The sequence below is a fragment of the Hemitrygon akajei genome, chromosome 10 (genome assembly GCF_048418815.1).
Source record: "Hemitrygon akajei chromosome 10, sHemAka1.3, whole genome shotgun sequence".
Lineage (NCBI taxonomy): Eukaryota > Metazoa > Chordata > Chondrichthyes > Myliobatiformes > Dasyatidae > Hemitrygon > Hemitrygon akajei.
In genome coordinates this window covers 165,455,807-165,719,084 of record NC_133133.1, presented here as the reverse complement: position 1 = coordinate 165,719,084, position 263,278 = coordinate 165,455,807, and the positions used below count along the sequence as shown (strand labels likewise).

General features: G+C 40.4%; 3 protein-coding genes across 6 annotated transcripts; 2 read left to right on the top strand and 1 right to left on the bottom strand.

Annotated features, from left to right (window-relative positions):
* Positions 1-1,943: 1,943 nt before the first annotated feature.
* Positions 1,944-92,926, bottom strand: mettl25 (methyltransferase like 25). Of its 3 annotated transcripts, XR_012100638.1 has the most exons (13): positions 92,517-92,926; positions 84,530-84,682; positions 81,748-81,854; positions 55,751-56,383; positions 54,090-54,243; positions 33,836-33,930; positions 33,685-33,714; positions 31,410-31,510; positions 27,719-27,812; positions 10,668-10,742; positions 8,197-8,268; positions 2,629-2,714; positions 1,944-2,026 (listed from the first exon to the last, which is right to left on the bottom strand). XR_012100638.1 is itself a non-coding variant. In XM_073059625.1 (12 exons), the coding sequence occupies exons 1-12, from the start codon at positions 92,716-92,718 to the stop codon at positions 7,639-7,641; spliced, it is 1,803 nt and encodes a 600-aa protein (XP_072915726.1). In that variant the 5' UTR covers positions 92,719-92,926; the 3' UTR covers positions 7,004-7,638. The 3 variants fall into 3 exon arrangements, 2 of the variants coding, with proteins under 2 accessions (XP_072915726.1, XP_072915727.1); XM_073059625.1 differs by lacking the exons at positions 1,944-2,026; positions 2,629-2,714 and adding an exon at positions 7,004-7,725; XM_073059626.1 differs by lacking the exons at positions 1,944-2,026; positions 2,629-2,714 and adding an exon at positions 7,004-7,725 and having other exon boundaries at positions 31,410-31,507.
* An 18-nt stretch (positions 92,927-92,944) lies between these two features.
* ccdc59 (coiled-coil domain containing 59) lies at positions 92,945-112,728 on the top strand. Of its 2 annotated transcripts, XM_073059629.1 has the most exons (5): positions 92,945-93,073; positions 103,606-103,840; positions 105,403-105,481; positions 110,319-110,407; positions 110,508-110,572. In XM_073059629.1, exons 1-4 carry the CDS (start codon positions 92,953-92,955, stop codon positions 110,358-110,360), a joined length of 477 nt encoding a protein of 158 aa, XP_072915730.1. In that variant the 5' UTR covers positions 92,945-92,952; the 3' UTR covers positions 110,361-110,407; positions 110,508-110,572. The 2 variants fall into 2 exon arrangements, with proteins under 2 accessions (XP_072915730.1, XP_072915729.1); XM_073059628.1 differs by lacking the exon at positions 110,319-110,407 and having other exon boundaries at positions 110,508-112,728.
* Positions 112,729-135,553: 22,825 nt separating this feature from the next.
* Positions 135,554-262,977, top strand: LOC140734920 (uncharacterized). The gene is made up of 23 exons (XM_073059624.1): positions 135,554-135,579; positions 136,213-136,382; positions 141,983-142,093; positions 143,132-143,282; positions 147,315-147,421; positions 150,793-150,919; positions 155,175-155,313; positions 167,406-167,575; positions 180,124-180,200; positions 180,296-180,345; positions 185,037-185,232; positions 188,189-188,299; positions 195,047-195,146; positions 196,808-196,928; positions 200,513-200,576; positions 220,840-220,929; positions 222,372-222,491; positions 228,622-228,827; positions 230,765-230,845; positions 230,955-231,032; positions 242,996-243,159; positions 248,711-248,827; positions 262,577-262,977. The coding sequence occupies exons 7-23, from the start codon at positions 155,279-155,281 to the stop codon at positions 262,705-262,707; spliced, it is 1,911 nt and encodes a 636-aa protein (XP_072915725.1). The 5' UTR covers positions 135,554-135,579; positions 136,213-136,382; positions 141,983-142,093; positions 143,132-143,282; positions 147,315-147,421; positions 150,793-150,919; positions 155,175-155,278; the 3' UTR covers positions 262,708-262,977.
* Positions 262,978-263,278: the final 301 nt, after the last annotated feature.

Below are 263,278 nucleotides of genomic sequence, written 5' to 3'. Positions count from 1 at the left end.
CAGCCATGATGAAATGGGAGTGCAGAATTGATGGGCCAAATGGCCTAATTCTGCTTCTATATCTTACGGTCTTATGGTCACTAGGTATCGGTGAAGAGGCCTCTGCAGGGACAATTAAACCGGATGTATATTTGTTATTCTGAATCCAGTCACGAAATGCATGAGGTTTTATTGTTATGACATTAATGAAGTGGTTGAGTTTTCAGAACAACCCAGAAATTTCAGTCACCTTTATCAACACCTAATCTTTTCACTTAATTTCCCAACTGTTTTTGTGGTATTTACACTCTTCTCTCTGAATTATTAATCTCGACACCTTTCCATTCCTCTTTAGCACTAATTTACTTTTTTATTGTAACTTATGGTGATTTTTTTGTCTTGTACTGTACTGCAGGTACAAAACAACCATATGTCAGTGATAATAAACCTGATTCTGATTCTGGATTTCTCCAAGAGAACCACAAATTTGTTGCAGGGTTTGGAGGCTTGCTTACCTCAATGACCAGAGAACTATGCAGGTTGGAGTCAGGGCTTTATGCTTTGGCTCTTGGTAGGGTCACCCATATCAAACAGGTCAAAGAGTGGAGTCCAGACTAGGAGTAGTTCGCCAGTCTTCTAGGTTCGGGGGTTCAGCTGACTGGTCAAAAGAAATTGTTACAGAAACAGCAATAAAGAATCCTTCTACATTTGTGTGTAACGGTATGGACAGGGATGGAAGACCTTCATTGCTGCCTGAAGAATCAGTGGCATAACAGACACTGTCCTGTCCTGATTCCTGATCACAAGTTCAGTGAATTGTTGCTATGTTACGAACATTATGTTAACTTAAAAGATTTTTGTTAAGTTCTAGAATGCTTCTTGATGTTCTATAATCATGTAAGTGTTCTGTAGAGATTGTTTTCTTTCTCTGAGTAAAAATATTTCAACCATCCAATTACAAAACTTAATTACTCCAACATCAGTGATTGTAAAGATTTAGAGGATGTTAATCCTGCAAGTTATTTGTTGGATAAATTCCTTCGATATTGCTACACCTCGCTCTGCCATCAGGTAGAAGGTACAACAGCCTCAGAACTTGCACCACCAGTTTCAAGAACAGTTACTACCCTACAACCATCAGGCTATTGAATAAAAGGGGATAACTACACTCAGTTATCCATCAATGAGATGTTTCCCACAACCAATGGTCTCACTTTAAGGACTCTATCTCACTATCTTATGTTCTCATTATTTATTGCTATCTTTCACACTCTAGATGATCTTTCATTGATCCTGTTATAGTCACTATTCCATAGAGTTGCTGAGTATGTCTGCAGGAAAATGAATCTCAGGGTTGTATGTGTTAACATATATGTATTTTAATAATAAATTCTACTTTTAACTTTTACTTAGTATCCCTTTAAAATATTTGCACTTATCCATGCTTTAAACAATTAATAGCTTATTGGAAATAACACTCTAAACATATCTAGTTTACTGTTACAAAATACAATTTATGTGCTGCACTAGAATCAAAGACACAAACGGCATGGAAACACTAGTCTATGCCAACTGCGTTTCCCAACAAGTGAGTGCCACCTGCCTTCATTTGGCACGTAGACCTCTCAACCTCTCCTATCCATGAATGGTTTTTAAATGTTACTAACGTGCCCACCTCAACCACTGAATTTATTTCAAGGATACGAACGTACATCTAACCTTGAAAACATCAGTTTTCCATTGATAACATATCTGAATGCCTGTTCAGAAAATCTCAAAGTATAACTGTATCATTTTAGTTTGTAGTAAAATATTTTTGAAGACCAGAAACACACAAACAAGTTATATTCATAAACTGATGCATCAGGTGTAGGTAAGAACTGATGATCAAAAGTGGTTACTCAGTCTCTTTCCTATCCTGAATTTACCATTTCTTTTGGTATTTGCCCAGTTGGTCTTGTTTTGCACAGTGGTTGTTTGTCAATCTTTACTTGTGTGTAGTTTTTTTCATTGATTCTATAGTATTTCTTTGTTCTAATATGAATACCTGCAAGAAAATAGATCTCAAGGTGAGATATATGTAATTTGATAATAAATTCATTTTGAACTTTGTTCTTTAGAGCAAATTCTTGGATATGTATTTTAAATAATAACCACAAACAAGTCTAAATATGCCTGGCGGACAGTGAATATTTCTCTGTGCATACAGCTATAATTAAGATGTAATGTTTTCATATGGACAGAGATATACAGGTTTTACTCAGCTTGTAATTACCATGCAAGGTTTAATGACATAGAATATTAATTTCCTTGCAGGAAGAAGCTGATGGCTGTTTATTAAGACCAATGACAAATATTTGATTTATTTATTGAGTTACAACATGGAATAGGCTCTTCCAACGATCCCCGATTTAATCCTAATCTAAACACTGGACAATTTACAGTGACCAATTATCCTACCAACTTGTATGTCTTTGGACAGTGGGAGGAAACCAGAGCACCCAGAGGAGACCCATTCAGTCCTGGGGAGGACATACACACTCTTTACAGGCAGTAGCGAGAAGTACTATTGGAATAAATAACGATCCTTTAAGAGGATGTTTAAATCCCTCTGCATTAGTTTAACAAAAATAAAAGAATATTTAATACCTCAATTGAGAAAATTAAGAGTGTGACCTTTTGTTTTTTTTTGCTAGTATCCCACAGGATAATCACAGGATTGTAGGTAGTACATTCTGAGGAAATATCATAATAAATATCATAAATAACATCACAGTTAAATTGGTAACAGGCACCATAATTTGTAAGATGGCCCCAAGATGTTCGTTGTGGGCATGTCTCTACTCCTATTATTCATTTTCTTAAACATTGCCTCTCTCTGCTTTACAATTCTCTTTCACACACACATGTACTTTATTTCCAAATATCTATCTTTTTGCCCTGAAGAAATTCAACATTATAAACATCAGTATAAGCAAGATTTAACGTGTGCTTTTTGTATTTTGCTATTTCAGACATACAAAAGAACCAGTGAAAGAAAAGTTACAAATAAGTACTATTGAATCAACTTCCAATCATTCCTTGAATAACTCCATTCTTAAATCGTCTTGCAAAAGAACATGAACTTTATTAACAGTGTTGTGTATATTGCAGAGAATCAGAAATCATGAGAGATTCACCAATTTGGGAGAGATAAAGAAATGAGACTATTTAAAGTCATGTCATGTAAGGTAAAACACATTTGGATCAGCATTGGAGATGGCATTTAGACTGAACAATTTGAAAAGCAGGCAGACCTAAGGGTTCAAACTCTTTAAAAATACTCAAGCAAGCTGCAGAAAATATACATCCAAAAACAATGGGCTTATTGCTGAACCTGATTGCATCAATGGTAAAGAAACGATTATATACAGGTAGGTACTTTTTAAAATTCTGAAAAAGGGCCCCAGTTGTCCCACTTCTGGCTTTAATGAATCAGAATCAGAATCAGTTTTATTATCACCGGCGTGTGACATGAAATTTGTGAACTTAGCAGCAGCAGTTCAATGCAATACATAATCTAGCAGAGAGAAAAAAAATAAAACATAATAATAAATAAACAAGTAAATCAATTACGTATATTGAACAGATTATTAAAAAATGTGCAAAAACAGAAATACTGTATATTAAAAAAGTGAGGTAGTATCCAAAGCTACAAAGTCCATTCAGAAATCAGATGGCAGAGGGAAGAAGCTGTTCCTGAATTGCACAGTGTGTGCCTTCAGGCTTCTGTATCTCCTACCTGATGGTAACAGTGAGAAAAGGGCATGCCCTGGGTGCTGGACAGTTTTAATAATGGATGCTGCCTTTCCGAGTCACCACTCCCTGAATATGTCCTGGGTACTTTGCAGGCTAGTGCCCAAGATGGAACTGACTAGATTTACAACCTTCTGCAGCTTCTTTCAGTCCTGTGCAGTAGCCCTTCCATACCAGACAGTGATGCAGCCTGTCAGAATGCTCTCCATGGTACAACCATAGAAGTTTTTGAGTGTACTTGTTGACATGCCAAATCGCTTCAAACTCCTAATAAAGTATAGCTGCTGTCTTGCCTTCTTTATAACTATATCAATGTGTTCGGACCAGGTTAGATCCTCAGAGATCTTGACACCCAGGAACTTGAAGCTGCTCAATCTCTCCACTTCTAATCCCTCTATGAGGATTGGTATGTGTTCCTTCTTCTTACCCTTCCTGAAGTCCACAATCAGCTCTTTCGTCTTACTGATGTTGAGTGCCAGGTTGTTGTTGTGACACCATTCCATTAGTTGGCATATCTCACTCCTGTACGCCCTCTCATCACCACTTGAGATTCTACCAACAATGGTTGTATCATCAGCAAATTTATAGATGGTATTTGAGCAATGCCTAGCCACACAGTCATGTGTATATAAAGAGTAGAGCAGTGGGCTAAGCACACACACCTGATGTACACCAGTGTTCATCATCAGCGAGGAGGAGATGTTATCACCAATCCACACAAACTGTTGTCTTCCAATTAGGAAGTCGAGGATCCAATTGCAGAGGGAGGTACAGAGGCCCAGGTTCTGCAACTTCTCAATCAGGATTGTGGGAATGATGGTATTAAAAGCTGAGTTTATAGTCGATGAACAGCATCCCGACATAGATGTTTGTGTTGTCTAGGTGGTCTAAAGCCGTGTGAAGAGCCATGGAGATTGTGTCTGTCGTTGACCTATTGTGACGATAGGCAAATTACAATGGGTCCAAGTCCTTGCTGAGGCAGGAGTTCAGTAATGTTGGTGTCACCCATTATTTGGAGATGTAGTTGGTTAGTTAAATCATCCACTGTAACTGGAAGAAGACCTGAAAATCCTGGCAGGATATAAAAATGACTTGCATCCCAAAATGCTTTGCAATTAATGAAAGAGGTGGCAAAAAGGACAGATTCTTGGCGTAGTGGTACTTACTGAAATCATTGTACAGAGAGGAAAAACAAATGTGTTCTCTAGCCTCTGGTGCTTTGATTAGGTCCAACTGCTCTCATCTCCTAAGATCTCCTAAACCCCCATTTCCAGAAAATCTCACTGATGTCCCCAACTCACACATAACCTGTTTCACCCACCCATATCCTGATATTTTTGAATCCACTTTTATCTGATTGCAACAATCCTCACTCCGAAAACTACTGTGCCGCACCAATGGCTTTTAGTATTGCCTGTTACAGGAAGTCATTGAAATAAAACTAGAGGAAAAGAATTTTAACAAAGATAAAGGTCTCACTCAAAGTAAGAACTGGAATTCGATTGTAAACAAGATGAGAGAGTGGAAACCTGATTGTATGAGGACTAACCAATCAGGAGGGATGGACTACTGGGGTACAAATACCACCAGTCTAGACATACCCTGGCATCATCACTGAAGAAAATGGCAGAATTTGTCATGGAAATGTCGGTTATAATCAATACCTGTTCGTTGCTTGTTGACTATAGCTCAGTGTTTAACACCATCAATCCTGATCGATAAGTTACAGAACCTGGGCCTCTGCATCTTCCTCTGCAATCGGATCCTCAGCTTTCTAACTGGAAGACCACAATCTGTGATTGGTGATAACATCTGTCCTCGTTGACGATCAACACTGGCGTACCTCAGGGATGCGTGCTTAGCCCACTGCTCTACTCTCTCTATATCCATTCTGTGCGGCTAGTTATAGTTCAAATATCATCTATAAATTTGATGATAGTACAACCATTGTTGGTAGAACGTCAGGTGGAGATGAGAGGGTGTACAGGAGTAAGATATATCAGCTATTTGAGTGGTGTTGCAGCAACAAGCTTGCAGTCAGTGTCAGTAAGACTAAAGAGCTAATTGTGGACTTCAGAAAGGATAAAATGAGGGATCATGATCCAATCCTCAGAGAGGGATCAGAAGTGGAGGGAGTGAGCAACTTCAAGTTCCTACGTGTCAAGATCTCTAAGGATCTAACCTGGTCCCAACATATCGAAGCAGCTATAAAGAAGGCAAGACAGTGACTATATTTCATGAGGAGTTTGAAGGGATTTGGTTTGTCAACTGAAAACCTCAAAAACTTCTATAGTTGTACCGTGAAGAGCATTCTGACAGGCTACATCGCTGTCTGGTACAGGGGTGCTACTGCACAGGACCACAAGAAAATTAGTCAGCTCCATCTTGGGTACTAGCCTCCATAGTACCCAAGAGATCTTCAAGGAGTGGTGCCTCAGAAAGGTGACGTCCATTAAGGACCTCCATCACCCAGGGCAGGCCCATTTCTCATTGTTACTGTCAGGAAGGAGGTACAGAAACCTGAAGGCACACACTCGGCGATTCGCAAACAGCTTCTTCCCCTCTGTCATATGATTCCTAAAAGGACATTGAACCCATGAACTCTGCCTTTTTTTAAATATATGTTATTTCTGTTTTCACACTATTTTAATCTAATCAATATAAATAAATATACTTCCTGCAGTTTATTTATTTTCTTTCTTTCATTCTATATTATTATGTATCTCATTGAACTGCTCCTGCTAAGCTAACAAATTTCATGACACATGCCAGTGATAATAAACCTGATTCTGATTCTGCACTCAGCTGGAAGCCTGAGCAGTGTTTATTAGTCATATACATTGAGTATATAAGTAGTGCAAAAATAGAAATTAAAATATAGTGAGATAGTGTTCATGGGTTTAATGTCCATTCAGAAATCAGATGGCACAGGGGAAGAAGCTGTTCCTGAATCGTTGAGTGTGTGTTTTCTCGCTTCTATACCTCCTACCTGATAGTAGTTTTGAGAAAAAGGCATGACATGGGTGATGGGGGTCTTTACTGATGGACACCACCTTTTTGAGGCATTGCTCCTCGATGATGTCCTCCTTACTATGGAGACCAGTACCCATGATGGAGCTCACTAAGCTGACAACATTCTGCAGCTTATTTCGATCCTGTGCAGTGGCCCTCCATACCAGACGGTGATGCAGCCAGTTAGAATGCTCTCCACTTTGTAGCACTTTGTAGCACTTTGCGATTTTGATGCATGACACAGCAGGCTTGAAGGACCTTGCTGCCCACTTCAGTTCCTAACTGAAATGTGCTCATTATGCTCTTTGGACTCTGCTACATGGCATTCTCTTGCTCTTACTTGATCCTCACCCAGCCACTCCACTGCCAGTAAAACCTATAAATTCTATAATGTTACTCCAACTTTTAAATGTATCAGAGGATCATTTTAACAAATCTTCAGTCTTCACCATTCTATGGTCGCTGAAAATAGATGTGCGTGCAATTACATCTGATTTCATTTTCCATCAAGAAAGTATAATTATCCATTTCTAGTTACACAGAATTATCGACAACTATACAATTGAAAAACTTCATTTTTCACCCCAGACTTATTTATTTTTTAATACATCTGCTCCATTGGGTGTGGAAATCTTGCCAAGAAATGTAACATGATATAACAACTTATCCATTCAAATGTGTTTCATCTGTTTATTAAATTGTCATAAATGTACCAGCAAAAATAAAAGTTTAATCAGCAGTCTGAAGAACATCAGGTAAAATTAGTAGCTCTTAAAAGTGTGAATTTAAATGGAAAAATGAAAAAGCACAGTATAAAACATATCAATAATACAATTAAATTTTGGAATGGTACTACTTTTTCACACCAATTACTGCATAACATCTCGGGGACTTTACAGGATCAAAGAGCTGGACGAGCAATGACCATGCCACATTTTCCTGAAAAGGATAGTATTAGAAATCAGTTAGAATCATTAAAAAAGTTTCAGCAAAAGAATTGCTGGTTTTCATTGAATACATGTGTGCTTCCCGATTTACAATCGCCTCTGTAATTATAAAGTCATATTATAATTTCAGAATTTGCCATGTGTAAATAATTTGTTTGATTAAGGTAATTTATGATTTTGTTCTGCTTAAACCTTGACATTTTAAAGTATATCTTTCAAAAGGATTACACGCCGTCTTCCGTCTAAAATTTGTATTTTAAGTGGCAGTTTTTATTTAAGTGGGATAAACAATGTAAACATTTCAAGTATAAAGAACATCTGTTAACCATATATTTTAAAGGGTGAAAAGTTATGCAGATCAATTGAAAGGAATACAATACTGCATTTTCTAAAATTGCATTATGGCCATGGCATCTTTGGCAAATGAATTACTCATGTTAACCACCCAGTGAGAGAGAATTACCTGCTCCTTGAGATAGCAAAGTCGATCCAAAAGTATTAAACCTTCTATGCAAGGGGCTAAGGCTACCTTCAGCTGAAAGAAAAATACAGAAAACAGTTCTAATTACGTATATGTTTAAGTAGATTTTAAGTAAGTAGTCCTTAGATACCTCAGTTGGATAATATATTTAATAATTTTAATTATTAATCTATTTTAACAGCTGTACTTAATTGCACTTATAGAATGTATTTTTAATGAGATCCATAACTTCCACTCATATGGCATAGATTCTTATGTCAATATAATATTTTGGAATTCCAAGGTATTCTAGCATCAAGCAGACCTCAGCAAAAGTTAATTAAGTATACTATACATAAATATGTCAACACATTATAAGAGAAAATAACTTCTTCCTTTTTCTTGCTCTAATTAACACATAGTTTTAGAAAATATAGGACACAATATGTTTTACCAGAAGACACAGCATGCTTTTTGTGGGACACTTCAGACTGACTGCCAACTAAATTGCAAACACAATCTTGCAGCCAAGCATTGAAGCATAGCTGTTTAAATGCTCTCTGGAAAGTAGTTATAGAACTCTAAGGCACCAGTATGGATCTCTGCACTGTTTTGTGATGACATCCAGCTCTGTAATATTGCTTGCTGTATTAAGACACATTGAGGTAAAAAATTCTGTAACTGAGCATCAGAAGTAATTTATAAACCAGTATTTCAAAAGCAATTTGCAACTGTATTGAGCATGGGCCATTAAGTAGCAGCCGTATGAAGGGTTGTATTTGCCATAGCAAAGGTTCACTAGAGTTGTTCCAGAGATTATGCTTTTGTTGCAAAATAAGTCAATGAGTGGACTGGGAATATATGGAAGAATGAGCAGAAATCTCATGGAAACTTATAAAATTCCTAAATGGCTTGACAGATTAGATATAGCAAGGTTGTTCCCCTGACTGTGGAATCATGGACAAAAGGCACAATTTGAGAGGAAGTGGAAGCCTCAGATGAACAAAGATATCTTTACTCAGAGTGCAGTTAACCTTTAGAATTCTCTACCCTTGAGAGCCATGGAAGCTCAGTCATTTTGTTCATGCCAAACAGAAACTGGTAGATTTCTGACATTAAGGGAATCTGATAATATGTGGATCACGCTGGAAAATGGAATTGTGGAATTTCAACATGATTTTAATGAATAGCCAAGTAGTTCAGAAGATAACAGTAGCTACTCCCTTTCCCAATATATTTTCTTGAATTTTTGCTTTGCATTTTTAAATTTATATTGCTATAGACATTCAGTAAAACTAAATATTGAGACCTTTTCATTCCTGAAAAGTTAACAACACAACAAAACAATATTGGAGGTAAAAGTAAATTTACACTTGAATTATGAAATGAATCTGGATTGTACTTTAAGAAATTTAAGGTAAGCCAAACTGAATCTCTCTTCAATTCCTTTAATTACAAATTCATCTATCAACAATGTGGCAGTTGTGAAGACATCCACTGTCTACTGAATTAAAGGAACACATTTTCTGGTTGAATTTTGTTTTTGTTCTGATTACTATGACAGACATCTGCATCAGAGATTAAAATACTTCCTTGATTTTCTGACTTATGGCACCCAATATCAGCATTCTCAATGCAGATATAACTTGGATAGTCAATATGATTTTTCCTTATTATGCACACACAACTGCAAAACCTCTTTCAATTATCAGTCAAACTACAGCATCTTTATCTTGGACCCATGCTTAATTTTTGCTTGGTCAAAATTCACTCGATATTCAACCTCTGCAACTTTCAATCTTAAAGTATAAACTGATTCAAGTAAGAAATGAGTCATGATAATGCGAAGTCTCTTTTGAATTAATAGCTGAAATTCATTGTTGAAGAAAAGCCATACTGGCACTGAGCTATTCAATGAATCCAAAATATTATTCTAGCCCACATCTCATTTTTGAGCATTCATCATAAGAAATGGGTGATCATGGTCTTTGATTGTTCTTGGCAAATTTTTCTACAGAAGTGGCTTGCCTTTGCCATGTTTTACAAGATGGGTGACCAGAGTCATCATCAATACTCCAGAGTATTGCCTGGCATCAGTGGTCACATAACCACGACTTGTGATATACACCAGCTGCTCACATGGCTTCACGTGACCCTGATCAGGGGCTAAGCAGGTGCTACACCTTGCCCAAAGGTGATCTGCAGGCTGGTGACAGGAAGGAACACCTACATCTCCTTTGGTAGAGACGTATCTCTACCCCACCACCCGTTTTGAGCATTACACTTTTCATTTACTAAGTTCACATTATTGTCAATTTGGTCATTAGATTTTATACAGGGTTTTAAAATACCGCTATCAGTAAAAAATCTGTTTTGTATACTGTCAGGTTAACTGTGATAAGTGTGTATTCTGTATGGAGTGAGCAGATCTCCTTTATTTCATGTGTGCAAAGCCTTTATTCCCCAAAGCTTACCAGGTTAAATGCTTCCAATTCCTTCATTCGGGGTATGAATCTGTCATAATAACCTTGTATTAAACTGTCCGACATCTGAAAAATGGGAAAAAGCCACACATCTAAGCACAATTATAACCATGTGATCAACTGGAATTGGTCCAGTTAATGTCATAAACATACCTGTCAAAGTACAATTGTTACAATATGGAGTTGGCATACCCCATACAGAAAATGATACAAAGCTTTGGCTAAAAGCTTGCTACTTAAGCAATTTGATTTGGTTGAGGTCAAATAAGCCCTTGCAGACATGCCTTCCTTTCTGTGGTGCCAGATCTGCCACACTGAGTCATGCAAGACATAACAGACAACGGTTAATGTCAACTTATATTGAGAGAGACATTACTTCCTTGAACAATCTTTAATTATTGCCTGGGCAAGTAACAAACTGGACAGTTTCCTTTAACTTTGTCAAGTAATTTTACTTAGATTCATTAGATTTAGATGGCATTTATTTTGCTGCAGTCAGTGTTTGTGAATGCACTCATGAAAGGTATATCACATAAAAGTGCTGGTTTTCAGTATCTTTACTTTGACTAATTATGTGGAACATCATCTTGCACAACTAGTACAAACCTTTAAGCATATCCTTGCCAGCAAGAAAGAATAACTGAATGAATATTTAAACATGTCAAAACCATTTAAACTAAAACATCCTAAAGTTCTTTTTTATTGTAAAAAACACAAATTCAAATGCACCTTATAAAGACCATAAGATATAGGAGCAGAATTAGGCCATTTGGCCCATTGACTGCACTTATAAAGACTCAATCCTAAACAAGACTATAGCATAAAAAAGAAACAGTTATTAACATGGAGGAGTCCCCATAGGTTACAGATGCTGTAGTGCCAACTGAAAAATAAGTATTTTTTGTAAGGCATTAATTTTTCATTCCTCAAACAATTAAGGAGATAAGCACATGGATTTTAAAATCAGCATTTTATTGAAGTGAGAACTAATATGAGAATTTCATTGGTAGCCTCTGCATTTAGAAGATAGACATAGACATAGAAGCAGGAGTAGACCTATCCTTTGAGCCTGCTCCGCCACTCATTGATATCAGAGCTGATCACCCCATGGACTTTAATTGAAAGTCAAAAGTCAAAGTAGACTTATTAACAAAGTACTTATACGTTACCATATACAACCCTGAGACTCATTTTCCTGTGGACATACTCAGCAAATCTATAAAGGATCAATGAAAGATCACCAGAGCCTAGGAGACAACAAACTATGTACATGCAACTATAAATAAATAGCAATAAATAACAAAATCATGAAATAATGAGGTAAAAAGTCCTTAAAGTGAGATCATTGGTTGTGGGAAACATCTCAATAATGGGTAAGTTGAGTGAAGTTATCCCCTTTTATTCAAGAGCCTGGTGGTTGAGGGCAGTAACTGTTCTTGAACCTGGTGGCGTGAGTCCTAAGGTTCTTCTACCTGATGGCAGCGGTGAGAAGAGCATGACCTGAATGGTGGAGATCCCTACCATCTCATGTTGATGGATGCTGCTTTCCTATGACAGTGTTTCACGAAGACGAGCTCAAGGGTTGGGCGGACTTTACCTGTGATATAATATGCCTTTATTTCCCCTGCTATGCAACAATCTAACTCTATCCTAAATATATTTAATGAGGTAACCTCCACTGCTACCTTGAGCAGAAATTTATGCAGTTTCACTACTCTGAGGAAAGCAGCTCTATTCTAAGTCGACCCCCATGAATCTTGAAGCTAAGTCCCCTTGTTCTCATCTCTCCTACCAGTGGAAACAACTTTCCTGCCTCTACCTTATCTATCCCTTTCACAGTTCTTTGTTTCTATAAGATCCCTTTTTATTTTTCTGAATTCCAGTTAGTCACATCCCAGGTGACTCATCTCTCCTCACAGATTAACTCCCTCACCTTCACAATCAACCTCATGAACCTCCTCTGCACTGTTTTCAAAGTGGTCTTTCCTCAAGAAAGGAGACCAGAACTGCATGCACTTCCACTCATCAGTACCCTGTACCCTTGCAGCATAACCTCCCTGCTCTTAAATTCAATCCCTCTAGCAATGAAGGCCAACATTGCATTTGCTTTCTTGATGACATGCAAACTAGCTTATTGCTATTCATGCAGACGCACTCCCAAATCATTCTGGACACCAACATACTGCAATCTTTCACCATTTAAATAATATTCTTATCTTCTATCTTTCTTTCCGAAGTGGATGACCTCGCATTTACCAACGTTGTACTCTATCTGCTAGACCCTTACCTACTCACTTAACCTACCTGTATCTCCTTGCAGACTCTCTGCATATACGGTTTGCCTTTCCACTCAAATTAGTGTTATCAGCACTTAGTTATGCTGCACGCGACACCACTCTTCCAAATTGCTAATGTATATCATGAACAGTTGTAGGCCATGTACTGACCCCTGCAGTCACCCTGTTCACTATTAACTGCCAACAAGAGAAACACCCATTTATCCCAGCTCTTTGCTTTATGTTAGTTAACCAATCCTCTATCCATGCTAATAGATTACCCCCGATACCATGCATTAGTATCTTACGTATAAGTCTTTTGTGCAACACGTTACTGAGCACCTTCTGGAAATCCAAGTATATAACATCTACCTGTTCCCCTCTATCCACTATGCTCATTATATCCCCAAAGAACTCCAGGAAGTTTGTCAAACAGGAACTGCCCTTCATGAATCTATACTTTATCTCCCTGATGGAACCACCTCCATCCAGATGTCTCGCCATGTCTTCCTTAATGATAAGTTTCAAGAATTTTTGCAACTACATTGTTAAGTGAACAGTCTTATAGTTACCCACCCTTTGCCTACATTTTTTTTTTAAACAGTAGCGTGACATTTAGCTGTCTGCCGGTCTGCTGGGACCTGTCCAGCCTCCAGAGAATTTTGGTAAATTATCACAATACTTTCAATACCCTGGGATGCATCCCTTCAGGACCAAGGGACATATCTACCTTCAGGCTAACTGGTTTGCTCATTGCACTTTGTTAAGAGACAGCGGTTGCATTAAGGTCATCAGCTCCTATTACATTCATAATATCTCTCTATTTTTGCTAAGATGTTTCAATGTGGACATAGTCAAACTGGCCAGAATAATGATAAGCGGCTTGAAACAATGATCACGATAATAACAAATGTGATTCAGCATTAGTGTATTGAATTGCCTTTAGCCTTCTTTAAGGCTAATGATATGCTACCTGTTGTTTTCAAAGCCTCTGTGTAAATCAAATTCCATTCTCGTCCCAACATGTTGGTCCATGACCTCCTCTTGTGCCAAGGTGAGATGACCCTCAGGGTGGAGGAGCAACACTTTATATTTTGTCTGGGTAACCCTCCAACCTGACTGCATGAATATCAATTTCTCCTTCTGGTAAACAAATTCTCCCCCCTCCCTTTATTCTACACTCTGACCTTTTCCTTCTTCTCACCTTCTTATTACCTCCTCCTTTCCTTTCTCCTATGGACCACTCTTCTCTCCTATCAGATTCCTTCTCTTCCAGCCCTTGGACCTTTCCCACCCACCTGGCTTCAACTATCACCTTCCCCTAGCCTCTTTCACCTCCTCCCACCTTTTTATTCTGGCATTTTCCCCCTTTCTTCTCAGTCCTGAAGAAGGGTCTCAGTCCAAAATGTTTCATTTCCATCGATCCTGCTTGACTTGCTGAGTTCTTCCAGCATTTTGTGTGTTGCTTTGTATACTGTAAGTGGCTTCCAAAGTGGCAAACCACACTCACATTCTGATAAGGAAGCGTGTGAGGTGAGCTCATACCATTATACCATTGCTGAAAGCCACCATCTGTCCAGATCATTGAAATTATAATATCATGCTCTCTGAGGTAATGACCAAGAGTAGAAACCAGGCTGCTCTATGAATGGTGGTGTTTGATTCCTGCATAGAGCTGAACAACATTCTACAGATGCCTTGCAGAAGTTGGAAGGACAGAAAACTTCGAATTAGGAGAACACGGCAGTAGTAACAGTTGGAAACTCAGCCAGTTGTCATGGGCACTAGTCTCCCCACCATCGAATTGAGGACATCTTCAAAAGCTGCATCCAGCACTAAGGACCACCGTCACTCAAGACATGCCCTCTTCTCATTACAACTATCAGAGAGAAGGTACAGAAGCCTGAAGACGTACACTCAATAGCTTATTCCTCCCTGCCATTAGAGTTTTGAACAGACAATGAACCTATGAACACTACCTCAATATTTTTTTGTTTTTGCTCTCTTTTTACACTACTTATTTACATACTGTATAGATACAAACACGATAAAGTCTGCAGATGCTGGAAAACTAAAGCAACACAAACACAAAATGCTGGAAGAACACAAAAGCAGGTCAGGCAGCATCTATGGAAATGAATAAATAGTTGACGTTTCAGGCTGAGACCCTTCTTCAGAATGGGAAAGGAAGGGGGAGGATGCCAGACTAAAAATGTGGGTGGACGGGTAAGAGGCTGGCTGGAAGGTGATAGGTGAAGCCAGGTGAGTGGGAAAGATCAAGGGCTGGAGAAGAAGGAATCTGATAGGGGAGGAAAGTGGACCATAGAAAAGAGGGAAGGAGGAGGGGAATGTATTGCACTGTACAGCTGCTGTAAAACAATACATTTCATGACATACCATAAGACATAGGAGCAGAATTAGGACATTTATGATAATAGACCTGATTCTGATTTGAAAATCTTTGTGATAATTTGGCAGACACACTGCTCCTTGGAAATATTTATTGCAGAATTGCTACAGTGCATGAGCAGAGGAGTGGCTGATCTGGTGTGCGGCTATCCTCCATTGACCACCCTCATTTTCCTGGCTCAAGACATACCAGGGGTGCTGCACCCCTCCTCGATAATGGTTTTACTCATTATATAACTACGGAAAGATGTCCAATGCTCAAAGTAGAATGGAGCGAAATGTATTTCTGCTGGTGTAATAAGCCAAAGATTCCCCCTTTTTAACCTTCAAAATGAGGACAACATTAAGGTAAAATATGAGGGTGAATAATTAAGGCATATAGGAAAGAGAGAAAATAAATTGTTTCTTGGAAGGTTGCAACTGGTGTACTCCAGTTTCTCAACTGCTTGCTTACACTTTTCTGAAGTGGTAAAAGGGATTGCAGGTGGAGCTGAAGTGGAGGATGGCAGTGCTGGGTTGCACTGAGTTCTGGATGTCATTAAGCAAGGACATTTGCATATTGGAACATAGTAACAGTGCAAATGAGCCTTGTGTAATTTTAAGAAGTTTAAGGTTTTGACTTACAAGATAAACGAAAACTTGATTGGACACATAACAGAAATACACCACCCCTCCATTGCATTATAATGTGAATTACTCCAGTCTTATCAAAGGTAAAAAAAAACACTCAATAAATGCAGTTTATGAGTTTATTCGGAGTCTGTGTTTGTTTACATCCATCTATTTTCTTCAGTCTTTTAAGTCTATCGTCAGTCATTTTATGGCACTTGTACATTTAGCTGATTGGGCAAGTTGTGGCTAGGAATTCTCATATGCTTTCAATCATTCTCAGCCAAAAATTATGAACCTGGGATTTTTTGAGTGACAGATCCCATTGCTTTCAGCAAAAAGTTCCCTCACTTCTTGCTGGAAATTTGAAAAATTGTTTGAGTGACTTGATTACAGCAGCATGTGACTCCTGATTTCAGCATTACATTATTTTTCATTCAATGATTTTGATTGGGTGACATTTCCTTTCTGTTTGCATTTCAGCAAACCTGAAAAATGAATATGTGCTCATACTTCGGCCAATCAAATATAAGGATGTCAGTTCTGTTGCACAATGCTTTGAATTGTGGAAACAATTCCTGCAAACCATGGGTTTACTCAATACTTTAAACAGCGTAGACTTAAAACTATTTAATAGTTAAACCACTCTTCTGAGTTATTTTCAGAATCAGGTTTAATATGATCGGCATACGTCGTGAAATCTGTTAACTTTGCGGCAGTAGTACAATGTAATACAATGTAATATAGAATATATTACATTATATATATATATATATATAATATATATATATATGTGTGTGTGTGTGTATATATATCAAATACCGGTAGTTAAATAAGTAGTACAACAACAGAAATAAAAAGTAGTGAGGTAGTGCACATGGTTTCAATGTCCATTCAGAAATTGGATGGCTAAGGGGAAGAAGTTGTTCCTTAATCGCTGAGTGCGTGTCTTCAGGCTTCTGCACCTCGTAACTGATGGTAACAATGAGAAGAGGGCATGTACTGGGTGGTGGGGTTCCTTAATATTGGATGCTACCATTTTGAGGCACTGCTCCTTGAAGATGTCCTGGATGCTATGGAGGCTAGTACCCATGATGGAGCTGACTAAGTTTACAACTCTCTGTAGTTTGTATAAGGTGAACAGTCCACCTGTTAACTTTTAGAGAATTCCAGTATTCAAAATCAAAGACTGGATTAGATGATTAAACAATGCTTGTTGCTACATGAAGCAGCATAGTATGAGAAGTTAAATTTCAATTTACACGATAAATAATCAGTGACCCTCTTGCATTTTCAAAAAGGAGGTACTATATAAAAGTAACTATGTACATTAACTGTTGGAATAGGAAGCCTGGGCCATTTTGTTCTATTGGATCGTAACTTTATCATGCTTAGTTCTTGACTTAATTAAGTCCCGCCAAGCACAGTAAACAATAAATTTCTGCAAATTAACAATAATTCTCTGCAAGTTACAAAAAGTTCTCAATAAAATACACCCAGTGACCACCTTATTAGGCACACCTGCTCATTAATGCAAATATTTAATCAGCCAATCATGTGGCAGCAACTCGATGCATAAAAGCATGCTGACATGGTCAAAAGGTTCAGTTGTTGTTCAGACCAAACATCAGAACGGGGATGAAATGTAGCCTAAGTGACTTTGACCATGGAATGACTGTTAGTTGCAAACTGGGTGGTTTGAGTATCTCCTGGGATTTTCACACACAACAGTTTCCAGATCAGGGGATCCCAACTTCCTATATGCCAATATCATTAAGCAAGATGTCCATGGACCCCAGGTTGGGAAAATGGTTGAAAAAAAGTATCCAGTGAGCAGCAGTTCTGTGGGTAAAAAGGCATTGTTAATGAGAGTGGTCAGAGGAGAATGGCCAGACTGGTTCAAGTTGATAAGAAGGTGATAGTAACTCAAATAAACACATGTTACAAAGTAGTATGCAGAAGGGCATCTCTAAATGCACAATACGTCGAACCTTGGAGTGGATGGGCTATGGCAGTGGAAGACCTCACCGGGTTCCATTCCTGTACATGATAAAGTGACCACTGAGTGTTTATAATAACTTGGGGCACAGAAACAGAGAATATTTAGTTTGAATGGATCTTAAGTATCAGAAATTTATTGTTAAATTTAGAACAATGAAAGAGGATTATATATATTTCAGCCCTTCCTGTTCACTGTGATTCACAACTTTCTACAGAATATAGGCTCATCAATAATAAAAGAAGCAAATATATCCCAATGGGGTTCAAAAGGATGCAGTTGAAAAAAATTGCAAATTAGTGGGGAACTCCAGCTTAAGTTCATTGATTCCGTAACCAGTAATCTCATAACTCCTCCAAACATCTTGTAAAACATGATCGAAAAAACATAATGTATGATATAAACAATAGAGTGTTGTCCGTGTTTAGGGCAATTTTATGTTCCCTCCCTCTCCCTTAATCCCATTTCCTCAACAGTCTGGTGATCATTAATAGCTATTATTTGACAGTTACTCTTGTAGTGTGAGAACAGATTTTAAAAGGGGTCTTTTACATTTCTAGAATTTTAACTGAACTGTTGAAGGTTTCTTCCATAACTTAATTCAATTTGAATGTTTATTGACAAAGCCAAATTTCCTGTCTACTTTAATAAAGACATCTTTTCATCAACCAAAACAGTGTCATTTATTGCTAAACAGTATCAATATGGTTTGAATTTGCCATTACAATATTAAGGAATTAAATTATTGAATTATCTTCCCAAGCTGTAGAAAAATTTGCTCAGCCATTTATTTATATATTTTTCCAGTTCATCATTTTCCCAGAGAAAAAACAGAATGAATAAGGGCCATACTAATCAGCTCTGTGAGTGAATTTTGATCAGAAAAGCACCTTAGGATGTTTTACTATGATAATGTTTCTAGATAAGAGCATGTTGCTGTAACCATTGTTGAATGGCATAAGGCTAAAAAAAAAGGATCTAATTTAAATATCCTCTTTAAAAAAAGAAGCAAAATATATATCTTGGTTCTACATATCCAGCAGATAATGTTTGCCACTGGCTTCATTAGAGTCTTGTAACAAGAGAATTAAAGAGGAAAGTACTACATTTTAAGAAATAAAATCCAGATGACTATTTTTCTGAACTAAAACCTTTACATAATGAAATTACAATGGGATCTGATTAATTGGCTATCAATTGATCACTTATTTCGGACAACTCCTAAAGAACAAAAATGAATCAAGAAAATAGCTCGGATTCCCCTTGTTTATTTGGAACACTATACCGTTTAATTGGGACAGAAGACCGTTGCTGAACAGCTTCTAACTCGTGTCAGTCGCATGAACTTGTGTAGCCATTAAGACTGTACTTAGAGTGAATAATTTCTAAATAGTTGTGCGTATTTGTGTTCAAAATGCAATGATTTCTGTCACTGAGAATTGGCAAGAAAAAAGCAGTAAGAAGATTTAGAACTGCTCACTGCAGTTTCAAGCATTCAGGTTTGGAGATGCCAGCAACAGGGAATGAAAATCAAACAATTTCACTACTTCAGCAAGTTAGAAACTACACAGAATCTAAAGGTTCCTGAACATAACAATGAAAATGAAGATTTGGAAAATGCAGTTGTCAGAAGTATTGTATTATTTGCACTTGGTGTCTGCACTAATTTTGTGCATTTACAAAGCAGCATGATGGTTGTCCATTGTGTCTGACGATGACAGTGAAACCTGAACGGGAGAGTTTGTAAAGTGGAAAAAGCATTGCACTGGGACAGTTACACTCTCTCAACCTCAGAAGTCTGGACCCAGTGGTATGAGTAAATATCACAGAGCGGGGTCTTCCTTGGCTTCAGAGGATAATGATGACTTCTTCTGTGCCTTGTCATGCCCTTCACTCTCCATGAAGCATTGCAGAACCACCTTCTTGGCTGTTGTTTTTCACTATTGATCTCAGCTTTTCAGTCCACTGGAGCTGATGAATAAACTGTTTCCTTTAGTTTTCTATTCAAGTTTGAGGTGGGGATTTGCTGGTGCATGAGTGATTATGGCATATTAGACCTACTTACACAACATAAATATTAATGGAATTCAGTAGATTAAGTGTTTTGAGGAAGGGGAATTCTTACTTATGTAGTTACACCTGTTTTTTACTAGCTTCCAACACTTCAATATATGCCCCACTGAAAATCAGAAGGCCAATCTACCTACATGAAATTTCTTCAACAAGACTTTTAATCAGTGCTTGATTGCAGCTTGAATGGACACATTTTACCTTTTCTATGAGGAGGCAACTGGAATGAACTCAGCACATTCCTTATGCGATACACCTGAGACTGGGTTGATATTTCCTAATTCAGTGCTAACCTGTGACGAATATACTCTGGTAATTTCCACCGTATCCATTCATGTAACAGCAAAGCACTCAGAACAAGAATATTTGATTCCAAGGAAAATAACCAACGCTGGCTGATGATGACAGTGTGGAATTTTCTTATTCTGCTATAACCTTGACATACAGTTCTGAGTTAAGTGCATCTGTGTTACTAATCTGTTCACAACTCTTTGAGTCAAAATAACCTTGGCAGTACCTCCCTTTCCAATACCTCTATCACAAGGACAGGCACATAATGAGAAATTTATCAGTGCAACATTCATTTCTAAATCATCTTTCATCATAGCATGAAATTTTATCTGCAGTTGTTCATTGCTGACTATCCAGGTATGTTCATTGTCTCTGTCTGCACCTGCCCCACTGAACTTGTATCCACATACCTTAACTCCATTCTATCCTCCTTGTTTCAGTCCCTTCCCACCTACATCCACTACACTTCACATGCACCCAATCTCCTCACAACTTTCAATTCCCTGTTCCTAACTGCCTCATTTTCACCATGGATGTCCAGTCCCTATACACTTGTATCCCCACCAAGAAGTCCTTAAAGCTCTCCGCTTCTTTCTCCATAAGAGACCCAAACAGTTCTACTCCACCACCACCACCCTCCTCCATCTGACAGAACTGATCCTCACCATCAACAATATATGGGTATATGGAAGAGTCCATGTTCCAAGCCTTCTCAGGTCATGCTCCCCAACTCTTCCTGATGCTCCTGGTGCTGTTTTATGCACCCATGCTGAGCTCATCAATTTCATCAACTTTGCCTCCAGCTTCCACCCTGCTGTTAAATTTACTTGATCCATTTCTGACACCTCCCCCCTTTCTCGATCTCTCTGTCTCCATCTCTGGAGCCAACTGTCTACTGACATCCTTTATAAACCTACCAATTCCCATGGCTGCCTTGACTATACCGCTTCCCACACCGCGTCCAGTAAAAATACTGTTCCCTTTTCCCAATTCCTTCGTCTCCACTGCATCTGTTCCCAGGGTGAGACTTGTCTTTTCAGAACATCAAAAATGTCCTCATTCTTCAAAGAATGGGGTTTCTCTTCCTCCACCATTGATGCTACCCTCAACAGCATCTCCTCCATTTCCCGGACATCTGCGTTCACCCCATCCTCCCACAGCCTTAATAAGGATAGAATTCCTCTTGTCCTCTCCTACCACCCCAATGAGCTAAGCATCCAACACATCATTCTCCATAACTTACACTATCCTCAATGGGATCTTATCATCAAACACATCTTTACCCACCACTCCGCCAACTCACCGCATTCCACAGTGATTGTTCCCTCTGTGATTCCCTTGTCCATTCATCCCTCCGCACTAATCTCCGTCCTAGCATGTATCTCTGCAAGCAGCAGCACCTCCTCACTCACCTCCATTCAGAGCCCCAAGCAGTCCTTCCAGGTGAATCTGCTGGGGTCGTCTATTGTGTCTGGTGCTCCCAATCTGACCTCCTCTACATTGGCGAGACATGAGGTAAATTGGGGGATTGCTTCATCAAACACCTCTGCTCCAGCCAGCTCAAGTGGAATGCCCCGGTGGTCAAACATTGTAATTACAATTCCAATCACTATTCTAACATGTCGGTCCATGCCACAATGAAGCCACCCTCAGGGTGGAAGAACAACACCTCATATGTCATCTAGGTAACCTCCAACCTGATGGTATGAACATCCATTTCTCCTTCCAGCATTATTTCATATTTTCCCCTCCTTCCTTCTTTTCCCTACTCTGGCCTCTTACATCTTCTTCTCACCTGTCTATGACCTCCCCCTGCTGCCACTCCTTCTTTCCTTTCTCCCATGGTCCACTCTCCCCTTCTTCCTCCTTCTTCAGCCATTTCTTCAACCTTTCCCACCCATCTGGCTTTACCTATCACCTCCTAACTTGACCTCCTTCCCTTTCCCTACCTTTTTATTTTGACATTTTCCCCCTTCTTTTCCAGTCCTGATGAAGGCTTTGGCACAAAACACAACTGTTTATTCATTTCCATAGATGTTGCCTGACCTGCTGAGTTCCTCCAGCACTTTGAGTGTGTTTCTCTGGATTTCCAGCATCTGCAGAATCTCTTGTGTTTTTTGTTAGAATCTGATATTTGTTTTCTTACATCATCTTGGTATTGTTATTACCATAAAGACAGCACCAGTTCAAGAAATCAACTCATCATCACATACTAACAGTAGCTAAAAATATAGTTCTGCCAGCATAACCTACATCTGGGAGCCATTAGGTGAAAAGGGAAATCAGCAGGAACTCTTCGTCACTAAATGACTGGTATTCTTCGAACTCAAACAGATCTTGAATGCAGATTGAAAAGTCGCAGGCAACACAATGTCTATCCAGACTTCAAATCGGTTTCTTTTCCTACCTACACTAACAGATTGCATAATAAATGAACTTTAATTTGAGTTTTATTTCAAATTAGCTTTGACTGGGATTCCGCCTATGGAAATAAAATCTCCCTTTTTAAAACAAATAGGATTGGAAAACCCACTTTGATGTACTTATAAATATGCAACAGTATGCATAAAGTTTTGCTTTCTAAACATCTTTGCTTTTTTCTGCATTGAAAACATCTGTAACATAGCTTGTGAGAATGCTTTCGAGCTCTGAAAGCTTTTCAACATGAATTTGTATCATCACGAAGTCACTCTTAAACTCGTGATATTCAAGAATTCAAATCTCCCAGTGCATAACTTAATAGAGAAAAAACTAGGGCAAAATGCCAGAGACTCCAGGCATAAAATTTGGTTTAATTGTATTGTTAAAGCTCGAAGGAAATTGCTCAGCTAATGTTTGTCCAGTTCCCATTCATCCTACTCTATTCCCAACAACCCATGATTTTTATCCATGTGTTCACAAAAGGCATTGGGCTTGCACCAGAGGTCTTAATTAGAGGACTGAGGTTTGTTCCAGCGTTAGTTAACTAGCCCATTCCGATATGGTGGCTGTTGGAAGTCTGTCAAATTTTCCTGAATTAGATTTATTTCTGATTTCCAACAGTTGCAGTTAAAAAAAAACTTTTTGATCTTCCTTAAAATAAGTTCATATCTGTTGGCTTAGTCTCATCTTTACGCCACCATGCAGTTCCTCCACTACAGTCTCCAATCCCACCCAATCACAATCATCCTTCTCTTAAGGATATGCTCTTAAGGAAACACCCCTTAGGTGTTTCTCCATCTGTTCCTTTGACTTATTCTCATATCTGACTACTGACCTTTTCTTAGGCTCCTCAAATATGTTCCAGCTCCCTTCCTTTTTAGGGTCCCAAACTTCTCCCATCACACTTCCTTATTCCTCTTCTCCTCTGCCCAGAAATCAGCATCTTCAATTTTCTCCATCAATCCCTATGCCATGGTCCTCACCCTGCACCCCAGAGTTCTTCACCAGTGATCTCTATTCTCCACTCTAACCCCTATATCTCTGCACTTGAATCTTCTCCAATGATGAGAAATTACAAGTGTAGGTTCTTTGGGCATTGAAGGCATGTACTCTTTTCTCAAAATGACTGCATCGTCATTATGTGCCGTATCATATTGATGTCAGCAATCGTGGCTTTTATGACCATAATTGTTCTTTGCAAATTATACTACAGAAGTGGTTTGCCATTGCCTTCTTCTGGGCAGTGTCTTTACAGGATGGGTGGCCCCAGCCATTGTGAATACTCTTCAGAGACCGTCAGCCGGGAGTCACTGGTCATGTAACCAAGACTTGTGATACGCACCAGCTGCTCATATAACTATCCAACACTTGCTCCCAGAGTTGGCGTGATCCTGATCAGGGGCGGTAGGGGCGATGGGGGCGGAGTGGGGGGAGTAAACAGGTGCTACACCTTGCCCAAGGGTGACCTGTAGGCCAGCGAAGGAGTGCCCTACACCTCATTTGGTGGATACTTATCTCCACCCTGCCACAGACATTACTACCGATCCTAAAATACAGCAATTTCACAGTATTAAAAGGAGTTTACACCTAAATGGTTCTATTTTGTGATTACAACAATAAAGAACTCATCAGACTTGGCCAGAGTCCTGAACGTGCAACACCTTATTGGGATGTTTATTCACTCTAGTGACAGTTTAATAAGTCACTCATTACTTAAAGCCACTAGGAAAACATCTTTGAACCAAGTAAAAAGTTTTTTACTGATTTATAATTCCAAAAACCTCTCTTTCAACTTAAGGTGAAAGATACTATGGACACAAAACATATAAACAAAACTGGATGCAAAAATTCTTTGGGAGGAAGATAGTCAAAAGATCCAAACATGAGATCTACCTTTCATTTTCACCAATTTCATAAAATTGTACAGTTGGTTACTCACTAACAACATGTCAAAGATTATTGTGCTTTTTATATGTCCTGACTCGAAAACTGCCTCAGAAATAGACAGGATGATGTGATCACCAGCGGACAGAGACTGAAATATAGAACAGTACAAAACAGTATAGGCTCTTTGAGCCATGGTGTGATAACATATATAAACCTACTTCACCATCAATCCAATCCTTTGCACAATAACAGGTAACTGTAAAGTCTACAGGTGGGGTAGGGAAGATAAGTACATGAACATTCTTTACATTTTAACCATATCCTTCATGGATTATAACCCTCCAATTTAAACAGAGCTCAAAACAAAATCTCCAGCTGGTACTTTCTCTTGCATTAACTAACTCATACAGATCATACAACCTATAAATTGTTAATTCCTTGATAAATCTCAGTAGGCAGTAGGGAATCCAGTGTTATTTTCTGACAGTCCACACAATTTCATCAGAGGACTCAAAAAAACTCTAAGAAACAGCATACCAACAACTCCTTCTCTGCCAGAACAAATCCACCCAATTATTTTTTAAATATTTATTCTTGTAACATAGGACATCTTAGATCTTGAAACAAACTTGACCTGCTGAATTTCGCTGTATTTTGTGTGTGCTACTACAGGCTTGGCTACTGTGGTTTGATATATCTGTCTTTTTGACTTCAGTTTGTTTTTAATCCATAAACTGAAGTGAGACCATAAGACATAGGAGCAAATTAGACCACTTGGTCCAATGAGCCCATCATGGCAGATTTATTAACCCCTCAATTCTATTCTCCTGCCTTCTCCCCGTAACCTTTGATGGCCAGACTAACCAAGAACCTATCAATCTCTGCTTTAAATCCACACAATGACTTGGTTTCCACAGACGTCCATGGCAATGAATTCCACAGATTCACCACCCTCTGTCTAGGCCTTTCAATATTCAATAGGTTTCAATGAGATCTTCCCCTGTCCCACAATTCTTCTAAACTCCAGCAAGTACAGGCCCAGAAACATCAAACGCTCCTCCTACGTTGAAAAACCTAGATAGAGTGGTGTAGAGAGGATGTTTCCTATAAAGGAGGGGAGTCTAGGAGCAGAGGACATAGCCTCTGAATTGAGGGTCATCCATTTAGTACGGTGATGAGGAGGAATTTCATTAGCCTGCCGGTGGTAAATCTGTGGAATTTGTTGCTACAGGCAGCTGTGAAGGCCAAGTCATTGGGTGTATTTAAGGCGGAGGTTGATAGGTTCTTGATTTGTCAAGGCATGAATAGTTACAGGAAGAAGGTAGGAAAATGGGGTTCAGAGAGAAAATGGATCAGCCATGATGAAATGACAGAGAATGCTCTATGGGCCAAATGGCCTAATTCTGCTCTTATGGTAATATAATCTTCCTAAAGATTCGATTTCATTTTTTTTTACCAGCAGAGCCAACACACCCCCACCGCCAACCTGCCTGTCCTTTTGATATAAGGTATATCCTTGGATATTTAAGCTCCCAATTATGATCTTCTTTCAGCTATGTCTCACTGAGGCCCACGATGCTATACCTGCCAATCTCTAACTGTGCTACAAGGTTATCTACTTTACTCCATATACTACATGCAATCAAATATAACATTTTCAGTCCTGTATTCATCACCCTTTTCAATTTTCTCCCATGCTACACTTCAACTCATCCCACTGACTGCAATTTTGTTCTCTCATCTGCCTGTCCTTCCTCACACTGCATTGACTTGGGGACTAACTGCCCATACTCAGTCCTCTCACTCTAATTCCCATTCCCTTGCCAAATTAGTTTAAACCTTTTCCAACAGCTCTCGCAAAGATGCCCACGAGGATATTGATCCCCTTCGGGTTCAGTTGTAATCTGTCCTTTTTGTACAAGTCATACCTTCCCCAATGTCCAGAAATCTGAAAGTTCACATGGAAAACATTGAATAAAAGGGCTATTTTAACTGAAGGAATTTGAATGTGTATTGAAATCAGTGCATTCCATTAAGAAATAATTAAATAATAATAAAAAAGGTTCTTTGCAAAAAATGCAAAGATATCATGGATTTTCCTGGAAACACATACTAAGTTGGCCCTTCCTTGATGAATCCAAGTTTGAACCACTAATAAAAGAGCAAGACAAGGTCTTATAAATATATTGTTTCCAGAAAAAACCCTGGAATCCAGTTGAAGGAAACAGCAGGCACACTTTCTCTTGCAGTCTGATCTTTCATTGACAACGCTTGATTGACCGCTGCATTTGGATAACAGCCAAGGTAACTAGCAATATTTCTTACTGCTTTATTACTGGACTTCTCTACTGAAATATATTAATAAAAGGAACTTAAGTATTTCTCCCACTCATCTTATTTGCTACCGTCACCTTTCTCCACCTGTCCTGGAATTTACAAATTTCAAAATTTGTGTGGCCTGTTAATTTTACGGCTGGCGGTAGGCACAATCACCAAGGCAGAAAGAACATGCGTTCTCTCTTGACTGTAGGGAATACCCTACTTTTTTAAGCATAGTGAAATGGCAGCAAAGATCCAAATTCCAAACCAATCTGACCAAATAGCACAGATGCCAAAAACCGCAGCTTAGTAAAGAACACTTTGTAAGGACACAGAAGACTAGCATTAAGAAAAACTGAGTTAATTTTTCAAGCCGATGATCTTCCATTGAATATCTTCCCCTGAAAATGATCTCCTTTTTTCTGCTTCTAAAGATGCCGCCTGACTTAAAAGATGTCATCTTTTCCTGTTTTTGTCTTGCGTGCTAAATTTCTCTGTGCAATCTTTGAATTCAAGTAGTACTCAAATAACTTTATACAAGTTACTGTCAAATGTAAAACTGTATGAAAGAAGTTATGATCAAAACCTTAATTATTTGTGCAGCGGAGGCAAACCTTTTAAACACTTCAGCAACATTTAATGCCAAATAGCAGCGTGGTGTATGCAATTCCTGTTATTTAACCTGCCATTAAAATGGTACAGCATACTGTTCTCAATGCAAGTGGTAGCTCTCATAACTTGAATAATTACATAACACTAACCTTTGAACTATCCATTCCCAGCTTTTCTGTTGCTTTTCTTGTGTAATCCACAAAAGATGAAGATTTAAAATACATCTTGCCAACATGTTTGTCCCTGTAAATTGTCAAATATCATTTCATTGTTACCAATTTATCAAAAGATGTGAAGAAATTTTTACGGCATTCATTGATTTTGATAACTTCAGCAATCAATTTATTTGAATGGCCAAGCCTTTCTACATGTAGGTGAGAATGGAGAATGACACACTGAGGATCTCAAGAGGGCCACAAACACAGTAAAACTACTGAGAAGGAGAATCACACAATGCTAGACACCTGGGTATAATCTTGACCTTCAGTGCTGTCTGTATGGAGTTTGTATTTTCTCTCTGTGACCTTGTGATTTTCCCAGCTGCTCCTGTTTCCCACTACATTTCAAAGTTATGCAGGTTTGCAGGTTAACTGGTGATAGGGTGAACACTGGAGGGTACTGTATACAATCGGCCCTCTTTATCCGCGGGGCATTGGTTCCGGGACCCCCCATGGATACCAAAAAACGCAGATGCTCAACTCCCTTATATAAAATGGCGTAGTATTTGCATATAACCTATACTCATCCTCCCGTATACTTTAAATCATCTCTAGATTACTTACAATACCTAATACAATGTAAATGCTATGTAATTAGTATTATACCAGAATAATGACAAGAAAAAAAAGCCTGTATGTGTTCAGTACCAACGCAACCATCGTAGCTCTTCTGGGAACACTGATGCCGATTCCCCCGTGATCTTTAAGTTCTTGAGGCTGTAGCGCTTTACATAGCTAGCCAGCCATCCCTTACTAGCCTTAAACTCCTTCCTCTCACTCACTACACAAGTAGCGAACAAACGAGACGCGAGGTGAACAATGCTCAAACAACGAGTGCTGGAGGGAGAACTTCCGGGTTTTCCCGATCCGCGGTTGGCCGAATCCGTGCATGCAGAACCCGCGGATAAGGAGGGCTGACTGTATAGTAAATATTAACCTCATCAGCAACCAATCTTCAGATGTGAATGTGGATTGTAGGTTGAATTTAAAATGCAGTCCTGAACAATAGTTTACCCGGGGCTGTGGACTGGAGTTAATTGCAAACCAAACAATACTGATCAACATTCATTTTGCATGTCTGGAGTTTGGGTGCAAAGAAGGAGGTGCGTGAAAGCTATAAGTAATTCAAAGGAAGCACTGTAGATAGAATTGGTCTGCTGTTAACTTTGATCTGTAGCATATAAAAATGTCATGTAATATCAGGTCAGGAAGCCTCTTCCTGCAAGAGTGTCTCAATATGATGGCTGGTGCTCATTTTTGTTGAACAAATCACTTCAATATCCACTAGCTTCAGTGCCTCTCCAGTGACTTTGTTCACACTACAACATTGGCCCCCGTAAATTGCCCCTAAGTTACTGTAGGTGAGTGTTAGAATATATGGGAAGTTTATGGGAATGTGGGAAGAATAGAGGATGTGATCCATTTATAGAAAACAGGGAGCTGATGGGCTGAAGGGCTTGCTTCCATGCTGTATCCCTCTAGGAGTCTAACACAGTGCAATGGGATAACACAGACAATGGACTACTGTATGGAATTCCCTTGTAAATACTAAGACCATGGAAGCCTGGTGCTCAGTCAGCGCTGCTTCTTCAAAACCAGTGGAAGATCTGGAATTGAGGCATACAATGACCATAACCGGTCATCCATTAAGATTGTTCGCATGCAAAACATTTTTGAAATGTCTTTATCTTTGCAAGATATAAATAAAAACTCAGCAATGCCTAAAACAACATTACATTTTACATAACCTTCAATACACTCACACATACACACAGGCATGCACAAAACAGAGCCATAATCGTCCAGCTGAAATGCTTCCAACCCACAGAACCAGCTTTACGGCAGTATTATGATTAAGATTAATGTGTTTAGTAATTCCTATTCTCAACTCTGTGGTTTTATTTTTCCACCCTGTTTTATTAGAAGCTACATACTACAGAAAGAAAGTGGTATCAATCGTTAAAATCACAATAGGTTGACAGAATTAAAATAGTATGCATGCCCTCCTCTAGGAATCAAGTTGAAACTCAGCCCAAACAGATTCAGTGAAGGTTTGTCCTCTTTCAAAGTATTATAGTGGATTTCAGTCAGTCTCAATCTGCCTCCCAGTGGACTTCATTGAAAAGAGACTGCTTTTAAATTTGGCTCTAGTTGAACGTACAGCAACCTCTCTGAAAGAGGCCACGAGGGCAGCTGGAAACTGGAAACTGGAAACTTCACTCCAGAAGTGACACTGGAGCTTCTCTAAGCATGGAATGAGATCAATGTCTCTGAACCATAATGGGAGGATGTTCTAATAAACATTTTCAGCATCAGTGGAGGGGAATTTAAAAGGTGATCTAACCCAAGTGCTTAGGGTGATTAAAGGTGCTGATAGGCAGATAGAGTGAAATTAACGTTCTAATGGCAGGTCCAAATAAGAGAGAATTAGCTTAAAACTAGAGCAACATAATTTAAGGTTGATGTCAATATGTAACAATTAGGCTGTGTAACCAAATACTTAATTAAAATAAAAACCTAGAACTCAAAAGTCAGATTGAGAATTTCTGTTAGAGTAGGAAATTACTGAAGAATATATATATATATTTAAATGAATTTAAGATAATGATTGAATGATAGAATAGTGTCAATATGCTAATTTGACTGCTTTCCCGATTTCTTTATAATTCTGGAATAACTCAGTGACTGTGAAATTGGCATTTTAGTGTGGTCATAAAATCAAATGATTCCTCCACTGAGACTATTGCCAAGTGCAGAAGATCCCAGTGACGTAGATAGATCACAAACACGAGAAACTCCGCAGACGCTGGAAATCCAAAGCAATACACAGAAAATACTGGAGGAACTTGGCAGGTCAGGCAGCATCTGTGGGAGTGAATAAACAGTCTGGGATCCCTCTTCAGGACTGGAAAGGAAGGGGGATGAGGGGAAGGAAGCTAGCTAGAAGGTGATAGGTGAAGCCAGGTGGCTAGGAAAGATAAAGGACCAGAGAGAAAGGAACCTGAGGAAGGTGAACCATAGGGAAAAGGAAAAGAGGAGGAGACCCAGAGGGAGGTGACAGGGAGGTGAGAAGAGATAAGAGGCCAGAGGGCTGAAATGAAAATGAGAGGAGAGGAAGAGAGAAAAAAATTGCTGAAAGGAAAAGTCAAAATTCATGCCAACAGGTGGGATCCTACCCTGATGGAATTTAAGGTATCGTTTCTGCACCCTGAGCATGGTCTCATCTCGGCACAACAGAAAGCCATGGATTGACATATTGGAATGGAATGGGAATCAGAATTAAAATGTCAGGCCACCAGGAAGTTCCACTTTTGGCAGATGGAGCGGAGGTGCTCCACAAAGCAGTCCCCCAATTTATGACGGGACGTAGTCAGATAACTACTTTGCTGCCAGATGTCTAACAATCTGAATCAGAGACACAGAACCAGACAAGAAGTGGAGCTTTAGCATCTTATCGCTTTGGTTTTCACTGTGTCCCCAAGCCCACCCTGGCTGCACCACACCTATCTCCATCCTATGGTCTACCATGCAGTCCTTGGATTCCACGTCTTTCCTTCACTCGCGGTCATAACACCTTCTAGAGATAACAACAGTCCTTGAAATTCAAATATCTAAAACATACCTGGTTTGTTGAAATGCATCGGGTGTCTTTCCATTTCCAAAGTGTTCTTTGATAATAACTTGCAAAACTGCACGATAAAATAAGGATTCCAATGGAAGCTGCTATGAACAAAAAGATAAATAGCAAGACACAAAGGCACCTCATTGACAATTCTGAACAAATGGACAAATGTAATTTAGCATATGCACATAATCAAGGCATTAAGAGTGTAAAGGTTTTAACAATAACAATCAGCAGTAATTTCAACAGCTGGTATAGATACTACAAAAATGCATAATCAGTGCCAACAATGCAAAGTTTATTTTTAGATCTAATTTTACATTGTGCCAAAAACCCTACCTCTTTTTTGAGTTTTTATTCCTCCTCTGGTTTATTTTTTGCCGATATTTTCCATGAAAGACAGACCGCTTATTTTTTTTCCCTGAAATTCTGGCGTGATGGAGCAAGTAAAACATTGAATCTGAAATTGGTGTGCTACGCACCACATCTACAGAAATTATATCCACAGTGAATTCTCATCAGTGGTTTTGTGCAAAATGTGCATCAATTCTCCTCTGATCCTGCCCATCAAATCAGCCCTGTTTCCCCACCAGACAGTGGGGGAAACAGGACTGAGGGTCGAGGATGAAAGCAATGAGAAGAGGGCTTTCCTGGGTGGTGGGGGTCCTTAATGATGGATGCCATCTCTTTGAGGCATTGCTTCTTGAAGATCTTCTGGATACTACAGAAGCTAGTGCCCAAGGAGTTGGTTAAGTTTACAACTCTCTGCAGCTTATTTTGATCCTATGCAGTAGCCCACACCCCCTCCCCCATAGGTGATGCAGCCGATTAGAATGCTCGCCACTAAAGTACATATACGCCACCATATACAACCCTGAGATTCATTTTCTGATCTGTGGACTTCAATTAATTGCTATTGAGATGGCATTTTGAGGTTTCAGTGAATTCTTTCTGAGCTACATTACAAGACAAGTTCGTAACTTAAAGAGCAGCCACCTACAAGGGTTCCAAATTCCTAGTAACTAAGTACTGAAGCAGACCTCACAGTAGATGTGTTGCTTCTTCTAGCAATATCTGCAAGTCACAAATTAGTGACAGATGTTCCCAGAAGTGGTGACTATACATGCATTGCTTACAGTACTAAACACCAGTTTCTTCTTTATGGTGGAGCATCATAAGCACAGAGATCCTGGAAACAATTTTGCAAACTTTGCAAATAATCAAATAATTGATATTTGACTGAAAGAAATTCTTGTCCCATGCTCTTCCTGACCTGGGACATCCCAAGGATCTTTAAGTTAAAGTTTTTCTGAGATGTTTTTACTACAATAATATTCTAAAGGAGTTCAGACAGAAACCGGGATATCACCTGAAAGGAAGAACCATTCACAACTGCAGTCTGTATGGCACAGTAAGGGGATATGAATAATCAGCAGCTTAACAGAAATGGGATACTTTTTGCAGACTTACTTTCTCCAAATTCACTGGAGTTGAGATCAGACTCTGACCTCAACCGGAATGAATTTGAAGAATGTAGGTCAGCAGAAAGGACAGAAACTCTGAAGTCCATATTCAAGGTCAAGGTGAGGATAGAAATGGAGAGCTTTGTTACTGCTGCAGGACATCCTCAATGCAAGCAAAACATTTCCTGCATGTTTCAATGTTTCATTATCACCATCATCATGTGCTGTGTCGTGTGATGTAAGCGATCAGGGTCTCATGATCATGAATGCTCTTGGCAAATTTTTCTGCAGAAGTGGTTTGCCATTCCCTTCTTCTGGGCAGTGTCTTTACAAGACAGGTGACCCCAGCCATTGTCAATATTCTTCAGAAATTGTCTGCTCAGTGTCAGTGGTTGCATAACCAGGACTTGTGATATGCACTTGTCATACAACCATCCATCACCTACTCCCATGGCTTCACATGACCCCGATTGGGAAGGGTTAAGCAGGTACTATACCTTGCCCAACAGTGACCTACAGGTCACCTTACCCCTCCTTTGGTAGAGACATATCTCCACCCTGCCACCCAATATACATGCGACAAATCAAGTTAGCCTTTACCTTATTTTTAATGGAGTTGTTATTATTCTACAGATTGATCCTGGAGTATTAAAGTTTTGGTAGAGAAGAATCTCAAAGCAGTCAATTTACTATCAGAATGAAGAATTTCTATAATATAATCAGTATTCATTTGCTAAGGGAATCAATTTTCCATCAAATGATTGTCAAATTTTAAACAGTTATGAAATTAGAATATAAATGTATGCACTTACCCCATGGCCGATTGTCACTCTTTCAAATGGCTGCAAAGCAAAATGAACACATCTTTTCAGGAATGGAGTATATTTACAGTATAATCCAATAATTTACAGAAATTAAAATGCATCATGCACAGCAGATTGAAAGGTTGATGTGCAAACATACCAAACATGCAGACATTCTAGCATTCCGTCCACAGTGCCAAGCTCTGCTTCTCAAGTACTGGCTCATCGGAAACCCCCAAGGTCCTTGACAGCCTTCTGCAGAAGGAAGGAAAAATGTGACTATTCTTTCAGAAGCACATACCTTTGCATTCGTATTTTAGAGATTGTCTTGCCTTGCGCCCTTAACTCCTGGTGGAGCGGTCGGGACGCTGTCATGACAAGCTTTGTACCAGTCTGTTCCATCTGTCGCGGTTGTGTGCCAGAGCCTGGGTCACCGCAAATGTTTTCCCTGTCTGTTCTTTAATGTTGTCCGTCCATCTTTTCCTCTGTCTGCCTCTCCTTCTTTTCCCCTCCACGGTTCCTTGTAGAACGGTCTTTGCAAGGCCACTGGATCTTGCTCTGTGACCACACCATCTCAGCTTCCTTTTCTTCACCGTTGTGAGAAGGTCTTCATGTGGTGCTGGATGGTCTTGCATACCTGCTTGTTTGTGATGTGGTCCAAGTATGAGATGCCCAAGATCTCATTTCCAATGCCTGTATCTTCCTCTGTAGTTCTGCTGTGAGGCTCCATGTCTTGCATGTGTACAGGAAGATGGAGAATACCAATGCACACAGGAGTCTGATCTTGTACTTCATGGTGATGTTGCTGTCCCTCCATGTTGTCTTGAGTTTGGATAGTGCAGTCATTGTCTGTGTGGTTCTTGCCAGGACTTCTGGTCTTGATCCTTCATCACTGATAATTGTCCCCAGGTATTTGAACTGCTGCACTGTCTCAAGTTTCTGACCATGGACTGAGATGGTCACACCAAATTTTAGAGATATGTTGTTATAATACCACTTTGGATGACTTCACTGCATTTGAATGTATGTTTCAATGTAACAAATAAAGTTAATCTTTATATTTACAGTAATTGCTAATACATTGGAATATATAGTAAATCAAGAAAATAAGCACTTAAACATGCAGCTGTACTTCAAATAAAGAAAGGTTCTTAGAATATTTCATGCTACTTTTTCCCAACTAAGATTGTTGCAACGTCATTCATATCAGATGTAGTTTTATATGCATTTATACATTTTTACCTTTGTTCTCCACAGAATGAAAGATACCACAGCTGAGGAAGAGAAAGCTCCATAAGCCTTTCTCATAACCTCAGCATTAAGCACTTTTGTTTCCCAGGATTAAGTGTTAATTCAAGCCTCAGAACACGGTGGAGGACCAGGTTTATTTTTCCTAAAATAGCCTTGATTGTGGCTTCCTTCAGTGGATGAGGGACAGGCTGGTTCAGCTTGGTGCTCCATGAAGTTTACTCAGCTCCGTGCTGAACTGAGGGTCTGTGGTTTCAAGCCAGTGGATGGACTTTCTTTCACGGTCTTCGGTTCTGAACACCATTTGCTTGCTTTTATTGCTTGCACGATCTGTTTTTTTCTGCACATCCGGTGTTTAACAGTCTTTTTTTACTGGGTTCTTTTAGATTTCTATGTTTTATGGCTGCTGTAAGGAGATGAATCTCAAGTTTGTATAATGTCTATATATTTTGATAATAAATGTACTTTAAACTTTGGCACCATCTACTAAATTGTGGAAGGTACTCTGGCAAGGTAATTATACAGAGGATGTAGATGAAGATAGATAGGATCTTTTTGAGGGCAGGGAGGTCTAGAACTACTAGAACTAATGAGCACATATTTAAGATGAGGAGGGAGAAATTTAAAGATCTGAGAGGTAAGTTTCTCACACAGTGGGTGAAGAATATCTGGAACAAGTTCCCAGAGGATTTAGTGGAGGCAGATAAAACAACAATATTTAAAAGTATTTGGTACTTTGATAGAAAAAGCACAGAGGTTTAAAGGCCTAACGTGGGCAAATGGGATTAGTGTAGATACACATCACAGCCAGCAGAGATGAGGTGTGCCAAAAGGCTCTGTTTCTGTGCTGCACGAAAGGCAAAATTAGCTACAAAATCCTTCATTCAAAGGGAAACTGACATTAATTGTTCAGGGATTATCAAGAAATATGTACTGGTGCTTTTTTTAATTTGGAGCTTGCTATTGCATTTATCTTTTAAAACTCACATATTCCAGCTCTGGATTTGACTTGGGAAAGAAAAGAATGAAACATGTGGGGAAGTAAACATAAAGGTTAAGAAAACCTAAAGTTTATCCCTAAACTTTCCCTCTATTATCTTATTTTACAATAATATCGCAATTCCCCTGCTGTTCCTGGTCTAAGAAAGATAAATCTTTTATCAACATGCAATCAGTTGGAAACTACATACATCTATGTGAACTCAGGATCTGTACAACGGCATTGCCTACATAGATCAATCACTCAGGGTTAAACTGATATTGGTTACCAGTGTAAAACAAGTGCTATGGCATTGATCACTGCTTGTTAATTATTTTCATGATACTTCCTTCCATTGGCCATTGTGGACACAATGTCCCCCCCCCGTTCCTCTGCAACCGGGGATTACAATGGATAGTCACATCTCTAGATCTGCAGAGCTTTAGTGATCAAAGATAAACCCATCGTCTTGGGTTTAAATTCTAACAACTCATTTTACAACATAATTTTGGAAGAAAATTGGAAATAAATACATTTGACCAGTGGGATTATATATTTAATCCATGGCTCCCACAAAACAGCAGTTCTACATCAAAAGAAAAATGTGAAGTCACTTATAACTGTATACTCTATTATGCATATATCCTAGGTGTTACTATCTCAGAGGACCTGTCCTCGACCCATCACATCAATGTATTTGCAAAGAAAACATGACAATGCCTTTACTTCCTTAGGAGTCTGCGGAGATTACGCATGACATCAAAAACCTTGACAAACTTCTATAGATGTGTGGTGGAAAGTGTATTGACTGGCTGCGTCACAGCCTGGTATGGGGACACCACTGCCTTCGAGTGTAAAATCCTACAGAAGGTGATGGATTCGGCACAGTACATCCTGGGTAAAGTTCTCCCAACCATTGAGCACATCTACATGTAGGAAAACAGCATACATCATCACCACCCAAGCCATGCTCTTTTCTCACTGTTGCTGTCTGGTAGAAGGTCCACGTGCCTCAGGACTCACACCACCAGGTTCAGAAACAATTATTACTCCTCAACCATCAGGCTATTGAACAAAAGAGGATAACTACACTCATCTGTTGAGATGTTCCACAACCAACGATCGCACTTTAAGGACTCTTTATCTCGTTAATTCATACACTTGTAATTTATTGCAATTTATTTATATTTGTATTTGCACAGTTAGTTGTCTTCTGTACTCTACTTGATCTTTCATTGATCCTGTTTATAATTGCTATTCTCTAGATTTGTTGAATATGCCCACAAAGAAAGAATCTCAGGGTTGTTTGTAGTGACATGTATGTACTCTGATAATAAATTTTAGTTTGTACTTTATATTCTAAACTGCGTTATATGACTTTGCTGTGAAACACAAGTTCCCTTGAATATATGATGAAGATTAAGTCTTACTTTTTCTTGTAACAAATATATTTCAATAGAGATGCACACTTCAACACGTTGAAATGATAATGCTCATTGTGCAGACAACAACCATTTACATATATTAAAACGTTCAAAGAACAGATACCAAAGACAAATTACTGCATATTCTGAAGGCTTCTCACAGGAAAAGAAAAATGATAGAGGCCAAAAAACTTGCAGAAAGACACCTACAGGGAGAAGGAATTGGCCAAACAGTTGCCAGAGAAATCAAACAAAGTTGAATACAAACCAGAACTGACCAAGGATCATACACAGCTGCAAGTGAGGTAGTAGTCCAAGACTTATGCAAGTATATCATTAAATCCAGTTGCTAGCTGGGATTAGGTTCGAACAAAAGCCAAATTCAAACTATGGGAAGTAATATGAGAGGATAGGAAAGTATTTATGCAGCTGAATCCACAAGACTAGAATCATGTTGTTTTCTCTGTGCTTTAATTATAACAAAGAATTCTTTGGAGGTAATAGGGATAATGTGAAAATGGTGACTCTATGATATAGTACTGTGCAGAAAATGATCAATGGATCCATAGTTATGGAACAATATTTAACTTCTGTCAGCACATGATCTTTTACATATTTGTAAATTATATAAGAATAATCAAAATGATGTGGTTGTAATAATAATTGCAATAAAGATGGTTATAAATATTAGGGATTAATGTAAATACTCCCAAAAATATACAGGTCTTGTCATGAAATAATGCCACAATAGTATTGCATTGGTGAGTTTTGGCCTGACAACATTTATGATGAAAGCTAGACAAGGGAAAGATAAAAGATATTGATACTAGCTCCTTTATAACAGCAAATCATTGTAAACTTTGGGTGGCTAGGTGGAAATAAATCTCTAGCAAAGGAGGTGCAAGGCATTCGTTCCCTCTGCTAACCTGCAGGTTACCCTTGGGCAAGGTGTAACACCTGCTTATCCCCCCCGCCCCCCACCAATCAGGGTCATATGAGCCATGGGAGCAGGTGATGCATGTCACAAGTCCTGGTTATGCGACTACTGACACCAGGCAGACAATCTCTGAAGGGTGTTGATAATGGCTGGGGTCAACTGTCTTGAGAAGACACTGTACAGAAGAAGATAATGGCAAACCATTCCTGTAGAAAATTTGCCAAGAACAATCATGGCCATGGAAGGACCATGATCGTCCACGTCATATGACATGTCACAACGATGATGATAAATTGTCAACCTGCAATCACAATCCTTCCAAGCTTGCTGAATAAAGGGAAGCAATGTGGAAAATCTCTTCAGACTGCTTCTCTATCAATTAGCAGTTTCAAATAAAGATCACAATTTTAAACTTAGAGCACCCATACAAATTCCAACTGCTCACTTATCTCTCTGCTGTTTGTGTCATCTAGTGGCCAGTTGTCGACAGGAAACACCAATGAACTTCAGAATAATCCATGTATAAAAATGGTTTGGAGAAGTTTCTCAGAGATGTTATCAATGTGCCAGCTAGGTTTCTTTTTATTGTTTCTACAAACAGGTAACTGATGCAATTTATCATCACCATGACAGTAGATTTAGTAAAATCTTGCATTAGACAATCACATTTCCCTTACCAAAACGATTAAGCATGCTCCGTGAAATAAAATAGTAAAAATAGAATCAGATCAGGTTTAATATCACCAGCATATGTTGTAAAATTTGTTAACTTTGCGGCAGTAGTACAATGAAATACATGATAAATATAAGAAAACAACTGAATTACAGTAATTATATACATATATGTATATTAAATAGTAAGTTAAAATAAGTAGTGCAAGAACAGAAATTTTAAATATTAGTAGAGATACTAGGACTTGATGTTTCAATCCCAATGGTAAAGTCAGCACTCTCGATGTTGGCAGTAGGCTTGGAGTGGTGACGAGGGGGGTAGCTACTTCATCGGGGTCATCAGGTGGGCACCCTCCTTCTTTGACGTTTCGTTGATAAGCCCACGACGTCTCCAGAGGGCTCAACAGTGCTACCTGGCGTCCCAGATACACCCCCCTCAGTTCCATACCCTCCGTCTTCATCTTGCAGCCCAGTTGTTGTCTTTCATTTTAATCCAAATCCAATTGCTGCTTTCCTCTGCTGCATTTGACAAGGACTTGATTGCTTGTTGGAGGGAGACACCCCTCACCCCCATCTTCTTCAATAGACTGGTCGTAGATGTAGCAACAAATCCCCTGCATCCCACTTCTACAGGGAAAATCTTGGACTTCCAGCCATTTTGAGCAGCTTCAGTTGCCAGTTCAGAGTACTTGGTCTTTTTGCTCTCATAAGTTTCTTCAACGCCATCTTCCCATGGTACTGTCAATTCCACAACATATGCCAGCTTGGCTGTTGTGGACCACAGGACTACGTCTGGCCAGAGTGTTGTAGCCGCTATGTCTGGGGAAACACAAGCTTTTTCTCCAAGTCCATGTCCATTTTCCAATCCCGAGCTACCTGCAGAATGCTTATATCCTTTGATGTTACTTGGTGCTCTGGAGGTTGGCCTGCTGGTACAAATCGTGTAATGTGGATATTTCCCGCCGATGTTTGTGGGAGAGCATTTACGGTGGTTTGCCTCTGTTCCAAGATTGATGCCAGCTGTCTGAGAACTTGGTTATGCCACCAAGTATACCGCCCCTGGCTGAGGCTCATGGAGCATCCTGTTAAAATGTGCCTTAGTGATCAAGGTGCCTGACAAAGAGAGCAAGTGGGGTCTTCTCCTCACCTCTGGTTCAGGTTCTGAGGTGTTGTTAGGAGGTCATAAGTGGCTCTGCTGACAAAACTTAGCTGAGATCCCTCCATCTCCCAGATGTCACGCCAACTGAATTTCCCCTTTTCCAGGCTCTCCCAATTAGTCCATTGGCCCTGCTTGGCCATTGAGACGGCTCTGGCGTGTCGCTCTGCCTCCTCCTGTCTCCTCACCTCCTCCACCATGAGCCGTCTCTTCTGCACTGATGTTGCCTTGTGCCATTGAGGAGCCTTTGGGATGAGCCTGAGACTGGCTCTCCCATGTTGGACTTGACCAACCACATCCCTGAAGTGAAGAGCAGACCTAGCAATCTGAACGGCTTCAGATGGGGTCCACTTCCTCCCCGTTGCCACACAGGGGGCCGCTGTTCGAATAACAGTATCTTCAAATTCAGTGAGGGTAATAACCAACCTTGCTTTGGTGCATTTGTATTCTTCCACAAGACTTGTAATTCGTAATTCCAATTTGCCGTTCCCATACAGTCCAACAGGACTTAAGCATCGTGGAAGTCCAAGCCACTGTCTCACATGTGTGCTGATCACTCTTTCGAGCTTTTCCACCTTGTTGAAGGGGATTTCATACACTGTTAAAGGCCACATGAGTCTTGGGAGTATGCCGAACTGGAAGCACCACAGCTTGAGTTTTCCTGGCAGCAAGGTCTTGTTGATGTGAGCTATGTACGTGATGGTATCCTTTTTGAGTTGTTTAAACTGCTCGGTGCCCTTGAGCTTAGCATCATACGATTGACCCAAGCTCTTCACTGGCATTTCTGACACAGTTGGGACAGGTGTTCCATCAATATGAAATCTTTGATCCATGAGTTGACCTTTGACAATAGAGATGCTTCTGCACTTGCTGGGCTTGATCTTCATCCTCGCCCATGTGATGTTTTGACGAAGCTTTTGCAGAAGTCTCTTGGTGCAGGGGACAGTTGTTGTCAGTATTGATGCAGCATTCATGGTTCTATGTCTATTTAGAAATCTAATGGCAAATCTAAGGGGAAGAAGCTGTTCCCGAATCACTGAGCGTGTGCCTTCAGGCTCCTGTACCTCCTTCCTGATGGTAATATTGAGAAGAAAGCATGTCCTGGGTGGCTCTTGAAGATGTCCTTGAAGAGTATCTTTGCACTTCTGTTGCAAAATCATTAAAAATGATTAGAATATTGCCTAAAATGTTATCCCTTGTTGGTACTGTGTGCAACAGTTAGTCTACATTAAAAAAAAATTCAAGCAGAATAATCTTCTACTGCCTGGTCCCAAGAAACTGTCCAAGAAGTAAAATAAGGTGATACCATGGCAGAAGTACTTGTACCTTACATGGAATTTAATTTTGAAGGCAGAGGCTCATATGCTATTGCTAATTATTATATACAAGAGAAAATCTGCAAATGCTGGAAATCCAAGCAACACACACAAAATGCTGGAGGAACCCAGTAGGCCAGACAGCATCTATGGAAAAGAGTACAGTCAAACGTCAACTGTACTTTCCATAGATGCTGCCTGACCTGCTGAGTTCCTCCAGCATTTTGTGTGTGTTGCTGATTATTACATAATGTGTTTAGCACCACCAACTGGTATTGAGTTTCAAGGCAATTATGACTTAGTACTATGTTGGTATTTGTGGAATTTAACTGTGTACAGATAGGCTGGTGTATTTCCTATATTACTACAATAATATACTATCAGCTGTAAAACAATTTGAGATGTCTTGAGGTCCCACCAGTTCCTTCTTTCCTTTATTAAGACGTATTCAACATTCTACCTAGAGACAATGTAACAGTGATGCATCAAAATCATCTGCTAGGTCTATTAAAAAAAAAATGACCTCAGAAATGTCACGGTAGTGCAGCATGCAGGAGGTTAGCCTACTGGTTGACTCATATGTCAGGCAAGCTCTCTCAGGAGAGATCACACATCAAGCAGTAATTCATCTTCTCACGAGTTGAGAAGGAGAAGTTGACGAATCACCCTATATTTTTGCAGGTGTCTTATAAGGACAGTCCCCTGGAATACAGAAACAGAAGACATTGAGTAGAAAACACTGACAGACATGAAGGGTTCCAGGAAGAAAAGTATATAGAAACAGCAAATATGTCAGGAACAGAATCAGAATCAGGTTTAATATCACCAGTATATGACAGGAAATTTGTTGTCTTTGCAGAAGCAGTACAATGCAATACATAATAATAGAAAAAATGTGAATTACAGTAAATGTGTATGTGTGTGTATGTATACATACATGTATACATACCTGTATACATGTTAAATAAGCAGTGCAAAAAATACAAATAAAAAATGAGTTAGAGTTCATGAATTCAATGTCCATTCATAAATGAGATGACAGAGAGGAAGAAGTTGTTCCTGAAACATTGAGTGTGTGTCTTCAGGCTTCTATATGTCCTTCCTGATGGTAGCAATCAGAACAAGGTATGTCCTGGGTGATTGGGGTCCTTAATAACGGACGCCGCCTTTTAGAGGCATTGCTCCTTGAAGACGTCCTGGATACTATGAACGCTAGCACCTATGACAGAGTTGACTAAGTTTACACTTACTGCAGCTAATTTCGATCCTCTGCAGTCTCCCCACTCCCTGATACCAGACAGCAACTGATTAATAACGATGTTTTCAATGTCAGGCATCTGTTCAAAATGATTTTTGGTGCCCAGCATCTATGTTGTCATCAAAATAGCTAAGCAGCCTAGCCCATGAAAAAAAAAATGTCCCAGACAGCATTCTAGGAAACAGACTGCACAATTTTTAATTAACGCTATGAAGGGTCCCAAATAAAGATGAGAGATTGAACATTATGATTGCAGTTGAAGTATTCAACACAAATTCCTTAAAAATTCAACAAAAAACATATGTTAAAATATTCACATTAAGGGACCACAATATTCATAAATAAAATTAGTTTATTTTTGGATAAGATAGTTTGTTGATTAGTAGAAATTATACCATGAAAAGCTCATATCTACCTCATTACAAAATCATTATATCATCAGAGCATTTTATAGTAGGAATTCACATAGCTTAAATTTGTGTCAGCTCAAATAAATGGGTGACACATAGTAGGTAGCACAATGCTTTACAGAATAGGCGACCGGGATTCAATTTCCACCACTGCCTATAAGGAGTTTGTATGTTCTCCCCATGACCACGTGGGTTTCCTTCAGGTGCTCCGGTTTCTTCTCACAGTCTGAAGACATACCAGTTGGTAAGGTAATTGGTTATTGTAAGCTGTCTCGTGATTAGGCTGGGATTAAATTGGGGGATTGCTGGGTGGCATGGCTCAAAGGGCTCAAAAGGCCTATTCTGTGCTGTATGTCAATAGTAAAAAAAATTCTTTTCATCCAGCTAGAAAATACTGCAGAGAAGATAGACTGTTGAGGTGAACCATCGACTGCAACTTCATGATTTTCATGTTGAGCTATGAATGCATGGAAATAAAAAAATTGCTGTTGTTTCCACAGAGTAAGATGGTGAAAGGTAAGTAGTTTCCCTGTCTTTACAGCTGCAGAATCCAGGCCAAAGCTAATACATTTATATAAAAAAATATATATATCCTTATCCCCGAGGATTGTTGTTTCCCACTAGTGTTCCTGTTTCAATTTTTATTTCTGGATCTACACCAGGGGAGGAAATGGACTTTTAAAACTTCCTGCTCCATGTGAGGCATTTCTTCTCCAGTACTCAAATGTCAATCCAACATATCGGGAATATATTAAAAATCGACCTTTTAGATTAATTCACCAGTAGGAAACTTGAAGCCACAACATTGAATGTTTGTGTAGCATAGTACAATGAATTCCTGTGTCATCATCAGAAATGGTGAAAATGTAAGCATTTTATGGAAAAGGCATATAACTATTCTAAAATTACAAACGTACTCACATCAATCGTGCAGGAATTTGCAGCATCAGTGAGCTTTAGGAGTGGTTTTAATTAAGTCATATGCCTGAGTAATTTGAATGATGTTTCAGTGTATTAACTGTAACAGTTATTTTCTCTTCCAAAATACCATCGCTGCAGACTAGATCAATCAAGTGACAGCCACTTAGCCTCGTTGCAGGCTGTCTGCAAAACAGATAAAGGTTTGGTTCGGGCAATATCCAGGACAGTGATTTTCAAAGATTCAAGGTGAACATGCAGTATAGAACCCTGAGATTCATCTTCCCACAGACAACCACAAAACAAAGAAAACCATGGAACCCCTTCAAACAAAAACATCAAATCCCCAATGTGTGAAAAATGCAACAAATCACGCAAACATAAAAAAAAAGAGAAAAACGCAGAATCTAAAACATCGACCCAAAAAGTAATCGAAAGCATCCAGCTACATTCAGTTTAGCTCAGTTCAATTCAATCTAGCACTGTGCTGTACATCAACTTCAGGCTGCAGAGCCATTCTGTCCCAATCAAAATTGCACAAAACAGCAACAAAACAGGAGAAACCGGAAACCAGGAGCACATCATAACATGAACTACAGAGTCCAACCCACAAAGCGCATCGATTAAACCTCGCTCGAGACACAGAACTCATTTTGACTTGTTTTAACCTATAATCTAACATTGTGAAGATTCATCGATAGTTTGCCACTCTTGCTTTGTGCCACGAGTGTAAGCTACCGTTAGAATTTGAATCAAATGTTCACTTCAGGCAGTGAAACAGCAGTCCAGCCATGACACACAGTACAACATCACAGAGGGGAGCTAGTGTGCAGAAGTAACCCAAGCCAAAGTAAGCAAATAAATTTTTATTAATGTACTTCATAAGAAAATTAGACCTGAAAAATTGTCTAACAAAAACAGAAAATAAATCATTTGCAACATTGTCTTTGGTGAAAGAGACCTATTAAGAAATTTAGAGTCTGTTCTGGTCAGTTTTTGGACTTCGTGATACTTGCAACTCCCATGAGTGGCCCTAAATCTCTTATAATTTTTGCTTACTTTTACTACCCAATCTTTACAGTATCCAAAGTGGAAGGGGAATAAGAAGGTGAGAGGCTATAATAATATATTCTTTCTTATACAATCGGATGTCCTGGACTTATTTCCACTGGGCATGATAAACTTATTATTATTTAATTATTTAGGGGTTTATATTGCTATATTTCTTCACTATTCTTGGTTGGTGTGGCTGTAACGAAACCCAATTTCCCTCGGGATCAATAAAGTACGTCTGTCTGTCTGTTATAATTCTCACGCATGCTCTTTTGTGCACTGCTCCCGCATCCTGAATGGCAGAAAAGGCAGCATTTTATTAGGGCACAATCTAAAGTCCCAATTCGAAGGGTCTCGGCCCGAAACGTTGACTGCTCATTTCAACGGATGCTGCCCAACCTGCTGAGTTCATCCAGCTTGTTTGTACATGTTAAAGTCCCAATTATGCGGCTCTATATTTTAGTCAGCAGATGAAAATACAATACAGTTAACTATAAGAGTTACCTTAATTAAAAATTGGCTATTGCTTTAAAATAAAAGTAGCAGAAGTTCCTGAATCATTAATTGTCAAAGCAACAAAAACCTTTGAACAACACTTTGTCTTAAACAGTCCAAGACATGGTCTAGTTTTCAAGCTGGCTGGCCTAGTTTTTAACTTTTCCTCAGCAGGGCTTACCAAATGTCCTGAAAAAGATGAGACTTTATTATTTTGCGTCAAATTTGACTCATGGCTTCTTTTCTCCATGGAATTGGCAGGTAATTAAATCAGCTACTTCCCATAGCCAGGTATGAGACCCTTGAGAGATGCTTTTACAAAGCTCTCAAGTATTTGACAATCCATCGTACAAAATAAAAATGGAAAATGCTACAAGCACACAGGTTGGCAGAAAAACAGTTAACATTTAAAGTCAGGGACCCTGAAAGTCCATCTCACAGTCTTGAAATGTTTACTGCTTCCCTTCCCACAGATATTTGCCCAATATGCTGAGTGCTTTCAGCAATTCCTGTTGCATCTATGGCTCTCCTGATTTCCATGGTATGAATGATTTTGGATAAAAATCCATAATCTGAGAAGATTTAGACAGACATTTTGCACATTCTGTGATCCACATCCATATACACTGCAATCTAAAAACTTAAATTTGAAATCTTATTTTAATATCAATTCCCTCAACAAGATTATCACCCAATTCCCCTCAATCTTGTCACAAACTTTCATGCCTACAATTACGAATAACACAAACTAGTAACAAAGCAGTTATTTTCTCCAATCTTCACTTCCTTGAGTTTGTCAGGTAATTTATTCTGAAAACTAAAAGCTGCTCATAAGCATTTTCCATGGACTTATAATGCTGAGGCTCTCAGGAAATAATCAGCCTATTACTGAGAAAAAATACAATTTTGCAACATCCACCTGGGAGTCACATATAATTCTTCAGTAATAATACCACTAAGTATCACAACAAACTTTAACAAGGCTCATAAAGCACCACATTTAACTGATAATCAGTACCGGCTGATGTTGGCAAGTCTGGCCGCAAAGAAAAGTGGGGAAATATCTGATTGACTGTTCATTAATGATTTATATTTTATTCACCAGAGGCTACTGGAAAGTGAATTAACAGCTCTCATTTACCTCTTGGAAAACTTTCATGAGCTATTCAAGTTTATGACGCCGCTGGTTTGCAGCCTGTCACCTTCTGTTCTTTGTAGCTCCCCACTGATTTAGAGTTAATTAGTAATTGTGCCTTTTTTTAAAGAAAGAAACAGATGTGTTTACTGACTATCTGACTCGATGGAAGATATGAGTGACATATTTGTTTTAAATTGGTTATCTCATCTTTATTTGATTAGAGACAAACTGAGCCTAAAATGTACATGGAACCTTAAACAAAAGGTTTTCCTACATTAATGTGATGATTTAAGGATTTTCTGGTGAACAGATAGCTGTTATAATAGCTCAGTGCATAAATGCACGAGTCTGTGGAATTCAGCTGCATAATTTAGTGTTGATGCTAGGTAATCCCAGAGTGCAGCTATAAATCTTAGCAATAAACAGCTTTATCTTTTCATGACCTCATCATTTTGGTCGTCAGGAACGACTCGTCAAAATCATCTAAGTTATTTCACAGTATACTTTATAAACAGGACAGAGTGGAATAAAATAATTAAATAATTATTAAGCTTACTTTTTACACCAGAAGCAAAACGACAGGCGTCAGTCTCTCACATCATCTACAGATGAATATGACCTATATTCATGTGAAGGCAAAATATATGACTTCTTTTACAACCTTGATGAACTTGTAAGAATCCTAAACTTCACAGATAATATTTCTAAGCATTCCATATATCAATAGCATGTAACAGAGTGTGGTGGAGGGGCGTGAGTTCCATTCAGGGAGGGAGGAATCCACACAACCACATAAGAATGAAAGGGGGGAAATGTACAGCAAAAACTTAGTCATAGAGCATTACAGCACAGAATTAAGCCCTTCAGCCCATCTACTCCATGCTAAACTGACCCACCCAGACTCATTTATTGGTGAGTTAGAGTCCACCAAGGGTCTCTAGTTCTAATCTTAGGACCCAGATATCAGGTCAGGTACCTGATTCTTGGAACCCAGAATTATTAATTCCTATCCTATCCCCTGAGCTCTTGATTGTTGCATGGGCCCTTGTTGTTGATTAATTTTATTTCCCCACATTGCACAGAAGAAGGAAAAAATCAGGGAAGATTATAATGAAAGGAAAACAGGCTCAATGAGCCAGATGGCCTACCTCTGCTCCTGTTTCTTATATTCTAGTTCTTACGAACTCCAAGGGTAGTCATAGCTAAAGGGTGGTAGTGGGAACGAGCTCCCACTGCTAAACATGCTCTTCATGGCGTGCGTCTCAAACAGCCTCTAACAACCAAGTCCAACTCCTGGCCTTCACGTGTGGCATAGTTCTTATGCCCGGCAGAGCTGTTCTCACTGACAGGAGGAGGGGCAAAGGTAGGCCACTGGCACCTTAAAACCAGCTGCTCCGGGCAGATGGGACTCGTTAACCACGGATGGTAGCTCATCTAGGAGAGGGAAAGCTCTGATTTCAAACCTCTGCTGCCTTACGGCTATACCCGCTCACAGGAAAGGCTTTGGGAGTAAACCCCGAGCAAAAATCCGGAGTCGGAGTCCCGAAGGCGGCTGACTGCTGTACCCAGCACCGGCACGGCAACTCCTGCGATGCTGCTGACACCAAACTGTATCGACTTCCGTCGTTCCTTTGGATCCCACATCAGCATGGGAGAGGGGGTCCCACTGCATGGGCAACAGATGGATCTCCATATCAACTCTGCCCTGGCTTGCGCCCTGGAGAAGCCACTCCCAGTGACTACAAGAGGCGTAGTACCCATGGTCGACCACGACTGACGGAGGCCATGGAGTTCTTATGAAAGGATGTTTTAGATTTTCTGAAACTTAATTACAGTAAGGAATATGGTAGTAATGTGACTGAGGAACAACAATGATCATATGTTGATGAAGTCAAAATGTGAGCAGTTTCAAGTTCCTGGTTATCAACATCTCTAAAGATCCTTCCTGGGCCCAACGTATCGAGGCAAATTCAAAGAAAGCACAACAGCGGGTATATTACATCAGGAATTTGAGAAGAATTGGTAAGTCACCAAAGACTTGCAAATTTCTACTGTGGAGAGCCTTCTGACTGCATCATTAAGCACACTCATCACCCATGAGATGCCCTCTTCTCATTGCTACCACCGGGGACAGGAGCTGAAGACACACACTCTCAGATTTAGGAACTAATAATCTATATGCTTTGGACCATGGAGATAGTGTGCAGCAGAATCAAAAGTCTGCATCTTTTATAGGATAGAATTGATAACTGTGGAGTAAATACAAAGACTTTTAAAAATTGATTCATGGCATGGGGTCACTGGTTGCAAAGCCAGAATTTATTTCTCTTCCTCAATTACCTTTCAAAGTTCAAAAAGTTGAAAGTACATTTATTATCAAAATATGCATACATTATACATATTTTGAGATCTGTCTCCTTACAGGCAGCCACAAAACAAAGAAACCCATAAGAACCCATTAAAAAAAATAAGATCACCAAACACCCAATGTGCAGAGAGAGAAAAAAACAACAAATCTTACGAACTATAGTGCTCATGTCCTTGGAGTGATGGTCATGAGCTGCCATTTTAAATGCTACTGTTCTTCTGATGAGGTACTCTCCAGAGGGAGAAAATTCCAAGTTTTGACACCGAGTCATAAGGAAGGAACACGATGATTTGGAGATCATGCACATTAATTCTGAAATACCTGCTGCCCTTGTTCTGGTGAAGGTTATATAATTTGGTGCTGTCAAAAGGTAAGTAACTGTGGGAAATCTGGTAGACAGTCCATCCAGTAACCCTGCGCAACAGCAAAATGTGCATTATCATTCCAAGAACAACTTTGTTCTGGATGTGAAAGTGAAGAATACTTAATCATGCTCTTGACTTGTGACCCATATTAATAACGTGAACCACTGACTGGAGGACTTGCAGCCTCTAACTGTTCTTATGACCACACCATTCATGATTTCATTTGAGTTTCAGGTCTCTGGTGACTATGAAATATTGATGATAGGCACTCAGTAATGGTAATTTCATGAATATCAAGGATAGATGATAAGACTTTATCTTATTGAAGATGGTGACTGCTCAACGTAAGTGGTGAGGATGTCACATATCACTGCAAATAACCCCATCTACAGGAATTGAATAAAAATGGAACTGGAGGAATCATAGTGGAAAGGATAAATGAGATGGCAGGTGTGTTATGTGAAATGATTTTGGTGAAGAAATCAATCTCTATTTTCTTCTAATGCAAATCAAGAATGAAGAAACTGCAGAGAGCAGATGAATCTGTATAATGAAGCAGATGTAAGATGATAGAAACTGTATCTGTGAACAACTTCAAATGTTATCCTGTCAGGCTTACTATCTGTGGACAGGGAAACTAATATGCAGAGATAAGCTGAAGAAAATGAGTCTGGAAAAATATGAATTGTTGTGGAGGTGGATTAATTTAGATGCAGGTTGAAAATGTTAAAAGAAGGAAATCTTCACCATTCTCTCTTGTTCAAAAGTAATTCCAACTTTATATTATCATCATAATCTTCCCACATTAACTAAAGGATCAGCTTCTTTTCATTATTAGAATCAGAACACTAATTGTCCATTTAATTGCCACATTGCTCTTCCTGTTTCATCATCATCATCATCATCATGATGTGCCATGTCATATGACATTGGTGATCATGGTCCCAGGACCATGATTGCTTTTGGCAAATTTTTCTACTGAAGTGGTTTGCCATTGCCTTCTTCTAGGCAGTGACTTTACATGATAGGTGACCGCAGCCATTAACAACACGCTTCAGGGATTGTCTGCCTGCCGTCAGTGGTCGTATAACCAGGAGCAGCTGCTCATATGACCATCCATCAGCTGCTCCTATGACTTCACATGACCCTGATCAGGGGAGGGGGCCTAAGCGGGTGCTATCCCCTTGCCTAAGGGTGACCTGTAGCTCATTACATCTCGTTTGTAGAGACTTATCTCCACCCTGCCACCCAACTTCTTGTTTAGTATTCTTTAAAATTTGCTGGATTGTATTGCGAAGAAACACTCCCAAGAATAGTATTGGCATTTATTTGAGATCCCATTGAAGATTATTCTATGACAATACTGTTATTACTAGAATATAAATACATCATTATTAGAGAATAGGTATAATTAATACCTGAGGCAACACAAACAAGAGATTGTAAAATTCAGTTACCACAAATATATGTTGATTTTTGAAAGTGACACGTTAAAGCCAGACAGAAACGTACACCAAAATGAACAACTGTCATGTTAAATATCAGCTTACTGTCAGATCCAATTCTCCATTACTGATGCAACTTGGCAACATGCAAAATATAAATCAAGTGGGAGGTGCTTGGTTTTAAATATATTATTAAGATCTTGCTGATTACTTCATTGAATTTTTTGGATTTCAGATTTCAGTTCTGACTGGCCTTCCGAATAAAATTGATTTTAAAGGTCTGGCAGCCCTTATATGTGCACTGAATTTCTTTAAGTTGCTTGAAACGTGAAAAGCATGCATGATTCTGAATGCATAAAATGTGTGCCCTGTTATGAATTCAGGTGGCTGAGAAGTAATAATGAATTACGAGTCTTAAATGAAATTATTTATATACAAATCATTCAGGGGACCTTGTAAAAATAATACAACACCTTTGAGAATTCTAATGATATGCAAAATTATAAAAACTCAAATGCAAAATTCATATTCAGGAAAACTAATTTATTTTTAAATTTCCAAGTAGTGTGACTGTAATAATACCTAGTGTCTCAAGGAAAGTCAATTAAAATGGAATTAACAGTAGACTGAGAAATTCATCATCATTCAACTTATCAAAAAAAGCAATTAATTTTCAAGCCTTAAAGATTAGTTTTATTTTTCTTTAAAAGATAAATGCATATGGTTTCAATTAAATGAATTATATGAATATTTTTATTCCAAGGAAATGGAATGGGTCTATTAATTTTTAGACATCATCAACATTTTCACCCCTTTTGTTAAAATAACTTCATACTGTTTCCATACACAGCACAATGTATTTTTTGCTGCTACTAGCATTATTGATAATGGTACTGAGTTTGCTATCAGCTGTGAGCCATCTGTGTGTTCCATTGACCTACAGAATAAGTTCAAACTTAACCTTGCAAACTTAACCATTTACAAATTGCATGTCTGAGCTGCAGCAATCCTCAATTAGCTGGACAAAGCATGATGGTAGGACTTTGCATGACTCAATGCAAACAAGTTGGGGATGGAGGCTGAAGACAAGCCCTGCCCAGTCTAACAGTTAAGAAAAACCTTCAAAAGCTATGCCACACTTTGTCAATGCTAGATAGTCAAAACTATGAATCTTTCTAAATTTCTCTGTCATTCAAAATATTCATAATTGATCTGTTAAAACAGTAAACTCAAGTAAGTCAAAAGGATGCCTGTTATTTAACATCTACCAAGGTTTTTGCCATTAAATTCAATAGAGTTCTTCCAGAACCTGGTCTAATCTGCAGTAGTTTTCCTGGGCAGATTACCCAGCATAATGCTGGAGACTTTCTGCAACGTTGTCAATATATTGCCAGCAGAAGCCATCTAGTGGTGTTCCACAGGGGTTGATTAGTTGGGTCTACTACTTTTCATATTATATGCTAATTATCTAGATGACAGGATCTATTTATTTATTTATTTGTTTGTTTGTTTTAGAGATACAACACGGAACAGACATTTCTGGCCTAACAAGCTGCACCGCCCAGCAACCCACCTATTTAATGCCAGCCTAATCACATGGCAATTTACAGCGACCAATTAACCTACTAACTGGTACGCCTTTGGACTTTGGGCGGAAACCAGAGCACCCGGAGGAAACACATACTTGTCTCGGAGAGAACGTACAAACTCTATACAGATGGCGCTAGAACTGACCCCTGAGCTCAACGCTCCGAGTTGTAATTGATAGCTTTGTGGATGTTATAACAATGCCTAGAAAGGCAGGTGGTGTTGAGGAAGCATGGGGAAGGACTTGGACAGATTAGGAGAATGAGCAAGGAAGCAGCACATAGAATCCAGATTTCCCTACAATGTATTCCATCTGCCACTTTGGTAGAAGGAAGTGAATTCAGAAATCAGGGGTGCCAAGGGACTCGGGAGTCCTCGTGCAGGATTCCCTCAAGGAGAACTTACAGGTTGAGTCTGTTGTAAATCAGAATCAGGTTTAATATCACTGACATATGTCGTGAAATTCAGCGGCAGCAGTACAATGCAATACATGATAAATATAGAAAAATAAATATATAACAGTAAGTATATATACATATATTAAATAGTTAAATTAAAAAAACAGTAGTGCAAAAACAGAAATAATAAAAATAATAATAATAATAATAATAATAATAATAATAATAATAATAATAATAATAATAATAATAATAATAAAAAAGTGGGGTAGTGTTCATGGATTCAATGTCCATTTAGAAATCACCTGGCAGAGGGACCATAAGGCAAAGATTCTATTTTTTTGACTAGGGGCTCCCAACCTTTTTTATGCCATGGATCAATACCATTATGCAATGCAATGTTAGCATTCATTTCCAGAGGACTGAAATATAAGAGCAAGAATATATTGCTGAGGCCTGATAAGATCACATATGGAGCACTGTGAGCTGTTTTGGGGCCACTTCTTCAAGAAAGGATGTGCTGGCACTGGAGAGGGTCCAGAGGAAGTTTATGAGAATGATTCTGGGAATGCAAGGGTTAACATATGAGGAGCGTTTGATATCGCTGGGCCTGTATCTGCTGAAGTTTCGAAGAATGAGGGGGGATCTCTTTGAAACTCACCAAATATTGAAAGGTCTCGATAGAGTGGATATGGAGAGGATGATTCCAATAGTGGGAAAGTCTAGGACCAGAGGACACAGCCTCAGAACAGAAAGATATACCTTTAGAACAGAGATGAGGGAATTTCTTCAGCCAGAGGGTAGTGAATCTGTTGAATTTATTGCCACACACACTGCGGAGGCCAAGTCATTGGGTATATTTAAAACAGAGATTATTAATCAAAGGTTATGAGGAGAAGGCAGGAGAATGGAGTTGAGATGAAAATACAATAGCCTTGATCGTTTGGAAGAGCAGACTCGATGGGCCAAATGACCTAATACTGCTCCTATTTCTTATGGTTTTAAGAGTCTTAAAAGCAGCCGGCACATTTAGAATTTCATGAATTGTACCTTAAATAAATTGAATCTGTGTCACTGCTACAGATATATGCCAAGAGTTCTGAGCAGATCTACTGTTCTTCTCTGCAAGATATGGCCCATAGTAACTTCCACAATACACTGCACACTCATTGTGTATAGCAGTTTCCAGTTCCAGTACTCTAGTGACACATCACATCGTCAATTTTGCTTAACATTACTTTGTTTACCTTGGCTGCGATCCGAAAATTCAAACTCTTCTGAGACCAGGTGGTAGCAGCAGCCAACACTGCAAACAGCTTTGAGCTCTGGTTTAGTAATAAAGATGCGTAAAGTATTTGAAGCAAGGTCACCACAGGTATGCAGACCAACGACGATAGAATCCTGGAAAGTAGGGAACGGAGCCCTTGTTACATTTATGTGACAGATCACAGACAAGACCATTAGCACAAGAGGCCCAAGAAGTTTGACAGCATAAATGAAATACATAAAATGCTATTTTTACAACCTTTTGTGCTGAATGGAGTTCAATAGAGGCTGATGTTGTAGTACAAATGATGATTCTGCTTTGTTACTTTCTATACGTAGAATTTTCATAAGGCAAAGATTCTTTTTTTTAAAAGAGCAAGAATTCTATACCTTTTTTATGCCATGGACCAATATACCATTAAGCAAGAGGGAACCCCTATTTTACAAGCAGTTAAGCTGGTTTATCATCATGGATGATGGAGATCGACCATATGCCCTTATAGTTCTCTAGTTAACATTCGTCTTGATGTGTGTCGTTGAAGTAATAGGAACCTTGTCATTTAACTTTTCAAGCTTGAATACACAGAATCAGGTGAAACCAGGGTAACTGATTTCATAAATGCTCATCATAAAACTTCATGGATTGTATAAATCAACAATACAGCATGTTTTGTATTTAATATTTGAGTAATGTAAACAAATTGTTTGTTTAAGCATTCCTTGTTTACATAATTCATTATGGATTATATGTAAGAAATAGGGGAATAGCATAGGTCGTTAGTCATACGCTGCGTGCCTCACTAAAAAACAAAGTACATACGTTTCTTCCCAGGGTCCCCATGTTCTTCTTTCGATTAGTTTTGTAGTTGCAAAACATAACACAGCACACAAATCATTCAACATGTGAGCCACAGAAGTGGAATCAGCCAAGGCGTATCCAACAGGAAAATAATTTTTATATTGCAATACGTGAGAATGTCACGCTTGGCGGCACAAAAATATCAGCGCCGGATTCTGGAGCGAAGGTTCCCAAGTTTGAATCCAAGTCGGGTTGAGCATTGAGCTAGCAACTCGGCCTCGTAAAAACAAGAACAGCTTGCTACAGAAACACCGTCAAAAGACGGTGCCCCAATAACTCCACTGCCAGTTCAGGGCTATTCTTCAAAAGAAACGTGAGAATGAAATTAAATGCCATTTATTCTAATGCTGGGGAGCATTGAATATATAAAATGCATTCAATATCACCTTTTAGTGGAACTCATTTTTGAATTCCAAATTTGCATCAATTAAGTCAAGCTGACAACCTGCCACCTTGTGGCAGCAAAAAATAAGCCTCTAATTTCAAATATGTTTCCCTTTAAAACAGGGAAACATATAATAACATAAGTTTGAAAATAAATTGTACCCCACAACCATATTTTTGACTTTTATACTATACAGGGACCACAATATTTGTGCTAGGGAATGGATCACTATTGTGTTCCTTATAGATAAATCCACTTATTTTGCTCCTTTTACTACTAAAAGGGGTCAAGGTTCAAGCCACCTTGCTGTCCAAGTGTGAAAGGACAATCCACTACATCATACAGACAATCTCCTCTTTAGTATACACCTCAAGACATTATACTCACGTCCGCCTCACCTTGATGTCAGAAGTGATGTCGTGTAATTCTGTTGTGGAAGTAACATGCAATGTTATTGGAGAATACAGATTGGCCTGTTTTACTCGCTTTGCTTTAGCCTCCAAGCTTGCAGATTTACGCCTCTCTTTCTCTTTTTCATCCAGGCATTTCCTTTGCCTCACTTGTGGACTCAGTTCCACAACGTCAGTCGATAGAAGTCCCAGAAAAGCATTCTCAGAGTCGTAAAATTTGTCTGATCTGGCAGCCTCTGCAGATGTTTCTACAATGTTTTTCTCATATATCTCAGAGTCTACAAGAGTGGTGGAAACAGGAGACTGTACAAGTGACTGTTCATGCGTAGACTGAGGTTCAGTAGTATCCTCCTCTTGCCCAATATAACCAGCCGGTTCCTTGATTTTGGTAAAATTTTCCATATTATTCATATGCTTTTCTTTTGGATGTTCTGGTTTAGAGTCTTGGGTATCGGGCTTTGATTGACGCTGATAAACTTTCCAATATCTTTCTAATTTCCGGTTCCTCTCATTTGCCCCAATTGTGTTGGTAGTGGATGAATCAATGCCGTATACACTTAGCCCATATTGCATGGACAAGTAGGAACTCAAATATCCCTTTCCTGATCCGATATCAATCACCTAGAGTGAATCAAAAGAAAATATTACAAACATTAATACAATTTACAGCAAAATAATTCGAATCTATAACACCCAAAGGTAAACTGATTTTGAATGTAGTCTAAACATTATTCAGAATGAATAATATTTCCCTTTTTTATTGCCCATATTGCACACGAAGGAATAGTATAACCAGTGTTTTAAATACAGATCATTACCCCCGAAGTGTGAAAACTGGAAATCCAAAACAGAAAATGTTGTAAAAACTGCCCTTCCTTTCATGTCTACAAGAATTATGCTAAAACAGCAGTCCAGATACTACTGAAGTAAGATAAACTATTATTAGCTCTGGGACAGCCATATCAGCAAACGTATGCACTATCAACATGGCTGTGATACTTAACCTTCCCCAAACACCAAGCTGATTTAAACTAATGTGCTTTGACAAAGAAAGATTAAGTGGTGTCGTGATTATAAGAATACTAAAATCAGCACAATCAACCACTGCCTGCACTCTCTTACAAAATCAATAGAATTTTTATCAATCACCTCAAGGTGATCACAATGTTACAGAGAAAATAATATGAAATAAAACACTTGGAGCACCCAATTGGTAGAGCGGGGAATTCCCAACCTTTTTCATGCCATGGACTAATTGGTATTAACTAAAGGGTCTGTGGACCCCAGTTTGGGAACCCCTGTGGTAGAGTATTTCCCTTCTTTGTCCTAAATATCAATGAATATTAGTGTAAACATCAATGTAATGTATACAATTTGATTTGTTCTCCCTGTATATGAGATAGCAAATGTCCCTGCTGCCATACAGTCCCAGAACTCAGGTTCAAACCTGAGCTCAGCTGCCATTTGTGTGATAATTCCTTGTAACTGTGTGCATTTCCTCTAGTTGCCATGACTTCCGAAAATATCTCAATGACAGGGAGAGGTTAACTGGCTACTGTAAATTGTCTTTAGACCATAAGACATAGGAACAGAATTAGGCCAATCGGCCCATTGAGTCTGCTCCACCATTCCATCAAGGCTGATTTATTACCCCTCTCACCCCCAATCTGCTGCCTGGTCCCCGCACCCTGTTATGCTTTGACTAATCAAGAATCTATTAACCCCTGCCTTAAATATGCCCACGACTTGGCCTCCACAGCTGCCCGTGGCAACAAGTTCCAGTCGATAGGTTAACTGGCTAGTGTAAATTGCTTTTAGACCATAAGACCATCAGACATAGGAACAGAATTAGACCATTCGGCCCACTGAATTTGCTGCTCATGGCATGCTTATTTATTTATTTATTGATTGAGATACAGTGTGGAATAGACCCTTCCAGACCTTCGAGCTGCACTGCCCAGAAGGCCCACAATTTAATCCTAGCCTAATCACGGGACAATTTTCAATGATCAATTAACCTATCAACCTATCGACCAGTACGTCTTTGGACTGTGGGAGGAAACCAGAGTACCCGGAGGAAACCCATGTAGTCACAGGGAGAACATACAAACTCCTTAGTGGCAGCAGCAGGAATTGAACCCAGATCCCTGGTACTGTAAAGTGTTGTGCTAACCACTACGCTACCATGCCGGCCGTTTACTATCCTTCTCAACCCCATTCACCTGCCTTCTTCCCGTAATCATTGACACTTAGACTAATCAAGAATCTATCAACCGCTCCTAAATATACTCAACCACTTGGCCTCCACAGCCATCTGTCACAATGAATTCTATAGATTCACCACCCTCTGGCTAAAGAAATTCCTCATCTCTGTTCTAAATGGATGTTCCTCTATTCTGAGGCTGTGCCCTCTAGTCCTAGATTCCCCACACTACAGGAAACATCCTCTCCACATCCACTCTACCTAGGCCTTTCAATATTCAATAGGTTACTGTAAAATCCGACCTCATTCTTCTAAACTCCACCAAGTATAGGCCAGAGTTCCTGATACATTAACCCTTTTATTCACAGAATCATTCTTACGAAACACCTCTGGACTCTCTCCAATGCCAGTACATTGTTTCTCAGATAAGGGGCCTAAAATTGTTCACAATACTCCAAGTGTGGTCTAACCAATCCCTTATAAAGCCTCAGCATTACATCCTTGTCTTTACTTTCCAGTCCTCTCAAAATGAATGTTAACGTTGCATTTGCCTTCCTTACCAACAACTCAAACTACAAGTTAACCTTTAGTGAATCCTGCATGTGGATTCCCAAGTCACTTGGTGCCTCTGATTTATGAATTTTCTACCTATTTAGAAAATAGTCTATGCCTTTATTCCTTCTACCAAAGTGCAATACCATACAATTCCCTACACTATACCCCATCTGCCACTTCTTGGCCCATTTTCCTAATCTGTTTAAGTCCTTCTGCGGACTCACTACATCCTCAACACTACCTGCCCCTCCATCTATCTTCATGTCAGCTCTAAACTTGGCCAAAAAGCCATCAATTCCATACCATGGGCACTTATTTTGTTTAGCAGCCTCCTGTGTGGCACTTTTTGAAGGCCTTCTTAAAATAAAAATAAACAACATCCATTGACTCTCCTTTGTCTATTCTGCCTCTTATATTCTTAAGAATTCCAACAGACTTGTCAGCCAAAATTTCCCCTTAAGAAAACCGTGCTGACTTTAGCCCATTTTATCATGTGCCTCCAAGTACCCCAAAGCCTCATCTTTAATAACGGATTCCAACATCTTCCCAACCACTGAAATCATTCTAGTTGGCCTATAATTTTCTTTTCTTCTTCCCACTCCCCTTCGTAAAGAGTGGAGTGACACTTGCAGTTTCCCAGTCCATTTAGTGTAAGTAAATAGGAATGAAAGGAAGTTAATGGACATGTGATGATGAGGTAGACGAAAACAGTGACAGCAGCATAGATGAATGGACTCCTACTGTGTCATAAGAAAAGTTGAAAACATACAATTGCAATATGTTGGATTATAAACTCAAGAAAGTCCACAAATACTGGAAATCCAAAGCAACACACATAAGATGCTGGAAGAACTCAGACAGCACCTATGGAAAACAGTAAACCGTCGACATTTTGGACCGAGACCCTTCTTCAGGACTGAGAAGGAAGGGGGAAGATGACAGAATAAAAAGATGGGAGGAGGGGAAAGAGGCTAGCTGGAAAGTGAAAAGTGAAGCCGGGTGAGTTAGGAAAGGTCAAAGGTAGGAGAAGATAGAATTTGATAGGAGAGGAGAATGGACAATAGGATAAAGGGAAGGAGGAGGGGACACGGGGGAAGTAATAGTCAGGTGAGAAGTAAAAGGTCAGAGTGGGGAACAGAGGAAGCTGGGGTGATAAATATGTTCACCGGAAGGAGTAATCGATATTCATGCCATCAGGGTGGAGGTTACCCAAATGAAATATAAGGTGTTGCTCCTTCACCATCTTGGCACAAGAGAAGGCCATGGATTGACACGTCGGAATGGGAATGGGAATTGGTATCACACTGTTTAGCCACCTGGAAATCCCACTTGTGGAGGAGGGTGCAGAGGTGCTTGACGAAGCTGATTATAAGTTAGATCCCTGGTTATGTTTGCACAACAACTCGGGACTGTTTACATATGCTGTTAACAAAACACATTGACTAGGTGGTTATGTGCAGCTTTTTGAATAAACTGAACATATATATTTAAATTACCTTTAGATTAGATTCGCTTCTGCCTTTAAACTCATATAAACTTAGAAACAGAATGCATAGTTGAGCAGAAAATGTAAATTTCTAACTGAAAAAGTATTTACTCTGTAAAAATTGCATTACTATATATATGTGTTTTCTCTATAAACAAATTAAATGTATGAGGCAATTACAGAACAACAGTGAATGAGTTTTTTTTGCTTAAAAATTTAGAATCATAGAGAAAGAGTACAAAAAAGCTGTGAATACATGTATTAGAGCACATTAGGTAACCTGCATAAAATCTTCTGCTTCAGCTATCCCTCACAGCTGAGGATAACTTCTGTCCACTTCATTTCTGAGCAAAGGAAGATGCTTTTGCATGAATCCTTTTAACATGAGGTGGATTTTGTACCACAACCACCATACAGACTACAGAGACAGGTCTTCAACCAGTAAAAAGGTCAGAAATGTCTCAAGACTAGACTCTGTTGCGTAGACTTAGCCTGTAACAGTATCTAGATTTCATACTTAAAAGACTAAATGCATAGTTTAAGTGAATTTCAATTTCATGTCAGGAGAGAACAAGATGAAGAGGAAACTAAAAAGGCCTACAGGAAAGTGATGTTGAAACAAGACAGAAGGACATTTTACACATAATTATGTAGTGAATTATGTTAATTTTTAGCCTACTTATGTTGATCGTATATAATAAGAGAATAACTTAGCCTGTAAGTTAGTTATGCCGCTGGTGATCAAGGCAGCAATGAAAGTCCTCCATCTCTGTCTGTCCTTGGCGGTCTTGGCATTTAGGGCTTCCTTCAACATGCCAGTAGCTTCTTCTCGGTTTTTACTAATGTCAGTCATGCAAATCTCGGGAAGACACCAGGAATACTGTCGCACACAGATATAGGATTCTTCATTGCTGTTCCAGTAACAACTTTTTTTGACCAATCAGGGTTGTTAGCCCTGAGCTGAACCCCCAGATCTGGAGGACCACTCTTAGTCTGGCCTCTACCTCTTTGGCCTGTTTCGACCAAGAGTCAAAGCACAAGGTGCAGACTCCAGCCAACACAGACCTCCAGGTCATTGAGGCATGCAAGCCTCCAAACACTACAACAAGGTTGTGGTCCACTTGGAGGTAGCATGTAAGCCCTCTATCATTAATATATGATTCCTGCTCATACCTACACTTCAAAACTGCATGTGAGATAATGATTCATATCAGTCTTCATTTTGAAGCTAAGGAATTTTGTGACAAACTCACTATTGGAGAAGACAATACAGTTGGCCCCCGTTTTTCAAACATTCGCTTTACGACAGCTCGCTGTTATGAAAGACCTAAATTAGTAACTGTTTTCGCTAACCAAAGTGGATTTTCGCTTTTACGAAAAAGACGCCCACTTTATACGTGTGTTTACCCCGAGAAAGACTACCATGACTGTGAAGCCATGTGCAGGCAGTTGTGTGCGCATGTGTGTATGTGCCAATTTTTTTTCCTCCAAATCGATTTTGGCTCGCTGTCCTCCCGATTTTGATAAGTGAAACTACACCGTACATACAATATTTCTACTTTATATAGGCTGTGTATTTATCATATCATTCCTGCTTTTAATATATGTTTGTGTTATTTTAAGTTTTATGTGTTATTTGATATGATTTGGTAGGTTATTTTTTTGGGTCTGGGAATGCACAAAAATTTTTCCCATATAAATTAATGGTAATTGCTTCTTCACTTTACAACATTTTGGCTTACAAACGGTTTCATAGGAATGCTCTACCTTCGGATAGCGGGGGAAACCTATAGTAGAGCATACAGATAAAATTAAATTGGAAACTAAAGTCAGTTAAGATGAAATTGAGGTAGAGTTCTGTCATACCATATGACTCGTACTGACATAATATCAGGTTTAATTTTACTACAGTTGCACGGTTGTAATTCAATCAACCAGTTTTAATCACATCATAAACTTCAAGGGCAAAGTCTGAGCACTTCAGATTCTCAGCGGAGCAGCTGAGATTGAATTACATAGCGCCTTATATTCTGTTCATTTTCATAGAACTTGTTGAGAAGCCTTGACAAAAATATTCGGAGCATTCATTTCCTTCAAGCAGCACAGATAGTGGCTGAAGCCGCATGGTAAGGAAATGTAATCAAATCATCTGGGATGTTATTTTGAAGATTGGTGCCACCACTGTAGTACTGTGGGTGCTGGTGAGAAAAGAGAGAGGGCAGGAATTACTGGGATATAAAACATTGCCTATGACATTTAAGTAATAAAACAGTGCAATGGAAAGTTGCTTTTATTCTCATGTGACGAAAGCCTACAAACTCAAAAGAAATATAACAAACAGCAGCATAAAAAGCTCCTCTCACAACTCTTCACAGCAGGAACTTTCTACACTTGATTTCTCTTTGGCAATTCAGAAGGAAATCAACTACAGTTCAGTTTAATAAAAAAATTGACTCTGACAACCAAATTTGTCAAATACAAGGTACTAATATGTGATATGGGGTTTATGACAAGCAAGCAGTTCCCAGGAATATGTGATAATCTCCTGCAGTTGAAGGTTAAATAGTAAAGGGTATATTAAGTACTGAAAAACGCAACACTGTGCTGACATGAGTATTCCACGAAGAAAGAGAAGCAATAATTCCTACCACCCCCATTTTACATGATTAAATTTCACTTAATCTTTAACTGGAATTTTAATCTCAGCAAATAAATAAAACTTTGTTCCAAGTAACTGAAAATAAACTGGCATATTATATTAAAGTATGCTTGAAGCCAAGAAACAGTGAGCAAATACTTCTTAAAAATGGAGAGGGATCAGAGGAATGTAATCATTCTCAGAGAGACCGGTTTCCAGAATGACCACAACCAATTAATAATTTTGTGTGCTAGGTGGAGATAGATATGAACTAAAGTTCTTAAAAGAATTAAATTAATGCATTTGTAACTTCTTTGAAACAGTAGCATGGTGCATTTTCCCACTACCTCAGGAAAGCAACAAATATAATCATGGACCGTCTCCCATCAGTCATTCTCTCTTCTCTCTTGTTGGGCAGGAAATAACACCACCTCCCACCCCCAGACTCAAAGATAGCTTCTATCATACTGTTACACACACGAAATTCTGGAGGAACTCAGCATCTATGGAAATGAATAGACAGTCGACGTTTTGGGCTCAAGATCCTTCTTGAGGACTGAAAAGGAAGGAGGAAGATGCCAGAATAAAAAGGTGGGGGGAGGGGAAGGAGGCTAGCTGGAAGGTGATAGTTTAAAAGGGTAAAGGGCTGGAGAAGGAGGAATCTGACAGGAAAGGAGATTGGATCATAGGAGAAAGGGAAGGAAGAAGGGACCTGGGGGGAAGTGACAGGCAGGTAAGAAGAGGTAAAAGGTCAGAATAAGAAATAGAGGAAGACTTTTAGACTTTTGAATGGGCTTCTCAATCACCAAAAGGTGAACTCTTGCACTTTTGTTCTTCTAATCTACCTCATCATGGCTCTTACATTCTACTTGTCTAACAATACTACACTTTCCCTGTAACTTTATTTTATTTATTTATTGAGATACAGCACAGAACAGGCTCTTCCAGCCCTTCGAGCTGTGCCACCCACCAAACCCCCAGCTGAATCCTTGCCTAATCACAGGACAATTTACAATGACCAATTAACCTTCCAACCGGTACATCTTTGGACTGTAGGGGGAAACCAGAGCAAGTGGAGGAAACCCAAGAGTTCACAGGGAGAACGTACAAACTCTTTACAGACAACTGCAACACTGTCTTCTGCATTCTCGTTTATTTTTACTACCTCAATGTAGTTATGTATGGCATGAAGGTCTGGATGGCATGCATACAAAGCTTTTCACAGTCTTTTGATAATGTGACAATTATAGATAATTGGTATATAAAATTATGAGAACTATAGAAAGATAAGTGCAAGCAGGCTTTTTCCACTGAGGTTGGGGAGGACTACAAACAGAGGTCATGGGTTAAGGGCAGAAGGTGAAAGAAGGGTTGGGGGAACATGAGGGGAAACTTCTTCACTCAGAGGGTTGTGAGAGTGTGGATTGAGCTGCCAGCACAAGTGGTGATTGCAGGCTCGAATTCAATGTTTAATAGAAGTTTGGATAGGTACATGGATGGTAGGGGTATGGAGGGCTATGGTCCCAGTGCAAGTCGATTGGAGTAGGCAGCTTAAAAGGTTTTAGCATGGACTAGATGGGCCAAAGGGCCTGTTTCTGTGCTGTAGTTCTCTTTGACTCTGTAAATAAGCCAATGTTCTATGCTGTACAATAACTCAAGATGCTTCAAACAGGGCTGTATGAAAAATAGTGAATTTGAGTCACATTAGGAAATACGGGTACTGAAAGATTAATTAAATAAGGAGGTTGTTCATTCGTTCATTATGTGCCATGTTGTATGACATAGGGAATTACGGTCTTACCAATACCATGATTGTTCTTGGCAATTTTTTTCCACAGAAGTGGTTTGTCATTGCTTTCTTCTGAGCAGTGTCTTTACAAGACAGGTGACCTCAGCCATCATTGATACTCTTCAGAGACTGTCTGCCTGGCGTTAGTGGTCACGTAACCAGGTCTTGTGATATGTACCAGCTGCACATAGGACCACCCATACCTTTACGTGACCCTGGTCGGGGGAGCTAAGCAGGTGCTACATATTGTCAAAGAGTGACCTGCAGGCCAGTGGAGGGAAGCAGCACCTTACCCCTTCTTTGGTAAAGACGTATCTCCCTCTGGCACCCAGTGGGAGGTTGTAGGCATCCTAACTGTGGAGAAGTGGAGAGGTTAGGGGAAGTGTGTCTGTGCTTAGAAAACAGCAGTCAAAATCACAATGATGGAGCAAAGTAAACGGGAAAGGAAAGAGACTCAACTGAAGGAACACTTAAGTAGGTTGTAGGGTTTGTGAAAATCGTAGAAAGGATTTTGTCACCTTTGCAATTAAAAGTCTCATGTCTGTCAGACGTCTATAGCTTATGAGGAAATAAGCATCACAAATTGCATATTCAAGAATAAATACTAGAGCAACATTTACTTGACTGAAGCATAAATAACAATAAAATACCTCATAAAAAACTTCAAAAACCCCATTAAATACTGTTAACTAAAAACTGATAATTCGTAAAATACTACTGTGTTACAGCTCAATTAGAAAATTAATGAGGATACCACAAATGATTCCAGATAGACTATTGAAAATAGAGTGAAATTCAACCATAGAGCTAAACATAAGGGGTCTGATACCATACCATGAACTACCTGCATATGTATGCTTTATATAATTGCCAGAGATTAGAATTTCTGCCTTTCTAAATCATCCAATATCAGCCTGAACTACATCCATCTATGGTGATTAAAACCACACTCCAAATCTAAATTAATGCAGTTTAATGTGTTAAAGATACTAATATTACCTCACCAGATCTGTATTTATATAAAATTCCATATAAAACAAAGAAAGAAAATTTTGATCAAACACAAAAAGTATGTCAAATCAGTTTGTAGCCCACAGCTTTATTCCGCTGGCCGCCAGGATTCAATCAGCACTTCCCTTCTGTGGCTCCCTGGAGGAGGAGGAAACAGCACTAGGGCAGCGAGATCTCAGCAGAGAAAGGACTGGTGCCCCACAGGGGCAATGAAGAAAGTGGCTTACCATCTGAGACAAGCAAGGGGAAGCCAGACCCAGTACCGTCAATGGGAGTGGCGAGAGCAAAGGCCCACAGGCCTTGGCAGTGGCAACGAGTGGGGCATCAGCCATGTGGAATGGGAGGCCTGCAGGAACAGGAAGGAAGCTGTGCTCCAGAAGCAGCAACAAAGGAGAAAGAAGCGATCCAGTGATCCTGGAGCTGAGAGCAAAAAGCTAGGTCGTGGAATGCCAGTGAGGTTAAAAAAAAAGTGTTCATTCCAAGTAGGAAGGCAAAATATTTTTAAATCATGCAAATGGTTAAGTTTTTCTTAGGGACCAGAGTTCCTTAAATGAGATTCACTGAAAGTTAACACACAATTAAAGCAATTACAACCAGCCATCAGTAGGTTTATTGCAAGAAATTTTGAGTACAAAAAGTGTCTCACTCTAATTATACAAGGCAATGGTGAGATCATATTTGGAATATTGTGTAAAGGCCTGTTCTTCCTACCTAATGAAGGGTATACTTGTGAATAGTGGCTTCACCGGATGACAGGCTTTTCCTATGAGATGAAGTGGAAAGGACTGGATCAGTGGTCTCCTGAGTTTAGAAAAATTAGAAGTGAATATTGAAACATGCAGAATTCTTATGGGTTGATCTTTCCCCTAGTTGGAGTATGTGGAATGAAGAGTCACAGTCTGAAAATAAGGGATTATTATTCAGGACAGAATTGAAAAGAAATTTCTTCACTTGAAGGGTAGTGGATCTTTGGAATACTCGACCCTAGAGTGCTGTGGGAGCACAGTCGCTGAATACATTCTAGACAGAGATTGATAGGTTTTAAGAGACTCAAGGGACATGGTGTTAGTGGAGGAAGGGAGTGCTGAGGTGAAAGGTCTAACTGACTGGTAAAGTGGGTATGAGAGGTCAAATGCCTATCATGCCTAAATTTCATGTTTCTACTACAGGCAACGACTGCTCAGATACAAGTTTGTAGCACTCAACAATTCTCCAATGATAAAACAATATTGAAGTCATTTAAAAATGGGGATTTGGATGTTCTAGGGAAAATTTTCCAACCATTACTGTGAGAAACTGTATGCATGGTGTATTCTGCATTTTAACTTCATGAATCTGAAATAATTAGACTAAAAAGAAAAATATTTGACACTCTTAAAACTGCAGGTGTTTTTTAAACACAAGTTTTGAGATGGCATACTGTTGAAAAATGTTCATAATTAACCGATGCCCTGGCTTCTCCACACACATCCAAAGGTTGCATAGTATTAATAATTTCAACAAAGACATGGTCAAATATATGATCAAGATTGCCAAACTTGGCAGTTTCCATACAAAGCAAAAATTTGTGGACTCTTAATTCCTGGACAAATGGGAAGTTCCATCAGCCAATTCAGAATTTTGTTTAAGTTGTGATTCAGCATTACTGCCATGCTTAAGGGATGATCAGACCAAAGTTTGGACTACAAGTATAAATAAATTTTAATTTATTGTCATTGAGACTTAGAAATCTACAGCACCTTACAGGCCCTTCAGCCCACAATGTTGTGCCAACCATGTAACTTACTCTAGAAACTGCCTATAATTTCTCTACTGCATAGCGTTTTATACTAAATACTAAATAGTAGGAAGTAGAATTCTCCTGTCAAGGTACTCCTTCAATCAGGGCACCTGTCAGAACACCTTAGAAATGCAGTATTTTGGATAATGAATGTGCAGAACAACACGCCATGCAGACAGTTTTCTCAAAATAAAATATATGGATGGAAATTATCCTCAAAATGCCCAAGGCCCCATTCTTAAATGACTTCCAGATTATTTTGTCATCGGAGAATTGTGAAGTACTACATTGTGTCCCAACCTTATACTTGGAATGCCTCTCTCCCTGGATAACGTGGAACCCTGTGCAAAGCAGGATATAAACTTACTGGGCTCAGTGAAGGCACAAACAGACATCAGCATGAAAGCAATAGAAATAGTAAAGACAAGGAAGTGAAATATAATTAAACATTGCTTCTCAGCATTGACAAGGGGTTTGGAATCCTTCCCTGACAGTGGGCCAGCAGTCAAAACCATAATAGGCAAGTGCTCAAAAAGAAAATTAATGTTCAATCACAAATCATCTGCACATTGGCATCTCCTCTTTCTCCATTAAAGTTATAGAGACATACAACACAGAAACAGGCCCATCAGCCCACCATTCTATGTCGACCCTTTGCCTATCCACTCTAGTCTACTGGACTATATTAAGATTGTTTACTTCTATGCCGCCTTGCCTATACCAGTCTAAATAACTGTTAAACATAGCAATTGTATCTGATTCCACCACTTTTCTGTGAGTCTATACTTTCCTATGACTCTACTGCAAGCTCGATTTCAAAGTTTTAAGAGAAGTTTGCATACAAACATGCTAGAGAGGGATATGGAGGGCTATGATCCCGGTACAGGTCGATGGGTTTAGGCAGATTAAATGATTCAGCACTGGCTAGAAGGGCCAAAGGACCTGTTTATGTGCTGTAATTTTCTATGACTCTATGGCTTTTCTGGCAGCATGTTCCAGATAATTCTTTCCCTGCCCTTAATTCATTTTGTTTTCATTATACTTTTCCCTCTATCATTCACTTCCCTCATCTCCTCAGCACCATTCTTAAACCTAGTGGTAACACTATTGCTTATATGGTGATTCCTGCATTCAGTTTGGAACAAAAGTGGTTGGATCTAGTTAGTGCAATGCCAAGAAGAAATGGCCTTAAGCAAAGTTCTTACCATTAACAAGGTCTTTAAAAGAATAATGCTTGACACAATATCCTTTTCAAATTACATACTCCCTACACACAGGCCAAATGATTTACCTTTTCTATTAACAGTACCTTCAATTATGTTTTATATGTTGAAGAGGCTAATTACAAGAACATAAGTAGGGGTAGGTCACTGGCTCTTTGAGTCTACTCCTCCACTGAGCAAGATCACACTGATCTTCCACCTTAAAACTATTTCCTTGCCCTATCCCCATATCCCTTGATTCCTCTAACACACAGGAATTTGCTCACCTCTGTTTGAATACAATCAATGACTGAGCCTCCACAGTCCTCCAGGGTGGAGAATCCAAACATTCGTCATTCTCTGAGTGACAAAGTTTCTCTCCATTTGCCCTAAGTGGCCTAACATTACTTTAAGAATGCAACACGAGTGAATCTGCAGATGCCGGAAATAAATAAAAACACAAAATGCCCGCAACGTCGTCACTACCTCCTCCCATAGATGCTGTCTGGCCTGCTGAGTTCTGCCAGCATTTGGTGTTTTTATTACTTTAAGAATGTACGCCTCAGCTAAAGCAAACATCCTTCCTGCTTCTATTGTGCCGAGCCACCTCAGGATTGTGTATGCTTTCAATGAGATCACTTCTCATTCTTATAAATATTAGAGAAAACAGAGACACAAGAGACCACAGATGCCGGAATCTGAAGCGAAACAAAAACCACTGTTGAAACTTAGGAGATCAAGCAGCATCCGTAGAGGCCAAGAAACGGTTGTGTCAAGACACTGCACGAGTCCTACCTCCACAGATGCTGCTTTACACACTAACTGAACTGAGGCCGAGGCTGTGGCCTGATCCAGCTGTTCTGGGCTTCGTGCCTATGGACTCACTTTTGTTTCTAATGCTACTTGCTTCCTTTTATTGTTTGCACGATTTGTTTTTTCTCTCTCATTCTCTGCAGATCGGGTGTTTGACAGTCTTCTTTTTATATGAGTTCTTTTGGGTTTCTTTGTTTTGTGCCTGACAGTAATGAGATAAGTCTCAAGATTGTATAATAAATGTACTTTGGACTTTCTCCATGCGTTTGTTTTTGGCTTTGAATAATACTGGCCTATCCTATTCAATCTCTCCTCAACCAATCCACCATCACAGGAACAGTCTGAAAAATCATCATTGTAGTCCCTCTATGTCAAGACGATCTTTACTTAGTAAAGAGATTATAACTGAATACAATGCTCCAACTGTGGTCAAACTAAGCACCATCTCATTCATCTATACTCTGTATGCAAATCCTCTTGCCATAAAATCCATTGTGGCATTTACCTACTCACCTGTCTGCTCTAGCTACAAATCACCTTCAAATCAATACAAGAACTATTATTTAAAAAAACTCTGCTTTTCTATACTAAGGTAGAAGACTTCCACAAATACTCCATCTGCTAGGTTTCCACCCACTTGCTTACCTAGTCTATGTCCCCTTGAGGCCTCTTTACATCCTCCTTTCTAGTCAATCACAAATTTTGTATCATCAACAAACTTCCAAATGACTGATATCTGCGGCCTCAGCACCAATTGCACTAGTCACGGCCAGTCAATCTGAGAATGAAGCATTTATTCCTGCTCCTCGCTTTCTGCCCGTTGAGCAATTCTCAATATGTGCATGAACATTAACCCCAGTTTCACATGCTCAAACTTTTTTGAACATTCTCTTGTGTGTGATATTCTTGAACATCTTCTGAAAATCTAAATATACCATACCCACGGTTTCTTTCAGATATGTTCACTTGTCACATCCGCAAAGAAATCCAATGGAGTGATTAAATATGATTGACCTTTCATAAACAAGGGAAAATCTGCAGATGCTGGGAATGTAAGCAACACACACAAAACAGGACTGCTGAATGGTCTCAGTCTGAAACACTGACTGTACTTTTTTCCATAAATGCTGCCTGGCCTGCTGAGTTCCTTCAGCGCTTTGTGTTTGTTACCCTTTCATAAACCCACTTTGCCTCTGTTTAATCCTATTATTCTTTTCCAGGTTTTCTGCTGTCAAAGTTCAAAGTAAATTTTATTATCAAAATACATATAAATCACCATATACAATCCCGAGTTTTATTTTTTTATAGGCATACTCGGTATAGAATAGTCACTTTAACAGGATCCGCCAGAATGCAGGAGACAGCAAACTGTGCAAATGCAAATATAAATAAATAGCAATAAATAATGAGAACATGAGATAATGAGAGAGAGTTCTTAGTGAGATCATTGGTTGTGGGAACATTTCAATGATGGGGCAAATGAAGTTGAGTGTAGTTATCCCCTTTTATTCAAGATCTTGATGGTTAAAAGGTAGCATCTGTTTTTGAACCTAATGGTGCAAGTTCTGGGGCTCTTGTACCTTGTACCTGAAGGCAGCAGCGAGAAGAAAGTATGGCCTGGGTGGGGCGGGGAGGGGGGGGGGGGGTCTCTGATGATGGATACTGCTTTCCTATGACAATGTTTCATGGAGATGTGTTCAATGGTTTGGAGGGCTTTACCCGTGATGGACTGGGCTAAATCCACTACTTTTTGTAGGATTTTCCAATCAAGGGCATTGGTGTTTCCATATCAGGCTGTGATGCAGCCAGTCAACATACTCTTCACCTCATATCTGTAGAAGTTTGGCATAGTTTCAGATGTCATGCCAAATCTCTGCAAGTCCTAAGGAAGGAGAGGCACTGCCATGCTTTCTTATCATGCCCTTCATTACAGATTCCATCATTCTCATTCAGGTCACAACACGAAGTCAGACCCTGCGGCCCAAATGGTCTGGGCCAACTCAAAATTCCTTCCTAAGCTAGTCCCAATTGCCCCATAACTCTGTAAACTTTTCCTGTCCAACTGCCCTTTAAATGTTGTTAATGTCACTTCCTCGACCATTTCCTCTGGCAGCTCCTTTCATATATGGAACCACCTATGGATGAAAAAGTTGCCCCTTAGTCTATCTACTTTCATTAGAAGTTGTTAAACTGGAAGTGCCATTCATAGAATTTGGCTTTGCCGCTTACTAATTCCTCGATATAAATAATCCATTTACATTCTGTGACAGATCAACATTTTCCCTCACTAGTTTTATGTTTCTCTTTTTGGCAACTCATAGAAGATCTTATAGCCTATTCTTCTAAATGCCCTCGGTTACAATATTCTCTTTTCCCTTTCTTCATCAATATTTTAGCCATTTTGTGTGAAATCTAAAATATCCCCAGTTTTCAGGCTCAGTTTTTTATTTCAACAACTTTTAAGTCTTTTCCTTAGATTTAATTTCACGTTTGACCACTTCACCTTTCATTTCCTTGTATGCAAAAGGAATATATATTTGCTGTAAATCATGTACTATTTCTTTAAATGCTAACTATTTCCCATTTACTAGTTTTGCCACCTACTACAGCCAAAATTAATCTGTAAAGAGGAAATTGATTATTGAGAGAGGTGGCTGATGGCTTAAATGTTATCTTCCAGGAATGAGGTCCATAAACAATTAGCAATGTTGTAAAAAAAATCAAGATAAATAGAGATGAGCTACACACCACTAAGGATACCACTTTTTTGATATAGAGTCATAGAAAAGTACAGCGGAGAGGCCTGTCTGTGCTGTGCTGAACCATTTAAACCACCTACTCCCATTGACCTGCACCAGGACCATAGCCCTCCATACACCAACCATCCAAATTATCCAAACTTCTCTGAAACGTTGAAATCGAGCTTGCATGCACCACTTGCACTGACAGCTCATTCCACACTCTCACGACCCTCTGAGTGAAGAAGTTTCCTCTCATGTTATCCTTAAAAGTTTCACTTTTCATCTTTAACCCATGATCTCTAGTTGTAGTCCCACCCAACCTCAGTAGAGAACATATACACAGACACACACACAAGCTGACATACATATGCACCCACTCAGAGCACATAGACATCCATCACAGCTCCTTCATTGACCCCAACCTCACCCGCATTGTCATTCTGTTCTCTCAATGCTTCCAACAGAGAACATATATATCCCATCACATAAAAACCTCTTTTCATGGTTTAAAAAAAAAATGTTAAAACAGCGTAAAATAGAAGAGAAACCACCTGCTTGGGAATGGGACCTTATTGTATTCAGCACCTCACCTGCCGGAAGTGATAATCCATCTCTGAGGCATTGCAGGACAGAGCACAAACCACCCCACAAGCACAAAACTAAATCTAGCAGATGCAGTCATCATCAATGTTTCATTATGATTGCTGCATCCCCACAAATTGACTGACAGTAAAATCACTCATTAAATGCATGCTGGTACATCACCACGAAGATGTCTCAGGGAATGACTAGGGCAGTGCAACTGTCTTCAGTTTTGTTTGGGTGGCACGTGAGGAGCTTCATGCCAGAACATCAAGGCATACCTCAGAAGGGGCATGGGGTGATGGCGGAATAGAAGAAAAGCTGGAGATGGCATTGATTATTATAATAGGGACCAAATTGTGTCAGTGTGCCTGATGTGCTACAGCATCATCCCTGAGATATTCACTGTGAGGGACGAGAGTTATGACAGTCATTTCAAAGCTGCACACTGGTATGCAGTATAGAGAATACGATGCCTAGGCTCTCTATGGGGTCGGCACAGTAGTACGGTGGTTAGCGCAACGCTTTACAGTATAGGCGACCCAAGTTCAATTCCCACCATTGCCTGTAAGGAGTTTGCACGTTCTCCCCGTGACTGCATGTGTTTCCTTCAGGTGCTCTGGTTTCCTCCCACAGTGGAGAGACGTACGTTAGTAAGTTAATTGGCCATTGTAAATTGCCCCGTGATTAGGTTCGGGTTAAATCAGGGGATTGCCTACTGCACAGCTTGAAGGGCCGGGAAGTTGGACAATGCACTGTATCTCAATGAATTAATGAAGAAAGAGAGAAGGGAGAAACCTTGGTAGGAGAGTGAGTTGCTGCCTCCATACTACCTCAGGGGATGAGTAGTGCAATTGAGATGACTTCATGATAAAGCTGGTGCAGAAGCAAATGAGATGGCTAGATGCTGTCAGTTCTGCTGGCTGATTTCAGAAGACAAGGAGCATGGATAAGTCCAACTTCATGCCCTCACAGAAGGCTTGTTAAGGAAGTTTCCAGTTAGTGCATCAGTGAAAACTGCCCCCACAAAGACTGTTCAACCACCATTTTGAAAAGGCCTCGCTTGATCAAAATGTTTTTTCCAACTCTTTAGAAAGTGCAAAACCCTTCAGCATCAACCCTACCAAAGATTCTTTTGTCTAATAATAACTAAGGGGATATTTCCTTGCGATGGCAATAGAATATTCTACTGTCTACACTTCTCACTGTCTCATTAATGCAACCAGCAAAACCAATTTTCTCTGTAACTGTAACACTTGGGATTCTGCACTCTGTTTTGTTTTCCCTTGTACTAGCTCAATGCACCATTATAATGAATTGATCTGTATGAATGGCATGCAAAACAAGTGTTTCACTGTATATGTGACAACAGTAAACTAATTTATCAATGACTCAGGCAGGTAAGTCACATGATAACACCACCTGCCTTCCTGGCTCTGGGACCCAACCTCCCAAACAATTAAAATAACCACATGCAGATTTACATACACATCTAGATAAGCTCCAACAATGATGGGAAAATGATACAAGAGCTGATAAACACCATCCGCATATGGAGCGAGTTAGCCCATCACCTACACCTGAGACAGCATTTACTGCAAGAACAGGATATTGCTGTCATGCAGTTGTATTGCACTGACAGAGAGGAACACACTAGATCAGGGGTTCCCAACTTTTTTTTGATTCCATGGAGCCTTACCATTAACCGAAGGGTGTGAGGACCTCAGGTTGGGAACCTCTGCACTAGAAAAATGAAGAACATAGAACAGTAGAACACAGAGATAGGCCCTTTGCCCCACAATGTTATGCCAAACCAATTAAATTAGGAATCCTCCTTCCCCCTCCTCCCATCTTTTTACTCTGGTGTCTTCCCCTTTCCACTTCAGTACTGAAGAAGGGTCTCGGCCCAAAACATTGACAGTTTCTCATTTCCATAGACCAGCGGTCTGACCCGCTGAGTTCCTCCATCATTTTGTGAGTGTTGCTTTAGACACAGCACCTGCAGAAGTTCTTGTGCTTAAAACTAGTAATCAGATGGCCAACTAAACTAATCCATTCTGCCTACGCAATGCCCATACTCTTCCATTTCCCTCATATTTTACCTAAACATCTCTTAAAAGTTCCCAATTTATCTGCCTCTATCCCCACCTGAGGCAGCACGTCCTAAGCACCACTCTCTGTGTAACAAACTCGCCCCTCATATCTCTTTTAAAAATCTCCCCCTCTCACCTTAACTACATGCCTTCTGGTATCAGACATTTCAACCCTGGGAAAAAGGGAAAAAAAACTGCTTAGGGTGTACGAGAAAGCAAAAGAGTGAAGAAACAGGAGAAGGAATCTGGGATGTGGAAATTTAGATTTTGTCTACTTGTATGTATAATATGTTGATAACTACACAAAAGTAGGACTATACTTGAGCTACTGAAACAAAAGGGAATTATACTGAAACTCTGTGTTGAGTTAGTTGATCCTCTTAAGGAATCTGAACCTCATACTGTAATATCAGCTTAAATCAGATTTGATTACAGGTTATGCAGAGCCAAGAGATCATGACCTTCACCCAGAAGTCCAAATACAATTCTTCACAAGGGTTCGGTGACAATCCCATCAAACAGACCCAGTAACAGCTGCCGTCGCGGCACAGAATGCCGCTACATGACACATTTCAGATGTTTCTGTGTTAAAAATCTGGTCTTTGTCACAAGCTAGAGTGTGTAGCTCTTTGACAATATGTTACTAGCAATATATATTTCTTAGTTATCAGAGTCTACCTGTGCACAGTGCAGTTGCTCCAAGGGAAATTTAATATATGCAATAGTTAGAGGGTCCATCTCCTGGGCCAGCATTGCTCATTGAAAGTGTCTGACAACATCAACAACAGAATTAATTAGATCATTGATTAAAGTTGGGGAGTGGAAACTATTTTTGTTAACGGGCAGCACAGTGAGTAGATCCGCAGCCAAACAGTGCCAGAGACCCAGGTACAAACCTGACCTAGGGTACTGTCTGTGGGGAGTTTGCATGTTCTCACGGTGAGTGCATGGGCTACCTCTTGGTACTCCAGTCTACACCCACATTCCAAAGATGTGGGACTGGCAGAATAAGTTGCCTTTAGTGTGTAGGTGAATGGTAGAATCTGAGGGAGGGATGAGAATGCAGGCAAAATAGAAAGAAACTGGATTTATGTAGGGTTAGTGTCAAAAGGTGATTGATGGTCAGTGCAGACTCAGTGAGCTGAAGGGTTGTTTCTGTGCTCTCTACGACTCTTTGAGAAGATTCATGTAATTACTTTGGCCCTTATGAGAAATGCTCCTTTATCCTGAGCAAGTGCATACTGAGAGATATTTTCAGTGGCGAGCGATAGATCCTCTGATAAACACACACGGAAGATATAAATGTTGATCGAGGCCTTGACCCCTTTGGACTGCTCTTCAACTTCTTGATTTCCTGCAGTCATGGAAAGCCAGTAACTCTGGCAATCACAGTGCCCAAGATACCAACTTCTCAGTGAAGTGGAAAAAAGCATTAAATCACTGCCTTGTGAGTACAGCGATATATTTTATATTGCAGCAAACAAAAAACTTGAGAAAGATAGCTTGGGTTAGACACTGCTGACCACATAAGGTCAGAAAGCTAGAAGTCAGCTTAATTGAGAAAGCATAGCCAAAGGTCTTTCCCTGTAGGATCTCACATGAGAGAAAGTCAACATGATTTGAGAGGAATATGTATATTTCAAAAACAAAGGATAAGAACAAATGTAAAAAAATCATTGTATTTCAGTCAGAGGGTTGAATTTATGGAACTGTTGTAGTAAGAATTTAAAACATGCACTACACCTCTAAATTTTTAAAAAATATTTAAAAATTATTTAATGAACAAATATAAAATACATGATTTAAAATGAATGGGAGTAATGTAAATAAATGACATTTGGAATTGGATGGCAAACACGAGGAAATCTGCAGATGCTGGAAATTCAAGCAACGCACACAAAATGCTGGTGGAACACAGCAGGCCAGGCAGCATCTACAGGGAGAAGCGCTGTCGACTTTTCGGGCCGAGACCCTTCGTCAGGACTCATTGGATTTTGTGTTAAAAGATTATGAAATTTTTTGTTTTCGATGTGATGATTGGCGCCAAATATGTTGTTGTATAAGTAAGAGGGGTAGGCGTAATGAGCTGTAGCTTCAGCCTACACCCTTTCGGTCTGTTTTAAAGAATATCTATGTTTTTAGTTGTAATTTTGTCCCATGAAATCATCGTTATGAAATCATCATTGTAAATGATGCTTTTTGTTATGTTTGTACTGACCAAAATAAATTAATTTCATTCATTCATTCATATCCAGAATCCTACAGAAAAACAAACCTTAGAGGCACCATGTCCACATCAACTGCCAAGTACCTATCTACGATTATTAATCCCATTTCTGCCCTCACATTCCAACCAACTCCCCTCCTTCCCCATTTCTCCTGACAACTACCCATACTAGCAATAATTTACAGCAACCAATTAATCTCCCATTCAGCACAGCTTTGGCACTTAGGAGAAAACTGGAGTACTCAAGGGGAATAGATACCATATCCTGAATACCCAATGCAACACACAAAATGCTGGAGGAGCTCGGCTGGTCAGGCAGCATCTGTGGAAATAAATAAACGTCAATGTTTCAGGCTGAGACTCTTCATCAGGTCTGGAAAATAAGTGGCAAGATGGGGGAGGGGAAGGAGGACAAACTAGAAGTTCAGGTGGGTGGAGGAGCAGGGATGAAGTAAGAAACTGGGTACTGACAGGTGGAAAAGACAAAGGGCTGGAGATGAAAGAAGCTGATAGGAGAGGAGTGGACTATGGGAGAAAGGGAAGCAGGAAGGGCACCAAGGGGAGGTGATATCCCTATCAGTATATTTCCCCCATTTCTATGTTCTCCAAATTCATGGATCAACCTCCTGTACAGGAATTATCAACCACCTTCCAAAAATCCAAATATACCACACCCACTGTGAAATCCTCCTCCCTTCTTCCTTAAATATAGCATCCTTCGTACCTACAGGACGTACCACAGCACTGAACAGCAAATAAAACACCAAACAGGAATATCATCTGTTTCTACTGAAGCTTGATGAATAACATTGATTGGGGGATGAAAGAAAGTGGGCTTTGTGGAAAGTGCAAATAATGGAAGATGCTGATACAACAAATACAAAGTAAAGAAATATTGACTGGAGAGACTGACATACCAGGAACAACTCAAAGATTGGTTAAATTAAATGGTAACTGAGCAGAATCATCAAGTAGCTACGCAAAAGTGGCACTAGAGGGTGACATAGGTAGGCGATATACATTATCTTTGGTAAAAGATTAAAAATTGCCACTGACTTTAGGAGATCTAGGCCTCATATGGAGCCAGTGATCATTAATGGAAAATGTGTGGAGCAGGTTAAGACCTACAAGTATCTGGGAGTACAGTTAGACGAGAAGCTAGACTGGACTGCCAACACAGATGCCTTGTGCAGGAAGGCACAGAGTCGACTGTACTTCCTAAGAAGGTTGGCGTCATTCAATGTCTGTAGTGAGATGCTGAAGATGTTCTATAGGTCAGTTGTGGAGAGCGCCCTCTTCTTTGTGGTGGCGTGTTGGGGAGGAAGTATTAAGAAGAGGGACGCCTCACGTCTTAATAAGCTGGTAAGGAAGGCGGGCTCTGTCGTGGGCAAAGTACTGGAGGGTTTAACATCGGTAGCTGAGCGAAGGGCGCTGAGTAGGCTACGGTCAATTATGGATAACTCTGAACATCCTCTACAAAGCACCATCCAGAGACAGAGAAGCAGTTTCAGCGACAGGTTACTATCGATGCAATGCTCCTCAGACAGGATGAAGAGGTCAATACTCCCCAATGCCATTAGGCTTTACAATTCTACCGCCAGGACTTAAGAACTTTTTAAAAGCTATTATTAATGCTTTTTGAGATAGTGATTTAGATGCATATCATATTTTTTACTGAGTTAAGTATTGTATGTAATTAGTTTTGCTACAACAAGTGTATGGGACATTGGAAAAAAGTTGAATTTCCCCATGGGGATGAATAAAGTATCTATCTATCTACCTATCTATCTATACGAGTGTGGCGGGAAAGAGGTACATCTGTAGCAAAGGAAGTGTAAGGAGCTCCTTCCCTCTGCTAGCTTGCAGGTCACCCTTGGACAAGGTGCAGCACCTGCTTAGCACCAACATCTCCCCCACTGCCCGATCAGGGTCATGTGAATCCATGGGAGCAGGTGTGGATGGTCGTATGAGCAGCTGCTGCAAATGATACGTCCTGGTTATGCGACCATAAGTTTCTGAAGGGTATTGATGATGGCTGGTTCTTGTAAAGACACTGCCCAGAAGAAGGCATTGGCAAACCACTTATGTAGAAAACTTTTCCGAGAACAATCTTGGGTCATGGAACGACCATGATCACCCACATCATACGACATGACATATAATGAACTATTATATGGATGTTTGTTGTGCTCTTACCGAATGCTCCTCCCTGCTACTTTAAGAGGCATTATCCATGCAAAATAAATAGTTTAGCATATGATAGAGATTAGAAAACACACCGTTTATCAACCGTCACTTTAAAGCTATACGTAAGAAAACTGTGTAGAAACTTACTCATTTTTGTCTACCCACGTGCTGAATCATTTCAAAAATCGGGTAGAGATTTAAAAAAACACTTCAAGTATGTTAGCAGTATTTTTATAGAAAGCTTGACATATACTTTAGACAACTACGTCAAACTTTAATCCCCATATGCTTCTCAGTACACTTATAGTTCCTTTGGGGACACAAAATAATATTATGAATGGTGCTGCAGCCAAACTTGTAAGACTTTCTGTCAAATGAAATTAGAGACATCATCTACTTAAATAGATGTTACACCCTGCATATGGGCAAATAGTCATATCATTGATGAAGTCACATCTGGAAATCGAGAGCTCTGCAAAATATCCAACATGGAAGCAAAGGAGCCATGATAAACCAACTTAATTGTGGCTGATTTTTTAAAATTACACTTGTACATCATATTTAATTCTGTAAACTTTAAACTTTAATATATATTTCAAAGCTAATTTAGACTTACAGGTTATTTTGGTAATGATTTATTTTCAAAGCATAATATGGTGCTTAATGCTGCAGTGTGGAATGAAACTTCTTTTAATTTTCCCACCCACTGTTAGAATGATATTCAATATTGCCTGATTAGAGGTGTGCCTTAACTAAAGATTGAAATGAAACACTTAAGACTTCACTGGCATTTCCACTAGATATCCTTGGATTTTTTTAAATTAAAATTTAGTTTATGCCAAACACTGGTTATATAATAAAATTAATTGCCACACAGACAGCACTCCCAATGAGACAATTCTAGTTTATACTACCCAATTTCTTCACTTTCACTAAATTTTGTACTTCATGTTTCATTATCCAGTATGATTGGCTGGTATTTATCTAAAACAAGTATTTACCAATGGTGGGAGTTCTACCAACAGAAGGACAGCAGTAGTTCAAAGGAATGGCTCACTCTTATCTTCTCGAAGGCCATTCGGAATAAAACATTTCACTTATGTTCATATCACCCTTTGATGTAATTGTCTGTTGATTGTGCTCAGTTACAGCTTAGTTTTTGCTGTGCTGCCTAGATTCTTTAATCAAATCAAGTCAAGTTTATTGTCATTTAACTATATACATGCACACCGTCAAATGAGACGACGTTTCGCCGGACCAGGGTGTAAAGCACAGTGGTACACGTAACACACATAGAACACACAATAGTTTAGGCAAGGATAAAATCTACAGATGAATTATGCATAAATAAACAAAGTAAAGTGCATAAATTAAATATTGTAAAGTACAAGATAGCTTAACCGGTGACACTGTGACACTTCAAATGCGATGCGGCAGGGAGATCAGAAACGTAATGGCCTGAGGGAAGAAACTGTCTCCCATCCTAACCATTCTTGTTTTGATGCATCAGAGTTTCCTGCTTGATGGACGAAAGTTAAAGAGGATGCTAGATGGATGCTTAATAATACTAAGGGCCCTGCGTACGCAGTGGTCCTGATAAACATCCTCGATGGATGGTAGGGAGACCCCTATGATCCTCTCAACTTTCCTCACAGTCCTTCGTAGAGATTTCCAGTCTGATGCTCAGCTGCTCCCGTACCAGATGGAGATCCAATTAGTCAGGACTTTTAATGATTAATTTAAAAATAAAGTTGAGATCATCTCTACAAGAATTACTTAATTCCTACCAGTATTACACTGTCCTGGACTGATGCATGTCCAAAATGTAGAATGGTGATTATGTAGTTAAGTAAGTTGCTCTCTCATAACACTGCAGACCCTGGCTGGTATCTAGAGCCTTCATGAGTTGGCCAGTTGTATCAGTGTTGGAGCTACTAAGCCACTCTTTATGATGGGCGCTGAGGTGCGCAGCAGAGTTTATTCTATCCCATTGCTCTCCTCGGTGCTTCTTCCAAATGGTGCTCAATATGGATTCACGAGGCGTGCACGAATTTTAGGTGGCTATCTGCAGGAGCATTCCTTACCCCATTTCACCTAGCGCTATCATGGTATGCAATGCTACATGATAGCTCTGGTCAGAATTGAAAGTTCTGGGTAGTTGTCACTATGGTGTCACCTCTGGTGAGCTCACCTTGCAAATGAACTGAACACATTAAATGGAGGCAATGACAGAACCAGTCTGTATAAAGTAAAATGGAATATGACGACGTTGGATTGTTACTTGAATAGAATATGGTACCAATATCCAACAATCTTTTTGCGATTCTGTGAAAAAAAGTCCCTACAAGGTAGAAAGGAGGCGGTACAATATTGAAGAAACTGAATCTGCCTTTGTCAAAATGCATGACAGATTAATTTCTACGTAAGATGAAAGTATTGGCATTCCACCAGCACTATTTTCACACCATCTCATGTTCCACATATGGAAATATCCTCCATGAAAGTGAATAAATCCAGGAATTAGGGCTAGCATTTTCTTGGCATGAAAAACATACCCTGAATTAAAAGGATTTAAGTTTGTAACTGCACTACAGAATATTAGTGTTTTAAACAGACTTGGAATTGTGCTACTATACTATTTGGATTTTTCAAATAAATCATGGAAGTTTCTCCCTCACCTGTTTGATATTGCAATATTTGGCAAAACATGCAACGATTTCAGACATCACCTCTACCTCATGGGACTTCTTTGTGTTCATAAATGTGCTGGTTTTCAGAAACATTTCTAAGAAGAAAATAAAAAATAGTTTGAGATCTCTTTTCCTTTACAAATACGCTGAGAAAGTGTCTGATGTTTATACATGTAGGGCTGACATTCAACACTAATGCTTTCTTAGAAAAACAAGCAGCAATATTACAAAAAGAAATACAATCAATGTCAAACATAACCTCATAGAAAAACAGAGCAATTTCATCTTCCAGAAAGATAGAAAGTAGGGCGCCAAAGTGTGCACTGTGACTTGTTGTGCCTGTTCTGGGCAGGCAACATAAAGCTTTAGGTGAAAGTTAGTCATCCAAAGCATTTCTTGAAACAACACTTGGGTTGGTTTCCTAAATATGAAAACCAGTTTCTTATGTTAGTTGGGAAACTCTAAATGTGATATCCAGGTGTACATGGGATTTTTTTTCCCCACACATTTTTTGTGTAGCTGTTATATGCCTTGAGCAGACTAATCAATGTCTCTTAAGAAAATAGGCATCTCTCTCTCTCTCTCCCTCCCTCCCTCCCTCCTCAACAAAACAGCTGGTCTCCCGCTCTAGTTGTTGCACAAGCAACCTCTCTCTCACTTGCTAGTGAAGAAAAGCCTGTCTGAGATACCAAGGTGTTGGCATGGACTGTAGTTTTTGATGGACTCCAGATTAAGGTCTCTTTGAGGGCTTTGCTATTGCTTGCATGGTTGGGGGAGAGAGTTTGGCGCTTTTGCTACTGCAAGTGGAGGAAGGTGGAGGGTCGATGTTTTTGCTGCGTGTTTGGGAGGGGGGAGGGGGTCTTCGGGGGTTCTAATGTTTCTGTCATTCCTTCTTTGGAGCTTTTTCTCTTTTGTGGATGTCTGCAAAGAGCACGAATTTCAGGTTGTACACTGTATACATTCTCTAATATTAAGTTGTATCATAGAACCATTGTAACTGTGGACCCAGAAAAAATTCTACAGCCTACTATTAGTACATTTAAATGGGGCTGCAAGGCATTGCTTTACCACCTCATCTCCTTTTCTCAGTGACTCTTCTCAGAAAAGTCTTTCCCATGAGGTGCCCTTGGTCCACATGCAGCACATAAAACCAATCATGACTAAAAGATAGATTATATAAGTAAAAGCTGGCCCAGTTACTGACTTTATATCAATTCTGAATGGATGCAAATTATTTTACCCTTGCAAAACATCAACATTCCAACTATAACTCCTGATCTCTACATCTAGATATTCTCACCAGACATGTTTAAAATATTAATGTTCTTGAAATGGAGGAGTGAAGGGAAAGGTCACTCATAAAAGAAGGGTGTTTTATTAATGAAGTTATTACTATTTGAAGTGCCATATTTGTATCATGCATATTTCATTTTATAAATATTTGGTTTGAATCTCCCAAACTATGCTATGTACTGGTTCTTCACTATGATACCATTTAATATTCCACTCTTCTTTTTCTCAAAAGACAGATAGATGAAATCATTCTATAAACCCAGAAAAATATATAATTTAACATTCTAGGTTCAAAGAAGGCATCTCTGCACAAACCTATTTGTTATGTGAAATGGGAGAATGATGACTAGAACAATAAATATGATGTTAAAAGACACCAAAAAAGCAGATTTTACAAAATAAACAACACTGAAATAAACAGACATTCTGAGAAAGATACAAGCGGTTTCAAATCTGAAAAATGACCACACTGAACATATCGAAGAGAGTGAGAACTATGGATTTCCGGGATTCATACAGGAAACAAATCTGAACAACAAGTCCAGAACAAAGAATTATTTTAACCGATGCTAGTTATTTAGCGTTAATTAAATAACTAGAAAGCTGGTGGGTGGGTAGTGATAGATGGTTAATTTAATGGCTGTGTTTAAAATTATGAGAACATAAATGATGTTATCACGTGTGGTGGAAATCAAAACAACAGACAAGAATGAGGTGATCATTATTAAATCAAATACTGAATGTAGGAGCCATGCATCTGTTCTCTATCCGCATTGTATTCTGTATTGTGTATTTATTATGGTCACTAGTCACATGAATGGGGACATGATAAAAAAGCAAAGGGAATTAGTTTCTTCTTCATGCTTTGTTCATCACGGTTTGTAGCAGCTAGGGACCGGCAGATGTCATATCTTCTGCTGACCACTCAGTTACACTTAGCTTACGCTTGGGTACTCTTTTAAATTTCGTCGCTTCAAGATTGCATGTTTGCTCATTGCTAATAAAGGATCAAATACATATCCTTGACTTTTGGAGCAATCACTACTGGAACGAGGGCGCGTCAAGCAAGCATAACAAATCCGTAGGGTCATCAGCAGCGGCAGCTTTTTTTTGGTTTGATTTCATGAGACTAGTGACCATAATAAATGCACAATACAGAATACAATGCGGATAGAGAACAGATGCATGATTTTCCTGCTGCACTGAATGTCGGAGAACTTTCTTTTTCTGAAAGGTGGCTTGAACATTGAACTTACTCTAACAAGAAGTAATCAAAAGTGAATATCAAAGTCTAAATTAAGCTGGGTGAATACATGAGACAAAGAAACAAATGATAATGTTGAAGGGATGAGATGTAGAAGAACAGGAAGAGGTTTCTATGAAGCAAAAGTACTAAATGGACCAAGTGACATAAATTCCCAACTTTACGTGCTGGATATTCATTGTAATCCTCAACATATTGCACTGAAAACAATACCTTTTTGTTTATCTCCCCACAGTTCTTGCCGCAGGTCATCCAGAGGTGTGCAGACTCCAAGGTTTGACAAAGAGTGATCCCGTGTAATTCTCCTGTAGGCAGCCACATTGTGAAGTCTTTGGGACTGGTCCCATACGGAGTCATCTTTTCCTTCTGGTCAGGAATAAAGACAAAATATGGGCTTTAATTTCCATTGTCCCTTAGAGCATTCATGTTAATGCTCCTCCTCGAGATGCGTAGAATCATGAGAAATCTGTTCAGGGTGACAGGACTCTCAGCAGAGATATAAATAACCAGGGAATACAGATTCAAGGTCATTTGCAGAAAATAAAACCACAAGATAGCAGAGTGAGGACTGAAACTTACTGTCTAAGGCAGGGGTTCCCTACCTGAGGTCCATGGAAATCTTGCTTAATGGTATGGTCCATGGCATAAAGAAGGTTGGGAACCCCTGGTCTCAGGGAATGGCTGGTGCAAAAACAATAATCTCATTAAAAAAAATACCTATTTAAGTACTTAAACCTTATATGTTACAAGGCTATGTTTCTATGACTAGGAAATGGGCCAAGATGAGGCCACCCTCAGAGTGAAAGAGCAACGCCTTATATTCCATCTGGGTAGCCTCCAAACTGATGATATTAATATTGATTTCCCTTTCCAATAAAAAAAATCCCTCCCCATCCCCACTTCTTCTATTTCCCTCTTCTCACCTGTCTATCAGTTCCTCCTGGGTCCCCTCCTCCTTCCCTTTCTCCTGCGGTCCACTCTCCTATCAAATTCCTTCCTCTCCAGCCCTTTACCTTTCCCACCCACTTGACTTCACATACCACTTTCTAGCTGTCCTCCTCCACCTCCCCCCACCCCACCTTTTTATTCTGGCCCGAAACACTGACTGTCTGTTAACTTCCACAGAGGCTGCCTGACATGCTGAGCTCCTCCCGCGGTTTGTGTGCGTTACTTTGGATTTCCAGAATCTGCAGACTTCCTCGTGTTTATGATTAACCTGAGTCACCACTTTTTATCGCTCGTGGAGAAAAAGAGCTGTCATGAAATTCGTGCTTTCAAAAAATTTAATTAAAGGAAAGATTCTTAATTGAGAACAAAAAATAATCCAGTGTGTATTTCAACCTATTAGTTACACACTACTGGTACATAAAAGTCGGCAAATGGAATTTATTTCTCTATCCAACGTTACAAAATAAGATCAATAGAAATTTAATATGCAGTGAAATTCAAAAAGTAATTTTAGTTCTCAGATTAACATGTTGAATTATTAAAGGAAACATTATACCAGTTTCAGTGAATTGCCTCTTCTAAATCACTGGACTGGAATCTGTGACAATAAATAATGCTGACGTTAGCAGCACTCACCATTACAGCACTGCAAATCGACTTCCAGATCTGCACACTAAGACTCAGGAGTCCTGACTTTGCTGACAGCGATCCCCTGCTTCTTGACAGGGCACCCTGCTGGGAACTTCCCCAGCACAGTCTGCAGAAAACTATATGCTGTTTCTGAAACATAGTATTCTTCAACTATTCTCGCTGTAACATACCTTAGAGTCTGCAGATGCTGGAAATCCAAAGCAACAAACACAAAATGCTGGAGGAACTCAGCAGGTCAGGCAGCTTCTATGGAAATGAATAGACAGTCAGCGTTTCAGGCTGAGACCCTTCGTCAGCATTGAGATTCAGTCCCTTGAAAGGGTCTCAGCCTGAAACGCTGACTGTTTATTCATTTCCATCGATGCCACCTGACCTGCTGAGTTCCTCCAGCATTTTGTGTGTGATACCTTAAAGAATTAAGCTTTGCTGCATGAGGTACAGTGCAACTGATCTTTTAATGGTGTATCACATCTAACTTAATGCTTTTTAACAATTTTACTGCCCTTTTACGTGTGCATTATCATCCATTGACAAATGCTTCAAGATTCTGGCCATAAAATATCAAGGATCAATTTTTGTTTATTAAAAATGGTGGATATTTCTGTGTCTATCATAATCTCATGTGTGTGTCTTACTTCATTCCCTGTTGCAAATCATTGTTTTCACTTCTTGCTTTGCAGCAGCTTGGTTACTGTTGCTTAGTGGTCAGGGGTCCATTGGAGTTGATTCCTGCCAGTAAACAGGGATTGGAGTTGATTCCTGCCAGTAAACAGCATTCTGAAAGGTAAGATCCATGCCACAGATCTTTTTACAGGTTCTTTGTGGGCAGCTTCATTGAAGCAACACACACAAAACACTGGAGAACTCAGCAGGTCAAGCAGCATCTACATACATAAATAAATAAACAGTTGACACTTCACGCAGAGACCCTTCTTTAGGATTGAAGAGGAAGGGGGAAAACGCCAAAATAAAATGATGGGGGGAGGGCTAGGAGGCGAGCTGGAAGGTGAAGTTAGATGGGTGGGCAAGTGCAGTGCTGGTGAAGAAGCAATTTGCTAGGAAAGGACAGTGGTCCATGGGAGTACGGGAAGCAGGAGGGGATGCAGAGGGAGGTGATAGGCAAGTGAGAGGATGGCAAAGGTCAGAGTGGGGAATAGACAAAGGGCGAGGTGGGAGGTGGGATCTTTTTTTTTACCGGAAGGAGAAATTGATAGTCATGCCATCAGGTTGGAGGCTACCCACTGAAGTCAGTGTTGAGTGTCAGTAATTAACTGCATATTGCAATCTTTGAGCCAACAGTACAAAAACAGTGGGCATGAATCAAACAACTAATTTCTCAAGATGATTACAAATGATCTAAAATCAAAACACAAATGAATAGTAAAACAACACACACGAAATGCTGGTGGAACAGCAGCATTTTGTGTGTGTTGTTTGAATTTCCAGCATCTGCAAATTTCCTCGTGAATAGTAAAAGGAAGCTAGTAAATATGGTGGAAAACAACAAGAAGCAGTGGCAATTGAATGAGTTTCCAGGATGAGCTAGGGAACTACAGGCCGGTGAGCTTGATGTTAAGTGGTGGGGAAATTACTGGAGGGAGTCTGATAGGATTGGTTTGCATTTGGAAAGGCATGTACTCTCCAAAGCGAGAATCAGCAAGGTTTTCTGTGTGGGATTCGCGAGGGGAGGGTGGCAGACACTGTCTATATGGAGTTTAGCGCGGCCTTTGACAAAGTACCAAATGGTAGGCTGGTCTAAGAGGGCGGAACGTATGACATTCAAGGTGAGCTTGCCAACTGGATACAAAATTGATTAGTGATAGGAGAGTTGTTTTCCAGACTGGAGACCGCTTACCAGTGGTGTGTGTTGCAAGGATCTAAGGTGCGCCCTCTGCTGTTTGTCATTATATCTGAATGATTTGACTGAGAATGTAGGCGACATATACTACTTTCTTACACTGTACATAGCTTGGGTTCTATTTTCACAGTACTGTAGTCATTTTATGTATTGCATTGCACTGCTGCCACAAAAAAAACAGATTTCATGACATATGTGAGTGATGATAAACCTGATATGGGTCTCTATTGCGGACTGAGAGTGGGACAGGGGACAGGAAGAGGGGAATCATGATTGGGAAAAGAGGAAGGGAGAGGGGAGGGAGTGGGAAGAACCAGATCAATAAAACAATGGTGTGTTATCAAATGACCTTGCCTGGTCTCTCAGGGCTGGGTGTGTTGGCACCCATGCCACCCCCCCCAACCTCAGCACTCCTTCTCTACCACCTGCCCCGCACCCCTCTCGCAGCACTCCACCCTCACCATTCCCAACATCCATTGCTCCCGCCAAATGTACAAACTTGCTCTCCACTCCATGTTGACAATAGAGTACTGTGCAATAGCCTTAGGAATCCAAGCTAAATGTATGTGCCTAAGACTTCTGCACAGTACTGTAATTAGCAAGTTTGCAAATGACACCAAACTGGTGGTAGAGTGGACACTGAAGAAGATTGTCTAAGGTTACAGTCGCATATAGATCAACTGTGGAAGTGGGCAAGGGAATAGCAGAAAGAATTTAACTGAAACTTGTGAAAAATAAAACATTTTTGGAAGGTACACCAGGGAAAGAGAGACACAGTGAAGAGTCCTGCGAAGTGTTGCTCAACAGAGAGACCTTGAGGTACAAGTACATAGTTCCTTCAGAGTGACAACACTGGCGGACAGGGTAACAAAGAAGGCATATTAGGAATGTTTGCCAAATTTGGCCAAGGCATTGTATACAAAAGTTATGATGTCATATCACAGCTGTACATACATAGGTGAGGCTGAAGTAGGAGTATTGTACTGTATACTGTTCTAATCACCACACTACAGGTAGGTCATTAAGCTAGACAAGGTGCAAATGAGATTAATAAGGATGTTGCATGGATTGGAAGGCTTGTGTTATAAGGAATGATTGGATACACTGGAGCAAAGGAGGCTATGAGGTGAAATGGCACGGTATGTAAAACTATTAGGCCTCCTTATTTTAGAAAGGATATACTGACATTGGAGAGGGTTCAGAGAAGGTTCATGAGAATGATTCCAGGAATGAAAGGGTTACCGTATGAGGAACATCTGGCAGCTCTTGGGCTGTATTCCCTGGAGTTCAGGAGAATGAGGGGGAACCTCATAGAAACATTCCAAATGTTAAAAGGCCTGAACAGATTAGATTGGCAAAGTTATTTCCCATGGTAGGGAGTCCAGGACATGAGGGCACGACTTCAAGATTGAAGGACGTCCATTTAGAACAGAGATGTGGAGAAATTACCTTATTTAGAGTGTGGTAAAATCTGTGGAATTTGTTGCCACGAGCGGCCGTGGAGGCCAAGTTATTGGGTGCATTTAAGGCAGAGACAGATAGGTTCTTGATTAGCCTGGGCATCAAAGGGTATGGGGAGAAGGCAGGGGAGTGGGGGTGACTGGAAGAATTGGATCAGTCATGATGAAATAGTGGAGCAGAATTGATGGGCTGAATGGCCTACTTCTGCTCCTATATCTTATGGTCTTATGAGAGTCATACAGATGGAAGATAGCCGGAACCGGATTCCCATGATAGTGTTGTCTAAAGCTAGGGAGCTTCAGCTTAAAGGAGCTCTAATGAGTAAACTTTTTAGGCAAAAAGTAGGTGATATCAGGAATGTGCTGCCAGATGAGGTGGCAGAGGCAAGAACAGTAACAGCATTAAATATTCTTGAATACACAAGGCACAGACAGGAATGGAATTAATATGGGAAGTTTGATTAATCTAGATAGGCATAATGGATGGAACAGATTTACTGGGTGAAAGGGAACTGTTTCTGTTTTGAACGACTCTATGAATTCACAGCTCCACTCTTTGAAAGGAATTAACTTTTAAAAAGTGATTATAATGCAAACATAGATGGTAAACATTAAAAACAAACTGGAGTGTGAACAGAAATTCTAATCTATTTTTCAAAGAACAAGTGTTTATAATTGACTACTTTCAAAGATTCATGGTTTATTTATTATTACAGTATGTGTGCCGTCTACAACCCTGAGAATTGTCTTTCCACAGACAGCCACAAAACAGAGAAAAGCACAGAGCCCATTCAAAGGAAAGCATCAAACACCCATGTGCAAAAACAAACAAATCACGCTAACAGTAAAGAAAAGTGAAAAACACAGAACGTAAAACACAAAATCAAAAGAATCCAGGCGTATTCAGCTTAGCTCAGTTCGAGTTCAATCTAGTGCGGCATCATTCGTTATCTGCAGGCCGCTGTGATCAAAATTGCCCAAAATAGCAACAAAAAAAGGAGCAACCAGATAGTTTAATCTGTTATGGAGAAAGATTCAAGTGCTGTTTGCTAAAACAATTAGTAAGTACTCCAAGATTCAAACAAATACATGCTTTCTGCAAAAACTATATACAGTATATTTAACCAAACGGCACGAAGGAGAGGGGCAACCCCTATTATAGCTTGGAATTTGTTCAGAGGCTTCAATGCATCTGTGATATTATATAATATATATATATTCATATGTAACAGAATTACATTGGTTCCATACTGAAAAATGGCTCCAGGCCAATGTCCTTGATTATTTATGTCACTTATAATATGTTTTCTTACATTTTCTGCCGCTCCTCAAAGATTACCTCAAATATATTTTCCGGACTTATGCAAATAGCTGATACAGTTACAATGTGTAGTGCCACATATCATTACCGTAAGTTCGATTTCTCTGATTTGACAGTGATTTTCTTGGCAATCTAAAAACATCATTGAAATCTATACTTGACAAAAGTGCTTGCATTTTCAATGTAACTGATTTTTTTGGAGCTATTTCCACTATTCTGTGCCCCATTCAGGAAGGTTAAGCAGCTAACATCAACTCACCAATCAACAAACCTTCCTTCTTTAATAGGAGGTGAGGTGGGGGGAGGGGAAAAGCAGTGGAGGTAGAAATATTTGGGAATGTGATGTCATAGTAGAGGCTATCAATCATTGCATGACAAAATAGGCAAATCTGAAGACAACACACACACACAAAATATTGGAAGAACTCAGCAGATCAGGCAGCATCTATACAAATGAATAAACAGTCAACGTCTCCAGCCACGACCCTTCATCAAGACAGCAAAGGAAGGGGACAAGATGCCAGAATAAAAATGTGGGGGGGGGGGAGGGGAAGGAGGAAAAGTTTGAAGGTGACTCGTGAAGCCTGATGGGTGGGAAAGGTAAAAGTTTTCAAATGTCTAATACATTTGTTAATATGTATGCATTGAAAGTGAGAGGGGGTAGGTTCAAGGGGGATGTCAGGGGTAAGCTTCTTACTCAGAGTGGTAGATGCCTGGAATATGCTGCCCAATTTCCCTTGGGATCGATAAAGTATGTCTGTCTGTCTGTCTTGTATAGTGGGAGAGGCAAATACATTAGAGTTTTTAAGAGGTTTTTTTTATTATGTAGTTCAATCTAGTTTTTTGTACTGTGTCATGTAAACCATGGTCCTGAAAAACATTGTCTCATTTTTACTATGCACTGTAGCAGCAGTTGTGGTCGAAATGACAATAAAAGTTGACTTGACTTGACTTGATAGGCACATGAATATGAGGAAGATGGAGGGATATGGACATTATGTAGGTAGGAGAGAATAGGTTTAGGGATTTTTTTGATTCACTTTTTAACTTGTTCGGCACAACATTGTGGGCCAAAGGGCCTGTTCCTGTGCTGTATTGCAATGCAACAATGTTGCTATTGCCTTTTTTCCCCACACTGAATTCAGCACCATGGTGAAAGTGTTCAAATTCATCTTTTTTGTCAGAGAGTCAGACAGCTATTGTCTTTTCAGGAATGTGAAGGTTCAGGGGTAAAATGCTAGTGATCGATAGTGTTTAACTGATTTGAAACTGTAGGGTTAAGCAGATCACATTTTCTGCCCCACATTATTCAGTTTCTGATGGTTCTTGTATTTTAAACCACACAGTATCAAAGCTGTGTAGAACAAGGTGCAACACTCACATAAATGACTGCCTATTCTGTTCGTTGGTGTAGGTGAAGACAGTAACATTGTCCATGGTCATTAGGGAAGAAAGATGCCGTTTTTTTTCCTCAATAAAATGCCATTGGTTCACTACTGTCTGTGGAACCTTACTTTGAGCATATTAGCTACTGTGTATAAAAAATATGCTGGAAAACTAAAAGAGAAACATACTTAATCAATAACCTCTCATCAAGTCAACAATTTGAAAAGTTTCTTAATGCCTATTTATGTGCTGCTTCAACGGCTGGCTATTTCCAGCATCTCCTTAACATTTAAAAATATATTAACAGTTGTATATTCTACATTACTAGTAAAACTTCAAAGTAATTATTTGTAATTTTTGTGGCCTCCTGAGGTCATGAAGGGTTCTACAGAAATGCAGGCATTTTAATTTATTTCTTGCTTATTCAATGCATGATTCAACTATTACTCAGGAGGAAAGTTTACTCCTTCCTATCAATGGTGTCATTGTAAGATCCAGATGTTTAGTCCGCTTCTTGTAGAACTTCCTTTGGCAAACATTATTGGGAACTGTAACTCCAAGTCCAAACGTTCTTACCACTTGTGCTTCCTCCCTGCTGAGAGAAGAGACTCGAAATGACGGTTTCAGGTGACACAGCCACAAACTCATTCCATATGTCCTTGGTATAAAAATCAACTGTGTGCACGTTTGCTATTTTGATGTAAATGTCCAGGAAGTCAGTGAGAAGTTTGATTTTGCTCTTCACCAAGTCCAAAGCCACATCCCGGGAGAAAGGCATTGCGAGTGAAGATTCGGGGCTCCTGCGGACCCGGATTCCAACAATCAACAGCCGAAAGACCCAAACCCAAGCGGGCTTGTCTCACTGAAATGACAGAATAATCCCACTGAGGAGCATCTGGAGTCGGGGCCACTTTCTGGACATCCACGCGGAATTATCGGCGCAACCGGGACGGAGGTTCCTTCCGGCCGCCGTAGTTTCGGCGCTGTTGATGACGTCACAGTCCGGAGGAGAATGGCGCCGGTCAACCAGTCGCAGAGAAGCTCCAGTCGTGTGGACAGGGAAATGGTTGTAAAGGCGAGTGGGAAGAGGAATTCCCGGTATTTTAAGAAGGGCTGGGGCAGCATTAAGGAAGGTGAGAAGATTGAATTGAAATTGGTTTGTTATTGTCACGTGTAACGGCGGTTTTGCATCTGTTCAGACCAATTCATCAGATCAGTACATTGAGGTGAAAAGTAATAACAATATAGAGAAGATGTAAGGCCACGACAAGGGAAATTGTGAGGGAGAAAGTAATCTATCGTAGGAGAAGTCGGTTCAAGAGTTTTTAATAGACGTTGTCCGTGAACCCGGCGGTAATTTTCAGCCCAGTGGGAGGGAGAAAGAGAACATACGGCGTGGGAGAGCACTTTGTTACGCCGGCAACCTTTCCGATCTGAATACGAGAGCGCGGCTATCGACCACCCTAGAGCAGCGTTCACTTGTAGGATTCTGTGAATAAAACATGCGAGTCACTTTCTAAAGTCGCAGCCCTTCCGTTACGAATAAACCGAAAACAGTCGCCTTACAATGACGTCAGACACTCTTAAAGTGAACACAGCTCAATAACGATGCTAGTGAATTCCTGTAGAACAGTTACCATTGCAAACAATATGTGTCATCTGTCACCCTACGTACTGACCACTAACACAAGAGATTATTCGGACGCTGTAAATCGAAAGCAAGCCACTCAAAGTGTCAAAGTGTTGGAGGAACTCAAGCAGGTCAAGCAGCATCTATAGAAATTTTGCCGGGGAGAGTTTAGCACAAAAGGGAACTGGAAACTCAAGAGACAACCTGGCAAAGAGGCCAACCGTTCTGCATCTAGTTTATCCAGCATACCATGGAAGAAGTTCAAGCCCCTGGATTGTGGAAAACAATTTTGTGAATTGGCTAATGTTATTAGATCTTTTGGATTTCATGAGCAATTACAGTAAGATTCAGATAGAAATTGGTCCCTTTTTAGATGTAAAAAAGGAGAGGATAAAATTTGGTGGTCAAATTGTTATATGTTGGAGGTGTCATAAATTTCAAATTCAATAAAATTTATTAAAAGGCTCATGACATGGAAGATGAGGACGAGTGGGTGAGGGAACAAGCATTACTGTTGCTGAGAAGAAAGAATCAGAGCAGAAATGTGGGAAATAAAGGAGCTTTGGTTAAGAGAACAATCGGCTACAGCAGAAGAAAAGTCACAGTTGAAGGAAAAATAAAGATAACCCAGAAACAGTGGCCTGGAAAATCTTATCAAAGCAACTGAGACAAAGAACCTTGGAGAATGGAATGAAATTTTTACTGGAAGCAGAGTGAGAAGTTTAACACCGGGAGTTCTACATGTAATGCCTAGAGACTTCCTTCCCTATACTTACGCAGCTGCCAGAACCAGAGTGTTTCATACAGATGCTGGAAATGCAGGGCGACACACAAAATGCTGGAGGAGCTCAGCAGGTCAGGCATCATCCATGGAGAAGAACAAGCAGTTGTCATTTTGGCCAAGGCCCTTCATCAGGACTCTGACCAAAACACCACCCTCTTATTGCTGACCTGCTGAGTTCCTCCATCATTTTGTGGGTGCTGAGTGAAGATTTAGTCAAGATAGCTTTGGAGTCTGTGGTCTTGTCACAGATAGTAGTCACTATCCTGTCCGTCAGCTGGAGAAAGAAATTGGAAGGTCGAGTCAAATGTGACCATGTAAAAGTAAACATTGAGTGGAAATTCAAAGTTTAAAGTAAATTTATTATCAAACGACAAATGTCACCATATACAACCCTGAGATTCATTTTCTTGCAGGAATTTACAGTAAATAAAAGAAATGCAATAGATTCAATGAAAGACCGCCCCCAACAGGGTGGACATACAATGTGCAAAAGACAACAAACTGTGCAAATACAAAAAGAAAAAAAAGAAATAATCATAATAAATAAAAAGCGATAAGTATCGAAAACGTGAGATGAAGAGTCCTTGAAAGTGGGTCCATGGGTTGTGGGAACAGTTCAGTGAAGTTATCTCCTCTGGTTCAAGAGCCTGATGTTTGAGTCGTAATAACAGATCCTGAACCTGGCGACGTGGGTCGGAGGCTCCTGTTCCTCCTTTTTGATGGCAGCAGCGAGAAAAGCATGTGGCCTGGGTGCTCATGGACCTCCGGTTTCCTCTTTGTAAAGTCAACAAACAACTCCTTGGTCTTGCTGACATTGAGTGAGAGGTTGTTGTGGCACCGCTCAGTCAGATTTTCAATCTCCCTCCTATATGCTGATTTGTCACCCCCTTGATTTGGCCACTGACTAGTATCATCAGCTTATTTAAATATGGAATTGGAGCTGTGCTTAGCCTCACAGTCACAAATATAAAGTGAGTAGAGCGGGGGCAAATCACAGGGGTGCTCTGTGCTGATGGAGGTTGTGAAGGCGATGTCTTTGCAAATCCAAACTGAATGGGGTCTGCAGATGAGACGATCAAGGAACTAGTTGTGCAAGGGCAAGTTCTTGAAGCTTATTAATTAGTTTTGAGGTGATTAGTATCAAAATTATTTTTAAGTTCTGTACAGAATTCTGCCAATTGTACATATAGTCAGCAGTGACACAGAATAAGAGGCAGAAGTGAGTTCCTCAACAGAAGTGAAATGAGGGCAGTTTCAAATATCCCACGATGAGACATAACTTTTGTCCATTCCTGTAGCCAGCTACACCTTTGATTTGGAGAAAGTGAGTGGAATTATGGGAGATGTTATCCAGTGAAAGAATGAGTTCAGTTCAGCTGGATGAGTGCAAATGGCAGTGGAGCGACACCAGTTGGGCCAACCACTCATTAACAAACCTGTTCTAAGACTCCACTCTTGTGGGGTGAAGATGTAAAGGGTTTGAAGATTGGGCCTGACCAGTCGACTGGCAATTTTGAAGCAATAGAGCTGTTGTGCATGTTGGTAAGAAGGAACAGCAATAAGTGGAAAGAGTAGGTGAAATCAAGTTCTGTGGCTCAAAACCTCGCAAAAAATCATTACTGTTTCTGGAATTGTTAAATTCTCTTTAAGTATAGTTGTTTTACTTACAGTTTAAATATTTTGTAATTAAAGTCAAAGCGTTCAGAAATATTTAAACATATTTAAACGAACCAAGAAAAAGAAATGAATTACTTCCTTGTATCTGTTCCTGCATTCAAATAAGAGAACCCATTGCTATAGTGGAGTTTGCCTGTGGTGGGTGAATTTCCCACCACACAATGTTGATATTTACCTCAGCTTCTACAAGGATTTGAATGTCAAAGTGAATTCTTCAATTGTGTGCAGATAAAAGGCTGATATATACTTCTGCGTAGGGTGTACGCCATAGCCTACACCATTGTGCGCATTTATACGTGTGCATTGGTGTGTCTGTGTCGCTCTGCAATTCACCGCCAAAACGCTAGTGGGGTTCCTATGCCACTGTGTAGTGTTTCTTTGTGAACTTCAAACAATGGCAACTGAAACTGAGCACATCATGTTGGAGTTGGAGCTAATAAGTGTTGAACAAGGTTACTTTTATTGAAATTACTGCAATGCAGAAAAGAGAGAAGACGCCGGAGGAGATGGTATGTACGACCATTGAACGTATTGAGGCAGAAGGAGGGTGAATTTTCTGTGCTTGTCCGGCCACTGAGAGTCATGGATGAGGAAATGCATTTCAAATATTTTCGGATGTCGGCAGGTAAATTTGACGATTTGGTTCATCGTTCAGAAGCAACCAGAAATGCGTAGGAGGAAATGCGATGCTACCTAGCGGACCAATCACAGTTGTTGCGATTTGCGTTGCAACGATGCGTATTTACATTTTGGGGAGGTACGTGTCAGGCTATAGCGTAGGGTACAGTGTAGATTCAACACAGAAGTATAAATTGGCCTTTAGAGATGTTACAGTATCTGGGGTGCTACAGTGGTGTAGCAGTTACCACGACGTTATTACAGCTCAGTGCATTGGAGTTCTGAGTTCACTTTTGGTGTTGTCTGTAAAGAGTTTGTACAACTCACGAGTGTGTGGCTTTTCCCCGGGTGCTCCAGTTTCCTCCAACCGTCCAAAAATGTATAATCATAGAAACATAGAAAATAGGTGCAGGAGTAGGCCATTCGGCCCTTTGAGCCTGCACCGTCATTCAGTATGATCATGGCTGATCATCCAACTCAGAACCCTGTACCTGCTTTCTCTCCATATCCCCTGATCCCTTTAGCCACTAGGGCCATATCTAACTTCCTCTTAAATATAGCCAATGAACCGGCCTCAACTGTTTCCTGTGGCAGAGAATTCCACAGATTCACCACTCTGTGTGTGAAGAAGTTTTTCCTCATCTCGGTCCTAAAAGGCTTCCCCTTTATCCTTAAACTGTGACCCCTCGTTCTGGACTTCCACAACATCGGAAACAATCTTCCTGCATCTAGTCTGTCCAATCCCTTTAGAATTTTATATGTTTCAATAAGATTCCCCCTCAATCTTCTAAATTCCAGTGAGTATAAGCCTAGTCGATCCAGTCTTTCTTCATATGAAAGTCCTGCCATCCCAGGAATCAATCTGGTGAACCTTCTTTGTACTCCCTCTATGGCAAGAATGTCTTTCCTCAGATTAGGGGACCAAAACTGCACACAATATTCTAGGTGCGGTCTCACCAAGGCCTTGTACAACTGCAGTAGAACCTCCCTGCTCCTGTACTCAAATCCTTTTGCTATGAATGCCAACATACCATTTGCCTTTTTCACCGCCTGCTGTACCTGCACGCCCACCTTCAATGACTGGTGTACAATGACACCCAGGTCTCATTGCATCTCCCCTTTTCCTAATCGGCCACCGTTCAGATAATACCGTAGATGCCGGATTATAAGCCGCTACTTTTTTCCCACGCTTTGAACAGCTTTGAACACTGCGGCTTTTACTACGGTGCAGCTAATGCATGGTTTTTTTTCATGCCGCCAAAAACATTTTGCCTCGTAACAGTAGACCAATAAAATTGATGAGTAGTTCACAGAGGTCCAATGAAATTGTACGATAAATCAAGCGCACTTTCACAATTAAATTATTGTAAATCAGTCATTTGTACTCACCCTCATCAACATGGAAAACACTCGAAGAAAAGCATTGTGCTGCCTTTATGGCAGTTATTTAGTTTATAATATTTTCGCTTAGTAATTCATTTGTTAGTTAAAGTTAGAACTGTTTTAACTATATTTGTTTTCTGTACTACATCCCGGGATGCTATGACGTCACATCCGGTTTCGCCGCGTCTTGTGGGAAATACCGGTTTGCGATAAACGGGAAGGTGGGGGCGAGCGGCATTAGACCCGAGCGAGAACGCTGCTTTTAAGTTAAAGGCGATCAATAACTTTTCCTGGTAGGCTGCAGTATATATATTTTTTTACCAGTCGTTATGAGATATTGGAATGTTGTTCATGCACTGTTCAGTAAAAAAGTATACGCAACGTAATTTGTGTGTTACCGATACGTATGTATATTTAAAAGTAGCCGTGTTACAGGCACGGTTCGAAAAAAAGCATTTGCAATATGTATTTGTTTATGTTACCATACGGATTTAATTAAAAGTTAAAAAATCCTCACGTGTAGTATCTTTCTGTGTAAATATCTCATATTACAACGTGGGACACCTGCGGCCTAAAATCCGGTGCGGCTTGTACAAGTACAAAATTGATTTTCTTTCTAAAATTAGAGCCTGCGGCTTTTAATCAGGTGCGCTCTGTAGAACGGAATCTACGGTAATCTGTTTTTCTGTTCTTGCAACCAAAGTGGATAACCTCACATTTATCCACATTGCATCTGCCATGAATTTGCCCACTCACCTAACCTATCCAAGTCACCCTGCATCCTCTTAGCATCCTCCTCACAGCTAACACTACCGCCCAGCTTCATGTCATCCGCAAACTTGGAGATGCTGCATTTAATTCCCTCGTCTAAATCATTAATATATATTGTAAACAACTGGGGTCCCAGCACTGAGCCTTGCGGTACCCCACTAGTCACTGCCTGCCATTCTGTAAAGGTCCCGTTTACTCCCGCTCTTTGTTTCCTGTCTGCCAACCAATTCTCTATCCACATCAATACCATACCCCCTGTACCGTGTGCTTTAAGTTTGCACACTAATCTTCTGTGTGGGACCTTGTCAAAAGCCTTTTGAAAATCTAAATATACCACATCCACTGGCTCTCCCCTATCCACTCTACTAGTTACATCTTCAAAAGATTCTATAAGATTCGTCAGACATGATTTTCCTTTCACAAATCCATGCTGACTTTGTCCGATGATTTCACCTCTTTCCAAATGTGCTGTTATCACATCTTTGATAACCGACTCTAGCATTTTCCCCACCACCGTTGTCAGACTAACCGGTCTATAATTCCCTGGTTTCTCTCTCCCTCCTTTTTTAAAAAGTGGGGTTACATTAGCCACCCTCCAATCCTCAGGAACTAGTCCAGAATCTAAGGAGTTTTGAAAAATTATCACTAATGCATCCACTATTTCTTGGGCTACTTCCTTAAGCACTCTGGGATGCAGACCATCTGGCCCTGGGGATTTATCTGCCTTTAATCCCTTCAATTTACCTAACACTACTTCCCTACTAACATGTATTTCCCTCAGTTCCTCCATCTCACTAGACCCTCGGTCCCTTACTATTTCCGGAAGATTATTTATGTCCTCCTTAGTGAAGACAGAACCAAAGTACCGTAGATTCCGGACTACAGAGCGCACCTGATTAAAAGCCGCTGGCTCTAATTTTAGAAATAAAATCAATTTTTTAATTGTAAAGGCCGCACCGGATTTTCGGCCGCAGGTGTCCCACGTTGTAATATGAGATATTTACACAGAAAGATATTACACGTGAGGATTTTTTTAACTTTTAATTAAATCCATATGGTAACAAAAACAAATACATATTGCAAATGCTTTTTTTCGAACCGTGCCCGTAACGCGGCTACTTTTAAATATACGTTGTGTATACTTCTTTACTGAACAACATTCCAATATCTCCTAACGACTGGTAAAAAATATATATACTGCAGCCTACCAGGAAAAGTTATTGATCACCTTTAACTTAAAAGCAGCGTTCGCTCAGATCCAAAGCTGCTCGCGTAATGCGCTCCCTCCTTCCGTCCCGTTTCATCGCAAACCGGCATTTCCCCACAAGACACCGCGAAACCGGGTGTGACGTCATAGCATCCCGCGATGTAGTACAGAAAACAAATATAGTTAAAACTCTTCTAACTTTAACTAGAAAATGAATTACTAAGCGAAAATATTATAAACTAAGTAACTGCCATAAGGCAGCACAATGCTTCGAGTGTTTTCCATGTTGATGAGGGTGAGTACAAATGACTGATTTACAATAATTTAATTGTGAAAGTGCGCTTGATTTATCGTACAATTTCATTGGACCTCTGTGAACTACTCATCAATTTTATTGGTCTACTGTTATGAGGCAAAATGTTTACGAGGCGGCATGAAAAAAAATCATGTATTAGCCGCTCTGGATTAAAGGCCGCAAAGTTCAAAGCTGTTCAAAATGTGGGAAAAAAGTAGCGGCTTAAAATCCGGAATCTACGGTAGTTATTCAATTGGTCTGCTGTGTCTTTGTTCCCTATGATCAATTCACCTGTTTCTGACTGTAAAGGACCTACATTTGTCTTAACCAATCTTTTTCTTTTCACGTATCTATAAAAGCTTTTACAGTCAGTTTTTATGTTCCCTGCCAGCTTTCTCTCATAATCTTTTTTCCCTTTCCTAATTAAGCCCTTTGTCCTCCTCTGCTGGTCTCTGAATTTCTCCCAGTCCTCTGGTATGCCGCTTTTATTTGCTAATTTATATGTTTCTTCTTTGGACTTGTTACTATCCCTAATTTCCCTTGTCAGCCACAGGTGCACTACCTTCCCTGGTTTATTCTTTTGCCAAACTGGGATGAACAATTGTTGTAGTTCATCCATGCGATCTTTAAATGCTTGCCATTGCATATCCACCGTCAACCCTTTAAGTATCATTTGCCAGTCTATCTTAGCTAATTCACATCTCATACCTTCAAAGTTACCCTTTTTTAAGTTCAGAACTTTGTTTCTGTATTAACTATGTCACTCTCCATCTTAAAGAAGAATTCCACCATATTATGGTCACTCTTACCCAAGGGGCCTCGCACGAAAAGATTGCTAACTAACCCTTCCTCATTGCTCAATACCCAATCTAGAATGCCCTGCTCTCTAGTTGGTTCATCGACGTGTTGGTTCAGAAAACCATCCTGCATAAATTCCAAGAAATCCTCTTCCTCAACACCCTTACCAATTTGGTTCACCCAATCTATATGTAGATTGAAGTCACCCATTATAATTACTGTTCCTTTATTGCACACATTTCTAATTTCCTGTGTAATGCCATCTCCAACCTCACTACTACTGTTAGGTGGCCTGTATACAACTCCCACCAGTGTTTTCTGCCCCTTAGTGTTATGCAGCTCTACCCATATCGATTCCACATCCTCCAGGCTAATGTCCTTCCTTTCTATTGCGTTAATCTCCTCTCTAACTAGCAATGCTACCCCACCTCCTTTTCTTTCCTGTCTATCCCTCCTGAATATTGAATATCCCTGGATGTTGAGCTCCCATCCTTGGTCGCCCTGGAGCCATGTCTCTGTGATCCCAACTATATCATATTCATTAATAACTATCTGCACATTCAATTCATCCACCTTGTTACGAATGCTCCTCGCATTGACACACAAAGCCTTCAGGCTTGTTTTTATAACACTCTTAGCCCTTATACAATTATGTTGAAAAGTGGCTCTTTTTGCTTTTTGCCCTGGATTTGCCTGCCTGCCACTTTTACTTTTCACCTTACTACTTTTTGCTTCTACCCTCATTTTACACCCCTGTCTCTCTGCACTTGTTCCCATCCCCCTGCCACATTAGTTTAAATCCTCCTGAACAGCAGTAGCAAACGCTCCCCCTAGGACATTGGTTCCAGTCCAGCCCAGGTGCAGACCGTCCTGTTTATACCGGTCCCACCTCCCCCAGAACTGGTTCCAATGCCCCAGAAATTTGAATCCCTCCCCATTGCACCATTTTTCAAGCCACGTATTCATCTGAAATATCCTCCTATTTCCACTCTGACTAGCACGTGGCACTGGTAGTAATCCAGAGATTATTACCTTTCTGGTCCTACTTTTTAGTTTATCTCCTAACTCCCTAAATTCACCTTGTAGGACCTCATCCCATTTTTTACCTATATCGTTGGTACCTATGTGCACCACGACCACTGGCTGTTCACCCTCCCATTCCAGAATGTCCTGCAGCCGCTCAGAGACATCCTTGACCCTTGCACCAGGGAGGCAACATACCATCCTGGAGTTTCGTTTGCGGCCGCAGAAATGCCTATCTATTCCCCTTACAATCGAATCCCCTATCACTTTAGCTCTCCCACTCCTTTTCCTTCCCTCCTGTGCCACAGAGCCACCCATGGTGCAATGAACTCGGCTGCTGCTGCCTTCCCCTGATGAGACATTTTCCCCCAACAGTATCCAAAACAGTATATCTGTTTAGGAGAGAGATGACCTCAGGGGACTCCTGCACTACCTTCCTACTGCTACGCTGTCTAGTGGCCACCCCTTCCCTTTCTGCCTGTGTAGCCTTTACCTGCGGTGTGGCCAATTCACTAAACATGCTATTTACGACTTCCTCAGCATCGCGGATGCTCCAGTATGAATCCAATCGCAGCTCCAGACACTCAATGCGGTCTGCCAGAAGCTGCAGCTGGACACACTTCCTGCACGCATAGTCATCAGGGACACTGGAAGTATCCCTGATTTCCCACATGCTGCAGGATGAACAAACCACGGGGCCGATCTCAGCTGCCATGACCTCCATTCTCTTCTCTTCCATGATCTCCACTCCTTCACTGGCCCACTCACTCACAGGCCGCTCTGCTTGAGGTAACCCTCTATTTATTTGTTTGAGCCTTTCAAACTGCTTGGTCACCTGACCTCGATTGCCCAATCAGCTGCTTTCTGCTGAGTCTGAGCTATTCAAATCTTGATTGCACAGTCCAACTGCCAAAACTGCCAGAATCTCTCGAGTCAAAGCCTCAAATCTCCACTCCTTCACTGGCCCACTCACTCACTGGCTGCTTTCCACAGCCAGCAGCAATCATTAGCAGACTGTTCGCTGTAGTTATCCTATGATTAGGTTATTGTTAAGTGGGTTGCTTGGTGGCATGACTCATTGGGCCAGAAGGTCCTGTTGCGTGCTGTATCTCTAAATAAGTAAATCATTATATCTTTATGGCTTTTGACCAGGTGTGTTTCCATTTCACTCATTTTACTTTTTGTTTGCCCTCAAATTCACCTCTGTTCTAACCACTTGCAGGGTTTGAGCTATCTAGGAACTTCAATGTAGATTGTCATTGTTGGTTGCAACTAAGTTATTTAAGAAGTGATATCCTTGTTATCCTTAGATCGTTGTCTTGAGAATTATGTAATACTTGTTTTTCTGATATGGTCACAAATTTTTAAATAATTTTTGGGAAAAAATGAACTATTCTGCTTATTACATATGTGATTTGGTTATTCATTTTGATGCCAGTGTCTAGTCTTTGATAAAATTCTGATTCTGTTCACTTTCAGGAAAGGGATTTGCTTTCCAGCAGAAGGCGAAGATTAAGCATCAGTACAAGAAGATATTGAGAAAGGAAAAACGAGCGCAGCATCCTCAAGATGTAGAGTATGCAGATAATTACCCAGATCATTTGCGCCATCTCTATCTGGCTGAAGAAGAACTACTTAAGAAACAATCAAAGAAAGTCAAACGTGAGGAACCTGTAACAAGTCAACCAGATTCTCAACCAGAGGCACCAAAAAAGTAAGAGATTTTGGGCATTCTTTGAAAACTTGATTTGGAAAACAGTATTTAGCTTACTTGGTGCCTTCCCCAACTCTAGACTTTATTAATAGTATGAAGGTAATTAAAGTACTTTTCCAGGTGAAAATAACAACAGCATACTCATATTTAACTATTCTTTCTTCAAGTTTGAGTTAAAGATGCATGGGAAATTCTGTGTTCAGAAGGCAACTTCCATTTGCATGTTTGCCATTGTGGATCCATTTTGAACTGGAATTTTTTTTTATTTTATTGAGATAGAGTGCAGAATAGGCCCATCCGGCCCTTCGAGCCCTAACACCTAGCAATCCCCGATACAAAGCTGGCCTAATCACTGTAAAATTTACAATGACCAATTAACCTACCAACTAGTAGTTCTTTGGACTGTGGGAGGAAACCCACACAGTCAAGGGGAGAATGTAGGAACTCCTTAGACAGCGGTTGGACCCGAATTGCTGCTACTGTCAAGCATTTTGCTAACCACTAAGCTACCGTGCTGCTTGCGCGTACAGAAAGACACTGAAAAGCTAGTCCATACCATTACACAGTGCATTGAGGTGGAACAAGATGCAAGATCGTAATGAGATAGATTATGTCAATAGTTTATCTTATTGTATTAAGGAACCATTTATTAGGCCTATAACAGTGGAGCAGAAGTTGTCCTTGGGCCCGATGGTACATGTTGTCAGAGGGGAGAAGAGAGAATGGGGTGGGTAGGGGTGTTGATTATGCCGGCTGCTTTACTGAGGCTCGGGTAGATGGAGCTCGACAGCCTGGGAAGGCAGTCCATCTAAGAGAAGGAAATCTCTGATTTCAAACCTCCGCTGCCTTGCGGCCATACCCACTCATGGGAAGGGCTTCGGGAGTAAACCCTGAGGACAAATCCGGAGCTGGAATCCCTAAGGCAGTCCGACATTGCCTTCAACCTCGCTCTGGCAACTCCTGCGACGACACTGGTGCCAAGCTGTATCCGCCCTTGCCCTTCCCTTGGACAACATCAGTGGCGTGGAGAAGGGAGACTCGCTACATGGGCAACTGCCGGTCTTCCATACAACCTTGCCCAGGCCTGCACCCTGGAGAGGACGCAGATCCATGGTCTTGCAAGACGAACAGATAACACATATTTACTAAGGCAGTGAGACGTATAGACAGAGCTTATGTAGAGTGCTGTGTTTTATTGATTTAGTCTGTATTTCTTTATCAATGTGGTACTGTAGAAAAGCTGGTAGAGCTTCTGGTTCAAGTAACCTGGGGTCAATTTTGACCTTGTGGAATGTGTACATTTCTCCAAATCCCATAGGTATTCTGTTTGGCTGATTACTTGGCCATTGTAAATTATCGAAGGTGTGTGGATGGATGGTAGAATCGAGTTGGATTGTTCATTGTCAATTGGAAAAATGTGGGCTGTCATAAACCCAGTGGGCCAAATGGCCTACATTTTAAGGAAATGTGGAACCTATAAATTGTCTCTTGATTCAGTACTGCGGTTTGGCTTACTTGAGTAGAAAGGCAATTCCTCTCCTTCCATTCTTTTTTGATTTTAGGAAAAAGAAAAAGACATCTTATCAAAAAACTAAAGAGGAATATGAAAAAAGGCAAGCTGAATATAAAAGGAAGAAAGAAGTAAGTATCATGTTTTCTGTTTTTGGGCACAATAGTGTAGCCTTTAGCTAGCAATTTTAAATGTTGTTATAATTTTAGATTATGTTAATTAAATTATAATTTAAATTATATTATAATTAGGCACGTGAACTTAATGCCAATAGTGACGCTTACAGCTCACCCATTAGGTCAGTAGAGACTGAACCTTTTCCAGATCAGCTGCAGTGTTTTGTTACCTTGGGCCACCTTGTCCTGAGTTATGAGGGAGGGCCTTGCAATGTGATGTCATGTTGACAGAACAAACATCCTGTGTGCAAAATAGTCCACAGACCCCTTGCTTAGTGGTATCGGTTCAAGGCATAAAAAAGATTACAAACTCCTGGTGTAGCAGTTCAATTACACTGGTGAATTCTGTCAGTTTGGCTCAGATCTGCTGCCATTTCTCACAAGTACAGGCCATGTTTTTAACAGTGCAAAAATATATGTTAACAATTCAATTTGTAAAATCTCCAAAAAGCTCTCTTTAACATAAGCATTTTGACTTCCCTATATAAACAATGCATTAAAATGTTAATACCTGTCAGAAGTAAAAAAATCTCTTAACTAATGTGACCAACAGAATACTTGTTTAATTTATAGCTGTGGTTCTACAATATTGGCAAATCTTCTCCATATCTCTTCAAAGACCTTGACATCCTGGCCATTTTGTCCAAGAGTTAACACAGTACTTAAGCTGAGAGCCAAAATAGTATAATACAAAGTTTTCACATTCCCTTCTGCTACACTACTCTATGTTCCTATTGTTTAAAACATAGGATCTTAATTTTTGTTTATTAGTCTTATCAACTTGTCCTGCCATCTTCAAAGATTGACATTTGTGATGTCATCTAGTTTCCCCAAGAATTCATTTGTCAGCACTGCAGTTCATCTGGTATATGTCTCAGTTTCCCTGATCTATTCCTCCTGAAGCTGGTACTTCCTCAGTATTTCAAAACTTCTTGTCTTTGTAAGTTAGAAGTATTTATAATAATTTTTTCCTATTTTGCAAGATAACATCCTGTTTTGATTCTATTTTGTGTCTCTACACTGAGTCAAATGCAGCAAACTAGTGGATCACTGGAATGGCTCCAGGTAATGATTAGAGAAGCAGCGATAACAGGGACTGTACTCCGTGTAACTGTGTCCCACATGGGGTATTGTACATTTTTGAAGCATTCTCATATGGGCTTCAGAAGAAGTCTTGAGTGAGTAACTTGTGCTCCACTCCAAGGCTGCAAATACCGTAGATTTCGCACTACAGAGCGCACCTGATTAAAAGCCGCTGGCTCTAATTTTAGAAAGAAAATCAATTTTGTACTTGTACAAGCCGCACCGGATTTTAGGCCGCAGGTGTCCCACGTTGTAATATGAGATATTTACACAGAAAGATATTACACATGAGGATTTTTTAACTTTTAATTAAATCCATATGGTAACATAAACAAATACATATTGCAAATGCTTTTTTTCGAACCGTGCCTGTAACACGGCTACTTTTAAATATACATACGTATCGGTAACACACAAATTACGTTGTGTATACTTTTTTACTGAACAGTGCACGAACAACATTCCAATATCTCCTAACGACTGGTAAAAAAGTATATACTGCAGCCTACCAGGAAAAGTTATTGATCGCCTTTAACTTAAAAGCAGCGTTTCGCGCTCGCCTAATGCCCCCACCTTCCCATTTATCGCAAACCGGTATTTCCCACAAGACGCGGCGAAACCGGATGTGACGTCATAGTATCCCGGGATGTAGTACTTCTAACTTTAACTAGAAAATACTAACAAATGAATTACTAAGCGAAAATATTATAAACTAAATAACTGCCATAAAGGCAGCACAATGCTTTTCTTCGAGTGTTTTCCATGTTGATGAGGGTGAGTACAAATGACTGATTTACAATAATTTAATTGTGAAAGTGCGCTTGATTTATCGTACAATTTCATTGGACCTCTGTGAACTACTCATCAATTTTATTGGTCTACTGTTACGAGGCAAAATGTTTTTGGCGGCATGAAAAAAAATCATGCATTAGCCGCACCATAGTAAAGGCCGCAGTGTTCAAAGCTGTTCAAAATGTGGGGAAAAAGTAGCGGCTTATAATCCGACATCTACGGTACTTCATCCCTGGTAATATAAATGTACTCCAGACATCTCCACTTGTTTCTTTTATATTTTGAGTGACCATGATTTTCTCAGTAAACACCAAGGAGAAATATTCATTAAAATTCCCACCCACCTCCTATGGTTCAGGCAGCCTTGCTGATCTTTAAGGGGGGGTCTACTCACTCCTTGGCCACCTTTGTACTCTTAATATAGCAAAAGAACCTCTTGGCATTTTCCTTAACCTTCCCTGAAAGATCCTTCTCATACCTTCTCTTCGTGCTCCTATTTGTCCTCTTAATATTCATCAAGGAATTGGCTCTTGGCGACCTAAACCTAGAGTATGCTTCTTTTTCTTGACCAGAGCCTCAATATCCTGTTAACCATAATTGCTGGGACTTAGCAGGTGTACAGTTTATCCTAACAAACATCCTGCTGCTGGACACTTGACATTATATTCTTAAAATCCTCCCACTTGGCATTCATTGCTTTTCCTTCAAACATGTGCCCTTCTCCAATCCAGGGCCATAACTCTGGTTCCTATCCTACCCTTTTCTATCATAATCTAAAAACTAGTAAAATTATGGTCAAGAATAGACAGTCAATGTTCTGAAACATTGACTGATTATTTCTTTCCATAGATGCTATCCATCCTGCTGAATTCCTCCTGCATTTTGTAGAGTTTGAAGAAAAAGTTTGTGAACCTTTTGCAATTACCGTAGATGTCGGATTATAAGCCGCTACTTTTTTCCCACATTTTGAACAGCTTTGAACACTGCGGCCTTTACTACGGTGCGGCTAATGCATGATTTTTTTCATGCCGCCAAAAACATTTTGCCTCGTAACAGTAGACCAATAAAATTGATGAGTAGTTCACAGAGGTCCAATGAAATTGTACGATAAATCAAGCGCACTTTCACAATTAAATTATTGTAAATCAGTCATTTGTACTCACCCTCATCAACATGGAAAACACTCGAAGAAAAGCATTGTGCTGCCTTTATGGCAGTTATTTAGTTTATAATATTTTCGCTTAGTAATTCATTTGTTAGTTAAAGTTAGAACTGTTTTAACTATATTTGTTTTCTGTACTACATCCCGGGATGCTATGACGTCACATCCGGTTTCGCCGCGTCTTGTGGGAAAATGCCAGTTTGCGATAAACGGGAAGGCGGGGGGTGAGCGGCGGAGCGGCGGAGCCAAAACGCAGCTTTTAAGTTAAAGGCGATCAATAACTTTTCCTGGTAGGCTGCAGTATATATATTTTTTACCAGTCGTTAGGAGATATTGGAATGTTGTTCAGTAAAAAAGTATACGCAACGTATATTTAAAAGTAGCTGCGTTACAGGCACGGTTCGAAAAAAAGCATTTGCAATATGTATTTGTTTATGTTACCATATCGATTTAATTAAAAGTTAAAAAATCCTCACGTGTAATATCTTTCTGTGTAAATATCTCATATTACAACGTGGGACACCTGCGGCCGAAAATCCGGTGCGGCTTGTACAAGTACAAAATTGATTTTATTTCTAAAATTAGAGCCAGCGGCTTTTAATCAGGTGCGCTCTGTAGTGCGAAATCTACGGTACCTCTTTTTTTTTGCAGTAGTTACTCATAAATGTGGTCTGATCTTCATCTAGGTCACAATAATAGACAAACACAATCTGCCTAAACTAATAACACATAAACAGTTGTACTTTTCACGTGTTTATTGAACACATTGTTTAATAATTCACTGTCCAAGTTGGAAAATTTGTGAACCCTTGTATTTAATAACTGATAGAACCTCCTTTAACAGCAAAAACCTCCACGAAGTGTTTCCTGTAGTTGCTGATGAGATTAACGCAACAGCGAAGAGTAATTTTAGACCATCCCTCCATACAAAACTATTTTAGCTCATCTATATTTCTGGGATACCTTGCATGAACAACCCTTTTCAGGTCATGCCACAGCACCTCAAATGGGTTAAGGTCTGGGCTCTGATTTAGCCATTCCATAACACGAATTCTCTTCTTTTTAAACCATTATGTTGTTGATTTACTCTTGTGTTTTGGGTCATTTTCTTATTGAATCATCCAACTTCTATTTAGCTTCAGGGGACAGACTGCTACCTTGACATTCTCCTGTAAAATGTCATGATACAATTTTGAATTTATTGTTCTCTCGACGATTGCAAGCTGTCCAGGCCCTGAGGCAGCAAAGCAGGGCCCTTTATCTGTAAACTCAGGAAGCTTTCCTGGACACATCTCTCAAATTCCACCCCATCCAGGTCCTTAACATTGTGGATGATTCAGGTGATACTGGGGAAATTAATATCTCTCACTCCTACAACCTTATTATTCTTAAAACTATGAGAAATTTCTTTAAGATTCTAAACTACAGCCCCACTAGAGTGATCCTCCCCATTTTATTACTCCCGAGAATGTCATCTCTAGGTATTGCTTTATCACCTCACTTTCCTGTATTTCTGTCACACCTGTATCTGTATCCAGGATTTCTTGTAGAATTATTTCATGAATCATCTCCAATTTTATATCTGCATCCTGGAATATTGAGTTGCTAATCTTGCCTTTCTCAGACATGTTACCATTATGGTTATAAATTCCCAGTCCTCAGAGCAAATCCATACCCTGAGTTCATTTGCCTTGCCTGTTAAATCCTGAGCATTGAAATAAATGCCATTTTGAATATTCCTTTCCCTGACTTCAGTATGCCCCTGGCTATCGTAATTACCAGATTCGTTCTGGCTGACTACTACTTACTCTGTGACTTGCCCCTGTGGAGAGACTGCCCCCAAGGTACAAAGGATTATTCTTCATTTCTCTTAATGTTATTGAATAAATGATTTTTGTTTGTTCGTTTATTTTAAAGATAGTTCTTTTTCTCTTGTAATTTAAGGAAGCAGAAAAAAGGCAAAAAGAAAAGGAAGAGGCGCAGATGAAATACAAAGAACAAAAACTGGAGAGGTATAGAATGCTCTGTAAGAAGACAAGAACGGGGCAGCCAAACCTGAACCTGCAGATGGAATACTTGCTTAACAAAATCCAAGAAAGGACATGAAATAAGATCATCCATTTCTGACTTTGAAAGTGGCACCACTTGTTCACACATGGATCTCGTTACCTATTTAAAAATTTCTGATTCATTTGCCATTGGACCATGAAGATGAACATTTTACAATTTTTCATTCAGATCTTGAATGCTGGCAGCAAATAGCTCATTTGTAAGCATCAATAGCAAATGGAGGGAAAGAAAAACAATCTGCAATACCTTGGACCTTTATGATCTTAGGAAAATAATTCTGCTCTGCTCATTAGTTGGATTTGACTTTAATCAGTTTAACTTTGAAAAAGGTGACATATTTATAACTTTTATATTTGGATCATTTGGGTTAAATGTTTTAATATTTTATCTAGATCTATGATACCTTGGCCAGTGGCCTTCCATATGGAGATATTACTGATTTTATTTTTAAAATGTGACATTGATGAGTCTGGTGACATTTCTCATTTAACAGATATTAAAATATTGAAGGCAGTATCAATAGTGTGCCAGTGGCATGGTAGTTGTATCTAAAATTCGATACCGAATATTGAATCTGCAGTATAGGATTACATGCATGCTAATGGAAGTAGTGAGTTTGACATTATCAAGCACATTAGATCACAGCGCTACCGTTCTGATATTCTGTGATGTGAACGGTGATGGACAGTGAAGTGGCCAATGAGAGAAAACAAAACGTGTGTTCATATTCTCAATGATGGTGTAGTCCAGCATGAATGCAAAAGGATGAAACATTCATAGTCTGTCTTCAGCCAGTTTGATTCCTCCCCTCATCAAGAAACAGCTATGTACACTTGACTGACAAGAACCGAGTGGTACTTCTGAAGGCCTGAGTTCCTGAATTGCTCATGGCTCTAGTCAAGCTGTTCCAATGCAGATACAAATCATTGTGGCTCGATATTGTCTCATCAGCCACAAACTTGTTTGTTGCTTTGTAACTCATACATGATAAGTAAAAATATATCTCTGGCCCTTCATTGCCACTGTAAAAAGATCTAGGAATGACTGGCCTAATATTTGTGGACTGTAGTGGTTCAAAAGCTGGCTTGCCATGGTGTTTTCAAGGGTATTTAGAGAAGTTAATGAATGAATACAATGTGCATTGATAAGCCCTCATCCACTGAATAGTTCATTCAGAAAAAAGTCTTAAGTAATGATTTTCATTGGATAACGTCATCTTGTATTTGCACATAATGTTAATGTTGTACACTTTAAAATTAACAAACCTGGATGCAGAGTACAATTCCTCCTTTCTGCGCCCATAATTGTGAATTAGATCCACTCTGATGCTAGCGCATGTGCCTGACTTTTGTTCACCTCTGCTGATCCAGGTCTTAAATCTTGGAGGGTGTCCTTTTGAAACTCAGCTACACTTTTTAGCATGGAACCTAACATCACAAGAAAAGACCTTTCACTCAGTACTGCTGACCTTTTAAGCTAATCCCATTTGCTTGCACTTAGTCTGTATCCTTGTTCATGTGTCTTCCTAAGTACCTCCTATATGTTGCTTTTGTGTCTGCTACCAGTGGCGTGTTGCAAGCACTCTTACCTTAAATTTATATCCTCTAGTATTTGACATTTTCACCATTCAACAAAGTCTATCTCCCCTGACTATGCCCCTCTCAATCTTATTTCCTGCTACTGGGTCACCCCTCAGTCTCCTATCACTGCAGCAGAAAAAAATCCAGGTTTTTGGCCAACCTCTTCTTGCTGCCAATACTCTCTGATCCTGGCAAAATCCTCATGAACCTCTTCTGCACATTTCCAATGCCTGCACATCCTTTCTGTAATGTAGCAACCAGGACTGTACAAATGTAACCAAACCAAAGTTATGTATTAGCTGCAATATTATTTCTCAGCTTTTATACTCAATGCCCAAACTAAATTTGCTTGGAACTGTTAAAGAGAAATCATCTGACTGAGTTAGATTTCGGTTCAGAATGTTATCGCCAGTGTAATTTTGCTGGTTAACAAGGAAACTTGCTTTTTGCATCAGACCCCTTTGGATGCAAGAGCACAAAAGAGCAATAAAGTTAATAACCTTTGTTAAGTGGTATTGATTAAGTGATGCCTGTTTTCTTGGAGAGGTATTGTTCCTGAAATGTCCAATCATCTACTCTGCTGATTAATCAAGCATATGCAGATTCTTCCATAGACACTTGATTTAATATCTTTTGAAGTGCTGGAACAGTGATTCTCTAGTGCTAGTGCCAAATTGGATCACTAAGAAAGTTAAGTCATTTGGCTGCAAAAAGGTGCAACTGCAGTCAAGTCATAGAGTGGACTAGCATGGAAACAGACTCTTTGGCCATAATGGGCACCAAATGCCAACTATGATGCCCACCAAGCTAGTCCCATTTGCCTGCACTTGGCCCATACTCTTCTAAACACCTCCTATCCATGTACTTATCCAAATGTCTTTTGATTGTTGTTCTGTGGCAGCTCATTCCACATGCACACCACCATTTCTGTGAAGATGTCCCTCATGAATCTTTCAGCTATCAAAGTATTGGGTTCTCCATTCAAAAAGATGTGTTAAATGATAATTTGCCCATTTCCAGGTGCCAGAACACCATATATATCTAAGATGCTGCTACTTAGTTGGGCAGTAGTCAGTGAAGAGTGTACCTTTAAAGCAGGGTATCCCAACCTGAAGTCCACGACCCCTCAATTAATGGTGGGGATCCATGGCATAAAAAGGGTTGGGAACTCCTGCTTTAAAGGTATATTTTGTTTGCTTGCCAGGGAGCAGTAGCACACATTATGGCTGTCATGGAGACAGAGGGGCTGGAGAGGACATTGAGCGCTCACAAGAAGTTCTCTGAAAGTGACATTGAAAAGCTGTTGAATGAGATGGGGATCAAAAGGGTGGCCCCACGTGCAACGTGTCATGACATCATAGATGTGTCAAGTGACTTAGGTTTTTTCATACTAAAACATCCTTGACACACATTCTCAAACATTCATCTTTATAAATGTCCCTTATCTCCTTGTGTAGCCACAGTATCTGCCCCCCCTCCCCCGTCCCCTAATTGACAGTCATCCTCCACAGCCCTTCACACAGAGGAAGTAAGGTGGGTAGGAAAGATCTCATTATAATCAAATAAATTATTAATAACATCCCTGTGCATCTGTGCTGATGGAGATTGTGGAAAAGATGTTGCCAATCCAAACTAACTGGGGTCTACAAATGAGGATCCAGTTAGACAAGGAGGTATTGAGGCAAGGACTTGAAGCTTATTTAGTTTTGAGGGAATGATGGTATCAAATGCCGAGCTGTAGTCAACAATGAGCATCCTGTATGCATCTTCACTGTCCAGATGTTCCAGAGCTGAGTAAAGAGCCAATGAGATGGCATTTGCAGTTGACCTGTTGTGACGATAGGTAGATTGGAAGTGGACCCAAGTTGCTCCTTAGGCAGGAGCTGAAGTTTCATCACCAACCTCTCTAAGTACTTCTTCACAGTGTGTGTATTGGCAGAATAAATACAGTTTAATTTGGTGTCATGGCCAGCTCAGACACTGGGCTGAAGGGCCTTTTCCTGTGCTGTATTGTCCAATATTGGGAGTCCTCGTGCAGGATTCCATAAAGGTTAACATGCAGGTTAAGTCAATAGCAAGGAAGGCAAATGCAATGTTAGTATTGATTCCTAGAGGACTAAAATATAAAAACAAGAATGCAATGCAGAGGCTTTATAAGGCATTGGTAAGACTGCAATTGGAGTATTGTGAGCAGTTTTGGGGCCTTTAAGAAAGGATGCACTGGCATTGGAAAAAGGTCCAGAGGAGGTTTATGAGAATGATCTCAGAAATGAAAGGGTTAATGTGTGAGGAGATTTTGATGCCTCTGGGTCTGTACTCTCTGGAGTTTAGAAGAATGGGGGGATTTCATTGAAACCTACCACATTTTGAAAGGCCTAAATAGAGTGGATGTGGAGAAGATGTTTCCAATACTAAGAGAATCTAGGACCAGAGGGCACAACCTCAGAATAGAAATATGTCCCTTTAGAACAGAGTTGAGGAGGAATATCTTGCCAGATGGTGATGAATCTGTCAAATTCATTTGGAGAGATGGTTGTGGAGGCTAATTCATTGTGTATATTTAAAGTGGGGGCTAATAGATACTTGATCAGTAAGCGGGTTGAAGGTTATGGGAAGGAGGATGGGGCTGAGAGGGAAAATGAATCAGCCATGCTAGAATGATAGATCCTATGTCTAATGTGTGGTGATGGGATCCGGGGATGACAATGGCATTGAAAGTCATTGAGGCTTTTAATGCTGAACCTTTATAAGGAATTAGACTGCACTTGGAGTATTCTGAGCAATTTTGGGCCACTTAGCTAAGAAAAGATGTGCTGCCATTGGAGAGGGTCCAGAATAATTCCAGGAATTAATAGACTAATATATGAGGAGCATTTGATGGCTCTGGGCCTGTTCTTGCTGGGGTTTAGAAGAATGGGGGGGGGGATGGGGATATCTTTGAAACCAATAGAATATTGAAAAGCCTAGACAAAATGTATGTGGAGAACGTTTCCCATAATGTGTGATGATATGTTGGGCCAGAGGGCACAGCCTCAGAACAGAAGGATGTCCATTTAGAACAGAGATGAAAAGTAATTTTGCTAGCCTGAGGGTACTGAACTGTGGAATTCATTGCCACAGCCAGCTGTGGAGGTCAAGTCATCGGGTATATTTAAATTGAAGGCTGATAGGTTCTTGATTAGTCAGGTCATCAAAGGTTACAGGGGGAAGACAGGAGAATGGGGTTGAGAGAGATAATAAATCAGCAATAATGGAATGGTGAAGCAAAACCCAATGGGCTGAATGGCCTAATTCTGCTCCTATGTCTTACTGTCTAAGAACGAGACACTCTAAAACATTACACTGCATCGTTCCATGTTGGGCCAGTAACACATCGTCCCACACAGTTTAGCAACTGTCATTACTTCTTTATCCCTGCATCTACCCAAATGAAGGCAATCACACCAGCAAACTACAGCCATCACTTTCCACAAATAGATTAGCACTGATCTATTTTAAACCAAGGCTCCCCTAATAACTAGTGAGGACTGCATAAACACCGCCAGAGGTACTGGCTGCCATGGTAAGAAGGCAGGTCCTGCTAATCCTTCGATGCCAATCTGAGAGAGGGATGCCACACTGAACGTGCCATTCCTCCCACTCCCAGCCAACAGGGAAAGTTCATCTGGCATCACTCGAAAGACAGGGTAGCATTTTCCCTGACGTACCTACCATAGCAGTTAGCATATCACATGTCAGCTGCAGCTGTAAGATCAGGGTTCAATTCCCACTGTTGCCTGTAAGGAGTTTGTACGTTCTCCCCTCTTGACCACGTGGGTTTCCTCCGGATGCTCCTGTTTCCTCCCATGTTCCGAAGACGTACAGGTAATGGTTTGTAAGTTGTGGGCATACTATGTTGCCACCAGAAACACGGCAACATCTGCAGGCTGCTCCCTGCACGTCCTCAGACTGTGTGCCAGTTGTTGACGCAAACAACTCACTTCACTGTATGTTTTGTTGTCCACCTGACAAATAAAATTGATCTTAAAAAATATACAATATCTTTATTCCCCATCTGGGAGGCTAAAAAAAAAATGGCCACGATCGCATTGCATTGTGGGAACTTGCTGTGCACAAATTGGCTGCTGAGCATTTGGCACTCTAAGTGTCTGCATTGAAAAGCCATGATTCAGGAACAGAACCGCACAGAAAAAGGCCTTTCGGCCCATCTCATCCGCGCCGATCACAGTCACATTAGTCCCATTTAACCATGTTAGGTGTGTATCCCCCTGCGCTGTTCCTATGTATGTACCTTTCTTAATGCTTTTAAAGTGTTGTCCTTGTGCCACCTCCCCTGGCAGTTTCTTCCAGATGCCCACCACCTTGCGTGTGAAAATCATACCCTTCAGATCTCCTCTAAATTTCACCCTCTCTCACTTTAAACGTGTGCATGCTAGTTCTAGACCCTCAGCCTTGTATTTATGCAGATTTTATCCCATATCGATCATTTAACCTCTAACTTTATTTTTAATATAATTCTTTATCATTGTTGAATGTTGCTGTTTTTTGCTGCCTGACCAACACACCACAGCAAAATTCCTAATACATTTAAAGGTATATGGCAAAATAAGCTGAACCTTGATGCTTGATTCTTGATCGCTGCCCTTGAAAATGTCTCTAAACTATCCTATCTAATCTTGTAATAATTTTATAATCCTCAATAAGGTCATACCTAAGAGCCTCTTAAATGCCTCTATTGTATTTGCCTCCACCATCCCCTCTAGCAGTGTATTTGTGTAAAAAAAAGCTTGCACAATGGTATGCTTTGCAATTCCAAAATATAAAAACTAATTGAAATAAATACAATAGAGTGATGGGGAGAGGAGAATAATTTTTCAATTAAATTAACCAATCCGGATCACATTTGGGATCTATTGGCCAGGGCTCATGACATAATCCAATGAGGGGATAAAGGGATTTTAAATGTTTAAAGCAGACATCGATAGGATCTTGATTAGAAGGGGTATCAGGGAGCAGGTAGGAGACTGGGGTTGAGAGGGTTAATAACAATGGAATGACAAACCAGACTGGGTGGCCGTGTTGTGTATTTAATATTTCAGTAATATCTGAGTAAGGTTTTGTGTGTGTTGCCAGGTTTTAAATATATTGTTTGATTAAGAATTCTTCGTTGCTAATATAATTCATTATGAATAAATGTATGAAGTTCATGAGTGGCATACGTCATCACATTTCCACATGCACGGCATGCTTCAAGTAAAAATAAGCGTACACAAGCCACCGATTAAAGTGTCGAGAAAGGTTGAGACATTGAGGCAAATGCAGAAGGTGCGTGAGCATTCCTGCACCGACTGCCTGCATTTTGATCGCTGCCGGGGAAGGAGCCTCTGAGCGGCCTCTCATAGATTGAGAGCTTCTTCAGACTTATGGTTTTTATATTCTGTTTTTTTCATTGCCTGTTCCTGGTCTGTTTTGTTGTGCAAGGGGAGGTGTTTGGGGGTTGATGTTCTGTTGAGTTCTGTGAGATTTTTGTGTGGGGGAGGAATTGTATTTTGGGGATCAATGTTCCTGTTCCGTTTTGTGCAGGGGAAGAAGGGGGTTTGGGGGGGGGGTTTGATGATTGAGATGCTGTTCTTTTTTGTATGGGGGAGTTTGTTATTTCTCTCTGAATTACTTTCATGTTCTTTCTTTGTTTCATGGCTACCTGGGGAATACAAATTTCAGAGTTGTACATGGATACATGCATTGATAAGGAATAAACCTTTGAACCTTTGAAATGAACATACAGTATACAAGTTATCTCCTGTTTTCCTTTCAATTAGATTTTATGTCATGGAATTACAAAACATGCAGGCCAAATAGCCTAATTCTATACCTATATTCTGTGGTCTAACAATAATCCACGTACAATGGCCCTGGATAAACAAACATGGACTTGATGGGCTGAAGGGCCTCTTTCTGCACTGTATGACTCACTGACTATGAGTTTTAGCTTAACTGAGAGTCATTGTAGTTCGGTCAATAATGAAATCAAGTCAAAGTAAATTTACTTTCAAAGTACGTACGTATATGTCACCATATACTACCCTGAGATTCATTTTCCTGTGGGATTTACAGGAAACTAAAACACTGCACTAGAATTTATGAAAATGTGTAGATAAACAAAGACCAAGAAGCAACCAATGTGCAAAAGAAGCCAAACTGTATGAAATAAGTAATACTGAAAACATGAATTGTAGAGTCTATGGGTTGGGAAATCAGTTGAGTGTTGTGATGACTGAAGTAATCCACGCTGGTTCAGGACCCTGATGGTTGCTGGCTAATAACTGTTCCTGAACCTGGTGATGTGGGACCTGAGGTTCCTGCGCTTCCTGCCCTACGGTGGTAGTGTGATAAGCAAATGGGCCGGGTGGTGGGGGTCTTTGATGATCGATGCTGCTTTCTTGGGGCAACAGCCCATGTAAATGTGCTGGGTGACCCTTGAAAGAAAGGAATAGCAAGATAAAGCAACACACACAAAACGCTGGGAGAACTCAGCAGGTGAGGCTACATCAGTGGAGAAAAGTAAAGTGTATCACCAACCTCGGATGAATAGAGCCCATGGATTCTTGTGCCAAGAGAAAAATGCTGACCGTTTATTCCTCTGCCGGACCTGCTGAGTTCCTCCCGGATTTTGAATGTGAGGCTCCAGATTTCCAACATCTGCAGAATCCCTTGTGTTTATCAGAGATAAAGCCTTGTGCTCCTCTGGTGTGGAGTTCAGACAGGGAGACAGGGGAAAGAGAAGAGAGGAGAAGAGAAGGGAGAGAATCATAGAGAGAGAACTAGAAAGAGAGAGGGAGATGGAGAGAGAGAGAGTAAGAGAGTGTGTGAGAGAGGGAGAGAGAAATGCATTTCTCAAGGGGGTTTCTGAAGCAAATCTGCTGCAAAGCCAATGAAACAGTGTGGAGGTGCAGTTGCTCTGAAGTGGAAGAATCCCAGCAGCCCACATCAAACACAAGAGGTTCTGCAGATACTCAAAATCCAGAGCAATACATGCAAAATGCTGGAGGACTCAGCACTTCAGGAAGTATCTATGGAGGGGAATAAAGAGTTAACATTTTGGACTGAGACCCTTTATCAGGACTAGAAAGGAAGTGTCTCTTAAAATATAGAGAAGTGGAAACTATAGAATGGGTGCAGAGGAGATTTACAGGGATTGAGGAGTGTGCCTTATGAGAATAGGTTTAGTGAACTTGGCCTTTTCTCCTTGGAGTGGCAGACAATGAGAAGTGACCAGATAGAGGTGTATAACATGATGAGAGGCATTGGTCATGTGGATAGTCAGAGGCTTTTTCCCAGGGATGGAATGGCTAGAATGAGAGGGCACAGCTTTAAGGTGATTGGAAGTAGGTACAGAGGAGATGTCAGGGGTAAGTTTTTTTTACACAGGGAGTGGTGAGTGCGTGGAATAGGCTGCCGGCAATGGTGTGGAGGCGGATATGATAAGGCCTTTTAAGAGACTCCTGGATAGGTACATGGAGCTTAGAAAAATAGAGGGCTATAGGTAATTTCTAAGGAAGTACGTGTTCGGTACAGCATTGTGGGCTGAAGGGCCTGTATTGTGCTGTAGGTTTTCTATGTTTCTATGTAAATGTCCTACTTATCTGCCTCTGCCACTAAACCTGACAGGACATTGCATGCACCCAGCATTGTCTGTGTAGAATGACACTTCTCCCCACTATATTTTTCTCCAACCTTAAAATTATGGACCCTTGTATAAGCGATTTCACCCCAGGAAGAAGTCTTTGTCCACTTGATCAATGCTTCTTTCCTTCTTTAAGACAATCCTTAAACCCTTTCATATTTTTTCATCAGATGCACTGATAACATTCATGTGAGGCAACTAGAGATATTTAACCATTTTTTTGCACGTTCTCCCTAGTGTTTCAGCTTCCTCCCACATTCCAAAGACGTGCCAAAGGTTTATTGACTGTTGTAAGTCGCCTCTGATGTGTGGGTGAGAGGTAGAATCTGGGGAATATTTGTTTGTTTGTTTGTTTTTTATTTATTTGTTTACTTTGCAATATAGCAAGGAGTAGAGCCTTACAGTCTTTCGAAAGACGCTGCCCCAGCAATCTCCGACAAACCCGATTACAACTAACTTAATCACAGGACAATTTACAATGATCAATTAACCTATCTGGTACATCTTTGGACTGTGGGAGGAACCCTGAGTACCTGGGGAAAACCCATGCATTCCACAGGGAATACAGTGACTCCCTACAGAACAGCACAAGAATTAAGGTGTAATGTGTGGATCAATGTGTAATGGAGTTTATTGGTTGTTTTGGAGCTTGTGGTCAAAAGAATGTGTTCCCACAATGTGTGTGTATGGTGGATGGGATGTCCAGGAAGGGGTAACACCTCTGGTGAAGGGACTTGCCCTGTTCATTCTGGGGCAGTTCACTCTTCTTTGGGCCAAACCAGTCTCTCAACTCTCACCTGTGGCTCCAAGTAGCTGTTTGCATGTGACAGTGGCCACACTGCCTGGACAGATGGGAGAAACCAGGTGAGGGCAGATGGCGGGCTTTATATCCTGGTGAGATAGGGTCATGTCTGTCCTAGCATGTGAAGTCAGCTCTGGTGGACAGGGTGGATGAGATCAACAGTGAGTTCCAATGGCCAGGAAGGCAGATCCACAATGCTTTGTGGAGAATGAAGGACCAGACAAGGCAGAGAAGAAGTCCTGATCATCCACTGCAACTTTCTTCCCGCCATTACAGGTATTTACACCGTACGCTGCATCCACAAAGCAAACAGCATTGTGAAGGACCCCACGCACCCCTCATACAAACTCTTCTCCCTCCTGCCATCTGGCAAAAGGTACTGAAGCATTCAGGCTCTCACAACCAGATTGTGAAACAGTTTCTTCCCCCAAGGCATTAGACTTATAATTCCCAGAGTGTAGACTGAAACACACACACACACGCACGCACGCACGCACGCACGCACGCACGCACGCACGCACGCACGCACGCACGCACGCACGCACGCACGCACGCACGCACGCACGCACGCACGCACGCACGCACGCACGCACGCACACACGCACACACGCACACACGCACACACGCACACACGCACACACGCACACACGCACACACGCACACACGCACACACGCACACACGCACACACGCACACACGCACACACACACACACACACACACACACACACACACACACACACACACACCTCCCCCTCCACTCCCCTTGCAATTTTTGCTCATTTCTTTCTCAATTCCTGCTAAAACATTGTTTACATTGTTTAGATTTACATCATTTATTATTATATTGTAATTTTCCCCTTTACTGTGCCTATTGTCTTGTTTATTAATTATTGTACTGTCTTGCACTGTTTTGTGCACTTTATGTAGTCAAGTGTAGGTCTGAAGTCTAATGTAGTTTTGTGTTGTTTCATGTAGCACAATGGTCCTGGAGGAATGTTGTTTCAGTTTTACTGTGTACTGTACCAGTTATGGTTGAAATGACAATAAAAGCAATTTGACTTGACTTGACTTGAACTAAGAAAGGCCTCAGTTTGAGACAACCACTCATGCTACTGAATGAGGTGAGAGAGTGGAACTGCCCCAGTGTAATGGATTTTCCACTTTTATAAATCTCCCCATGGTTTACCTGTCACTGTTGGATATGTCAGAACAACATGGCTGACTGGGTGGCAAGTTAACGCAGCAGTCAGAGCGAATGTTTTCTCTGCCAGTGATCAGCCTTCTGGGTTAAACTCCCACCACTGTCGGTAAGGAGTTCACCCTGTGAACCTGTGGGATTCCTCCAGCTGTTCCAGTTTCCTCCCACTGTCTAAAGATCTACGGGCTCGTCGGCATGCTACGTTGGCACCCAAAGGGTGGCGACACTTGCAGGCTGCCCCCAGCACAATCTTCGGACTGTGTTTCTGGTTGAGGCAAACAATGCATTTCACTGAATGTTTCAATGTACATGTGAACATTGATGGCTCCCCGGTAGAGATCGTTAAGAGCACCAAATTTCTTGGTGTTCACCTGGCAGAGAATCTCACCTGGTCCCTCAACACCAGCTCCATAGCAAAGAGAGCCCAGCAGCGTCTCTACTTTCTGCGAAGGCGGGGGGAAGTCCATCTCCCATTCCCATCCTCATCACATTCTACAGGGGTATCCTGAGCAGCTGCGTCACTGCCTGGTTCGGAAACTGCACCATCTCGGATTGCGAGACCCTGCAGCGGATAGTGAGGTCAGCTGAGAAGAACATTGGGGTCTCTCTTCCCGCCATTACAGACATTTACACTACACACTGCACCCGCAAAGCAAACAGCATTATGAAGGACCCCACACACCCCTCATACAAACTCTTCTCCCTCCTGCTGTCTGAGAAAAGGCTCTGAAGCATTCGGGCTCTCATGACCAGACATTGTAATAGTTTCTTCCCCCAAGCTATCAGACTCCTCCATACCCAGAGCCTAGACTGACACCTTACTGCCCTATTGTCTTGTTTATTATTTATTGTAATGCCTGCACTGTTTTGTGCACTTTATGCAGTCCTGGGTATGTCTGTAATCTAGTGTAGTTTTTTTTTACGTAGTTCAGTCTAGTTTTTGTACTGTGTCATGTAACACCATGGTCATGAAAAACGTCTCATTTTTACTATGTACTGTACCAGCAGTTATGGTCAAAATGACAATAAAAGTGACTTGACTTGACTTGACTTGACTTTGTGATACTATACCTGTATTGGAGAAAACAGTTCGTAAGCATTTCTTCCCCCAGGCAGTTAATCTGATCAGCCATTCTAGTTACCACCCCACTACCCTCTATCGATCACTCCTGTCACAGCCCTGTACTGTAAACACTTTATATAAAGCTGTTTACTTTGTAAATACACACTGGTATTTATGTATTCATGCACATTTTATTCTACATCTGTACTTTAACCATTACACATTTTAATATAATTCTTTATTCTTTATAAATGCTGAATGTGGTTTTTTTTGCTGCATGTCATGCCCTGACCAACACACCTCACATCAAATCCCTCATTAATAGATACCTATTTACATTAATTCACCATATACAGGGTATATGGTGAGCATTGGGATCCTGACCACCAGGTTTAGGAACAGTTTTTATCTCTAACCACATGGAATAACTTCACTTACCCCAACACTGAACTATTCCCACAAATTATGGAATAATTTTCAAGCACTCTTTAACTCTTGTTCCTGTTGTTTATTGCTTATTTACTTGTTATTTTTATTTTATTTTATCTTTGTATTTGCACAGTTTGTTGTCTTCTGCACTCTGGTTGTTTGTCCATCTTGTATGCGGTGTTCATCGATCCAACGCTTTCTTTGTTTTTACTGCGAGTGCCCACAAGAAAATGAATCTTATATGCACTTTATTAATAAATTTACATTGAACTTTGAATTTTAAAGTTGATCCTTAATCCTTGATATAAAAAAAGGCATTTATTTATACGGGAGATAAAATCTGCAATTTTCCTCCTTGAGCATCGAGTGGCACCAATTAGTCATTTTTCAACAGTCTGCCCTCAGTATTTCATAGTACTTCAATTATATTTCATCCTTATCTTCAAGAACTATCTCCAGACATTCCAGAAGAAACAGCTTTCTTCTGCCTTAGCTGGAAGAAGATGATGCCAATGAATAAAACGACCAAAGGTAAAATCCTCCAGACGGTTCATGAAACTCCTTCTTTCACATCTTTTTTTTTAACGGTGGGTCTGCACTGTTGGAGCTTGTGATCTACTTTTTTGTCATGTGCTTTGGTCTGATCGAGCAATCTGGTGCACTGCAGTCACAGAGGGTGTTGAGTGAGGTATCGGCTGAAGCGTGGGGCCTCGAGGTCAAGATGCCTGGAGGCAGGGCGTGAGCGCATGATCAACTCTATTTCTTGCCAATCTCGCCAATTAAAGTGTGGAGGAAGATTGAAATCATTGAGGTGAGAGCACAAGGTGAGCAGGTCTACCAGCCTCCCACTCACTGCTGGCAAAGGACAGTGCCCGTGTATGATGGTCTGTCTCTCCCACTCACTCACTGCTCCTGGAGGAAGGTCCCCAGCTTTGCATGGCCTTTCTCTCTCTCTTGCTCAATGCTGGCTGAGGATTGTGCTGGAGTCCCAGGTCTCTGTCAACGGTTTGCGGGTTGGACTCTCCTACATGTTATGTTGAGTTTCTGGTTTCTGATCACTCCATTTTTTTTGTTGCTGTTTTGGGTGATTTTGATCGGGGCAGCCTGAAGATAATGACCGACACAGTGCTAGATTGAACCGAATATGCGTAGACTCTTTCGATTTTGTGATTTATATTCTGTGCTTTTCACCCTGTTTTTGCTGTTTGCACATTTTGTTTTGCATGTTGCGGGGGGAGGGGGCGGCTTTGATATTTTTCTTTGAACGGGTTCCATGGATTTCTTTGTTTCATGGCTGTCTGTGGGAAGACAAATTTCAAGGTTGTATACTGCATACATACTTTGATAATAAATATACCTTGAGTTATGAATTAATGAAGGATCTGGTTCAGGTACTGTAGGGGGCACCATGGTAGTGTAGTGTTCCCTCCCACAGTCCAAAGGTGTACTGGTTAGTAGTTTCATTGGACGTTTTAGGCTAGGGTTAAACAAGTGCTGAGCAGCCTGTTCCATGCTGTATCTTTAAATAAAATAAATATTGAAAATGATTACGAGGGGTGATAAATATGTTTGTGGTCTAAGGTAGAAGGAGTCAATTTTAGAAAACCGAGCACATTTATTTTTCAACATAGTCCCCTCCTACATTTACACACCTAATCCAGTGGTCGTGGAGCATACGGATCTTGGACCTACAGAAAGTGTTCACAGAATGGGTGATTGATAAGTTCGTGGCCTACAGTAAAAGGAGATGAGTTATACAGCTGTTGCTACATGCACATGCAGGTCAACTCTTTGAGTGATTATGCAGAACGTTAGAAGTTAATAACATCAGTTAATAACTCATCAGGGGTGATTGATAAGTTTGTGGCCTAAGGTAGAAGGAGATGAGTTATACCGCTCTCATTACATGCACGTGCAGTTCAACTCTTTAGTGATTATGCAGAAAGTTTGAAGTTAATAACTCATCTTCTACCTTAGGCCACAAACTTATCAATCACCCCTGTTGTGGACACTTTCTGGAGGTCCAAGATCTGTATGCTCCACGACCGCTGGACTAAGTGTGTAAATGTAGGAGGGGACTATGTTGAAAAATAAATGTGCTAGGTTTTCTAAAATTGACTCCTTCTACCATAGGCCACAAACTTATCAATCACCCCTCGTGTGTTTGCTATGTCTAAGTGGCTGTCAGACACATGAACAAAGGAATATGCATTCAAGTTGAAGTTCAAGCTTATCATCATTCAACTGTAAACATGTATACCACCAAACTAAACATCGTTCATCCAGACCAAGCTGCACAATACAGTACATATAACTCACACACACGACACATAAAATAACATTACCACAAATAAATTAACAAATGGGCGGAATCATTGACCACACTACACAGTGGGCATGCACAGTGCTCCTGATAAATATTTTGGATGGGAAGAAGAGAGATGCCAATAATCCTGTCAGCAGTCCTCACAATCCTCTCTCGGGACGCAGTCAGATGGCTTTACCATTCCTGCACCAGATGCTGATGCAGCTCGTCAGGACACTCTCACACATGGCACATGGCCTGTGTGGTTAGGCTGTTACACTGAATGCAGGGGAAATATCAGGGCAGAAATCAGAAGCTTAAGGACCAGATTAGATAGTAAACAACATTATAAAGACACTCAACAGCAGCAGGACCAAGAAATTGATCGAGGGTTTCGGGAAGGGGAAGTCGAGAAAATACTCACCAGTTCTCATTGTGGGGTTGTGGTGGAAACGGTGAGCAGCTTCAGCATCTCAGAGGATCTACCCTTGGCCCACACGTTGAAGTAGGCATACCAGCAGCTCAACTTCATTAGGAGTTTGAGGAGATTTGGGATGTCACCAAGTCTTTCACGTTTCTTCAGATGTACCATGGAGAGCATTCTAACTGGTTGCATCACAGACAGCATTCACCACGAAAAACCGTCACCATCTGGAACATGCTCTCCGTACATTACTCCCATCGGGGAGGAAGGACAGGAGCCTGAAGACACACATGCGGTGGTTTAAGAACAGCTTCTTCACCTCCACCATCAGATTTCTGAACAGTCCATGAGCCCTACCTCATCATTTGTCTTTGGCACAGTTTATTTTTATTTATTTATTTGTCTTTTGTTTAGACATACGGCATGGAACTGATCCATTTGGCCCAACGATAAGTACTGCCCAGCAACTGACCGATTTACCACTAGCCTAATCAGGGGACAATTTTACAATGACCAAATAACCTACTAGCTGGTAGGACTTTGGGAGGAAACCAGAGCACCGAGAAGAAATTCACGCAGTCATGTGGAGAAAGTACAAACTCCTTACAGACATCGCCAGAAATGAAATCCTATCTCCAACGCCCTGAGCTGTAATAGTATCATGCTAGCCCTTATGCTACTGTGATTCTCATCCTTTGTAACCTATAGTATATTCTATGAATTGGACTGTAATGTTGCTGCTACAGAACAAATTTCATGATATATGTTAGTGATAATAAACCTGATTCTGATATCTAAGTAGATAACAGGGAACTTCTGCATGTGTCAGAGGGCTTAGTTTTAAGGTGAGGTGTAAGGGTGATAAGAATCTATTGCTTGCTTCCTGAGTGGGTGATGGAAGCAGAGATGCTCACAACATTTGAGAAATGATGAGTATTCAGCCCCCAACCCTTCATTTACATATATGAGTATTATAACCTGGGATTTAAATCAATTTAACTGAGAATTTTTATTTGTGAATCACGTGCTCTTTTGTTCACAGCAGAGCCCAAAAACCAGGGAAAATTGTAAAGACCATAAGATGCAAGAGTAAAATTAGGCAATTTGGCCCATTGAGTCTGCTCCACCATTTCATCATGGCTGATCCATTTTCCCTCTTAGCCCCAATCTCCTGCCTTCTCCCTGTACCCCTTCCTGCCTTGACCAGTCAAGAATCTATCAACTTCTGCCTTAAATATACGTAAAGACTTGCCACCGCCCCACACATTCACCTGTGGCAAAGAATTCCACAGATTCACCACTCTCTGGCTGGAGAAATTCCTCCTCATCTCCAATCTAAAAGGACACCCCTCTATTCTGAGGCTGTGTCCTCTGGTTGTAGATCCCCCCACCATAGGAAACAAAGCATGATAAACTAAAACTTCAAAAACTAAAATGTCAGCAGTTCAAAAGTATTCATCTCTCTTTGCTCAGTACTTAGTTGAACCACCTCTCACAGCTATTACAGCCAGTAGTCTTTTTGGATAAGCCTCTCTTAGCTTTGCACAAAGTGATAGAGCAAGATTTTTCCATTCTTCCTTGCAAAATTGCTCAAGCAGTGCCAGGTTAGTTGGGGAGCAGTGGTGGATAGCAGTCCTGAGATCCTGCCGGAGATGTTACATAGAAACATAGAAAACCTACAGCACAATACAGGCCCTTCAGCCCCCAAAGCTGTGCCGAACATGTAGTTACTTAGAAATTACCTAGGGTTACCCATAGCCCTCCATTTTTCTAAGCTCCATGTACCTATCCAAGAATCTCTTAGAAGACCCTATTGTATCCGCCTCCACCACCTTTGCCGGCAGCCCATTCCACGCACCCACCATTCTCTGTATAAAAAACTTACCCCTGACATCTCCTCTGTACCAACTTCCAAGCACCTTAAAACTGTGCCCTCTCGTGCTAGCCATTTCAGCCCTGAGAAAAAGTCTCTGACTATCCACATGATCAATGCCTCTCATCATCTTATACACCTCTATCAGGTCAAATCTCATTATCCACGCTCCAAGGAGAAAAGGCCACGTTCACTCAACCTATTCTCATAAGGCATGCTCCCCAATCCAGGCAACATCCTTGGAAATCTCCTCTACACCCTTACTATAGTTCCACATCCTTCCTGTAGTGATGTTCAATTGGGCTAAGGTCAGGATCTGACAGGGCCGCTCAAGGTCATCAACTTTCATCATTTAAAGCCACTCCGTGGTTGCATTGGCTGTGTGCTTAGGATCGTTGTCATGCTGAAATACCAACTTTCACCCCAGTTTAAGCTTTCTGGCAGAGGCCAGCAGGTTTTTATCCAGGATCTCTCTGTATTTAGAGCCTTCATCTTCCCATGAGTCCTGACCAGATTTCCAGCCCTTGCTGCTGAAAACCATCCCCACAGCATGATGCTATCTCCACCATACTTTACAGTAGGTTTACAGTGTTACTTGGCTGATGTGCAGTATTAGATTTACAGCAAACACGCTGTTAGCAAAAAAAGCATATCCTAGCCTGTAAAGATTTTGCAAAGCATCACTTAGAGGATACTGTAAAGATGTGGCATAATGTCCTGTGGTTGGATAAAAGTTTTGGCCTCAACACTAAGCAGTATGTTTATTGCCTATCATTTCGCATATGCTATGCTCTATTCTTTATTCTATAGCAGACAACCACACAGTTGCTGATGTTAAAATTCATTTGTCACAACTATATCGATTCACTCAATTAAAATCCAATTTAAAGCTTCCGATAGTACTTCGTACCTAGAGTCAACAAAATGGAAAAAAAATCGCGCAATAGATTGCATTCATCATTTGCAAACACTGAAGTACAATAAGTAGATTTGGACATCAATGTGAAAATTGCTCTGGGCTTGGAAAATACAAGCTCCATTATGCCACTGGTGTTTGGGGCACCAGTGAAGGTCCTCCATCTCTGTCAGTGTTTAGGGCTTCCTTCATCATGTCAGTAGCTTCCTCTCGGTTTTCACTCCTGTCAGTCATGCAAGTCCCGGATGGAGACTCAGGAATACCATCACACTCAGATGTAGAAGGATTCATCATTGCTGCTTCCATAATAATTTTGTTTTACCAGTCAGGGTCATTCGCTATGAATCGAATCTCCAAAACTGGAGGACCGGTGGACCCCTCTTAGTCTGGCCTCTACCCTTTAAGCTGTTTGGCATGGGTGACCCTACCAAGAGCCAAAGCATAAAGCCCTGACTCCAGCCAACATAGCTCTCCGGGTCACTGAGGCATGTTAGCCTCCAAACCATGACAAATTTGTGGTCTTCTTGGAGGAAAATTGAGCAAACAGTGAATAAAATAAACACCATGACCTTTAAAAATCTGTATTTTTAAGGAAGTAGATGGCCGTGGTTGTAAGGTCAATGGCTTTGATGTGCTGTGATACTATCTTAATCCTCCAAAAATATCTTCTTTTCAGTTACTCCGAAGTTACCATTATTCTCCATAATGTCTCTACTATAATGTAACTATTGTACACAATGGGAGGCCATTCAGTCCATCGTGACCCCACAAGCCATAAAATATGGCGTTGTCACCAAATGCACTAAACAAAACAGTAAACACTGGAAATACTCTGTAGGTCAACTGCATCTTAGAAACAAAATCGAGCTGATTGTTTCTCTGCCTGCAGAGGCAGCTTGACCTGCTAATTTTGTTTTAAATTTCAGATTTAGATTTCCAGTATCTGCAGTTTATTTTTGATTTTCACTTACTAATTTTAATTCCTAACCTCAGCTTTTTTTTCTTCTGGCACATTTAAGTGTCCATCAAAGAATTCAATAAGCACAAAGTCAAAGTCAAACTAAATTTTATTATCAGAGTACATATACAGTATTTCACCATATACAACTCGAGGATTCATTTTCCTGAGGGCGTACTCAGTAAATGTATAGATTAGTAACGAAAACAGGATCAATGAAAGCTCAACCAGAAGACAACAAACTGTGCAAATGCAAACGTAAATAAGGAGAACATGAAACACAAGACAAAAAGTCCTGAAAGTGAGATCATTGTTTGTGGGAGCATCTCAGTAGATGGGAAAGTGAGTGTTGTTATTCCCTTTTGTTCAAGAGCCTGATGGTTGAGGGGTAGTAACTGTGTCTGAATCTGGTGGTGTGAGACCTGACAGCACCCCAGAACAAGATCGCTCTCTTCAGCCACGTTTTCTAATATCCTACTATTGAGTGTGTTTTTCCTTTTTGCCTTCTCCATAAATAATGCAGCCTTAAATTCATTCAAGAGGATGTCAGGGTCACCGTGACGTCAGTTAGGAAATCAAACGCTGCATGCCAGCACCGCCGGGAGTAGGAAAGACATGAGCTGCAACAGACCAGATACTTGTCATGGAAACTGCAAACAATGCTGGATCCGTCTTTAACACGCTCTATCATCGAGATAAGGGCCAATGGGAAGGACAGCCTCCTCGGTTGCTGGGAGACCAGCAGCTTTGTATTTTCCGGGAAGTGCCAAGTGGGTCCCGGTGTTCCGGAGATATCCTCGTTCGAGGTCATAGGAATTTACGTGAATTGTAACAGTTGTCTTAGTTGGATATTGAGGTTAGTGCTGTGTTAAGGAGAACGACTGTCATGATAATTCACTCAAGTTTTCTTTTTCTGAAACGCAGAATGAGAAGCAGTTGGGATGGGACATTCTCAAATTTATTGAAAGGTGCTGGAAACGCAGCCCACTATCCCCTCCCTATGGATCACGAATTAACTGCACCAGTTTAAACAATCGCTCATAATTTAGAAACATATTCTTTCCAAAATAATCCTAGTTGTTTAAATCCACTTTAATTCATTATCCCGGTGTGGTCTTAATTTCTTATCCTCCCACCTCCCCAACACATGTTGTAACAGCGCCCCGCCCAAATGTTCCTTATTTTCCCCTATCTCTCTCCCATCACCTCTGCAACTAGAATCTAACTTTTTGCTCTTTTTCACAATTTTGACAAAGGATCTTTGACCTAAAATGTTAATGTTGCCTCTGCTTACACATATACTGCCTGACTTGCTGAGTGTTCCCAGCACATTCTTTTTTTTAATTTCAGGCTTGCAACATCTGCAGGTTTTTTTTGGTGTTCAAGTTGGAAGTAATTCATTAGGTTCCTATCTTGTGCTTTGTAGATTGTGGAAGTGCCTTAGGGTGTGAGGAGGTGAGGTATTTGCCACATATAAATCTACTACAAGATTAAAGATTCGTTAATTAACTGGAAAAAGAGCAGATAAAAAAGAGTCAATTTTGGGTGGCACAGCGAGGATTAGTGATCAGACATCAACTTGCAATGTACGCTCACTGCCCACTTTCTTGGACACCTCCTATAACCTAATAAAGTGGCCACTGTGTGTGTTTGTGGTCTTGTGCTGATGCAGCCCATACACTTCAAGATTTGACATGTTGGGCTTTCGGAGATGCTCTTCTGCACAATACTGTTGTAATGCGTAGTTATTTGAGTTCCTGTTACCTTACTGTCAGCTTGATCCAGTCTGGCCATTCTCCTCTGACAAAGTAGCACACACAAAATGCTGGAGGAACTCTGCAGGCTAGGCAGCATCTATGGAAAAGAGTTAACTGTCAACATTTTGGCCCAAAGAGCCTTCATCAGGAATGCACAACACGTTGAACCTTGAAGTGGATGGACCCCAGCAGCAGAAGAGCGCAAACATACACTCAGTGGCCACTTTGTTAACAAGGCAGTTTCGCCTTCAGAACTGTCACTCACTGAACGTCTTTTGTTTTTTGCACCATTCTCTGTGAATTCCAGAGACTGTTGTGTGTGAAAATCCCAGGGGATCAAGAGTTTCTGAGGCACTCAATCCAGCCCATTTGGCACCAATAACCATTTCACGGTCAAAATCACTCGGGTCGCATTTTGTCCCCATTCTGATGTTTGGTCTGAGCAACAACTGAACCTCTTGGCCATGTCCGCATGCTTTCCTGCACTGAGGCTCTGCCGTCTGTTTGGCTGATTAGATTTTGCATTCACAAGCAAGAGTACAGATATACCTAGTAAAGTAGCCACAGAGTGTATACGTTAGACAAGTAGAATGAGTACGATGTATCTCTCTTTGATGGTGAAGCAAAACTAAAAGAAAAGCTAAGCCATGAGAGTGAAAAAAGGCTGCAAAAAAGACAAAGTGAAACAAATATGGAATATACAGTACTGTGTAAAAGTCTTAGGCACATGTAATTTGCTAGGTTGCCTCCGACTTTGGCACAGCAGTGTAATAATTTTTTTGTATTGTACTTTACTACTGTACCAAAACAAATTCATGACATGTGAGTGATGATAAACCTAATTCTGATATGGGTCACTGTTGCGGACTAAGAGCAGGAAAGGGACAGGGAGAGGGGATTCTTAGTCGGGAAAAGGGGAAGGGAGAGAGGAGGGAGTGGAAAGCACCAGAGAGACATTCTGAAATGGTCAACAAAACAATTGTTTGTAATCAAATGACCTTGCCTGGTTTCTCAGGGTTGGGTATGTCTGCACCTGTGCCACCCTCCTCCCATCCCTGCATTCCTTCTCAGCCTCTCCCTCAGGTGTTTCATCCTTGCAGTACAGTGCGATACTTATAGTTACTACAGTACCATGCCAATGTCTTAGGCATATTTATGTCTAAGACTTTTGTATGGATGGTACATACATACATGCATATGTTTGTCTAAGTGAGGTTTATATGATACCATGTTTTGCTGTCTGTGTCAGCTGAATTTTGAGATTATGCTGGTCAATGTCACTGCTGAATCCAACAGCCTTCTATGACTTGGTGAGACCAAATTTAGAGCACTATGTGCAGTTCTGGTCACAGGAAAGATATCGATACGATGGAAAAAGTACAGAGAAAATTTATTTTGTTGTTGGGTCTTGACATTCTGTGTTCTAGGGGAAAGTTGAATAGGCGAGGATTTTATTCCATGGTGTGTAGGAGAATGAGAGGAGAGTTTATAGAGATATACAAATTGTGAGTGGAATAGATAGGGTTAATGCAGGTAGGCTCTTACTATTGTGAGACTAAAACTAGAGGTCATAAGTTAAGGGTAAAACGTGAGATATTTAAGCGGAACCTGAAGTGGAGCTTCTTCACTGCCAGAGGAAGTGGTGGATGTGGGTTTGATTTCAACATCAAGAGAAGTTTGAATAAGCACGTTGAAAGGAGAGGAATGGAGGGCTATGATCCATGTGTGGTCTGATAGGACTAGGCAGAATGACAGTGAGGCATGGACTAGATGGGCTGAAGGGCCTGTTTCCGTGCTATAGATCTCTCTGCTCCATGACTGAGCGGAACAAGCTCAGTTCTCAAGCTATATAATAGCTTAGACTAAGGGTACTTTGCTTTTAAGCGCAAGAGTCTTGTAAATATTCGATGATTTCTATTACTAAGAAGTCTGAGTAGTCCACTAAAATAGTTAAACTAAACAAGTAGTGCAAAAATAGAAACAAAAAAGTAGTGAGGTAGTGTTCATGGGTTCAATGTCCATTCAGAAATCGGATGTCAGAGGAGAACAAGTTGTTCCTGAATTGTTGAGTGTGTGTGTTCAGGCTCCTGTACCTCATCCCTGACTGTAGCAATGAGAACAGGGCATGGCCTGGGTGATGAGATCAACTCTCTGCAGCTTACTTCAATCCCGTGCCGTAGACCCAACCCCCATACCAGACAGTGATGCAGCCATTTTGAATGCTCTCCGTGGTATATCTGTAGAAATTTTCAAGTGCCTTTGGTGGAATATCAAATCTCCTCAAAGTCCTAATGAAATATAGCTGCTGCTGTGCCTTCTTTGTAGCTGCATCGATATGTTCAGTCCTGGATAGATCCAAAGAGACGTTGACACTCAGGAACCTGAAACTGCCCACTCTTTTCACTTCTGATCCCTCTGTGAGGAATGGTGTGTGTTCCCTCGTTTTACCCATTCTGAAGTTCACCATCTCTTCTTTGGTCTTATAGAGTGTAAAGAGCAGAGCAGTGGGCTAAGCACACATCCCTGAGGTACACCAGTGTTGATTGTCAGCGAGGTGGAGATGTTATTTCCAATCGGCACAGACTGTGGTCTTCCATTTAGGAAGTCGAGGATCCAGTTGCAGAGGGAAATACAGAGGCCCAGTTTCTAGAGCTTTTCAATCAGAACTGTAGGAATGATTGTGTTAAATGCTGAGCTGTACTCAATAAACAGCATCCTGACATAAGTATTTGTATTGTCCGGGTGATCTATGGCTGCATTAAGAGCCGTAGACCTACTGTGGCAGAAGGCAAATTGTAGTGGGTCCAGATCCTTCCTGAGACAGGAGTTAATTCTAGCCGTGACCAACCTCTCAAGGCACCTCATCGCCATAGATGTGATAGTCATTAAGGTAACTCACTCCGCTCTTCCTGGGCACTGGTATAATTACTGCTCTTCTGAAGCAGGTGGGAACTTCTGACTATAGAAATGAGAGATTGAAAATGTCTTCAAGCCAGTTGGTTGGCACAGGTTTTCAGAGCCCTACTTAGATTCTCCATCAGGCTCCTTGCGAGACAGCCTGATTTTGGTCTCCAGGACCGAGATCACAGGATCACCAGGTGCTCCAGGACCCTCATAGCTGTAGTTTTATTTGCCCTTTCAAATCACGCATAAAAGTCGTTGAGCTCATCACTGCCATTCATGTTGTTAGGTTTTGCTTTGTAGGAAGTAATGGCCTGCAAACACTGCCAGAGCTGCCATGCATCTGACTTCGCCTCTCACCTCGCTCAGGATTGTTCCTTTGCTCTTGACATACCCTTCCACAATTCGTACCTGGTTTTCATGTACAGACCTGGGTTGCCAGACTGGAATGCTGTTGTAGTCTAGCCATCAGCAGACTACAAACCTCTTGGTTCATCTACAGCTTTTGATTTGGGTATGTGCAGTATGTTCTTGTAGGCACACACTCATCCACAGAGGTTTTAGTGAAGTCAGTGACAGTTGTGGTGTACTTATTCGGACTCAAAGATGAATCCCTGAGTACTGTCCAGTCCATTCACTCCTCACTGTAGTGCCAGTGTAAGTGCAAGTATTTAGTGTTGTGATTGGAGTGTGTTATCTATCCCCAGTGAATACCAACAAAGGGAGGGTGAATGACTGAAACACTAACTTTGTTTCCCTCATCACAATTGCTGCTTTAGCTGCAAACAACGATCTCTATTTTAATTTCATGTTTGCAGCATCATATGACAAATAGTTTGCTTATTTGGAATACTAACATATTTCTTTAAATGGTTATTTTGCTTTACTTTCAGATATCATTTGCAATTCAGGACACTTTGCCTAAATGCCCCCACAGTCAAGAATAACATGTTATACAGCCTGGGCAAATGTACGGTGTTCATCACTTAGCCATCAGCTTAACAATGTCTTTACAGATCTGTTCACGGACATTCATTTGAAATCCTTATTAGAAAGTAAGCTCCTGTTTTTTTTTATACTAAAAGTATGTGATTGTTGTAGAAGCGCATCATTTGCTTTACAATAATTGACTGGGCATCACCCTCTCATTGCTCAAACATTTGTGTGGAATGTCCTCAGTACAATGCAGCATTTCTTTTCATAACAATATTATCAAATTTAATTTTAATTTGCTTTTCTGTAACCATCATGGTATTGTGAATAAGTGAATAAAGTGACTTTCATGAGCTAAATGGCAGATTTCTATATCACCTAAAAGTAGCCTGTAAACTTAAATGTATTGTTAACCCCCCATAGTTACCAAAATATTATGCATATAATTATGCACATTTTTATGTAGAGGAATATTATAAATAACTGTAATGAATTAAACATGTCCTTTAATGGCCTGCTTTCCAAGGAAAATACCAAATCTGTATTTACAGTATAATTTAACTGTAAATGGGAAATGTAATGGTTGCACTATTTTGTAGTTGTAACTAGGGACTTTATTACAATTAAGTGAGGAATTTTATACCTTTGAAATATATTTATTTTATTTACAATAAAAGCTCACTTTTAACTGTTTTTTTCTATTCTCTACTGATTGAGGGTTACTCAGACTTTTTTCACTATGCTTCTTTGATTAGGTTTTACTGGAGGGTTGCCCCAGAAATTGAGCAGTTTGGCTCAACATCAAACAAAGCGGCAACTTATTCTACAATTTAAGCTGTTCTTAGGAGAACTGCAGAAAGCTGGTATCATACCGCAGAATTGTAACATTGACTGTGGCCTGATTTCCAAGAAAAACACCAAATCCGTATGTAGAAGGGTCTCTTTCAACTTTAACTCTTTTACTTTGGAAACAGTTAAGAAGGGTTGCCTTAATAGCTTATTTTTGACGATTTCAATAAGCAGTCAGATTTACTTTTCACATATGTACAGTTGATTACTGTGCAAGGTAAAACTGAGACGGTTCGTTAAACATCATGCATATCCTGTGAGGATTTGAGTTTACAGGGATTGTGGATCAAGGAAGCAGGATAGTGATACACTATCTATTACACTGAGAATGCAGGTCTCCTCAAGGAGAATTATCCAGCAGATTCTTTTTTTACATTAATTTGTTTTTACTTGGATTTAGAATTTCATATTTAACTGCGGTAATCTTTGCAAATTGATTTCAGAAAGAGTGCAGGAATGTCTCAGATTTATCATTGTCTTTACACAGTATGCAGTATGATTGTAAACACTGCAATGTAAAATTTAATTTTGATGCCTTGCAGTAAAGCTTCACAGTCTGGTACTCCATGGGTTCTCATCTGACAGCATGGATTTTATTGGCATATGGATTCAAGGATGGGAACTGTACTTCTCAATTCAAGTTCATGCAGGTTCTCTTCCCCTGACTGGGAAGTGGTACAAAAATAGCTCATACCATTGTTATTTTGTATGTGAAGCTGATATGAGAACATAAGACGTGTTGCTGACATTTGAGTGCACTGACATCAGGAAGCATAGAGCCCCTGAAGAAAATCACATCTTCCCATTGTTAAAACTTCAGCATTCTCACTGCCGTCTTCAAATCCTTTCATGGCCTCACTCTTCCTATCCCCATCATTAACATCAGCAATCTCCTTATAATTCTGCATTCCTCTTGAATTCCTTTTTTCGAGCAAATCAAGGCAGGGACTCCAGCTAACTTGCTTTTAACAGCATTCTAGATTCATGCAGCAAAACAGCATGGGCACAGACCCTTCAGCCCATTGAATCCATACTAACCAAGATCCCCATCAGGCTAGTCCCAAGTTCCTGTGTTCAGTCCATATCCCTTGAAGTCCTGCCCCACTATGTACCTCTCCAAGTGCATCTTAAATAATACTACTATACCTGTCTTATGCACGTCCTCTGACAGCTACTTCGTACAGTCACCACCATTTGCCTGAAGAAGTTACCCCTTAGGACCCTTTTAAATCTTTGGCACTCATACTAAATCTGTGCCGCCTTAGTTTTGGTCTCCCCTACCCTGGACTGACTGTTACCATTCACCTTTTCTGTGCCTCTGATTATCTGCAAGATTTCTATAAGGTCACCCCTCATCCTCCTAATAAAGACCTAATCTCTCTCCATAACTCAGACACTCTAGTCCTGGCAACAACTTCATAAGTCTTTTCTACAATTTCTTTTTAGTTAAAAGGTTCAAAGGCTCAAAGATACAATTTAATGATTTAATGTCAGAGAAATGTATGCAATATACATCCTGAAATGCTTTTTCTTTGCAACCATCCACGGAAACAGAGGAATCCCCAAAGAATGAACAACAGTTAAACGTATGAACCCCAAAGTCCCCCCCCCAACTCCCCCCATAAACGGCAGCGAGCAACTATCTCCCCCTCCACTCATTAGCATAAAAACAGCAAGCATCAGCATCACCACCAAGCACTCAAGTGTGAGCAAATTAATAATGAAGACACAGACTTGCAGAACCCCAAAGACTTCGCATTTCACCCGGCATCCGACATACTGCAGATTCTCTCTCTCCCTAACAAGGGAGGAAGAATTGTCTCCATTTTCCCAGCGAGCGGGGAGACATAACAAACAACTCACTGGTTCATGATGTTAAAAGTCCGTTACATCACTTTTCTTTAGCTCTGTGCCCAAAGATCACAAAGATCCCGGGTCTTCGGGCCCACAGCAGTAGATTTCCCGACTCCCCCGACGACACACGGGTCTCTTGCCCTGACACTGTCCCTCAATCCTCCTGTCTCCAGAGCCCTGAGGCTTCCAAATACAAGCCAGACTCTCAGGCCAAACCCTTGGCGTGCCAAACAACGGCCAGTCCTGAAACCCAGAGAAGTCAAGTCAAGTCGCTTTCATTGTCATTTCAACCATAACTGCTGGTACAGTACACAGTAAAAATGAAACAACATTCCTCAGGACTATGGTGCTACATGAAACAACACAAAACTACATTAGACTTCAGACCTACACAGGACTACATAAAGTGCACAAAACAGTGCAAGACAATGCAATAATTAATAAGCAAGACAATAGGCACAGTAAACAGCAAATTACAATATAATAATAAATGTTGTAAATGTAAACAATGTTTTAGCATGAATTGAGAAAGGAATGAGCAAAAATTGCATAGGGAGTAGAGTGGTGTTCAGTTGAGTGTGTGTGTGTGGGTTGGTGTCAGACTAGACTCTGGGAATTGAGGAGTCTGATGGCTTGGGGGAAGAAACTGTTACACAGTCTGGTCGTGAGAACCCGAATGCTTCAGTACCTTTTTCCAGATGGCAGGAGGGAGAAGAGTTTGTATGAGGGGTGCGTGGGGTCCTTCACAATGCTCTTAGCTTTGTGGATGCAGTGTGTAGTGTAAATGTCTGTAATGGCAGAAAGGGAACAGGTCCCTTTTCCCGCAAAGAACCAAAGTCAGCGTGCAACTCCAGGTCAGGGTCTTCAAAAGAACCAAGAAAAGGAAAAATAAAGATTTTAAAGATGTAAGTAGAGCTTCCAAAGATACAAGCAAAGGAGTTGCCGTTTAGTGCCATCTTAACTTCACTCCACCTCCTTAAAAATCTTTAACCAGATTTTCCTGTAACGGTGACTAAAACTGTACATAGTGCTCCAAATGCAGCCTCGTCAATAACTTGTACAGCTGCAACATAATCTCCTCACTCCTAAAAACAGTGCCCTGAAGGTCAGTGTGCTAAATGCCCTTTTCATTCCAATTTCATTCTAATTTTAACAAATATTTCTCCTTGGTATTTACTGAAGACAAAATCATGGTTACTCAAGAGATAAGAAAGGCAAATGGAGTTATTTTGCAGTACATTTATGTTATCAGGGAAGCCGTGTCAGGAGTTCCATTTTAATACTAAATTGTGTTGCCTGGATTGGGAAGCATGCCATATGAGAACAGGTTGAGTGAACTCGGCCTTTCTTCCTTGGAGCGATGGAGGATGAGAGGTGACCTGATAGAGATGTATAAGATGATGAGAGGCATTGATCATGTGGATAGTCAGAGGCTTTTTCCCAGGGCTGAAATGGCTAACACGAGAGGGCGCAGTTTTAAGGTGCTTGGAAGTAGGTACAGAGATGTCAGGGGTAAGTTTAATACGCAGAGAGTGGTGAGTGCGTGGAATAGGCTGCCAGCGACGGTGGTGGAGGTGATAGAGTCTTTTAAGAGACTCTTGGACAGGTATATGGAACTCAGAAAAATAGAGGGCTATGGGTAACCCTAGGTAACTTCTAAGTACGTACATGTTCGGCCTAGGTAATTTCTAAGGTAGGGGTGTTCGGCACAGCTTTGTGGGCCGAAGGACCTGTATTGTGCTGTAGGTTTTCTATGTTTTTATGTTTATACCCCCCCATGCAAAAACATGCTTCATTAGAGCCTGATAGCTCTTGCAGTTTATATATTTAATATTAAGTAAAACTAAATATTCATCCCTTCCCTTCCTTTGTTCTCATCCACCTTTGAAAAATTCACTGCTCATATATTCGACACTTGCATTGAAACACGCATACAAAAATCTCATTATGAGACTCATTTGTGAGTGAGAGTAAAGTGTGGTTTATATTGCCCACCAAATACATATTGTATTCCACAAATCTTATTAGACAATCCCTCAAGATTATGGATGTCTTCCTTCTATTCCTTTCTTGTGGATTTTGAGGTGGTTATTAATAAAAGCAATATGGCTAGTGGAGACTCTTCCACAGATGGGGCAGGCAACAATGGTCAGGGCTGGTCATCGAGAATTTCGTAAAGTGATTTTCTTCTGCTTATACAGAGCCTCACTGTGCTCCTGATATATGACCTTGAGATCCTCCATACCATCCCAACTGCTCCTATATGACTTTGAAGAGCATGTGCCAGAAGTTCTCAGGAATCAGCGGATATACAATATTGCATTTCTTCAAGGAAATTTCGATTATACCCTTGACTGAAGCTTTCTCACTGTTCACCTTGGGAAAAGTCAGGCCTTGGAGTAGATTAATTGTCTTGAAAGGCTAGTATCAGATGAACAAATTACATGGCTTGTCCGACATTGCCAACTAAGAGCAATCAGGGCTTTACCAGGGATATTGACATTGGTTTGCTTGTCATTCAGTGAATTTGTAGAGAAAGAATGTAGTTATTGTTGATGATACTCCAGTGCTCTGAGATGCTTCCTATAGGTGTACCAAGTGTCCGAGCATTGAGGTGACTTCTTCCCATCAAACTACATTCCAGTTTTAACTTACATTTGTGGGAACTATCCTCCAATTGCCTAGAGCTGTTAGTATTTCTGGTTATCTTCTCATTTTATATCGTTATGGTACTTTATATGTGTAGAACACACACATTTCCTTCTTACTAGAATTCTGAACCAAAGAATCTTGAGTGTTGCATATTCATCTTTTTTGTTTATTATTCCTTTTCAGGACTGTCCTTTGAAACAAAAGTAAAGAGAATAATGAAGCAAAAACAATAGTTCCCATTTAAAGCAATTCTGATGTGCATTAATCTTTGTTTGAAATCCGCTGTAATGTCAAAATATAACTGAAACAAAGGTTCATGTAAAGCATATAAACTTGGGATTCCCAACTTTTTTAATGCCGTGGACCCCTACCATTAACTAAGGGGTCGATGGACACCAGGTTGTGAATTCCTGGTATAAGCAAAACCTTGTTTGTACTTACACATCACAGTTTCCTTCCTGACTGAATAATCAAAATTATATCTGCAAAACAGCATGTTCTTTATATCACAACACACACAAAATGCTGCAGGAACTCAGCAGGCCAGGCAGCACCTGTGGAAAATATTAAATGGTCAATGTTTTGGGCTGAGACCTTCAGCAGTCCTAATGAATGTTCTTGGCCTAAAACATTAACTGTTTATTCATTTCCATAGTTGCTGCCTGACCTGGTGAGTTCCTCCAGCATGTTGTGTGTGTGCCGCTTTGGATTTCCAGCATCTGCAGACTTTCTCCTGTTTGGAATATTCTTTATATAGTTCAGCTCAAGGACTCCCTTGACCCATTAGTGCTCCAGAAAATAAAACAACAGTTCCAAACTGTTGTGACACTTTAAAATCAAAGGACATTACTACTGTCAACATGTGTCCTTCAGGTCATAATTTTAATATGATTTGAATTACTTATATGTCCTGAAACATATGAATGGATTTCAGAGTTTATTGATTTTATGTCCTTAAACTCTGGAAATGTGAGTGGTGGGTGTAAGTTGTCCTTCAGAAATTATAATTGAGTTCTGATAGTTTATTGATGTCCAATTAGTAAGCTAGTAAATTGTATTTATAGTGTTATTTTCTTCAATGAATCATTGAAAAGAGTATTTCTTACTGATTTTTGATGACGCATGCTGAACTTGCACAATGCGAGCAGTGTATTTTGATTTGTTAACCAGATAGATGACCTACTGTGGAAGTTGATTGTACATGACGTTCGGTTCACCTGGGAACGGTCAAGCCAACTGCAGCTCGACAGTGACAAGCTGATCTGCTCTGTCTGTTTCAAGGTACAGGGGAGAGACTGCAAGCTCGACGAGTGCTCACAGCAGATCATTCATTGCACTCTTACCATGTGAAAAGGAAGTTACCCCCTAAATCTCAAAGGATATTTTCTCTCCTTTACACTTCTGTACTCGAAATAACAATAAACCATCCTGAATCTTGAATCTTGACACACGGCTGGCTCTGAAACAAAACAGTTAATTCTTGTGACCTGGTTTAAGTACAAGGCTAGGGTATGAGAAAGAGTGGGAGAGTAGTATGCTTAATGTCTTGTAAATAGGAAGGCAGTGTTGAGGAGGCAGAGCGTAACAAGGTAGGTCAGTCACAATCATGCCATCATCTTCCAGAGCCTGGGTATTGGCCGAGTCATCAGACAGCCCCTCCTATATAAAGAGCACTCCTCTCCAGGAGACGGAGGTATTGGAGGACACTCCTCTCATTAAACTCCACTGCTGCTGTAGTGATTGTTCTCTACTTCCTGCTGGAAGAGAGAAAGTTTCAATGAGAATCAGACATATGTCCTGTGTCCCTATGTGTCACGTAAGAGAGACGGTATTACAGGGAATTCCACCTCTTCTCATTCTGAAGGTAGTGAGGTGAAGAGAGCGGATCCATTACCAGCCAGATCCTTGGTTAAGGTAAGACCTGATGAAGGGTCTCGGCCCAAAACATCGGCTGTACTCTTTTCCATAGATGCTGCCCGGCCTGCTGAGTTCCTCCAGTATTTTGTGTGTGTTGCTTGGATTTCCAGCATCTGCAGATTTCTCTTCCTTAAAATAAGTCCTTTGGGATATGGTGTTGTAACATTTCTGACTCATCATTTTCTTCTTAATGGAAACACATGACTTCGCTTGAATGAAATACTTGTCAGTACTAAAATAACATTGCTAATGATGTACAGAATATACCAAGTCAATTGTAGAAACATTTAAAACGTACTCCATAAATTTAATTACAGAGAAAGCAAGTTGCTGAAGTTATGCCATTGATTAATAAAGTAAATGTAGAATCATTTAATAATTTTTTTTTATTTTTGGATTTAGTGGACACCAGTGGTTAAATCAGTACTAAAGCAAACAAGAACACCTTTGTCCTTTTTTGCTGGTCTTGAAACTACACTAACTGAAGCAGAAAGATCTTCTGTCTCTATTCTGATTGAATCATTTTCTTTGCAAGACATCGGACCGTTTCCAGGTAATTAATAACAACATACTAGTTGATATTATAAATTAAGAATCATTTTCATAAATTTTTTGACCATTGGCTAGGATAGGTTGTTCAGATCTTTTGGGGATTCAACAACTATTTCCAAATCAACATTAACCAATCTTTTTTGTTATTGAAGAAAGATGAATTAAAATGTGGCACTGCACAGTGATGCACCATCAATAACTCTCAGAGACGGGAGGCGAACGATAGGCTTTTATAAACAGCAAAAGGGAGCATGACATCTCGAAGACTGAGGGAGGAGCAGTGCCCCAATCACCTTTATACAGGGGTCTGTGGCAGGAGCAGTCAGCAGAGGGGCGTGTCCAGACAGGTATACATAGTTTACCACACACAGGGACTCAGAATTGGTTTTGAAGTCAACAAGAAAAAGAATACTTTATACAGGGTTAGGACCTTCGACCGAACTGGGAGAAAGAGAAAACAAGTTGGCTTTAAGTTGCAGATTGTGTCAGGGTAGGAGGGGAAGGTAACAATATAAGTATCCCTGATACAGTGAGAACAGAGTTTCTGTAAGGTGAGCTGTAAATAAAAACATCCAATCTATGAGTGTAACCTCTGGTTTTGGGCTCTCCCGCCATTGGGAACATACAGTACTGTGCAAAAGCCTTAGACACATATATACAGTATAGATAGGGTGCCTAAGACTTTAGCACAGTACTGTAGTAATTTTATGTACTGCACTGTACAGCTGCTGCAAATAGAAAATAAATTTCATGACATGTGAGTGATGATAAACCTGATTTCAATGTAGGTCTCTATTGTGGACTGAGAGTGGGAAGCGGGCAGGGAGAGGGGAATCATGGTTGGGAAAGGGGGAGGGGAGAGGGGAGAGAGTGGGAAACACCAGAGAGACTTTCTGTAATGATCAATAAAGCAATTGTTTGGAATCAAATTACCTTGCCTTGTGTCTCAGGACTGGGTGTGTCTGCACCTGTGCCACCCCACCCCTGGCACTCTTTCTCTGCCACCTGTCCCATGTCCTTCCCATAGCACTCCACCCTCACAATTGCCAACATCCTTTGCTCCTGCCAGATTTACAAACTCGCTCTCCACTTTGACAAATATATATATACAGTATAGATAAGTCATAGGAACCCTAGCTTTATATTTGTGCCTAAGACTTTTGCACAATAACATACTCTCCAGTCTGCCTTCTTCTGATGAAAGGACCAAACAAACCAGATACTGAAAGGATATTCAACCTGAACCTCTGTTTCTCGCTCCATAAATGTTATCTGACTTGCTGAGTACTTCCAATGTTTCCTCTTCTTATTTCTGAGTTTCCATAGTTACCACAGTGTCTTACTTCTGTGAGCCTTTTGTTTCTTTTTCTCTTTAGGAAGCTTATTCCACAAAATGAATTCAGACATAGATGTAAATATTAGTCTAATGGAGAAGTACACAACAGATAACAACTCCAGTTGGGGGACTGCTTTGTTGAGCACTTCCACACCATCCACCACAAGCAGGACTTTGTGACGGCCAAACGTTTTCATTCTGATTCCCATTCCCTTTCCACCATGTCAATCTATGGCTTCCTCTTGTGCCAAGATGAGGCCACCCTCAGAGTGGAGGAGCAACATCTTGTACTCCATTTGGGTACCCTCCAACCTGATGGCATGAACATCGATTTCTCCTTCCAGTGAATAAAAATTCCACTCCCCCCACACTGCCTCCTCTATTCCCCACTCTGACCTTTCACTTCTTCACATCTGCCCATCACTTACTCCTGAGTCTCCTCCCCTTCCCTTTCTCCTGTTGTCCACTGTCCTCTCCATCAGATGCTCTCTTCTCCAGCCCTTGATCTTTCTCACTCACCTGACTTCCCCTATCACCTTCCAACCAGCCTCTTTCTCCCCCCCCCCCACCTTTTTTCAGGGATCTGGCCCCTTCCCTCTCAGTCCCGAGGAATGGTCTTGGCCTGAAACTTTGACTGTTTACTCCTTTCCACGGACGCTGCCTGACCTGCTGAGTTCCTCCAGCATTTTGTGCATGTTGCTTTCGATTTCCAGCATCTGTAGGATTTCTTGTGTTTGTAATAACTCCAGTAAACTTGTTGTATTTCATGTTAAAATAGAAAATGTAAAATAATCTTGGGAACATCGGCAATAAGCATGTTTCTTTATGCACTTCTCGTCTATAGTATCGAGTGAGTATCATTTTTTAAATGTTATCCAATGCCATCAGTCAAATGGTAAGGGTCTGCCAATTAGCACATTGTATTGCAAATTAGCTGAGCAAGAACTGATTGATAATCATTACAAATTTGTTATTAATCATAAAGTGAATATTGATAAAAGTAATCTATATATTGATTGTAGTTCTGTTTCTCTTCAATCCAAATCTTGTTTTTATGCTATCTAATCAATGTTATAACTAGAAGCAAATTTTGGTTCCTTATAATTTATTAATGAAATAAAGTTCAGCCTGACATCCTTCACAAATTAGCAGCTCTTTACCTACAGTATTTTAAGGACACACATGTGGTCATGTGACATAATATGATATGTCTCTGAAAGAAACATATCGGGGAAAAATGGGTGTAATGGGGGTGGGAAGTTCAAGGGGGATATTAGAGGAAGGTTTTTTATTCAGAGAGTGGTTGGTGCGTGGAATGCACTGCCTGAGCCAGTGGTGGAGGCAGATACACTAGTGAAGTTTAAGAGACTACTAGACGGGTATATGGAGGAATTTAAGTTGGAGTGTTATATAGGAGGCAGGGTTTAAGGGTCGGCACAACATTGTGGGCCGAAGGGCCTGTACTGTGCTGTATTGTTCTATGTTCTATAAAGTGTAATGATATTTGTTTGAATGTTTTTTGTATATTTCATTATTGAAACAGTTCTGTAACTTGCAAAGCCGACATTTATCTTCCAGTCTTAACTGACTGACAATTGAGAAACAACCATAAACACAAGAAAGTCTGGAGATGCTGGAAATCAACACACACATACACAATGCTGGAGAAACTCAGCAGGTCAGGCAGTCTCTATGTTTGTCTTGGCCCAAAAGGTGGACTGTTTATTCATTTCCATGGATGCTTCCCATCCTGCTGAGTTTTCCAGCATTTTGCATATGTTGCTTTAGAGAGATAATCACACTGCTCGGTCAGAAGTTATACATAGATGAGATTAAGTAGGGACATCAGACTACCTTCCTTTAAATTAGTTAGTGAATCAGATTGCTCAACAATTAGTTTTTATTTTCACTGTACATGACAATTAAACTTTTTGAGGTCAGTTATTGCTATGTTGCCTTTGATAGTGCCATGGACAATTTGATTACAAACATTCACGCATGTGTATTTCTCTAAGCCACTTCCACTCTGATCACTGAAGCTTAACTAAACCCAAGAATATCACTTCATCTTTTGACCAGGTCCCTAATTACCTTTCAAATTCAATATGGTTTTTGACTATTTCAGATATCTATCTACTTTCCTTGTGTAGTTTCAATTAGTGATACTAGTTCTCCCATGTATTCTTCTTCCATACGAGGGATTCCCAATCTTTTTTCTGCCATGGACCAATACCATTAATCAAGGGGTCCATGGAGCCCAGGTTGGGTACCCCTGTTCCAGATCAACCCTTTGTTTTCTTTTTACTTGCCCCATTGCCCATTGCACTACCATCCTTTATCTTATTTAACCCCTCCCACTTTTTATTTTATCACAGATCCTTCCTTTTGTTCTCTCCTCCCCAAACCACCTCCACTTTTTTTTCAGATCGGTCTAACCCTTCCCAATTCTGATGAGTGATCATTGACTTCCAACACTAATTCTGTTTCTGCCTCCATTTCCACTGCCTAACCAGCTGAGTATTTCGAGCATTTTCTATTTTTATTTAATATGATTCATTTTAACACAATGATTTTCCCTCCAGGAAATCAACCTAATAAAAATGACCTTAAGTTCCCTTAATCTTAGAGTGCATAATTTGATATTTTATATTGATTTTATATTATATAAGTAAATTAATATAATTTTTTTTATCCAAGGTCGAGAGATAGCTAAAGCCTTAAACAAGAAAATCCCCAGTAAAGGCTGGAATTACTATCCTTCTGCTGTTGAGTGCATTCTGGATCTCATTAATACCCATTTGCAGGTAGTTTTCTAATCAATACGTTTCTTTTATCACCTGGTGATGAATACTATCTTAAGAATTTGCTTTGTATTGATGCAATAATAATAATTACTACACTAAATGAGTGAGAATGTTTGAACATATCCAATGTTTCTGAAAGTGGAACATGGAACATAGAAATCCACAGCACATTACAGGCGCTTCGGTCCACAATGTTGTGCCAACCATGAAACTGCCTAGAATTTCCCTACCTTCTGTTTCTACCACCATCACTGGCCGTGCATTCCATGCACCCACCGCTCTCTGTGTGGAAAAACTTACCTCTGACATTTTCCTCTGTATCTACTTCTAAGCACCTTAAAACGATACCCCTCATGATAGCCATTTCATCCCTGGCCTAGGAGAATGCGTCTCTGGCTATCCACATGACCAGTGCCTCTCATCATCTTATGTACGGCTAACAGGTCACCTCTCATCCCCTGTTGCTCCAAGGAGAAAAAGCCAAGTTCACTCAACCTATTGTCATAGGACATGTTCTCCAATCCAGGCAACATTCTTTAAATCTTCTGTGGACTCTCTCTATAGTCCACATCCTTCTAGAACTGAACACAGTACTCCAAGTGGAAGCAACTGGACTTTAAGCAGTCATAGGATCCAAACAAGTCAACAACGGCACAAAGTTGTCCATGATCAATTGGAAAACATTATTGATATTTGTTTTGCCGGAACCAAGGTGGATGCACAGGAAACACTCCTGCCTTTGTGCAGGTAATTGTATAGTGTTGGGTCAAAATAAATGAAGCTCACATCCACTATTCTGTCATTAGATAGCAGCTAAAAGCTGTAAACTGCATGTGAAAGATTTAAACGGCTTGGCAGATAGTCATGTCTGGTGCTGTTTGGTGAATTCCTTCATGCCTGGCACATTCATCGTAGAACTACTTCCAGCTGACAGGTCAGACTCTTCACTATCATTTACGGTTTGGCGTAGTACCTCCCTGTGTCCAAGATGGTTTTTTGCCACAAGTTTGATTAATTTTATAGATGGACTACAAATCTTGCTTTAAGAACAATGGAGGCAATTATACTTACATCAACTTCTTTTACTTCACGCGATCTACTTGAGGTAATACTATGAAACGTAATAGGGAAAGCAAATAAAATTTCTTTCCAATTTTTTGTAATTTCATGAATTTTTATAATTACTTTCCAATATTTTTCTTTTTAAAGGCAGACTCGAAGGCTCTCTGTGCCTATATGTGTGTTATCTTTATGTGTGGCTACAAGTTCAGACAGTCCATAGCAGTTATAAACTGCATTGTGAGTGGATTCATTCAAATTATTGCCTAGTAGGTTTAATTGAAGGGACATCTAGGTGCAACTTGGTTTTATTTGTATTTTTTTATTCTCAATTTCCCTACTCAGGATAAAAGTATTCCAAGTTCCGAAGTCTGATGATTATCTCTTCAAAATTTCTTGGTCAACCATTTATAATGACCATCTCTGGCCCTAGTTTATTTATGGATTTATTGTAATACATCGCAGAACAGGGCCGCACCACTCAGCAAGCCTCTGATTTAATGCTAGCCTAATCACGGGACCATTTACATCCTCTCTATATGCACTCTATCGAGGCCTTTCGACATTTGTACGTTTCAATGAGGTCACCAATCTTCTTAACCGTATAATGATCATTTCAGCACATACTCCAGTTTTAAAATATCATTGTCACATCCCAAGTTCCTTTGCTACCGAATATAAACCACAGGTGATCTCTAGTATAAGCTCAGCAGCTTCACATGGCCTTTTGAGACATCCCAGGAAGCTGAGGGTGTGGGGGTAAGAATTGGAGAAACAAGAACAACGGGGCTTGGTTCTTTAACACCTGCATTGGTGCTTGCCACTTTTAAGGAGGCAGCAGAAAGCTCATGTCTTTCTCCAGAAATCCCTTTAAGCATTGGCAGTTAGGTTGGCCAAGGCCTAATGTAGGTACATGGCACTCCTGATACAAGAGCACCAAGTTCCTATAGCAACTGTGATACTGATTAGCATTGTAAAGCAGCATAACTCTCGTTCAGCCAAGTTAGCTGCCTTTACACCGATAAATATATGACAAGTTTGGTCACTTTAATTCACTCCTCATTGCTAGTTTCTAATTTATGGGCACTTATTTATTTTGATAACAAAATGGACATAGTGATTTGAACTTCCCCCATCATGATTATTTGGGGGAGTTTTCTCTGAGGTTTTGCCGGTCACCTGGAATAGCTTTAGCAGTAACACTGGACAGATACAGCACATCAATGGAGTCTGCATTCTGTGTTTCTCCTTTCATTCCCAACACATTCATCCACAGAAATTTCCTTGCTTTTCTTTGTATTGATTAACTCTGTAAGGGTTAGGGTGGCATGGTAGCATAGTGGTTAGCACAACGCTTTACAGTCCGGGTAACTGGGGTTCAATTCCCACTGCTGCTTGTAAGGAGTTTGTGTGTTCTCCCCACGGTCACATGGCTTTCCTCTGGGTGCTCTGGTTTCCTCCCACAGTCCAAAGATGTACTGGTTGGTAGGTTTTTTGGTTATTGTAAATTGTCCTGTGATTAAGCGGGGGTTATTGCTGGGTGGCACAGCTCGAAGGGCTGAAGGGCCTGTTCCATGCAGTAGCTCAATAGATTGATGGATAGATAAATAAGCAAGTTTCATACAGGTTAAGGAAGGCAAAAAATATCAGAAAGTACATAAATAATCTCTAATTGTATTAATGTGTTTTGAAACATTTCAAATGCAGTGCAGAGAAAGTCAAGAATCAATGTTCATTTTCAACATTGCACACAGGGCAGAGGGAAAATTTCTTACTCATTTTTGAAAATTGCCATGGATAATTGTTACCATTAGACTCGGCTGCAATGACTGACACATGGGGTTAGTTTTATCAATATGATAGAATCTGTATATTTCAACAGTTTCCCAACGCACAGAGGCACATGCCTAGATTATGCATTTGGTTGCTAGCTGGAAACAATTAAAGTACCACACACAAAATGCTGGAGGAACTGAGCAGGTCAGGCAGCATCTATGGAAAAGAGTAAACAGTCAATGTTTCAGGTCAAGACCCTTCTTCAGGACTTCCTTTCCAGTCCTGATGATGGGTCTTGGCCTGAAATGTCATCTGTTTACTCTTTTCCAACGATGCTGCCTGGCCTGCTGAGTTCCTGCAGGATTTTGTGTGTGTTGCCTTGGATTTCCAGCACCTGCAGATTTTCCCCTGTTTGTGGAAACTTTAACATTAAGATTCTTTTAATTAAATAATGGAAAAAGTGGATGAGAGGACGTGATAGTGGACTGCTTTGTGTGCTGCTTTTGGAATATGTTATCTTTCATCATTTTTGTTAGAGAGAGTTGCAACATATAGCGAATCTGTTGGCTGCACAACTGAAAACCTTTCCTGTGGAAGATCTGGAGCCAGACCAGTCCGCTCAAAAAAGTGACCTGGAGAAACGGCTAGAAGTGACGAAGAACGGTAATTGAATTCTCCATTTGCAGTACCAGAGAACAAACCTACTGTTTGCATGGGTGTGATGTACCTTCTGCTACTTCTGCAGCACTTTTCACATCTCTTGCAGAAGTGCTTTGCGATCGATGAAGCACCTACGAATTATAGCCATCGTTATAAAAAGAGCTGGCAGTTAATTTGTGCACAGTTAGTTCTCATGACAGTAGTTTGATAATGGCCAGCTAACATTGAAACAGCAATAAATATTGGCTTGGGGTAACTTACCTTTTCTTCAAGGTAATACCATGGATTATTTTACAGGTAATTGTCTTCATTATTTGGATTATACAGTACAAGTCTTAAGCTGGATTATTTAAACAGTTCTGTCGCAAAACGCCCTTGACCAAAGTTTGGAACTTATGATCTATGAAGTAAATAAGAAAATTGTCTTTCTTATAATACATGTTTCCAGTAACATTTTTCTCAGCTACTTCTTCATAGCATTTGTCTGTTTTGCCTTTTGCCATGTAACGTTTATCAGCGACAACTTCTCATGGGGATCTTCTTACAGTCCGTGATAACTCTGGTGAAATACCGTATCTGTGGCCACACCAGAGGAAGGCCGTAAGCAGCTACTGGCTGCTTCTCCAATCATTCTGTAAGTCTGCAGTCAAAGCTATTGGGGCTTATTGATGCTGAGAAGTGTTCAGACACATCATCAGTGATGTAACCTGGAGTCATCAGGTGTTTCTGGTCTTTCAACATCAGACACCCTCGCACAGGTGACCCAGTCAAGGTTGGCTTGCGTCCCAGTACCATTGGTCCACAGGTCATGCCTCCTGATCCATAGCTCACTCATCAGCCTCTGCAACAATCCTGATAGCTCTTTTCTTTGCAGGAAAACTGCCCATAGAGAATCAGCCCTCTCACTCTTAGTACATTGAGTATGAGTTTAGTGCCTCCAGGTGGTTGGCTTTGCGTCTGGGGTTTCAGGGTTCATAAAATGTGTTCTCATGATGGCCAGTGCTGTTCTGTACAATACAATTCTTTCTGATCTGAGAAAGTTACCTCTGTTAACGTTTAACCTCATTGCTGGCTGCCTACTTTCCATTTTCTCTGGCCAGATCTTGGTTCAACTGTCCTACTTTTGTACCTGAACCATGTTTCCTATCTCCCACGTATTTTAATCACTTTCTGAACTCTCACCAGTGTTCCCAGAGCCCAGGAATCCTTTTCTCCACAAAGCATCAAATCCATTTAAAAAGAGCCATCCTCTTCATTAATAAAGCAAATAGCCTTCAAACCATGAAAGCTGATCACAATCTTTGCCATTTTTACAAGCCACGCAAAAGAAAATTGCTTCTTGTGTCCTTAGATCCCACCCCCTCCTGTTAGGATTACCCATGCCAAATAGGGCAAAGGGTAGAGGCCAGAGTTAGAGTGGTCCACCAGCCCTTCAGGTTCAGGGGTTCAGCTCAGGGCTAACAGCCCTGACTGGTCAAACAAAATTGTTACGGAAACAGCAATGAAGAATCCTTCTACATCTGAGTGTGACGGTATTCCTTGAGTCTCCACCCGGGACTTGCGTGACTGGCAGTGAAAACCGAGAGGAAGCTACTGACATGATGAATGAAGCTCTAAACACTGACAGAGATGGAGGACCTTCAATGCTGCCCTAAACACCAGTAGCATAGCAGGCAGTGAATATCAAATCCACTTAAAAAGAGCCCTATTCTTCATTAATAAAGCAAATTGCCTTTAAACCATGAAAGCTGATCCCAAACTGCGCCGTTTTCACAAGCCACAAAAAATGCTTCTAGATTTCCTAGGTTACAAACCCCCCCCCCCCCCCTGCCAAATCCTTATCAGCCATAGGATTTTCTCTTAAAACAACAAAGCTAGCAATTTCCATTTATATAACAGAGCACCACCAACCTAGGCGTTTTATTATAACTTCACTTCAGAAGCGACTCTCCATCACACCAGAATTGCTAATTTTTAACATTCCACAAATTAACACCAGCCTCCTATTGCAACCACACACCAGCATTTCACTCCCACTTCACCCTCCTACTAAAAACTTCGGCAGTTATTAGATTCAAGGACATTCTTTATTTTATAATGAAAAATAGAAGCAGCCAAGGCCCATCAGCCCTTCAATTCAATTCAATTCCAGGTTAATTGTCGTTCAACCATGCATGAACACCCATGAATACAGCCAAACGAAACAGCATTACTCCAGGGTCAAGGTGCGAAATACAATACCAACAGTCACACACAGCACAAAGCACACACAAGATAGCAAGAGTCAAAAACTCATGCCCTTAGTCCACAGTCGACCACAATAGAGACAGTCTCCTTCAGCCTGGACGCTGCACCACGTTGCCCCCCACCGCCCCTCCCCCCAGTCGACACCGCAGCTCAGGGCCTGGTCCATAAGCCCATATAGAATATCAGTAAAAATGCAACTACACAAAATATACTTGTATATAGTCAGACCCCCCCCCCCCACCCAGCCCATCGAAAACTTCAGTTGACTACAATGCCCCTGGTGGTGGACACCAGCCCCAACACTCCTCCCCCCCCCCCCACCCAAACACCCCAGGCAACGCTTGAGAGCCAGTACTCTCATATACAAGATAACAAGCCCATATAGACTACCAGAAAAAAAAACAACCACACAAAATACACGTGTATATTGCCTGCTCTCCCATTCATTGTGATCCTAACTAATCATCTGTCTAAATAGCATATTCCTTCTTTTGCCCCATGTTCTGCAATGCCTTAATGTAAATAATCTATCTATTAATATCCTAAATATCTTAAGTGATTTAAGTTGAGTATTAAGTTGTTTTAAGATATCTAATGTTAAATATCTTAAACATCAGCGAAGTACGGCGGAGATTCGTTCTCTGGCAGGTCTAACCTAGCCGTGAAGGTGATGTTCCATCGGTATACTACTGGACTAGATCTAGTAGTGGGATCGTGGCTGGCTAAGTCAAGGAGGTAAACATGCCTTTGCCGCTTTGTAGGTTACGCCTCTTCAGGGAAAGGCTGCACCCAACGAGGACGCCGGCAGCAGGGCGTCTGATGGTGTCTGTGGCAGATGAATCCAGAATGGTCAATGGTACAGCCACCTTGGTGGCACGCAGAGGAATCAGAGTGCTGGTCAACGGATGACATCACTAGACTAGTTAGTTGTCACTGCGGGGCAGCTTCCTTATCCACTAAGTCTGTTACACTCCTGTGTTCCACTTAGCGTCAGATTTGGAAGCCCAGAGAGACTGTATGATGAGGGCACGACACCGTCTGTCTTATTACTGTGCAAGGCATGTTGGAGGAGAATAAACTTTCAGCACAGTCAACATCAAAACTGATGGACAGCCGAAGAGAGAAATACCTTAAGTGATTTGACCAGCACCACCTTCTGTAACAGAGAACCCCACGCTACACCATCTACTGAATAAAGAAATTTCATTTTTGTGCTAAGTGTTTTTTCCGTAAACCCCGGGGCTGGGATCACTGGTGTAGACATTCCAGCCTCCTCGTCAAACACTGTTAGAAGTTCAAAGAAATCACCTCTCCTTTCTCTGAACTCTAGTGAATATGGGTCCAATTAAACTAATCTCTCCTCATTCAAAGGCATTTCCATCCTAGAAATCTCTGTAGTGAACTTTTGTTGTATGGCAAATATTTCTTGTCTTGGAGCTGCACTCAACTTTCCAAGTGTGCTGTTATTAAGACCCTGTATGTACCTAGTGATCTGATAACCTTTACCAAACCTGTACTGTGTAGGCTGTATCATCCTCCAAAACCACCAAAATATGTGAAACCAGTCCTTTCTTCATTAGCGCTAACCATCTGCTCCCTCCTTGTAATCTGGAATATTACTCCCGTACTGCTGTCTTCCCTGACCTTTAAAGAGATGTAGAAAAGTCAGGATATTTTTGGATTGTCATAAATTAAAGATCAAGAACACTGATTTACATTTTTCATAGAACGTTCAGACATAATAACAGCCTGCCCCCAACATTTACATTGAATTTCCTATAACTACACTCAGAAAAACAAAGTTCTGTTAAAGTTACAACCAGATTTCCGGACACAGCAGGAAACAGAGTAATTTTTTCTGGCATTTTATTGCAATTATTTGTGCACTCTTTTGAAAGGAATTCAACCCCAATATGTTGCACTTTATATGGCACAAAATGACATATGTACTGACTGTCCATGGGCATTAACACAGGGAACTTGTTAATTTCTCTCTGAAAATTTGTTACAGAGCTAAGCTGGCTTCATGCTTCTTATGATGTGCCATTCTGTCAGAACTGGAGTGAGCATGCGACCGATGTCCAAAAACAGACCCAGGAGACTATTTCTAAGAAAATGACTGAACGATTTGAGATGGTTATTGTTCCCAGGTAATGGATTACAAACTCAAGAGTAGCGTTTTATTGTTTTCTCCTCCTATAACTATTGCTATTTACTGTTTTTTGATTAGTTCAAAGTAAATTTTATTGTCAAGGTGCATATACAACCCTGAGATACATTTTTCCTGTGGCAGAGTCAGCAAATCTTAGAGTAGTAATTATAACAGGATCAATGGAAGATCAAACGGAGTGCAGAAGACAATAACTTGTGCAAATACAAATATAAATAAATATCAATAAATAATGAGAACATGAGATAAAGAATCCTTAAAGTGAGGTCATTGATTGTGGGAACATCTCAATGCTGGGCAAGTGAGTATAGTTATCCCGTTTTGTTCAAGAGCCTGATGGTTGTCCCAGCAGAACCTAGTGTTGCAAGTCCTGAGTCTCTTGTGCCGTCTACCTGAAGGGAACATGACCTGGATGATGAGGATCTCTGATGATGGATGCTGCTTTCCTACGATGTAGATGTGATCAATGGTTATGCAGATGTTATGTAGATTATGTATATTATGTAGATGTGGTCAATGGTTGGGAGGGCTTAAAGCCAGATTTATGCTTCTGCGTCACATCTACGCCGTAGGGTGACGTGCAGCTCCCCAGAAAAGTAATTCACGCATCGCGGCAACGCAGACGGCAACAACTGTGATTGGTCCGCTTAGTAGCATCGCATTTCCGGTTGCTTCTTCTCCGCCGCGTCTGTACACCGATACGAAATAGATGAACCAAATCGTCGAATCTACCTGCCGACATGCAAAAATTGTTTGAAATGCATTTCCTCGTCCATGTCTTCCACAAAGAAACTCAACACGGTGGCGTAGAAACCCCACCGCCAACTAGTGTTTTGGCGCACACCAGCGCATGCTCGCTACGGCGTAGAGCCAACACAAAAGTATAAATCAGGCCTACGGCGTAGCCCATACGCAAAAGTATAAATCAGCCTTAACCCTTTGATGGTCTGGGCTGAATCCACTACATTTTGTAGGACTATCCATTCAATGGCATTGGTGTTTCCATACCAATGGCCTTACAGGTACATTTATTCATTCATATCCTCTAATTTTCTTATTACATGTAACATTTACAGAATGGAAATTCTGTGATCCTCTCATTCATAAAAGGATCTTGTTTTGGATGAGTAACTTCACAAAAGAGCATTTTGGATTGCTTATATCAAGTCGATTGTCATTTAACTATATACACACATACCATCAGATGAGACGTTTCTCCAGACCAGGGTGGGAAGCACAGTAGTAGACATAACACACAATAACTTAGGAAAGTAAGAACGAAATCTACAAATGAATCATGCATAGATAAATAAAGTAAGGTACATAAATCAAATATTGTAAAGTAGTGTAGAAATTACCTGGTGACACTTTGAATGTGATGCAGAAGGGAGTTCAGAAGCCAAAAGACCCAAGGGAAGAAGCTGTTTCTTGTCTTCTGTCTGATGGTAGAAAGTCAGAGAGGAGGCTGGATGGATGGGTGGGATCCTTGATGACACTGAGGGCCCTGATAAATGTACCGGATGGATGGTAGGGAGACCCCTATGATCCCCTCTGCTGTTCTCACAATCCTGTGTAGGGACTTCAGGTCTGATATTCTGCTGCTGTCATACCAGATGGAGCTGCAGCTTGTCAGGATGCTCTCAATGGTGCTCCTGTAAAATATGTAAAACTTTGCCCCAGCAGACAATTTTATGGTTTCAGTGAACAGCGCCGGACAATTGTCCGGTTTAGGATTCCCATCCCAGGATCTCCACTCAGCATCATTAAGTACCAATCATCAATCAATCCATTCCCTCAAAGAAGGATTGGGCTCTATGTTCCTGCTGCTTCTGTTTCAGAGGGACAAAATGTTGGGATTCAGCAAGGGGCAAAATTTTCTGATCTTGCAGAAGTAACGAATAAGCATTTTATTAAAGTTGCAAAATTAATTTCTTGCCCAATTTGTTTAAGTACATTGTTTACAAATGAGCGAGCAGTCTCATAAATGAAAGGATAGTTTAGAAATAGCCCGTAGATAATGATAATAGCCCAGTAAATGATTGCGTGGTTAGGTGCCAAAAAATCAATGTTATTGTCCAATTCCAAGTGGCGAACTCATTGAAATTTTGATCACTATGAACGTACTAGTCTTGTGGTGTTACTTGAGGATTTGAGTGAAGAAAGTTATTGTTAATCTCTTGCATATTCTGCATTGACATACAGTATATAGGGACATGTTTTCTCTTTAATAGAATCACTCATACTGGTGGGAATTAAGCAGTTGCTACTTCGATAACTCCGGGCCAGAGCTCAGAGGGCAGTGCGGTAGCTTAGCAGCTAGCACGATGGCTTTACAGGGCCAGTGATCAATTTCCATTCAGCTGCTGTCTGTAAGGTGTCTGTATGTTCTTCCTGTGACCATAGGATTTCCTCCGGGTGCTCTGGTTTCCTCCCACATTCCAATGTCAAAAGGTTAGTGGGCCTACTTTGTTACCGCCAGAAGCATGGTGACAATTGCAGGCTGACCCCAGCACAAACCTCAGACCGTGTTTGTTGTTGGTGCAAGGCAACACATATCATTGCAACACACACAAAATGCTGGTGGAACGCAGCAGGCCAGGCAGCATCTATAGGGAGAAGCACAGTCGACGTTTCGGGCCGAGACCCTTTGTCAGGACTCAAACTTTAGGACTTCGTTCCACCAGCATTTTGTGTGTGTTGCTTGAATTTCCAGCATCTGTGTTTACATATCATTGTATGTTTGGATGTACATATGACAAATAAAGCTAATTTAAAAAATATTATTTCTAAAGTTCATCCTGTACTTATACTGGTTCTTCAGAACTTTGTAATAAAGACTATGCAATGTGGTCATTATATATCATGCAGTGACTGAGCAGGTAACTCTGAAACTGATTTTCAATAGGCATAAAAGCATTTTCAATTAACTGCTATCCAATTTTGATTTCCAAACAGTAAATGTAGCAAAACTTGTTTTTGTGTACTTTTTAAATTCTTTTTTGAGTTTGAATAAGAATCTGCAGAAAATTTTAACATTACCACAGAATCCTTTAAGAATCAGCAGTAAAGAAAGCAATTAGGAGAACTCAGCCAAGAATGGCAAAGTGGGGCTCTGAAATTCAGACTTCTAGCTTAGCTTAAGAAGTAAGCTCCTCAACAAAGCATCACACAACAAGCTGTCTGGTTATGGAGTTGACCTGTCATTTAAAGTTAATGAAGCGGCTCTCTTTTGAAGACCTCCAATGATTTGTCTTAATGATTGAGATGCAACAAAATGGAGACCCAAGAGCCTATAGATGCTGGAATCTGGAGAGGGAAATGGACAATCGGCATTTTCGATGAAGACCCTTCTTCTGGACTCCAGTTAACCTACAAGCATTTCTTTGGCATCTGGGATGAAATTAGAGCAGCTGAGAAAACCCATGCCGTGGAGTCATGGAGAAGTACAGCACAGAAACAGGCCCTTTGACCCATCCAGTCTGTGTTGAGCCATTTAAACTGCCTACTGCCATTGAACTGCATTGGGACTATAACCCTCCATACCCCTCCTATCCATGTACCAATCCAAACTTCTATTGCTTTGAAATCAAGCTTGCATACATCACTTGAGCTGGCAGCTCATTCCGTACTCTCATGACCCTCCGAGTGAAGAAGTTTCTCCTCATGTCCCCCTTAAGCTTTTCACCTCTCACCTTTAACCCATGACCTCTGGTTGCAGTCCCACCCAACCACAATGGAAAAAGCCTACTTGCATTTACCCTATCCACACTATGTGTGATGATGAAGGTGCTGGAAATCTGAAATTTAAAAAAGGCATACATGGTAAACTCAGCTGATCAGGCAGCATCAGAGGTAGAAAAAGTGAAGCTGATGTTTCAGGACGAAGACCCTTCATCCGAACTGGGAAACGGGCAAAATCAAATTAACCTACCAACTGGTAGATCTTTGCATTGTGGGAGGAAACTGGAGCAGCCAGAGGAAACCCACGCGGTCACAGGGAGAACGTACAAACTCCTTACAGACAGCGCAGGAATTGAAACTGGGTCGCCTGTACCGTAAAGCACTTTGCTAATCATTACGCTACCATGCCACTGTGTTGCTAAGAGCGGATCTGATTGTACTAATGGAGAGAGAAACAAAACCAGCCAAAATCAAGATGGACATCTGGCATACTCGCGCAGCTCTGAACAGAAAGACCAGGTTATCTGACGTTGGAGGATTCGACACTGAATCCAAAAGGCTGCAACATACTTTCATAGAAGATGGTGCGGTTTTCCCCAACATCAAAAGAAAAAGTCACAATGGAAGTGAGTTAAAAATTACTATGGCAAGCAACTGCTAGTTCAGGGTCATCACTGTATACTGAATTCAGACAGACCATTGAGCGATGAACTAATCAGTGTGCTAGCAGCTCAGTTGTGTTCCAACTTAATTTTGTGCCCTCATGGTATATAATTGAAGTTTGTAACTGATAACACAGCTGTAAGACACTGTGATCATTTATGTGTAGGAAGTCAAAAGTCACATGCACCAAGATATTTGACACATCTGCTAAACACAATGTCTGTATCCAGGTGATTTTTCTATCCTAGGCACCCAGATCTTGGCCACTGCTCACATCAATTGTCTACACTTCTCTTTTTTTATATCTTCAAAACTTTTCCAGATGACATTTTTTTTTGGCCATCGATATCATTTTGTTCAGTCACAAGGATTTTAAGCCATTTGTAGAGCTCACCCCCCACCTTGCCCGGTGAATGAGCCATTAAGTGGTCGCAGTCCGTCCCTACAGCAAACCTGAATACGTTATCCCACCCTTGTATAATGGATCAGCAGGATACCGTGAATATGTAATTAATGCTGGTCTTGAACATTGAAGAGGGATAATCATACGCAGCATGTGAAGATGCAAAGCTCCCAGCACAACACTGAAAGTGGCATCAACTTCAGAAAATAGACCCATAATTCTCAGCCAAGGGTCTGAAAAAAATATATACCATTCCTCATATTTATAACTGAATAGAGTGGGATGGTAGTTTTTGTGCACTGAACAGGATTTCGTTACAATGCCCCTTTTTAAATGTCATTGCTAGATTTCATGATGGAGAGAAATTGAAGGGTGAGTAAACTTTAATTACTGTTATGTGTTTCTCAGCAGCTGGTTATTCAGCACCATTGTCAGAGCCTGGCAATTGTTCTGCCTTTCTTCCTACTCAACACACTGGCATGTGGTGTTCGTTGTGGTGGGGGGGGGGGGGGGGGTGGTATTGTTAAAAACCAAGACATTGATTATATACAATATGTAAAAACGCAAATAGTTAAAGAGGTCAATGAAAGGAAGATTCTATCATTCACCAAAAAGATAGTAAATAACAATGCTTTGGTACCTATTCAAAGAATGTTGCGAGAATTATTTGTATAATCATTATCATTTCCGATGCCACACGAGGGCGCCATTTTACACTTCAGTTAATGATCCCCATATCTTTTCAAACTCTTGTAGTTATTTTCAAGTTACGAGGAGTCTCCATAGAAAAACCATAATAGTGTCAATGATGTGATTATTTGAAGACCTCGATCTGCTGTTTTCTAATGCCAACTGTGATGCCTATAAGAAACAATAAATACAAGAAGAAAGGAGGCTGAAGACATGAAGATGAATATTGATAGAGAACATTAGTCATGACCAGTGGTGAAAAAATAAGGATGAAGAAATTACTTCCCAGCTAATGGTGCTGATTCATAATGCCAGGTAGTTTTATTGCATCTCAAAGATTTAATTTCAAAGCAAACTGCTAAAATTAAAATTCTGCCTAAAGTAGAACTTCCCAGTGGCCAAGCATTTTAATTCTGATTCCCATCCCCATTCTGACACTCATGTCACTCCATGGCCTCCTCTTATACCAAGAAGAGGCCACCCTCAGGGTGGAGGAGCAACACCTTATACTCCATCTGGGTAGCCTCCAACCTGATGGCATGAATATCGATTTTTCCTTCTGGTAAAAAGAAAAATTTACCTCCTCCCCACCCCAACTTCCTCTATTCCCCACTCTGGTCTTTTACCTCTTCTCACCTGCCTATCACTTCCCTCTGGATCCCCTCCTCCTTTTTTTTCCCATGGTCCACTCTCCTCTCCTATCAGATTCTTTCCTCTCCAGCCCTTTACCTCTCCTACCCACCTGGCTTCACCTATCACCTTCCAGCTGGCCTGCTTCCCTTCGTCCCACCTCTTTATTCTGCCATATTTCCATATCCTTCTCGGTCCTGAAGAAGGCTCTCAGTTCAAAACGTCAACTATGTATTCATTTCCGTAGATGTTCCCTGGCCTGCTGAGTTTCTCCAGCATTTTTGTATGCGCTGCTTTGGATTTCCACCACCTGCAGATTTTCTTGTGTTTATTTTAAAAGTATACAGGTTATATATAAGTTATTAGTACATTCATCAATCAAGATCGTCATGGGGGAAGGAGAAGTTGTAACAGAGAGAATGTAAAACTTCAATAGTGTGATTTAATCTATATGCCAGGAGAAGTGGTAGAGGCAGGTCTGATATTGTCATTTAAAGTAAAATTGGATCGGTATATGGACAGGAAAGGAATGGAGGGTTATGGGCTGAGTGCAGGTCGGTGGGACTAGGTGAGAGTAAGCGTTCGGCATGGACTAGAAGGGCCAAGATGGCCTGTTTCCATGCTGTAATTGTTACATGGTTTATATAGTTTTAGAAGTGTCCAGTGGTCTCCTCCGGTTGTGCACCTGCCCCTAATCTGTACTGTACAAGGATGAGTGAAGGGCTTATGACTTAGCAACATAATCTTGGCCTGTAATTGGGCCCTATACTTTAACCCTCTTCACCACCAGATGGGGTTGGTGATGGAATCAAGAGGCCCGGAACAAATTATTTCTGCAGGGAATAGATGACTTAAGTTTTTGGGCTCAGGCCTTTCAGCAAAATGAATTAGCTTTGGTGCTGTTGTGTGAAGACCTTGCATTAGGAGGTAGAAGCATTTTCCTAACACAAAAACAATTCTCAAATGGACTGTTTTCCTTCCGTGGGGCAATTTTTTTTTTTTGCTTTCAGTCGTGCTGACTGGAGGTGGTAACAAATGAACACTGAAAGCTTCCCACACAGCAGAAAGGATGGCGAGAAAATGCGAGCTAAGTAACCTGTCCCCTGCCTCAAGCAGCTACTTCAATATCAGTAGTGTCAGGATCTCTAATATCTGGTATTTTTCTTCAATATCTGTGTAGTTCAAATGAAGGAATACAATGGGAGTCATTCACAGCAAGAAGAGAAATGAAAAATAAGAACTGGAGAAAACACAAAAAAATTAAGTATTAAACATTAGGCAGAACCTATTATGAGTCAATTGCATGCAGTGTACAGTTGTCACGGTGATGTGCTGGGGGGCATTCCCAGCAGCAGGAACTGCTGTCAGCAGTGTCAAAATAATCTTATGCCTGGAATAAAATAAAGGATTCTATAGTACAGCTTTTAATACAAAATGCTTTGCTGACTATAATAGTCTTAACAGTAATTAAAGCTTTCTGTAAAAGAGTAAGGGTATTACAATGCAAATAGTGTCTACTTTGCAGGCAAATGTTGATTGTTATTGGTGATGGTTGAAGGCATCTGAATAGATTTGTAAAGTCTGGAGAGACAATTTTCATATATAGGAAATCTGTACAATAAAAGCAAAAGAATCCTTTTATTATTTTTATCCATATGGGGTTTACAAATTAATGAAAATATTGCCTGCCTCAAGGAACACAATGCAATTATAAAGCTGTCTCCTTTGCTTGACAAGATGTTTATTTTGCCCATATGTCCTGGATTCAAGTGCAGAGATGATGCTGCTGTACATTGGAAATTAACATTTTGCTCTATGTTTAGCTTAGGATGGAGCTATTTTCTAGCACTGAACTGAAAGGCAATGCAATTATCTAGCTTTGTGGAACATGATTATGCTCGTCTCTTCATCTCCAATCTTCTGACTATTAGCCTGTCTCCACTACTCTGCTCCATTTGCTCGCAATCTCCCACTTCGCTCACTAAAATATGAAGAAATGAATTTGCTTCTGGTTCACAATAACCTTTAATTCGCTCCAGTTAAAGCTATTTTGGGCATACAACAGTAAAATCTACAAACGAGATTAACAAAAAACATTTCACTGTGAAATGCAAGCCCTTTTGTTTGGATATGGGTTCTGGTGATGCTACCAACGTTGCATTTATTGCCCATCCCAAATGTGGCTAACAAAGTGGCAATGGCCCTTTGCTGCGAACTACTGTATTCCCTCTATTGATCAGAGTCTGAGTCTGAGGCCTCTGTTTGGTCAGGGTCGACCACGAAAATTGCATCCTAGCTGTCTAGATACACAAGCCTGGGCAGTACGATTTGGAGAGCAGGCTCTTGCCCGTGCAGCAAGTGCCTCCTCTCCATGCAACTGATGAACGCAAAGGAATGGCAGAGACCAATACAATTTGGCACCAGCGGCGTCACAGGAGTTGCCAGTCAGCATTGAACTCAACGTAGGACTGCCGGCTCTGGATTTCTCCCTCGGGGTTGACTACTAAAGCCTCCCCATGAGTGGGTATAGCCGCAAGGCAGTAGAGGTTTGAGTTCAGAGTTTTCCTTCTCCTAGATGAGATGCCAACCAAGGCTGACGAGCTCCATACTGGCTTTAAGGCACCAGCAACCTGCCTTTGCCCCTTGTCCTGTCAGTAGAAACAGTTCCTCTGGGCTTGGTAGCTGAGCCACACATAAGTCAAGGAGCTGGACTTGGTAGTCAGAGGCTATTTGAGATGCACACCATTGGGAGTATTTAATAGGAGTGGGAGCTTGTCCCCATCACCACTCCCCCACGCCCACTGGCTATAACAACCTTGTGGAAACAGTTAGGTAGTTACAGGATTATGAAAATAGATGTGTAGGCAAGGCAGAACAACATTTATCTTGAAGAGTCCTTGGAGGTTCCAGTAACAATACTGCTCTTGTCTTTTTTGATAGTATTGAATTGAATTGACTTTATCTCTTACATCCTTCACATACATGAGGAGCAAAAATCTTTACATTACATCTCCATCTAAATGTGCAATCATAGTAATTTATAATAAATAGAACAGTCAATGTAAAATAGAGTACACTCAAATCAGCATGAGTTCATCAGTCTGATGGCCTGGTGGAAGAGGCTGTCCTGGAGCCTGCTGGTCCTGGCTTTTATGCTGCGGTACCACTTCCTGGATGCTAGCAGCTGGAATAGGTTGTTGTTGGGCTGGCTTGGGTCCCCAGTGATCCTACGGGTCCTTTTTACACACCTGTCTTTGTAAATGTCTTGAATAGTGGGAGGTTCACCTCTACAGATGCACTGGGCTGTCCGCACCACTCTCTGCAGAGTCCCGTGATTATGGGAAGTACAGTTCCCATACCAGGCAGTGACGTAGCCAATCAGGATGCTCTCAATTGTGCCTCTGTAGAACATTCTTAGGATTTGGGGGCCCATCCCAAACGTCCTCAAGAGGGCTCAGTTCTGTTGAATCCGGTTTGTTGAATCAATGGTGAGTTACTTTTCCAAAAAGATACTTTGATCTTCTTCCAGGGGGCCAACAGCAGTGCCTGTGAAATTAAGTTCCCATTCTAGGAAATAGCTGAACACTCATGAAGTCTGGCAGCCCTGCGTACATCTAAGCTTCGCATCGATCTGGGATTGTTTGGTCATGACCAGATTGTTGCAGATTATGTTAACATCTCACCATGTTGTATTGCTGGATATGTGTCTGCCACACCTAGATAACATCTTTGGACACCTGAGTCTCTAACATGGCAACATGTTTCTTTCCAAAGTGTTGCTTCCTCAGAATTTTTTTTTTTGGTTTATGCAGCTGAATACAAATATAATTTCAGACTACTTGTATCACAGGAATTTGGAGAAACAAGAAATTAACTTTTATTGAACATAACTTGTTTAACTGCGTATATCGTGCTAATGCTTTGCAAAATGTTCAACTAAGCTAAAAATGTTTTGCTGATAATTTTTCTTTGTACTCGGTGTCTGAGGCTTCTCGCTTAAGTATCCAACAATAATCAGCCAGCACTGATGGATTCCAGTTGCCCTGATACCATTTCTCCATGTTTGCAATGTCCTGGTGAAACCTTTCACCCTGCTCATTACTGACAGCTCCAAGATTCGCAGGGAAGAAGCCTAACTGGGTATACAGAAAATGAATCTTTAGTGACATGTTGCACTTCATGGTTTTGTATGCATGAAGCATATTGTCAACCAACTGCACATAGTTTCTTACTCTGTCGTTGCCAAGAAAATTTTCAACAACATCCTCTAATGCCTTTCATGTGATTTTCTCTGAATTGCCTGTCATTGGTGTCCTGTTCGATTCGTGGACCAACAAAGATACCTTCCTTAATCTTGGCATTGTTATTCTGACATGAATTATGAATTTAAGTAACAAATATAGGTGATTTCAAAAATGGTACATGATAGGGAAATTTCCTGGCGATTTTCGTGATCAACAGCTAAGATACATCCAAAAGTATTCAAGAAGCAAAGTCTTTGTTGTCCAGTGTAACTGCATCATTATTGATGTAATTATGGTACATCTCATCATACATAGCGGAATATTCAGTGTAGAGGTACATAGATTCACTGATGTGGATCTATAGTATCTTTCTCCACATCATCCCATCCTCCTGTTCCCATCATTTCCCTTTCTCTTGCAGCATGTGCCATAAACCTCACTTCATTCACATACTAAGAAGTATCATAAATTAATCACATAGTTTAACTGTTCGATACAAAATCTTTCGATACAATGCAGTTCTATTACCACATTTCCAGAGTCTGACTACAAGCTTTCAATAAGGGGCAAAAGTTTAGGGGTAACACGAGGGGTTACTTCTTTACTCAGAGAGTGGTAGCTGTGCGGAACGAGCTTCCAGTAGAAGTGGTAGAGGCAGGTTCGATTTTGTCATTTAAAAAAAAAAAAATGGATAGGTATATGGACAGGAAAGGAATGGAGGGTTATGGGCTGAGTGCAGGTAGGTGGCACTAGGTGAGAGTAAGCGTTCGGCATGGACTAGAAGGGCCGATATGACCTGTTTCCGTGCTGTAATTGTTATATGGTTATAAGCTCACTGTCTTAATGTTATCTTGAACGAGCCAAAACTTTAGACCTGTTCATTGCTGGGAAACCAATACTTTGTTTTAGCTTTCAAAGCACCCAACTTTGACTCGGTCTCTATCATCCCTGTGGGCTGGTCACAGACAACCTTTATACCCACTTCACGCTGAGCTAAGGTTTTTAAGCACTGCCAAGATAGAACATTTTTATTTGTTGGACATTGTCTGACTTCACATCATTTTATTCCTCTGCTGTTGAAACCTTAGATGTTTATTTTGTTTTTTCAAACCTGGAGTTGTTGACCGTCTCAGCTCGGGGTTCATGAACTCCTTTCCATATACATTCTAAATTATTTAAAATTTTGTAGTGTGCATTTTACCCACACCAGGTCATAGTCATGAGTCATTCTTACTGCACTCCCCAGCTCCTTTATTGAGCCAAGTTCTGATTCATTGTTGTCTACGACTTTAGCCCCACTATAGACCTACATCACTATCTCCACTGAGCTGCTTTGCATTCCCTATTCAGAGATAGACATCTTAACCCTCATCCACTCTCTCCAAAAGCTCTTCATCTTCTGACATCTTTCCAATCCGCAAAAGATTTTTTCCAAAGCCAAATAAACTATGCATGCCCTTGTCCATTTCTCTGAAAGTCTCTGTTATTTGCTTTCTTTCGGTGGCCTGAAGTACATTAAAGGAAATACATGAAGTCCACATTACTGTTGTATCCAAAAGAATCACATTTCCCTGACCTCTTGAATTCTTTACAGTACCAGCTTAATTCCAGAGTATAAAATATGTAGGCTGGTGGTAAACTGATAAAGAAACTTATTTCTGAAGAAACTGATGACAGAAGAGTAAGTTCTGTAAATTTTTCTGTAAATACTCTTCTGTAAAGAGTAAATTTTTGTTGATACTTGTTCATTTTACCTTCAAGAAATATGTCTGTGAATGAGCTGTGCCTGTCGTTGGTGATTGCTTTCACTGATTCCAATGGCTTCTACCTTGCACAAGAGAAGGAGACCTTCCCAGAAAGTAGAAAACTGGTTCTTCAGAATAAAAAGACCAAAAAATTTATTGAAGATTTCTCAGGCTGTCAATCTAATGGTAAGAAATACTCACAACTCAACATTTGCCTGCTGACAGACAAATGAAACTTGCTCACTGAAGGAGCTGCAGGGTAATTTGGAATATGAAATTAATGATTATCCTTACTTTAGACAAGAGCTCTTTATTGTGTTTTAATGGTATACAAGCCTGAAATGTATTTTCCACATTTTTTCTATAGTTTCTAATCAGACAGATGGAAAAGGGCTCCAGATGTAAGCAGCAAAGGAACAGATTATCTGTGTTTGTTGTAATGTATTTCTTTTCCTGATATGGTTTACACTTGTATATCCCCAGGTGCCCCTGAACTGAAAAGGTAGTTAAGAACTGAAGAAGAGATACAGTATAAACAGAACCAGAATCAGGATTAATATCACCAACATACATTGTGAAATTTGTTGTCCTTATATAAAACAATTAAATAAGTAGTTCAAAAACAGGAGTAAAAAAAGTAGTAAGGTAGTCATGCGTTCAATGCTCATTCAGACATTGGATGGCAGAGGGGAAGAATCACTGAGTGTGTGCCTTCAGGCTTCTGTACCTCCTTCCTGATGGTGACAATGCGAAGAAGGCTCGTCCCTGGGCGGTGGGGGTCCTTAACAATGGACGCTGCCTCTTTGAGGCACCGCTCCTTGGAGATGTCTTAGATACTACAGAGGCTCGTGCCCGTGATGGACCTGACTAATTTTACAACTCTCCGCAGCTCACTTCGACCATGCGCAGTAGCAACCCCCCCCCCCCCCCGCCCCCCATACCAGATGGTGATGCAGCCAGTCAGAATGTTCTCCCTGGTACATCTGTAGGAATTTTCCAGTTTTAGTGGACATACCAAATCTCTTCAATCTCCTAATGAAGTATAGCTGCTACCTTCCTTCTTCTCAGCTGCATTGATATGTTGGGACCAGGTTAGGTCCTCAGAGCTATTAACACCCAGGAACTTGAAACTGCTCACTCTCTCCACTTCTGATCCCTCTATGAGGACTGATGTGTGTTCCCTCATCTTACTTTTTCTGAAATCCACCATCAGTTCTTTGGTCTTACTGATGTTGAGTGCAAGTTTGTTGTTGTGACACCACTCAACTAGCAGGTATATCATGCCCTCTCATCTCCACCTGACATTCTGCCAAGAATGGTTGTATCATCAGCAAATTTATAGATGGTGTTTGAGCCGTGCCTAGCAGCACAGTCACAGGTGTAGAGAGAGTAGAGCAGTGGGTTAAGCACACATCCCTGAGGTGCGCTAGTATTGATCGTCAGATATGTTATTTCTGATCTGCACAGATTGTGGTCTTCTGGTCATAAAGTCCAGCAGCAGAGGGAGGTACAGACGCCCAGGTTCTGGAGCTTTCCGACTGGGTCTGTAGGAATGATTGTGTTAAATGGCTACTCATATTCTGTCACGCAATAAGATCATTACTGATCTTTTACCTCAGCACTGTTTTGACTAACTAAGTCATGTTTGTTGATTTCCTTAATATCCCATATTCTATCAATCAATGAATAATATACTCAGCAAATAAGAATGCGTAAGATTCACTCACTTCTAGGCAAAGATATTTCTTCCGATCTTGGCACATAATGGATAACCCTTCTTTGTGAAACAGGGGAAACATCTTCACTGCCAAGCCTCATAAAAATCTTCTATATTTCAGTGAGATCACCTCTTATTCTTCTGAACTTTACAGAGCATATAGTCTCAGTCTGCTACACCTGATATCTTGTTTGTTATCCTCCATCCTAGGAATCAACATGTTAGATATTTGTGCACTCATCTACTACTGAAAGTTTTTGCAAATAAAGCAAAGTGAGGCATCTTATGTTTAATGAAACTGTAATACATCTTATTGAACTCGAAAACTAACCACAAAAACGGGCTAAAAATCCTGTCATAACAACATCATCACATCCAACTAGCCTCTTACAGTGAAACCCCGACTCACTGTCACTGTAGGTCTGTATCTTGCTGCTGTTAGTGGCCTCCAGCGAGGTTTCAGTGCTCTTTGCCTTCTCATCTATAGACGATGCTGGCAGCACACTCACTTGAGCGCCATGTCACACAGGAAGAGTCACCCTGAAAGGGAGTCCGTAATGAGCAGTAGACAACTCTGGCAGCTGGAACCCACGGAGTTCACAGACCTCTGATGTCCCGATGCTCTGGCACTGTTGAAGCTGCAAGGCAGTCAGCACTTTCTAGCATTCATACCAAAGCACGCTTTGTAAAAGCACAGGCCCGGCTTCATCTGTTTTGCAGCCATGGGCATCCTTGTGGTGAAGTCTTGCTGACTGGCCTAATTGAGGTTGAGAAAGGAGGAGGAATGATGCATCGCTGCCCGACTGAGTGTAGACTATCAGCTATTTTAGCAAGCTCCCTATAGTCCATCATGGGTGCATTAGCGAGGGCTATGTGAACTTGATCAGACATTTGCTGCATGAAGAGTTCTTTAAAAATAAAACAAGGATGGTGATTTCTGGGAAGAGACAGCATGTGGTCCATTAGCTCTGAAGGCTTATCATTGCTGATGTCGGGCAAGGACAGCAACTGTCTGACGTGTTCAGACTCTGATAGTCCAGAAATTTGTAAAAGGTGAGTTTTCAGCAATGGGTATTTATTGTGTTCAAGCAGACTCACCACTTTTGCAGCCATGGAATTGCTGAGTGGAATTTGGTGGAGATTTCTGACAGAGCGAATTGAGCCTCAGCTTGTACAAACCAAGCGATGGTATTTTGCTCCCAAAACTCCAGCAGTTTCAAAGTATCTGCGTTGGCCGACATATTCAATAACTCTGGAATCCTCCTAGAGCATCAGGGTCACCAATGTAAGTTTTCACAAATAAAACTAAATTAAGCAGTTTATGTTTAATTAAACTCATAACACATTTTATTGAACTTCGAAGCCTAAACACAAAAATGCACTAATAATCTTTAGATAAAAATGTCATCATGTCAGACCAGCCTCTGGTCAAACCCCAACTCAATGCCAGTAGCTGTGAATCATGTACATTTCTCCCAATTATATTACCCTATGCTGTAAGTATACACTTCCTTAGGTAGAAAGACCGAACTTGTACACAAAATTCCAGATCCCTACATAATTGGAGAAAGTCATCTCTATTCTTGTTCTCAAATCTTCTTGTCTTCAAAGCATGGTTTCCCTCAGGGAAAATCTTATCTGTTGAAATTCTTTGAGGAAATAGCAAGTAGGATAGACAAAGGAGAATCGGAAAACATTGTGTTCTTGGACTTTCAGAAGGCCTTTGACAAGGTGCCACACATGGCTGCTTAGCAAGTTAAGCGAACATAGGAAAGATACTAGCATGGATAAAACATTGACTGATTGGTAGGAGGCAAAGATTGGGTATAAAGGGAGCCCTTTCTGGTTGGCTGCCAGTGACTAGTGATGGTCTATGTTGAGACTGCTTCTCTTTATGTTGCATGTCAATGATTTGGATGTTGGAATTGGTGACTTTGTGGCCAAGTTTGAGGATGATACAAAGACAGGTGGAAAGGCCAGAAATGTTGCGGAAGCAGGAATGCCGTAGACGGACTTCAACAAATTAGGAGAATGGGCAAAGAAGCAGTGGATGGAATACAGTGTCTGTAACGAGAGTGGTTAGGACCCAAAAGGTGGAGTATCTGAGACTAGGATCGAGACATGGTATGAGTCTTAAACTAGAACTGAGTATGAAACAAGGTGCTAGGCGATAATGCAAGTGAGTTTACAATTGAGCACGGTGTCTCCGTTCAGGTGCTCTTTAAATACTGAATTCTTGACACCAAAACATTATTGCCAATTAGTGGGACTGTCCTCAACCCTTAAATGGATAAGGCCAGCTATCCTTACTCCAGAAAGTTAGAGCATCTAAAACCCAGAAGCTGATGCAGTTGGGTGCATCTTGTAATAGTGTCGGGAAGTTTGATACTGTAACAGTGTCAGGGTCATGCAGTTTGGTAGAAGGAATAAAAGTGTAAACTATTTCCTAAATGGGGAGAAAATTCAAAACTCTGAGATGCAAAAGGGACTTGGCAGTCCTTGTCCAAAGTTCCCTAAAGGTTAACTTGTAGTTTGAGTTGGTGGTGAGGAAGGGATATGCAACCTTGGCATTCATTTTGAGGAATTAGAATATAAAAGCAAAGATGTAATGCTAAGGCTTTTTAAGACACTGGTAAGGCCTCTTTTGAAGTACTGTGAGCAGTTTTGGGCCCCTTACTTAAGAAAGGATGTGCTGTCAGTGAGGCAATTCTAAGGAAGTTCACGAAAATGATTCTGGAAATGAAAGGCTTATCATAGGAGGAGCTTTTGATGGTTCTGGGCCTGTACTCACTGGAATTCAGAAGAATGCGAGGGATCTCATTGAAATCTAGCGAATGTTGAAAAGTCTTGATAGAGTCGATATGGAGAGGTTGTTTTCTGTCATGGGGAGTCCAGAACCAGAGAGCACCACCTCAGAAAAGGGGGATATCCATTTAGAAGGGAGTTGAGGATAAACTTCTTTAAGCAGAGAGTGGTGGATCTGTGGAATTCATTGTCACAGGCAGCTGTGGAGGCCAAGTCATTGGGGGTATTTAAGGCGGATATCACCTAATTGTTTCATTCCCACGATCACATAGAGTAACATTTATTTTAAATTCCTGAGTTATTTGTTTATTTGAATTTAAATAAGCCAGCTACTACAGTGGCATTTAACGATGACTTTGGATCTATAGTCCAGAATTTCTGCTGTTATTCTTGTAACTTAATCCATTAATTTAATAAGTTAACCAGTGATATTTCAAAGAGAAGCACGTCGTGTAGATGTAGTGCAGTGGCTTGTAGGATACTCCTGAGGAAAATAACTTCTGACACTGTCATTTATACTGCCATTTTCTTCATCTTAAACTTCAAAAATCAAATATTTATATCTTTTCCCTCTCTTTGTATGCTCTATCAATGGGTGAATCTAAGGCACGATTCCATGTCTGGGGTGTAGAATAAGAAAGGTTATCTTTATGTTGCTTCCTCTGAGAGTTGCATCCTATCTTTCTCTCCCATATTGTTTTTTTAAATATATTTTTTATTAAATTTTTAAGAGAATTTTTACATACAATGAATAGAATAATAGAGTAATGAAAATTAATATTAGCCCTCCCCTCCCCTTAACCCTTCCCCCCTTAACATTCCTGTCTAAAAAAAAGAAAAAAGAAGAAAAAAAGAAAGAAAGAAAGAAGAATTACCTGGATATCGGAGGATCCCCACATGCTCCATGGAGTTCAAAATAACTTTAGTATATATCTTTTTTTTCCCCAAATAACTAATAATTTTATCTTCAAAGGACCTACATATTTAATCCTATCTTTTGTAGATAGGGATGCCAAATTTTCAAAAATATATCATATTCATTTCTTAAATTATAAGTCATTTTTTCAAGTGGAATGCAGCTATATATTTCATTATTCCAATGGTCCATAGAAGTATGAATCTGATTTCCAAGTAACTGCAATAGCTTTTTTGGCTACTGCCAATTAATTTTTATAAATTTTTTCTGATATTTATTCAATTTAGGTTTCGGTATTATCCCTTCAATATCGTCTAATAAAAATAATATTGGGCTATGTGGAAGTTGTATTCCAATCATTTGTTCCAGTAAAAGTCTTAGATTTATCCAAAAAGGTTGAATTTTAAAACAAGACCAAGTAGAGTGTAAAAAAGTACCGATTTCTTGATTACATCGGAAACTTTGGTCAGATAAATTTGGGTTTAATCTATTTCTTTTTTGTGGTGTAATATATAATTGATGTAAAAAATTGTATTGTACTAATCTAAGTCGGACATTTATTGTATTTGTCATACTATCAAGACATAGTCTTGACCAATTTTTTTCATCAATTTTAATATTCAAATCAGTTTCCCATTTTTGTCTTGACTTATGAATTCCTGGTTTAATTGTCTGTTTTTGAATCAAATTATACATACAAGATGTAAATTTTTTAATTTTTCCTTTTTGAATTAAAGTTTCTATTTCATTAGGTTTTGGCATTAACATTGTTTGACCTTGTTAAGACCTCACGTCTTAATAAGCTGATAAGGAAGGCGGGCTCTGTCGTGGGCAAAGTACTGGAGAGTTTAACATCGGTAGCTGAGCGAAGGGCGCTGAGTAGGCTACGGTCAATTATGGAAAACCCTGAACATCCTCTATATAGCACCATCCAGAGACAGAGAAGCAGTTTCAGCGACAGGTTACTGTCGATGCAATGCTCCTCAGACAGGATGAAGAGGTCAATACTCCCCAATGCCATTAGGCTTTACAATTCAACTGCCAGGACTTAAGAACTTTTTTTTAAAGCTATTATTAATGCTTTTTGAGTTAGTGATTTAGATGCATATCATATTATTACTGAGTTAAGTATTGTATGTAATGAGTTTTTGCTACAACAAGTGTATGGGACATTGGAAAAAATGTTGAATTTCCCCATGGGGATGAATAAAGTATCTATCTATCTATCTATCTATCTATCTATCTATCTAGTTTATCTCTTAAATAGGCCTTTAATTGAAAATAACAGAAAAGAGTGTTATTTGGTATTTTATATTTATTCTTTAATTGATCAAACAACATCAATATACCTCCTTCAAAACAGTCACCTATATATCTGATCCCTTTTTGAAACCAGTTATATAAAAGTTGATTATCCATTGTAAAAGGAATAAGTCTATTTTGAATTAGGGTTCTCTTTGCTAATAAAGATTTCTTTATCTCATCATCCACATTTACCTTATTCCATAAATCGATCAAATGTTTTAATATAAGAGATTCTTTCTTTTCCCGTATCCATTTGGATTCCCATTTATATGTAAAATCTTCTGGTATATTTTCTCCTATCTTATCTAACTCTATTCTAATCCATGCCGGTTTTTCTTCATAAAAAAAAAATGCAATAAATCTAAGTTGATTTGCTTTATAATAATTCTTAAAATTTGGGAGTTGTAACCCTCCTAGGTCAAATTTACATGTCAATTTTTCCAGCGATATTCTTGACATCTTACCTTTCCAAAGAAACTTCCTCACACATTTATTCAACTCTTGAAAAAACTTCTGGGGCAGTTGTATTGGTAATGTTTGGAATAAATATTGTAATCTGGGAAATATATTTATTTTTACAGCATTAACTCTACCTACTAATGTTATTGGTAACATCATCCATTTATCAAGATCTTCTTGTATTTTTTTCAATAATGGCAAATAATTTAATTTATATAAATTCTTTATATCATTATCAACTCTTATACCTAAATATTTTATACCATTTATCGGCCATCTAAATTGAGTTACTAATCGACATTGACTATAGTCTCCTTTAGTAAGGGGTAAAATTTCACTTTTATCCCAGTTTACTTTATACCCTGATATTTTCCCATATTCTTCCAATCTGAAAGATAATTTATGCAATGAATGCAATGGGTTTGTTAAATAAATCAGAAGATCATCAGCAAATAAATTAATCTTATATTCCTCTTGGTTAACTCTGAAGCCCACAATATCTGGATCAGTTCTAATTAATTCAGCTAATGGTTCTATCGCCAATACAAATAGGGCAGGCTTGTGTAATTTGTGTTACCGATACGTATGTATATTTAAAAGTAGCGGTGCGGCCTAAAACCCTAATGGACAGCCTTGTCTCGTTGACCTTGTTAACTGGAATGATGTTGAAATTTGACCATTTGTCACTACTTTAGCTTTGGGATTAGTATTTAAGGTTTTAATCCATTTTATAAAAGATTTTCCTAACCCATATTTTTCCAATACCTTAAATAAAAAGTCCCATTCCAATCTATCAAATGCTTTTTCTGCATCCAAAGCAACTGTCACACTCATTTCCTCCTTCTTTTGTGCCAGATGAATTATGCTAAGTAACCGAGTTACATTATCCGCCGATTGTCTATTTTTAATAAAGCCTGTTTGATCCATATGTATTAATTTTGGTAAATATTTAGATAATCTATTAGATGAAATTTTTGCTATTATTTTATAATCCATATTCAACAAAGAAATAGGCCTATATGATGTTGGTTTTAAAGGGTCTCTATCTTTTTTTGGCAATACTATTAGGATCGCTGTCGAAAAAGATTGTGGAAGTTTATGTGTCCTTTCCGCTTGATATATTAACTCCATAAAGGGAGGGATTAATAAATTTTTAATTTTTTTATAAAATTCAGGCGGAAAACCATCTTCTCCTGGAGATCTATTACTCTGAAGTGATCCTAAAGCTTTTCCAACCTCTTTCAATGTAAAGGGCATATCTATTCCTTTCTGTTCTTCCAAATTCAATTTTGGAAGAGTTATTTGTGATAAAAAAAATTCTATCTCAGCAACCTCATTTTGTGATTCTGATTGATATAATTCGGAGTAAAATTTTTTAGAAGTTTCAATAATTTCAAAAGGTTTATAAGTAATTTTATTTGCACTTGTTCTAATTGCATTAATTGTTTTGGAAGCCTGCTCTGTTTTCAACTGCCAAGCAAGAATCTTGTGTGATCTTTCACCTACCGTAGATTCCGGACTACAGAGCGCACCTGATTAAAAGCCGCTGGCTCTAATTTTAGAAATAAAATCAATTTTTAATTGTAAAGGCCGCACCGGATTTTAGGCCGCACCGCTACTTTTAAATATACATACGTATCGGTAACACAAATTACGTTGCATATACTTTTTTACTGAACAGCACGAACAACATTCCAATATCTCCTAGCGACTGGTAAAAATATATATACTGCAGCCTACCAGGAAAAGTTATTGATCGACTTTAACTTAAAAGCAGCGTTTTCGCTCGGGTCTGACGCGCTTGCGTAACGCGATCGGGTCTAATCGGGTCTGACGCGCTCGGGTCTTGCTTTTCTTCGAGTATTTTCCATGTTGATGAGGGTGAGTACAAATGACTGATTTACAATAATTTAATTGTGAAAGTGCGCTTGATTTTTCGTACAATTTCATTGGACCTCTGTGAACTACTCATCAATTTTATTGGTCTACTGTTACGAGGCAAAATGTTTACGAGGCGGCATGAAAAAAAACCATGTATTAGCCCCTCTGGATTATAGGCCGCAGAGTTCAAAGCTGTTCAAAATGTGGGAAAAAAGTAGCGGCTTATAATCCGGAATCTACGGTAATTCGTAATATCTCTGTTTAGTTTTCATAATTACTTTTTCTGTTCGATATGTCTGGAGTGTATTATATTGTAGCTTCTTATTAACAAGTTGTCTTTGTTTTTCTTCTGTCATATATCTTTGGAATTCTTTTTCTAATTTTGTAATCTCTTTTTCTAATTGATCTATTTCTACCATATATTCCTTCTTAATTTTAGAAGTATAACTTATTATCTGACCCCTCAAATATGCTGCCATTGCTTCCCATAATATAAATATATCATCAACTGAATATGAGTTTGTATCCAAAAAAAATTGGATCTGTTTTTTCATAAAATCACAAAAATCTTGACGTTTTAATAAAATTGAATTAAATCTCCATCTATAAATCAATTCCTCCTTATCCATCATTATCATTGTCATTATCAAAGGGGAATGATGTGACAGTATTCTTGCCTTATATTCTACCCTTTCCACTCTATCCTGAATATTCATTGATAATAGGGAAAAATCAATCCTTGACTAAGTTTTATGTCTATTTGAATAAAATGAATAATCTCTTTCTCTTGTATTAATTCTTCTCCATATATCAATCAAATTTAAGTCTTTCATCAATGATAAAGTTAGCTTTATTACTTTTGATTTTGTAATAGCCTTAGTTGACCTATCTAGAACTGGGTCTAAACAAAAGTTAAAATCTCCACCTATTAATATTTTATCATGTGCATCGGCCAATTTCAAAAAAACTTCTTGTATGAATTTTGCATCATTTTCATTTGGTGCATAAATGTTCATAAGAGTCCATAACTCTGAAAAGATTTGACAATGTATAATCACATATCTCTCCACAGAATCAATTAGTACATTTTGTATTTTAATTGGTAAGGTTTTATTAACCAAAATTGCAACTCCCCTTGACTTTGAATTAAATGAAGCTGCAATAACACTTCCAACCCAATCTCTCTTTAATTTCTAATGTTCTGTCTCTGTTAAATGTGTTTCCTGAAAAAAAGCTATATCTCCTTTCATTTTCTTAATATATGTTAAAACTCTTTTTCTTTTCACAGGTCCATTAAGTCCATTAACATTAAATCTTAAAAAATTGAGTAAATTAGTCATTCATAATACCTTGGGGAATCTCTTTAAAATTCTCCATGTTGCTATGCGTCTCGCCCCCCCCAATCATCCAGGCAAAAAAAGAAAAATAGAAGAAAGATAGATAGTAAAGAAAAAAATAACAAAATACACCCTCCCCCACTAATGTTGTGAATGAATAGAAACACAACATTACCCCCCTCCGTTTTTACGGGTCATGGCAATCGCCATGATTACACACGTGAATCCCGCAGCAATCGATCAGAAGCTCCTCCAGCTCCCCCGTAACAAAAAAAAGATATATATGAGTGAAGAAGATCCCATATTGTTGAAGAACATCTTTATCAAAATTTCACCAGCTGAAGTACCTAGTGTTCTTATTCCATGTACAAAGCTAGCAAGCATCCTGAGAGTGAATAGTGTGTGCCTCTCTAGTGATATTATTGCCACTCATACAAGTCTTTGCCTCCTCATTCACACCTCTCTGCCCAGCGTATGTTTGGAGCTCTAATTAAGTAGTGAGTTCAAATCCAGTTTTTATGGGGCCACATGAAATCCGTCTGAGGATGCTGAGAGAAGTAGAAGAGGAGATAGCTGTGGTCCTGATAGACATATTTGCAGGTGAGTATCGGAAGATTCAAGGGTAGATAATGTTGTACTTTTATTTAAGAAGGTCAGCCAGGATACACCAGTTAACTACAAGCTGGAGAGTTTTATGTTAGGGGTAGGGAAATCATTAGAGAAAATTCTCAGGGACAGAATTTATGGGCATTCTTTGATTAGGGATAGTCAGCAAGGCAGTATGTGGTGGAAATCCAGCTTCATAATCTGCTTGAGCTTTTTGAGTAGGTAATTCTGCAGATTAATAGATAGATAGATAGATAGATAGATAGATAGATACTTTATTCATCCCCATGGGGAAATTTGTCCCATACACTTGTTGTAGCAAAAACTCATTACATACAATACTTAACTCAGTAATAATATGATATGCATCTAAATCACTAACTCAAAAAGCATTAATAATAGCTTTAAAAAAAGTTCTTAAGTCCTGGCAGTTGAATTGTAAAGCCTAATGGCATTGGGGAGTATTGACCTCTTCATCCTGTCTGAGGAGCATTGCATCGACAGTAACCTGTCGCTGAAACTGCTTCTCTGTCTCTGGATGGTGCTATGTAGAGGATGTTCAGGGTTTTCCATAATTGACCGTAGCCTACTCAGCGCCCTTCGCTCAGCTACCGATGTTAAACTCTCCAGTACTTTGCCCACGACAGAGCCCGCCTTCCTTATCAGCTTATTAAGACGTGAGGCGTCCTTCTTCTTAATGCTTCCTCCCCAACACGCCACCACAAAGAAGAGGGCGCTCTCAACAACTGACCTATAGAACATCTTCAGCATCTCACTGCAGACATTGAATGACGCCAACCTTCTAAGGAAGTACAGTCGACTCTGTGCCTTCCTGCACAAGGCATCTGTGTTGGCAGTCCAGTCTAGCTTCTCGTCCAACTGTACTCCCAGATACTTGTAGGTCTTAACCTGCTCCACACATTCTCCATTAATGATCACTGGCTCCATATGAAGGTAGTGCAGTAGCCATTGTCTATATAAAATTTTGTAAGGCATTTGACAAGGTCCCACATGATAGGCTAGTCCAGAGGTTGGCACTAGTTCAAAATAGATTTCTTATCAAAGTATCTTCTCCTTTTTCAACCTTGAGGTTTGTCTCCTTACAGGCAGCCACAAAACAAAGGAACCCAGTAATAACAAAAGAAGGCTGTCAAACACCCAGTGTGCAGAGAGACAGAGAGAGAATAAACAAATCGTGCAAACAATAAAAGCAAGCAAACGGCATTCAGTACTGAAGCTGACAACACCAGGCATCCCTGCAGCTGAACCAGAAGGCCGCTAGTTCAGGCCACAGCCTCAGCCCAGCACAGATTTTATAGAAAGTGGTTTGCGCTTTCTATAAAATCCAAGATCTCATTCTCTTTATGTTTCTGAATGCACAGAAAATTTAAATTCAATCCTTTTCTCAGCCATTTTCCACTTATATCCTCTAAATCCTTTAGCTTAGGAGAAACATTTGTTACACTGTTCATTTTCTTCGATGCTGCACATTGAGTTCATATCATTTTGCACTGATGGAGGCAAAATAAGGTTGGAGCCTCAAGATATCAACATGGGGTAAACTTAACATGACAGCTTTTACTTTAGAACTATTTTTATTACCTTTCAATCATTTCAAAAGGTTTTGTTAAACATTTTGGCCCTGTGTAAAATTCTGTGAAAAGATATATTTTTTCCAATGGTTTATTTTCAATGTTTTTGTACTCAGTGTCTGTCCGAAAGCTTTTGAAACTTCCATTAACAGGAATTGTTGAGATTGACCCAAATACTTATCGAGAATATCATGTGAGTATTGTATTGAGCTGAATTCTGCAATTTACTGTTGCACGTTAATTCTGTTGTAGTTTGTTGACTTCAAGTTCCTTTTGTTTTGTTGGTAGTTATTTTTTGAGAGTAATACAAGAAATAGGAAGCTGAAGGTGAACACACGGTAAGTAATTTTAACACGATTTTGTCTAACAACAGCATGGTAGTGCAGTGGATAGCACAATGCTTTACAGTATTAGTGACGCAGGATCAACTCCTGCGTTGTCTGTAAGGAGTTTCTACGTTCTCTCCATGACAACATGGTTTTCACCTAGGTGCTCCAGTTTCCTCCCGCAGACCAAGGACATACTGGTTGATAGATCATTTGGTCATTGTAAATTGTCCCGTGATTAGACTAGGTTTTAATCGTGGGGGTGCCGGGTGGTGCGGTTCAAAGCTCCAGAAGGACCAATTCAGCACTGTACATCAATCAATCAGTCAAAGGTTTCCAATGACATCCATTACTAAGATTTTCACATTTATGGCTAGAATAAGAGATGCCTTTTAACTAATTCTAACTTTAATTAATTGAAGTATCTGTCCCTTCAATATAAGCCAAAAGCCGTCCCAATTCCAAATGATAGAACCTTATGTTGCTTCTATTGCATGACTTGTATTGATGTGATTCTGAGGATAATCTATCTGAATATGATGGTAAATCATATACAATGAGAAATGTCTTAACAATTTTCCTCCATATTAGAAGTGTTCTTTCTCTTAGAAAACTAAAGGTCATCAACTTAAATGTGTTCATTGATGCTGGGTCAGGCATAAAGAAGCTGAATACTTTCTGGAACATTCTGTAATTTGTCATGGCTTTATGACTTTCTGACTTTTCATTATGAACGAGTCCCTGAAAATGAATCTTGAATTGCAGGGTTTGGGATTGTTCTCCACTAACATTTTTTAAAAAGAGGAAATAATGTATGTAGCATTGCGTTAGCAGTTTCTCTGCTCTAAGATGTGTGACGATACTTGTCGAGTGTGCTGCCACTGCTCTCAAAGGAAAGTAACAGAGCCAGAATTATCTGCACAACATACTTTATTGAAAGCAATAAGCTCTTGTCTTTGTGACAATGCAGGTCACTGGGTGTATTTAAGGTGGAGACGGGCTCTTGATTAGTCTGGGCGTGAAATGTTATGTGGTGAAGGCAGGACCATCAGGTTGTGAGGGAAATGGACCAACTATGATAAAATGGTAGAGCAGACTCAATGGGCCCAATGGCCTAATTCTGCTTTTATGTCTTATGCTCTTATGAGGTGGTACAATAATGTAATAAAAGTAATATTGTCCAGTTCTTAAAGATAGACTTTATGTTCCAGACTGATTCCTCAAAAAATGTCATAAATCCAAATAAATCATTGATTATTTTAGTCATAATATTATACTGTTAACAGTTTGCATCAATAGACAATCATATATTTAATCAACCATAAATTCATTTAGCAAACACGAGGAAATCTGCAGATGCTGGAAATTCAAACAACAACACACACAAAATGCTGGTGGAACACAGCAGGCCAGGCAGCATCTATAGGAGAAGCACTGTCGACGTTTCAGGCTGAGACCCTTCGTCAGGATTGGTCTCGGCCCGAAAGTGAAGGGTCTCGGCCCGAAACGTCGACAGTGCTTCTCCTATAGATGCTGCCTGGCCTGATAAATTCATTTAATTGTGTTACCTCTTTCTTCACTAACCCCTTTAAGGAAAGCTGCACTTGACATCCCAGAAATATCCAGTCCAGACACTGTTAGTTCCAATGGATCTCCTATCCATGGAATCTTCCTATGCATGTGGTCTTTTATCTTGTCTGCAGTTGTCCTTTACACATTATTTTCTTCATAATCATGAATACATTGTGTGGCATATTTGTCCATTTTCTTTCTACTGTTACTGTATACACAAACTATTCACATAACTCTAATCAACTATGACAATTGTTAGAGTTACACTTTGGTTTTGATGCTATGTATGATGAACTTAATCACCACAATTCACCACAAGTTGCTTCCTAAGGGTGTCCATCTTTTTTGTCTCTGCTTCCAACCTGTCTAACACTGTGATTCCCAACCTTTTTTATGGCGTGACCCCTCACCATTAACCAAGGAGGTCCATGGACCCCAGGATGGGGATCCCTGCTGTAGATACCAGACCCTTTCTCATTCCTAATGTCCATTGATCTCACAAAGTTACTTTCTTTGGCTTTCCCTTTGTCTCCAAGACTTTTCAACCCTGCCATGACAATTTTCAGTCTTTCTAATGTAGTTCCCTGGTTAGGATTTCCACTGCTATGCTGTGAGGTAGTTTATATTAGTAGTTTTCTGTAAAAGCAATGCGCCTACTTGGCTTCAGCTAAGATAAGTATCCATCTTGTCCAAATTAAGAATGTGAGTCAACCAATCAGGATTGTGGGATGTGAGAGAAGGTTCCAGAGATCTGTGGGGAAGAGTTTCCTGAAGGACGGTAATTTGGTTTGGGGTCTTTTGGTGGGAGCTGCAGAGTGGTGCAGAAGTGAAAATGCCACAGAACGCCATTGGAAGGAGAATCCCCATTGCAATAAGTGTTTTGTGCAGATGAATGGCTCCAAGGAAGAAGGGCCAAGACTTCTGAGAGAGCCAGTTCATTTGAGATGAACTTCAAGGGAGGTTCAGAATGTGGCGGGTCCTTTCACGCAGATCGTGGGTCCAGCACGTGAGTGAAGAAATACACCCCTGAGTAGTCCGGTATGAGCTCCAACGTTAGTGTGCAAGTTGGACTGGTTTAACTGTAATGGGCCCTTTTATTTTTCTTTTCTTTTTCTGAAACTGTTTGCTAGAGTTGAGATTTGATAAATATACATTCTTTATAATTTTGTGCTGGTGTATGATCCGTCATTTCTGAGCAATCAATAACTGTATTTACACAGCACTCACTCAAATCGAGGTTCCTTTAATCGGAACATCACGACATTCCTGTTTAGTTGAACACCAAATCATACTGAACTTAAACGTATATTGTTTATGAAAGGTGACCTTCTCACCGCTGAGTCATGTGGCTGTTAGCAGAGCCGGCTTATGAGCCAAGTCTGTATATGAGCCCGGTGAGAGAGTTACACTTGCAACACTGTGTCTATACTGGGTTGAGTTATAACTTTATGCTCGCAAAGACACCCTTTAGTGGTTTGGAACTTCTAATACGTTGCAAGGAATCCTCTCAGAAAACATCACCTATGAGTTAAAATGCTTAACTCTCCTTTCAATTTTCAGCCAATTTGCTCCAGGTTAGCACACATCCTCTGAAATCACCTTAATGAGCACTAACATATAACACTGAAGATATCCTCAAGTCTCCACACAATTATTTTATGGACTAAGTGGGCCATGTTCTTAATAATCATGGCACTTCAGCATGTGTTGCATTTTGCAAAGCTATTTTTTGCAGTCTAGTCTTAAAATCAGTGAGATCCAGTAGGTCTAACCAATGAAATTGCTGATGCCCCAAGGTTTATTATTTTTACTGCTGAGAATTTTTATTAACCCCTCTGGCTCTTTTTGGAATTCTCATAGGCACATCTTGACACGTTCTAAATTAGTTTTCAAACACAGCATTCTTCTTCTCTCAAGCCCATCACCCCTGCTGGTGCATAGGCCACTGACAGCAGCTGACCAGAGTCCTCAGTCCTGGGCCAAATGTTGATCAACCCTGTGGCTTCTGATTTCCTCCACACAACTTCATACATGTTCTAGGTGAAGATCCCATCTCTCCCAGGAATGACATTTTAGAAGCTTCTGTTGATGTTACTGTAGCTCTGGGTTATTATGGGGTGGGGTTGTTAGCCCCACACTCAATCTTTCTCTTTTTACAGCTCTTTTTACAACTGAGCCGCAGGGCTCCATACTACTAAAAAATGCCCGCAGATTATTTTTACAAGTCATTTTCATTTTGGTTAAAATGGAGTTTTCCCACTGTTGTTGGATTGATACTGTGTCTCATAGTACTTGTTTTATATATGAAAATCTGTAAATATTTATAAATGTAAAATATTTATAAATTGTATTTTGAGCACTGCTCATATTTCACATTCAGTGACATGTGAATGAAGAAGTTGAAATGCAAATTTTTGAGCAGAGGGTGGTGAGACGAAGATAGAAAAGTGTTTCACAATGTGAATACAGTTTGAGCTGAAATTATGCTCAAACCAGAAAGTCTACTTCATCGGAATTAGATTCAGAATCAGGTTTAATGTCACTGGCATATGATGTGACATTTGTTGCTTTGCGGCAGCAGTACATTGCAATGCATTGTAGTAAAAGCTGTAAATTACAATAAAAGTATATATAAAATAAATAAGTATTGGAAAAAGAATGTGTAAAAAATACTGAGGAAGTGTTCATAGGTTCATTGCTAGGGGCCAATTTAACAGGATTAAACTGGCTGACTTACTGCAGGAACACTGTAGTGTAACTAAATATTCGTTTTATCCAATTTGCATTAATATTTAACATTATCAAGGGGATGCTTGGGAATAGAAGAGCAGGCAGATTCTAGCCCGAGTCCAAAGTTGTCATGTATTGCATTTAAAGCATATTGTGCCACACTCTGTGTGCATTAACTGAATAAATTATTTTATTTATCTTTCTACCTCTAAAAAGGTACAAAAATATATAAGAACACAATAGCTACAGATGAAAATTTTGCCTGTTAATGTGCGGATGGTGAATTAAGTGTATAATATCTATGCACTGTCATATTATGAGAGATTTGAAGCTCACAATTTCTTAATTTAAAAAGAGTTGCATCCTTAATAAAATACTAAAGAACGTTATTACATGAACAGCTTTTTATATGAAGTTTTCCCCGGAACTCCTGGTCATTGGCAAAGAATTTTTTTCCAATCTGTGAAGAATGGTGACTTCGAAATTGTGAAAAATATGATCAAGTTTTTCAAGGATAAAAGTCCTGACATTATCCATTCACAAGAACCAATCTCTGGCAATGGATCTCTGCATTTGGCATGTCTGAAGGGACATTTTGTAAGTATTAATATGTTTCCATTCTTCTGCATTTTATATTGTTGGAGAAATAGTTTCCAATTTATCTTGCCACCATTATATTTTAAATAATATTCTTCATAGACAATCTATTACAAAATGGAATCACACTGTAGATTCCTCCAATGTTTTAGTGCAATTGGTCAGCAGAAGATATATGATGTACTTTAAAGAGTCTGGAAATATTCTTTGTCAGATCTACAAGCAAAGGATTATTTCATGTCATGGAAATATGAAGGTGCTAAAACTCAGACACCACCCTAGCCATTTTTTCTTCCCTGTAATCCCCCATCCTTCTCCATCACCTCGTTCCCCTTTCTCTAAAGAGCTCACCACCAGTCCCGGTTCTACCGGAAGGGCAGATCCTGATGCACCATTGCGTGGCCTAGAATGTGTAGCAGGACTATGTAGTTCATGTATCTCATTTAAAATGAGTGTGCCTTAAGCCTATCCATCCCAATATGAGGACCACTCAATATAGTATCCCAGCTAGCATCGTACTTTCAAATTCTGGAGACTGGCAGTCCAGTCTGCTGAAACTCTTCTTATTTACTATGTTTACTATCCTGGGGAACCTTTGATTTATTGGCCTTGTACATACAACCTTCCTTCACAAGTCATGAGGTAATGTTGCAGCTCCATAAGGCTCTGGTTAGACTATACTTGGAGTATTGTGCTCCGTTCTGGTCAGCTTATTATAGGAAGGAAGTAGAAGCTTTAGAGAGGGTATAGAGGATGTTGCTTGGTTTAGAGAACATGTCTTATAGGAGAGGTTGAGTTAGCTAGGGCTTTACTCTTAGGAGCAAAGGAAGATGATAAGTGACTTGATAAAGGTGTATATGATTATAAGAAGGATAGGTTCAGTGGACAACCAATGAGTTTTTCCCAGAGTGGCAAGGTGAATGGAGGAAAATCGATGGGAGATGACATGAGTAGGTTTTTTACATGAAGTACAGCAGTAAGTGTCTGAGATGCTCTACTGGGGGTGGTGGTAGAAGCTGATACCCTAGGGACATTTAAGGAAATCTTAGATAAGTACATGGATGTAAGAAAAATTGAGGGTTATGGGCTGGTGGCACAGTGACATCAGCGCTGGACACCGGAGCGAAGGTTCCCGATTTCGAACCCAGTCGGGCCGCTCCCGGGCACGCCTTCCATCCGTGCCGGGTGGAGTGTCAAGCTCGCAACTCGACCTCATTAAAAAAAAACTGCGCTGTGAGAAGGACGTGGGGGACCACTCACAGAATCTTTCCTCCAAGACAACCGCTTGATATTAAAAAAAAGTTGTTGCCGAGGCTCTGGCAGAGTATGACACACACAAAAAAAAACAAGGGAAAGGTTAGATTGATATTGAAATAGGTTAAAACATCAACACAACATTATGGATTGAAGGGCTTGTACTCTTGTATGTTCAATTAAGAATCTGGTTTATAAACTTTATTAGTAACAAAATCAGATGAATCTTCAATCATATTTCATATAACAGATAAAAGCAGATCAGGCCATTGAGATTACACTGGCTCACAGACCAACCCCATTCTTCCATTAACTTACCTATTTCACCTCCCCCCATTCACTTCTATATTTGGAGCCATTTACAAATGACTAATTACAATGTCTTCATGAAACACAGAGAAATCAAGCTTCAATCTACCATTCACATCCAGATTTTGTAATGTTCTCATTTTGAGGATGTACAGGAGCTTGAAGAACCACATTCAATGTTTCAGAAACATCTTCTTTCCTTCCAACATCATACTGTTGAATGACTCATGAACCCATGAACACTACCTAGCTGTCCCTTTTCTTTTGCACTATGTATTTTTGTCCTTTCACCGAACTGCTGCAACAAAGCAAAAACTTTGGCAACATGTAAGTCAGTGATAATCAATATGATTCTGAATTTAATTACATTGGTAGTTCACAGTATGACTGAGTGAAGAATATCTTCATTATGAGATAAACGAAGAGGTAGCAAACATTGATTAAAGTGTCTACAACAGCGAATACTGTTCACAGCAGAGATGCCAGCATTAATGCGATGTACAGTACCTGCTATGCATGGTGGGCATGTAACCAGTTTCCTTGGATGTTAACCCTATAAATTTTACGGGGCACTGAAATAGGAATTGACATTCTATTTAGTTCTTTGACTCACTGACAGAAATTTTGAGCCTACCAGAAAGGGAAGATTCTTGGCTCTTCTTAGAAACATGAACACCACTTGCTTTATAGGGAACAATGAATTTATAAGCCAGATATTTTTGACAAATATTTCTTTGGATGTATTTAGACATTTTTCTAAACCCAGTTGCTACTTGATAATTACATTTTAGTCACCTATGACAATACTATTAATTAAATGTATGTAAACATTAAAATATATGTAAGTGCATGCTACAATTACCCATCTAGCATAATTTTTTTTTCCCAATAGTACACCCTCTTGTCATTAGGTAGCAGGTCCTTAGTGTTATAATGCTTTTGTTATTGTGAAATGGGCAGAATACTTGACTGTTTACTTCTATGACATTTTCTAGTTTAATATTCTAATTCTCTCCCTTCACTCTATTGCAATGGCTCTGAGCAAACTGGCTACTGAGGATCTGCTTGCTTTGACATTACGTAAAAGGATTAGGGTTAGGGTTAGGCCATCAGATTACATGCATCATTAGTCCATAAGCATGATTCATTTATTTATTGTGACTTATAATAATTTTTATGTATTACACTCTACTGCTGCCATATATCAGTGATTATAAACCAGATTTTGATTCTGATTCACCAGCTATAAACAAATCTCAAGGAAAGAAAAATCAAAGTCAAAAACAAATTTTTTAAAAAAAATTTTGTATTAAAATGTTTTGAGGGATTCTGATTGTTTTTTCTTGACAGACTTCTTCAATAGATTCATGTTTGTGTCATTGTTGGTTGACAGGAGATAGCTCAGGAGTTGTTGGAGAATGGTGTGTCTCTTGATGCAAGGGATGCCATGGGCTCCACTCCATTCTTCTGTGCAGTGGAGGGACAACATCGTAAAATATGCCAGGTAGATTCATTTTATAACTGCAAAGTGATGCTTTTTCTAAAGAGCAGAAATAATGCTGCCTCCATTATAAATTCTAGTAACTGCTTTTATTGATCTTTTCTGTGAAAGAAGTGATCTATTTGACCAGACCTGGTCACAAGCTTCAGATTTATATGTTCCCTATATAAAAATACATTTTAAAAGTGATTTATTATTCCAAACATCACTAATTACGATTTCAGAAATTATCCCGTGCATTATTTTCTTAATGAGGTGTACATTTGGAGATACGGGAATTATTGCAGGACTTTTTAAGAAATGGATTAATATTGTGCCCAAGATTGTGAACTGCAAGGTTAAAAACATTTCTAGGGAGAATAATACTCAAAGGATATTGATCTACACAATGTGAGATTGAAATGTACTGTGCTTTGTTTAAAATGGGACTTTGGTTTACATAATAAAAAAAAACCCTTACATTGTAATTAAGTTACTGAATATAGGCTGAAAATAAACCTAAGGAGAGTTTCTGAGATAATACAATATTAAACATAATTAAGAAAAATCATATACATTACAAAGTCATTCCGGTCACGTCCACCATGTTTTGCCAAAAATCAAGGAATCTAATTTCATGTAAGTATATTGACACTTGGAAAACAAATCGCTTGGAAGCGCATAATGAAATAAAAATATACACAAGTCCTGAACTTAATTCCTGAGTTTACTTCTTTGCTTCTAGGTGTAGTGGCACCTGCACCCGGACTTCGGAGCATGAGGTCCTGGGTTCAAATCCAACTGGCTCCTTGCACGAGTTCCTTCTGCGCTGGGTTGAGCATTGAGCTAACAACTCTGCCTCATAAAACACTAATGCACCAAATGAGGCACGGGGAGGAACTTTACCTTTAACCTTTCTTGGTGAATACGATGTAGCTTCTCTATTCCTGATTGACCTTGAGAAGCTGCTGCTTTTGAACTGCTGCAGTCCAGCAGGTAAACGTGGTCCCTCTGTGTATTTAGTCAAGAGATCCACAATTCTGACCTGTAATAAAACACAGGCTACTTTGTGTTCTATGGCCTTCTTTACTGTTGCTGAAAATGCATTTTAATGCAGCATATTCAGTAACACATATGGTATGACTTATGCCATGAAGACTGTTGAACACCGGTTAGCACAACGCATTGCAGTATCTGTGACTTGGGTTCAATTCCCGCCGCTGTCCGTAAGGTGTTTGCTCTCTGCATGACCCTGTGTGTTTCCTCCGGGTGCTCCAGTTTCCTCCCACAGTCCAACGACGTACCGGTTGGTAGATAATTTAGTCACTGTAAATTGTCCTGTGACTAGGCTGGGATTAAATTGAGGTATTGCTGGCCGCCACAGCTCAAAGGACCGGAAGGGCCTATTCCGTACTGTATCTCAATAAATATAAATATTCAACCTCTGACTTTGTCTTGGAGTCACAATGGAACAGCAACCAATGAGGAATTCAACAAGTCAGGTAGCATCTGTAAACAATCGACATTTCAGACTGAGGCCCTTCATCAGGACTGGAAAGGAAGGTGGGAGAAGCCAGAATAAGAAGGAGTGGGGAGGGGAAGGTGTGCAAGCTGGCAGGTGATAGGTGAAACCAGGTGAGGGATTTTTGCATAATGGGGCTTCTTAAGTTTACAGCCAATGGCATCCACACTGGATGTTTATGTGAGATGAGGAGATTGTAATACCATTCAATGTTAAGGTGGATGACTTTAGATTCTTGTTTGGGAGATGATAAATGACAGCTATGTGGTGCAGATGTGATTTGTGACTTAATGGCATATGTCTTGCTGCACATGAGCATACACGAGGAAATCTGCAGATGCTGGAAATTCAAACAACAACACACACAAAATGCTGGTAGAACACAGCAGGCTAGGCAGCATCTATAGGGAGAAGCGCTGTCGATGTTTCGGGCCGAGACCCTTCGTCGGGACCTCTGATGGTCTCTGAAGGGTCTCGGCCCGAAATGTCGACATCGCTTCTCCCTATAGATGCTGCCTGGCCTGCTGTGTTCTACCAGCATTTTGTGTGTGTTGTTGCACATGAACATGGCTGCTTTATATTCTGCAGAAACTGAATACCGTTGAATCTTTACTGAGATCTGCATTTTCTGACTTTATGAAGGAAGGAAGGAAGGTCATTGATGAATGGGATGAAAATAGTTGGTCCCAGGACACCTTATTGCAGAACTCCTGCAGGAATGTCTTGGGGAATGAAATGGCTGCCATTCAACAATCATAGCAGTCTTCCTTCCAACTAGATTCAGCTCAAAGTTTAAGAAGTTCAAAGGACATATATGTCACCATATATAACTCTGAGATTCATCTTTTTCTGCAGGCATGCTTAAAGTTAATTCAAAGTAAATGATCAAAGTACTTATATGTCACCATATCTATAGCAAATCTATCAAATAGAAACTTAAACAGGATCAGTGAAAGATCAGCCAGAGTGCAGAAGACAACAAACTGTGACCATGCAAATATAAGTAAATAGCAATGAATAACGAGAACATGAGATAATGAGGTAAAGAGTCCTTAAAGTGAGATCATTGATTATGGCAGCATCTCAATGGATGAGTAAGTGAATGTAATTATCCCCTTTTGTTCAAGGGCCTGATGGTTGAGGGGTAGTAACTGTTCTTGAACCTGGTGGTGCGAGTCTCGAGGCTATTACACCTTTCAATATGTGGTGCTTCAATGGACATAGAAACATAGAAACATAGAAAATAGGTGCAGGAGTAGGCCATTCGGCCCTTCGAGCCTGCACTGCCATTCAGTATGATCATGGCTGATCATCCAACTCAGAACCCTTTGCCTGCTTTCTCTCCATACCCCCTGATCCCTTTAGCCACAAGGGCCATATCTAACTTCCTCTTAAATATAGCCAATGAACCGGCCTCAACTGTTTCCTGTGGCAGAGAATTCCACAGATTCACCACCCTCTGTGTGAAGAAGTTTTTCCTCATCTCAGTCCTAAAAGGCTTCCCCTTTATCCTTAAACTGTGACCCCTCGTTCTGGACTTCCCCAACATCGGAAACAATCTTCCTGAATCTAGCCTGTCCAATCCCTTTAGAATTTTATACGTTTCAATAAGATCCCCCCTCAATCTTCTAAATTCCAGTGAGTATAAGCCTAGTCGATCCAGTCTTTCTTCATATGAAAGTCCTGCCATCACAGGAATCAATCTGGTGAACCTTCTCAGATTTCCTCAGATTAGGGGAACAAAACTGCACACAATACTCTAGGTGCGTTCTCACCAAGGTCTTGTACAACTGCAGTAGAACCTCCCTGCTCCTGTACTCAAATCCTTTTGCTATGAATGCCAACATACCATTTGCCTTTTTCACCGCCTGCTGTACCTGCATGCCCACCTTCAATGACTGGTGTACAATGACACCCAGGTCTCGTTGCATCTCCCCTTTTCCTCATCGGCCACCGTTCAGATAATAATCTGTTTTCCTGTTCTTGCAACCAAAGTGGATAACCTCACATTTATCCACATTAAATTGCATCTGCCATGAATTTGCCCACTCACCTAACCTATCCAAGTCACCCTGCATCCTCTTAGCATCCTCCTCACAGCTAACACTGTTTTCATCCTCAAACTTGGAGATGCTACATTTAATTCCCTCGTCTAAATCATTAATATATATTGTAAACAACTGGGGTCCTAGCACTGAGCCTTGCGGTACCCCACTAGTCACTGCCTGCCATTCTGAAAAGGTCCTGTTTACTCCCACTCTTTGCTTCTTGTCTGCCAACCAATTCTCTATCCACGTCAATACCATACCCCCAATACCGTGTGCTTTAAGTTAGCACACTAATCTCCTGTGTGGGACCTTGTCAAAAGCCTTTTGAAAATCTAAATATACTACATCCACTGGCTCTCCCCTATCCACTCTACTAGTTACATCTTTAAAAAATTCTATAAGATTCATCAGACATTTTCCTTTCACAAATCCATGCTGACTTTGTCCGATGATTTCACCTCTTTCCAAATGTGCTGTTATCGCATCTTTGATAACCAACTCTAGCATTTTCCCCACCACCGACAGTTGATGACATTTTTTCTCACTTTGATAACAATTAGATTTGTCTTGCTTTCTGTGGACAATGCAGGAGCAAAGTTTTTTCATCCCTTCTCACCCTTAAAGAAGTTCAGCTTTGCAATTGGAACCTTTAACCAAGCAACTTAATTCAGTTTGAATTTATATCAGGTACAAATACTCTTTCATGTCACTGTGGTACTTTTAAACTATTCCACTCACAGATCCCCATCTTGTGTGAATGAGTGTTTCTGGGTAAGATCACTCCTCAGACTGTCAGTCCGAGCCAAGCACACTTTCTTTTATTCAACTGTAACTTTGGCTCCTCCTGCATCTGCAGTTCTGATATTCATATCTCTTGCTCTTGTTCAGCCACATGATTGATCACCTAATCCAAGTTCTCCTTTCTGACCAGCCACCTGTTCCATGATTTGTTATTGTTATTTGGCTGTGAAGGCCTTAGATGCTCGGCACATCTGAACGATTTGTCTATGCTGCACATCTCGGTTTAACAGTCCACTGATCCCTTGTCCTATTATCTTCAGCTGCTTGCTCTACCTTGGAAGAGTTTCAACTGTTCAGATATTTGGAAGTTTGAATGATAATACATCATTATTTTCTTTACTTTCCATCAATTGCAGGATTGTAGCTACGCTATAACAGCCTGGCTAGAGGCCTGATTGGAGCAGATTTACCTAATTAATGTACAAAGTAAATTCCTTCACTGACACTTTGAGCTAAACACTTACTTGTCTTAGTCTTTTGACAATGTCTGCTAACACAAGTCTTAGACTGATCTTCATAGACCACCGTATTGAATGTTATGATTTGAGAATATTGCCCAATAATGAATTATTAGGATAGATTTCCAGTGCAAATTTCCAAGTGTTCTTGCTAATTCATTCCATAAGTGACAACATGTTTTGGATTTTCATGCGCATCTGTGGTTTCTAGAAGACCTCAGTTTTCTCATATCTGTTTGAAGTATTTTTTGTGAATTCACTCATGCATTAGGCTCCTGGAATTTAGCAACTGAGTGCACAATTGGGGCAGTTCCCAAACATTATATCTGAGAATCCACTCTTAACAGCCGGTACTGGATTTTACCCAGCAGACAGTTGATTTCAATAAAGGACAGGTGCTGTGTGGGGTTAAAATAATGGTAGCATTGTTTGAGTTTATCTGACCCTTTGAAAATAATCTAGTTTCTCTTTCTTACACATTGTAATAATTTTTTAAATGTTAGTGTTTTTTTTTTAATTTAAGAATTTTTTTTGCCTCTTTCCAAACATCAGGGCTGGTAGTAGAGGTAGATATGATAGTGGCCTTTGAGAGACACTTAGATGGGCAGATGACCCTAATCACTTTGACACTCACTAATTTTTATTGATGCTCCATATTCCTATCCAGATGCGTCACGGCTTGGCATGGTAACTGCGCTGCCCAAATCCACAAGAAACTGCTGAGAGTTTGGTCCCAGACCCACCTCCCCTCCAAGGACTCTGTACTTCTTGCTGCCTTGGTAAAGAGCCAACATAATCGTAAACCCCCGCCACATAACATCACCCCCTTCCTTATCAAACAGATTCTAAAGAAATCTGAAAGCACGTACCACCAGGCTCAAGAACAGCTTCTATACCACTGTTATAAGACAATTGAGTGGTTTTCGATAAGATGGACTCTTCACCTGACAATTTAACTTTGTTATGCCCTTGAACCTTATTGTCTACCTGCACTGCATTTCCTCTGTAACTGTGGTACTTTACTCTGCACTCTTTCACAGTTTTACCTCAATGAATTTTTTGATGAATTGATGTGTGTAAATGGTATGTAAGACAAGTTTTTCTTGTCTTACCTCGGTACCTATGACAATAATAAACTAATTTATTGAATATGCAGAGAATAAAGGGACGGAGATCACGTGCAAGCAAAAGGTGTCATCAGTTCAATTACAAACAAGAGAAAATCCGCAGATGCTGGAAATCCGAGCAACACACACAGAATGCTGGAGGAACTCAGCAGGCCAGGCAGCATCTATAGTGTACTAAAGGGTCTCGGCCCGAAACAGTGACGGCACGCTTTTCCACAGATGCTGCCTGGCCTGCTGAGTTCCTCCAGCATTTTGTGTGTGTTGATCAGTTTAATTAGTTTGGCACAACATAATGGGCCAAAAGATCTGTTCCTACGGAATACTGTTCTTTGTTCTCTGTTCACATGTAGGAGGCTCTTTGGGGCGTCCCCCTACTGTGGACATTTACTACTGATTGGAGCCTGCTTCATTCAGATAGTTGCATTGGAAAACCTATGTGGGCTCAGGCCTTAAGACAGCAACAAGCTCAGTCCCCACAAATCTATGATCTTTTAGAAACTCTTCAAAAGCTATTCGCAGGATAAGCTTAAACAACAATATTATTCCAGATAGCAATGCTTGGTATATTAAAGAGGTTTCAGGAATAGTATCAGCATCCTAACTGATGTGTGAGTATGCTCAGTGTATTACAGCAGTCAAGATATCACAAAGTCTTATTTTTTACTCATGCACATAATTAAGCCATTACAAAATGCGTTGTGTGTCTTGCATGTGTTCCACATTGATAGGCAATTTATTTTCTGGTTGTATTTAATATATTGCATTCCATTAAGTTCCAGTAGTGAATCTGATTATTTTGTGGTTCCACATTACAGCTTTTAATTGAATGGGGTTGTGATGTACATGCAAAGAATCTGAAAAATAATACAGCATTTGATGGCATTCAAAGTGAAGAATTCAGGAACTTCTTGCTGAGTAAGTTGACACATTTCATACAGTATAATTATAAAGTATTAGTGTTTTCTCTTAAACATCAAAGGCTAATTTGGATACATTAGTCTGGAAATGCATAATATCAAAATAGCAACCAAGGTCAAAGGCTATCCAGAATGAGTCCCTTGTAAATAGCCCTGAAGAAGTGTCAAGGCCCGAAACGTACTTACTGCCCAATACGCCGCTGGTGTTTAGGGCAGCAATGAAAGTCTTCCATCTTTCTTCATCACGTTAGTAGCTTCCTCTCACTGCCATCGGTCACACAAGTCCTGCGTGGGGACTCAGGAATACCGTCACTCTCAGATGTAGAGCGATTCTTGATGGCTGTTTCTGTGACAATTTTGTTTGACCAGTCAAGGTTGTTAGCCCTGAGCTGAACCCCTGACCCTACAGGAATAGCGAACCACTTTTAGTCTGGCCTCTACCCTTTGAAATGCTTGGTACAGGTGACGCTATCGAGCCAAAGCGGAAGGTCCGACTCCAGCTAACATAGCTCTACAGGCATGCAAACCTCCAAACCCAATGACAAGGTTGTGGTCCTCTTGGAAGTCAGCCTGAAACATCGACTGTTTGTTCTTTTCCATGGATTCTCCCAGACCTGCTAATTCCTCCTGCATTTTGTGCGTATTGCTTTGAATTTACAGCATCTGCAGACTTCCTTGTGTCTAGGCGATTTTTAAACTGTCTTTATTTCCTTCTGAAAACTTGTATCTAAACAAGACAATTTCAAAATTTGTTTTCTTAAATACTTGGCATCATTACTTAGCAACTCTGTTATTGGCTATGGTATGAAACCCAGATAAATCTAATTTCAGAGAATTGCTGCCCTCTCAACCTAGCCCCAAACTATCGATAATCAGAGAAGTCACAGAAAGAGTCATCAAAAATTTTGCTCTTGGTGCCAATTTTTGGCTTTTTCACAAACACTTGGTTCAAAGCCTCATTGATCATAAAGATTGGAATGAGAAAATTCATGGAGGGTTTTGAAAACAAGAATGAGAGTTTATCTATTATGCCAGAGCTTAAACATGATCTATCTAATGTAGGTCTTTGAGCATAAGGTGACAGATGAATGGACCTTGCAAATAAGCAGTGGAGTCATAGATGATGTGTATGCAGAGGGGAAAATGAGAGAGGCCTTAATCAGAGAATGAAACAGAAAGGCCGATAAAGATTGTGAACAATGATTCCTGTGGGTCCTTCTTACTGCTGAATACGTGATCATTTATACAAGGATAGGAAGAAATCAATAGCTGGAATGGAAGCACAAGAGATTCTGCAGGTGCTGGAAATGCAGAGTGACACACAAGACTCTGGAGGATCTGGAATATGTATACAAGAGATTCTGCGGGTGCTGGAAGTCCAGATTAACACACACAGCGCTGGAGGAATTGGAACGCAGCAGTGTTGGCATCAAATCAGTATGGTCAATGTTTGAAGTAATAATCTGCCAACCTTCCACATGTCTGACAGTTATTAGCTTTGCAAGTGTTCATAACCCCAGTATTAAGGTGGTTGGCACAAATGTGTAAGTATTTTGGCATCTGCAGTGACACAAACTGTATGCTCCAGAATTTAATTTTATGATGTCTCTCTTTTAAAATTCTTCTTCTGAGCTTGTTTTTTTTTCAATCATTACCCAGGTTACCATGCACACTGGTCATCAGCAATCCCTCTTATTACCCAAGGGGACACAAATGTCCTTCACAACATCGTGCGCAGTCTCTTAAACAGAAAGAACTTCATGAGCAGTCCAACAAGCAGGTAGTTTCTTACATCAAGTCAAGTCAAGTCGCTTTTTATTGTCATTTCGACCATAAACTGCTGATACAGTACACAGTAAAAATGAAACAACGTTCCTCCAGGACCATGGTGCTACATGAAACAACACAAAACTACAGTAGACTATGTGAGACAACTCAAGGCTACACTAGACTACGTAAAACAACACAAAAACTACACTAGACTACAGACCTACACAGGACTACATAAAGTGCACAAAAACAGTGCAGGGCAGTACAATAATTAATAAATAAATAAATGATAAACAAGACAATAGGCACAGTAGAGGACAAATTTCAATATAATAATAAATGATGTAGATGTCAGTCTAGACTCTGGGTTTTGAGGAGTCTGAAGGCTTGGGGGAAGAAACTGTTTCACAGTCTGGTTGTGAGAGCCCGAATGCTTCGGTACCTTTTGCCAGATGGCAGGAGGGAGAAGAGTTTGTGTGAGGGGTGCGTGGGGTCCTTCACAATGCTGTTAGCTTTGCGGGTGCAGGTGTGGTGTAAATATGTGTAATGGCGGGAAGAGAGATCCCGATGATCTTCTCAGCTGACCTCACTATCCGCTGCAGAGTCTTGCGATCTGAGACTCTGTTATGGATATTACGCACCTTGTGAAATTTTGGTGGCAGGATATAAATCGGACACACAGATAAATAGTGTATTGCTGGAATTCACTGCCATTGGGTGGTGGAGGCCAGACTGCTACGTATATTTAAGGTGAAGATAGATAAGTATTTGAAAGATGAAGAAATTGAGGTTTATAGGGAACTGGGACAGAAAACGAATTGAGGTCAATATCGAGCAGCTATGATCATATTGACTAGCAGGGAGGCTTGAAGGGTCTGGTGTTTCTCAGAATTCCCACCAACGATGTTCGGCTTACTGACAGTCAGCTCTTGTTCTGTCTATAGGTACAATGTTATGCACCTCGAGTCTCCCAGTACCTCACCTGTGTCCAATATCTGCCAGGGCCCCAGCACTTCCTTCCCTTGCTTCCCACAAATATCCCTGGGTATTCCTGGGATTTATCTGCTTTTACACACCACAGCACCACCAACACCTTCTCTTTCATCATGTCAATACGTTCCCGGACATTTCTATACTCTTTTTTGAATTCCCTTGCTTACATGATCTCCTCTCTGATAAATAAAGGTGAGAAACGTTCATGCTTAATGTGGTGAACTAGATATACCTGTCTGACTGCTCCTGTGGCTCCTCCCACAGACCCTGCTGACTGCTCCTGTGGCTCCTCCCACAGACCCCCTGCTGACTGCTCCTGTGGCTCCTCCCACAGACCCCCTGCTGACTGCTCCTGTGACTCCTCCCACAGACCCCCTGCTGACTGCTCCTGTGGCTCCTCCCACAGACCCCCTGCTGATTGCTCCTGTGGCTCCTCCCACAGACCCCTGCTGACTGCTCCTGTGGCTCCTCCCACAGACCCCCTGCTGACTGCTCCTGTGGCTCCTCCCACAGACCCCTGCTGACTGTTCCTGTGGCTCCTCCCACAGACCCCTGTATAAAGGCGACTGTGGGCTGCTGCTCTCCCTCATTTTCCCCAGGATGTAGTGCTGTTTATTCTTCCAGTCAATAAAAGCCAATATCTCACTTCCTAAGTCTCAGCGTGAGTTATTGATGGTGCATCACTTAACACACATATTCTCTGGCTTCACACTTAGATGACTACACTAATCCTTAAAGGGACCTATTCTCTCCCCAGTTACCCATTTGCTCTGATTATGCTATAAAAAACTCATAGGATTCTCCTTTACCTTATCTCTCAAGGATATCTCATGTCCCCTTTTTACCCCCCCCCGACTCCCTGCTTGTGTACTCTGACCTTTTTTACACTCCTCGAGGGACTCACTTGATCACAACTGCTTACACCTGACTAATGCTTCCCTCTTTTTCCTTTCAAAACCTCATTATCCCTTGTTAAATAGAATTCCCTCATCCTGCCACAATGTTGCAGCTCACTAATATTTTCCAAGCTCTGTAGTAGGAGGAAGTTACCAGGTGGACAAAGAAAGAAGATTAGAGAATATGCACAAACCTTCCTTGAACTAGTGTAATATCCCAGTTGAGTCCTAGGACTCCATGGGGAAGAATTTATGGCTTCTACACTGGCATCATTTGTCACCACAGAACACGCAAAAGAGGAACAGAAGCAAGTAATGTCCAAAAAGCCTGGTTTGACTACAATATTACAGTGGAGGTTAATTGGCCACTGAACATCAATTACAAGCTGTATAAAAATCATTCATTACTTACTGCCTTTCAATTTTAAATGTTCCCTCTTAATGTCACAGTTAATTTACATATGGGACTGGAACAGTCTTATTTTTGTTTAAAAAAATGAAAAGTAAGGAATTTTAGATGCTGAAGCTCTGTATTAAAACCAGACAATGGTGGAAATATCCCAATGTTCAGGCAGCATCAATGATAAGAGCAGAACTGAAATGTCATTTAATCTGTTCCCTTCTCCACATGTCACCTGACACCCTGAGTATTTCCTGTTAATGTCAACATATGAATTGTTTTGTACAAAAATATAAGGTTTTTGAACCTTTTGAGCTGTTATCTTTATATTGTTCAATTGTGTGTGTGTGTGTGTGTGTGTGTGTGTGTGTGTGTGTGTGTTGATATCATCACCATTGTGTGCTGCCTCATATTGACATGGGCAATCATGGTCTTTCCATGACCATGATTGTTCTTTGCAAATTTTTCTACAGAAATTGCCTTCTTCTGGGCAGTGTCTTTACAAGATGGGTGACCCCAGCCATAATCAATACTCTTCAGAGATTGTCTGCCTGGCGTCAGTGGTCACATAACCAGGACTTGTGATATGCACCAGCTGCTCCCATGGCTTCACGTCTCACTGATCGGGGGGCTATGCAGGTGTTACACCTTGCCCGAGAGTGACCTGCAGGCTGGTGGGGGGAATGAGAGCCTTACAACTCCTTTGGTAGAGACGTATCTTCACCCCACCACCCAAGATATGGAAGCAGATTTAGGCAATTCTTCCCACAAATCTGCTCCCCCATTCAATCATGGCTAACTTCTCCAATCCCATTTTTCCCATAACCCTAAACCCCCACTTACCAATCAAGACCCCATTATTTTCTTATTTAAATGCTCCCAATGGCTTCACCTCCACAGCCCTCGGTGGAAATAAATTTCACAACTACACCATCCTTTGTCTAAATAAATTTATCCTCGTCTGTTTTAAAGGGACAACCCTTTATTCTGAAGCTGCACCCTCGGATCCCAGACTCTACAATGAATGGAGACATCCTCTCCATGTCTACTCTACACAGGCCTTTTGGTATCCAGTAGGTTTCAATGATATTCCTCCCTCCCCCCCCCCCCCCCACCACTCATCCTTCTGAACATTCAATACAGACCCAGGGACAACAAACACTCCTCCTATAGTGGATCTTTAATTCCTGGAGCTGCCTCGTCTCCAGATTGCTGTATATCTATTTGATGACTTCATTGTTAGTTTAAACTATTTTAGCATAAAGTGGAGATAGACACCAATTAAAAGTTCTCCATTTTTCATAGGTGTATTAATGGCAGCACCTTGTTACACGCAGCCACTTATTTTGGAAGAACAGATATTGTGAAAGTAAGACATTATTTATTATTACCAAAGCGTGAAAGACGATAATGCTCTTCACTTTACCATCTGGAATGTAAGTTTTCGGTATCATATGATAATGTAAGGTGGTTCCATTTGATCAATTAAAAGATAATAGATTTAAAAATGTCACACAACAGCAACAATATAAGGAATACACACAAAATGCTGGTGGAACGCAGCAGGCCAGGCAGCATCTATGGAAAGAAGTACAGTCGATGTTTCGGGCCAAGACCCTTCGTCAGGACTAACTGAAAGAAGAGGGTCCTGACAAAGGGTCTTGGCCCGAAACATTGACTGTACTTCTCCCTATAGATGCTGCCTGGCCTGCTGCATTCCACCAGCATTTTGTGTGTGTTGCTTGAGTTTCCAGCATCTTCAGATTTCCTTGTGTTTACGATATAAGGAATGACAGTTTGTTACACATTGGTTTGTGGAAGAATATATTGTTTATAATATTTGTTTCCAATCACTAAATCAACACTCCTTTTCATACCAGTAGAGCTTCCATGATGTTATAAATAAAACTGTGAACATCTAACATGTCAGAATTGGATTGTAATACCACACGTACATGGGCTGTTGTTGTATAAATAACTTCTAACATGTTCAATTTTCAATTATTTGGCTTAGGTCCTTTGTAGATTGAAAAATGTGATACTCATTAGATCCACCCAGTATTAACAGGGTTGCTTTCCTTTTATGAATATTGTTCAGGATTTCAAGAAAATTTTCAATAATTTGACCAGAATGCACAGAAGATGTAAATTTTTATGATGATAAATATGATGCACAAACATATTTCTGAAATACTATTTCTGACATGTTTTGATTATGGGTTTTGTTTTTCTTATATTTACAAATTTGCTTGCAAAATATGCCAGTGTTTCTTGCAGAGGGCTCAGATGATTTTGTTAGCTTCCCCGAGGTTCAAGTATAAAATTTACATGATCAGCAGCGGGCATCACAGTTACGCTGACCCAATCCTCTCTCAGCTTCCAAAGACAGAGAATTTCCAACATATGTTACTGGAAAGCAATTAGGAGCAGGTAACCTGGTTAATTGCCTTCCCTTTCCTTGCCTGGCAGAACCGAGATCAATTAAAGCATTCCTGCTGAGTTAACGCAGGCTTTGTACCACTGAGAAAATCATTTTATAGTAAATAAGAGCAATCATGTACAATCTTCAGTGGGATCAGTTATGTTAGTTTACATGTCTCAGGCACATTGCACTGAGAAATGCACAACCCTGAACTATTCTTCTATTCTTAGCTTCTTTTACCTCATTCTTACTTGCCATAACTGTGCAGTGGAAGCCCTGTAATTGTGAGCAAGCATTTCAATTCTTTTACTTTTAAAAACATATAAAGAATTAGTGCCCGAAGCAACAATTTTTAGATAAGTGCTTCTGCAAAGTATCATATGGGAATACATGTTAAAACATAAAAGAAATACAGAAAAGTCTTCTCTGCAGCTCAGTAGGAATCTTTCTTTTGCATGTTGGGTCTCTGGTTTGCCATAGCTTGTTAACATCACATTCAGCGATTCAGCAACAGCTTCTTCCCCTCTGCCATCAGATTGCTTTGAATGGACATTGAACACATGAACATAGAAACATAGATATCTACAGCACATTACAGGCCCTTCGGCCCACAATATTGTGCTGACCATGTAACCTACTCTAGAAGCTGCCTCGAATTTCCCTACCACATAGCCCTCTATTTTTCTAAACTCCATGTACCTATCTAAGAGAATCCTAAAAGACTATTGTATCCGCATCTACCACCGTCACTGGCAGTGCATTCCACGCACCCACCACTCTCTGTGTGAAAAACATACCTCTGACATCCCCCTTGGTCCTACTTCCAAGCAGCTTAAAACTATGCCCCCTCATTTTAGCCATTTCAGCCCTGGGAAAAAAACCTCTGGCTTTCCACACAATCAGTGCCTCAATGCCTCGTATCATCTTAAACACTTCTATCAGGTCACCTCTCATCCCCTGTCGCTCCAAAAAGAACAGGCCAAGTTCACTCAACCTATTCTCATAAGGCATGTTCTCCAACCCAGGCAACATCCTTAAATCTCCTCTGCACTCTCCCTCTATAGTATCCACACTCTTCCTTTAATAAGGTGACCAGAACTGAACACAGTACGCCAAGTGGGGTCTTACTAAGGCCTGATATAGATGTAACATTATCTCATGGCTCTTGAACTCAGTCCCACAGTTGATGATGGCTAACACACCATACACCTTCTTAACAACATCACCTCACTACTTTTTCTCTCTCTCTCTTTTGCACTACTTATTTAATTAACCTTTTAAATATATACAGTAATTCAGTTTTGATTATTATGTATTGCAATGCACTGCTACCACGTAAGAACAAATTTCACAAAACATCCATTGATATTAAACCTGATTCTGATATCAATTGTATTATAAAATTGAGATGGAAGTTATAGGACTTGAATACATTTATAGAAATTGTACTAATATACTGCGACGCAGCTGAGGTGGATGTTATTTTGAAAGAGTATAAATAACTTGTATTTATTTGGATTCCTGAAGAATTTTTCGGCCAGTGATTTTCTCTTAAATTTTAGCCTGTCATTTGTGGATTACCGTGACAACCAATTTCTACGTTTCAAGCTTCTACTGTCAATTTTGAGAAGAACTGTTACTTAATCCATTCTTGGTGGAATTAATTGAAGATAAATACCAGTTATGTCATTCCTGTTTTTCAACTAATGGTGTAGTAACATAACTGGTGTAGTTCAGTTAATGTCCTGAATTAAAATATCATTACAGCAAGCATGGAATTTAAATTTGGTTAAATAAATGAAACTGGAATAGAAAAATACTGGGTTATTGTAAACACCCACATTTTTCCTGGAAAACATTAAGAGTTAAACTATCATTTTTCAGGGAAAGTAAAATAACCATCCGTGCTGGTTCAAGCCTCCATCAGATCCCTTGGCTTTCTGTCTAACCTTTAATTGCCTTTTAAAACTTGTCTCTCAGTACAAAATAAATGAGAATTAAATATTGTTTATGCCCATATTCTGGACTTCAGGTCTTCTGAACCATAACTGGAATGTCATCCAGTACCATAACCTTTTTTGAATCAAGTGCTATCAGGTATCTATTAATCTCACATAGGGTGAATTAAACTGGTTGAGGACTAATCTATGTGAGGAAGCTAAAATGGAGTATCTATGCAGTCCTTCTGACTAAATATGCTAAAAATGTTCAGCATAGATTATTATCTATGGTCTACGTGGTTTGTGTCTGCGAGCTTCTGCGAGATCAAGGCTTTTAGGCCTGCTCCAGGAATTCAGACCTATGGAATCAATTTGGCTCAGATTACAGTTGTTTACTTCTATGGTTTGAATGATTTGTGCTTTTTCTCTCTTTCTTTGAACATTGGGTGCTGGTCTTACTTTTTAAAATTGGGTTCTTTCACATTTCTTGCTTTGTTGCTGCCTGTAGGCAGACAAATCTCAATGTTGTATAAATTATACATACTTTGATAATAAATGTATTTTGAATCCTTTGAATGATCACATCCAAAGATCACATCTCCAAAATGAAGAACTCTCATCACTGAAATCATGTACTGTGGCACTCCTTCTGACTGATGTTAGCAGAGGTATTAAATTACAGGAGAAAAAAAAATAAGGCAAAAGTGACGTAGGGAATGCTTAAACCACCCAGAACCTTTGGGGAGAGAAATTAATATTTCATTTTGCTGATCTTTTGTCTTAACTGATTGAAGTTAGAGATCTGGCAGTTCTAAGCTGGTCCAGAGATGGGGAAGGTTGTTGTAAGTGAGGAAAGAACAGTGTGATGATCTGTGACAGGGTGAAGGATAGGAGTGATTAAGTTGTCACTTCAATAGTAAATTAAGTTGTCACTTAAATGTAGTCTTTTTCAAGGATTTCAAAAACTTCAGAATGTGCAATGACTTGTATCCAAATTATGCTAGTCCACATTATAAGTTGCTATTGTGTAGAAATTCTGATGATACTACGCAATGTAAAATAATTTCCTAGAACAGCTGTTTCTTCCTCTACCTATTACTAATCCTATTTGAGGAGCCAATTATTATTTATATTTTTACAGTTATTTTCCCAGCATAGGCAAAGATGAACTTAAATAAATTTGAAAAAATATTGTGCTGATTGTTTTGCTTTTAAATGCAATGGTTTACAAGGACCTTAAGAGTCAACCACACGACTGGGATTGTATGAAAACTAAATTTAGTATAACGCCATTCTGAGGGAAGTTTGTTAAAACCAGATGATTTTTGGCATTCTTATTTATGGTCAACTAATGATTCAATCTATTGATTTCATTTTGTAATTTATTAAGATACTGAACGGACTAGTTGTGAAATGGGAGGCCTGACAATCTTAATGGCAAAGAAGACCAGCTGTCATGGCGTCTGCATGTATTTATAGAAGGAAGAATCTTTCCAAAATTGAGTAGAGGGAGGGATTATTGCCTAATGGAAGGAGACGCCACACATTTAATTATTCACATTGACTGAGAGGTTGATTGCCAAATGATCACAATTACACCATAATTAAAAAGATATTTTTTCCTGTTAATTATTACACCATTCTACGGGTGATTAATTGTAAATTCAGCACATTCATGGGAATGTAATGCCTTTCTTGTAATTTTTGTAAGGGTATGCAAAAATTGGCTGACAGCAGGCAACATTGCCCTCATCCCACATTACAGTCGTGATCTTAAACTGGAGGCAGATTCTAGTCGGGACTCCCTTCCTGACATCTTGCACACTGAGGTGCAGTTGAACTTCCCCTTGCATAAACTGGCCTTTCCCTCTTCCTGCCACCTGCCTCTATTGCAAGGAGAATGACTTCGAATGCACGCACATGTGAGAACAACAGGTGCCCACAGAAGCTTTGGCAAGGGATCTAAACCCCTCAGCACCTGATAAATGTCTCCTTCTGAACCTCAGGTGTTAGACATCACCAAACACGGGCACAAGTATAGAAATTGCCAGTGGAATTCAACCAGCAGACAACCTAAACATCACTGTAAAAGGTACTGGTGGATGGTTCTCCCTGCTCTTGAATGTACATTCAGAAATGCAAAGTTAATACAGTGGGTCAGCTGGCATTTTGAACAAGAAAGCAGTGTTGACAGCTTATCAGCACAATATACTGACTGATGTCATGATTCCTTATTTTGCACTGGATATTAGCAGCAGGCATGCTAATTCAGGCTGCGTCAATGGAGGGAAATAAACAGTTGACAGTTTGGTCTGAGATCGTTCATCAGGTTTCTTGGCCCAAAGCATTGACTGTTTCTTCTCTTCCTGTAATGAGCTCTTCAGGCCTGCATGGGGCACTAGTGAGCATGAGCACCAGGGTTTTCAGAGCACCTGAATTGGTTAATTGTTGTTAAACCTTTAGAGTTCCTTGTGTTTTTCCTGAGTGACTCGCTCTTTGTAATGTGGTCTCCTGATACCTCTGTTTAAACTTGTTAAGTTTATTCTGATAAGCTCGGGGATTCCGTGTTACTTATATTACTTAGATGGATGCCCGATTAACGTAAATTACGTGGACCTAGTTTTGAGAATGTTACTTCTCGTAGTGTTGCTCGAGCGAGCCGCTGACGTTCTTTTAGAATTATTATGAATAAACTCTCATTGCCGTCTCCACATCGGAATCTGTCTATCCTCCTACTTCCATATATGTTGCCTGACATGCTGAGTTCTTCTAGCATTCTGGGTGCAACGCTCTAGGTTTCCAACATCTACAGAATCTCTTGTGTTCATGGCATGCTAATTCCCTCCACAGCATGTTGTCCAGTGTGATGTATCAAAACGTACATACTCTCCATAGAAAACTCTCTGGGACAGAATTAACATCCTAACCATTGAATGCTTTTGCAAACTGGGTGTGCAAAGAATTGTGTAGTATATTAATTGATGCTTGCTAACAAAAATGAAGCAAAAGGTCCTTAAAAGGAAATAAGCTAACAAAGAAAATGTGGGAGTCAGGAAAATGAGCAAGAAGGTAGGACTGAGAGAGGTTTGAAGCCTGGGGTCAGGTATTTAAAAAGTGAGCAGCGGCTGACTACGAGCTTCACTCCAGGTGAGGTAAGGCCGGGTAAGCTCCTTTAATTAATCTAATTAGCTCAGGAGTAGGTAATGGAGGCAGCACTTCGAGCAGTTGAGTGCTCCGTTTGCAGTATGTGGGAAGTCAGGGTGAGCACAGCTGTCCCTGATGACTACACCTGCAAAAGGTGCATCCAGCTGCAGCTCCTGACAAACCGTGTTAGGGAGCTGGAGCTGGATGAACCTCGGATCATTTGGGAGGCAGAGGCAGAAATAGACAGGAGTTTCAGGGAAATAGTCACCCCTAGGAATCAGGAGACAGGTAGTTGAGTGACTGTCAGGAGAGGGAAGGGGAGTAGACAGGAAGAGCAGAGCACCCCTGTGGCCGTTCACATCAACAATAAGTATACCGTTTTGGATACTGTTAGTGGGGACGACCTACCAGGGACAAGTTGCAGTGGTTGCGTCTCTGGCACTGAGACTGGACTCTCAGCTCAGAAGGGAAGGAGGGAAAAGAAGCGAGCAGTAGTGATAGGGGATTCGATAGATAGGGGGACAGATAGGAGGTTCTGTGGAAGAGATCTAGAATCCCGGATGGTCTGTTGCCTCCCTGGTGCCAGGGTCTGCGATATCTCGGATCGAGTTCTCAGTATTCTCAAGAGGGAGGGTGAGCAGCCGGATGTCGTGGTCCATGTAGGGACCAATGACGTGGGTAGGAAGAGTGAGGAGGTCCTGAAAGGTGAGATTAGGGAGCTAGGTACCAAGTTAAAGGTCAGGACCTCCAGGATAGCAATCTCAGGATTGCTACCAGTGCCACGTGCAGGTGGGTTTAGAAATAGTAAGATAGTGCAGATCAACATGTGGCAAGAGGGAGGGCTTCAAATTTATAGATAATTGGGCAGTTTTCCAGGGAAGGTGGGACCTGTTCCAGCGGGATGGTTTACATCTGAACTGGAGGGGGACAAATATTCTTGCAGGTAGGTTTGCTAGAGAGGCTCCAGTGGATTTAAACTAGATATGAGGGGGGGAGGGGAACCAGAATGCAGGAACAGATGTATGGGAGAAGGAAGAAAAAGAAGACAGTAAAGTTCTTTGTACTGTTAGAGATAAACAGAGAGGAAGGGGTGGAGAATTTCTTAAATGCATTTATTTTAATGCTAGGAGCATTCGAAGAAAGGTGGATGAGCTTAGAGCATGGATTGATACCTGGAAATATGATGTTGTAGGTATTAGTGAAACATGGTTGCAGGAGGGGTGTGATTGGCAAATAAATATTCCTGGATTTTGTTGCTTCAGGTGTGATAGAATTGGAGGGACAAGAGGGGGAGGTTTTGCATTGCTTGTCAGAGAAAATATTACAGCACTGCTCTGGCAGGATAGATTAGAGGGGTTGTCTAGAGAGGCTATTTGGGTAAAATTGAGGAATGGGAAAGGTGTAGTAACACTTATAGGGGTGTATTATAGACCACCTAATGGGGAACGAGAATTGGAGGAGCAACTTTGCAAGGAGATAGCAGATATTTGTGGTAAGCACAGGATTGTGATTGTGGGAGATTTTAATTTTCCACACATAGACTGGGAAGCCCATACTGTAAAAGGGATGGATGGTTTGGAGTTTGTAAAATGTGTGCAGGATAGTTTTTTGCAGCAATACATAGAGGTACCAACTAGAGAAGGGGCAGTGTTGGATCTTCTGTTAGGGAATGAAATAGGTCAGGTGATGGATGCATGTGTTGGGGAGCATTTCGGGTCCAGTGCTCACAATGCTATTAGTTTCAATATAATTATGGAGAAGGATCGGACTGGACCCAGAGTTGGGATTTTTGATTGGAGAAAGGCTAACTTTGAGGAGATGCGAAAGGATTTGGAAGGAGTGGATTGGGACAATTTATTTTATGGGAAGGATGTAATAGAGAAATGGAGGTTATTTAAAGGTGAAATTTTGAGGGTACAGAATCTTTATGTTCCTGTTAGGTTGAAAGGAAAGGTTAAAAGTTTGAGAGAGCCATGGTTTTCAAGGAATATTGGAAACTTGGTTAGGAAAAAGAGAGATATCTACAATAAATATAGGCAGCATGGAGTAAATGAGGTGCTCGAGGAATATAAAGAATGTAAGAAGAATCTTAAGAAAGAAATTAGAAAAGCTAAAAGAAGATATGAGGTTGCTTTGGCAACTACGATGAAAATAAATCTGAAGGGTTTCTACAGTTATATTAATAGCAAAAGGATAGTGAGGGATAAAATTGGTCCCTTAGAGAATCAGAGTGGACAGCTATGTGTGGAGCCGAAAGAGATGGGGGAGATTTTGAACAATTTCTTTTCTTCGGTATTCACTAAGGAAAAGGATATTGAATTACGTAAGGTAAGGGAAACAAGTAGGGAAGTTATGGAAACTATGATGATTAAAGAGGAGGAAGTACTGGCGCTTTTAAGGAATATAAAAGTGGATAAATCTTCGGGTCCTGACAGGATATTCCCTAGGACCTTGAGGGAAGTATTGTGTAGAAATAGCAGGGGCTCTGACAGAAATATTTCAAATGTCATTAGAAATGGGGATGGTGCTAGAGGATTGGCATATTGCTCATGTGGTTCCAATGTTTAAAAAGGGTCCTAAGAGTAAACCTAGCAATTATAGGCCTGTCAGTTTGACGTCAGTGGTGGGTAAATTAATGGAAAGTATTCTTAGAGATGGTATATATAATTATCTGGATAGACAGGGTCTGATTAGGAATAGTCATCATGGATTTGTGCATGGAAGGTCATTTTGACAAATCTTATTGAATTTTTTGGAGAGGTTACTAGGAAAGTTGACAAGGGTAAAGCAGTGGATGTTGTCTATATGGACTTCAGTAAGGTCTTTGACAAGGTTCCGCATGGAAGGTTAGTTAGGAAGGTTCAATCGTTAGGTATTAATATTGAAGTAGTAAAATGGATTCAACAGTGGCTGGATGGGAGATGCCAGAGAGTAGTGGTGGATAACTGTTTGTCAGGTTGGAGGCCGGTGACTAGTGTTGTGCCTCAGGGATCTGTACTGGGTCCAATATTGTTTGTCATATACATTAATGATCTGGATGATGGGGTGGTAAATTGGATTAGTAAGTATGCAGATGGTACTAAGGTAGGTGGCGTTGTGGATAATGAAGTAGGTTTTCAAAGCTTGCAGAGATTTAGGCCAGTTAGAAGAGTGGGCTGAATGATGGCAGATGGAATTTAATGCTGATAAGTGTGAGGTGCTACATTTTGGTATGAATAATCCAAATAGGACATACATGGTAAATGGTAGGGCATTGAAGAATGCAGTAGAACAGAGTGATCTAGGAATAATGGTGCATAGTTCCCTGAAGGTGGAATCTCATGTGGATAGGGTGGTGAAGAAAGCTTTTGGTATGTTGGCCTTTATAAATCAGAGCATTGAGTATAGGAGTTAGGATGTAATGTTAAAATTGTACAAGGCCGAATTTGGAGTATTGTGTACAGTTCTGGTCACCGAATTATAAGAAAGATGTCAACAAAATAGAGAGGTACAGAGAAGATTTACTAGAATGTTACCTGGGTTTCAGCACCTAAGTTACAGGGAAATGTTGAACAAGTTAGATCTTTATTCTTTGGAGCGTAGAAGGTTGAGGGGGGACTTGATAGAGGTATTTAAAATTATGAGAGGGATAGAGTTGACGTGGATAAGCTTTTTCCTTTGAGAGTAGGGGAGATTCAAACAAGAGGACATGAGTTGCGAGTTAGGGGGAAAAAGTTTAAGGGTAACACAAGGGGGAATTTCTTTACTCAGAGAGTCGTAGCTGTGTGGAATGAGCTTCCAGTAGAAGTGGTAGAGGCAGGTTCGGTATTGTCATTTAAAGTTAATTTGGATAGGTATATGGACAGGAAAGGAATGGAGGGTTATGGGCTGAGTGCGGGTCAGTAGGACTAGGTGAGAGTAAGCGTTCAGCACGGACTAGAAAGGCCGAGATGGCCTGTTTCCGTGCTGTAATTGTTATGTGGTTATATATAGTTAATTGTGATATTTCGGGAAATAGGATAATGCTATGAATGAACAGCAGGAGACAGAAGAAAAGAAATGGGATAATAAATGCAGAAAGGGGATATTAAAGAAAGTGTAGATGATGGGGGATAGTAGGGAACATTGAAACAAAAGTAACAAGATGAGAAAAGAGGTGATCTTTGTGAATAAGATAAATTCAAGCAGTGGCTACTTTTATTACACAGGAGGTATTTCCCTCAGCCAAGCATGCTATATTACCTCGGTGAAACAGAAGAGAAAGAACAAGAGAAGGAAAGGAAAAGAGACGAAAACATTAACATCTATTTGGGAACATCGATATCCTCCTATCTCAACATTGTAACTCCTGGTATAAAATACTGATTTCACTGAAGGCACAACAGTGAAATTCTCTGTTGATACATTCTGCCTTTCAGATGCAATAAGGGAATCTCCACTTGCAGTCTGAGGTCCATTACTATGCCTTCTGCTCCTTTGCTCCTCATGTATTTTATCAAGTATCCTGGAAGAGTGAAGGGAGCCTGGGGAATCAGGATTTTCTGTGAAAAAATAAAATGCACACTCGTCCATCTTTTAAAGATTATTGTGTTGCCAGTTCGATGCAATAAGCTATTCAATGTTTAAGACGAGACAGCAGCTATATTTCATTTGGAGTTTGAGGAGATTTGTTATGTCATCAAAGACACTTAAAAAATTTTGACAAATGTACCGCGGACAGCATTCGAACTGGCTGCATCGCCGTCTGGTATGGGGGTGGGGGGGGATGGGTGAGGTGGGTGACCGCACAGCATTGAAATAAGCTGCAGGGAGTTGTAAACTTGGTCAGCTCCATCACGGGCATCTTTAAGGAGTAATACCTCTGAAAGGTGGTGTCCATCGTTAAGGACCCCCATCAACCAGGACATGGCCTCTTCTCATTGCTACCGTCAGGAAGGAGGTACAGGAGCCTGAAGACACACACTCAGTGATTCATGAACAGTTTCTTCTCCTCTGCCATCCGATTTCTGCTTGGCATTGAATGCATGAACATTACTTTTTTCTTATTGTTTATTTTTGCACTACTTATTTAATTTAACTATTTAAGATATGCAGTATATACTTACTGTAATTCTTAGCTTTTTTTCTCTATTATTATGTATTGCATTTTACTGCTACTACAAAGACAACAAATTTCACGGCATATGCTGGTGATAGTAAACCTAATTCTGATTCTGTAACCTTCATTTTCTGAGAAAGAAGGTTGTTCCATTTAATACCAGCGAATGTATGCAGTCTGAAATATTTACTCTTCACAGACATCCACGAAACAGGAGAAAAACCCCAAAGAATGAATGACAGGAAAATGTTAGAACCCCAAAGACCCCTCCCCTCCTCCCATGCACAAGCAGCAGAAAAAGTTTCAACCCTCCTTAACTCCCCCCTCCCACCACCTGCCTCAGCGAAAGCATCAGCCCCCACCATCCACCATGCAAGCAATAGCAAAGCCCCCAAAGAGAACATTATCTAGAGTCCATCAAAAAACCCACTGTTCGTCCCAACACTTTGACATCCCATAGGCTCGCTCTCTCATTAATGAGGGAGAGAGAGGTACCACTTCTGCCACAACAAGAGGGGAGGCCAACAACTCACTGTTTTGATGCTACTGTCTGTAGCCATGCTTATTTCGACAGCACTACTGTGTTCTCATTTCCTAGGACACTTCAGTTGGTGACACCAGACAGGAATTGGATCCCCCACAGGGCCGCACCCTGAAGGCACCCAGCTTCCAGGCTGCTCCTGAAGATATCGAAAACAGTAGGCCACTCGCTGAGTTCTCCCAGAACAGGAACCAACCACCATGAAGAAACGAAGTTTGAGTGCAGCTATAGATCACAGACTCCGATGGGACCCCAGCCACCGTGAAAAGGAAAGAAGAGACATTAAAGAGAAGAATTTAAACTGTTTCACAGAAGAACTGGAAGAAGACACCCTCTGGCGCCGTCTTTAACATTTTGGTATTTTGGTTTGTACTGTTATATTCTCTATAGTAATCTTTGTCAGGACTGCCCATGTTTCACCACTGGCTGTATGGTGATTTCTTTAGACTTTGGTTTGATTGCTTGGACCGCCCAGTACAAAGACTTAACACAAATTCTATGATGAACCATCAGTACAGATCTTCGATATTTGTGCCATTCTTTCAATGTAAAATGGAGACCTTGTCTGCCTACTCATTGTGATGGAATTTTCTTTTAAACATCAAGAAGAATTTTTTTTCAAAAGCAAAGTATTGCAAATAATGGAAATCTGAATATTATATTATTCAAAATTGTATTAATGGTTAAATCATGTTGAACTGCAAGCTGGTAAACAAGAACATTAACAAAGTTAAACTGTCAGAATGAGATAGCTGGTTACCAAGGAAAAGTCTTGGGTTGCTATGGAATTAGTGGATCACGATGATAGTCTCGACATGAAACAGTCAAAATGTAACAGGGAAATGTGGATTATGATGTAATCCCAATATAACTTGAAACAGCCTTGAAAAATCAGGGGTAGAGGCATCAATCAGGCAATGTATAGATAAGAGACATGAAAGAATTGTGAACAAAAAGTATTCAAAAACTGAAATTGTTGTTAGTGCTAACACTGCAGTCACTTTAGAATCAGCAAGACCTAGTCTGAGGGAAGAAGATGGCTAAATTTTCAAAATATTGTGGGGTTTTGATGAGGCTTGTCACTGTTTTTATCTTTGCTCAATGTATGTATGAATAATTAAATGCATATTCATAGGAAAGAACACTATCTTCCAACAGTACGTGCCTATACCAGCAGTTCAAGACTTTTCCAGATTTTTTTTAATGTGGGGAAGGTTTCTGCTTTATCAGGCACTGAGTTCCAGAACTGTACCATGCAACGTGAAAATGCTTCTCACTCACCACCCATCTAATTCTCCTGTCAGAGCTATATACTAGTTTTTTTGTAACACCCCATAAATGTAAGCCTTAATATTTAATAAATATAATAATGGTACATTGCCAGATTGTAGAATCCTTGCTTCTACACATAAAGAAGCTTGTAGGTTATATAAAACCTGACCACATGATTCATAGGATTAAAGCTGTGGAAAACCATTGGTAACTACTTTCCTGTCACATAAATATGTCTCAACATTGTGCCCTTTGTTTGCCTCTGAGTAGATTTCAGACACTATCCCTTGGATCTCTTAGAGTCCAGAGGTTCCCAACCTGAATTATGCCATGGACTAAAACCATTAACCATTGGGAACCCCTGTGAGATAGACTTTTTACTTTTCTTCACCAATCTGCCACATGGCTCCCCTAAAGCCTTGTTATAGTCACATCAAAGGCACAGACCTCCTTGTTACCGCCTCAAAACATTTAATCATTAGTCAAGCATGACATTCCCTTAAATATCCTTGCTGTCTGTCCTTGATTAATCTGTGCCTTTCTAAATGAAGGTTTATGTAGTCCTATTGAATTGATTCCAGCAGTTTATCCATCAATGGAATTGAACTAAGTGGCCTGTAATTATATAATTTTTCCTTTCATTCTGTTTTCTTATTTTAATAATGGTATAACATAAGCAGTTCTCCAATTCTCTGACTTCAGTTCCCTGTAACCAGGAAAGATGAAAAGACAATGGTAAGAGCCTCTAATTTCCTCTCTCACTTTTGATTAATCACATGGGATACATTTCATCCCTGCCTGGCAATTTATTCATTTTCACAAATGCTAAATTTCTTAAGTACATCCATTCTTACCATGGTAAACCCATCCAATGTTTTGAAGTCTCCCTTCTTAACTAACATGTTGGGATCAAAGTTCAAAGTAAATTTATTATCCAAGTTCATATACTGTATGTTACCGTATACTAAATTCATTCTCTTGAAGGCATTTACAGGAAAAAATAAAGAAATACAATAGAATCTATGGAAAAACCGTACATAAACAATGACTGACAAACAACCAATGTGCAAAAGAAGACAAACTGCACTTAAAAAAGTAACACTGAGAATATGAGTTGTAAAGGAGTGCTGGAAAGTGATTCTGTAGGTCATAGGGACAGTTGGGAGTTGTGGTCAGTAAAGCTATCCATACGAAGCCAGGAGTCTGATGTTTGTAGGGTAATAACTTGCTGAACCTGGTAAAGTGAAAACTAAGATTTTTGTACCTCCTGCCTGATGGTATCAGCGTGAAGAGAGCATGGCTTGGATGATGGGGGTCTTTGATGATGGATGCTGCTTTCTTGTTGCAATTTAATGAATGTACTCAATGGTGTGGAGGGCTTTGCCTATGGTGGAGACACTTCCATTTTGGGCATTGGTATTTCCATACCAGGCTGTGATACAACCAGTTCGGATATCCTGCACTGTGCATCTATATAAGCTTGTCAAAGTTTCTGTTCTCTTCATTTGTAAACTTAGCTGCTAAGTGTTTGTTAAGAATCTTGCTGACATATCTGCCTCGTTGTATAGGTTATTCGTGGTATCTAATAGGCCTTAGTTTTTCCTCTGTTGTCATCTTACTCTTAATATACTTGTAAAACATCTTTGGCTTTTCTTTGATTTTACATATGAGTATTTCTTCAAGCTATCTCTTTGATTCCATAGTTTTTATACTCCTCAAACTCTGTTTCTCCTTCCACTCATGTTATCTGACTTGCTGAGTACCTCAAGAATTTTCTGTTTCTATTTTCAGATTTCTAGTATTCTCGAGACTTCCCGCAATATTAATTTGTTTGTGACCAATGTAAGATTTCTTTTATCGGTTTGTGCCCAATGCGCCTTGTCCTCCTGGGGTGACAAGGAAACAGCAGACAAATGGAATAAATATTTTGCATCAATCTTCACTAGGGAAGACACTTGCGGTATGCTGTAAATTCGAGAGTGACAGGAGGTATAAGTGAGTGAAGTTACCATTACTAGGAAGAAGGTGCTTGGGAAACTGAAAGGTCTGAAATCACCTGGACCAGATAGCAAACACCTCAGTGTTTTAAAAGAGGTGTTGAAAAGATTGTGGAGGCATTAGTAATGATCTTTCAAGAATCAATAGATCTGGCATGATTTCAGAGGACTGAGAAATTGCAATGTCACTCCACTCTTCAGGAAGAGAGGCAGAAAAATGGAAATCATAGGCAGTAAGTCTGACCTCTGGCTGGGACAAGAATATAACAGTAAGGATGTAATGTTGAGGCTTTATAAAGCACTGGTGAGGCCTCACTTGAAGTATTGTGAGCAGTTTTAGGCCCCTTATCTAAGAAAGGATGTGCTGAAACTGGAGAGGATTCAAGGAGGTTTACGAAAATGATACCGGGATTGAAAGGCTTGTCATATGAGGAGCGTTTGATGGCTCTGGGCCTCTACTCACTGGAATTCAGAAGAATTGGAGGGGTGGGGGTGGGGAGGAGGATCTCATTGAAATCTATCAAATGTTGAAAGAGGCCTCGACAGAGTAGATGTGGATAGGACGTTTCCCATGAGTGGGAGTCCAGGACCAGAAAACACAGATTCAAATAGAGGAAATACATTTAGAACATAGGTGAGAAGGAATTTCTTTAGCCAGTGAGTGGTGAATCTGTGAGATTTGTTGCCGCAGGTGGCAATGGAGGTCAAGTCATTAGGTTCATTTAAGGCAGAGGTTGATAGATTCTTGACTAGACGGAGTATGAAGGGGTACGGGAGAAGGCAGGAGATTGGGGCTGAGATGGATATGGATCGGCCATGATGAAATGGCAGAACAGACTCAATGGGCTAAATGGCCTAATTCTGCTTCTATATCTAATGGTCTCATCATCTTATGAGTGTCTAGATATGGTAGTCCTCTTCTTTTTTGCTTTATAGAATCATATTTATCCTAAAGCCCTTGAATCACTACAGAAAGTTTGCTATTTCAAGTTTATTTTTACCAACTCAGATCTGTCAGGCTTTCTCCAGCTAATACCCTGTTTTATTAAGTTTTATGTTTCCCTACAGCTTTGAAGAAGGGTATTTTTGATGAGAGCCATTCCACCAATCTCATTCCCTTAACTTATTTCCCAGTAATCTTATTATCTCGCACATTTCTATTAACATCCCCACCAATTCTCTTGCCAGCCACATACAGTACACTAATGGTAATTTATAGAAGCCAATTAACCTAATATGCAGCGCATTTTTGTGATGTGAGGAAAAAAATCAAAGCACCTATGGGAAATCAAATCAGAGTTTGCAGGCTCCACATAGACAAAACTGAAGGTCAGAATCGAACCAAGGTTGCTGGAGCTGTGGGTACTTTCCCAAAGCACTTCTGCACCTTACTGAATTCTGACTGCTACAGTGCTCTTCCACCAATACTCATTTCACCTGCACAACTTCATACCTCAAAGCTAAATGCAGAAATATCCCATTCCATTTGGATTTGCTGCACATTCGGTGAGTAAAGGTCTGTAGAAACTACTTAGGAATGCTGTGACTGAAAAGCTAAAACTTCGACACTGAAAATTTAAAATAAAACAGAAAATTCTGGAGATAGCAAGTTGGATAACATCAGTGGCAGGAGAAACAGAGTTAGAATAGTTTTAGGATCAGGTTTATTATCACTCATGTGAAGTGAAATTTGTTGTTTTGTGGCAGCTGAACAATGCATGGATGTAAAATTACTATAAGTTTCAAAACAAATAAATAATGCAAAAAAAGTAATAAAGGGGAAAAAAAGGGCAAAGGGTTTCATGGACCATTCATAAATTTGATTACAGTGGGGAGGAAACTATTTCTCAATCATTGAGTTTTGGTCCTTAGGCTCCTTGTACTTCCAACCCTGATTTTTAGTGATGAGAGGACATGTGTAATACTTCATGTCAGTGACCCTTTAACAAAACGGAATTCATGAGAAAATCAGTCAAATTTAAATTGCTGAGATGGAGAGAACAAAGGAATTAATTGTGTGAGGGAGGAGGGCAAAGTTGTTCAGGTAAAACAATTGCTTTTAGTGCTGATTAAGAGGTTAGAAATGAATACTTGCTCATCATTGCAGATCAGTCTGGAAGAGAATAATGTAGGCAGTAATGAGAAAAGAAGAAGCACTTTGGAATTGTTAGAGGCAGAACACAACAACTATAGGATTTCTGAAATAAAAGAGGATGCTGCAAGGGCTCGACAGATCAGGTAGCATCTGTAGAGAAAACATGGAGCAGTGATAGAGGAGAATAGTTTTACATTGGGATTGGCCTGTTTTAGCAGGAACAGGGAAGGCAGGTTTGTGCAACATGATACCCCTAAGGCTGGTTGCAGGATGAGGTGCTCTTCTCCAAGCATCTTTGGAGATGATCGTCGATTTCAGACGGTCTCAGCCTGAGCACACACCCCTCAGCATCAGCGGCTCCACAGTGGAGAGAGTGGAAAACATCAAGTTCCTTGGGGTGCAGATCTGGGACAATCTCACCTGGTCCAGAACACCACTGGGATTGTGAAACGGGCCCAGCAGAGATCACACTTTCTGAGGAAGCTTAAACAAGCATCACTCTCCACTAACATCTTAACTACATTCTACAGAGGCGTGGCTGAGAGTGTGCTGACCTTTTGCATCACAACCTGGTACTCCAGCTGCAGTGCTGCCGACAAAAAAGCCTTGCAGAGGGTGGTTAGGGGAGCAGAGAAGGTTATTGGGGTCTCCCTACCTTCTGTCCAAGACCTCTTTCAGAGTCGATGCCTCCAGAAGACACGGTACATCATTAAAGACCCCTCACACCCTCTCCATAAACTGTTTGTTCTTCTGCCATCAGGCAAGTGTTACAGGAGCATCAAAACTAAAACCACAAGGCTACTAAACAGCTTCCTCCCACAGGCAGTCAGACTGCTAAATAGCTGCTCTACCTGACTCTGCTTTGGACACTTTTAACTTGCACTAGACACTTATAACTTGATTTTAACTGACATGAGGCTGGTTGTGTTTTACTATTTATTGTTGTGTTTACTATTTGTTGCGTTTGTTATGTTATGATTGCACTTGCCCCTGGGAAACGCAGTCTCATTCTGCGCTGCAGAGTTGAAGTATGGTTGGAATGACAATAAAGTTTTTGAATCTTGAATCTTGAACAATGAAAGAGCCCAACAGCCAAGTCATCAGAACGGAAATAGATGAAGGATTAAAGTATGGTGAATGAAAGCTTAGGGTCACTGTTGTAGACTGAACGGGGGTGTTCCACAAACTGGTCATTCTGTTTCCATATGGTTTCTCCAATTTATGGAAAACCTGTAGAAAACTGCTCAGATTTGTGTTGAGATTCTGATTGAGTTCAGAATTCTTGAGCCATGGATTTCAGATCACGATTTCCACTTTGCGACTTTTATACTCCCCACTGACCCTCTGCCAGATGTTTCCACTGAATCAAGTCAAGGAGCTGTTTCATTGAAGGCAGTTTACATAGTAAATTGACAAAATGCAAAAATCCATCATTTTAGTTTTTTGGTCAGATTGATTTTGTATTAATTTACAATGTCAATTTGCTGAATTGTCTAGTTATGGTTTCATTTTCAGACATATTGTGGTAATAGAATTGCTGTATTCTGGATCAAATGTTTTAATCTAAATTCAATAGTCAATAGACAATAGGTGCAGAAGTAGACCATTCGGCCCTTTGAGCCTGCACCGCCATGCTGAGATCATGGCTGATCATCTACTATCAATACCTGGTTCCTGCCTTGTCCCCATATCCCTTGATTCCCCTATCCATAAGATACCTATCTAGCTCCTTCTTGAAAGCATCCAGAGAATTGGCTTCCACTGCCTTCCGAGGCAGTGCATTCCAGACCCCCACAACTCTCTGGGAGAAGAAGTTTTTCCTTAATTCTGTCCTAAATGACCTAACCCTTATTCTCAAACCATGCCCTCTGGTACTGGACTCTCCCAGCATCTGGAACATATTTCCTGCCTCTATCTTGTCCAATCCCTTAATAATCTTATATGTTGCAATCAGATCCCCTCTCAATCTCCTTAATTCCAGCGTGTACAAGCCCAGTCTCTCTAACCTCTCTGCGTAAGACAGTCCGGACTTCCCAGGAATTAACCTTGTGAATCTATGCTGCACTTCCTCTACAGCCAGGATGTCGTTCCTTAACCCTGGAGACCAAAACTGTACACAATACTCCAGGTGTGTTCTCACCAGGGCCCTGGACAAATGCAAAAGGATTTCCTTGCTCTTGTACTCAATTCCCTTTGTAATAAAGGCCAACATTCCATTAGCCTTCTTCACTGCCTGCTGCACTTGCTCGTTCACCTTCAGTGACTGATGAACAAGGACTCCTAGATCTCTTTGTATTTCTCTCTTACCTAACTCTACACCATTCAGATAATAATCTGCCTTCCTGCTCTTACTCCCAAAGTGGAAAACCTCACACTTATTCACATTAAACGTCATCTGCCAAATATCTGCCCACTCACCCAGCCTATCCAAGTCACCCTGAATTCTCCTAACATCCTCATCACATGTCACACTGCCACCCAGTTTAGTATCATCAGCAAACTTGCTGATGTTATTCTCAATGCCTTCATCTAAATCGTTGATGTAAATCGTAAACAGCTGTGGTCCCAATACCGTGCCCTGTGGCACCCCACTAGTCACCACCTGCCATTCCGAGAAACACCCATTCACCGTTACCCTTTGCTTTCTATCTGCCAACCAGTTTTCTATCCATGTCAATATCTTCCCCCCAATGCCATGAGCTCTGATTTTACCCACCAATCTCCTATGTGGGACCTTATCAAATGCCTTCTGAAAATCAAGGTACACTGCATCCACTGGATCTTCCTTGTCTAACTTCTTGGTTACATCCTCAAAAAACTCCAATAGATTAGTCAAGCATGATTTGCCCTTGGTAAATCCATGCTGGCTTGGCCCAATCCTATCACTGCTATCTAGATATTATTCATCTTTAATAATGGACTCTAGCATCTTCCCCACTACTGATGATAGGCTGACAGGACGATAGTTCTCTGTTTTCTCCCTCTCTCCTTTCTTAAAAAGTGGGATAACATTAGCCATTCTCCAATCCTCAGGAACTGACCCTGAATCCTCAGGAAATGCAGAACGACTATTACCAATAGAATCTATATGTTTCTCTTTGTACATTACCTATATATGTATGCATGTGGTTTTCTTGTTAACAGATACTTCTGCATTTAAAGATTGATGTGAACCTGCAGGATTACAAGGGAGCAACGGCATTACATCGAGCTCGAGATACAGACACCATCCAGGTCAGTTTGGTTTAACACGGGAAGCAGTAGAAAGTGGCATTTCTTTTCTGTAGGTAATTTCACCTTAGTTAAAATGTGTCATAAGTTTGGTGTTTTTTAAAAATATTTCTTTTATGCTGTTTATTATTCTGCTTTAGGTTATTTGCAGTATTGAGTATTTTTGATTCTAGCAAAATAACGGGCCAAATTGTGTTGTGTCCAATTACTGACACGTCTCTCTACTCTGTTGCGGAACTTTACATTCAGTCCAACAGCAGAGCCTGGTTTGGTTATAAATTCTTGGCTTTACATTGAGAAATCTGCCCCCCTGATCCTATGCCAGCTAGATTTAGTGTTGGATTAGAGGCCCATTCATTTTAATCTGACTTCTCTTGGCATGGTGAGGAAATTATATTATTTTATTTCAATGCTCCTATTCATTCGGAAATGTTTTAACATGGTTTTAATTAACTTCCTTACTTTACTTTTTAGTTCTTTAGCTTTTCAAATCACGTTTAACATCTTTTAAATTTCTCTGAATATCAAACATATTTGTAAGAAAAATCCACACAGGATATGAGACAGGGCCTTTAGACTTGTTATTTGCCCAAGGCTGTTATACTCTGGCGATGGAGCCTCAGGACTTTATCAGTTCAGGTCTGCTTGGTGCTGAGGTTTCATCTTGTCTCACTGCCTGGCACCTACCCCATACTCATATAATCATTGTTAGCGCATGGGATGAAAGGTGGAGAGTCCAGACATTATCCACCAAATGCTGGAGGAACTCAGCAGGCCAGGCTGCATCTATGGGAAACAGTAAACATCCGACGTTTTGGCCTGAGACCTTTCTTCAGGACCAAGCAGTGTCAGGTTCTGCAAAATCCTGTTCTCTAGGCAGTGGAACTTCTATTTTTGTAGGCTATCTTTAGTTATTATTTTATTATCATCCCTGAGACCTGACACGGTCACTCTGTCAGAAGCCTCGGTCGTGGTGGAACTGACAGCTTCTTGGGAGAACTGGATTGAGGATGCATTTGAGTGTAAGAAGGTCAGATACCAGAAGCTGATAGAACAGTGCCAGAGACAGGGGTGGAGGGCACAAAGCGAGCTTATAGAGGTGGGGTGTAGAGGTTTTGCTGGCTGTTCACCATGCAGAACCTACTCTCTCCTTGGCATTTTGGGGGCTGCAAAGAAAAGAGCCTTCAGAACCAACACAGAGGCTGCTGAGTGAGCCTCCAGATGTCAATGGATCAAGGGGTGTGACCCATGGGCCAGTGCTGCTGGAAAACAATCCAAAGACTGATCAGCCCTGGCTGGGCCGTCTGGGCGAGAGTGTCTAATATTAAAAGATCTGAAACACCTGATGACCTCAGGTTACATCACTGATGATGTGTTCCAGCGGATCCTAGGATGTATCTCAGTGAAGAAGTTTCTACATTTCCCTAATGCTCTTGAACTTTCAGCTGCTAACGGACCATGGTGCTGATGTTAACTGGTCGGATGGGGACGGCAATACGCCTTTACATATGATGAGCTATGGTGAACTGACGAAGCCAGCAAGATTGGACTGCTTGAAACTTCTGGTAAGAACGCTGTGCATTTCAGAGACAAAGTTATTATCAAGCAAACCCTCACCCTGGTGGCTACTGTGAAGTGGCAAAATGCATAAATGCCAAAATGAAGCAAACAAAAACAATGGGGATTTAATGAGGATTGGAGTGGGATGTGGTGGGGTGGGGTGGGGTGGGGTGGTGGAGGGAAGTTAACATCTATTTAGACTGGAATGCGCAGCACAGCATATATCAGAATTACAGGTATTATACTGTTCTGGAGTTTTTTGAGATGCTCTTTTGCAAAGATAGGCATTTTCTGAAATCAACAAGGACTAGTGGTCCTAATTTGTTCAGTGATAATCCTACAAGGTCATACTATGATCACATTTAGATAAATGTTGACATTTTAAGATGAGAAGTGGGAAACAGTTCCAAAATTCTAAACTTGGGTAAGGCTGATTTTCACAAAATTAGTAAGGGATCAGGTGTAGTTAATTGGACTGGCAATTGGAGAAAAGGACAGTAAATTAGGAGACGGTGTTGAACAAGGAGTTTAAAGTGGTACTGAACTAGTTCAAATGGTTCAGACATTGAGTTCTGTCAAAATCAGCTTTTCTATCTGTCTAAAATGATGAGCGATTGTATAAAACTAAAAGGACATTCAATTGGACAAAACAGGATTGTACTGGCTAGAAAGACTGCAAGAACAGTCAGATACAGCAAAAGAAAAATGTGATAGAAAGAAAGTAGTCATAGAGTGATAGAAAACTACAGCACAGAAACAGGCCCTTCAGCCCATCTAGTTTGTGCCAAACCATTTAAACTGCCTACATAACCCTCCATACCCCTACCATCCATGTACCTATCCAAACTTCTCTCAAACATTAAAATTGAGCTTGCATGCATCATTTGAGCTAGCAGCTCTTTCTACACTCTCGCAACCCTCTGAGTGAAGAAATTTTCCCTTAAGTTTCCTTTAAACATTTCACCTTTCACCCTTAACCCATGACCTCTAGTAGTAGTTCCCACCCAACCTCAATAGAAACAGCCTGCTTGCATTTACCCTATCCATACCTCTCATAATTTTGTAAACCTCTATCAAATCCTCTCTTAAACTTCTATGTTCCAAGAAATAAAGTCCTAACCTTTTCAATCTTTCTTTATAACTCAGGTCCTCCAGACCTGGCAACATCCCTGTAAATTTTCTCCATACTCTTTCAACCTCATTTACATCTTTCCTGTAGGTAGGTGACCAAAATTGCACACAATATACCAAATTAGGCCTCACCAACATCTTGTACAACTTCAACATAACATCCCATCTCCTTTACTTAATACTTTGATTAATGAAGGCCGATGTTTCAGTCTCCTGATGAAGGGTTTTGGCCCGAAACGTCGTCACTACCTCCTCCCATAGATGCTGTCTGGCCTGCTGAGTTCTGCCAGCATTTTGTGTTTTTATCCGATGTTTCGAAAGTTTTCTTTACAACCCTATCTACCTGTGACACCACTTTCAATGAATTATGGCAGGAAATTTATACATGTTATCAATGTTAAGGGAATGAATTCACAATTGTAATTTGAGAGGACGGTCAACAACATGAGCCCTTTAAAATTAATAATGGAAATATAATAATAAGTAAGAAAATGGATGCAGTTTGCAACAGGGAAGAAAGGATATTAGCATCCTAGGCAATCTGACAAAATTGAGTTGAACCAGAGACAGGACTCAGCAAAAATAAACTTAAACAAAATCACAATAATGAAGAAAATAGCAGTCAAGCATACAGAGGACTTCCTTCTGGGAATTTAAAGGGAATAAGTAGGGGCATTACAAGTGTTGCAATGATCATATTCAGAAGTCATGAATGGCACTGATTCTTCACTGTGCAGTGAGCTCAATGCATGCCTTTTATGCTCACTTTGAAAGGAAGAAATACACTCCTCCCATGTGAATCCCCACAGCACCTGGCAACATACTTATCTCTGTCTCAGAGGCTGATATCAGTATATTCTTCAAAAGTGTCAACCATTGTAAGATGTCAGATCCTGACAATGTGTCTTGCCAAGAAATAAATGCATGAGCTGACCAACTGGCCAGAGTGTTCAAGGACATCTTCATCCTTTCACTGCTCCAGGTGAAGGTCCCACCTGCTTCAAATGGGCAGTGTTCAAGAAGAGCGTTGATAGCACATCAACCGTACTGAAGTGCTTCAAGAGTTTGATGATGGCTAGAATTAATTCCTGCCTGAGGAAGAAACGGGACCTATTGCAGTTTGCCTACCACTGCAAGCCCACAGCAGATACAATCTCATTGGTTTCTTTGGAACACCTAGACAGCTGTCAGAAATGTATCAAGCTATTGTTTATCGATTACAGCACAGCATGCAAATCCATCATTGCCCCAGTCCTAATAACCAAGCCTCTGTACCTTCCCTATTGGGGGATCACAGTCAGTGCAGATTGGTAATTGTCCTGGGGCAATCATGCCAGCTGCTCTACTTCATTAGGTTTTTGAGGAGATTTGATATGTCACTAAAGACTTTTGCAAGTTTCTATAGATGTATGGTGGAGAGCTTCCTGACTGGTTGCATCACAATCTAGTATAGAGGCTCCAATTCACAAGTTTGGAAAATGCTGCAGAGGTTTTCAAACTCATCCAGCTCCATTTCGGGCACAACTATCCAGAACATTGTCAAGGGGTCATCCCTCAAGAAGGCAGCACCTATCATTAGGAACCTTCTTCATCTGGGACATGCTCTCTTTTCATTACTACTTTCAAGAAGAGGTATAAGAGTCTGAAGACCCACATTCAACATTTTAGGAATGGTTTCTTCCCCTCCGCCATCAGATTTCTGATTGGACAAGGAACTGTACCTTATTAGTCCTTCTCATTGCACTAGATATTTATTTAGTGATTGATAATACTTTTATGTCTCTACACTTACTGCTGCGGCAAAACAACTGATTTCACATCATAAGAAAGTGATAATAAACTTGACTTTGATTCTGAAGTGCACAGGAACAATAATCATTCCTTTAATGGACAAGTCTTTTAGAGAAAGCTGAAGGTAGAAACCAGGGAACTGTATACTACTTGACCTCACATCTCTTGTAAGAAATTGTAAGGGACAATACTTTGATTCACCAGCATTTTAAGTTTTCAGCTAAATTTGAGGGATCTAAATTACACAACAAAGTTCACAACATATGCCAGTGACCTGATTCTGATCCATAATAGATTTGCAGTTGAGGGTTAGACCATAAGATATGAGAGCAGAATTAGGCCATTTGGCCCATTGAGTGTGATCTGCCATGGCTGACCCATTTTCCTTCTCAGCCCTAATCCGATGGGTTCTGATGGAAGACTAAATTACAAAGAAAAAATTAAAAGGCAGAAAACAAGTAAAACTTAGAAATGTAAATATACGTATTAGAATGTATAATGAGAGATTGAAAAGGATGTAACAAAGTAGGTTCTGAGTATTCAAAAGCCAGAAATCTGTGTCTGTCCAATGGGCTATTGTGTTTCCTGTACAGCAGTCCTTAAAATAACATGGACAGGTACATAAATGAATAAGAAAGGCAAATGGAATTTGGTCTTTGTGATTATCATTCTCAGAGTGCCAAATAAGAGTTTATAACCTATCACTACATAAAGCCCACTTTAGACCACCCTTAGTTCTAGGCAAAACAATGTAGGGAGGCATGTTGGCCTTGAAGTGAGTGTAGCTAGAAAGATACCATGCCTGAGGGTAAATTATGAAGTGAGATTACATAAACTGGGAATTGCATTCCCCAGGATTTACAAGGTATCATCATATTAAAGGGGATTCTTGATTGACAGATTATTTTAGATGGTTAGAAGGTCTTGGAAAATAAGAAACTGTCTACAAATTTCATCCATGTCTTTGTAGTGTGGCATTGGGAATATTTCTGTGTACAGAGGGCATAGAGATTTGAAAGACTTGCACACTGTAATTCTGTTAGGTTAATGGACAAATTTCAATCTGAAGTTTATGGCTTTGCCAATGAAAGAAGATTGGTTAAGACGAGTATATAGAGTTAGGTCATGATCTCACTGAAGAGTGAAAAAGGCTCAAGAAGCTAAAAAGCTTCTGCTGCTATCTGCCAAGGCAACTAAAACACTATAAATATGTGAAAAGTATGCCAATGTTGCAGCTTTCTAAAACTCTAGTTAGGCTTCATTTGGAGTATTGGATATAGTCCCAACTGCTTGCCTACTTACTGTCCGCTACGCCGCTGGTGTTTGGGGCAGCAATGAAAGTCATCCATTTCTGGCAGTGTTTAGAGCTTTCTTCGTCATGTCGGTAGCTCAGATTTCACTACTATCAGTTATGCAAGTCCCGGATGGAGACTCAGGAATACCGTCACACTCAGATGTAGAAGGATTCTTCATTGCTGTTTCCGTAACAATTGTGTTTTACCAGTCAGGGTTGTTAGCCAAGAACTGAACCCCCAAAACCTGGAGGACCAATGGACCATGCTTAGTCTGGCCTCTAACCTTTGATCTGATTGACATGGGTGACCTTACCAAGAGCCAAAGCAGAAAGCCCTGACTCCAGCCTACAGAACTCTCTGGTTCATTGAGGCACACAAACCTCTAAACCCAGTGACAAGGTTGCGATCCTATTGGAGGCATACAGTTCTGGTCAACCCATTATAGGAAAGATATTGAGGTTGTAGAGAGTGTACAGAAGAAGTTACTGGGATGCTGCCTGGAGTGCATGTGCTATAATGAGAGAATGGACCTGGGTTGTTGGATTGAAAACAACTTGGAGCAGCAGAGCCTTAGGGGAGAACTGATAGAGGTTTATAAGATTAAAAGAGGCAGAGATAGAGTGTTTTCCCAGGGTTGAAATGTCTAATACCAGAAGCCATGCATTGTAGGTGAGAGAGGGGTAATTTTAAAGGTGGTGTGAAGGGCAAGTTTTTTTACACAGAGAGTCATGGGTGCCCAGAATGCTTTGCCAGAGTTGTTGCTAGAGGCAGATATGTTAGGGAACTTTAAGAGATACTTAGATAGGCATATAAATGAGAGAAAAATAAAGGGGTATGGACAATGTGTAGGATGAAGAGATTAATTTAGTTGGCTACGTGATTACTAATTTATTGGTTCAGCACACCACTGTGGGCTGAAAGCCTGTTCCTGTGCTGTACTGTTCAAAATCAGGATCAGGTTTAATATCACTGGCATATATCGTGAAATTTGTTATAATGTGGCAGCAGTACATTACAGTACATAATAATAAAAACGGTGAATTACAATAAGTATACTTATATTTAATAAGTTAAATAGTAGTGAGATAGTGTTCATGGCTTCAATGTCCATTCAGAAATCGGATGGCAGAGGGGAAGAAGGTGTTCCTGAATCAGTGAGCGTGTGCCTTCAGACTTCTGTACCTCCTTCCTGATGGTAGCAATGAGCAGAGAGCATACCCTGGGTGATGGGGGTCCTTAATGATGGATGACACTTTTTTGAGGCATCAGCCCTTGAGGGTCTTCTGGATGCAGGGGAGGCTTGTCCCCATGATGGAGCTGGCTGACTTTACAACTCGCTGCAGTTTTTTTTTCGATATTGTGCAGTGGTTAGAAAGTAGGATGATGGGTGCTCTCCACAGTACATCTGTAGAAATTTACAAGTGTCTTTGTCGACATCCCAAATCTATGTTCTATGTTATAAGTCAATTTTGTACTGATGAATTGTTTTTATAATGAAAGCTATACATTTAATATTGGTTTTATTTTTATGTGAGACCTTCCATTCAGTGGAGAAAACAGAGGTGAAATCAGATTTTTATTTCATAAAATCCATAATGCATGATTTTATTAAAACTCTGCTCTAGTAGGGAAATTTTGTTAACAGAGGAATGTTACAATAATGGATTCTGTAACTATGTTGAAAATCTGGTATAATCTAGTTAATATTTACTAATTTATATTTTAAAGGAGTTACATCATCTATTAACAAAAAAAAACTCCATTGGATAGATTTTGTAACTGCATCTGCTCAAAACTTGGCAAATGCTTGCTTTGTATCAATTGCTAATGTTATTTTATAGTACTAAAATAGCTTTTAGTCAAGATCCTGACAGCCAATGTTACCGGCTAATTACAATGAATTATTCTATGTACTCAGCTGTCTCAAAAAGCTACAATAGGAAGTTTGAACAAGAAGGATCTGCTGCCAATCCATTGTGCTGCGATGCAAGGTAGAATAGACGTTATTCAGCTTCTTCTGCAGTTTGATACAGAAGAACAAATTATATCAAAGCTAATGGCAGCAAAAGCTCCAAGTATCCTATATCTGTCCGTGGCCAATAATCACGTTGAATGTGCTCAATGGTAAGATTATGTAATATTTATTTATGATCGCAATGAGACTTCTGAAATCCAGATGCTTCTTTATTAAACTAATAAATCGCTGTTAACTTAGAACTCTTGGGAACACTCTCTACTGTTGCTTTGTGATGGCAGCTGTAGAATTGTTCAACCATGTTGTAACAGTGTTTTGTTGAGGCCCTGGTGACTTACTTTACTTAAAACCGCTGGTGTTTAGGGAGCAGTGAAGGTCCTCCATCTCTGTCTGACTTTGGCCATCATAACTTTCCACACAGGATTCTTCACTGTTTCCATAACAATTGTTTCCTCAGAAGTCAGGGTTGTTAACCCTGAGCTGAACCCCTGAACCAGGAGGACCAGTGGACCACTCTGTCCTCTGCCTTTTGACCCCTTTTTTATGCCATGGACCCCTGCCATTAACCGAGGGGTCTGCGCACCCCAGGTTGGGAACCCCTAATTAGGGAAAAAATGTTCTCGTTTTCATTTACTCGAATGAGTTGCATTGTTAGAGTGAATGAGAAAAGAATTCCTGCTCAGAAAATGATTCTATTGTCTCCTTCACTGTGCAACCTTATGCCTCTGAAAACACCCACGTCCACCAATGTTCTTTTTAAACTATGGGTCGGATATGCCATGAAAGTTAAAGAAGCAGAGAGCAATAAGCATCTTTCTTTTCACCCTGCTTGATGGTATACAAGTTAAATAACAATAAATTTGGCTGAACTTGACTTGACAGAAGACAAGCTGTATTGTGCTTGACTGCAGATTTCTGCAACATTTGTGGATTCAGGGTCATAGACTATATTGTTTTGTATTTTACTGATATGCTTGTTGTCTTATACCTGCTATATGTGCTTTGTGCTGTGTATGACTATTGGTACTGTGTTTTGCATCTTGGCCCCAGAGTAACGCTATTTCATTTGACTGTATTCATAGGTATTCATTTATGGCTGAATGACAATTAAACTTGAACTTTGCACTTCTAGCAGGAATTCAGCTGTCCTGTTGAAGTACAAATATATACCAATGGATATTTTATGTCTTTCTCTACAGCATCTTTAGTTTACCTTAGCCCTTAGTGAAAAGTATTTGTTTATAGTTTATACTTACTATACCATAAATTTTTGTCTTTCTTTGATTGTTTCAAATTTTCATTGTGCTGAAGACAATCAAGCTTCATTTCACTTCTGAATTTAATTAAAGAAGATTTATCAGGAGTGTTTTAAAAGTACAACACTACCTAAAGTAAATCTGTTAATCAGCACGATCAACAAACCTAAGCATTCACCATTAGATATCGGGTGTACCATCCACAGGATACGATGCAACAAGACTCAAAACTGGGACTTCTTTGATCCAGATCAGGGGTTCCTAACCTGGTGTCCATAGACCCCTTGCTTCATGGTTTTGATCCATGGCACAAAAAAGGTTGGGAACTCCTGATCTAGAAGGACAAATGCTGCAGGTGCATGCAAACACCATAAACCTCCTTCCCAAGTGTGGCTATATACTGTTGTCCTTTATCAAAACTAGGCTATATTTCTGCAACTTGAAACGTCAATACATTCTAAAGGCATCTTCATTATAATGGACTATATGTGTTTCAAACAAATATCCACAGCTTGTTTTCTCTAAGATAAAAATAAAGGGTGATCATTGCTAACTTTGCTCAAAGAATCACATCCTGAAAATTATGTTTTAGTTTTAATTATAGAAAATTATTGTTTATTTACTTTATCTGAGAAAATCTTTGTGTTATTTACATATTTTAAAGTCAAAAAAAGCAATGAGAGGTTTTGCATTAATCGGCTTCCTAATTATGTACCAGATGCTGGTAGATTAGAATAGTAGAGGCACAGATGGTAGGATATTGAGACTTGGCACATTTATATTTTACATTTACCTTTTATTGTTTAAAGCTGGTTTGATTTTGTTTCCAGGCTGACAGAAAAAGGATTCAGTTTTAAACCTGATGAGCAGGAAGAACTGCTGTTTGGATTACTACAGGATGAAATGGGAGTGTATGTCATCACCATAAATTTAACTATCACTTTAGTTTGTAGTTATGATGATTGATGTGGTGGAGACATTTAATGGGTATTTACAGCATTAAAACCTGTTTTGGTGCAGGCAAGGAAAAGTTCAGTGTCTGGAATTTCTCATAAGGAATGGAGTTGATGTTAATGCAGTGGACAAGCAAGGAGAGAGGTAAGGAGCATGCTTTAATTATGACTTTGGCCCAGGGTTAACATGGTTGTGATCATGTTTACCCTAAGTGTTAACTGGTAACTGGCTGGAAGCCCGAGAAGAGTTTATTTGTCATATACACCAGGAAAGCACTAGATCCTTTTGTTTTAACCCTGCATTGTTTGGAATTAAGATGAATATGTATAATTTTCAAAATGCTAAAATTTGAAATCCAAATTAATAGAGTGAAGCAAAAACTGTTCATATAATGAGTACTAAGAGCTCTGAAAAATAATCCTTTTTACATAAAATGCTAGAGGAGCTCAGCAGGCCAGGCAGCATCTATGGAAAAGGGTAAGGAGTTGATATTTAAGGCTGAAATCTGCCATCATGACTGGAAAAAAAAGAGAAGCCAGAGAAAGAAGGTGGGGGGGAGGGGAGGAAGAAGCACAAGGTGCTAGGTGATAGGAGAAACTGGGAGGGGGAGGGGTGAAGTAAAGAGCTGGGAAGTTAATTGGTGAAAGAGATAAAGGGCTGGAGAAGGGGAAATCTGATAAGAGAGCTTAGAAGATTTGGTTCGTATTCTGCATGGAGGTCGGTGACCAGTGGTGTTCCACAGGGATCTGTTCTGGGACCCCTCCTCTTTGTGATTTTTATAAATTACCTGATTGAAGAAGTAGAAGGGTGGGTTAGTAAGTTGGCTGATGACACAAAAGTTAGGGGTGTTGTGGATAGTCTGGAGGGTTGTTAAAGTTTACCGCGAGACATTGATAGGATGCAGAAGTGGGCTGAGAAGTGGCAGATGGAGTTCAACCCAGATAATTGTGAAGTGGCTCATTTCAGTAGGTCAAATTTGATGACAGAATATAATATTAATGGCAAGACTCTCGGCAGTGTAGTGGATCAGCGAGATCTTGTGGTCCTTATCCATAGGACACTCAAAGCTGCTGCTCAGGTTGACGGTGTGGTTAAGAAGGCATATGGTGTGTTGGCCTTCATCAACCATGGGACTGAGTTCAAGAGCCGTGAGGTAATGTTACAACTATATAAGACCTTAGTTAGACCCCACTTGGAGTGCTGTGTTCATTTCTAATCACCTCACTACAGGAAGGATGTGGATACTATAGAGAGAATGCAGAGGAGATTTACAAGGATGTTGCCTGAATTGGAGGGTGTACCTTATGAGAATAGGTTGAGTGAACTTGGCCTTTTCTCCTTGGAGTGACGGAGACTGAGAGGTGACCTGATAGAGGTGTATAAGATGATAAGGGGTATTGATTGTGTGGATTGCCAGAAGCTTTTTCCCAGGGCTTAAATAACTATTACAAGGGGGCCTAGTTATAATGTGCTTGGAAATAGGTACTAAGGGGATGTGATAGGTGCATGGAATGCACTGCTGGTGGCGGCCGTGGAAGCGAATACAATGGGATATTTTAAGAACTTCTTAGATAGGTACGTGGAGCTTGGGAAAATAGAGGGCTATGCACTAGAGAAATTCTAAGCAGTTTCTAGAGTAGATTACATGGTCGGCACAATGTTTTGGGCCGAAGGGCCTGTAAAGTGCTGTAGTTTCTATGTCCATGTTCTAAGACATGGAAGAAAGGGAAGGAGGAGGAGTACCAAAAGGGGGTGATGGGTAGGTAAGGAAGAAGGTGAGAGTGGGAAACAGGAATGGGGAAAGGTGAAGGGGAGGAGGGTTCAAATACCAGAAGTTAGAGAAATCTATGTTCATGCCATCAGGTTGGAGACTACCTAGCTGGAATAGATAGATAGATACTTTTATTGATTGAAAGGAAATTACAGTAAAGTATCTATCTATTCCATCTGGGAACATAATGTGTAGCTTCTCCAGACTGAGTGTGGCCTCATCGCACAGTAGAGGAGGCCATGGACTGACATGCCGGAATGGGAACTGGAAGTGGAATTGAAATGGACAGCCACTGGGAGATCCTACTATTTCGGGCAGAGCGTTGGTACGTGATCTCCTAATCTGCATTGGGTCTCACGGATAAACAAGAGGCCACACTGGGAATGCCAGATATAGTAGCTGACCCCAATGAACTCACAGGTGAAGTGTCACCTTACCTGGAAGGACTGTTTTGGGGTCCTGAATTGCAGTGAGGGAGGAGGTGTAGGGGAAGATGTGGCACTTGTTCCAGGAGGGAGACCAGTGGGGAGAGACAAGTGGACAAGGGAGTCGGGTAGGAAGTGATCCCTGTGTTGGGGGGGGGGGGTGCAGGGAAAGACTTGCCTGGTGGTGGGATACCATTAGAGATAGCATACACAGAGGCTAATGGGATGGTAGGTGAGGACAAGAGGAACTTCATCCCTGGTATTACGTCTACACTCCATCCACTAGTAAAAGCAGGCTCTCCTACTCCCCATTCTCATTCCTGTTTCCCTCTCTCACCTGTTCCCTTACCTGCCCATCACCTCCCTCTGGTGCTCCTCCCCCTTCCCTTTCTTCCATGGTCAGATTCCCCTTCCTCCAGCCCTTTATCTCTTTCAACCAATCAACTTCACAGCTCTGTACTTCACCCCCTCCCCGTCCCCCAGTTTCACCTCTCACCTACTGCCTTGAACTTCTTCTCCCCTCCCCCCCACCTTGTTCGGTTGACTTTCCAGTCCTGATGAAGGGTCTCAGCCTGAAACATTGACTGTTTATTCCTTTCCATAAATGCCACTTGTCCTGCTGAGTTCCTCCAGCACCTTGTGTGTGTGGCTTTATCAGAGCTGACTGTATTTTTGATTAGTCCATAATCAAATCAAAATTATGATCCACTCCCAATAATGGAAGAAATTCAGATTGTTTTTCTTTATTATATGAGCTACGAGCCTAAATTAGGATAAAATTTGAATTTGAAATTACACTGAACATGTAAGAGGGATCATAAACACAAGAAAGTCTGCAGGGGTCCCGGCCCGAAATGTCAACTGTTTACTCTTTTCCATAGAAGCTGCCTGGCCTGCTGAGTTCCTCCAGCATTTTGTGCGTGGTGCTTGGATTTCTAGTACCTGCAGATTTTCTCCAGCTGTGATATAATTAGGAATGTCAGAATGCACCAGAGGATAGTCCTGACATTGTCGAAGGATCAATTGGAGATAGTTAATGTTGTTCCTGTACTGGGGAGGGGGGTGGGGGCGTTGCACCTGGTTTACACAAACACCCCGACGTGTACCGGGTGGAGCCCCGCCCCCACCTCGGTTACTCAGACCACATCTTTGTTATGCTAATTCCAGCATACAGACCGCTTATCAGGCGCTCCAGACCAGTTCAGAAGCAGGTGAAAACCTGGCCAGCTGGAGCCACCTCTGCTCTTCAAGACGGCTTTGAGCACACTGACTGGCACATGTTCAGGGAGGCTGCAACCGATGGCGACTCTACCAACTTAGAGGAGTGTGGTGAACTACATATACCTGTCTGGACTGCTCCTGTGGCTCCTCCCACAGACCCCCGCTGACTGCTCCTGTGGCTCCTCCCACAGACCCCCCCGCTGACTGCTCCTGTGGCTCCTCCCACAGACCCCTGCTGACTGCTCCTGTGGCTCCTCCCACAGACCCCTGCTGACTGCTCCTGTGGCTCCTCCCACAGACCCCTGCTGACTGCTCCTGTGGCTCCTCCCACAGACCCCTGTATAAAGGCGATTGAGGCCTGATGCCCGGCCTCATTCCCCAGGATGTAGTGTTGTTCATTCTTCCAGTCAATAAAAGCCGATACCTCGCTTCTTACGTCTCAGAGTGAGTTATTGATGGTGCATCAAGGAGTACACAGCATCAGTGACCAGCTACATCAGCAAGTGCATTGATGATGTTACTCTGTCCAAGACCATCACTATACGTGCCAACCAGAAGCCATGGATGACCGCGGAGGTGCGTGCGCTGCTGAGGACCCGTGACTCCGCCTTCAGAGTAAGTGACAATGCAATCCTAACAACAGCAAGGGCCAAACTGTTCTGGGTCATCAGAGGAGCAAAGCCTGCACACACCCAATGAATCCACAGTTACTTCCAGGACAGCGGCGACACACGGCGCATGTGGAAGGGCATCTAGGACATCACCAATTACAGCACAATATCACCTGACTGTGCAGGTGATGCCTCCCTCCCAGATGCGCTGAATAACTTCTACGCCTGTTTAAGGCAGAAAATGACGTGGCGGCGAGGAAGTCCACACCTCCTACAAATGACCAGGTGCTGTGTCTCACCGTGGCCGATGTGAGAAGAACCCTGTGCAGGGTCAACCCACGGAAGGCTGCTGGACCAGACAACATTCCTGGTAGAGTGCTCAGAGGATGTGCAGACCAGCTAGAAGATGTTCTCACTGATATCTTCAACATCTCCCTGAGCAACGCCACAGTTCCAACGTGCTTCAAGGCCGCCACCATCGTCCCATGCCGAAGAAGTCTTCAGTGTTCTCCCTCAATGACGACCGTCCTGTTGCACTCACACCCATCATCATGAAGTGTTTCGAGAGGCTCGTCATGAGGCACATCAAGACCCTGCTGCCCCCCTCACTGGATCCCCTGCAGTTTGCGTACTGTCCCAACTGCTCAACAGACGAAACCATTGCCATCACCCTCCACCTGGCCCTAACCCACCTGGACACAAAAGACACGTACATTCGAATGCTGTTCATAGACTTCAGTTCAGCATTTAACACAATCACTCCTCAGAAACTGATTGGAAAGCTGAACCTACTGGGCCTGAACACCTCCCTTTGCAACTGGATTCTAGACTTCCTGACTGGGAGACCTCAGTCAGTCCAGATCGGAGACAAGAACTCCAACACCATCACACTGAACACGGGGGCTCCCCAGGGCTGTGTGCTCAGTCCACTGCTGTTCACTCTGCTGACCCACGACTGTGCTGCAACACACAGCTCGAACCATATCATCAAGTTCGCCAATGACTTGACCGTGGTGGGTCTCATCAGCAAGAACGACGAATCAGCTTATAGAGAGGAGGTGCAGCAGCTAACGGACTGGTGCAGAGCCAACAACCTGTCACTGAATGTGAACAAAGCAAAAGAGATGGTTGTTGACGTCAGGAAGCCACTCCTCACTGAACATCGACAGCTCCTCGGTAGAGATTGTTAAGAGCACCAAATTTCTTGGTGTTCACCTGGTGGAGAATCTCATCTTGTCCCTCAACACCAGATCCATAGCAAAGAAAGCCCAACAACGTCTCTACTTTCTGAGAAGGCTGAGGAAAGTCCATCTCCCATTCCCATCCTCATCACATTCTACAGGGGTTGCATTGAGAGCATCCTGAGCAGCTGCATCACTGCCTGGTTCAGAAATTGCACGATCACCGATCGCAAGACCCTGCAGCGGATAGTGAGGTCAGCTGAGAAGATCATCGGGGTCTCTCTTCCCACCATTACGGACATTTACACTACACGCTGCATCCGCAAAGGAAACAGCATTATGAAGGACCCCATGCACCCCTCATACAAACTCTTCTCCCTCCTGCCATCTGGGAAAATGCAGCGAAGCATTCGGGCTCTCACAACCAGACTATGTAACAGTTTCTTCCCCCAAGCTATCAGACTCCTCAATACCCAGAGCCTGGACTGACACCAACTTACTGCCCTCTACTGTGCCTATTGTCTTGTTTATTATTTATTGTAATGCCTGCACTGTTTTGTGCACTTTATGCAGTCCTGGATAGGTCCGTAGTCTAGTGTAGTTTTTTTTCTGTGTTGTATTTTTTACGTAGTTCGGTCTAGTTTTTGTACTGTTGTCATGTAACACCATGGTCCTGAAAAACTTTGTCTCACTTTCACTATGTACTGTACCAGCAGTTATGATCAAAATGACGATAAAAAGTGACTTGACTTGACTAATGTTGTTCCTTTCTTTAAGAGACACAGTGGGCATTTTAAGCCATGTAACTACAAGCCAGTAGGCTTTATGTTAGTGGTAGGAAAAATCCTATGGGATAGGCTTTGTGGACATTTAGAAAAAGAGGTGCTGAGCAGAGATTGTCAGCATGGCTTTGTGTGGAGGAAATCCTGCCTTACTAATTTGATTGTGTTTGCTGAAGTAACTAAGAAAATATATAATCAGAATCAGGTTTAATATCATCAGTATATGTCTAAATTTGTTAACTTTGCGGCAGCAGTACAATACGATACATGATTAAATATAGGAAAAAACTGAATTACCATAACTGTATATATATGTATGTATATTAAATAGTTAAGTTAAAATAAGTACTGCAGAAACAGAAATTTTAAAATAAGTATTGAGGTAGTGTTCATGGGTTCAATGTCCATTTAGAATTTGGACGGCATAGGGGCAGAAGCTGTTCCTGAACCATTGAGTATGTGGCTTCAGACTCCTGTACCTCCTTCCTGATGGTAGCAATGAGAAGAGGGTGGTGGGTGTCCTTAATGATGGACGCTGCCTTCCTGAGGTACCGCTCTTTGAAGATATCTTGGATACTGCAGAGACTGGTACTCATGATGGAGCTGACTAATTACACAACTTTCTGTAACTTACTTTGATCCTGTGCAGTAGCCCCCCGCCCAGCCCCCCATAGCAGACGGTGATACAGCCAGTCAGAATTCTCTATGCGGTACAGTAAATCTGTAGCAGTTTTCAGGTATTTTAGGTGACAAACCAACTCTCCTAAAACTCCTATTGAAATATAGCTACTGTCTTGTCTTCTTTGTAGCTGCGTCAAAATGTTGCACCAAGGTCAGGTCCTCAGAGATATTGACACCCAGAAATTTGAAATTGATTGGTCTCTCCACTTCCGATTCCTCTAAGAGGATTAGTTTGTGCTCCCTCGTCTTAACCTTTCTGAAGTCCACAATCAGCTCTTTGGTCTTACTGACAGTGAGTGCAAGTTTGTTGCTACTTCACCAGCTGGTATATCTCACTCCTGTACGTCCTGTCATCACCATTGGAGATTCTGCCAACAATGGGTGTACCATCAGCAAAATTATAGATGGCAATTGTGCAGGGGTTTCACCCTCCTGCAAAACAGCCTGATGGCGGCCTCTGAGACAGAGATCACAAGGTCACCAGATGCTACAGGGATCCTCATAGCAGTAGTTTTATTCTCCATTTCAAAGCGAGTATAAAAGGCATTGAGCTCATCTGGTATGAGGCATCACTGCCATTCATGATGCTGGGTTTTACATTGTAGGAAGTAATGGCCTACAAACCCTGCCAGATCTGATGTTGCCTCCAGCCTCTTTCAGAATTCTTTCTTAGCTCTTGTGATAGCCCTCCATACGTTTTCTTGTACTGACCTGGGTCATCAGACGTAACTGCCACAGATCTAGCTCTCAGCAGAGTATGAACCTCTCGGTTCATCCGTGGCTTTCTGTTTGGGAATGTAGGCACATTCTGTTTGTAGGCACACACTCATCCACGCAGGTTTTAATGAAGCTGGTGACAACTGCAGCATACTCATCCAGACTCGAAGATCAATCTCTGAATACAGTCCAGTCCACCGATTCAAAGCAGTCCTGGGCCTCCCTTGTCCATACCTTCTTGGTCCTCTCTACTGGTTCTGCAGTCTTCAGTCTCCGTCCATACACAGAGAGTAGAAGTACAGCCAGGTGATCAGACTTTCCAAAGTGGGCACTACCTTTCCAAAGACAGTGCAATACATATTGTCTATCTTGTTTAGTGGAGCACTTGACAGGGCCCCACATGGCAGACTGGTCCAGAAGGATAGAGCATATAGGATCCAAGATGAACTGGGTAATGACATTCTAAAGCGGCTTAGTGATAGGAGGCAGAGAGTGATGCTGAATGAATGCTCTTCTGATTGTCTGCAGCCAGTGATAGGACCTTTGAATGTGTCAGTTCTATATTAACTACTTGAATATTATGTAGGCAGTATTACTGAGTAAGTTTATGGAAGAACTGGAAGCTGATGGCATTGTTGACGAAGGAAAGATATGAATCAGATGGAAAATTGGGCATTATGTTCCTGACAAGTTGGAGGTGAGACATTTTGAGATGTATAGGGTAAATGTCATAACCCTAAACGGTAGAGTGATAAGATATGTTGATGATCAGAGAGACCATGGGATTTAAATCTATTTGTTATCGAGAGTGACCACTCAAGTAGATAAGGTGATGAAGAAGACAAATTATATGGTTGGAGCATATAATATGCTTCATGAGCTGAAGCATAAAATATAAAAGTTAGAATAGCATGTTGAAACTTTACAAAGCACTGGTTAGACCACACTTGGAAAACTGTGGACAGTTCTGTTGCCATAAAATAGGAAGCATATGGTTGCATTGGAGAGAATGCAAAGGAGATTTACTAGCATGTTGCCTGGATTGGAAGATTTTGGATTATGTGGAACGATTGAATAAAATGTGTTTGTTTACCCTGGAGCAATACAGATGGAGAGGTGACCTTATAAAAGTATATGAAATTTTAAGAGGCAGAGGTTGGGTAAGTAGTCAAAATCTTCTGCAAGAGAGCATATATTTAAAGTGAGAGGAAGGAATTTTCAAGGGGAGTTGAAAGGTAAGGTTTCTTTTTACACAGAGAGTGTTTGATATGTGAAACTAACTTCTGGAGGAGGTGATGGAATCAGATAGAATTTAACAATGTTTATGAGACTTTTACAAAGCACATCAGCAGGCAATGTATAAAAGGATTATGATTCTAATGTGGACATATGGGATAGTCTAAATGGGGAAAATGCTTGCATGGATGTAATAGGCTGAAAGGCCTGCTTCTGAACTGTACAACTATGACTCTAGAACCAAGAATGTTTTAATAATACCTGCCTAGTAGAAATCTCTTCTTGAAGAAAACTGTAACATCAGTATTTTAATTCAGAATCTTTTTAGATCCTCCTGCAAGGTTTTGTATTTCCCTCTCCTCTCCCACGGGAGGTCACTGGAATGTTGGCATGACATATTTGGAGCTACTTTCTCTCTCTCTGAGAGCTATTATACCAAGTATCCACTTCTACTCTCATCCTAAGTTAAAACCAGCATGATTGGCATAAGTATTCTTAAAAAAATGAATTTTGATACAACACCAAACTGAACATTATGCAGGATCAGGACTAACCTGGCTCACACTTCATGTCATCTTCGATTTTGCAACAAACCTTTTGCTTGCCAGATGGCTCCTACTGTCCTGTAGGTGGTCAAAGATATTTAAAAGCAATTTGCCCAATCAAGATGGCACCAGCATACAACGCTCCTTCAGTCAACATCTTCTGGATAGATCATGAAACCATATATTTCATTTCTTTTATGTCTTTTACATCTGTTTTTCATCTTGGATGTGATTCTGGAACTGACGGGGTCTGTGATTTGCTGTTTGGAGAAGAAGAGTTTCAGAAATGGAGACTTTGATAATAAATGAACCTTTGTATCTTTGAATCTTTGAAATGTGTTTAAATGATTTAAAGAGATATTAAATAAAAAAACAGATCCATGTAATTAATTTTTCATGTACATTAATTAACAGTAATGCTAATTTTAAAAAAGCAAATAACAAGCTAATTTGCTTTATTTTTCTTTTCTCTAATAGTTGGTGACTGTATTCAAATTTATCTGGTCACGTCAAGTAAAGCATATGGCTGAGAGGCCAGATATAAACTGTAGAGTAAAAATCATCATTGAAACATTGTTGTCATGACACATCATTGCTGCTTCTTATTTCTTCCATTGGAAAGTGGCAACACAAGTGCATAGTGTAGTCAAGAAGATGAACTGCATGCTTGCCTTCATCAGTTTGGACATTGAGTCATTGAGTTTAAAAGTTGGGGAATAATTTTGCAGCTGTATAAAACTTTGGTTGTGCCACATTTACATTATTGTAAGCATTTCTGCTCACCTCAATATAGGAGGAATGTGAGGATTTGGAGAGGGTCAAAACAAAAGATTCACCATCATGTTGCCGGGGTGGAGAGTATTACATGAAAAGCTTGAACAAACTTGAACGCGCTGCCAGGAGAGACAGCAGAAGCAAATAATGTGCAACGTTTAAGGAGCATTTTGACAGACACATGAACAGATGAATACAGACCCTGCGCCGGCAGATGAGATTAGTTAGATTGGCATCTGAAGGGCTGAAGGGCTTGTTGCTGTGCTGTGCTGTCCTATGGGGTGGCACAGCTCCATAGTGGTTAGCACAACACTAGTACCAATGACCCAGTCATTTCCCGCTACTGACTGTAAGAAGTCTGTATGTTCTCCCCGTGGCCCATATGGGTTTCATCTGGGTTCTTTGGTTTCCTTCCAGAGTCCAAAGACATACTGGTTGGCAGGTCAATTGGTCATTGTAATTTGTCCCGTGATTACGATAGGATTAAATCAAAGGATTGCTGGGCAGCATGGCTTGAAGAGCTGAAAGGGCCTATTCCACACTGTATTTCAATAAATATATAATTAATAATTCTCTATGTTATATGATAATTGAAGACAAAGAGTGAAACAGGTGCTAAATGCTTACCATGCTCATGCTTCAGGAAGGCTGGACTTCGTATGTAGTTTTGAGATGGTTATCATGAGGTGAACCTGAGACTGATATCTCTAACTCTGCTCTACTTTCTTCAGCAGAAATTCTTGCCGCACTCTCACAAGCACATTAATGGCTCATCTCTCAGCCACCACACACCAGGTTCAGTCGAACTGGTCGATTCCGGGCTAATGTTCAGCTCTTTAAAAAATTTGCAGGTGGCCCAGAATATCTCCCAATGTGTCTCAAAAGTCCTGTTCATTGATCTCAACACCAAATAAACATTGAAGGCTCATGATAATTTTAAGAAGCCTTATTTCTGCTAAGCTGGTTGTAGCTCGACAGTGCAATTAAATGAAACTCTTATTTATTCAAATGCTATATCAGCTCTTTAATGTGCATTAGTAGGCAACTTAATTATAAATTACCCTTCCATAATATTGTGGGCTAATATTCAAAGGGCATGTTTCAGTTCATTTACCAAGCTCGTGTCTTATGCTAAACACATATGGATTTCACACAACAGCTTAAAGACCCAGTTTTGATCATCTCAGTATTAGTAATTGTTCCTGTCACTCTATATAGATCCACTTTATTACTCTTCAGAGTGTCAGCTTTTCTCAGAGTATTTTTTGGTGGTTAATGTTAAACACAGCCGCAGAAATTCCCTGACCATCTGGAGTCATTGAGCAATACAGTGCAGATGCAGGCCTTTCATCCAATGATTCCATGCCAACCACAGTGCCCATACAGCTAGTCCCAATTTCCTGTGTCGACCCATATCCCTCTAAGCCTCACCACTCCATGTACCTATCTGAGTGTTTCTTAAATGATACTGTTGTACCTGCCTCAACCATACCTCTCCTTTTGAATGATTGTTTCATATACTCACACCCTCTGTGTTCTATTTATTTATTTTTTATTGAGAAACAGCTCAGAATAGGCCCTTCCAGCCCTTTGACCTGTACTGCCCAGCAATCTCCCAATTTAATCCGACTAATGACCAATTAACCTATCAATTGGTACATCTTTGGACTGACAGATGAAACCAGAACACCTGGAGAAACACACGTGGACACAGGGAGAACATACAATCTTCTTACTGGTAGCAATGGGAATTGAACCTGGGTCACTTGTACTGTAAAGCTCTGTGCTGACCACTACGCTACCACGCTGCTACTCAGGTGTTTTTAAACCTTTCCCCTCGTATCCTAAAGCTCTGCTCCTTAGCCTACAGAAAAGGCCTTACCATCCACCATATCGATACCTCTTGTAATTTGAATTATTTTTATAAAGTCACCCTCATTTTGACTTTGTCTTGGAGATTGTGTTTTTTCTTGTGGATCATGTATCCTACTGCCATCTCCAAAGGGTACAAAATCATACATATTTTATAAGTACAGTTTCATGAAGATTCCACAAAGTAAATGTATCTTTAATCTTAATTTTATTGAGTTTTGTATAATATTCTTTTGCCTGATGGTTGATAGTTTTGATGCATGAATTTGTTGGTTCTTTCCTTACACACAGCGCTTTGCACCTTGCTGCCTGTAGAGATAATTGCAATGATCTACTGATGTTACTACTAGCAAACAATGCTGAGGTCAATACACTGAATCGTGACCACTCCACTCCTCTGTTTCATGCAGTTCAAGCATCGAACTACTATGGCGCAAGTCTTCTGATACAACATGGTACTGAAAACATTTTTATTTTTCTCTTTTTGGAAGTAGAGTTACTCTTCTCTGGACATCTCAGTAAAAATATAATGAACACTTATCATACTTCTTCTCTATGTCATTTCTCTGCATCTGCTTCCCACTCTTTTAAAAATCGTTTACCTGCTTCTCAGCACCTCTTGGCTATCTTCTGCTACTGCCCATGTCATGTTTCCTGAAAACGTGTCCACTGCATGGTGTGTTTGCTGCAAGCGCTGTAACATAATTACAGGTGCAGCAGGACAATGCGTTACAAGAGATTTGCACCATAACTGTACATTCCTAAGATTTCTGCACTGGACTACCATTACATTCACTGAAGTAGTTCATAGTTTATTGTACTATCTCTGCCTTTTCAGCAAAATGGTGATCATTCATTTCTGAATCAAAAATACGGTGATTCAGAAATAGCAAAGGTTCAAAAGGATCATTGGTTCATTTTATCATGTAGTATACAACTCTGAGATTCGTCTTCTCCAGATAGCCATGGAACAGATGAAACACCCTGGTTTCCTTGGCTACGTAAGTGTAGGAAAGACTCCTTCAAGTCCCACCAAACCCGTGAGATTGAGACGGCTCTTCCACCCCAAACCCTGGTTTGTGTGGATGCTGCGTTGTTTGCCACCCTGTTACAAATTAGTTCCACAAAATAACAGCCGGGACTCTGCATATGATGAAAGGAATTATATTTATGAATCTTAACTAAAAGGTTGGTAAAGAATAACGAAAAGAAAAGGGCCCATCCTAATTAAATGTGCACAAGTTGGAGTTGATCTTGAACTTCTCTGTCACTCACACACTGGGACCTCGGTCAGCATGAAAGCTCACTCCACCTTCTGAACGTCGCTCACAATCCCTCTCAAACAAACGGGTCTCCCACCAGATCATAAGCTATGACCGGTTCTCCCCAGCGTCTTCGCTCTCCATCTCCTGCCAAACAAGCCCAAGACCAACTTTATTGTCCCTCACCAAGAAAACCTCCCGCTAATTGGATGGCACACATTCCATGTCACCCCTTATCTTCAATAATAACCCAAACAGGCTGAAAGCAGAACAGACTGCTCTTACAGGGCTGCTAAGTGAAATACCTACAGCGTAATCCAGAGCATTACAAAGAAAAACCATGGAAGTCATTTTTAAAAAAAACATCAAGCTTCCACACCTCCCCCACCCCGCATAGAAATTACTTACAAATCCCAAAGACAACAATTGCATTAAAACCTTCCCCATACAGAAAATCAAATTGGGTGAACTGTGAGAACATCAGATCCTCACCATCCCCTGCACAAAAAAAATTCAAATCGTGCAGAATTTCACAGAATGCCAATGTTGGTCTAGAGTTAATCAAATTAAATTAAATAAATATTCAAGACAGCAAAGCAAAATTTAAACATTATGGATAATGAAGACTTGCAGTAAAAAAGTAAATGTTCAGCTGGTCAGAAAATAGGTGAAAGAAAATAGAAAATTTTGATATATTATGCAAGCAAGATAAAGTAAAGTGATAACAAGAGGTAAAAGTACAGAAATCATTTAAAGTTAGAAGATAGAAAAAAAGACATTTAAAAACTATTAAAATGTTGGCCTTTATTGTGAGAGCTGAAATGGAAAGGATTGGAGTTATGTTGCTGCCTAGCTCTGACAATATATGTTGACATTGCAGATGGTATGATACAATATCGATGAATGATGCCAATGTAAGAGCTATTAGTGAGAAAGATGTATTGGATAAACTAGACTTGTATTCTTTTGAATATATAAATTTGAGGGATGATCAAATTAAGATATTTAAAATGATCAAAAAATTGCTCAGGATGCATCCACACACACACACACACACACACACACACACACACACACACACACACACACACACACACACACACACACACACACACACACACACACACACACACGAACTATGTCTCTCACAGAGTCATACATACACACACACATACACTCACACACAACCACTTTCTCTCTCATATTCTGTCATCCATTTCCACTCTGCCATCCTTTGAAAAACAGATGTCAGGAAGTGTAGAGAAACTCAGCATTTTGACTGATAGTTATTTTATCAATCTAAGATATTAAAGATTACGGAATTAAATGGAATAATGGAATGATGACACAGACTCAACTGAGTGCAAAGCAGCTATGAGTGGCTGAAAATGCCTTATTTTTCTCCACATTCCCCTATGTGCTCAACAGTACTGTTCCAGGAAAAAAAGGTATTTTTTTCTCTGTCAGAAAGGCTGGAAAATGCATCAGTGTCAATGTATCAGGTTACCTATCATTCAGATTTGTTATAGAATTGCTTGTGAGTGTTGTCGTAATACTTTCAGCTAATCAATGTTGTATTACAAAACGTTCCTTGACCTGCTCTCGTTTATGAGAAGATGCATCCCAAGGCATGGATTACATTTTCATTCCTACTCTTGCTATTAAATGAGTATACTACCTGGTACTTATGCCATTTTATTAGCATCAGTGCAGGTGGATTTTTTCCAGCAAGTAGTTTTAATCTTTATTTTCCATTTGTTTTTGTTGGATTTGGGCATAGAATTGTTATTTCTTCTTGAAAATTATCTTCGGTATATCTGGAGGAGAGGTCTTGTCTCACCTGGAAGGAGTGCTTGGGGGCTTGAATGGAAGCAAGGGAGGAAGGATGTCGCACTTAGGACATTTCCAGTGATAGGTCCCAGGAGGGAGATTAATGGAGAGGGATAAAAGGATAAGTGAATCACAGAGGATTCAAACCCTGAGGAAAGTGGAGAGTGAGGAGGAGGGAAAGATGTGTTTGGTGGTTGAATCCCGTTGGAGATGGCAGAAGTTGCAGAGAATGATGTGTAGGATGTGGAGGCTCATGGTGTGGTAGCTAAGGTCAAGATGAACTCTATCTCTGTCAAGGTGGCGGGAAGATTGGGTGAGTGCAGATCTCCAGGAAGCGGAGGAAATGCGGGTGAGGGCAGCGTCAATGGTGGGGGAAGAGGAAACCCTGTTTTTTAAAGAAGAAGGACATATCTGATGTCCTGGAAAGGAAAGCCTCATCATGGAAACAGATGTGGCAGAGATGAAGGAACTGAGGAAAGGGAATAACATTTTTACAAGGAGGGAAGAGGTCTAGTCAAGATAGCCATGGGAAATAGTAGAGTTATAAAAGACGTTGGTCGACAGTTTGCCTCCAGGGATGGTGACAGAGAGATTGAGAAAGGGGAGGGAGGTGTCTGAAATGGACCAAGTAAACTTAAGGACACGGTGGAAGTTGGAGGCAATGTTGATGAAATTGACGAGCTCAGCATGGGTGCATAAAGCAGCACCAATGCAGTCATCAATGTAGCAGAGGAAGAGTTGCGGAGCATTACTGGTGAAGGTTTGTAACATGGACTGTTCTATGTAGCCAACAAAAAGACAGGCATATCTGGGACCCACGCGGGAGCCCATGGCTACCCCTTGAGTTCAGAGAAAATGGAAGGAGCCAAAGGAAAAATTGTTGAGGGTGTGGACCAGTTAAGCCAGACAGAGGAGAGTGATAATGGAGGGGACCTGGTTGGTTCTTTTATTGAAAAAGAAGTGGAGAGATTTGAGGCCTTCTTGATGGGGGATAGAAGTTTCTAAAGACTGGACATCCATGGTGAAAATGAGACGGTCAGATCCAGGGAATTGAAAATTATTGAGGAGTTTGAGAGCATGAGAAGTGTCATGGATGTAGCTGGGAAGGCATTCAATCAGGGGGGATAAGGACATGAGTTCAGTGGGATAGGATCAGACAGAAACAACAGGCCTACCTGGACAGTCAAGCATATGGATCTTGGCTAGGAGGTAGAAGCAAGCAATGCGGGGTAAGGGGAGTACAAGTTTGATGAAAGTGGATAGGAATTCTCCAGAGTTGAGGAGGTCAGTTAGTTTTCTGATGGTCTGGATTGAACTCCTCTTGGTGTCTGAAAGATGCTGCCTGGCCTCAGCAAGATAGAGGTCAGTTTGGCACACTACAACCCTTTCATAGTAAGGTTGAGATTGATGCAGAGAAGTGGAGGGTACTAAATTCAGAAAGATTAAGGTTCGAGGAGGAGAGAGGAGTGCTGAAGTTGAGCTGGTTGATGTCTCATTGGCAATTCAAGGTGAAAAGATCCAGAGCAGGCAGAAAGCTAAAGTGGGTGTCCAAGAGGAGGAGGAGGGTTGGAGATGGGAGAAGGGGTCATTGATGCAGGGTGGGGAATGCTTACCAGAGAAGTGGGCTCAGAGATCGAGGCAATGGAAGAAGAGTTTAGCATTGCAACTGGCATGGAACTCACTGAGGTGAGGGTGAAAGGGGTCAAAAATAAGGCCCATTGTTGAGGACAGAATGTTTCACCTCAGAAAGGAGAATGTTAGTGGGAATGATGAAGTAAGGGATTAAAGCTAGTGGGTGTGGGTCCTAAGACTCTTGTACCTTCTTCCTGATGCAGCAGTGAACAGAGCATACCCTGGATGGCGGGAGCCTTTGGTGATGGATGCTGTTTTCCTGCAACAGCGCTCTGTGTAGATGTGCTCAATGGTGGGGAAGGGCTTTACTTGTGACAGGTCTAAGCAAACAGCCTTGTGCTGCACTTCTGCTGATGGAGATTGTACAGGAGATGTTGCTGCTAATCTGAACTGCCTGGAGTATGCAAGTGAGGAAATCAAGGACCTAATTGCACAAGGAGGTATTGAGGCCAAAGTCTTGAAGCTTATTGATTAGGTTTGAGTTTGAGGAGATGATTGTATTGATTGCCAAGCTGTAGTCAATAAAGAGCATCTTGGTGTATGCATCTTTGCTGTCCAGATACTAGAGGGTTGACCGAAGAGCCAATGAAATGTCACTTGATATGGACCTGTTGTAATGGTAGGCAGATTGGAGTGGGCCCAAGTCGCTTCTTAGGCAGGAGTTGATAAGTTTCATCACCAACTTCTCAAAACATTTCATCACAATGGATGTAAGTGCGACTGGATGATACTCGAGACAGGTTACCATGTTCTTCTTATGCACCGATATAATTGAAGCCTGCTTGAAGCTGGTGGGCACCTCAGCCTGCCAAGGCAAAAGGTTAAAGATATCAATAAACGCACCAACCACTTGATCAGTCTTTAGTACTCAGCCAGGTACCGGATGCTTTCTGTGGATTCACCCTCCTGTTGGATGCTCTCATGTCAGCCTCAGAGACTGAAATCACAGGGTCACCAGGGCTGTGGGAGTTCATGACCAAGTTAGCAGTTGACCAATATAAATTCCTGTTAATTGAAGGACCATGCAAACATCTATTATTCACTCAGAAACTCTCTTTCAATGTTACATACAAAAGGCTGGCAGATGCTTGGATATTCAAGCCAAATTTTGTTTGATTTTTCTTCTGAATTGTGATAAATTTACTAAACTGACTGAGGCAAAAGTTGCAATCTGCACCCTGAGATGCCATCATTTGCATTGACAGTGTAAAGTAGATTTTCAAGGAGTCGTGCCAGGGATATGACTGCTTCTGGTTCACATGGATATTTTCTTTTCTTCCAGGTGTAAATATAAAGAAAGCAAATAATCAAGGATTTAGAGCATTTGATTTAATACAAGATTACCAGGAATGGATTGAGAGTGGATTCTTTACAAATGAGATAATTTCTTTGTTAAAGGGTAAGTTTCATTCACAACAGTTTATCATCAGATTTTATTTACACTGCCTTTAAAAGTACCCCTTATAACACATATCGCTTAAGGAAAAATAAAGCAGACTATGTTAATTACTCTGTTCTAGAAATAGACTCTTCACTTTGTTTTTTTCTGATTTTTAAAATTTTTCTTCATCTTCTAAACTTTTACACTCTTACATAAACTAATTTTAAATGGTACAGTGAGTTACAACACTTTTATTTGCAGCTCTGCCACCTAGCATCAAACTCACAAACTAACTCTGTGCTTTATGAAGTTCAGATTAAAATACATTGCTGTGGCAAACTTCATTTTAAGTTTCTGTTGTATGTAATTTAGGACATGTATATTAGAAATTGAGTAAATTTAATCCACAACACTGGTGTCTGACAACAAGGTTACCATGAAAAATAAAGAAAGAAATGTAAAAGATGTCTGCAACACACACAAAATGCTGGTGGAACGCAGCAGGCCAGGCAGCATCTATAGGGAGAAGCACTGTCGACGTTTCGGGCCGAGACCCTTTGTCCTGAATGCTGTGTTCCACGAGCATTTTGTGTGTGTTGCTTGAACTTCCAGCAACTGCAGATTTCCTCGTGTTTGCTCTGTAAAAGATGTCTGATGTGTTTCTTTGAACGGGTTATTTCCGTGATTCCTTTTTGTTTTGTGACTGTCTGTGGGGAAGATGAATTTCAGGGTTGTATACTGCATACAAACTTTGAAAATAAATATTCTCAGAACCTTTTGCATCTTGAAGTTAATGTTTTGATAACTTAAAATATATTTGTATTGTTACATAATTTAGTAAAACTAATGGCTTGAATTTTATTCTATTTAATAATCATTCACTTTATAAATAAATTTCATCACAGAAATTAAATACAGAAAATGCTGGGGATTCTCAGCAGGCAGCATCTGTGGAAAGAACCACAGTAAAATTGTGATGAGCAGCAGTAATTAGTTCTGCAACCCAATTACTTCATTCAATAAGTAAGAGTGAAGTCAGAATGGTGAATAAGATTGTTTTCAAGACAATCGTCCCCCCTATCATTTGATTTTCATTTATTGGTTTAGGAGATTAATCTCCCCGTTCGTTCACACTCATCATTATTATGTGCCGTGTCGTATGATGAGGGTAATTATCGTCTATGGCCATGATTGTTCTTGGCAAATTTTTCTACAGAAGTGATTTGCCATTGTCTTCTTCTGGGCAGTGTCTTTACAAGATGGGTGGCCCCCAGCTGTAATCAATACTCTTCAGAGATTGTCTGCCTGGCGTCAGTGGTCGCATAACCAGGACTTGTGATGTGCACCAGCTACTCATATGACCATCCACCACCTGCTTCCATGGTTTCACATGACCCTGATTGGGAGGCTAAGCAGGTGCTACACCGTGCCCAAGGGTGTCCTGTAGGCTAGTGAAAGGAATGAACACTTTATACCTCCTTTAGTAGAGATACATTTCCACCCTGCCATCTCTTACCATATTGAAGCACATTATTTAAAATTTTCTTCAGCTTAAAACTATAGTAATTCATTAAAATAGCATGGTTACTGTTTTCTATTTCACAATTATTGATGACCCTGAAAACCTCAGGAAATACTCAAGCAAAGGACCATTATTTCTTTTGTGTTAATCCTTTTTAACATTGAAAAACGCCCTGTCAGCTTCATTGACATTTCTTTGGCCTAATTGGGAAGAAGCCCTAAAACTTCTGTGGTTGCTCTTGTAGATCATTAACTATTATCTTAGGAGAGCTATGGCTTGCTGCCATTGTTACATGTTTAAAATATAGTGTCTTTGGTTTCAATACAGACTGTTTTTAGTTAATTGGTTGGTAAACAATTTCAAAACATTGTATATACAGTTTCTGAAAACTCTCTGCTGCATGTTTTACAATAAAGCAAAAGAAATCAGTATATATATATATATATATATATATATATAAAAAGACTAAGGAGCAGAAGTAGGCCATTCAGCCCATCTTTAATAAACATTCTGTTTCCAAATTATAATATCTTATAAGGCGCCACAGTAGTGAAGTGGTTAGCATGATGCTCTGACGGCCTCGGGCATCAGAGTTCAGTGTTCAGTTTCTGACATTGCCTCAAGGAATTTGTACATTCCTTCCCATTCCTCCTCCCACGTTCCAAAGACGTACTGGTTAGTAGGTTAATTGGTCATTTCAAATGATCAGCCAAAGGTTAAATCGTTTCAAAAACATTGATTTAATTCAGGTTGGTTTTGGTCAACCTGCAAGAAGAGCCAAAGCAGGAATCCATATCATAGACATTAGGAAGCTAATCCTCATATCACAAGGCAGCAAGTAAAATAATACCTCTGCATTTTTCAATGGAAGAACCGATGACTTTGCTAGATTGATGATAGAATAGAACTGCTATGCAACAGAGTCTAAGAATTTCATGTTTATGCCAGTTTTATTTCAGAAATTGCTAACTCACATCATTCAATGCAATATAAACTTCACTTTGTCATAAAGAAGAGATCCAGAGGTGCAAAATCCACTTCACTTTTGCAAAAGGAATTGATACCACTTTTTTTGTGCACTGAATCAGAATCAGATTTAATATCACTAGCAGGTCATGAAATTTGTTTTGTGGCAGCAGTACAGCACAATACATAATAATGAAAAGAACTATAGAAATATAGAAAACCTACAGCACAATACAGGCCCTTCGGCCCACAAAATTGTGCCGAACATGTCCCTACCTTAGAAATTACCTAGGGTTACCTATAGCCCTCTATTTTACTAAACTCCATGTACCTATCTAAAAGTCTCTTAAAAGACCATATCGTATCCGCCTCCACCACCATTGCTGGCAGCCCATTCCACACACTCAAGTCAAGTCAAATCAAGTCAAGTCACTTGTATTGTCATTGCGACTGTAACTGCTGGTACAGTACACAGTAAAAATGAGACAACGTTTTTCAGGACCATGGTGTTACATGGTGTTACTCACCACTCTCTGAGTAAAAAAACTTACCCCGACATCTCCTCTGTACCTACTCCCCAGCACCTTAAAACTGTCCTGATGCCTGATGTCCTGCTGAAGGGTCTCGGCCCGAAATGTCGACAGTGCTTCTCCTTATAGATGCTGCCTGGCCTGCTGTGTTCCACCAGCATTTTGTGTGTGTTGTTTGAATTTCCAGCATCTGCAGATTTCCTCGTGTTTGCACCTTAAAACTGTGTCCTCTTAGATAGATAGATAGATAGATACTTTATTCATCCCCATGGGGAAATTCAACTTTTTTTCCAATGTCCCATACACTTGTTGTAGCAAAACTAATTACATACAATACTTAACTCAGTAAAAAAATATGATATGCATCTAAATCACTATCTCAAAAAGCATTAATAATAGCTTTTAAAAAGTTCTTAAGTCCTGGCGGTAGAATTGTAAAGCCTAATGGCATTGGGGAGTATTGACCTCTTCATCCTGTCTGAGGAGCATTGCATCGATAGTAACCTGTCGCTGAAACTGCTTCTCTGTCTCTGGATGGTGCTATGTAGAGGATGTTCAGAGTTATCCATAATTGACCGTAGCCTACTCAGCGCCCTTCGCTCAGCTACCGATGTTAAACTCTCCAGTACTTTGCCCACGACAGAGCCCGCCTTCCTTACCAGCTTATTAAGACGTGAGGCGTCCCTCTTCTTAATGCTTCCTCCCCAACACGCCACCACAAAGAAGAGGGCACTCTCCACAACTGACCTATAGAACATCTTCAGCATCTCACTACAGACATTGAATGACGCCAACCTTCTTAGGAAGTACAGTCGACTCTGTGCCTTCCTGCACAAGGCATCTGTGTTGGCAGTCCAGTCTAGCTTCTCGTCTAACTGTACTCCCAGATACTTGTAGGTCTTAACCTGCTCCACACATTCTCCATTAATGATCACTGGCTCCATATGAGGCCTAGATGAGGCAACCATTTCAGCCCTGGCAAAATGCCTTTGACTATCCACACGATCAATGCCTCTCATCATCTTATAGACCTCTATCAGGTCATCTCTCGTCCTCCTTCGCTCCAAGGGGAAAAGGCTGAGAAAAGACCAATATCTTGGCAGGGAGGTTTGCTAAGGTGAATGGGGAGAGTTTAAACTAGAATTGTTGGGGGTTGGGAACCGAACTGAAGAGACTGGGGAAGAGGAGGTTGGCTCACAAATAGAGAAAGCTTGTAGACAGTGCAAGAGGAACGATAGGCAGGTGATAGAGAAGGGACGTGCTCAGATTGAAGGCTTGAGATGTCTCTATTTTAATTCAAGGAGTGTTGTGAACAAAGCGGATGATGTGGTGGCCATTACAAAGACTTGGATGGCTCTGGGATAGGAATGGTTACTTCACGTGCCAGGTTTTAGATGTTTCAGAAAGGACCAAGGGAGGGAGGCAAAAGAGGTGGGGGCATGGTGCTGTTGATCAGAGATAGTGTCATGGTTGCAGAAAAGGCGGACGCCATGGAGGGACAGTCTACAGAGTCTCTGTGGGTGGAAGTTAGGAGTGTTTTTTATAGGCCACCCAATAGTAACAGGGATATCGAGGAGCAGATAGGGAAACAGATCCTGGAAAGCTGTCATAATAACACAGTTGTGATGGGAGATTTTAATTTCCCAAATATCGATTGGCAACTCCCTAGAGCAAGGGGTTTAGATGGGGTGGAGTTTGTTAGGTGTGTTCAGGAAGGTTTCTTGACATAGTATGTAGATAAGCCTACAATAGGAGAGGCGGTACTTGATTTGATATTGGGAAATGAACCTGGTCAGGTGTCAGATTTCTCAGTGGGAGAGCATTTTGGAGATGGTGATCATAATTCTATTTCCTTTACAATAGCATTGGAGAGAGATAGGAACAGACAAGTTAGAAAAGTGTTTAATTGGAGTAAGGGGAATTATAAGGCTATCAGGCAGTAAATTGGAGGCTTAAGTTGGAAACAGATGTTCTCAGGGAAAAGTACAGAAGAAAATGTGGCAAATATTCAAGGGATATTTGTGTAGATTTCTGTATAGGTACATTCCAATGAGACAGGGAAGTTATGGTAGGGTACAGGAACCGTGGTGTACAAACCTCCCCACCAAGATACTGGTCCCCTTGGGATTCAAGTGCAACCTGTCCTTTTTGTACAGGTCACACCTGCCCCAAAAGAAGTCCCAATGATCCAGAATTCTGAATCCCTGCTCCCTGCTCCAATCCCTCAACCACGCATTGATCCTCCACCTCATCCTATTCCTATTCTCACTGTCGCGTGGCACAGGCAGTAATCCCAAGATTACTACCTTTGCTGTCCTGCTTCTCAACTTCCTTCCTAACTCCCTGTAGTGTGTTTTCAGGACCTCTTCCCTACCTATGTCATTGGAACCAACATGTACCATGACCTCTGACTGTTCTCCTTCCCACTGCAGGATACCTTGGATGCGATCTGAAATATCTCAGATCCTGGCACCTGGGAGGCAAATTAGCATCCGATTTTCTTGACTGCGTCCACAGAATCGTCTCTCTGATCCCCTAACTATAAAGTCCCCTATCACTACTGCCTTCCTCTTCCCTTCCCTATCCTTCTGAGCCACAGGGCCAGACTCTGTGCCAGAGGCACGGCCACTGCCGTTCCCCCAGGTAGGTTGACACCCCCCCGCAACAGTACTCAAACAGGAGTACTTATTGTCAAGGGGTACAGCCACAGGGGTACTCTCTAGTACCTGGCTCTTCCCCTTCCCCTTCCTGACTGTGACCCACTTGTCTGTCTTCCGTGGCCCCAGTGTGACCACCTGCCTATAACTCCTCTCTATTACCTCCTCGCTCTCCTTGACCAGGCGAATGTCATTGAGGTGCATCTCCAATTTGGGACCTAACTCGGTCCCTCAGGAGCTGCAGCTCGACACACCTGGCACAGATATGGCCATTCAGGAGGCTGGGAGACTCTAGGACCCCCCACATCTGACACCGAGCACTGAAAACTGGCCTCACACACATACTACCTACTTTCCGCAACTAACACAATTAAACCTACCTCATCTTGTCCCGTTACCACCTAAGCCCGTTGAGCCAATGCCCTGTCACTCTGCAGCCTCTCACTCCCCTGCCCACTCCGACGCTTCCCGCTGGATAGAACGATCTTCTTTTTAACTCTTTCGTGCTCTACTGGCTGACATCACGCACCTGTGCAGTCTCGCCTCTCTTTAACCCCGAGTAGTTAAAAAACTCCCTTTGCTCCGAAAAATCAGCCATTCACTCGCAGCCTTCTTGCTCCAAATCCAACTTAAGCCTCCAGTTTCCTGCCTGATAGCCTCATAATTCCCCTTACTCTAATTAAACGCTTTTCTAACTTGTCTGTTCCTATCTCTCTCCAATGCCATTGTAAAAGAGATAGAATTATGATCACTATCTCCAAAATGCTATGAATTACAAAAAGAGATATACTGTTTATAAATTAATTTAAACAAGTAGCACAAAAAAGAGCAGAGAAAGACAGTGTTTTGCTAACAAATTTACCTAAGATTGTTCACTCCTAAGTTTGAGAGGAACACAAATATTGTAATAACAAAGTAACATTTTCTGTATAATATATAGCTGGGGATTAACTTGTATCTAAGAATACCACTTCATCTGAATACAAATTTACTCACACCAGCACAGAATTTATTCATCTTCCAAGAACTTTACAGTTTGAAATCCAAGGGGATGTCAGTTAATTGGGACAGATTGGGACCAATACATTTTGGCCCAATTAAGTCACTACCCAATTAGCCGAAGTTTCATGGAAATAGTTAAAAAGGTATTAAAAAAAAGACAAAAGGAGTAACCAATGGTGTATGTAAATGAAATTCAGAACAAATTAGAACACCAACAATAGAACTACTGTACTATAAAACTGTGTATTAGTTCCCAATAGTTATCAATGGAGGAATTCATCCATTGTACACAATAAACAAAATCAGCACAGACACTTCATGCAGATAATAGACTGCCTTCATGCAATGCTTTCAACAATTGCATCCTCCCAATCTTCATTTTTATTGTAATATTCAAGGTGGTTGTTAGTAGATAGCTTCAACTTCTTTGTAGGTCATAACCTGTTGAAGCAGTGAAATTGTTTAATTTTCACTCCCAGCCTCTTCTGGTATCTCAGACTGAATGCTTGAAACTGCAGTGAACAAAACAATTTGGAATTGTCCAACTGCTTATTTCTCACCAACAATTAGTGATAAAAGTCACTGCTTTTTGACCATTAACACCTGCAACTGACGTTATTTAAAAACTATTTGATCTAAGCATGGTGGAGCGTCTAACAGCCACACAAGCGCACTTGACTGATGTGAGTTAAAACCTATTCGGCAACAGTCTTCTGCCCTAATTAAGCGGCATAGTGTCCTAAATAAACAAAGGGAATCCCAGCAATTTTCTTGATCGGCTTTTGTTCTTTAAGAGTTGTCCCAAAGAAGTGGTTCCTCTGATTAACTGATGGCCCAATTAGCTAGAATCTACTGTATTTTGCAAACCCTGTTAGCCATCTTGAATTTTATTCTGGGAAGTTATTTACATGTTGAATACAATTACTTCCTCCAACAAAGTTTTCTCCTTGCCCCTTTTTTAAGGCCATTGTCAGCATCTAACCTACCAGTCACTGAAGTCTAAAATGAAATTAGATATCGCTTGTTTCTCATGCCTTTTTCATCACCTTGTTAGCTATGTTTCATATTGAAAAATTCTTTTGACTTTTAGAATAAATATTTTCAGTTAAAGTCATAGTCTTCATGGACCATGCTACATTATTGAATGTAGATCTTCAGGCTCCTATACCTCCTCCCTAATGGTAATAACAAAAAGAGGGAAGGTCCTGGAGGGTAAGAGTCCTTGATGATGGATGGCGTCTTGTTGAGGCACCGCCATTTGAAAATATCCTTGATCATGGGGAGGGTTGTGCCATTGATGGAGATGGCTGAGTCTACATCCCTCTGCAGCCTTTTGCAACCCAGTGCATTGGAGCCTTCATAATGGACTGCGATCTAAAGATTCAGAACGCTCTCCCTTGTTTGCACTTGAGCTTCTAGTCAATTTTGGCTTTTGAGATGCTGATGGTAGGGAGCTCAGCAATAGTAATGACATTAAATATAGCTGAAGTGATTACCTGTCATCTTCTGCAGGTGTTAAGAGCTTGTGTTGCAAACCCTTTGAGTAATTTGTCTACTTGAATGACCAAAAGCTTATAAAACTGAGAGATGTGTCTGAGAGAATGGAAATGGTCAATGAGGTGAGATTGTATAAGAGCTAATGACTTTTAGGAAAAATTTGATGATTACTTAGTATTGTTATTGGATGATTGTCAGAGCTGGACTGGATAGAGTAAGTTAAGATATGCATTTGTTGGTGAAGGTTTTGCTTCTTCCTTTGTCCTTGTCCACTCTTTGCAGCAAGGGACCATACCCTGAGGGATTCTTGTATTTGCTGCATTCACACATTTTCATTGTTTCTTCCTGAACCTGACAGCATGCAGGAACTAAAGTCAACTTGTTGAATTCAGAAGCAATGAAATATTCTATATTGTCTCAAACTCATGTTGCTATCCTTTCCAGCACTTCCAATTTGTTCTTCCACTAGTTATTGGAAAGAGCAATTATCTCTACTTTATGAAGTAAAGTTATAGATCCAAATTAGCATGTGTGTCACAATATTATTCACAGTTAATGTGCATTAATTTGGAAAAGGTCATCATTGGCATTGTTTAAGTACTTGAATTTTTGCACAAGGAGCACACAAAAATCCTATTTGAATAACACTAGAACCAGCTACCGTGGCATAGTTTTATATTAATTCATGTTTTCATACATGATTGAATTTTTGGGCCTTTACTACTTCATTATGAATTACTTTGTCCTTCAACCACAAATTTAACAAGACTGAGTCTACAGTCCTCTCCTTAGATGCTGCCTGACCTACTGAGCTCCTCCAGCATTACGTGTGTGTAACTCTAGTAATCTCCATATTTTGTCAGATTTGAGAGACCAGATTTTCTGCTCTGTAGGTAATAGCTTTACTTATCTATGTACTTGTCAGACGTATATTTATTTGCTCATTCTTTTTTTGTTTTAAATTGAGAAATATAACTCAAAATAATATTTTAATTGTTCATTGCAATGTATTAACTGCTTCATTTGGATTGCTAATCATTCCTTCAAAACTCCACATCTTTCACTCTGAATATTATATAATATAAAATAAAATACTGTGTAAATGTTCTACATAAGATACAGCAAGTTTCAATTTTCTGACAATATAATGCAAATACTTTATTGTTCACATCATAATTTCCTGCTCTCAAGATATTTGTTAATTTTATTTGGCAACAATCAAATTACTTTATAAATACTAACTAGTTTAGCACAGAGGTATCCAAACTTTTTTGGGTTACTGTTCCCTTAGCTCCCATACCACATCCCCAGTGCCCTCTCCCACTTTTCTAGCTATTTCATGAAAACTATAAAGAGTTTTGATTTATGAAGCACAGTGAAAGAAAATAGGAAATGACAATTCAAAGCAGTGACAAATAATTGCAAAAATTATTCAAACCTATTTAGAGCCGCTAATAAAATTATTTCTTTAATTAATTATAATGAAAACAATTTTCATCAACAATTTTAGATTGTATATTAGTGGCCTAACTATTCACTACTTCGTTACTTTTTCAACTTTCAATATATGGATGGGCTTGGAGCAGTGATATCAGCTTCTCAACATCCGGCTGAATGTCACTTAGAAGGAGTCACAGGTCCCCATGCTCAGTAGTTTGTCTCACTGCTTTGAAAGGAGTTGGGTGATTGCACTGAAACCATGCTCCACTAAATATGACGTTGAAAAGGCAATAAGGAACATCCTGACCTTTTTCCACAGTGCAGGGTAGCTTTTATAGAAACATAGAAACATAGAAGTTCAGAGATTACTTTCTGCAATCAAAAGTCTCGATATGATTTTTTGAATCTCGACTTCAGCTCTAAGTCATTTTGTAGCAAGATCAGTTCTTCCTTCATTTTTCCTGTCAGTTCCTCATTACAAGTCAGGAATGGATTCATTACCTAATCTGGAATTTGGATTGAGAGAAGATTCTGAAATCTCTCGATGGCTTTATACTGCTCACCCAGGAGGGTACAGTATACTTGAAAATCATCATCAGGTATTCTATTTCTTCCAACTCAGAGAGACTCGAAAATTGGAAAATTTCTGAGCCTCTCTGAATTGGAAGAGAAAACCCAATATTGCACTAAAATAGGGTTAAATTGGACAGAAAGGCGGAGATGACTGATTTGATTTTGATCACTTCCTTGCAATTGAAGACTGATTTCATGAAACTTTGCAAATATTTCAGATAAATAAGCAACGTCATGCCTAATATTTTTGAGTTGATTACTGAATGAAGCATTTGAGTCTTCAAAGACTTTTATCACAGTTTCAAAAAGTGCCTGAAAGAGCCATTTGACTTCTGTATGCAACAGCAAACATTCAAACTGTTCAGCAATCTCAATACAAAACTCTTGAAGTAGTCGAGAATTGAGAGCATGAATTTATGCTCTTGGGGACTTGAGGACTTGAATTTATTTACTGCTGTGATAACAGTATTTAATGATTTTGCAGCCATTGCTTAGGGTTCTTTTGTGACAAGATATTGTATGGAAATTACACAGTAAATATGCCAGGTACCATTTTCTCAAGAAAGTAATAACCCCATGGTGGCATTCTGTTATTGATCTGTTGCCCAAGCAAGAATATTGGTGTGGAATGTCTTTCTCTTTGAAAAATTGCTCAACAACATGAAATATTGACTTCTCCTTTGTATCTGTTTCTAGTCCCTTTGCAAATAACAACTCTTGAACCATTGCTTTATGAAGCAAACGTAACAAAGAAGCGAAGATTCTTTAGGCAACACGAGTGAATCTGCAGATGCTGGAAATAACTGGGGTGATATACTGTATCCGGTGCTCCCGATGTGGCCATTTATACATTGGGGAGACCCGCCGCAGACTGGGAGACCATTTTGCTGAACACCGGCGCTCAGTCCTCCAGCAGTGGTGGGATCTCCCAGTGGCCACACACTTCAATTCCACAGACCACTCCCACTCCGATATGTCTGTCCATGGCCTCCTCTACCGTCAAGATGAGGCCACACGCAGGTCGATGGAGCAATACTTTATCTCCCGCCTAGGTAGCCTCCTTCCTGCCGGCATGAACATCCAACTCACTGACCTCTGTTGATACCCCTGCCCCCCCCCACCCCATCCCTATCTATAATTTTAGTCTGGTTCTCTTTCTCTCTCTTTTCCCCCCTCACTATAATCTCCCCCCAGCCCTACCTTTCTTTCTCTTTTATTTCCCATAATTCTCCACCTTCCCCCTAGCCCATTTTCCTCCAGCCTATCACTTCCCAGCTCTCTACTTCATCCCTCCCCCCGCTTCTTATCCCCCCTCGACCATCCCATGTTACTTCACTCCTGATGAAGGGTTTCGGCCCGAAACGTTGTCACTACCTCATCCCATAGATGCTGTCTGGCCTGCTGAGTTCTGCCAGCATTTTGTGTTTTTAGCAAAGATTCTTTGCCTAGCAAAGTTGACTCATCCAACTGCAGAGCAAATTCTGTGGTCCTAAGTATGTTGCACAAGGTGTCTTCCACATTCTCAGACATTTCACCTATTCGTCTTTGAACAGAGTTGTTGTGGAGTAGAGTCACTTCAATTATTTGCTCTGCTGAATTATGCAAAGCTGTTATCACAACTTCCCTTACTGCTGGCAGAATTTTTTCCTCTCCAATTGCGTGGAGCTTTCCACATTTTTTGTTGTGAAGTGCAGGCAGGCATGTTTTGAAGAGTTTTCCATTTCTGAAAGCTTTCACAAAGTGACTGAAACAAGCCAAGTTCTTGTTTTCTTTATCATATAACCATATAACAATTACAGCACGGAAACAGGCCATCTCGGCCCTTCTAGTCCGTGCCGAATGCTTACTCTCACCTAGTCCCACTGACCTGCACTCAGTCCATAACCCTCCATTCCTTTCCTGTCCATATACCTATCCAATTTTTTTTTTAATGACAAAATCGAACCTGCCTCTACCACTTCAACTGGAAGCTCGTTCCACAGAGCTACCACTCTCTGAGTAAAGAAGTTCCCCCTTGTGTTACCCCTAAACTTTTGCCCCTTAACTCTAAACTCATGTCCTCTGGTTTGAATCTCCTCTACTCTCAATGGAAAAAGCCTATCCACGTCAACTCTATCTATCCCCCTTATAATTTTAAATACCCCTATCAAGTCCCCCCTTAACCTTCTATCCTCTAAAGAATAAAGACCCCTAACTTGTTCAACCTTTCTCTGTAACTTAGGTGCTGAAACCCAAGTAACATTCTAGTAAATCTCCTCTGCGTACTCTCTATTTTGTTGACATCTTTCCCATAATTCAGTGACCAGAACTGTACACAATACTCCAAATTTGGCCTCACCAGTGCCTTGAACAATTTTAACATTACATCCCAACTCCTATACTCAATGCTCTGATTTATAAAGGCCAGCATACCAAAAGCTTTCTTCACCACCCTATGCACATGAGATTCCACCTTCAGGGAACTATGCACCATTATTTCTAGATCACTCTGTTCTACTGCATTCCTCAATGCCCTACCATTTACCACGTATGTCCTATTTTGATTAGTCCTACCAAAATGTAGCATCTCACACTTATCAGCATTAAACTCCATCTGCCATCTTTCAGCCCACTCTTCTAACTGGCCTAAATCTCTCTGCAAGCTTTGAAAACCTACTTCATTATCCACAATGCTACCTATCTTATCATTGAAGAATGTTCAATGTTTTCCAATGTTCAAGGAGCCCGGATAATTTCATTCCCTCATTTGAAAATAAACTTCACCCAACAGACACATTGGCTGCTGTTGGTTGCTTGGTGCTGGTATAAATCCATATTTCAGATACTTCACACTATATTGTCTAACACTTCTTATTTTGTTTATTCTGTTTCTTCCATTTATGTTACGGATTTGTGACCACAGTCCATCATCTATTGTTTAAGCCTACCCTCAAGCACTGAATTAATAAAGGGGAAAGTTATGACATTATCAAAGCTCAGGCAATACCCGACTCCCTGATTGAAGGTGCATAAAGTGGGGCAGCAATATCTCCTTTGGGCCATGGATTGGAGAAATGTGGTCAAGACCATTTGAAAGGGCGGATTCTGAACTTTGCCCGATTCAACTTCATACCTTAATTCACAGGAATTGCATGATTAGAGTATGAGAATCGTACTAGCCAACACTGTACTTACAGTAGTGAACAGCAAAAATGTGTGTGCCAGGCCCAGAAATAACACAATCTCTTCAGTCCGATTTCTCATGATATGCTAAATACAGAAGTGTTAAATTGCTTTTCAATAACTATAACTCATTTTGAGCAAAGTCTAAGAGAATGGTAGGTTAGCAAGTGATGAGCTGATTATATGATAATTATAATCAGCCACGAGGCACTAAGGATCAACCGCTTTTAATAAGTAATTCATTCTTAAATTAAGCCTGTAATCCCTCAGCTGCCCCCTTGCTACTGAGCACCTCACCTCACAGCCCCTTTTATCTTTATTGCCCCTTTATAAACTCCCACCTCCCCACTGGTTTTAGCATTTGTTTCTGATGCTTTTGAAAACCACAACCTGACAGAAATATCTCTTTGTCTTCCAGCCTATGAACTTGATCGGTCCTGTAGTCTTGTTCGAAACATCAACATGAAACTGAAGATGGTGGAAGCAAGTCAGAAGCTACCTGTTTTCAACAGCCAGCTGAAACAATCTTCCTTTTGGTTCAAAACCTGATCATCACTTTTCACAATAATGTTTAAACCATGAGAAGTTCCCATATACCTGCAAACGATGCAAGTAAATGTTCATGGATTTTAGGCAAAGTGTTTCATTGATATTCAATAAGGTGAAAAATATGTCCTTCACAGAATGTTGTCAATTTAATTTTTATTCAAGTAGAATAACGTTATGCCTTATTTCTTTGTACAGTAAACTACAAGAAAATCATTATACAGTGATGTACTTTGTTTTATTTTGGTCATTGCATTAAACATTTAGAAACTATTAACACACTACATGCTGTGTATTTTTGACGGTGTTCAAAAAGGTTGAACAATTTACTTGCTCTATACAGTGGAATTTTCCGGAAAGTCTGTGTCTTTAGTGCCACTGTTCAGAATGACGTCGCCATTTCTATCAGCCACAATACACTTTCCTCTTGAAAGGTGCAGTGTTGCTTTAACTTATGCTAGTGAGCATTGATTTTGGGTCCTTTGACGATGCATGAAGCCAATGAACAGTGTAGTTGCTGCTGACAGCATGGGCAAACCATGAAGAGGCAGCGTAAGATGCTGTGCTGCTTGCA

What these genes read in the sequence shown, in the direction of transcription:
- mettl25 (XM_073059625.1), bottom strand. Translation starts at nt 92,718, where the DNA reads ATGCCTTTCTCCCGGGATGTGGCTTTGGACTTGGTGAAGAGCAAAATC. An exon ending in GCAGGGAGGAAGCACAAGTG is followed by an intron (nt 84,683 to 92,516) that starts GTAAGAACGTTT and finishes ATTCCTGACCAG; the next exon opens with AAGGAAAAGATGACTCCGTA. An exon ending in TGGGAATGGATAGTTCAAAG is followed by an intron (nt 10,743 to 27,718) that starts GTTAGTGTTATG and finishes CCCATTTTTCAG; the next exon opens with ATGTCGGACAGTTTAATACA.
- ccdc59 (XM_073059628.1), top strand. Translation starts at nt 92,953, where the DNA reads ATGGCGCCGGTCAACCAGTCGCAGAGAAGCTCCAGTCGTGTGGACAGG. An exon ending in CTGGGGCAGCATTAAGGAAG is followed by an intron (nt 93,074 to 103,605) that starts GTGAGAAGATTG and finishes GTTCACTTTCAG; the next exon opens with GAAAGGGATTTGCTTTCCAG. An exon ending in AATATAAAAGGAAGAAAGAA is followed by an intron (nt 105,482 to 110,507) that starts GTAAGTATCATG and finishes TTGTAATTTAAG; the next exon opens with GAAGCAGAAAAAAGGCAAAA.
- LOC140734920 (XM_073059624.1), top strand. Translation starts at nt 155,279, where the DNA reads ATGACTGAACGATTTGAGATGGTTATTGTTCCCAG. An exon ending in ATGAGCAGTCCAACAAGCAG is followed by an intron (nt 196,929 to 200,512) that starts GTAGTTTCTTAC and finishes CATTTTTCATAG; the next exon opens with GTGTATTAATGGCAGCACCT. An exon ending in TGGACTGCTTGAAACTTCTG is followed by an intron (nt 222,492 to 228,621) that starts GTAAGAACGCTG and finishes CTATGTACTCAG; the next exon opens with CTGTCTCAAAAAGCTACAAT.